The sequence below is a fragment of the Myiozetetes cayanensis genome, unplaced genomic scaffold (genome assembly GCF_022539395.1).
Source record: "Myiozetetes cayanensis isolate MyiCay16 unplaced genomic scaffold, myiCay2020 scf20-37, whole genome shotgun sequence".
NCBI lineage: Eukaryota > Metazoa > Chordata > Aves > Passeriformes > Tyrannidae > Myiozetetes > Myiozetetes cayanensis.
This window is the reverse complement of record NW_026087412.1, coordinates 7,470,012-7,740,798: the sequence shown is the minus strand read 5'-3', so window position 1 is coordinate 7,740,798 and position 270,787 is coordinate 7,470,012. Positions and strand designations below refer to the sequence as shown.

Sequence of the window (270,787 nt, the reverse complement as noted above, 5' to 3'; positions counted from 1 at the left end):
CATATGGGTGATGTTTCAGATAAAATTAATCCATTACTCACAATAGAAACCAAACTCTTTTTGCAAGATAAGAAAGTGAAAAGGATCTATCAGGAGCTTGTATGATGTACTTGAATGATGTTTGACTGCGGAATTAATCAGCTAATTCCTATGTTAAGCATCAGCATATACTTAGGTCCTTTGCAGGATTTAGGCATAACTAAGTTAGGATTAAAATGTAATTACCTGACAAATATTTCTGAAGGTGGAGGCTAATTTATCCTCACCCCAAGGTGAAAAGAAAGCACATGAGATTTATGTCACAGAGACTCCGTGTTTCCTCTACTGGGATTTTTAAAAGTTGAATAACAAAGTATGTGAATATTTGAATTTTCTTGGGCTGGAAATTCCAAGTGGTTTTCTGTAGAAAAGGTGTGGCATGCATAGACCTCACAGTGGAATGCTGACGAATGGAGGTGATACTTCCTTACTCCATTACTTACTGAGCAAAAATCAAGTTCAGCCTGTGAATACCAAGAAAAAGGGTGAAAACAGAGTAGATTATTTAAAAATCATTGTACCAATTATCCCTACTAATTATTGCAAAACCCCAAAGTATCATTACAACGTAACAATGCATTCATATTTGCTATCCTAAACCTCATTAGGCCTCATTTCAGGATCAAGTCGCATTTGTTCTGCAGCTTAGCGTTTCCATGCAAGTGCCACGTTTAGCTGGTTTGGTTCAGTCCTCCCTGCGTATCTCGAGACGAGCTAAATGGTTTAGATCTGGGTCTTTTCTTCACTTTAAGAAAATACAGAATTCTTCCCGCATTTGCTCGTCGGTGCCTTCGCACGACTGGAACGTAGCGAGCTCCAGCCAAATCAATGCGCCTCTTCACGAGGGCTGGGAACGGTTCCTGCACGGAGCAGCCGTCACTGGCCATGACGAGGCGCCCACAGAGAGTGTCTTGTGAGGGGTGGAGGCTCTGCCACTGCCGTGCTTGTCACGGGCACTCACGGTGACAACCCCGCAGCTGCGGGGCACGGGTGCCGAGCGCGGCTTTCCCACCGACCTGTGTGCGGCCGGTTCCTGACAGCCCGGGGGAAATGAAGGAAGGTCTTGCAGCATCACCTTCCTTTTCTGTGGGGAGGCATAAAAAAAGTGCCGCTCTGTGGACAAAAGGCTGATGCAGTCTCTGATTTTGTGGCCAATTAAATAAATTGCAAGGTCCCTTGTTAACTTCTGCCCGTCTACCAAATGAGCAGCCAGCCTGAGCAGAATAAGATTGCTTTCTCATTTTACATAAGGCTTTCACATGCTATCCCTCCTATTAATTAACTAGATTAAAGGTTCTGGCTCCCTTGAACTCCTCTTTTCTTGGCTGGTTCACTTTGAATTAGATGTAGCCATTATAAACTGATCAGAAGCAAAAGACCCATTTTTTCTCACTTTCTAGGTATTGTGGGTATTTTTAGGTACCACACTTAGCAGATACAGCAAAAATACCTCCCTGCAGGTGAATGTTTTAAGTGGCTATAAAAGCCACTATTAATTTGGCTTTATTTCCGTGATATAAAAAAAAATCTTATTTTGAATTTTCAGCAAGAGCAATTTGTCTGTCAGCGGACATGTATTCACCTGCTTCAGGCTTGACTTTTTAGTAGTTGTTATTGCTCTAGATAAAAAGAGTTAGTGCTTAATCAAAAAGTAGTGCCATTAAAAATGTTAATGAGCTTTCTACTCACTCTTACTCCCATGTAATTCCACTAACTGTGCCACAGTTTCTCTTAATTTACCTTGGCATAAGTGAGGCATAAGCAGGATCTGTCTCAGGTTAGCCACAGCTTTACTGCAATCCGTGGGGTCAATGAGAGCACAAAACGAAGGAAGCTCTACATAATCAGAAATCAAATAATACTGTCCCCCTACAGCTCTGCTGGCGATGTCAAACATATGCCCAAGCCTACACTAGAGGCACCACCAGCAGTTGCCTCAGGGGAAGAGCAACAAGACCAGTCGTGTGTCTGAGCCCTGAGACTAGAAACGGTTTTGATTAAATTCATGTCATTTTACAGGCAGGTGCAGCCCTCTGATACCCTTATGTTTATTCTGCAGTTCAGTTACCTCTGCCTGTGGCAGGAGGCAAAGATGTTGGAACACATCACTGAAGAAAGGAAGAAAAAAAAAAAAAAGGGAAGAAAACAAAATGAAAAAATGAACTTGTCAGTGTTAGCAGAGAGAGGGATGTAACTGCAAAGTAACCAATGCAGCTCCACTCAACTGAGACCATGAGCAATTCTCTGTGCAGCAGCAGGGCTGCAGTAAGCCTGTCTTCTAGGTGGGAACTGGTTTCATTAACTTCAGTAAGATTGCTTCACTGAGTAGGATGAGCAGGATCTGGGTTTTAGAGAACTGCAGAGAATATCATTGCAGGGTTCTCAGATTTTTTTCCCCCTGTTTGAATTGGCTCAGCAGGCCTTGCAAAAATCCCTGTGGGTTTGAACAAAAAATTATTTGCAGTTTCCTAGAGGCCAACAACTGTTTCTCCTCTAATCAGATATTGCCCTGAAGGGAGCTTTGGTCTCCCTGGGGATCAGACAGCAGTAATCTAAAGTTACTTAAATGGGGCCAAATCCTGCTTTCTGGCATGTTTTAAAGAGGGTTAGTAGTTTATTTTACACCTAAGTCCACAAAGGCTCTGGATGATATACGGTGTGTGGTAAGATTACATGGTAAAAGTTTCTGTCCTTGATGATATTAGTGCTTGGGCACACTTTTGACAAAGACATACAGCTGTGATTTTCCTACCTTGAACTTGAAAGAGAAGTCAGGATTTAATTTTATGTCAGCACCCGGAGGCTCTTTATTTCTTGCCTTTGCTCTTTATTGCTCCCACACTGCACAAACATACACCAAACTGAAGCCTCTAATAATACAGCCTATGGAAATCACAAATGCAGGGTCACACAGTGCTTGCTATTGGCCCCTGAAGTACAACTTGGGCACTGCTATAAAAGCAGAGACTCTTCTGCCATTGACTCTTCTCTTCCACTGCTGTTGGCCTGGGAACACTAGAGCACTTACTGACCACAGAGCTTTTCTTCCAGGCACGTCACAAGCAGCACAGTAGTTTCCAAAGGGGCCACTGATCTTTCCCTGTAGTCAGTGGAAGCTGTCAGTGGCCAGCACTTCCAGTATGAGGTCTCAAGTTCATAGTCATGAGCCTGCTCCTGATGGTTGATATGCAAGGGCTCTGTTGGATCAATAGCAAAATTAAATTCCAGAGTCAGACTTGGCTTAAATTTTTTCAATAGATTTGGGTTTATGAGAGAATGGAAAGGCAAACCATCAGAAGAACTTCAACCCTTTCCCATTTTTTGCCTTTGTAACAGCCAATGCTCCTGGGCCAGATGATGCAGGTTACACCCCTGTTAATTTTGTTAAGTTCCTGTGGATGCATGCAAGCTTTAGTGGAGTACTGTGCTAGCAAGGAGTGCCTGCAGCTGTGGGTTGGGTGCTCTCCTTTTAGTCTTTGAATGAACTCGCGTATTTCTGAACTTCTCTTGCATGATGCTGGTGGTACATACTAAAATACACCTTGGATCAGAAGGACAAGTGTTTCCTCATTTCCAGAGTTTCTGTTTTGTGGTGGTTGTACGATGACCGATGCGATAAGCATCTGTTTTTCGCTTTGAGGTAGCTAATGGATTTCAAAGCTATTTGCTATTGTAACTTTTTGCCTAATTGTTTTCTGTCTGTTTTCACTTCCAGAACTGACTCTTACATTCCCTTGTCGTTAGATTGATGCAGATTCTGTCCACAAAATGACACTGTTCAATAGCAATCAGGGATGCATAGAGAGGCGACAGAGACTGCCAAAAGATTATTTTCATCTGCCACTGGAAATGCAATTTCTAACCTGCTTTTGGTAAAAATGACACCCCAGTGTCAGAAAGTGGGTAACATATCATTTTATGTGGCAATTATTTAAAGCTGTTGGGCAGCTGACTAATGAAAGTGACAAACAAGCTGTACATGAGTCAGATTTCTGAGCCGGTTTTGCAAAGGTGGTTTTTGCGCAGGCACCGATTTACAACCAATGGGCTTTTTAAGATCCTTGATTTGGTGTGGCATGTGGGAAGGTACTTGTAGGTCAGCACCACGTCTAACATTAGGATGGTATCTAGTTTCTGTAAATATTGATTTCTCTTTAAACAGGTTGACTTTAACTTGTTTTTAATTAGTAATGGCAGATGTTCAGCTGGGAGAACATCTAGGGATCATTATTCTAATAATGTCCTATTAGCTTTTAAACCTTCCTCTTAATGTAAATCTGTAATTAGAGTGCTCTCTCTATCTGCTGCATCCTACTACCAATTTTCTCTGTAAGCCAATAGAGAGGGATGCCAAAAAGCTGCAGGGATTGTAAATTGTGTCTTATGACTCTGTGTTTCGGGTAATTGCACACCGAGGACAAAGCAGAATAAAGCTGCAGGACTGCAGCAGCAGCCCCCACCTTCTCACAGTCCATAGGAAGGATATTCCTTTGGGTGCAGGATACTTGAACAGCAAGGGAGGACTGGAGAGTTGGAGCAGTGATTGTGGTGTGTGTCCCACTGACACAAAAAGAACCCAGGGGCAGAACAGCCTTTGGGGTTGCTGGTGATGTGTCCCACAGCCCTGCCCACACGGGTGCCTGGCTGCATTCCTGAGATAAGGTGTTGGGGGGTGTCTGAGGAGGCTTTCCCTCTGCTGGAAGCTTTTGGCTTTGCGTGTATTTAGACAAAGGTTTGTCCCCGAGGTCATCGTATCCCTGCCTCACCCATGTGCAGTTCCCAACACAACAGCACTGAGTAGACACTTCCTCAGAGAGATTTTATATCAGTGCAGCTTCCCTGGTTCTCACCAAGCCATTCCAGCATCAAACTGATAGTGAATCACCAAACCATCAGTGAATCAGGCCATGAGCTGTGTCTGTAAGTACAGGTGCGCAGAATGAAGCTGCTTTGGTTGTTTTATCCATGTGCTTTGTCTCTTACAAACCTAATACAATAAAAACCCAACCCATTTCATTCACTGCCCTCTGGTGGCATATTCACTTTTCCTCACATTGATCCTTTCTCATGTACAAAAAAATCCATTGCATCTGTGGATCCCAATGGAGAAGTTAATGTCATCTTTTGCACATGGTGCAAACCAGATGTGCAGAGGCCTTGTTAACTGCCTACAGAAACATCAGCAATATCCAGCCTTCTGATGGCCTCCAGGGGTTCCAGAGCAGATCTGCAGTCCCCTGCTCCCACCCCACTGACTGTGAGAGGTGCTCTTCAGTGTATTCCTCAAAAAACAAAAATCTCATTCATATTTTCTATTGCAATAGAAAAAGCTAGTCCTTGCCATCAGATAGGAGGCATCTGTGACCAAGTCTATATATTTAATGTTTTCCTGAACAATGTGGTGTCATTAAACTTCTTCAGTGTTGTGTCTTTGCTGCGTACTCACATTGAAATAAAATGACATTCTGAAAAACTCGCTCCAACTTTCCAGCCTCCTGGAGTCAATCCTGAAGTGTCATAAATCTGCCACGCTGTCTGTGAGAGACTTATTTCTAGTCCTGCAATGACACAATATTTTTGACTGATCTGCAAAAGTTTCCTGCCTTGCTCTCTCCCCGTCCCGCTCACCTTATCTTTCTCTTCCCTTCCTGCGGGCATGGTGCTTAGCTACTGGCTCAGTTTAAAATAAATAAATAATGCTCTGAGCTACTCTCTTCTGGATCACTCTTGAAAGGTCACTCCATACTCACGGGGCACGTTGAAGTTACCAGAGCCTGCTGACCTGTTTCTCTTATTTATTCTGCAGCATTCACACCAGCAGCTTCTGCCTTTAGTAATTAGATAATCTGCACAAATGGAGTCAACCGGCAGCAGAGGTAGGACAAGAACCAGATTTCATATCTTTCTGTGCATTTCTTTTACAAGATGAAGACACCTGATACTCTTGAAAGCCAGAAGACCTGTTGGTAGTGACAGCTGATAAACTGCTGTCCTGATATACATGCTGATAAATCCAGTTTATTTCCTTGAAATCCATACCCTGCTGCCTCCCAGGGTGCTGTGCAGTCTTACTCAAAGACTACCTCTTGCTGTTTTAGGGAAGAAACTATTAGGGTTCTTTTTCTAATTGCCTTGTATTTCTCAGTGTTTAACTTCATTCTTTCATTCAGACTGTGCTTGAAGCATATCCTGCCTGATGTGACTAAGCTGTTGACTCACTTCTTTTATGGCTGTAATAAAACTAGATCTAATGGCTGGATATCAACCACGACAGCATTTGCAAAAAAAAAAAAAAAAAAACAAAACTCCAGATTGTTCCTTCTCAGTGTTGTGTGTCCTGGTATAACTTTCATGTAATTTATAATTTCAAGTGAGCGTGGCCCAGTTGTAATCACAGTTTTGTTTTCTTCTTTTCTAGAGATTATCTACTTGGCTTTAGCATTATCCCAAACTCTCCAGTTCTGAGTTTTAAATAGTGCTTGTTTGGAATCTGTCCCTGTAACCATTAGTGTTGGTAATTGCGCTCAAAGACTTGAGTAGACAATTAGCCTTGCACTGGGCCCCAGGGATTTTGTAATTTCGTGAATTTGGAGCTCTCCTCAGTTTTGCCATCCATCTGGTGTAATTTGGTGGTCTCTCAGCCCCTGCTGTCATCTCAGGTGGGCTGTTGCCTGTGGTTCCAATGTGTCTGTGCCACCCAGGGATGGGGAAGGGCAAGCACCTGATTTTGTTTGCAGGTTGACCCCAGCAAACTCCTGTGAGGTAAGGAAGGCTGGGGTGAGCATCTGCAGAAGGATGTGGCCATTGCACTTCTGCTCATGTCTTTGGTGAGTATAAGGTGAGTGCCATGCATGAGAATGTGACATGAGAGGATTTGTTTCCTTCCAGTCATTAGTATTTTCCTTGCCAGTGGCAAAATAGTGGACTATTTAATGTAGTATAGGGCATGGATGGGAATGAGAATCAGGGACCTGGAATTGATTCCCTTGAGCCTCCACCATCTGCTGTACCGAGGAAAGCCCACAGTAATTCTACATTCGATCCAGACTCAGGAAAATGATAGGTTTTAGCCCTAAGACATTTGCAATTGCAAGTCTCCCAAATTGAGGTTGTATCACAATATTTGATGCTGGAGTCATTCAATTACATAAGATTCTCAGTTTCATTTAAAAGAAAAAATAACTTTTTGTACTGTAGAGCAGCAAAGATCAGCTTGCACAGATGAACTGAGGGACCTAGGAAAGGCTTACAGTCCAGAGGACTAAAGAGTCTCATATTTGCTGTTTAATGTCTCATGATTCTAGAAGCCATCCCAAAATAGAGGCAATGTCATAATGGAAAGTTGATTTCAGTGAATGTTAAGTTTTATTTAAAAAAAAAAAAAAAAAGTCCCAAATCCAACAAGCATCAGTTTCAGCAGATTCACAGCTTTCTGTGAATTCAGATGATGTTCAGCAAATACTTTGTGTGGAAAACTGGAGATATTTGCTTTGAATAAGCTGAATTATTTTTCTCAAGCATTTTAGCTTTTACTTTGACACGGTGTTTACATTCCAAAATTGAGCTGTTATTAAAAAATAAATTAAACAAAGAAGATAAACAAAACAGTAGGGGATTATTTCAAAACTTTGGAAGGTGTAGGCATTTTGATATGACAAATTATATGGTCATTATATGTACAGCTCTTAATCTGGAGATCAGGGTTGCTGGGCGTGAATGCTGCAGGGAAAGCTGCCCTGGAAAAATAAATTGAGTCTGGATTTTAACTGTTCTGTACTGATCTGTGCCCTTAGTACCAATGGAGAAAAATCCATCACTCCTCAGAATCTGACCTCCTCTTTCCTAAAGACAGCAGAAATTTTTTTGGCACGCGGGAATTATGGACTTACTTCCTTTGCCTTTCTCATCTCGCCACAAACTGAGATCACCTGAATGTCTCACCTTCCTGGATTCAGTCTTCAGGACTTAAAATACACATCTAAACCTTGGTTCAGAAGCAGTTTTGAGGTTATATTGAGTCACTTTGTGAAGCCCAGGGATGCTGACCTGGAATCTGTCTCTTTTTCCAGCTGCTGTTTCTGGCTGTTTCTCAGGGGCTTTCCCGTGGGGTCTGAGCCCCTGCAGGTTTAGCCAGGGTTATATACAGTGTGGGGGGACTGCAGATGTCTGAGGATCTGATCCCACACACAGAATTCTGCCTAAGAAACTTCAGGCTCTGGGCTGACTGTTCTACTTGTGCAGCTCTCACAGGGTCCAGGATTCCCCCCAAAAATAAGAATCTTTCAGTGGAGCTGAGCAAGAAGTTTTTATGCTCAACTCTAAGAGCACAGCTGGCTTTTGATAAGTGGTTGAGTGGTTTTAAACAATGAAAAATTAAAACAATCATTCAATTAAATGTGAGCAGATGCCCTGAAGTGAACTGGTGTGGCTGGCTTTGCAGTTTTATTGATGATAAGACATGGAAGTATTTGATCATTCTTATTTCATGGCTCTCCCTTGCTTAATATTATCCTTTTTTATAGCTGACGTGGTTTAAAAACCTGAGTTAGATTTTTGCAGGAGCAATACCCTTTCTGAAAGAAAGAAAAATGCAAATCTCCAGGAAGAGCTTAGTTAGAGTATACTGAGTCAGAGGGGGTCTTACTCAATTTTATTTAGAGCAAAATTTTAAAAGATATTTAGGCATCTATGGAGGAGACCAACAACTGGGATTTTCAGAATCACTTATACAACAGCCCCCTGGAACACTTTTTGAAAACAGGTCCTTATTTCATCTGGAGAAAAAATCCCTATTAATAGAGCAGCCATGGTCTGTTTGCTCTCTTGAGGGCAGGAGCTGCTTAGCATCTGCAGGGACTAGCATTTTGTGAAAGCAGGGTCTAAACCACGTTCAAATTAAAATGACCCCTTTGAAAAGTAAATATTTTCCTATTCCTTTGTAAAACCAAATATTTCATCTTTAGTAGACATCATTCCTAACTGTCTTGAATGTGCCATATTGATACCCAAATATTGTTCGAAGGTCTCAGTTTCTTACTTTATTTTGTTTTTAAACTCTTGTAATCTTTCCAAGTTAAGGGAAAGTGATGAGGAGAAGCCTCAGCCAGGGGATCCTTCATGTTATTGCATTCAGAAAATGGAAAGTATTCCCATACTCTGGATCTTGGTATAAAAAGAGCTTGATACATGAGGTGACATGTCTTAAAAGCAGTTTGTCTTGTCACTGGGTTTGTCCCTTATCTCACCTCTGGTCCATTGTCCGTTGTCATTTAGAGGAGCATTTCCTCACCATTTCTGTGTATGCTATTTGTGCTGGTTTTGATGAATTTCTGACAAAATAGGCAGTATCTTCACCCCCACTGCAAATGAAGAAGGTGGTGCAAGTACTGAAAAGCAAGAAGAGTGCAAATAATTACTTCCTTGGAAAGGTGAAATGTGGTTTACCTCATTACAGTAAACTAATTAAAGCTGGGCTCAAATCTGGTCCTGTGGGCTACACATTAATACCTGGTGATAATACGGCTAAGTACACATGAGCCAGGGAAATAAAAGTCCCTATTTGTATTGATAGAGCAGAATGAGGTTTGTGCCTTCCTTTTGGGTTTCTGAGGTTGACTGTTAACAATTTGTGGGAAAATGGTGCTCTAATGCTTCCATCTGACCTTTCAGAGTGACACACGGCAGCATGGACTCAAGAAGGAAATACACATTTCTGGATGAGAATTTCATTTTCTGGAGGCAGAGACTGTGAAAATACTGCCAGCTAAGGGCCCTCTCAAGTGTGACCTCTTTCTGAAGCTACCTCACACCCCAAAATGCTTCTCCCTCAATTCAAGTTGTCCTTAAGATGTTCACCTTTTCCTTCACCATCAAGGCAAGATGATAGCTGTAGAGGTCCTGGTTGAGAGATGAATGGCTTTCCCAATCTCTTCTTGGTTTTTCTGCCTTTTTTCCCCCAAATCTAATACCACAAATACTTTAGAGATACTTCAACAAGTTTCCTGCAGAAGCTATACTTGTATTTTTAGGCAGCAATTACTCATTATATCTCGTCCTCTCTTATGTCTTGGTTTCAGTGGATTTTGTGTTGAACTAGCCTCTAATTATCTGTATGTCCATACTGCATCATTTATGGCTTTAGATCCCAAAGGGATTTTCTAATCAGGAATGCAATTGGTCATTATTTACCAGTAATAAGTAGAAATTATTAACCTGTCGGTGAGTGTAGGAAAACAAATTAGGTGAAGAATACCCACAAAGCCAGACATCAGTTTGCATTTTTGAGAATTACAGGAAGCATAAAACTCAGTTCTAGTCTGAGCAGAAGGAGGAGCGTGAGCAGCTCTTACGTGTCCAAAAGTGCCATTTTAAAGGTACCACTGATATTACTGTCTTCTTAGCCATGCCACTGCTTAGCAACTGCACATTAAAATACCAAAAAACTCTGTTTAAAGTAGAAAGAGGAGAAAGGGAGATGGTTACTTCAAAGTGGGAGGCATCAATGCCTCAGGCATCAGTTTGAAAATCCCGTGAGAAGGACAATATGTCAAACCCCTGTCATCTAGGGCCAGCTGATCAAACCAGCAGGTGCCTCTCACAATTAAGTTGGATTCTTAGCAGATGGAAGAGACAAAATCCACCTTCTCATCAGGCTCTAAAACGTTTGCAGGGCTAGTCCGTGGCAGCTGTGGTGGTGGTGTCCCTGGTGTGGTGTCAGGTGGGACTCTGAAAATCTGACTTTCGTGATGGCAGGCCCTGACCAGGTCGGATCCATGCCAAGCCAGGAGAAAATCAGCTTAGGAAAATGAGAAGCTCTAACAGGGGTGCGAGGGGGCTGGCTGCTGCAGGCTTGCAGGTGGGGTGGCTTAGGCTTTGTGCCTCTCCTCTGAGGGCTACTGACTTATAGGTGAACTGGAAATCTCTTGCTCTGCTCACTAGATGTTCTCCCAAGGTCCTTGTTCTGCACAGGCAATTGCTTGGTTACCATTTGTCTCAGAAACACACAGTAATATCTAGAGGACATGAAGAATGACATGCTGAGTGTCTGTATTTGGGGAATTATAGGGGAACAGTCTTAACATCACTTGGGATCTCTGGAACAGTCCTCTAAGGCAAAATGTCAGAAATTAACTATTTTGATTTGGTTGTGAGCTCTTAAACAGATCCCTTGAAAACATCCATCAGAATCTTTATTTTGACAGAGCCTTACTCAGTATAAAACTATCGAACAAATTCAAGCAGGAGTATTTTGTTTAAAGAATTCCTTTCAGAAATGCCTGAAGTGGAGGAATACCTATGATCTCTTCCAAACAGTACAGTATGATCTTGACAGAGCCAAAAGATTATGTGTTATATATTTCAACTTATTTTCTTGAAGTCTTTTGACATGAAGGACTACATATTGAAGAAGAAAAGTTCGTGGAACTTATTCACTACAAAAAGGAACATCTGTAAAGTAGAAAGTGTGCCTTCCTCACAGCAAGGGTTAATTGTCAAAAAGGATGGTAGTTATGAATTACGTCTTGGTAAATTGGAAATGTCTGAAAAACACTGTGTGGTAAAAAACCTGCCAAATGGTAGACAGGGAAATTTAGGGTGAGGAGAAAGTGAGTGTCACAAAGTGCACAAAGTGTAAACCAGTACTTTCCTTTGATTAGAAATATGCCAGCTAAATAAAATTAAGAAGCATCGTGTGTGTGAGTCAGAATCTGAAAAAGGTTATACAAAGAAATCTTTTCAAAATATTTATGAACTACAGGGCAATGTAAATCCCACTTGAGTTTTACAAGCCTGGAGACACTGGTTTGGACTAATTTTTGTGAATCTCTTTGTATGTACTTTCATATGTTCCATCATTTTTTCCCCTTTTTTGGACTGGTAACGCTGATTTCTGTGCTCAGCAGAATAGATTTTAAAGAATATTTCAGTGAATGAGAAGCTATAAAAATGTGCTTGTTGCCACAAAGTTTTTGGTTACTAAAAAGTGAATCCACATGAGAAAATGTTATCTGGCTTCAGCATATGGGAACTTTGCAGAAATCTGCATGAACAGAGTTTTTTTAGTTCAAATTTGGCTGTGCTGAAGATCGACTTGTGTCCATAAGTGATTGCAGCTATTCTGAAAAAAGTTATTAATAAAAGACATTATTTCTGTACAGAAGGAGGCTTGTGAGCAGTCAGAGGACAACTTAAGTCCCAAACTGTTCCCATCTCTGTGATGCATTGCATATAATTAACAGGAATGATGGAGAGACTGCAGGCAGAATCCTTCTGAGCAGAATGTAAGGTGAAATGGTCTCTGTGTACTTATTGAATCTAATAATTTACATCTCATTGAATCCAATCAAGTTAGCAGTTTATCACATTAAGATTGCATTAAGTTGGTTGTCTCCAGCAAGGCTGAATTATTGCTGGAGGGAATCCTACAGCTCTGTGCTCGGGGCTCTTATATTCCCCAAATGAAAGGCCCGACTGGCCTGGACATGCAGCAAGAATTAAAAAGGCTTTTACAGGGGCACCTTGCCCGACACAGCTCTGTGTTGTATGTGCTAGTGATGGAAGAAAGCTGTGGGCCAGCAAAAGGAGCTCTACACTCACTGAAATCAGCAGGTTTGTTTAGAATTTGCCTTCTTGCAGCTGAGGTCTGATCAAGTCCTTGAAATGTGGTTTTATGGTGGAAGGCAGTTAGTCAGGTGTGCTGGTGGATGGCAGCAGTAGTAAGTGTATAATCCTGCTTTATCTTCACTTATTGAGAATATGGAGTGATCTGTTTGTTACTGGAATTGAAATTCAGAAGCTTAAGTTGATAGGTTGCGATCAGAAATTAAAAAAACAAAAGTGTCCAGTTTCCAATTGATTTAGTGATGTCCCATGGGCTCAGAAACAGAGAGCAGGAGTGAGGGACAGAGTTAACCTTGATGCTGAGAAACAGAAGTTAGAAAATGAGATATTTAGTGTAGCCCCATTTCAATATCCCAGACTGTACTAAAAATACCAAGTATTTTTGTAACTAACTCTTGCTTATGAGGCAAAATCAAATAACTGTGCTCTTTTTTTTTTTTTTTTTTTAATCTGTAAGTATCCAGCCTGTAAATTGTAATGAACTTGAAGAGAGGAGAGGAGAGGAGAGGAGAGCTCTGTAGAGATTACTTGGATACCATATAGATTTTTACAGAGAATTTTGTCTCTGTGGTGGAACCCTGTTGGGCAGTTTTACAGTTCTGGGGAAAGATTGTTATTTCTTCAAGACATTCTTAGGAACCCCTTGGTCCTGCCAGTGCTGCCTGCAGGAGACAGCACCCCACAGGGCAGGTGGAGGCTGGCTGCACTGGGTGGTGGCAGCTGAGACTCAGAGCAGTGTCTTCTGAACTCTTGGGGTTCTTTGCAAGAACCGGTCCCAGTGCCTTCCAGGGGAGCTGAGCTGTGCCAGGCAGGGTGAGCTTCAGAGCCATTTTTCATAGAATCATAGAATCAACCGAGTTGGAAAAGACCTCTGAGATCATCAAGTCCAACCCTTGATCCAACACTGCCGTGGTTACCAGACCATGGCACTCAGTGCCACATCCAGTCTCATCTTAAAAAGCTCCAGGGACAGTGAATCCACCACCTCCCTGGGCAGCCCATTCCAATGTCTGATCACTCTCTCTGTAAAAAAGTGTCTTCCTGATATCCCACACCATGTCCTGTTTTACTGAGGAAGAAATGCATTGAAGGGGAGTATGTTCCTGCTGACCCAAAACACGAACATTTCAGCCAGAAGATAAAAAAACAAAGAAGAAAACAGTGGGAGAAAGCTAGTTAGTGGGTGTAGCTTACAGGTGTGAAGACAAATGTTTTCATTGGCAGCTGACTTTTAAACAGCCTCTTCTTCTGAATTGCAGCTGCTGGTTGCACAATGTCATAAAGCCTGTTGCTCTGATTCTTCATTCCCTTCCTGCTCTGCAGCTTTCCTACTGCTTTGCAGCCTGCTCACATTCTGCTGTGGAGTGTGCAGAGAAGGGTTTTTAATATTTTTTTAAACAGCTTGTGGGCAATTGATCTAAGATTACCAGTATCCTGCAAATTGGTTGTCATTATTTAAACATCAGATAGAGAATTTTTGCCCTAGAGCCTGGGCCAAATAAGTATGGCTTTTCTGGAGAATGGTTTCATAATAATAATTTGAACATGAACTGAGGAGAGGGGAAGGCCTTCGTCTCACTGCCCATATCTCATTACAGCTTACCCCAGTGCAGTAATGTGGGAATCATCAGGAAAGGCAGTTCAATTTGTATCAAACACTCCACAATACTTTTTTTGGGGCTTGCAGTAGCTGTAAACTGATTAGATTTGTTTTGGAATAGGCTGGATGAAGTAGGATTCTGCAGAGGCTAAATGAAAATCCATGTATTTCCAAATTCTGGGATTACTGGAAAGGCATTTAAATATGTACTGCATTTTCGAAAAGAAATGCAGAGTATTATTAATTTGCTATTTCATTTCTTTATCTGTTGAGAGTCAGTGGAGTTGCCTTTCAATAGTGACCCAATGTTCATGTCCACATTTAGCCCAGTGTGAGTAATTATGCAGCTTGCTGTACCTGACCTCATTTGCTGGAGCCCTCTGAACAACTGGCCTGCCTTTAGGTCCTGCAATCCTTAAATTAACTTGATTTTTTTTCTCAACTGCCATCTTACTGGTAATCAAGTAACACTTTCAGTCCTTGCAAAGACCTTCCAGCTTTTCAGAAGGGTTCACACCTCTTTTAATTCAGCCAGACGTTGGTGCAGAACAGGGGCTGCAGGGACATGCATATAGTGAAGCTTGGCTGGTTTAACAAAGGTGACCTTGAACTACCACTGTGCTCCAATAATTGTGAGATTGGTGAGCTCCAACGGAAAACTGCAAGGGAAACTAGATTATACCTGGTCATGATCTCTTTTCTTTGCCATCATTTAGGTGTTTCTGAGACAGGGGCACCATTAACACTTTCAGCTCATTTTACATAAAGTCTCATCAAGTCACTGCGTCAGTCTCGCTATTTTTAAGACTGACTTTTACCGTCACAAAAGAGATTTAATACACTAACAAATTGAATCCCTATATTTAGGGTTTGGTCAATGAGCAGCTGAGCAGAAAACACTTTAAGTAAATTCATCACATAGGTTAAGATGTTCTTTCTCTGCTGGGTTTTGCTCTTTCACTGGGTTTATACAACAATGAGCACAATTAATTTAGTGACTTTATTCCAAATCATCTATGTGTTACTCACAGTGAAATAATATAAAATACTCAAAAGTGTAGTTTCAGTGGTTTCTCTTGGTGAGCAGTTTAAAACAGCTGTTGTGTTTGGACTAGATGGAAAATCCAATTTCCAAGTCTGGGAAAATACTTTACTTTTTAAAATTGGGCATGTTTATTAAACTCATAAAAGTTAATAGAAACAACAAAAACCCAATGAGATCTGTGGAAGAAATAACAAGGTTTGTCTCCTTATAAAACTACCTTTGCCTGGGATGGCATTTTCTGTTCCTCTCTGGGGGAGGTGGCCAGGCCCTGGCACCGGAGGAGGAAGGCTGAGTCAGTGGCAGGACTCGCAGGTATCTGTCAGGACACAATAACCCTGAAAAACCTCTCAGAAGCCGTGAGCAGCTGCTCACTCTCAAAGTCAGGAATTTACAGAGGAGCTGGGAAAGCAGCCTCTTCCAGGAGAGCCTGTGAGCCCAGCCCGTAGCCAGGCAGGTCCTGAGCCTGGGCTTTCCAGTGGGGTTTTCAGCAGTGATGGAGCTGCCTTGGCTCTTCCCCAGGTGAATTTCTGCCTTTGAAGGGAGCAGAGTGGAGTTTTGTGTCCCACCTGGGGATCTGCTCTAAAGCAAGGGAAGGGCTCTCTTCTTTCTCTGCAGAGTAAACTAAGTAAGAAGAGGGAAGCCCATCTTCTCTTAGGCATATAAAGAAGACATCATAAACCATTTGGGTCATGAGAAGCAAGGGAAGAGATGCATTTAATGGACTCTGTGTTAGAGCTGTAGAAGATTAATAGATTCCTTGGACATAGCTGGCATTTGGGTTAGAGCATCCTTCAACAAAGAGCCCATCTGTGACCCCGTTTCTCTGTAGGGCTATTCTCATTGCCAGGTGCCTGCCCCCGATGAGAGCAGTGGCTGCTGGGCTGCCAGTCAGGCTGGACAGGGAGATGCTGAGAGAGCCCCAGTTGTTAGGAGAATGTGTGGCTTTATTCCTTTTCAATTAACGTCATCATGTATAAATCTGCTGTGGGACTCCAGTGATAAAGAAAACTGACGTGCACCACTCCAGAGCAATAAATCTTCAGGCTCTGGCTGTGGGGATGCCAAATACACTCGTCAGCTTGTTATTCTTGAGCCCATCAATTGTGTGGCAGTTGTTGCTGCCTCTGAACACCATTGTTTGTGCAGAGGCAGAGCTCTACTTGGACAACTGAAAAAATCCTCTAAGTGAGAAGCTCAGGTTTTGATTTTCTACACCTTTCTCAGTTTTCTATAAAGGCACATGTCCCCATAATCATTTTAAGGGCCTATAAAGCATTTCCATGCCCCATTTTCAGTATTGACATTTTAGATTTTGGGGTTTAGCTTGTGCTTGTGTATCTGTGTGCACCGTGCATGTATGTGTGGGGGACTCTATGGATGCAACCAGCCAACTTCCCAGCCTAAATGACTGAATTCTACCAGGATGATTTTGCACCACCATTCCTGGTTCTGGATTGAATCCAGGCAGAAGAGACTTTCATCTCTCTGCTCTGTGTGTATTTCTGTAGGACCTGGTGTGCAAAGGATTGGTTCATAGTTGGGGTTCCTGAGTATGTCCAGGCTACAGGTAAGAAGAATTTTAATTAATACACTCCCAGACAAGGTGTAGCTCTTGGTTGTGAAGGTTCAAGGAGGCCCTCTGCTCTGAAACTTTCTGACATTAGAGAAGGTGAACATTACTTCTCTTCAAATAAATCATATTACTTTGCACAAGATGTCAGTATTTTATCCAGGTATAATGGTGGCAGGTATAATCCAGCACATCAGGCTGGCTGACCGAAGTATTTGCAGAAGCCATACAGTTCCTACTGATGGACCATTTGGGGCTTGTTCCCATCACAACCTTTTTTATCATTATTCTCAAAGTAGAAGCCTGCCACAAATAATGTATGTAGTGTCTGGCATGAGGTAACTAATGGCCTGCTGGCAGGATGGCTATTTTGCTGCCTACGGTACTTTGTTCTTGAATATTCTAGTGGGATGGGAACCATGTAATGCTAACTGTGGTAATGATGGGCTACCTGCACAAGCCTATATATATGTTCCAGAAAACGGCTCCCTTTGGTACTCATTCATTCTTTAAGCACCTTTACATTATATAGGCTGCAGTAACACCACAGTTTAATATTGGAAAATATGGGTAAAAATGCAAAAAAAAATCAAATACATGAGATGGCACATAAATCATGTCAGTCCCTTTTTTTCAGGATCGCATTTATTTCTTGAAGAGAAGGTGAGGAGCTGTGAGAGTTGAAATTTCTTTTCTGAGCAGTCCTTATAATTATTTATGTCACATCATGACAGCAGTCCTACTAAGGGATGCTGCCTTTATGGTGGTTGTATAGTGGAATGAAAGATGATGTATCACTACAGGAGAGCCGTGACAATGTATCATAGCACCTGCAGAGCCAGGGAAGTGACTGGGCTTTGGGGAAGCTTGTGGAAATCATGTGGAGGGAGAAAGAATCAGTGGAAATTATTTTAAGAGTGGATTTTTTTTTTTTGCATTTCTTTACCAGCTGTTTAGATTTTTTAAAAATAATTTAATTGCTCAGAGTTTCAACCAGCTCCATGGCTGAGCAAGCGGCTCAAAATGGTCAGGATAATTTGTTATTATGTCAGTGTTGGATCTGCACCTTTTCCTCCCTTACTTCTCCATTAGCTGTAACAGTGAAAAACCCCTGTAGGTTCTCTCATAAAACCTGACAAAATTTGAGCAGCTGCAGGAAAGGGGTTCTGTTGAAATCGCCCATTGCTATCTCTATATGAGTATCATTAGGTTTCAGAAGATCTGTCTGCATGCAAAAGGGAGAAGTTACATGATTTTTGAGCAAGGGTATATGGCTGTAACATAATCATATGTTTATGTTCTGTACCTGCATTTTTACTCACATACTTTAAATTTTTTGTGTTGATGAGACAACAACCAAATAACTGAATAGCAAGTTGATGGTGCTGGTTATGTCTTCCTTCTCCCCTCTATCAGAGAATAACCTTTCTTTTCTATCTGTATAGTCCAAAGTAAATTTGTACAATAAAATTGCACATGGAATTGGATCTGCTCAAGCTCACCATGCACAAGCAATGCAGGATCAGGCTCATAAACTTTCTGAAATTTTCTGCTATTTCTGCATGCATTTAGCCCGCTTAACTTGAAATTCACATTAAAAGCTAAATGCTTCAGAAGCCACCATCACTATGTAATGTGTCAGAAGACTGGGGTTGTTAATGCTCTCACTGTATTAAGATAAAATTGAACCAATACAGAATTTTCCAATTTTTGTTTAATTACCCGAGTCACTTTTAAATAAATTAGGAAGTTGTTTCACTTCTTGTAAACAAGTCTATTTGTACGAAGTTCCTTTCAACTCAAACCATCTTTCTTGCTTGAATTTTGGGTGTCACTTTATATCACTGTCAGGATGATGGAATTTAAATTGATGACTGAAAACAACACCCTGAAGGATTTCATTTGCTTTTAAGAACCCTGAAAATGCAAGTGGTTAAATTCAGACCTGCCAGTTAAGACAAAGCCATTACAGTTTCTGGAAATGTGAGAGACACCACTAATGAGAATAACTCATCAACTCCCTGGTATCATGGGGGTGGGTTTAGCTCTTTGGAAATTCCCTGAAAATGCTCTCTTTTTAAGGTACTTGACAGGTAGGAGAAGGACAGAAAGAGCAGACACTATTCTCAGCTATTATAATAATTCAATACTTAATAAGCACCTAGATAACCAAATACAGACAGAAACAGAGATAAATAAAATATTGATGTTATCTGGACATGCTGTGCTCCTGTAGCAATAAAGTAAACTATTTATGCTGCTCTGAATAACAGCATAAATTATAGATCAGATAATTATACCATGTGATTGTGGGAAATAATAGGATGAAACTGAACCAAAACAAACCAGATGTGTAAGGAAGCAGCCTTATGCTCTGCACTGGCTTTGCATGACAGTGAGCTAGAGGAAAAGGTTCATGTTTTGTTGATGCCAACTATGCAAATAATATTTGCTGCCTGGGCTGCATCTAATGATAGCTGGTGATGAGAGCCTGTGGTTAGAATGCTACAGAGACTAAGAGATTTGAAGAGGGATTTTGGTCCAGGAATTTTTATTCAGCTTCCTCCAAATCTCTAGAAAATCTGGAAAGGGCATTTGAGACGTAGAGATTTCTCTAACAATTCTGCATCAATTTTCTTTTTAACATGGGTATGATATTTCAAAAGAATGAATTGTGTTTTGGCAACATTTTAATGAAAACTTTCTTGTATTTGGTTGAGCTGTTGGAAGGTGTTAAATGAAGGCAAGCTTCTGAGCCTTGCCAAATAGCACATTACTGATTTTTCCTCCTTGTCCTTAAATGACCAACTCTCCAAAATGCCTGAGAGAAAAGACAAGAGGTACAGCATGCCAAGAAAAATCTGGCAGAAAAAGGAGGAAAGCATTCTCCACAGGTGAAGTGTTTTCACTGGTAATTCCTTTTCACCGAATATTCCCATTTACACCAGAGCAGCTCCCGTATGGATCTCGACGGCAGCGCTGTCGGTGTGTGCTGGTGGCTACCAAGAGCTGAATCCTTCTCCTGGCTTTACTGGGTCACAGCTGAGCTCTCTGGGCCAGCCCTCTGCTCCCAAACCATCACAGTTCAAAGTGCTGGGGTGGTGGTTACCTGCAGATGGGAAGGATCCAGCGCCTCAGCTCCTCTGATCCACGGCTTGCACTCATTTGTACTTTGTGCTCACAACCAGCATTTGGCAACTGGTAACAGTGTCCATGTCTGCCAGATGCCAAGGGAGCTGAGAAGCCTGGAAGAATGAAGCTCTTTGAAGTGGTAACCCAGATGCTCATTAAACGCCCTGCTTGGGCTTTCATGCCTCCTCTGGACCTCTGTCTGCAACTGCTCAACTGTTTGCATTTCTTCCAGACGCGCTATTTCATTACGATGCCTCCTGGATTAGATAGAAGAGCAGTAATAAGTTTTATTGTTTAATCATTGATGAGGTTAGGCTAAATTAGACATGAATTCAGTTATGTAATTCTGAATATAGTATTTCAAAATGGAAGTGGGAACAGAACTTGTCCAAAGCTTGGGTGGAGGAGGCTGGAGCCAGGCCTGGCAGGCTGCAGGGGACACCTCTTGTCTTCCACAACTGTGGAGAATGGGTCATGGGAAGGAATGGGAAGAGTTCACTCCTCTGCCAGGTGAGGAGGGAGGAGGGGAGGAGTGGGTGATCCCCGTGCTGGCTTCATCCTTTTCCCCATTCTTCCTGGCAGCAGGAACAGAAATCTCTGGGGTTTTGCCCCCTCCTGCCTGTGTCCTTTCCCCAGACTCACTGCAGGGGATGCTGGTGCCAGGCTGGGCATAGGACTATGATGACATGAAATGTCCCATTCCTGGGAGAGCAAGGAAGGGAGGATTTGGAAACACTCATTTCCAAACCCTTCCATGGCCCCACTCTAAAATCTCACCCACCCTTCCCAGCCCTTCTTTCCCAACAGCTTCTCCTGGTGTCTCCCCTCACTCTCTTTTCACTTATACTTGCTTCCCTTGCTCATCCCCCCTGCCACATCCTTCTATCCAAAAGGCTTTGAAAACCATGGATCTCCCAAAGAGACATCTCACCCCACCCACCCCTTGCCATTCTCTTCCTGACACCAACACCAAGCTGAATTTTGCTTCTGTTGCTGCAGTGTTTGGGGGTGGCTCTGATCATGATATCCAACAGGTGAGTGCTGCGGTGTTGAGAGACTGTTGGGAAAGGAGTTCAAAACAAAATCTGTGCCCTGGACTAGCTACATGTGAGCATCACTGCAGCTGCCTGTGTTTGGATTGCAGCACCTACCCAAGCAAATCAGTAATGCCTGGTGGAGAACAATACCCCAGTGTGGGAACCAGTAAGTAACCTGGTGGCATCCTAAGTGAACCAAAAAATCTGCATACATCAGCATAACAAGGTAGGCATAGACTTAGATTAGTTTAATAATTTGATTCATAAAAGCCTCCTATATTCTGTTCCCCCTTTTTATTGCCTCATGTATATACTCATATGCTTGAGTTTGCTTTGCTATGAAGGAAAAATAATAAAAGATGATCCTGCAGGTATTATCATTGTTTATAGCCCTCGTATATCTTTGCAAAGGAAAACTGGTTATTAGACAGCCTAGCTACAGAGCAAGGTTATCTGCAGTATATAAGATGCTTTTCCAACCAGAGTAGTAAATACACAGAGCAGTCACAATCCAGTTGTTCCCTGTGTTAATGAACTAACACAAAGCTAAGGATCTGCTCAGCCTAAAATCCAGTGTAGATGGCCTTGCTGATTTACAGTGCTACTTCTGAAATAATTGAGGATTGTGCTGGGATATTTTTCTCTGGAGCCTTTTATTCAGCAGTTTCACAACCGTAAGTAACTGCAGTGAGTTGATGCATCGGCTGGTGCAGCTGAGGACAGACAGCTCCTCTGAAGTCACTGAAATAATTCCTGTATTAGAGTTGCCCGATTATTTGTAGGAATTAATTCTTGATTCATTCTATACAAATCTAAGCGTAAGCTAAGGGTCTTCATGCAATGTGAAAATATTCTGTAGCTGGTAGGTTTGGCCTAATAAAATAGCAATGACCTAATAACAGAGCTATGGTTATGTGTTTATTTGTTGATTTATTTACCTTTTCGGTCAGATGGGTTAGTTGGATGCTAAATATTATTTCAGGAGATCAGGAGGTAAATTGTGTTATCAAATCTTCTTGAGAATGAGTAAACCAGTCTGTAAATACAGACCTATTTTTCTGTAACTACCTAGGAATGGAGTCAAATTTTAATCAAAAAACCTATCTAGCTGGAGAACCCCAATGTGCAATGAAGTGAACTGTGACGGTTTGGTGGATTAAGGCAGCACCAGAGATCAAATTCAAGATCACTTTGTGCCATTCAACAAAGGTGGCTGTGTTTTTTGGAGTTCCCTATATCTGTAGTTCTCAGGTATAGTTTTATACACAGCATTAAGACACAGTGAGGAACATGTACAAAGAAGAACTGATAGATATATATTCTGCATTCTGGTGGGGTTTACAGGGATGTGACCTATACCCTGAGCACAGGGCACTTTGAAGCACATACTGCATGTGGTGTTACAGGGAAGGCTGCACTGTGAGCTGTCCTGATCAGGGTCACAGCTGTACTGGAGTTATTCCTATTCCCGTCAGTAACAGTTTTGAAGACCTTTGGAAATTGAAATTCACTTGTCCTTGCATCACCCCTGAAGTAATACAATATCCATTTTACAAATGGGAAGCTGAAGCACAGAGGAACTAGATGACTGTCTCTAGCCTCATCCTCAATCAATGTGTATCAAATTAGCTTAATGCTCATTCGAATGCTCAGATTTGTCCAGAAAAAAGTGTGATCACCACCAGATAATATCATTCACTTGTCAATATGGTCAGAGTGACTGGGCAGTATAAAGAGATGTTGCTGTTTGTCCCAAGAACCGCCACTCAAGTTGTGTTTTTCAATGATGAAGTTTCACATTACAAGTGTCAGGCTCATCCTAGCTAAAGGATGCTATCTCTATTCCCCTCCCCCCGCATTAGGTGCTATTAACATAGTTTAATAAGTATAAAAAGACTTTCTTTTGAATGATGAATTCTATTTTACGTAAAGCAGCAGGCAGGCTACCCAGTTCTTACTACCTGTACAACAGGTAGAGAAGTAAATGCAACCACTCCTGGAAGGTCACATCTTTGTCTGCTGAGACAAGGAATAATGAGTGTCTTGTTAAAAGGAATGATGGAATGAAAAGAAAAACTCATTTTCAATCAGAGATTTTGATCTAAGAAATTATTCTACATGTTATAGAAAAGCAACTCTCCACAGACTATGATTTTTTGCAGAACTTCAGGACCATAGAGGCACTGCATGCTTCCATGGACCTGTACTTGTAAAGAAAATATGTGTTTGCTAATCTCATTCTAATTAGCTAATTAGTTAATCTCATTCTGTGATTTACAGCACATTCACCCTAACACCACAGACACACCAAAAAGCACCTGAAAATACCTGCAGCTGCTTTCAACAACAACAAACTGCTTTTGGAAATGCTTGTATGGGTTGTGATGTCCTTACAGCTCTTATAATCCTCCATGGGCTTTCCCAGAGACAACGTTTTGAACCCTGGACATCCAGAACAATGGGTCAGGTATGTATTTGTGTTAGACTGTAAGCTTCTAAAGACTTTATAAAGGTTTTTGGAGCTGCCTGTAATACTGCATGTTCTGCCTGTAGGTTTGGTATCAGGCTCTTTTTATGATGACAGCTGTGCTTTGCTGAAGACAGAACAGTCAATTTCCCTGTTCTCGAGGGAGAGGGGTTTGTTCCGTGGAATGGTTTTCTCTGACTAAGCTGTATTTTGTTCTTGAGCTCATACCTGCAGATGGGAGAGCTTAGGTGAGGGGGGAAAAGGGAACAGAGAGTATCTAGAGACTGCAATAGCTGAGGATGCAACCAAAAATAATCCAGAACCCAGACTGAAGCCTGGTTGCCAGTGTATAGGAGGTTGGATGGTTGCTGGACAGATTGGCATTCACTTAGGCTGGGTGCAAAAGTCATGTTCCTGTGTTCTGTGTTGCTCCCACTGCTGCATTTAGACCAGGTTGTTATTCTTTATAATTCTGTTGCAAGTCCTCTAAAATGTCAAATGTCGTGGCTCCAAAGGGGAAAATGCCAGGGAGGACAAACCCAACCTGATGTACCTGAGTAGCTGAGACAAGAGTAGCAAGAGTGAAAGGTAAAGGCTATTGAAGAAACTGGAGAGGAAAAAGATATTGCTATCCTCAAAATGTAGTCTGTGAGTGTCTTTTTAAGAGAGTATTTTAAAACATGTTCTAGTTGAGGGCCCTGTTCTTTGATATCTGTGTATGCCACCACCTCCTCATAGGGCTGTGTGCTCGATGATCCCCTCATCAGCATCAAGGCACTCCCTACAGTGAATTTATCATCCCAGTGAAATAAATGAAAGAGAGGATGACCTACTCACCTCTCTCAATGGCTCATCTGAAGTTAAATTGTGATAAAGCCCCTTCCCAGTGTTACCTGGTAGCTCTGAAATCTGAAGTCCTCGGTCAGAATAAATGCAGGTGCAGAAGTTTACATCTTCTCACAGCTTGTGTTATGATTCTCTGCAATTAGATTCCCCCCAACATCTATCCAGGGCAGACAGGGGTCAGTTTACCTTGTTCAGGAGTATTTTGTGTTGTCAGTTAAGGTCTTGGTGTGGTGAAAGGTTTGTATCCTGTTTTGGAGTATAGTGTGCAGACTGTGCAGTATTCTACTGAAGGAAGGGGGATTTGTGTCTTTTACATTACCTTCATTAATTGATGCCTGAAGCCAGATCCAGTGGAGTTTTCTCTGTCCTGAACTCATCTACCTTCTCACCATCTTGTTGCTGTATAACTTGCTTTTACCTCAGCAAACAATGTAAACAGTACTTATTGAGCAACTGTGTGCACAGCCACGTGGGCGCCTGGCTGTGCTGTGCTGGGCTGGGTGACAGGGCTGTGTTTGTGCTGTTGCTCTCGATGGGTTTCAGGTGGCTGTGCAGCTCCAGCACATGGGGAGCATCACTTCAGCACTGAAAGCTGTTCCCTGGAGCCTGTGGGATTTCACAGCTATCTCCAGGCTTCATGGGAGGGGACTGGGCATGGCTCTGTATCTTTGACCCAAAGGATTGCTTTGGTATTGTTCTGGGAGTATACATGAGATTCAAGTACACAAAGTGAGTTTGAATATGTACTGAAAGAGTCCCTGTCCCCTGAGAAAAGCCCTAATGATGAGCAGAAGGGAGAAGCAACTTCACCATCAGCTTTCTCCTGGAGAGGAGCATTTAGTGCTTCTCAGGTGTCTGTCTAATACATATGGCAAGCACGAGGAGGCTGTGCTGCTGAGATTTGAGAATCTTTTGACTCTGGGGTTCCTGATCAAGGACAGACAAAATAAGGATTAACACTAAGATGTGAAATACAAAATCTGAATGAATACCACAAACACTTATTAATACAGAAATGAAATCCAATGAAGCAATATATACCTTCAAATAAATAAAAGACAGTGCATTCCAACAGTGTTGATCTTATCTCTGATTGTAATTATTTTGCCAAATCATGTTTAAAGATCATGAACAAACTCAAGACAGAATAGCTGAAGAATTTTCAAATGGAATAAAGAGTGCTGCAGATGTCTCTTATAATGGCTGTTACGTATTCAGCTTGAGTTTCTCTGCGTAGAGACATATGTATAAAGCTCTGAAAGGGCTGCAATAACATCTGGATGGTGTTTTGGTGGCATAATGAGCTGGTAAATAACATTACTGAAAGTGAGGAATGTTGCACTGCATATCCTTTTTTCTGTGTTTCCACTCCAGCAGTAGTTTTCAGTGTTAAAATGAAGATGCCGGATTAATGACCCATCCAGGCCCTGGCATCAGATTTGCAGAGGGGTTCTCAAGGGTAAAACTCCTTAATAACTAATATTTGTTCTATTAGGTTTCTTAAACTAAAGTCTGACTGACCTCGTGGAATCCTAAATCCTGAGCCAAGAGTGCTGCTGCTCTTCAAAGAGATTTGGTAGCCTTGATGATATATTGCTATCCCTAGGGGAGACTTCCAAAGCTAGAAAAACCTGAGGGGCAAAAAAAGGGAAAGCATCCACTTTACACAAAACTGTCTGGTGCAGATGAGATGAAAAGATCAGTCATCACTAACCCAGTGTTTGGAAATAAAAGGTGAGGATTCCAACAAGCATCTATCATGACTTCTATAGCCAGTGCTTCAGTGGTAAGAGCCAGTATTTTCCACTGTAGTCAGTGGAGTTGTACCAGTTCACAGTACGTGGGAGCTGGGTCCTGTAGTTCAGCAGACTGTAAATGTCAGCTCTTAACTGCAGAAACAGAAAAAATGAAGCCCTATTACGATGCACTGCATGATTGTCAGCCCTTAATCTATTTAATCAAGCAGAAATAATGGAAACTGGCTGATCTTGACACCTTTGCTGTCCCTTTCTTGGGAAGAGTATTGACTTTCTCAGCAATCCCCATGCTAATGAATTTTTAGCAGTATGACTACAGGGGAAAAAGAAAATGATGGTGAGTTTGTTATTTGCATGCATTTTCCTATCACATGACTCGAGGCTAATCCCAGCTATTCATACCAAGGTACATTCTTGTCTCCAGAGACTTCACTGCATCATTTTCTTAGCATTCTGCTTAGACATGTTTCTTATGCTTCCACAACTGACAGTGGAAGGCCTTTAAAAAAAAAAACCAAACCAAAACTAGATACAAGAAGAGTAGCATAGTGTATTTAGAAAACAGTGAGTTAAATCAAGTCTTGAACAAAATAAACTCCACAGGCTCAAGTTAATTTCTTCTGTATGTATTTTCTTCTATTCATTATACCACTGCAATACAAAGGCCAGTGTTCCTCTCTTAGAAATAAGATGGACCTTGGCTCTGGTATAATTTTTCCTGTACTAGCTCAGCCACTGAGAGCCAAACACCACAGATGAGATCCTCCAAGTGGAGCTTTGAGGAAAATTATTCTTGGTTTAATTTTTATTTAGTCTCCTTGAAGACACTGACAAGGAGGCAAAGGGAAGAGCAGCTCTTTCAGATACTGTAAAGTGTGGGTATAGCCAGTGCAGTGAACATGCCAAGCTTTTCAGGACATGTCTTTGATCTGTGGAGGAGACTGTGCCTGCAGTGTTCACAGGGACCTTTGGTTAAGATAAACCTCTAAAACCCATCCTAACTGATGGTGCTGTGACTGACAGAGTGGGGGTTGCAAACTTGCCAGGGTGAAGAAACAGGAACATCCCTAGGTTTCTTTTGATCCAGACTGTTTCCACAAGAGGCTCCTGTTTTTAAGAAGTTGTATATATCCTTTCCTAGAGGTCCTATCAGAATGCTCCTAAATATGAGTGTTGAGGTTGCAGATTCTGATTCGAATGCAGAAGCAGATACAATCAGAGGAAACTCGAGGTGTACGTCATCAGGGAGCCAATCAGGGAGGTTTTATGCAAACACATCAGGGCTTGCGTGACTCAGTGGCTGGTGCTCTTGCTGTCTCCTTCCTGCATTTATTCAGAACACACTTCCAGCACAGCTGAGCACATACCAGATACCGAGACATGCAAACATTGACTCTGTTTGTGTAAAGTCACTTTTTAGCAAATTGGCTTCATAAGCTGTGATTACGCATTGATAGTGTTGATGTGTGTAGTCAAGCTAATCCCGAAATATAGAGACAGACAATCCATTTTGAATTAAAAGACTGCTGAGAGACCTAACACTGTTACGGGTGAGCAGTGGGACATTTCATTAAGAAGGGTTAGATTCCTTTGAAGCTGTAAAATTCTGATGTGGCTGCTCGGAATCATAAGGAATGATTTCTAGTATCAATTTCAGGACTACAGCATGTTACAGAAACTTTTTTTGGCATGTACTCTGCCAGCATTTAAGAGCTGAGGCTTTCTGGAAAGGCAAGTGGCAGAAGAGAAAGTTCAAGAATGGCTCTAATCTGGTAACTAATTGCTGTGCTTAAGGATTTGTTATGGTTTATTGTTGATCATGGTACATTTCTACTCCGAAGGTACAGCTGCCACACCACAGCTCTGGAGAAACAGCAATGCAGTGTCTGTGAGACAGGGCAAGATCCCTTCCCATTAGATGAGGAAGGAGGGTTTGTGTATTCTTGTGAAGCATTTTGCAAGTGCAGGTGGGACTGCAAAAAGCCTGATGTAACCCCCCTCAGGCTGGGATCCTGGGTAACCAGGAGGCTTTTGCTGTTCTGAGCACAGCAGTCTTAAATCTTCATGTGGGAACTTTCAGCAAGGGATGATGTGAACAGACTGCACTAGATATGGATTAGGTTTTAAGAATGTAGCACATACTACCTTTATTTAACTAATGCTTTGAAATATGGCATTCCTTGTAAAGGAAGACTCTTAAATTGTATGTACCTAGAGGGCACACTCTGTAACTCTGTTAACTTTTGCAATTTTTTTTTCCAGAGTATCATTGGTATAGTATGATATCCTTTGTATAAAGTGTGCTTGGGCTTAGTGTTTTTCCATTTCCAAGCTCTTAGTTTTATTTTCAATAGCAGGGAAGCTGCATCAAATATATTTACAGCTCGTACAATATGAGTCTTAAAATTGTAATGCTTCAAGAAGCTGAGAGATAAGTGACATAATGTGTGATGAATGAATGAATGCAGCTAGAATGGTTAAACAGCTCCATAGCAATAGGTCTTTATAGAGGGACAAAGGAATCATGTCTGAGGTAATGCATTCATTTTTGCTGGCATTTAAATGGCAAGACTGAGAGGAGAAAATAAGATCATGAAATGGACTTTTTAACAGTCTGCTTCTCTGACCCTAGTTTAAGGTCAGAGAGACCTTCTGTGTCTTGGCACTTGCAGAGGTTGGTGATCCCAGCCGAAATACCTTTTCACACTGGCAGAGCTGGTGCTGGCAATGGCAACTGAGGGATGGAGTGAAATGAGGGATGAATGGTAACTGATGGGGTCCTTTCCAAAGGGGACAGGAGGATGTGTCCATGCTTTAGCATCCATCTTGCACAGAATGGACACAGTCTCAGAGGCTGCAGGGACTTTTGCTACAAACTGCAGACTCAGCAATTGATCATAAACTTGAGTATTTTGGTCACTTAAAAACCAAGGATGAGCTGCCTAAGTGTCCAGTCTAGAAAGAGCTGCCATGGTTTTGAAGTGCATCGATTAAAACATCCTTGATGATGGTGGGGAGTGTTTATATTATAGTATAAGACATTGGCAAGTATTCATTTAGAATAATCACAACTGCAGGAAAAACTATAAACTAGCTCAAATTCAAAAGCATCGGTGTAGTAAATGGACTAAGAAATGTCAAGTGTGTTAGGCTCTTCAAGGACAGGGTCCATTCACATTCAGTGGGATTCTATCCAAAAATCTACACTTCTCATTTATTGCAGAACATTTCTCAGCTCTAATTAGAGGTCAAGCTTTTCTAAACTAAATATACTTGGGAAAATAAAAATAAAAAAAGGTAACCTACAGTAAGTTATCTTGAAAGACAAACTTGGAAGAAAAAATAAATGTTGCCCTATGTGCAGAAAATATTACAACAATTTATCTTTTTGTGTTATGGCGAATCTCTAGGAAGATGTAAAGCAAAGAAAAATAATGGTGATGGCAGATATTAAGTTTAGAATTGTAGCACTTCATTTATTAGACAGCAAAAATCAAAATGCTCTAAAATGTCTACTTTGTCTGGAGGCAAATGACATAAAACAATCCCTGTAATGGTTTATTGCAACAGTAAACATTTTGAAAGCTCTGTATGGAGGATTTTTAAAAGAAATTAGTTAAATTAAATTTTGTATAAAGAGCACTTAATGACTCTTTAGGGAGCCTGCGTACTGTTGAATTTTAACAAATATGAGAAATAGATTTTTTGATTTCTGCTTAACACTCAGGACCTGATTATTTCCTTGCTACTGAGGAAAAGCCATGAGAATGGGAGACTTGCCTTCTCAAGCAAAGAGATTAGGCCCTGGAGCCCACTTTTCCAAGGTGTATATTGCCAGGGAGTGACAGGATGACTGAACCTGTACAGCTTGTCCCTGGATCTCTTCCTGAGTGTGTAATACCTCTGCATGTGCTATTCCTGCCTCTCAGGTTAGGATTCTTTGCAGCTGTTTGTGTACATCTTTAAAGCAGAAGTGAGCACAAAGCTGCAGAGTCAAATCCTTTGTTGGTCTGCATGCAAATGTGCACAAATGTGCCTGTGTGGAAATGCCCAGTCTTGCTCACAGGTATTTGAGTGCTCCTGAGTGTGGATGTCAAGTACACTAAATAAAATTTTTAGATTCTCCATCTGTCAGGTAGAAAAGAAGCAACAGTCACATGAGATCATATCCAGCACAACACAGGCTGTAAAACTTCATTTACTGTGGAGGGAAATATTTTTCTGTGCTACTTATGATAAGCACAGTTTCCATGCAACTGAGAAACTATTGTTTGCATTCATAACAGTACACCTGCACTTCTGGAAATCATGCTGATGGTCCCAGCTTTTGCATATGCCCAGTCCTTTGGACACCAGGATCATTACCAGCCCCAAGTCAAGAAAGTGTAGTAAACAAAGCTTCCTGTTCTCAGGTCTAATCATCAGTTGGAGAAGATGCAATGAAAATACCATTAAAAAGTCATTTTATATAAAGAACTGTAAAAGAAATCTGTTTACATGCAATTACAGGAATACTTCCAAAAATAAAATGAGCAGAAAGAAGAAGCCAACCAAAACTATTGTAATGGTATAATATCCCATTTCTACAGTTCATGGAAGTGGCATCAAACACAGTAAAGGCATGAGGGATTAAACTGTGTTCAGAGCTATAACTGAACCCTCCAAGTTTAAAATTTACTGGGTGTTACCTTCTGCAGTGTAAATCAGTCTTGCTGTCCCATTGTCAATGGAGTTGTACCCGCTTACAGCAGCCAAGGATCTGTCTCATTAGGTTCATCTGACACACTGTGCTGGAAACCATGTCTTTTGCAAGCTTTACAGTTATTGCTGCCAAAAACTTTTTCAACCTTGAGAGACTGAAAGAAATGTGTGACAAAACAATTGCACTTTGGGGATAAAGCATCTCCTAAAAAATAATCTGTTTTTCTCTGTCTGGTTGCCAAATGCTTCCTCCCACAAAAGCAATTGAAAAGTCTCCTTTGAGCAACTTCTCGTGAATAGCATAACTGTCTGAAGGCCCATCATAAGTATTTAAACAATCTATTCTCAGACCTAAGGGGGATAGCTGCTGACCTTCTCTCTCAAGGCAGTCCTGGCTGAATGTAAGGTTGTTGGTGAGACAGACAGCACTTGGAAGATGAACTTTTGTCCTACCTCTCCCTGCAAACACCCATCACACCTGAGCTCTCAGACCAACTATGGGGCTGACCACCCATTCCCTTTCTGTGGTCAGTCACAGGACAAGCATTGAAAGGACTCTTGAAAGTCTGAAAAAATAGTATATCTGGAAAATAATAGTTAAAAATGACGTACTTTACTGTTCAAACTTTAGAGTGGTAGATAATGGACATTTTACCTTGCCTTTTAAAATTTAAGTAAAAAGTAATTTTAAACTATTTTTGTCATCTGATGCACAGGATTTTTATGCATTAAAGGGTTCTTCTATTGTAACGTTTATAGAACTGGAAAAGTCCTAATTTATCCCTATTGATTTTAACTTTGACTTATACACTGTGGGCAAGCTTCTTCAGAAATCAATATTTTTACATTTTGACAAATCTGCTGCAAATGCATTGTTTTCCTATCAATCCTTGACTTTTGAGCAACAACAAAATAGAGAGGGAAAAAAAAGAAAAAAAAAGGAAAGCTTGTCAACATGAAACCTTCCCTAACTTCCTTAACATTGCTTTCAGTAAGCCTCATTGAGCATATACAGTGTATGTTCTCTGCTAAGTGATCAGGATTTGAATTTCAGGTCTCACTCAAATTATGGCATTGTGGCATATCTTATTTCTCAGACTGGGTAGTTTAACAACAACACCAGGGATAAACTCTAAAAGTGTATTAAAACTTAAAAGCATATAAGAAGTACAGATGAGCACAGACACCCCCATTTTGCAGGCAGAGGGAAAAAGGTCTGTCAAGGTGATAGGAAAGCAATAGAGCAGATAAGGAATTTTTTCCAGGTGCATGTGCAGCTTCTGCCTCAGGCACTATTTGGTGGAGTACATCTGACTGTACAGAAACAAACTTCCTCCCAGTGTAAGTCCCTAAAACTGCGATGTTGCACTGGGCACTTGTAAACAGTCTATAAAAGTTCTGCTTCATTGCTTCACTGAAAGCTGTGGGATTTTGCCATTGACTTCAATAGCCACAAAGGCAGCTCCAAAATATTTTTATACTATATATTTTTTTAATTTTTTTTTTTTTAAATGGGCTGCTTCCATTAAAATATCCCTTAGGCAACATTCACTTTGTGACCGGCATTTAGCAGGTCATCTCGGGTCCCACTGACATCAGCAGGATTACGCAGGGTCTTAATTTTAATAATGAGAAGCTGTCAGACAATTTCTACTGCTGTTTATTCACAAATGTAAATTCCTTTAACAGTCATTGAGGGCTCTGAAGGACACCTGTTGTTGTTTAATTTCTTCCAGCAAATACATTTATTATGATTATGTGGCTCTCAGAACCAGGAGCACCTCCCTGCCTTTTTCAGGGAGATTAGGAGGAAGGATGATGGGCACCTCAAGTCCAGTTAAAACTGTTTTGAAGGCAAATATCTGAAAGTACTAGAGACATTTCTCCTCAGTATAGGATCACTGGATGTTTTAGGGAGAGGTAGAGAACAGGAGCCACCATAGTTTTCACTGATTTCAGCTGGAGGATGGCCTTTAGTGTTCCTCAGACACAGGACCCCACTCTTGCATCCCACCAGGGTGAGGATAAGGCTGAGGAAAGCTCCTCTGTGGTCCCTGAATGTGCTTTTGACTCTTCCTCTCCTGTTCTCCTAATGAGTTTAGTAGGAAGCTGTTCTAACGAAGTGCTTATGTTGGGTCAAGCCTCCCGTGCCTTCCTGCCATGGCCCTCCTGGCAGGCTGCTTGCAGAAGTGCACACAAAGGCAGAAAGGGCCCTTCAAACAGAATGAATGCTGATGGCACATAATGCTTATTGCTAAATCCATGCTGCATCTGACAGCATCACACTGGGTACTTACAGTTAGTTGTCCATTATTCTTCACCCTTAGCCAGCAGGAAAAGGAATGTTCAAGAACGTCTGGCAGGATAGAACAAGGTAAGGTACAGGCTTGTTATAAGGAGAGAGTGAATCAAGAGCACAAAATGAGACGTCTGGAGCCTGACAAAATGAGGCTCTGAAATACATATCGCTATTATTTAATGATAGTATTAATCCAGTCATCCAGTTTATTGCTTCCTGCTTTTACCCCACCCTGTAACACATCATCTATCTACTGCATGGTCTCAGTTGCTTTGGAGAAGTTTCTCCATCCAACAGGGAAAACAGGAAGAACAACTAGAGGCTACTCTGCAGTTCAAATAACTGCCAGTCACTCCACTGATCTGTCCCTGAGAATTTAGGGTCTTACTCTGTCCTGGAGGGTCTTACTGCAGTCCTGGAGCCCTTCCTCCTGGTACTGCTGGAGACAGGGCTGGCTTCAAAGTCACTGGGCCACTAAAATACATGTATTGCCCTTTTAGCTTTTAGATGTTCCCAATGGTAGATAAAGTGCCTTTTTAATAAAGATCCATATTTCTTTTGAGATTACAGGGCAACTGCTCAATTTCAGCTTGAGAAAGGAGCCCAGGGTGCACCCCAGCCCAGATTTCAATACTATAGTAACAGAGGTCTTGCTTTCCCAATTTCTAGAGGCCAAGGACATCCCCAGGCATGAGTTGTGCATGAAAACTCTGCTTTATTGTTCCTTGTCATTTCTCCTAATCAATAGTAGCCTCCATGAGCTGGGTATCAACTGCCTCTCAGATTTAGGGGACAGAGAACTATTGTCCAATAGTATCCTAATACTGTCTAATAGTAATACTAATAGTATAGTATTACCCTTTGGATAGTTACTAATATTATCTCTATATAAATGATATCAAGATAATGATTGGACTGCCTTAGTGTGAGATATTTGTATCTTATTGCTTATATCTAATCTCATTGCTGTGCACAGACCTGCAGTTTCCCATCAAGCTGGGAGGTGTTATATCACTGAGACTACGTATACACCAGATGGAAAAGACAAAAAAGCAGGCAGAGGGTATGAGCACCTCAGTGCTGAGCCATGATTTCAGGATTTAAAATCTGGAGATAGTTAAAAAAGACATAACTGTGCTTTTGGGTTTATTTCCCACTCCAAGGACAGGATGCCATTCTCACTCTTGCCCTTTTTGTTTTTAGATGCAAGCCTGAATCAAACCAAAGAGATCTGGTTTTTGCTGAAATGTTAAGCAACTTTCTTTATTTTTAAATAAAAGGACTCAGCTAAGTAATTCTGACCATTTAATTGGAAAATACTCTGTACTGTTCTTGCTGACCCCTCTGAACAAGGCAACATTGTCACCAGTGTGCAGAAAAGTCCTGACAGAAAGCACACAGAGTATCTCTAATACAGTACAAATAAGGGGGTGGGACTGAACTTTGGGGTGCTCTTGCAGTCATGCCATCTATTCCTCTGAAAGTGCATGCCCTCTGCCTGCTTCCAGGGAAACACCAAATTGCATTATCAGCTCCTCTGAATGCACAGAACTGGTGCAGAGATCAGAGCATCTGACAGCATCAACTGTTTGCTTTGCATTCAGGAATATCCCTCTCTGCAGATGTTCCTTATCTGTGTTGGTGTATATTGGGTCAGTACATTCAAGTAATGTGCAGAAGTAGAATACTTGAGGTAGAATCCAGGTTGGGAAGAACTTGGCTCAGACTGAATCACAACAGAGATATAAAAAGCCCTTTTCAGCAGTGCTGGACAGTAAAGCCAGAAAGATACTATTAGTGTGATCTAAAATTCACCAGTTTCTGGTTTCTGCTCAGTGGTTGGAAACTTGCTGTATCCTTTCCTTGGGTTTGCTTGCTAACTCTTTCTCTGTGACTGAAAGCAGTTTTCCTCTCTGTTTGGGTCTGTACCTGCAGCCAGCTGGGGAGGGAGAGCAGTGGTGGCACTTTACTGGTGCCACCTGCACGTGTGGCACATGGACACCCATTTCCCCCAGCTCTCACTGCCCCTGCAGTGCTCCAGCTATGTCAAAACCACGTTAGCCAACATTCTCAATGAAAACGTGGCCATTGCTTTAAGGAATTGTGCAGTACTGAAACAAACACCCTCCCGTGCAAAACGGCCTGGCAATTTTTGTCAAAATACTGATTGTTGCTTTTAGGTTAGCATCTTTCATGAAAATGGTTTTAATGCCAGAATGTAGAAAATCCTTTAGAGGCTGGTAGCTTTGATTCTTGTTAAGAAGGTCATCCCTGGCTATTACTACTGTAGGCCCTTGATTTTCTGTGTCCTCGTACTGGGGTACGTGGCATCACTTTTATCATAAATAGGAACCACACAGTTGTTTTCTATGCATGGGGGAAGCACTTTGTTCTCAGAGAAAGATGAATTATGTAGTCAAAACAGGTGACACATAGTAGATGTTGTTGCTTTCCATAACCTGAGATGTAACCCAGCTGTGCCCTTTGCTTTTGCAGATGTCAGCTGTACCATCTGCTGCTGAAAAAAAAAACAACAAACACATGCATCTCTGTGGCAACACTGAGCAGTTCTGTGGTCTTTTCTGCACTCTGCTCAGGTTCTATATTTTTAAATAGCATGACCTTTATTGATTCTTACAAAAATGAACTGTGCAAGATGGAAAACCTGAAAAGTATACTGTCAGAGTTTCCTTTTAGGACCAAGAATACAATTATATTGCAGAAATGTTAAAACTAGGAGAGATGAAATCAGTTAATTTCCTCTGAAAATGTTTGAAAGCGCTTCAGAGAAATAGAATGGGTGACAAAGGGAACAGAGATCTGATCAGAGAGACCGTGGGAAGGGAAAAATACTTGCTCTGCTCAAATAAGAGGTAGTTTTGGCATTGCCTTCAATGGAACGAGGATTTCACCAGCTATAATGTTTAATACACCACAAATTTATAGTGCTTTTCCTGAGGAGGATGCTGTGTCCTGAACTCCTCTTTTGCTGTAGGCATTGCCTGGCTCCTGGCAGCTGCTGTCAGGTGATGGCTGGAAAGGGGTGCAAACAGCCCAGGGATGGGAAACCTGCCCAGCAGTGCCAGCCCTCCTGCTTTGCATTCCTCACATTGTCTGCAGCCAGGTCAGCCGTTTTCTTCCCCCTCTCACAGAAGCTATAGAGGTGTTTTCTTTCCATACATAAAAGTCCTCCACTCTGTTTTTTCCAAGGATTTCTAGGACAATTTTCCTTGGCTGATCCTCCAGACCAGCCGAGTCAGCTTTTCTGCTCCTCTTTACTGTCCCCATGCACTTTGAGCAGCAAGAAGAAAATACGAGCCATTTTGCAGCCTCCATCCTTGTTCACAACTACTCCTTGCCCCAGGTGGATAGGATAAGATCTCGAGTTGTAGACTTTATCACCAGGCTCCAGTGAGAAACAATGCTAAATAAAACAATCAAGCAATTGTTCTGTGCTCTAATGACTTATCAGTGGCTTTGTTTCTTTTTCTTCAATTGATCAAATTCCAGATGGCTCTAGAAGGAGTTGTGGTTCAGCAGATAAGCAAATAGTTACAGTGTGCTGGAGAGCATGGCAGATAGCTTTAACTCTGCAGTCTTGTGCTGTTCTTGGCTACTACCAGCACGAAGTACCAGAAAAAAGATTCTAAATACTCAAATCACTCAAACATAGCTGGAAAGTGTAACGATTCTTCCTGGGTTTCAGAGTTGTAATGCCTACATTATTTTAGGACTAATAGCAGGAAACTTTGTTTCTGCTCTTTCATAGCTTCTGGGTGCAAAGTCCATTTGTATTAAGAACCCACAAGCCTAGTCTTAGAAACCAGCTTTCCCAACAAAAAGAGAATGGAAGACAAATTTTAGCAGTACTGTGCTGCTTTGTGTCACTGTGAAACAGCATTAATTCTTCAAACAGACACAAATAATGTCAGATGGTCCAGATTCCTTGAAGAAATGCAAAAAAGGGAAGATTCTACTAAAAATAGGAGAAGAGGGACTTGTGCTAGTCAGGCTGGTCTGATGAGGGCTATCTAGTAGAGGGGCTGGCTGCTGTGTTATTCATCAGCACTGCCTGCAGCCTGCACATTCCTTATGGCTGACAAAGAATGGGGACAATTTCCTATGTCTGGTTAGGTAAAGGCTGTTCATGGAAATTAGGACACTTAAATTTGTGAGGGATATTTCTAAGACTGTTTCTGGGTGATAATTTACCATAACTGTAGGTGAAACTGCAGACTCCTCCAGAAAAGAATATTTGATGTTTAACAGACACCTGCCTATGTAAATGTTTATGAAGGGTTTGTTAAGTATGTGACATCACCCATATGGTAATGCAGAAATGATACTTCTAGTGAAAGATATGTTATGATGTAAAAAATCAGTGCATCAGGAATGGATGAGAAAGGTGCCAAAACAGCACCACTGCTATGACAAATGTAGTGCCGAGCAAGAACAGCAAGAAGAAAATCTATTAACTCCATATATTCACTGTTAGTGGCATATCTTGAATGTGTCATTTTAAGATGCTATTAAAATTAATGCTGTCCTGAGAGGTACTCCTGGAACTAGGTATAAAATTGCCTAATTAGTTTAAAAAAAAAAAAGAATTCCAGTGAGATGCTAGATTTTGGGAGAGAGACAGTGAGCAAATAAGTGTGCCACCAGACACTCATAAAATGGACTCTCTTTGGGGAAGAATGCTTTGTCTCTAATTTCCAAGAACTGCCTTGCAGCAGAAGTGAAGTGGGAACTGAAGATCACAACTGCAAATCTTTCAATTCTGAAAGGTATTCTTTCACTTATTAAAAGGGCATTTTACTGAATGGATTCATACCACAAATCAGTGGGTTTAATTAGGTGAAATAAATTATCCTCTTGTTGAAATTCTCTTTCATTTACAGATGCAGACCCTGAAATCTCTTGTCACCAGTTTTTATGTCCATGATTTAATCTGACAGTGAAACAGAGGGATGCCCTGATATTCACCTCTGGCAAAACAGATGCAAATGTTTTTCAGATCTTTCTCTTCTTCCCCTCCAGTCCACTGTAGGACCCAGAAAGAGATTAAATGACCTGGCTGTGGGATCTGTAAAATAATCAGATGGCCCTATTGGGCTAACAGCTGATGGGAGAGACCAGCACATTTCAAATGTGGAATGTTGTCAGAAATAAAGAAAAGCACAGACAGGTACAGCAGCTGGCACAGAGTGGTTCCATGCATCATGAGGGAAGAGCTCAAAATGCCAGCAGAGAAAGGCAAAGGGAAGTGTGGGAGTGAAGGGGGACCTCCCCAATTCCAGGCTGTGGTAACTTGGCCTTTTTCACGTGGAGTTGTTCTCTGAATCCCACTGGTCAGGAATGCTGAGTGTGGTTAGAGGTGGGGAGGGACCCAGCTGAGAATTTCTGCAGTGTGGACTGAGCCTCTGGTGTCCCTGCAGCTGAATTTATCCTCCCACCATTGGAGGCTGTAAGTATTCATGTTTTCTGGCAGTTCACCACAGGTGCCTGTAGGTGCACTCTTCTCTGCTGTGGCAGTACCCAAGTCAGTAAAAGAAATCACAGTCTGCTACTGATTTTCTGTTTTACTGATAATGAATTTGGGAATCCTCTGGGATTAGGTGTGGGATATGCACTGACACAGAGCTAAGGGGAGGGCTCCTGTGTCCCAGTTTCACAGCAGCTAGCCACTGTCAACACACCCATTTCTGTTACAATGATGTATTAATATTCAAGTGTCTCATCTTACTTAAAACAAGGGGGGAGAGACGTGGGGAGGAGGGATGGGATTGGCCTGCTAATCCTAATAAAAGTAAGCCCATTTAAATGAGTAATTTTACAAAATACCGAGTACTTGTGCTGAATAAGAAGTGAAGCCTGCTGCTATTAGCTTTGGCAATAACAGGCTGCTTTGATTATTAAAGCCACCATGAGGGAATACCTAGAAGCAGATGCTGCCAGTGAGCCACACAGATTTTGGGCAGAAGATCCTTTCAATATGTAAGTGCAGGGAAACATTTCCTTTAAAATAATAATAATAATAATAATAAAAAAAACCAAATTCCCACTACATTCAAAGCAAAACTATTCTGCAAAAAGACATTAATGGTACTGCATGCTGTACTATCAGATCCTGCCTCAAGCAGACACTGTTACAGCCTTCTCCCCATGAGTGCAGGGAAATACAAGGACACACAGAACATGAGCCCCACATGAACAGCTACAGTAAATGTTAGAAACCACTTGAGAACCAATTTTAGTAGTTAAAATTTCATTTTAGTGATTTATATATTAATATTTCCTGATTTTTGCTTATGGAAGGCAGCAGTTGTAGCATTTACAAAGCTCCCACAATCCTCAGAATTTGCTTAGATAGTGATTTTTGAAGGCATGTGCTGCTAATCAATGAGGTAATGATTTCTTCCATGATGCAATCCATCATTTTATCACAGCACACAATTTAGCAATTTGTTTATGCTAATTACTACAACAGCCAGAGCAGTTCCAAACACAGCTCTAGGCTATGGCTAGAGAAATATTTGCCGTGTTATTTACATTTCCTCCGTTTACCATGGGAAAGGCACAGAATCCAAAATACACCAGGAAAAATTTACTAAGATAGCAAAAATATTCATCTTGCAGTCACTGAGTTTCCCTTAGTAAGGAGGCTTAAGGAAATCTGCTCTCCTCTCCTCAAACCACTGAGTGCCCAGGTGCAGGTGTGAACAGGAGACAGTCAGGAACTGGAGGGAAAAGGGACTCCTTGCACTGCTGGTTGTAGCCCAGTGAATGTGTTTAAGGGTCAGGGCTGTGAATCACAAGAGCCAAGCAGTGTGAGGGACAGCAGCTTGGCAGACAGAGCACTAGGTAGGTGTCCCATTTCGGCTTTGTTTTCTGTCCTGTGTTGTGTTGCCTGCTTAGGCTGCTTTGACCTTGCTGAGGGCAGGAAGCATTGCCAGGGTATCCCACTCGTCTCCATGGGGCTGTTCACTGGGTAAGCAGAGTTCACCTCCTGCCCACCTGTGCTGCAGAAATTTACCCACCTCTTAAGCTCAAGAGGGGGACTCAGTGTATCCTGCACCTCTAGTGCAGTCAGCAGGGGCTGCTCCGAGAGAGAAGAGCCTTCAGGGTCTCCTGGTATAGGATTTAATTCACAGTGTATATAGTGTATCTAGGGGAGCTGCCAGGAGGGAGGGGCAATGAGACACCTGGAGAGTCCAGCAAATATCCCTGTGGTCTGAGGAAGTGTCAGATGTTCTCCTGGACAGAGTTCTGCTTCTTGGGGAGTCAGTCACCCAAGAGAGTGAGCTCTGGGTGGGTGTTCCAGAAGGCAGCTGTGCCTGAAGGGCATTTAACCCTACTGCCATGCCCTTGGCCTTGCTGGGAACCTGAAGGCTGTGTTGAAATTGCAGTCTGTCACAGGACAATACTTTTCAACCTCTGTCATAATTGCTCCTTAAAAGTAGCACAGAAGACTTTCCTGACAAGGCCATTTCTGTTGAAAGGACAAAGGGAAAGTAGTTAGTCGGCTGTGTTCAGAACTGGGTTATCAAATTAGCTTCAGCCACTTTCAATTACAGAATCTTATGGTTTTGAAATGAGCTCTAAATGAGGGGCTATAATTCTTTGTCGACAGTGAGCAAAAAGAACATAATCATCATTATTTAACAGAGGCCTACAGTCTAGCTGGCTCCTGGATAAGTTCATCCAAGAGAAAAAAGGATTCAATTGGTATAAGCAAGGCAAAAGATTATCAGCTGGCCAGGCTTCAGTGCATTTCTCCGTCCTGCAGCTATGGAAGTGACCTTGGGATTCATCCAGGAGGGATTTACTCCCAGAGCCATTCTGAATCACTAGCTAATTAAACATAAATACCAGAAAAATTAGAACAGTAGGGGTTGTCCCAGGCATGCATTATTCCACCTTTAGCTGGGGCTTTGTTCTGCCAGGATTTCCACTCTGCCTGAAGACTGCTGTTGTTATTCTAGTGGCATTGTTTAATCCTACCTGTCTGGTGGCTGCCGCTTTACAACAAGGAGAGAGAAGAGCTGGGCTGATGCCAATAGAAAGAAGGTTCATTTGTGAGATCAGGCAGCTTTCTGTAACAAGACAGTACCTGGCCTGCTGCACCTCATTTTCCTCCATGCCAAGGGGAGTCTTTTGTTATGCCATCCTGCCACAGCCACTGGGTGGGTCACAGAACCACCAGCAGTAAGTGCAAAACCTCTAGAGGTGCAGGGACACTATACAGGGTCTGTGGGGAGCTGATGACATACCATCACCATTCCCAGGTCAAAGAGAATGGCTGTCCCTGGGCAGCCTCGCAACCTCCCATCCGTGGGGTGTGACCTCTGAGGCCAATTCCGAACACAACCCTTTAACAGCATGCACAGGTAACATCAGCAAAATTGCCCAGGCCTTGTGGTGTCTGAGGGAGCTGCTGATGACATCCAGGTTGTTTTTCAGACATGTGTTGTCCAGAGCAGCTACAGACATAAATTGCAAGGACACCATTGTCATGCAGGCTGGTGTTGGAGGGACACCCAGGGAGAACAGCAGATTTCTTTGGCAGGCTCATTGCACACTGCATGGCATCTCTGTTCTCCATAACTTGGGCTCTGAAACCAGTTTATATACATGAAAGGTGTTGAGTTATGGTCTCTCTTTTTCTCAAGGCCTCCATCTGGAAATGAGGGGCTGTGGTTTGTCTCTGTTTCAGCACAGCAGTGCAAGGGTAAGTGTGAGAAAGTGAGAACCTTCAAGGATGGAGTCAGGGTAACCAGCACAGGCTTGTCTCCACGTGGAAGTGAGTCCATGGTGCCACAGATGTATATGCCACATGAGCTAGTCTGTACTGTTCTCCTCCACTGCCCATTCTTATCACAATGTAAGTGTGAGGTCATCTGGCACATCTTGAAAGTCAGTTCTGATCTATCCTGAAGCTGTGTAATTACTCCATCTAACCCTAGACCAGCACATCTACTTAATGAGTTTACAGCATCCCTAAGGTAGTGGAGAAAGAGGCATCACCAGATTATGACAAGATGGGGGTAGGGAAGCAAGTTTTGAGCATTGTTCATTACATTTTCAGGAAAATTTTACAAAACAGGTGGACAATCCAAAGGCCATTTTCCTTTTCCCCTTCACTGGTTTTCAAAGGTCAGATTTATTACCTTCTGGCTGTTGATAAATTTGGCCCAAATATCTGGGGCAGAATTCCATCTCTGCTGAAGTCAAGGGAGCTTTGCCATTTATTTCAACAGGTCATTGATTCTTTAATTTTTATTCTGTGTTTCTGAATCAACATTGCCTACAGGCTTGGGAATGTATTTAGATTTACACACAGTCATGAATACACACACAAATGAAAGTGACAGAGAAAGAAACCATTTCAAGTCCCACAGCTTTTATTAATTTTTTCAGTCCTTGTTCTGTACATTAATTTTATTTTCAACAAGATTTCTATTCTATACCTTTTACAGAATAGATATCTGTGGAAAACTCACGCCATTTAACACTAGTTTTGTTATTCCTGATACTGTCTGGTTATGTATACATGGACTTCCTTATTTTCTTTGACAGCTTTGTGGGGTTTATTTTTTCATCATAAATGGAGTTTCACTGACAATGCCTTAATAGCTGCTGAAATTGCTTTTAAGTTTTCCTTGGGAAAAATCATCATCTTATATCAGAAAATTGAATGATTGTAAACAAAGGGAATATGGAGGTCAGTCAGTTGTGTAGTCTACAACTGCATCATGAAAAGGTGCAAAATGTCTCCTTAATGGATGCATTACTTGACTAAGGATTATAACATTTACCCTCAAATTGCTGATCAGAATGGCAAAGGAGTCTCATTTTAAAAAATTAAAGTTGATAGAAAATTAATCTTCTGATCAGCTCTGAAGTGGAAGCATTTCTCATCAGGGAGATGGACACTGAGAGGAACAGCACGTAGTTTGGGCACACTGGGGTAGGACCCTGAGAGAACCATCAGAAAAGGAGTTAATTCAGGTGTTGAATGAACAAGGGGGCTCGGTCTCACTCCTGGGGTTGTTGCCAGGGTCACGTGCTGCTTCCATGCTTTGATTTCACTTCTATGGAATGGAGCTTGATCTTTCACCTTCCTTGTGGGTTTTTTTCTGTGTTGACACTTTGCAGGAAACAGAGTCTCGGGGCCTTGTTTTTGTCAGGTCCACTTAGTCCTGCTATGAATGAAAGTGTTATTAATTATGGACAGTTCTGTTTACATCTGTCATTTCCCAAAGTGATAGTTGGCTGTTGGAGAACCAGTCATCAACACTGTTAGTGCAAGGAATATGGTTCCGATTTTGAACTCTGAACACACTCGAGACCATTAGCAAGTCAAAGCCTTCTCTCAGGGAATCTGTGAAATTCCCTGCAGTTTCTCTTTAGCTTTCAGCAAAGAGAAACCCCACTGCCTGTCCTTGTTTCCACAGCCACAGAACAGGCATATCCTCATGCATGGAGTGCAGTACATGTGCACCCACACTCTGTAAGAGGAATTAGCACTTTGGTGTGCCAAACAAAGTGTTGTGTTTACACACCTCATTCACCCACGCCTTCGTTAAATGGTCTAATGAAACAAGGTGCTCTGAGGGGAAAGCCCATTTAAGAGAATAACAAATCTCATTAAGCTCAGTGGTGCTGGAAATCAACTGCGTAATAAATTAACTCCGAATTCGTGGCTTTGAACGTAAATTCCCAGGTCTAGACTGATACATGGTCCAGCAAGTCCACTGGATTAGATGTCTAATATTTACCAAAATGCATGTTATTACTTATCAACTCACTAGGAAAAAAATTAATTCCTTCAATAACTCTTCATGCAAATTTTAATCACTTTTTCAATGTCAAACCTTTAATTAGGCCGTTCCTAGGAAGCAGTGTGAACAGGCCATTAGCAATGCAGTCATAGAACAAAACTCTATTAGGAAAATGACATTTTGACTTTAGCAGACTCAGACATTCACCAGTGTAGTTAATCTGACTCTTACATTCTAAGTAAAAGCAAGAAAGTACTGCAACAGGGTTCTGAATGCCCTTGACTGTTCATCAGGACTGTAATTTCTGTATGTATGCTACAGTAAAACTGTACAGAAACACCAAAGAGAAAGTAGAAGTTTACTGAAGAGAAAATCTGACACTAATTTCATTTTTGCTACTGTTATGAAATTTCAGTCAGAAGCAGCACTTCCTTCATTTGCATCCACCACAGGGAAACAGACATTTCCTCATTTTATTTAGGGGAGCACTGGGGCAGCTTGAGGAACAACGAGCTTGCAGTATTGAAATACTGAACAAGCAGATGAACCATGGTAACAATTGCTTACATTAATTACAAAACTGGCAGACAATATATGTATATATATATGGACCCACTCAATACATGCATTAGTTTGTATTACCTAACAATAAATCTAACCAGTATTAGAAATGGTGCTGTCTTCTTTGGTATTTGGAACCACAATCCTCTTACACTGTTCAAAAACACTTGTGCAGTCTCCAGGGTTCAAGTAGTACTGCAGAGAATTCAAGAAAATACACCATCCTAAGGACATGGCAAAGCAAGAAAGCAAACAAGGAGAACAAAGAGGAAAAGAAATAGTACCATTATATTCAAGTTATAAAAGGGTGAACAGAAAATAGATTTTAAACAGTAAGTGGAAAAAGCAAGAAAACTACAGCTAGAGATTAAAAGAGTTCAGTGGCTAGACCCTGATGACTTGAAGAGAGTTTCTTTGAAAAGCCTGTATTGAAACAAAAGCTTCTCCATTTGTATTAGTAATGGAACAATAATCAAGCCTCTGGGCAAAATATGAGAGCAAGGCACATCAGAGCTGAAGTGCAAGATGTGAAAATTTTATTCTCAATCTTAGAAGTGAAATGTTTTTATCTGAGGAGGTTATTGTAAACAGTTTTATTTTAGGAGCTGCCCTTTGAGAAGCTTCTACACAAAAATGCACACAGAAGAAAGCAAGATGCTTTTCTCTGTTTGAACTTTGCCTTAACAGAAAAAATGCTGTTTGCTATTTATAAAAATGTCTGAGAGACAACAGCTCTTAGAGCAGGTACCTGCATTTAAATGCTTTTATACGTTCAGAAATCCAACATAATCAAGTGATGCTTGTATGAAACTTAGGAAGAGCTGCTGAGTCTCTTGCTGTAAAGCTCTAAGTACAGCCCATGAGAGCTCATCTTTGCTTTATACATTCAAATATATGGATGAGTTCAATTCCAGTTTTAATACCCATGGTCAAAGCAGTCTATGAATCTCTCACACACGAGAAGAAACAGTCTCCATGAATCTTCCTTCTCTTCAATAAGCAATAAAATGCATCTTAATTGTTAATACTTACTATCTAAAATGGTAGTGTGGAAATTGCCAAGTGGCAGAAGTGCAGAGATACTGGACAACAGGGTGCAGTGAACTTTATGGGAGATGGTGATTGTCAGTTTTAGGAATATTAAATTTCACAAGCATCAGTGCTCTGCTGTGACTTCGAGGCTAGCTGGAACAATGAACTAGCTCTTGCTAAAGATGGCAATACAGAAGGTTAACCCAAGTTCATCTTAGCTGTTTATGTGACTCCAGTACAGAAGTCACTCATACTCAGCTCTGATACTCAGCAATCAACCAAAACCTAAGTCACTAGTAGAAGATAAACTCTCCTCATTTAATGATAATTTTAAGCTCACAAAACAGATTTCAGGAGTCCTCTCCCCTCTGCTTCCCACATGTGATAGCAGCTCACCAGCGTGGTACTGGGCTCTGCAACATGAGCTGAGGCACAGGTTCAGGGACACATCCACAGGAAGCTTCTTTCCTTCTCCCAGCAGGCACAAGCCCAGCTCCCCTCAGGAAACACCCCTGGGGAGCATCAGTGATGGTTACCCCATCTCCACCCAGCCTTTTCTCCACATCCCTGCCCTCAGCCCGCAATGGCTCACTTGTCCTCCTCTTGGCACGTTTCCTTCAGCCTGTCAACACCATTCTGCTGCCAAGAAGCCCAGAAATTGTAACAGACTGAAGGGAGTTGAGCAAAAGAGCAAGCAGAGCCTGGTCAGGCTGTCCTGAGGTTAAACCTCAACCCACAAAAACACATGGATACAGAGTGACTTCCTCCCAACTCCAAGAGTTCTGGCTGCTTTTGTCCTCTCTGTGTTCCTGACTTTAGGCTGTCCCCCAAGCACCTCTGCTGATGGATAGTACCCAGCCATAGCAGCCAGCTCTGACCCCTACCTGTCACTGAATGAACAGTCCTCAGCCCCAAACCAGACCCAAAAGGGAGCAGAAGCAGGTATGTGTTGATCTGAGCTCCTGTCCCCGATGGACTTGTCATTTTCTCAGCAGGATAAGATCCAGCAACCACAGCTTTGCTCAGAGAGGTCTCCTCCACTGACGTATCTGCTTCTTAGGGACTGACACTCTGCAGAGGGTTTGCTGACACTGAATGCTACCAAAGATTTGATAACACCACCCAGGAAATCTCGCTGCTATACCTAAGGCAATGCTGGGGTTCTGCCCTTGACAGTTCTCCTCACAGAGATGTCTCAGTTGCTCTGCAGGAGACACCAATAAATTCAATGATGTACTCAGCATGCACAGATCCTGGACCAAGTGCAATTTTACTGACATGCATGAAGTTACATCAGAATTGATTCACCAAGTTAGATTTTATCTCACTGTCTGCATCATTGTTGCCCTTCAAAAGTGTGTGTGAGCAGTCACCCCACAAGGACAGATTCACTGCATGTTCTAACTCAAGCCCCAGAATGATCAGGAAGAGCAGGGTCACAGGCCCCAGGTGCTTTGAGAGGTTGCAAATATTTTGTTGAGGTGGTCAATACACAACCATACCATGCCTAGAGATGCAGGCAAGGCCTCCAGCCTGACATAGAAAGGCAGAGAGAGCATTTCAGCTATTCCTGAATGTGAGCTCTAAAAAAAAGCCTCTGGGTTAGATCTGTAGCTTTTATATCATGCACGGTATGAATCAGTGACCCACAGGATCTAAATTATTTTGGTGGGAATGCTCCTGGGAATCACCTTTTTTTTTTTTTTTTTTTTTTTTAGGAGGAGGAAGATTGACTTTCTGGAAGCTCTGTTCTTTATGGTGAGGGTTTGTGTGCCCTTGGGTCCTTGTGATCAGTGGGACATTCAGCAGCAAGCACTCTCTGAGTTTCATCAATATTTTCAAGGGTAGGAGAGAACTTCACTCCTTTCGAGTACCACTCAGACAAAGATGAAAAGCTTGTGAGGGTGACAATTATATAACCTGGCTGAGCTGCCTTGTCAGTGAAGAGCTTTGCAGGATGCATTCTGACTTCACAAGATGGAAATTCAGTTTTTATTCAAGCAGTTTGATTTGGTGAATTCATTGTTTAATCCATGTAGCCACTGTGATCAGTCAGAAGCAGTAACTGAAAGGGAGGTAGCTGAAATTAATTCTCTCAGGATTTTGCAGTGTTTACTATTCTGCATGTCTCGGGCAGCAGGCCAGCAAGACAAGAATTCAAGACAAGAGTTGATGTGTTCTGCACTGGAGACAACATATTCTTACTCTGTTTGACAGAGCCTTAAGTTGAGATGCTGGACAGGCCCCAGGTGTGTTCCCACAGTGCAGTGGGTACATCAGATCTGGCCTGGAAGTTGCATAGGCACATTTGTGCTGAATTAAATCCAGATCAGTAAAACCTATCTCCTGGCTTATTACTGTGGGCAAGGTACCAAGTCATACACAGCCACACTGTTTTCCAGTCTAAACGGGTGTGTATGCAGCTGACTGTGCCATTTGGAGACAGAATTTCTGCTCTCCCCACTCTGTGGGTAAGTGGATTAAATTAGAGTGGTTTGGACTGCCAGGTCTTTGGGACAGGGACAGTTTTTGGCTACTGTCTAGGTGATACATTCCATCTTGTAGTCTCACTCTTCAACGTGAATGCACATGTGTTCCTGCATTTGAGTAACTGCAGCTCTTCCTTTTGTAGCAGGAGGACAGAGCAATAAAACTGCTGCTCTGATAGAAAGAAAGTGAAAAAATATCAGCAAAATCTACTTGAAGGAAAAGCAATGTTGAGCTTATTAACATCTGAAAAAAACCTGAAGCATCTATTCAAAGGGTGGCATTTAGTTCTCACTGATTTCTTTGGGGCTTCAGCATATGTTTAAACTTAACTAAATATTACAAAGAATATACCCTGAATAGTGGGTGAAACCTTTATGCCAGTATTAGGTAGGATCATACCTATCACTCTGCATATGCATTTACTTTTGAATGTACCTCTGGCATTTTAAAGGATGCTGCTTCACAGAATTTCCTGGGTGAATCACTAATACAGGGTTAGGTTCTGGGTAATCTTACTTGTACCAAGCAGTGCACACTTCATACAATAGCCCCATCGAAGTAATAGACTGTCAAAAACATACCAGTGACACTATTAGAATCTGTCCTGTTATTGCTGGCTGGCTGAGTATTTCAGTATTCATCATGCCTAAGCTGAATTCACCTATATATTTAAAAGGCACTTATTTTTGCAATAAACAGGGAATAGTCCTTTGTATAGACACAATGGCATAATTCTTCCTCTCAGTGCGACTGTATGGGCCTAAGTGAAGTTATAGTAGTACAAATTAGTCATTGATGTATGGAATAGAAGCTGCAGAAGTACTGGAGGGAACTTTCTCCCTGCTGTTATATTGTCAGAGAACTGTTTCATCTACCTCCCCTACCATGATATACAATGTTTTCAAAAGGATTCGGACCTGCAGGCAACTTCAGCGCTCATCTCTAGTGCTTAAAATGCGACATGTAAATCAACTAAGGGCAATTACAAGCACTGCCAGGAGCACTGGCAGGCACATGACTGAATGTTGGTAGGCAACAACATACTGTGCATTAGATGTCCATGGAGTTCAGTAGTGTAAGTACCTCTTTCCTGCTTTTAAGCCCTGTGTGTGCATGTGCAAATTTTTGTATTGCTTATCTCTGCTCAGGGAGGAAGGAAGAGGGGGGGATGCACACCACCACTACTGGTCATCACAAGCTCTGTATCAGGGCCCCACATGAGCAGAATAAAACAGGGAGTATCTCAGTGGGTCATACAGTTATCTGTTAACTGTCTCCATGTCTGTTCTTTCGAAGCGTGCCTGCAATACGTGGTTGTAAGTTGGTGTAACAAGAATTTATGCTCTAGCATATTCAGCTCATTGCTGTCTCACAAATACATTCCTGGGGAGCTGGCATATTTTGCAGAAGACTAGAATACCAGATTTCTAGGAATACAAAATTCAACTCTTTGAGGAGCCAAATGAACCAAGCTGGCAAAAGAAGGGTAAGGATCCTATTATCATAAGAAGGGCAAGGGATCTTGTTGTTATAGAATCGGCAAGGGAAAATCTGAATGTACCATAAATCTGTTCATAATCCAAACTTCTGCTGAGTAACTCCCCATTGAAACAGAAAACCTTCTACATAAAGATCTGAGCCACTTCAAGCAGTGAAAGTTTGTATCAGTCAGGTAACAAGTTAACAAGAATCATCTGGGAATTAGGCTATTTAATTATTAACCCAAGAGGGAGAAAGCTCTCATGAGTGATCCAGGGGGTGGTCTCTAGCAACTCCTCTGGAGACAGTGTCTGTCCTGTTACTGGCCATCTCAGTCTGACCTCTCCATTGTCCAGTTTTACTCACAGTTAACCAAAACCTGCTGATCTGAACCAACGACAGAGCACTGCATCAAAGCAGGTACAAATCTGTACTAATTTATTCCTGTACCTTTGGCCCCAGAGATCTTTACTTCATTTGAAAATAACCAGAACCATGAGAATGTGGTGGGGGTCCCCGGGCATGGATATGTGGTGGGTGTGTGTCTGGCAGAAAAGCCACTAAGTGTACTTTTCACTGTAGCCATGTGTCGTGGGGTTGATTATCCTGAGTTGCTCTCTGCATTCAGGCTGCAAAGAAATGGCCCTTAGCAGTGTCCTTCCTCCTGCAGCAGCCAGTGTATCTGAGCAGAAAACTGAACCTATGCATTCCTGCTGGGAAGCTGTTGTACCATATGTTTATAAGCGACTCAAACAGCCTGCCTGTGTTCCTTCTACTCCCCCTTTCATGTGCTTTAAAGCAAAAAGCAATTATGGATTGTTTCTTTTTTTCTTCTTTTTTTTTTTTTTCCCCCCCGGTCTTTCTTTTCAATGGACTGGCATCAGGTTTTTTTGGATTTGTGCATGCAAACTATAGGGAGGAAGGTCATGACTGGACTTGCTCCTCCTGATCTGTTTGGATACAAAGGCATTGCTTGGTTAATGACAAGGCTTTTAGGACTACTACAATGTAAATGAATGAGGTCACAAACTTTTTTCCTCTGTGCCCAGAGAGAGGTGGCAGGATATTTACATAAACAGGGTGCTAGAGTGAATTAATTCAGTCCTAGGGGAAAAAAAAAAAACCAACTTCATTACAGCCAGATGCAACTGAACAGGAATGCTCATTTTATTTTCAGAGGCTTATTAAACTTTGAAAAAGCGTAGTATACAATAGAAGGAGGATGTGCTGTGTGGATGTAATTATTGGCCTTAAACACTCTCTCTGGGCACAGATGAGGAAAAGGAAGAAACCTGCACAGGTGAAAAGTAAAAACCAACAAACCCTGTCCCAAAGATTCACAAAACCAAATGTTGTGGAAAGTGTTTTGGGACAAGGAGTGGTTACAACAACTGAAGACTTGGAACACAGTCCTTTTAGCATGGTAAGTAAATTGGTTTTAGTGGTATGTAGGCTTACTTGTACTTGTCTGTATCCAGTAGCCATCTTTGCCTGAAAATAAGAACAGCTCAATATTCAAGAGGAGCTGCTTGACTTTGGTACCTCTCTCACATGTCACAGCACTTTCCCCCAGCTTGCTCCTCAGGGCTGCTGTACATCCAGCCCTTGGTGAGATGCAAGTCTGACACGTTGGGTTGATGTTTGCTGCCTTATCACAGTCTCCCTGATGGTCATAGTAAATGAGGAGACTTGGGATTTTGTGAGCAAAGGCAGCCCATCTGAAATGAATAATGGTAAATGTGTAAATAATTCACAGCCTTTGTGCAGCTCTCTGCACATCCCACACTAGGTACACATGTAACCTACCAGCTCCAGTAATTTCAAACATCAATGTGGGAGCCAGCCTGGTTCAGTGTTATTTTATCAAGCAAATGTTGAGCATATTTTACAAGCAAAGAATGATGGTTTTAATGATGCTGCTGAGAAACCATCACTGCTGGTCAGGGATAGGCACTGTACAAGAGAAAATAGCCTTCCCTGGAAGAGTTTCCAGTCAAAGTATGAATGTCAAATGGATATACACAGGAAAAAATGCCATTGTAATAGTTACACTGTCCAGCAGCCTGCCTGTTAGATGGATTTTGCAGATGTCCCAGGAAAAGAGGGATCTGAAGAAGGGCACAGCTGATGTTTGCACATGCCAGGTCTCTTTTTGCAATTCCTGTTAGGTAGAAATGCTTGTGCAGGAGTAAGAAGCTTCTAACTGGCATGTTGTTCTCTTCATATACCTACATATATATGTGTGTAGGGATTTCTTTATAATATCTATATGTTGCTGGCAGTAATTACACTGTGCAAAAGAAGAATCATAAATAATGAAGGAAGAATAAGCTTTAGGCGACCTAATTAAAAACCTGTTCTTTTTATTAGTTAGAAAGGTAATCTAAGTCAACCTCTGGCTCTAAAGATTTTCACTGTACTGTGAGGGAATTTAATCACCTGTTAAAAAGTATTTTCTTTAACTCTTCAACTTGGCAAAAGATGGTTGGCTAGAAGTGGATTTTGGAAGAAAATTAATAGATGCAGCTGGGATAGGGTTTTACTTTGGTTTTTTTTCTATTTGGTGGTACATTCTTTGTTAGAATGGAACACCCTTCCTATTGCTTTCTGTATGGGTACCTGCTAATCTGGAGTGTTTCACACTGAATAACCTCCACCCAGGGCAATCTCTTTATATGTACACTTCCCCTCTTGAGTCCAGTGCTTCAGATAAAACCTGCTCTCAATTTTATCCTCTCTTAACTGATGAATTTTTTTTCTGTCAGTCTAAGATACTATTAGAGGTTTTAAATAGTTAATTTAAACCTGTGTGTTGATAGCAGCCCTGACTGGGAAATGTGGGGAAAGAAGAGAGCAGTCTAGTGACACTTTTAAACACTCCACTGCTGAATGAAGTAGATCTTTATTAAAAGTTCCTGCATGCCAACACACCTGAACCAACTGGTACAGATGTTGCATGTTTGAGGTCTCTGCTGCAGTGTAGCTGATGAGCTGGATTTAGTAAGGTCTATCAAAGGCTGCTTTTTGGGTCCTGTTTCTGTGATGAGAGGATGCACAAGAAAATAAGTCTTCTTTATGACTAAGCTGGCTACTTGTGAAAACAGGCGTTAACTCTTAAAAAATCTGTAGGATTTTAGTAAAGTTTGCATCAGCTGTAGACCTGTTACAGGGTTATTTCTCTGCATTGAAAGGGTTTACCATTACTATTATTTTTCTTAATACTTTCACATTTTTGAAGTTTCCAGATTAATTTGGCGGAAGCGGGGGGCGATTTGGAAAAAAGGGAGAAAGATAATTAGCCTTTATGTAGCAATCAGGCATGCCAAGTTCTCTTGAATTATTAAACTTAATTAGTTTCATTTATTATTCCTGCAGGCTACAAATATCTGTATTAAATGCCAATCTGAAGTGTGGTACGTTTGATCTGGTGGGAACATGGATTTGGTAATACACTGCAATGGCACTAATCTTCTGAACAAACCCAGGGTTCTGCTGTGCTCTCACATTCTGAATAGTGCATGTTATTTTCATACAATGCTGGTAGAAAATAAGAGCATCTTAAAATGTGTTCAGCATTGTGTGATACATCAGTAGTTCAGTGGATGTTTCAGTCTGTATTTCTGAAGTTATTTGGGTCTTGATTTCACAAAAGCTTGTACGTGTACAGAACTTTATTCACAGTTTGCAACTACCAGTTGCACTTCTTGCAAGACCTGGCCTCTGAAAAGCCTTCAGCAAACAGTGACTTGATTTAACTTCTTTCTTCTGACAAAATCCAGATTAATATAATGTAAAAAATGTTCTTGGATCCATTTTACATTTAATTGGTAGTCGTGGTTGATTAGAAAGGGTAGAGTAATAAAAATGACTCTAAACTGTGGGCCTGTCCCTGGCCATGTCAACTGATCATCATATTTACTGTTAATTTCTCTTTTTGGCAAGCTGGCATGCACTGTATCTTTGTTGTATTCTAGTTGCAAATTATCTGTTACAAAATAATTAATTACTCTTGTACATTACTAAAGGCAGTGGAAAATCAAGAAGGCAATTTTCATTCCAATAACTTAGTGCTAGCTAGAAGAGAATAGTCATAAATGATGGAAAAGGTCATGAGTTTTGCCATAATTTTGTTAGAAATTCTGACTGGGAAGAGGGAGGGAGAGATGGGAGGGAAAAGAAGATAATGAAATGAATGATGGAGTTTTATCACTCTCCATTTTTTTCAGCACAATTCACACCTGCAGCCCTACTGGCTGAGTGATGATTTACAGCCATATCAGCTGGATTTTCAATTCTTCTCACATTCCAGGGATTTCAGTATTCCCACATGACTGCACTACATTAGTGCTCTAATAATGTTGCCATTTGCTATTAATTACCGTCCTGAACTGTTTCAGTCATGTGATAGATTTCGGTTTAGACTGTAACTGGTCATCCCTTTTAATTATAAATTAGTAATGGTGTCTATTTCCCTATTGGTTTTGCTTTTTGATCCCATATTGAAATACAGCCAAAGGTTATCAACGGGCTGCTTAGTATGAGATTTTGTCTTTTAAACAGAACAGAGAAGATGAGTGGGCAACAACACCATCCTAAAGCAGGAAAAGCTGTGTAATTTATTAATGTTTCTCTCTCCTGAGACATGGGTTCCATGTTACAAACAAAGCCTCTGTCCAGGACAGAATTTTGAGGGCCAGGGCTTTGGGGATATAACTATTTTCCAAGCTCTGCACCTGGTATCTGCCCTGCCAGCATATCACAGGTAGACTTGATTGTCATATTGAATCAGTCTGAAATAGTTACAGGCATTTTTAGATCAACAAGAACATAGATAGAACAGTGACATTTCAAATTATCAATAATTTGTACTACCATCTTTTATAAGGCATAAGATGCTGTAAGGGAGTTAGAGAGGGGAAGAGAAGAATATGTGCAGTTCAGAGTCCACTTAATGACTTCAGTAGTCCAGGTGGGAGGGTGTCCTTAATATACAGAATAAAGCACAAAGATGATTTTTCAAGAGATTTATTGATATGAACTCTGGAGAGATGACAGGAAAGTCTGCAGCAACAGCAAAAATATTACAGTTCACATAGAAGGCTTTAAGGAAAGTGACTTCTAATGAGCTAAATCACTGAGAACTGTTCTAAAAACTTATGCCAACAATTTTTGTCTTGACAAGGAACTGAATTCTGTTTAAAATAGCTGCATTTAGTAGTAATTATCATAGTTTTATCTATTATGGTATGTGATACTGTAAAATATCCTGAGTCCTTCATCAAAACTGGTCATGCTACCAGGCAGCTCCTGCTCTCTCTGAAGTAGTCCAAACTCCTTAGTGCTAATGCTGTACTGATGTTAAAACTTGTGTGAAAAAGCTGCTTACAGCAGCTAATTCTGAACATCTTTATGTTAAAGTTAGATCACAAGTGCCCCGTCCTGAATGGTTCCGAGTGCCTGTAATACAAATTGATTTAATTTAGGGTTTGATTTTTATTTATTTATTTCCCAGTGGAAACTGGATCTGTGTACTCAGCAGATGCTCAGCTTCTGTCAGGAACTGAACTCTAATTAATTTTCTGTATGTATTCTATGAGTGGTTTTCCAGTGTGGATGAAGCTCTTGAATTTGAAAACACTTGTAAGATTGAAATATCTGAAAATGCGCTTTTTAAAAATCAGTTATTATGTGAATCAGCACTAAGCTGACACCAAAATTAGATTTTTGAAGGAAAAAGGATCTGGGGTCATTCACCAGATTTATGTTCCTTCACAAATCTAGACATAAAGTCAGACATTGGCAGATTGGGTGTAACACTACCTAAATGCAGTAAGGAGTTAGGTATGCAGTAAACACACATAAACTGTTGACAGAAAAATCGTTAATCTTCTGTTTTAACCTCAGAATAAAAAATTGTCTGAATTGCTTTGAATCATCAGGCCAACTGATGGTGCAAAGAAGGGGCAGGTACTGAATGCTACCTGCGTACTGAATTCAGAAGTCAACAAACACCCCATCTTTTTGTTAAAGTACTAGACAGATCTTCACCATTTCTTATTTGACAAAGAACACTCATACACTGCTTCATTTCAGATGATGCAAATGGAATAATAAATGATGGTTTCAGTCAACTGACTGGCTGGTGTGGGAGAAGAGAGTGGCTGTATTATTCTCCAGTGCTGTGCAGTGATTTTCTGTGTCCTTATTATATAGGTCCCCTACATAATCCCCTATTAGCAATTAATGTATCTTCTTTCTTCATTTTAAAAGCAGTTTGAAAAAGCAAAAAAGAGGTGTATATTCTGAATATGTGATTTTTAAAATAAGTAAGGCAACAGCTTTTAAAAGTATTCAGAGTTGTATTTTGAAGAGATGCTGCTGTTAGCTGTGGAGCTGTTCTTTGTTATAGCACTTCACAGTCAACAAATGAAGTCAGCTTTCTGTGACTGGCAGTTGTGAGGCCTCCAGACACGTGTCTGACATCTACAGCTGGTACTGATTAAGATGGGAAGCAGGGAATGCCATGAGGAAAGTGGCAACAGAGAGGGAGCAAAATTCCCACCTCACTTCACTCTCTGTGTTCCAGTCTTCACTAAATATGTGATGCACCATTCCTGTGGAGGGGTTAGACTTTGCAAACAATGAGCAGATAAGTTCTTTTGACTTACAAATCCAAAGTCGAAATGACCTCTGAACAGCATTTGCAGCAGTGGTAAATATTAAATTAGATATGGGAACATTACAATATCTGAGCTTCATTTAGACCTTCAAACTGACCTGTTAGCTTACAAAAAGAAAAGCACACTTCCCATACTGGAATAACGAAAGCAGGAAATGTTTGGTATTTTGTTACAAGTATACCTGCTTACTTAGAGAGAAAATGATTTGTTCTAATGACTTTTAAGAGAAGAGCTTCTTACAACATTTCAGTAAATTTAGTTTTTTCACAACAGGCTAAGGACCTGGCATGTTTCTGAGACAAAATTAAAGCCTCAGCTCACCCAGCAAAGAGAGGTTTAATCAGTCAGTTTGGAAAGATTTTTTTAAGTATGTAATTCAATACAGTATAACTAGGGATAGTGACAAGGAAACCACTTACTATAATGACATTGACTGCCCTAAGGATTAAAATCAGAAGTGAGGGTTTAAAGCAGTGGCGATATTAATGGACCGTTGAAGAGAAGCTGTGATCAGGAGCACATCCCAATTTGTTGGTGTGCTGTGATCAGTACCAGATACTGCAGCTGTGCAGGCAGTGTCTTCCTCTTCCACTTAGTTTGATGGTGGCTGATGACCTGCAGGATGGCAGCTAGTATCCAGCTGTTATTGGCAAAGTTTGCATTAAATGCTGAAAAAGAAATGTAAGTGTTAATTTAAAGACAAAAACAAAACCTCAACAGTTTTTAAACTGTCCCCAATTTCCTGAAATCAGCAGAAGTGCACCCCTTTAACTAAAGGCTTAGACTGAATCTGTAAGGGTAGAAACAAGACAATAATGTCCTCTCCCCTTAACCCCACCATTTCAGTTTCTCCCAAGGGTGTCTGGAAAGATGCTCTGTGTAGCAAACACGTCTGGAAGAAGGGGGGTGCTGTCCGAGTCCAGCAAGCATGGAGCTGCTGGCACATGTGGAAGGTGATGCCACAGAGCTGGCAGTGCTGGAGGTGAGCTGAGGTGAGCTGAGCCTCACCTGTGCCCCTGGCAGCACCGTGTGATATTTTATCCATTGACAAAGTCTTCACGTCACCCCAGCGACGTGTGCCTTGTGTGTTGTTTTCCTGCAGCCTTTCTGGGAGTGATGCAAAGCTTGCTGTGAACTTGGCAGTATGGCAAAACAGCTGTCACCTGCAAGAATCTGTCAGTCCTAAATACTAGAAGTGTCTTTTGAAATTGCTTTTGTAATTGCCCTGTTGTAGGGTTGAGCAGATGTGCAGATTAAAACTGCTGAGGAGTCTCTTAAATAAGGTCAAAAAAATGCACAACCGAAGAAATAGGTTTCAGACCACTGAGACAGTCTTTAAAAATACGATAAAAATAGTTTTGAGCCTGATTCTTCACTGGTGTAGAGAGGCAGCATTCTGCTGATTCCAGTGGAGCTGACCCGGTTTCCACTTGTACAAAACCAGTGCTCAGTGCTTTTGTGTGCCTTGCTCTGACCCCACGTCCTGCTGTGTGCTTGCAGCAAGTGATGCAGCAGAGCCATGCTCTGGGACCACAGTTACAGTGGCAGCCCAGGCTTTGTGTGTTCCAGCAGGATGAGGTCTGTGTGCCTTCATTACTTACGTGAGGATTTGGGTGGGATTTCCATTTCTCTGGAAAGAGACATCTTATTTTTTAAGTAGGAAAGGAGATGGTTAGTGAAAATACAGTTTGGGGTAGTGGCAATGGGAATGAGTCAACTGTGTTACATCAGATCATCCAGCTGCTTGGAGAGAGAGAGAAAACACGTGGAAAGGTTTTATATATTGAGTTTCAGTATATGCTTGCAGCATTGCACATTTTATAGCGTTCTCCTTCCTCTGAACATACCCTCTAAAGATATTTATCTTCTGCATGGGAAGATTACCACACAATCTGTTATAAGACTATATATCTTTTAAGTGTCATAGTGCAGTACCTTGGGATATAATACCATCCTTTTCTTCTGAAACACCCTTTGCTAACCAAAATAGACAAGTTAGCAACTTGACAAAGACAAGCTTTGGGCTTTCAGTGTTAGGAACTTGTTGGCTGACACCTCACATGAAGCTGTTAATTTCTTCAGCCATAAAGCAAAGACTGAGGTGTAAAATGGCTTCTGGGCAGATGCTGTGTATAATGAAATCTTAGTTTATGGATTTATTCTTGGCTCATAATTCAAGGTCTGAGTCTGATTCCTGAGATGTGGAAAATGTTCAGTGTTTGTCTTAAAACCAGTGAAAAGAAACTTTTTCATGGCAGAGGATACATTTGCTGTTCACTTGCACCATTGAAGTTTTGTTATTTTGCAGACACATTCTTTTTTGCTAATTTCTGTTCCCCCTAAATCTATAGCACGAAAATACACGACCTACTGTTTTTGATGCCTACTGTGCTCTGTAAACAGTGGTGGGAGGCAGAGTAGATGTGACCTTTTCAGGCTGCTAAATAACTCTGTATGTTGCAGTATCCTGGAAACTTTAAAATGCTTCTTAATGTGAAGATCACAGCTCATTCACATCTCTAATGAGAGGGGGAGGCTTTCTGTCTTATTGTTATTGTTTTGGTTCTCAGCCTGCAAGCTGGGTTACAGCATGTAGCTGAAACACAAGGGAACAGCCTGTGGAAATAAGCAGTGGTCACGGACTCTCCATTACAGAACCATTGGACCCAAGCTCCTTCAAGTCTCACCACTCTGTATTTTTATGTTCTCAGGCTTCCCTTAGTTTGAGTGGGCTACAGGACTGCATTTCCTTGGAGTGTCCATCATGTTTCTGACCCCAGTGTCAGTCTGTTATCTCTTCCATATGGAAGAGGCTCCTAGGATGAATGCCTCGTAGCCTGACTTTGTAGATGCTCCTTCTCCCCATGCTGGTTTTGGAAAGGAAAAGGGGTAAAATGAAGGTGCTTTGATACCAGTTGCTTGCATATGCTGAGGGCCTGGCTCAGGCATCAAACACTGCTTTCACTTCTACTGACCAGGAGCTGTTTAGCACAGAAATGTGTTCTGCCCCAAGCTCAGAATCAGTTTCTCTTCTCTGCCTTGTCCTTCTTATCACTTGAAATCTTGCATAAGTGCTTTGTGCTGTCAGTGTCCCAGCCCAAGTAAAATGTCTGTGGAGAACTTTGGATCAGCAAGAGTAGTAGTAGTCACATGTCTATGGAGACATCTGAATTTCTGGTTACCTTCCAGTGCATTTCTGCAAATGGCTGATATTCAGCCTCAGAGCACATAAAAAATTTAAAGAATCACTAAATGCTAAGTAAAAAAAAAAATAAAAAAATACAATGGAGTTCTCTGCACTCAGGGAAATTATTGAAGCAATAAGGAATAATGCTTTTGCAGATGAGGCTCCAGACCAAGCAGTGCAGAGCAAATCAATAATGTCATACTTCTTGCCAGATTCAAAATACTTGTGGAAATAGCTGCAGAGTGAAAGGAGGAAAAGGTTTGTTTCAATCAATCATTCTGTGTAATGCAATATCACAGACCAAACTTGCTGGGGACTTTAAGAGCTCGAAAAGCATTTAATCAAAAATGTTCAGGCATTGTTTATCCTGAAAACTCATTATAAAGGGCATATGTGGTGGATACAGGGGAGCCAGGCTGAATTAGCAAGGTTGCATAGGGTCCTGGACCTTGCAAATCCTCCTGCAAAAACTGAGAGCCTGGCTTTTTGTTCAGAGCATCTCAGTGCATGTTCAGCCTGTGAATGCCAGTGAAACAGTGGGAGAAATGCCCAGTCAGGTCTCACTGGCAGGGAGCTTGCTTGGTACCTTAATGTTTGTAATTCAATATTGCACTCGAGTCCAGCTGTGACTCCTTCTCTGCTCTCTGCCAGCTGTTACAGCTACTCAGAGTTAGGTGGCCCTGCTCTTGGGTAGTTTAGAGTTTAAGCTGATAGTGCATCCTTGGAGTAGGTGAAAGCTGTAATGAAATTAAATGCCCTGCTAAGGAAACTTGTAGTGGAACTGAGAATTGAAAACAGATCTCATGAATCTTTGTCCCACACCTTTATAGCCAAGCTGTCCTCTATAGACAGCACCAGGCTAATGCAGACAAACAAATTTTGGATTAGCATTGCTCCCTGGACCTTGGTGTGATTGAAAGCAGCTCAGGTTCATCTGTTTAGGGCCAAAAGACAATAATTCATTATAATACAAATTCATAATACAAAGCAATAATTCATTATAACATAAACAGAGAGAAATACCATGGTCATCCCATGTATGGCCCAGGCTGTGGCTCAGGAGGGACCTTGCAGATGCACAGGAGCTCTTCAGATGTAGAGGAATGGATAATGCTCTGAACTTAGGGGTGCTTTGTTTAAATAATACCTATTTTGAATGTGTCCACAGAATCTCTATTCATGAGGTGTGAGCTAAAACTATCTTTTGTAGTTTTCCTGTTCTTTTAAAAAATTCTTCATTAAAAAAAAAAAAAAAAGAAAAAGAGGAACATGATAGCATGATCTATGTCTTCCGTTGTACGTAAATAATAATAATGCAACAGAAATGATTGTCACACCCTCTTGGTCAATACAGATTGCTTCAGGGAGCACGTGTACTTCAGAAATTATTTCTCTTTTTTTATTTTTTTTGATGCCAGTATTTTATTGATGAAAGGGCAGTAATTCCAATTTCAGCAACTTTGTATGCTTTGGAATGCATGTTAATTCTGCAGGGCAGCAATACAAACCCTTTTCTTACTGTGAATGTAGAATTGCCACAATTTATATTTTCAGAATGAAAGTCCATTTTTCTGTGTGATTCTCAAGACACATGTACTCTCTCACTTGCCCTCTAAAACTCCCACACAGAGGTTCATGTGCTTAGGTCATTTTTCATCCCAGATATCCCTGACTTGGTCAGAACAGGGAGTTGAACTGATGCCTCCCTTCATCCTGTGATGCAGTCATCTCACTCACTATTTATTTTTTAAAAAAGAAAACTTCAAACTAATTGATTGCCACAAAATATTTGATAAAAAAGCACATTTCTTCAAGATCCAATTGAACCAGAAATGTTTTCATGACCATGGTGAAACTATCTTGAAGTTCTGTTGGAGGTCATCTAAAGGCTTGAAGCACTCTGGGTTTTGGAATGAAAACTGTTGTCTTCAGTCATTTTGAGTAATAGTGGAAGGAACTAGAATTATAAATTGAGATTCAGTTCTTCCTCCTTCAGCTACTGAATCAGAAAAAGTTGTATAAAATGAGATCCATCTTCTGATTACTCAGAAGAGGATTTTCAGCCTCTCCTTATAAGGCAGGTCAAACAATTCCCAGAAAGTTTCCCCTCCTTTCCTTAGGCCATTAGAGAATTAAATTGATTGCATCATTTTCAGCATCATTTCACAACAGTCAATAGTCCATCTTCCAAATTGCATCAGTGCCTCGTACCATAATACCCATATGGAAAACGGAGCAGCTGCCCCTTCCTGATACACAAGGCATTTAAAATTCTCCCACAGAAAATTATTCAAACAAGACAGTAAAATGGCAGCAATTTACCATCTCTTTTCTCCTGCAAATAGATTGTTCTGTAAGATTAAAAATTATTTTGCCGTTGTTCTTTGTTCTTCCCCCTTGAAGTAGCCTAAACCCACCATTATGTAGAGAAGTTTAGATCAAAACAGAATACACATAGTAACTGGGCTGTGATAGTCAGAGGCACTAACTGAATAAAGCAAAATCAAGAAGTTATCTTGGAGGCTGGGTGGATTCAATTCTGGCACTGTGTGCTCTGTTGAACTGGGTGTCTTCTTACCTGGAGGTTTACTCAGTGGTGTAAGGAGGAAGGACTGCCAGCCCTGGTGAGTGCCTTGGGAATGAAGCAGCACAGGTAGCAGGAACTGGAAAATAGTTTCACGCTTCTGGAGGGTTTTTTTTCCTTCCAAGCTATTTGGTGCATTTTTCATAACTGCATCATGAAAAATACTCTGTCCCTATCTGACTCCTTTAGAGATGATCCTCCTTCTTAACTTAGTGGTATAAAAAAGAACTACTCGCAGCCTCAAGATTGCCCTGTAAGTGTATTCTGCAGCAGTAATAGGGTGCAGCTGTGATCCAGAGCAAATATTGGTTTGCTGCCCTTGATTCCTAGATATTAATTTACATGTATATTTTTGTTGTTGGATCAGCCTGAGAGGAGAAGACATGTCAGTAGGCTTGCACCAAATGTAGCAGACTTCCTTTCAGCTCCCACCTGAGTGCTTTCCAGCCTCCTGTTGTCAGTGCCCATTCAATGCCCATCTCTCTGCTGACATGGCCTTTCTGTTAAGTGAACAGGCTGGAATTTGGACCATTGGAGGCAAATGCAAAAATTCACAACTTGTGGTTCTGCTTTCAGTAAGGTATTTCTTCCATCTTAATCCTTTAAAAATACATGACAGAGTTTGTCTGTACCGGTTCTGTTTAGTTCCTTTCACTTTGTTGTATTTTCCCCTCAGACAGAAATGCTAATGTTTGGTTCTTTTTCTGTAGCAGAAGGTGATAGTTGTATGAAAGAGTTGGGCAACTATAGTTTATATCTTACTTTGATTTGCTGTCATGATATTCCATGAAGTAACTAGAAGGGTGTTACAGAAATGTATTCAACATCACTCGTTTTGCTTGGAAACATGACTCAGTGGTGGGCTGGGCAAGTGAGAAACAGTTCTTTCTTTTTCACCCCAGGTGAAGAGGTACTGAAGCACCTGGGGACCAATTTTTTGTTCAGGTCGTAGTTATTCAGACCTCCAACCCATCTTGGGCAATGACTTGCTCAAGGTGCTACCTGGAGGATGGAGTCTCCTGGTGTCTTGTGGCCCATGTTCACTGTTGCCATGTGGGTGGAAGTTAGGAATGGAGCTCAGGTTCAAAACTAGAGCTGATGAAGTTTTCCTACCCAAAATGCATACATTTGGACAGCACAGTAACATTCCTGCCTGTGATTGCAATGTGCAAGTGAAGTCTTCACAGAAACCACTGGCTATGCTGATTGAAATCCTCCTGCTCAACCATCTGGCTGCAGTCACCACATTATTCTGATCCAGACCACTGTTAAGAGGCTGGTAACAGAAAATCCCCTCTGAGACTGAGATTTGAATAAGGAAAACAAAATTCTTTATTTAGAAAAGTCTGACAGTGTATTAATCTGCCAGTTTGAGAGGTATCCACCCCACTGTGAATATAAATGTGTTCTTAATGAGCGGGCAGGAACTGTCAGGGACCATTTTATAAGTGAAAACTGTTAAATTGTAGGATTATCATTTGAGGTGATATAGGAAGGGGAGAGGATTCCTCTGCTTGTCGAAGAAGGTCATCATTTCAGGTATGAGGTTTCTTGTAACAACTGAAACCACATCATTTCAATCTTCCTGGGAGTTAATAGACACCTAGAAAACAGCTCTCTGGGAAGTACAAAGCTAGTGATCATATCCATTTGCCTACTCCACTTGTGACCTCTCATTTTCCCAGAGGCACATCTAGGCACACATAGAAGTGTCTCTGTACCTTATGACTGAGAAAAAATCTGTTATTCTGGATTTTTCCCCCTTAGATCAGTGGATAATGTTGAGTCCTCTCAGAAAACAGACTCCTCTTTTCTTGTATATTTGACTCAAGCTGACAGTGCCCATTCCTCTGGCTGTTATTACACATTTACCAGCAAGTGGAATATAGCAAGGACCAGATATGGGAAATGAGAGATATAAGGTGCCTGGGAATGTACTGTGTGTCTCTGATAACAGAGCTTCTCTCAGGACATGATGTTAATGGGATGGTTGTGTCTACAGAGTTTGTTCCAAAGGCCTGCAGAGACTTCAGCACAGGCTTTGCACAGCTGAGAGCAGCTGTCATGGTTTAACCCCAGCCAGAAATTCATCCCCACACAGCCACTTGCTCAGACCCTGCCACTGGGATGGAAGAGAGAATCAGAAGGATAAAAGTGAGAAAACTCATGGGTTGAGATAAAGACAGTTTAGCAGGTGAAGCAGAACTCACACACACAAGCAAAGCAACACGAGGAATTCATTCACCACTGCCCATGGGCAGGCAGTTCAGCCGCCCCAGGACATCAGGGCTCCATCTCAGTAACAGTGACTTGGGAAAGTAAACGCCTTTACTCTGAACATTCCACCTTCCTCCTTCTTCACCCAGGTTTATACACCGAGCATGACACCACATGGTCTGGAATTGGGTCAGTCAGGGTCAGCTGTCCCAGCTGTGTCCCCTCCCAACTCCTTGTGCACCCTCCTTGCTGGTGAGGTGGGTTGAGGAGCAGAAAAGGCCTTAGCTCTGTGTAAACACTGCTCAGCAATGACAAAAGCATCTCTGTATCTCTGGAAACTCTGTTTCCAGCACAGATCCAAGACATACAGCTACTGTGAAGAAAATTAACTCTATCCCAGCTAACAGCAGCACAACATCTGAGCATCTCCTAGAAAACCTGAGGATCACAACTCTGTTCACTGTCAGTGCATGAAGGAATCAATTCACTCCTTTAATGCTCACCATCCCAGAAATGCAAACTAGTGTGTGGCCACAGGTTTGGAGGGATTTGATTTTTCCTGCTCTGGTTGAGCTGTCAGGCTAGAGGCAGGCAATGTTTGGGTGGGAATAGCAGAGCTGTATCTGTAGGCTTTCTGTTTGATGCAGCCAGCAGCCTGAAAGCCTCACTGGTCACTACTGATGGTGGGTTAATACCATGAGCCTCCTGCTCCTCGGTTATTGTTTGATATTCTAGAAGTGGCCTGGACTGCATTCTGTGTGCTGCTGAGCTCTCATTGCAGACAGAGTTAGGAAGAAATTGGAAAGTGCAAATGACTGATGCTGTGACATGGCATCCTGCAAAAACTGCTGTGACCTCAGCAAGAGTCTTCCTGGCTCACCAGTGAATTTATCTACTCCTCCAAAAAAACAATGTGAGATTATCTGTCACACTCAGCTTCCCTAAGAAGCAGGAGGAGAGATTATATCATATATCACTGTCAGCTGTATCACGCCCCTGAGAAGGTGAAAGATTTGCATCTTTTTTCTGATATTAACAACCTTTGCTTTGACATTAGAACTACCATTATTTCCTCTAAAATGTATTTGTATTGACCAGCAGAGACATCTACCATCCACAGACCTACATATTCAGATATAATTTCTTGAATTTTGTTCCTTTACTCCAAATGGCACTTCCCCCTAATAGCACTCCCACAGTATCTTTCAGAAATTATAACTGGTGTAGACTGCTTGCCCCAGGAGGTGATCTCTGCAAATTGGCAGCTTTGCCTCTCTGTAAATCTTCTGCCTACTTGCAGAGTTCATGTGGTTCATCCTTTGGGCTAACAGCTTCTTTATATTTAAGAACACATATATACATACCCTTTTCATCTTAGGAAAGCATTGCTATTTCATTATACATTTAAATGAAAATTGGTGCTCCCTCTTATAGTATAGCCACGTTAGGTGGCCAGTCACTGTGTTTGATTTTTTGATAACTTTAGTGGGGAAAGGGGTTCTGGTTTTGGCCTTCTCTGGGCTCTTTAGGAACGACAGTTGATGTAAATGATAGCTGGTGTGAGCAATGTATCTTCACTGTTACGCCTGTTGAAGAGGCAGAGTATGTTGTACTCAAACATTGCTGTGCCACAGTCATGTGGAGCTTGTCCATGTATCCCACGTGCCATCCTGTTCATCTGGAAAACTTATACAAACAAAGAGGGACAAAGTTAGCCCTGTTAAAGGACTATCAATAGGTGGTCTTATTTAGTTGCAGACCTGTGGTATCCCTTTGCTTGCAATGTGATTCTTTCCCCGCTGTTGTCACATATTGCACTTTCTTCTTCAAGACAATTCTTTCAAGGAAATGCTGACCACACAGTGCCTAAATGAAACATATGGCAAATGTAGCCAGTGCTTGGGAATGTGATAATAAACATTTTGTTTCAGAAAAGGGCAGGTATTATATTTTTATAAGTTATTCTGAGAAATAATGGATTTATGCATCTACTGCAAAATTCAGTAGTGTAAGTTTATGCTGAAGGTGTTGACCTGAACACCAATTTGAATTTCTTTGTTGCTTTCTCAGCTGCTCTTTATCCTTTACCCTCTTCCATAACGTAACAGCTCCCTGGGGCCAAATGCTGTTTAAACTCTTGTCCCTCACCCTAAAAGTCACAAGGGCTGCTCAGAACTCAGAGTAGAAGCAGTGATGAAAAATGTGCCTGCTTTCCCAAAGCTGGAAAACTCTCTGTCCCCTTGTTGCCATGGTAACACCTCCAGCCACATTCCTTCATCACTGCTTGCTATTACCTTGCTCTACTGCTGTCTTGAAGCACTCACTGTCTTTTCCTGTCTCTGTGCTGAAGTAAGGAGAAAAAGTATGTAGAAACTGAAGGAACAACCATAAGCACACAAGGGCAGGTTCATTCTGGGTATAAAACCACCAAAAGGATTAGTCCTGAGGAGAAAAGTAAGAGAATGAAGAACAAATTGTTGATTTGAAAGTGCAGCTCTGATTCTCATCAAATAATTCACTGCCTAACTTGTATGTTGATGGTCTACAGATCATTCTGGGGCATAGCTGCTTCTACTCATGCCCCTGAAATTTGGAGTTGTTTAGGAAAGTGATTGCCTGTGATTTCTCTGCCTGGGTTATGGTTGGCCAGCTGGCCAAGCTAAAGGGTTTGTCACAGAAAGCAGGCTTGGCTCAAGACCGTAGAAACCACTGTGAAGGGAGTTAAGAGGAAATGTCTGCACTGGCAGTTCCCAGAGGCTCCATTCCTCAAAGTGATGCCCAATAAATTTGTTGAGATAGGCTTGACCCATATGGTTGAAGCCTCAACAGGTATCTGGTGATCTTTGTAGAGTCTGTAGATCTTTCTACTAGAAAATGCTTGATGGCAAGCAGCCCGGCAAACTCTCCTTGTAGGTGCTACTGATGTCACCCAAATTAACATATGTGTGCAAGCTCCCTGACTGAAATGAATTGTACAGGGGGTATGATCCTCTTCACACAGGTTTGTACCTCTGTTTTTGGTGTAGCTGCCTAGAGGTGAAATGGTTTTGGCACACTCCAAACCCACATGTCTGGGTAACACAAATGAAGTGTGAGTCTTGCGTTATTTTGATGCAAAGATTATCTCGCATAATTACAAAGTTCTGTACAGTCACCTGTCTTTAATTAGAAACACTGATCATTACCTCTTGCAAAGTGGATAATTACAGTACTTCTAACTAAAACTCACTTGTCAGTGTCTTTTAGAATGAGAATGAGGGCTGTTCTCCCACTCCTGAGATGTACATTTTACCTCTCATGACTTGAGATGAGGCGAGTGCCATCATGGGATGTCATAATCTCTCAGCTGTACTTGGTTGTTATCCTGACAACATGGTAATGATTTACTTGGAAAAATAACACAGTACAACCTGATGTAACCTCCACAGGGCATACTGCACAACTTTAATGGAAACTTCATGATCAGAAAAATTTCAGGGAAATGGTTTTATCACATATTGACAGTTCTCAGTTTTAGTTGAAATGTTCTCCACTGTCTGGCACTCTTCTGGGGTTCAATAAAACTGCACTAAAGCTGTTTCCCCAAAGTAGAGGCTTTCTAAATCAAACCCAAGTAATTCCATAGAAGAATCCAAAGGCTCTTCTCAGAAATGGTAAAGGGAGACTTGCACTGATAGTTGGTTTTCCAAGTGTGAGGTGTCTTAGGTACAATAGGGCTCTGTATTTGGGACTGGATGCAAAACTAGTCAGCAGCAGAGCTTTTCTCCTCTTATAAAACCAGTTCTTTCTTTTTTTCTTCAGTTCTTCATACTTGTATGTATCTCCTCTCATGATCTTTATTTGTCCTGTCCTACTTACCACTTTTAGGTTTTCTTCCTTTGGGAGTCCCATATGTAGTCAGTGGCTTGGTCTCTCACCAGTCCCATGGCATCTCTCCATTTCACAAATCTCCCTGGCCTTTCTTGCACTCTGCCCTTCCCTCTTTATTTATTGTGACATCAGAAGAACATAGGAGGGAAGAAGGGATACAACAACCTGAAGATAAGAGATTGTGTCATTTGTTATCTGCTTGAATATGGTGTAGTATACAGAAAAAAGCAGTATCCACGGAAGGAATAACATGCACAGAACACAAGTCTTTCATCTTGTCCTCTAAAAGATTCCTGCTGAGAAACTATAAGATGGAAAGGACAGCAGAAATTTTAATCAAATTCATTCTCTACTCTCTCTAAACGAATGGATTGATTGCATTAAGCTTTGAGAAAGGCTGAGTTCTTTTGAATGAGATGTTCAATGTATTTTTCTCCAATGCTTCATCCTACTCCTAATGTTATATTGAGTCTGCTAAATATAGATAATTTTTCTGATATTCAGACATGAAGAGAAAGTAATTAGTGGTGTTTGTGTACAGAAGAGGCTGATTTGTGCGGGGAAACACAAACTCTGCCTTCCTCATTTCCATTTCAGGGAGCAAGTGTAAAACTGTAACTTACCCTTTTTCCCTCTTGTCTCCTCAGAGAGAGGGGAAAGCAGAAAGCTGGCTTCTTTAATCAAAACTATACCCAGAGAAATTGGAAGAGTTGATCCAACACAGCAACTTGAACAACTTTTAAATGAGTATGTTTAGTGGTCAGTCATGTTCATGGGCAAAAAAATTAGAATTAGGACAATATCCGTCAAACTAACTTTAAATAATGATTTGACTCTCAACATGTATCAGTCAGCTTAGCTCCATGAGTTGAAGACCATGTGTCTGACCCTCTTGCTGTTGTCATCAGAGCAATTCTACAACAGGAAATTAAAATCAACAAGTCAATTAGAGGAAAAGAAGCAACAGCAAGAACCCTTGCTACTCCTGAAAGCTTCAAAAGTCTGAGGAAGTTTTCCACACACAGATCTTCAATTCTTGCACAAACTGAACCTCAAGTTTTTGTACTTACTTATTTAGTTAATCCTGCTCCAGCACCTTCTGATGCTCAGTGGTGCCAGATGAATATTCTGATTCTGATAAAGTAAGGAGAGGTGGGCATGGGGTTGCATATGCTGGTCTGGCACCATAAGTATCCTGCTGTCCTGTAGTATGTGTGTATTTTCAGAGTAAGCAGCAGCTGGAGATTCTTCTGCAGTAGCACATCTATTTTGTATAACAGAGACAGCTCTGAAATTAGCACAAAAATAATCCAGTGTGGTGCATAGACAACTCATATCCATGGGTGAAGGTACAGTACGTAAAGCTACAATGCACACATATAAAAATATCATTGTGAAGGGAATCCATGTCAGATCTATTGACTTGTAACAGGAAATAGCCCTCTGTTGCCTTGGATCTGATGTGGCATCGCAGGTGTGTGCTGAGGACTGGCACAGGCTCCCCAGGGAAGGTGTCACAGCAACAAACCTGCCAGAGTTCAGAAAGTGTTTGGACAACGCTGTCAGGCACATTGGGATTCCTGGGGCTGTCCTGTGCAGGGCCAGAAGGTGGACTCAATGACCCCTGTGCATCCCTTCCAACTCAGTCTATTCTAAGATTCTAAGGAAAATACAGTGACCAACAGGCTTTATTTATGTAAACTTGTAAAGGTTTTATTTTTAATCAGTTCAAGCAGGCGTTAATTCAAATACTCATTGAGCTCTAAGCGTGGCAGGATGGCTGTGCATGAGTGAATGCATCTGAGTGTGACGTTAGAACGACAGTGGTGGCGAGGGGAAGTTCCCATTGCACCGAATGCAGATGGTGTTTCCACACTGTCAGTCCCTCAGTTAATCGTTTGGAAACACATTCTTGCATTTTGACCTAGCTTTGAAAGGTGCAGCAGAGAGAGCAAAGTCAACTGGTACTTTGTTGCCTGTATTTGACTTTCCTCCACCTACAAAGAATTCATTTGTACAGAAGTGATCTTTGGTCACCTGTAACATATTCTACATTTGCGTCAGTTCGTGACTGTCTTTGAAGATCAACTTTTCTGTAAGGGCAAGTACAGAGTCCTTCAAGTACAACAGTTTTAGCCCCAGGAAGAAAGGAGAGACTACTACAGCCAGGATGCTAAAGAAATATCAGAGGAAATTATAACAATGGAGACACAGTGAAGAAGAACTGGGCAGATCTCGGAAGTCATCCAGAACAGGAATATCTTGGAGGAATTCATCAGTGGGACATTAAAAACTGCAAAAATCAAAACCTTGCATAATGGCTGGTTTAGCAGGATTAGGAAGCTCTCTTGAGATATCACCCTTGCTGTGAATTTTGTCAGAACTGTGGGTCAGTATAGATGGCTGAATTCTGTCTTTTCTGCAAACATCATTAATCCGCTTTGTCGTATTTCCAGGGAATCATTCTTTAAATTGCAGTCTGGTCTCATGATAGAGATAACATTGCTTGTTTGCAGCTTCTCAACGCATATTAACACAGCAGCTCTGTTACAGTGATGTGTTTTCATGTCAGGAGTTGAGCTTGACCAATGTTAGAATCAGTTGCCATGTCCCATATAACAAATTTAGGTGTTGATTCAGTCAGTCGTTTCAAACCTGTGGAACTGGGCAAAATATTTTTATGCTCTGGAAAAAGGCATTGCTGTGATTTTATGCATGGACATACAGTTATAACTCGGACATAGTATGGCTTTGGCCAGAGGTCAAGATATTTTCACTTTTATTTTCTAGGTTGAGCTTTTTTCTTGCTTTCAGAAATTTTGTACTTTTTCCCTCCTTGATGTCAGGTTTAGTTAACTGGAAGTCTCTGGTTAACTGAATTGTTTGAAGACCCCCTGGCACTGAGCTGGTCTTTCTGGCAGCCCCAGAGCTTGGTGAGTGTTATGTACAGGCATGAAGGATCTGGTAGATCTTCATTCAGCTGTTCTTTTCCACAAGGAGACATGGATGGGCCTGTGATCCTTAGGGTTCCCATAGGCATAGCCCATGAGGTGTTTTGTCTCCCAAATACGCTGTTCTTTGGCTCTGTTGGTGCTGCACATGCTGTTACCCAGGTCAGGTGTGTCCCAGGGAACCAGCACAGGGAATGGGATCTCCCGGTCCCCCAGCAGGTGGTGGTAGCAGCGCAGACAGGGATGTGCCGTGGGAACTGCTAAAGGAATTAGCAGAACTGGCTCCCAGGAAGCTGGGCTTGTTCTTGTCACCTCTTGACTTGCCAGCCCATCCCTTTAGGCTGCTCCCGGGCAGCTTTTCTGACACTTTCAAACCTTGTGCAGAATGACTGCCTTAAGCTTCTGTTGTTCACCACTCAGTGGGATTTTCCTAAGTCATATGGTCTTATTTCCTCATCTCTGACCGTATGATGAAATATGTTGTAGTACTTGACTTGAATGAAGTATTAGGAACAAGTCTGTAGAAGAACAAACATACTTGGAAAAGTATTTTGCATGCTCCCAGCATAAATGAGAATTTGTTCCCTTCTGAACAGCAGTGACTGTCAGCTGGAAGAGAAGATTTCAGGCTGCAGAATTTCCAAATTAAGGCATTCATTTATCCAAATGGATGTCCTTTGCATGTATCACAAATTGTGGTTCACTTTCCCCAATGACTGTTCCATAGAAGGCCATCTTCCTTGTTCCATATGAAATCCTCTGGTCGCTGAGGGAGCACATCCTTCACATTTCCACACCAATGTGCTCTCTGAGGAAATTGTCCTGAGAATTCTTATGCCAAGCAGCATCTTATGGCAAGGGTTTCAAGTGGGAAACTACACAGATGAACTTATCACAAAGATTGTCAATTAAGTGTCCAGTCTCTTCTTTCAGTGAGTCTTAATAAAGGATTAGATGAGAAAATATTGAAGGCTAGAACAGAAATAGTTCAGACTTGAGTGGGTATTTAACACCAGTTGGAAAGTTGTTAAATCCCACACTTGACTCTTACAAAGACTGTAATCGCCACCCTTAAACCAAATATTCCCAGAGGCACTTGATGCTGTGCAGCCAGTGTAAAACAGTGGTACAGATTTTTGCAATGTTCTCAGAGTCTTCCAAGCAAATGTGATTTCTGGGCAAATGCCTTGGTCCATTGAAGCTCCTAGACCTTGGTAAATAGTTATTTAAGAAAAGGATTGGGACATGGAGGAAGAGGGTGATTTTTTTTTTTTCCCCTGACTCAGCAAATATCAGTGCTTTGGAGGAAAGGACAGTGAGGCAAAGACCCACCTGTGTCAAACTCAGTAAAGGGAAATTATAGTTAACCAGATTTTATGAACCCTTTCCTCCATTACTGGTCTTAAAGATCTATCTTCCTGGCAGCCATAGGTGATGGGATGTAGAGGCTGGAGGGAATGATTTCCCAGGATGCTGGTTTAGCTCAGGATGCTGTTAGTATGTAGTGTGCGTGCTAAGAAATAACCAACATCTGCTCAAAAATGACAAGACCAGAGAAGGAAAATTTAGGCAGAATTCCCACATTATTTCAGTCTATTAAATACATGTTTTGAAAAGCTCAGGCTTCAGCAGTGATGTTCACACGTGTATGGTCCTTAGCCTCTGCTGACTAATTATGACTCTACCTATGTTGTACTTGGCAAGCAGGCTGCATTTGTTCAAGGGGGCTCTTGCCAGCTGTGCTGGTGAAAGTGCTTTTCAATAAGATTCCAATTAAATGCTTTATTAATATTTATTACTCGCTGGTAGCAGTTGTTGGTAACATGCATTTGCCCAGGAGAGCTGAAATTAAATACAACATGGTGTTTCTTGCTGGGGAGGGGGAGAAAACGATTCTTTAGCTGTGTAAGCGTAAGTGCTGATGCAGACCCAGCGTGTGAACAGTGAGAGTCCCTGTGCAGAAAATTCCCAACCCAGGACCTGGTGCAGGGTAACTGGCAGGCTCTGGTGAAAAGGCAGCCACTGAATGTTTGTTCAGCAGAGAGAGGGGTGGGCAGCAGGGCTGGCACGGCTTTAGTTCTGTCAATGTTTTACATAAAGCAAATATTTCCAAGGTGATTCTCAGAAACTGGAAACCGAGCACACACACTGGGCAATGTGTGATCCTGCTGGTCCAGGACTGCACCATGAGAAACAGCTGCCTCCTCTGAAACCAGCAAAAGAGCTGCATTTGGCTTGGCCTTTCAGTTGTATTTGTTCCTGAATGTAGTGAATTGAGTATGAAACACAAGCAGTGAAATCCACCTGGAGACCCTCTGAACTGGACTCGAGCTTGAGCTGACAGCCTATGTGTGACTCCTGATGCAGAGACACAATAGCATGGCCACAAGGCCAGGGGGCAAATGGGTTTAAAGCTTTTCCAAAATAAAAGTTTTTAAATTAACATACCCTCCTTCCCCCTGTCTCAGCTGATTACACCAAGCACGTTTTTCAAACATCTGAGCTGAGTAATTTCCACTGGTCAAACTCCACTTGAGTTAACACAAGAGCGTGTTTTTATTAGAGTGTAAGTTGTTTCTTTTTGTCAATGTATCTGCATCAAATCATTGTGGCCTTGGAACAAACTCTCTTCACTATCAGGAGTAGGAGAGAAAGGGAAGACAAGAAAGTCAGACTTCCTAATGTGAAATTTGACAACCCAATTCTCTGAATGAAATGCCTGAAATACTGGATTTAGACACTTCTCCCTGACCATCCCATCAGTCTTCAAGCATATGGTACATGTATGTATTTCTACCAACACCAAACTTCTGACCTCCAAGCCAGACCTTTTGGGTTATACCAATTATGCCACTGCTACACATCAGAGTTGTTTTCTTGGTTTTTTTTTGGGTTTTTTTTTTTGAACAGTCAATGCTTTTGTGTTTGTATCAATCTCTTTTGATATATTGTGGCTCTGTTTCTGTTATTATGCTAATGCCAGCTGAAAGTAATTCCCGGGAAATTAAGCTAGGATTAAACGGTTGTAAAGAGAAAAAGAATTATTGTAGTTCTCTTTAGGATTGATTATTTTTCCTGTTCATCTGAGCATTTATGAATGATTGTCAATTCTGAACATCATTTTTCTTCCCCAGCATTTAAGAAAAGAACTTAATGAGATGAATTGCTATCTCCAAGGTGCTAAAAGCTTGTATTTTAGGGCAGAATAGGCTAGCATTTATTTAAAAAAAAAAAAAAAAGTCAGCATTTTTGGGGATGGTTCATGTTTATCTCCTTTTTGTATTAAACTTTGCTATTCTTTGCTTTTTTTTTTTTTTCCTTTGATGGGCTTTTTATAAATATGATCCCTAGCTGGGAGTGTTGCTTTTGCTGTTCCATATTGATAACCAAATCATCTTGACACTGCAGATTAAAGCAGCTCCACTGTTGGTACACATTGATATCTCTTTACTTAGTCCTGTCAGTCTTAATTGATAGGGCTTATTTATGTGCATGAGGAGATTTTTCATGAGATTGTGGCATTCAAAATATGGGTATTCATTTACAGGAACAAGTTGGACTAATAAATATTGATTTTTAAAATATTTTTTATGGTTTTAAGTAATGCTTAGAATGTCTGAGCATGGTTATAATTATGTACTCTTTAAAACCAAACAGATTCACTTCATTTTTAGACTAAAATAAAAGTAGTGTTTGACTTATCAAAGCCTGAGAATGTGATTGCATTTCAGACATTTAGGGCTCAATTCTCCTTGTGACACTTTAAAGTTTTTGTTCCAGGAAAATATTCTGTAGCTGACTCGGGTCAGAGGGAAAAGAAGACAATGTGCCAGGTCACTTGCCTGGCACTGAGGGCACATCCTGCCACTGTTGAGGGCTGGAGGAACCCAACCAGCAACAAGGCAAACTTTCAACCAAGGAAGACTTGTTTTTCCATCAGGCTTTTACCAGATGATTTATAAAGTAGGTTTGCAACTCCTGCCATGTGCCATGGCATGGCATGTGAGTCTGCACTTGGCCCCTTGTCTTGACACAACATCTGAGAGTGGCTGGAATAGAAATGAGAACATCATTTGCTGAGATGGCACATGTTTTCATTAGAATGTAATCTTGCACCTTATAATGGGATAGATAGCAGTTTCAGGATTGAGCCTTGTGTACAGTGGGTAGATGCAGTGAAAATTAATTTTTTTTCATTATCTCGAATGGTAAACTCATCTGCCAGATACAGAGTGGTGCTGAACATTGCTTGCTCTGGTTTTTTGTAAGGAAACTAATTAAAAGATTATAGCTTCAGTGTTTAATAGTTGTTCAAAATATATTGGTAGCACTGCTTGCCATTCAGATTTCATCATGTTGTAAGCAGCAAAGGGAAAGAGCACTGACACTTCCTTCTCTTTGGGATTCAGTTCATCTCATTCACTTCCTAATCTGATCTCCCAAGATATCAAATGAGGGCTTCTGTTTGTTAATGAATGCCCAATGTTAAATGAAAGTCAAATGAAGCCCAATATACAGCAGTGATCAGGTTTACTTTGTCCAAGGTCCTGCTGGCAGTGTCCCAGAGAACTCATGTTTGATGTCCAATGGAGAATTGTCTTCTTCAGTGTGCATAAGAGGGGCAGTTTGGGTATAATTCAGTGATCAAATTGGCAAGTTATTTTTTCTGTGTGATATTCATAAATGAAGTCCTCTTAACAAGGGTGCTGAGAAACACTTATTGTTAACTGCATCCCACACTGTCCAGCTGCACTGGGAGTTTACACCCACAGCAAACAGCTTGAACTCTTCAAAACCATCCCATCTTTTCCTCCTGCCACTAAGTGCCACTTTGATTTGATTTGTACCATATTGCAGTTCTATCAAAAATTTATTCTGTCCCAGAACACATGAGAATTAAACTTTACTTGTCATCTTCAGAGAATTGCTTCAAACAATAATAACTTGGCTGTGGTTCACAATTAGAAGGGAAAGTGGGCTGCATCTCTCAGCTCTACCATGCAGACTTCCAAGCTACAGTTTCCCTATGTAGCTTTAAGTCCTTTCTCCCTTGTAGGTGATGTTTCTGGATGAGGAGGGAGCTACAGCTGGCAGAAACCTGAATGTGTGGAGCCCATCTGACCTGTGGTCTTTGGCAGTTTCAGATAGTCTTAAATAAACTGCTCAAGAAACCAGGTCCAAGACCTACAAAACCCAGGTGGACCATATCAGGAATGGTGATCTAGCACTGAATGCCCTTCCACAAGAATTCTCTTCCATTAAGTGGATTTAATTGTAGTCCCAATGAATGTCAGCCCCAGTAGAGATTAAACTGTGCCCATGAGGAATCAACATAAACTGTTTTATTTTCTGTGTCTTCTTGTTAAGTCCTCATCAGTGAAGATCCACTGACAGCCTTATGAGATGTGTTGCATGTTGAGTCCAATTTATTTGCAAGAACTGTGAAGTAGAGGAGTCATTTAAATTTCTGAGTGTGCTTATTTAATTACATGTCGCAACCTGGACAGCAAACAAGCCACCATTCATGAACTGCACTTTTTAGCAAAGAGTTGTAAAATGTAAGAGGTCCAGTACTTTAAAACTGTCCCTCTCTTGCTGACTTGTGTGTCAGGTGAGTTAGGAGCTCTCCGTGGTTTCTCTCACTTCAGTAGTTAAGCCTTCTTCCATTCAAATAGGCATTCCTTCTTTCTCCAAATTTTCATAATATTTTTCCTCTGCTTATGTAAGAAAGTAGCTTTGCATTAATAGGTTGAGGACAAAGACTTTGGGCACCTGTTTGTGAAATGAAATTTTAATAAGTGTTCTCCCTTCACTAATTGTGTAAGAAAAGGTTTTAAATCTTCAGAATTATTTCTGCTTTCTCTGGTCCTTGCAGGAAGAAATTAGTGTTTTCCAGCAGTTTCGCCTGTTTCACTTTTATAACATGTGAGTGGTGGTTAAGGGACCTCATGTAAGTAAAATGTGAGTCAGACTTGTGTCTTTGTGTCTTAGATATGGTATTTTCCTTACTGGAATTAAATTATATCTCCTATATTTCTGCATTTGTTACTGCCTGATAATAAAAAAATCATGAACTGTGCCTTGCTGCCCCTTTGGGCACAGCCCCCAGCTTCAATTACTTCTTTTGAAGATCACTGTAAAAATGCTCTTTGCAGTGTTAGACCCATCCTTGTGGGAGCAGTTAATTCCTCCTGAAAACAATAGGGCTGTCTTAGGGTAAATTGGAGAGAAATTGGTTGTCATCCTGTTGCAGATCTTGTTCAGAAAGAATAGCTTTATATCTTGATCTGTTTTCCATGGCACATACACCTTTCTAAATGAGGGCAGTTTTACTGATAATAAAGGTATTTAAGAACCTGTGACAACCGATCCCCGTAAATCTAGGAGTTAAATTGGACTCAGAAGTCACACATAATGAGCCATTGATATTGAATTCTTTATTTTTATTTTTTAATTCAGCTCCGTGTTCACTTCAGATGATTCATTCTTCCAGTGGGCTCCTTCCAGGAAGGATTCCCCACAATCCTCAGAATTTTTCTCTTTCTCTGTACTATTAAAGTTCTTTCTCTGTTATTGCAGTCTCTTTTTGGCTGAGATCTTCTTTGATTCCTCCCAAAGGATCCTTTTAAAAAACGAAATGCAAGAGAAAAGCTGCTTATTACTAATATTCACAAAGACAACTGTTCAAGTAATTCTCTCCAAAAAATTTTTAAGATTGGTTGAAGCACAGATTTTCATCTTTTCAATCAAGGAACTTGAGGTCTTATTAATGAGGTCAGAAGTAGAGCAGCTGCTGCTAAAATGTGCTCTTCAGGTTTTCAAACCTTTTCACTGGTTTATATTTGAGCTGTGATTGTATGAGCAAATCAAAGCCTCTGGTGGAGATAAGTCTGAAAACTCGAAATTATTTCTCCAGACACGGACAGCTTCCCTACTAGTTGAAAAGAACATTAGTAATATTGGTGTCCTGTGGTTCCACTTCATGTCTGGGTAGAATAAGCCCAAGATTCTTACAGTGGGTGGACAGTGTCTCCATCTACATGTCAGGTTTGTTCTGTTGCTAGTAGCTATCTGTGTGGAGATGGTTCACATCGCTCACTTACAGTGTGTCTTTTTGCAGTGGAGTGCCTGTGATTAAATAACAGGCTGATCTGGGACAGCAAACACTTATCTGGTCTGATTTACAGTGGAGAAGAAAGGGTCAGGGAATCAGACAATTATCAAAACCAGATTGCTGAGAGAAGGGACATCGTCTGTCCTTGCTTCATGAAGAAGAGAAGCTGCAGTGAATGTAGCAGAATGAGGTGGGCAATGGATATTTGAACCACTCCAGCTGCAGCTGAATCTTACTTAGCTGGGGCTTTTTTTTTCCCAGCTAAAATCGTGACCAAGTGTTTCTTACACCTCTCAGGGTACAGGTTCCTTTCTGCCATGCAGTTCTTACTGCCAGACTGTTGATGCAGTGACTCAGCGACAACAGGAGCAGTGGGAGAAGAGGTTTTTGTGTGATGGAAACAAGGATATGAGTGGGTTTGTGCCTGCCAGGCTGTGGTGTGTGACTGCAACTGGTGTGGTCATGCCAGGCTAGTCAGCTTGAAACCAGCTATGAGCTGGTAAGAACCACCCAAGCACTGACATGGCCCAGGAGTGTGGCTGTGCTGTGGCCACCTCAGGTGTGCCTTGGATCACACAGCAGATCAGTGTCTGGCTCAAACACCTACCTGCTCTCCTGGTTCTGCTTTTGTCTTGCTTTGCTCTTCTAAGAATTCAGCAAATGCCTCCAGTGTATAGTCCCCAGCATAGGCCACCTCCTGAAAAGAATTTTAAGGTTAAGTACTTAACTCTGTACCGAAAATTCTGCAAATAACAGCAAAATCAGATGGAAAAACTTGAGATTTCAAATACTCTTTCATTTCAGGGTATTTTTAAGTATGAAGCAGTCCCTTAATAGTTAATGGAAGTCTTTATTGATTCTTTTTGTTTGTTTGGCTGGGTTTTTTGTGTGTTTTTTTGCAAACTCACATTTATTATGAGCATTTAATGGGTTTCTGCTTTGCTGCATGAAGACTAAACAGGGTGTGAGTGTGCAGGACTGCAGTTCAATTCATTAGAAGCTGTGCGTGCACATCTGAGAGGAAAATCTCTCCCTCAAAGATTAAATGAGGACATGGGCAAATGTCTTAGAATTTAATTTAAGTTTAGTACTAAGAAGAAAAATGAATAGCTTAGTAATATCTTAATTATAACAGTATCTTGATTTTTTTTTTTTTGCTTCAGAGATATTTTCTTTTTAATTAGATAATCTATATAGATGGAAAATGTAGCTATTTAGTATTTTTCCTTGCCATCTATTTCAGCAACATTTTCTGATTATTGTGTAACATAGTTGATTCATTAGGTAGCATATTGCAAAAATCATTGGTCTTGACAACAAATATTTATTCCCAGCTGAGGTTGTGTAAAATTACTGACATGAGTGTATAGAAGAAAGTTTTGGGACTTGAGTTTTGTGAAAATGTAGAGGCTGTAGCAAGAGCAGTACCAGCATTTTAGAGACTATGGTCATACCTGCTCTGGAAAAAACTAGCATAGGTAATTCTGTGACAGTACATCTCTAGTCATGGTTTAAAGTAAAAAGGCACTGCAGCCATCAGGAGGTATCTGTAAATTCACTCAGACTGTTGCTAGAACCCAACAGGGAGAATGGAGGTTGTTAAACAGCAGAATGTGAGGTTCTAATGACTTGTAGTCCAAGTTAGCAAATTATGTGTGGGCCCTTGCCACAACCTCATACATAGAAGAAGACAATAGAAGGTTTTCTCCTCTAATTCAGGTTCTTGACAGTAAAGCCTTCTGCACAAAAACCAGTGCTGAGTAGATAAGGACCAAAGGTTTCTTACTTAAAGGACTCCTTTCTCACTGTGGCACATGTGCACATGCAAACACGCCCTCTCTCCCCTGGTGTGCAGCTGTGTCTCCACACTGTCCTGTGACAGCTTCTCACCTGGTAATCTGATCCAGCAGGGAAGAGTGTGAAGAAGGGATATCGAGCTAATCCAACAGACAGGATGTCATTTGCTGTGATGTCTATCTTTGCAATGATTATGTCCTCACGACTGTCGTATTGCTCTCCTAGCTTATCCCAGATTGGTAGGAGTTTTCTGCAGTCATGGGACCAAGGGGCATCTGCAAATTAAAAAATAAAAGTAGAAGGATACAGTCTGACAGGAGAGCATGTGCTGGTGCAGTCACAGGGACCTATTTAGCTCTTCAAGTTAACAGGGTTTGGGATTTCAGTTGTGGTCAGTCTCTGCTTGAAACTATTCACCCTTCATGACTTTCAGGTTTTCATGTAGTGATAACTAGTTATTAACTAATGCATTTCTGATAGCAGTGCTGTTTTGGCTCTCTTTAGCCTTTTATGACTATAACAAACACTCAACACTTGGACAACTTTGCTGGAGAGGTGTGCCAGATAACCAGTGCAACCCAGGTAAGTCTTGCATCATTCCTGTGATGAAATATTTGTCTGAAGCACAAAATACTTCCTGAATATTAAATTTAACTGTGTTCATAAAGCATGCCATATTTACACTAAAAGGAGGAGTTTGAGGTAAGGTGCTGTTTTGACTCTGAGCACTGCACTGATGCAGGTTAGCAGAAAGGCAAACTGCTGAAAACCCAGAATCCCCTTAAACAGCATAAAACACAGTTGCAGTCCTTCCTTTGGGAGAACAATGCTCATATTCAGTTTATACAGAATTAAAATTTCTGGGGCACTTTGCTGGCTAGAGTACATCCCATTTACCAGCCTTTCCTTTCCAGAGGACTTGGTTCAATTCCTGCTTAGATCATTCAGTTTGTTCATGACACTGAAATGTAAAAATTACTTGTGTGAGGCAGCCAACGAGGAGGGGGGCAGGAATGTACTGCCTTCAGGAGCTTCTGGAATTTGGGGCAGTACATCTAGTTGTCTCTATTTCTCTTAATGCTGCATGTGTGCTTTACTGATGTAACCAAGGCACAAACTAATCCCTGCTGGCTGGTACAAGGATAGGGCAGTGGTTTCTTGCTGGAAAGAGTCATGTAGGAAAACCACTTCCCTTGCAGACAGAGGAGGATAAAAGGAGCTATGATTTGCTAAACCACAATTCCTCTGGGATTTAATCCTAGAGCATTATAACCAGACCATTTCACTTAACTCTCCCTCTGCCCTTGGAAGACAGCCTGACTCATCCTGTACAACACACTGTAATGTTCCATCCTACAACATGACGCTCTAGTGTGTCATGTTGTCTTTCAACTCTGAGATTTGATATGGCCCTGACAAATATTTACTGAAGGGATCCAGTGCTGCTCAGTGCAACACTAAGTCAGCAAAGGTATCACAGCGTTACCATAGATATGACACACATTTTTCTTCAGTGCTTTCCACAGACATTTCCAAAGATTCATTGAGCTCAGCTTCTGTACAGTGCAAAAATTAGTTTGCTACATAAGCATGTTAGTTTGGTATATGAGCATGAGCTTTCATTTTTTCCTTCCAATTGCTCATGTTAAAGCAGATTAAAATCTGAATTCAACAACAACACTTACAAAACATAACAAACACAGTCCTGGTCTTATTGAAGACAATACTGTTGAAATTCTTCCCAACAAGCACTTTGACAGGCATCTTGTCCCAGTCTTCTGGAATTTCCTCACTAGAGAGATGTACCTAAGCAGAAACAGAAATACTGCTGTGAAAGTGCAGGGACAATTGAGAAACTGTACTCCAGCTTAAGTTCAAGTGAGAATGATGGAACATTACCTGATGTGCACTGTTACTACGTGATATTTTCTATATCTTATCCTAGCCAGCCTCCATGTGGTACCACCTCCTCTCCCATCAGCAGGAGCTAGAGTCTCACACCCCTGCATAGTTATTAGTCAGAATTAATCACCCCTCTGTTGAATACAGACTCCATAGTAGATTATCTGAAAACTACCCTTTGGAACATATTTATATTCCTTGTCCTGAATTCTTGTTAACCAACATTCAGAAGCTAGACTATTAAAAATCTTATGTACTGTGGGCTCTCAAAAGTGATGTAAAACACACTCAAGAAAGTGTGCACTGCTGCTAAAATCTCTGCCTCCACCACCAGTCACAGTCCCCATGTGACTCCTGCAATTTACAGCACATTAGCTGGCAATTTCTCTTCTTTAACACCACGTCACAGCAGCAGAAAGGCACACATGGCCTCTGTCCCTGGTGGGACTGTGCCACTCAAGCAGATCTTGATGGGGATAAGGCGACATTCCCACCTCTTCTGCCTTTCTGCCCCCTTCCAACACTGAAACCAGGATCTACTACTCAAGTTTCTTAAATTCTGCCTGCTGTCAGACTGACCACTTCATCTTTTTGCCCTGTAAATCAGCCTGAAGAGCACTGAATAAGCAAAGCATTTTAATTTATTTTTCACATGAGTGTGATGATGCCTCATTATAACAACAAATGCTGTATTTACTGTTGGGAATGACCCCCTGGGAAAGTTCACTCTGCTAAACTAGCTTAAAACAAATACCAAATCCAACTCCACTCTGAAACTGTCAATTCTGTATTTACTGGACTTTTCTGTAACCTCAGCATTTGTCACAGGTTATTGTTTGCATCTATCCCAACTAAAGGAGTGAAATATCTCCATTATAGTATTGGGAAGATTGAGACTTAAGGAAGTTTTTAAACCACTAAAATGCAACAGTTGACATCAGCTAAAATATTGAACCAGAAATTATTCTATCCAGTTTTTACACTGAAGGACTGGAAAACTTTGTAGTCCACCTCAGTTGTTAAATAAAAGAGGAATGCTCTGACAACAGTTGAATTCATTAGAGTGACAGTAGATTAATAGACTGATGATCAGAACAGGACATTGTTCTAATTTAAAAAGAAGTACCTTGCAAATTTTTTAGTGTTTTAGCTGGTTTAGTAGAGAGGTGTCTTATTGGTAGTGGACATACCTTTGCTTTTCCATTTAGGTAGCTCTGGCAAAACTCTCTAAGGTTCTCCACAGTCACCTCATCTGCAGGCATTTTGTACCTTGCATCACTTGTCAGATTTAGGATTCTCACGGCAGGAACATCGATGTCCCTGATGCGAAAATACTCAAAAATTCGTCCATTCCTTCCTTCATCAGTATCCACCAAAACAAAGAGTATCTGATAATAAAGAGAGAGTCATGCATCTGGTTGAGTCTTCCAGGTTTGGATTAGCCATTTTAGAGAAACGGAGCTTGGCAGTGCAGGAGGATCTAACCTTAAATGCAAGGAATTGTGTAGAACCATTTTTGGTCTCAGACCAGAAACCAGCAGCTCTGTGGACCTCATCATACCTTCATCCTAGTTAATAACTGTTAAAGCAGCCAAAAGTAATGGAGTTTTTCCCTCTGTCCTTTCACAGTGGTTTGATATCACATCTTTTAGTGACATTTCTAAATTACCCCTCCAAGTGCTTATTGCTCTTCTTCATAAATCTTAACAGGAGAGAAGAGCTGAAACACCTGAAATCCATATGTCTTTACCAATATGTGATATTTTATTACAAGATGAACCTACCATTCTTCAGTGTCTCATGTACTTGGAACAGGAAAAGCACCCCAGTGACTGACAATGGAAAACTGAAATACCTGTGAGTATGACTGCCAATAATTGTCCATGTACATGCAAAAACATGCTGCAAGCAAGGCTGTGCACATACCTTGCAATATTCCTCAGATTTTGTAGCTGGTTCCAGCCCCTGGTTCAGGCAATACTCTGAGATCCTCATGGCATTTCCTGGTAGTACCAGAAATTGCCGGAACCTTGCTAAAACTATCTTTGGTTGGAAGTTGCTCCTGGAAAGTCATATTTGTAAAATCAGAAACATATTAATTGTGAGCAGCTGGAATTAGTCTTCCTTTGTGTGAACTTTATGTTTTAAAGAATTGTGTCCTGGTCAGGTTTATTTTTCAAACTGTCCTTAACAAATTCAAATAATAGTTACAGAAACTGTTTCTAGTGGTTTGGTAGACTTAGAAGATGGACTGACAGCAGTGCTTTTACCAGTACTAATGTTGGTGAGTGTTTTTCCACTGATCTTTTGGCATCCATATTTGCAAAGCTGGATTCAGCATTACAAACCTTTCCTCTAAATTCCGCAGCAGCAGACTTGTAGTTTTCATAAATCGCACTGAACGTCTCCGAGTTCGTTGGGGTGAACAGCAGGATGTGATTTTCAACAGGGACATCAAAAATCTTCACAGATGTCTGGGAAACAAAAAGCTCAACATCTGTTCCAGTCTTTGTAAGCAGAACAGTGAATCAGAGGCTCGGTGTATCACTCAGTTCTGTTATTGCAAATTTTACTTTTTAAGACTCAATTCCCAATCATTTCCACAACCGTTGGATTTTTGTCATTGTTTTAAAGAAGATAAAGTGAGAAGAATTAGCAGCTGCTGAGTGTGTTTTTTTTTTCTGTTCCAAGAAAAACCTCATAATTATTCATAGATTTTTACAGTCAGAAGGGACTGTGATCCTCTAGTCTGACCTCCTACATAACTCACCCTGAAGAACTAACCCTGACAGTAAAAGGCAGTGTTACCCAGGGAGGCCCAGCTGCAGGAACTAGACCTGGCTGGGCACATCTCTCACTTCTGGGTGGCATCAGCAGCTTATGTCTCCTTCCCTGCACAGAGCTGCCCTTTTTCTCATGCCACCCCATGATCAGAGGAAATGGGGTGTCCCTCAGGAAAGCAGGTATTTCCATGTCTTTCCCTCCCTACCTGCACTAGCAACAATTATTGCTGATTTCTTTCGTCCTTGTCTTGGCCAGAGCCCCTGGTTGCTGCATTGGAGTGGAATGGTTGGACCCAGGACCTTCCAACTTCCCACCCCACTTGGTTACTGCAGAGGCAGCCCAGGTCTTTGTGTTTGCTCCACAGGAGGGAAGGTGTTTGCATGCTCAGAGTTCATTGTTCAACCAGCCACTCCTCCTCTCCTCTAAGAAACAACATCTTGCCAGAGAGAAGCATCGTTTTGTCTGCGTTAGACCAAAAGCTGAGTGTTGGGTTCTGCTGGTGTTTCCAGATGTGTTTAGGGCTGGCCTTGTCAAACAAACTAAATTCTCAGTCACTAAGGAGCAGAAGAGCTCCCTAGGTCTCTTTCTGCATGGGTTCCTGTCTTTCTCCTGTGGCTTTTGCTAATGCAGGGAAATACATACCTCAATATTATATTCAGTGACCAAATCCAAAGTGAAGGTTTTGATTAGCCTTGTTAGACCCAGTTTGTTCTGTCTGCCATCTTCAAGCACTTCCTTATGCACAGGTTTTCCCTGGACAAATTGTGAAGTTTGTGAGGTTGTTGGCCTTATTAACTAAAGTTGCAAAATGACAGTATTTAAAGGTAAGAGTTTTATGATCCTTAACAACTGAAATTCCATAACTTGTGAAATAAATGTCACAGCTGGATTACAGAATGAGATTATAGCTAAAATGCAAGGTGCATCTGACAGTTTTAATTTGTTCAGTAATCTTAATGTACTGAAAGATCTTTTCTACATCTATATGCACTATCTGTGACATACACTCTCTCAGGAATTTCTGGGTCTGACTACTTCCTAGACTAAATATTGGTGCTACTCTGTGTAGTTCTGTTTTTACTGTTGGCCACTTCTCCTATTGTGGAGTGGAAGAAAAGAAGATTCCTGGTCAAAAACAACACATAGGAAAAGAGATGAATGTCTGCAAATCTCACTGAACCTGGCAGCACATGTTGATTATAATGAAGGTTGGAAAGTAAAGCTATTACATCTAGATCCTTAGGCATAAATTAAGAGCCTGAATGTAGGCAGCCAGATTGAAAATATCAGTTGTCCAAAGGTTGCTCATTTTGCCTCCCACTTGTCTCTCTTGTCTGTAAATGCATTATTTTTTTGTGTTGAGCTCTTTGAATTTCAACTAGAAATTATTTAACCTGAAAAACTCCCAAACTGCCTTTTCATGGCCCAAAACTTCCACTGCCACAGCACAGCTTGGCTTTTGTACTCCTACCTTCTTAAACACCACAAGAGTGTTCTTCTGGATGCCGTAGTCAGCACAGACATCCTCACTGGCTGTCATCCCAAAAGGCATCTCTGGCACATCTCTTGCAGCCTCACAGAAAACTTCCACACTGTCGTTGTGAAGTTCCTAGTCCCAGAAAGAGTATTTATTACGACTGTGTCCTGCATCCTGCTAAGATGCACAGGAGTAAGAGCAACAGGAGAGGCAGCCCCCTAAAGGCTTGTGAGGTAGAGAGTGTAATTGTGAAGTGGGTATAGCTTGCCATGATTAGCTCCAAGGGGAGTTCTTCACCACAGGGGAGATCCTGGAAGTGCTGTGACATGGCCAGTGTGTTCATCTTTCCAGCTGGTGTCGCCTGACGTGGGTGAGTAGGGACAGTGGGTGGTCCCCTATGTCCTTCCTGCCCTAATCTCACCTTCCCTGCACTCCCCTTCTGCCAATGGGGAGGGATTGTGCCACCAGCTGCTCCCCTTCCACAGTGTCTGCACAGCCAGCAGGATGTGACAGATTAGAGAGGAGGGCTCTCTGCTTGCAAGAGGACCTGACTGGTGTGTTTGGGGCTTTGACTGAGTGCTCTTCAAGGCAGGGACCTTGACTTCTACATCTGTCAAATAGTCACTGTGCTGTCCACCCTCAAACTAATAGTAAATAAGCATGATGAAAGGCAGCAGCACTTCCAGATTTGATTTAATCAGACAATTATTTCATGCTAGATGAATAGTAATTTATATGCTGAGACCTTCCAACACATCCTGGCACTCACATTTGTGAGCAATCTGTGACTAATAGAAGGCCAAATACAGCTCTTTATTTCCTTGAACGCTGTTTTGTTGGCTTCCACCCACTAGAATTCTGACATGCCCTAGCTCATGCTCATCGATTGTCATTTCAGCCCCCGAGTGAAATCAGTGTCCTGACAAACGCATCTGCAGGCAATATCTGCCATCAGTGTGGTTCAGGGAACTCTGGCATCACTGTGATAGCAAGGGCCTCTCAATCTGGCCCAGCACAGAAAAGCTGCCTTCCTTCCTAAACGCCTGCGAGCAGATTGCTGCAAAGCAAAATTCTGGGCACTCTGAGCATTTTCACAGTTTGTCCTATTATGCTGTCTGTGTTCACCAGCTTTTTTACTATGGGGTGTTTTGCTAATGAATCCTGTTTTCCATAGCCATTAGACTTGGACTATCTACTGCAGCCAGCACATTTGGGACATTATCAGTTCAGGTATGAGCCCAGACACCGTGCTTTCAACTGGGCAGAGAGATACCAGAATAAAAGTCTCTTTAGACAGAGAAAATCCTTGATTGAATGTTTCAGATATTAAAAATTTCAAGGACACATTGAAAAAACAGGAAAAAACTCTTCCCGTTTTACTGACTTCTGACAGCATGCCTATTGACTATTGTTCACAAGCATTCAGCCCCAAACTCTAACAAATCTTATTCTGCTCTGGGAACTGGCAGAATTTGCTTGAGAAAGGGCCACATGTGTTGGATTATAGACAGTGGTGGTATTTTATGACTTCCTATCCATGCAGATTTGGCAGCTGACAGGAGCTAAAGACCACAGTTAGCATGATATTCATGGAACTGTGCTCTGACCCTGATTTTCACTGAAGTTGTTTAAATCATCAGCTGGAAATATGAAGAAAAAGCACTGCAGTATATTAGACAATATCTACTGCTTTTTTTTTTTTCCAATGGACATTGGCAGGAAGGGAACATTCCTTCACCAGAACAGCCTCCAAATAATCATGTCTATGATTTTACACTGTGTTTGAACAGAAATGCAGTGATAGGTAGCAACTCTGGGCAGCAATCACAACCTTTTTCATTTGCAGATTCCGGTAGCAGTGTAACTCACACTAGGAATGGGTTAAGTCTCTCTGTAGCAAAGAATGAAGTTCAATAGTTCTGCCCTCTTCCCACCAGCCACCAAATATGGGATGGTTTGGCAGAAGCCCTTTCTCTGAGGATACAGGAAAGTCTGCTGTGATCAGCCAGGGCTGTGCAAACACCGCTGTAGCATCATCATGCTCTCAGAATCTGTTCTCAGGGTCTCTGTGCCTGGGTACTGATTAAGGAAATGTGGTGTGGGGTGTGAGGTTTTCTTATCTCTGCCTGGGATGCTTATCTAGAAGTGAGAAAGAGTAGATAGAAACAATGAAATTTTTTTTAAAATGTATAGAAAACTGAGGGCCTGGGTTTTTCAGGTGAATTCTGGGTCTTTTGAATGGTGAGAGCAAGTAGTATACCCCAAAGTTGGAAGAGAAACCAGAATTTTAAGCTTTCCAGTGAATTACCCTAAAGAAGCTGATCACTGCCAAATCATCAGCTTTTATGAGGGCTTCAGCCTGATCAGTAGAGTTGATTAAAACAGTGCTGGGTCCTGTTCTTCTTTTCACCCATGTAACAAAGGCTGAGGCTTGTCTGACTCCTGTGGAAGGAAAAGAGAGTTAAAATGACCACCAAAAATGAACAACAGAAATTTCTGTGCAATCAGGATAGAGGCAGTGGAGGTACAGGGGGGTGCTAAACACAAACGGACTTGGACTCCTTAAGACTGAGGTCAAAGCTGATTCAGAGTGGGCTTGGGACACCCAAATTCAACCCCAGGGTCCAGCTGCCATTTAAACTATTGCTGACTCTGGAAGATCAGTGGTGGATCAGTACTGTGTTTTCTGGGACCTCTGCAAATAGTTGTAAATCCAGTTAAATTCTTAATCACATATGGAGAATAGAGATGAGGAAATTCAGACAAGTAGAAAAGCTCTCCTATAAGCTTTCATATGTCCCAAAATCACAGTAAGCTATAAAATGTTATCGACCTGCGGTTTAATCCAAAATTACTTCAAACCAATTGCAGATCTTATTGAACTGTTTGTTCAATTAAATTAGGTGTCAAAACTGTTCCTCTGGTGCTGCAGGAGGGATCTGATAGGCACAGAGATATGTTAAAATTCCTCTGTGGGGCTGCAGCATCACTTCAGTTTAGACACAAGAAAAAAAAGCTGAAGTGTTGAAGTTGTTCTTTTATTCTGGATTGTTCCATCTTTTGGGTTCCCAACTAGTACTGGCAGTTTTACTGAGATTACAATCAGTCTGTTTATTTAGCTAATTCTCTTCGATATTTCAGGAGTTTTAGAATCTTGAGTCTCTTTTAAAAATACGTTTTCAAGCTATCATGCTTACAGAGGAATTAAAGCAACAAATTGAGGCTGAGGTGATTAAAATCCCAGCTGTAAAGTAGCCCTTTCATGTCTGTCTGTTGTGACAGACAGCCTTGTTGGACCAGAGCAAGAGTTCAGCAAAGGGTTAATGAAAATCATACATGAGAAAGAAAAAGCTGTGAAGTGCTCTAGTCAAGATGTACAGAACAAGTAGATTATCAAAGATGCAAGTCCTGGTACTGGACTTAGCAGTATGACAAGATCAAAATCGAGTCAGACCATTTTACTGCCCTCAATTTTACAGCAGGCAGTACCAGAACCAGTTTAAAATACAGTTTTTCAAGGTGAAGCAGGCAGACATCTGCTCTGGAGTGCACAGGCTGCAGAGCAAACACAGAGCAGTACCTAGTGGTCACACAGTGCTTGACTTCTGCTGTCTAAATCCAGCACTGAGGTCTTGCAGCTTATATCAGTGCTATAGCCCCTCAGCATACTTTTCATGTGGTTAATTTTTCTATTGGGTTGCTTTAAACAGCCTATGTAGCTTGTTTCTACTGGCCAAATTCTGGCCTGGCAGTTGTAAGTGGCGATTTTACAAAGCCTGGAATTTGGCTTTCATGTTCTGTCCGTTGCCAGGGCAGCAATTCAAAAATTCCATCTTCCATTAAATGTTTGAAATCATTTATTGGTTTAAGCAAACCCTGCAGGTTTTTTTGGGGTATGAAGCATGCACAAAGTTCTACATGAGAAGTCACTGGGCAGGCACTGCACATTTCCAGTTGTCAATGCTCAGTGGTTTAAAAGTCACACATGGTAGGAGAGGTTTTACTCATTGTTGCACATAAGCCTTCACCAGTCAACAAAATGCAGTTTAAGTCATTATTTGGTGGCACACGTGCTCTGAACAGCTGGTGTACAAAACACAGAGCAGAAGACAATTTCCTAATTCTTGCATCTTGCTGGGAAGTGTGTCTGAAAGAGCAGCTCTCTGCTGAAGGGTGACTGTGTGTGTGCTGTTAAGATACTCTGTACTCACTGGTTCACAGGAGAAAATGTGTCAGGTTTACCAGTTTCAAAGAGGTTTTCTTGTCAATGCTATAGATTTAACCAGAGACTGAAGGCAGGGGCTTTTGCTTTCAGGTATCAGCACCTCTAATAAAAGTTCAGTATGGCAAATCACGCTTTCAGTGGCATTTGTGCAGAAGCTGCTGTTTGCACAAGTCTGGATGGTGGGAACTTGGTAAGAAATTCAATAGCAAGGAGGAGCAAGTTACTAAAAATACTGAAGATCAGCTTTCAGCAGCAGCCACAGGGGGCTCAGCAGTTAAAGATATCTTAGCACTTGGTTGTGTACAGACTCAGGAGGCAAACTTTAGGTTCTTTTTTTTTTGTTAGTTGTATTAAACTTGTGATTCACCTGTGTGCGCTCAGAGTACACTCAGAGATGCTTGCCCAAGTCATGCAATTTTTATCATCTCTGTGAAAGTTCATCATTTTGGGGAAAAAACCCAAACTTTCTTGTATATACTGTAAGTGAACAAAAATCTCTAATAAGGCCTGGATTTCTGGGATTGCTCAAGTTTGTCCTTGACTTTGCTTAATAACTTTCTGCAAAAGACTTCAAGTTATTCCATGTTATTTCTGAGCCACATATGAGCTCCCTCTGATGGCTAAATTGCAAAATTATTTCCCTTAGCTTAGGAAGCATACCTGTGTTTCAGGGAACCTAGTGAATTCACAATTCATCGAGAGATGCACAGTGTTGCTCCAGCCTACTCCTGTAGGCACACTACCCATGGAAATTGCAGTGGACCAGAGGGGTAAATGGAGCAGTCTGGGACCAAATTCTTGTTTGGCATAGCTCATTAATGTTGATTGTGCTATATGGGAGTAAGTTATCTTGTTGAGGTGATTCTCTGTTCAGTGGAATAACACCAGCAATTAATTTGGCTGAACACAGAAAAGCATATTCAGTTATGCACTTGGAGTATGAATTCAGATTCAAGTTCTTGTACTGGTACAAAGGTAATTGTAAAAACCAGTTTGCTACCTTGTGTATTCTTTATCTGAATATCTATATTTTTCTTCTCAGCAGCATAATAGATAGGTACATCCTGTCATTACATATCATTATCTTATCAGTGCATAAGACAGTTTACCTTTGCAGTCTATGGGATCTTCCCTGCTGCCATTCACAAAAAGCTTCACAGTAGGAAAGGCTTGAATATTAAATTCTTTTCTCAAATCAGGTTGGTGTGTCACATCAATTTTGCCAAACTGGATTCTTGGAGCTTCTTTTTTTAGCTGTCGTGCAGCCTCAGCAAATTCTTCAGAGAAATTCTGAGATGATTGAGCTAAAGAAACATCTGGAAAAGGCCAATCAAAAGCAAGTGGGTTACATAAGCCACAGGGTGAGGCTTTCTGGTGGAGGTTGTTGTGTCAAGTAGTAGCTGGGGGAGGTGAATAACGCAGAAATACGACTCAGAAATAAATGAGAGGTTATATTTACGTCTTTATATTAATGCTGGTTGTTCATCACTCTGCACGTCCTTGGACCAGCCATGGTGAACAACTACTAACATTTCAATAGTCTTCTGTTGGGAAGATATGACAAGGAATTAAGAAGAAATTTGACTGACTATGCTGGGTATGAGTTAAAGGGAGGTCAAGGATAGAGTTAGATACTACTCACATTAGCACTCTTTGATAAGATCCCATTTTGGTAAGCACTTCACGAGGCAAACCTTTGTAATGCAGAAACCACTTTCCAGATAAGATATGAGGAGAGAAACAGAGGAACAGAGTATGGTCTTTTAGAGACTGGCAATATATTTCTGCCTGCAGTGCTGTGTGTGAGCCCTTCTCTAGCTCACATGGCTTCCAGGAGGAAGGGTGTCCGGGTCTGGACAGAGTGAAGCTGGAATAAGAATCAAGAAACCACACAGAAAATCAGGATGCAGCACCTTCTATCTAATTCCAAGTCAATGTTTTACACCAGAGGCAATTTCAGTATAACGATTTTTTCCTAACAACCTAATGTTGCCCAGCTCCTTTTACCACAGATGGCAACTTGGAAGCTTAAGTGCTTTTTGCACAGTGAAATGAGAAGGGGCAGAAGAAACTGTTGCTGAAGTCCAGACACAGAAGCTGAAGCTTCACAAATGTACAGGGAATATTAAGCTTTATGCACATGAGATATTGATTGTCGGGGGCGGGGGGGGGAGTAACATCCATTTTTCTCTGAAATATTTTTATTCCAAACAGATATTTTAAGAATGATCTCCTATCACTGAATGACCTGAGTAGTCAGAGTTGCAGGTAACTAGTAATGCAAGTAGCATGTTTAGATAGTGAGAGATGGTAGAGTTAGCAGCTCCAGGCTGGAGCTGGGAAAAGTGCATGACTCCATCATGTAAAAAGTAATCACTGCAGTCAGAGACCAGGAGAAATTCAAGTACCATTAACCTGAAAACTGTGAGACACAAGTTCAGTGAGTGAACAGGCTTCTTCATCAGACAGATAAAAACTGTTTCCTTGGCTACCCAGAAACCATGTGGAAAATCCATCATGCACCTTTCCCCTGCTTTCCTGAGTGATTAAACTCCTCTTCAGCTTTCCATCAATTCCTTTTCATTCCACTCATTCTCTGTTTGCCTTACAGGTGCTTTATTTTTCAAGTTGCTAGAGAGATGCAGGAAATCATCACTCCTTTTCTTTGGAGCCTTTTCTTGAGTTTTGTTTGGCTTGCTCTGGTTTAGATTTTTATTGACACCGATCACTTCAGGCGCTGGGATGAAGCAGCAGCTGCTGAGGTTAACGTGGCATCACAGGCTTCAAACTTGAGGAGAGCTGAGCATCAGCAGAGTACAAGAGCAGATACAGATGAGAGGTAACACAGTTGGTGACAAGGTCACCAGGGAAGGCATCCATGGGTGGTGGGGCACCCGTGTAAACCAGGGTGCTGTGCCACAGCTGCCAGAAGAGAGAGGACCTTCAGAGGCCTCAAAGCTCAGCAACAGCATCGTATCACAGTGGGAAAGTGTCTTCATTATCTGCAGTTTTAGTTGTGTTGTAAATGAAAACAAGGATAAATTAAGGAATGGAAAATTGAAGGTGGTAAGAGAACCAGAAATGTTGTATTTTGAGAGACTCTTCCTCTTGAATACATCAGTAACCTGAGTAAGCTGCTGCTTACTTTTCATAGTGCAGTTTACTGAGCTAAAATGTATTGAAATGTGGACATAAAAAATTTTTGCTGATACATGGATGTGTTTAATGACCATAAAGCCTTCTTGAAGTGAATATACATGGAAGCATGATGACTTCCTTTTCCTTTAGCTAATTGCTGATGGCCTCCAATCTGCTGTCTGTTTTCATGGTTTAGGGATTGCTGCAGTCATTGTGACTGTGCCTGTTGTCATGCTGGATACTGATTTGCTACCTGCTAGTTTCTGACATGCTCACAAAATCATTTTAGCAGTCCCATTTCTCATCTTCTGTGTAGGCTTCTTTTTTCTGTTGTGCAACAGATCTATAAGTTTCTCTGTAGAAGACTCTTGAGGTGAAGGATAGTTTCATGTTGAACATGTCAGAGTGGAAGGGTGTTAATCCTTCTGCAGTTGCAAACTTTCTTGTGTGACCTTGAATTCTCCCATTCTCTTCTACAGTGAGATACAGCCATGGTCTCCTGTGCTGACCTCTCCTTTTTAACTGATATTTGCAGTTCATCTGGGATCTTTTGCTAAGCAAACATCAAGGATTATATTAAGTTTGGATCCTTATTCAAAGGAGGACACCTACACGAGGAATCCATGGTAGTCAGTAAGTTGGCAGCAGGCAACTAGAACATCATCTAGTGACTCTTCTACCTGTCCACACACGTGTTTCCACTGTCCTGGGCATTTTTATATGCATAGTTTGCAAACAGTTAAAGTGACTCTTTCAAGAAGATTTACTCCTTAAAGACTGGCACAGATTTCTGAGTAAGTCAGAATGAGGCATGAAGTGGAATGAGGCATCCACATTCCACTATCTATCACACTGCACTACCTTCCTGTGGGAAGCTTAGTTATAAGAAATAACTATTCTGTGCAGATTTGAACTGTTTGCATTCACCTCCTGTGGTGAGAAGACCACACCTGAATGCTGAAATCATTTCTTATCACAGGAGTGAGTATGCTTTGGATGCTGGCTTTATAAGTGAGCTGATCATCTGAGCTCTATAATTGATTTAAGATCAGTCATGACCCATCCTGCGTTCCAGAACTCTCCCTTTTTATGAACTAGTATATACATACATAGGCAGCATTTTCTTGTTTTGTTTTGGTTTCTTTTCTTTAAATAACATCACCTTCAGCCTTTTTGCCTTTAAAAGGAGATACTTAGCTTTAAGAGTAACCCTCATCTTGCCTATCAAAGATGTCATTATCTCAGTGTAATTGTCAGTCATAGGTTGCAGGAATCCTATGGGTGCCTCACTGGATGTGCAAATGTTCTACTAGAAGAGGTAAACATCACTTTTTCATAAATGAGAGTAGGCTCAGTACACAAAGCAGCAGGACAAGGTCTGCACCACTTGTGTGCTTGTCCTTAGGTTATCCACATGTTTATCCAGGAACTGACAATTTTTCACGGGAAAGGACAGGAGCAAGCATTCTCAGTGGAATCAAGAATTCCCTGGGAGCTGTGCCTTTTCCTGAATTCTTCTGGTAGGTGGGAAGAAGTGGTGTTAGCATGTGCTCTGAAAGCAGTGCTTCTAGTGTTTGTGTTTATAAGTGTATAAAGTTTATTCTCCCTCTGACGAGCATATTTGTTACAGTGCTTGGGATTTTTGTGTGTGTGTTTGTTTCTGCAGTAAAAGTCAACACAGGGACTTCTATTCAGCCAATTTATAATGTAAACAGTGACATTCTCCCATGCAGGCATCACCGATCTACCTTCTGCTGGTGACAAGTGCCCTCTATCTACTCCCTGTGCCAAAAAGCATTTGTGTGAAATTTAGGTCAGTTTAACGTGGATTAGGAGATGCCACAGACTGCAGCAGCAGAGCAGTGTTCAACTGAGCGCTGAGATTGTGCTCCTGGCACAAGCAGGGCACAGAACTCAGCTGGGCAGGTGGCAGGGCTCGCACGTTCCCGTGTGACACTTGTATGGTTTTCAGCCGTGCCTTGTTCCACAGCACAGCTGGGATGAGGGCAGTGGAGTGATGGATTTCTGAGTCAATACTTTGTGTTTACGCTCGGTACATACCCTGTGCACTTTGCCCAGCTCCAGAGGGTACTCGTCCACTGCTTGGCACAAAGTCAGAGTGTATTTATAGTAATAGAGGGAAGGCAGACCTGGGACGCTGTGACGGGGGAACTGACGGGCATTAGGAGGATTTGGGGGTCTCTGGGCAGAAGACATCAAAGCAGACCTCACCTGATAAATACTGTGGGACTGGTAAGTAAATAATATTATGCCACAGGGAAAGTATTGGGGTTTTCTCATAACTGACAGGTCTAAGACAGAGTGTTGAACCAAAGTTTGGAGCTCAGATGTTTCCCTGTGTTGGTACAGCACCAGAACAAATCCCACCTTCTGGGAAGCCTGGGATTCCTTCTCTGACTATGTCTCTGTGATTGAGAGTGAGTCAAGAACAGAAAGATCTCAGGTCTTGTATTCATGTATTCATTCTGGATTTCTGAAGCTAGCTCCTGGCAGCCCCAACAGATTTCCTGTGTGAAAAAAGCCAATATTGCTTTTTCTCACATTATCTAAGTTTCCTTAGTAGTTCACACAGATTGTTTATTCAGAAAGCCCGTTTTAGGGAGTAGGACATAAAATACTGGGGCTTTATGGCTTCTCTGTGCAGGTGCACATGCGTGTCTCACCTTTAGTCTCTTTGTGCTGTGGCAATGAAATGATTGCAGCCAATGAATCATCTTGTTCAGCACTGTGGAGTCAGGTTTCCAACATCCTGGGGCATTGCCTCACTGCAGGATAGTTTTTCACTCCCCAGAGGCTGTTTGCTGGCATGTCTCCAAAGGGAGCTAGAGAGGATGAGGCCAGTGATTTCCAGGTAATGCATCTGGGCTGTGGAGCTCAACCCTCTCATGACTGATTTCACAATTCTTTACAGGGATTGCAGATGCCTTTATGTTTTGTGGGGAAAATGCAATCCATGAGTTTTCAATAAGCCCTTCAGATATCTCGGCCTTTAATCCAAACCTGAAAGCCATGAGGATCACTGGAGCAAGGTGTGGCTGTGGAGCAGTGTTTCACCTCTGATGTTTTTTGGAAGATGTAGTGTGGAATGGAAGAGTTTGTTTGTCCTTCCCTTCTGAAGAAACCAGTTGTGAGAGTGATGGAGTATCAGAGAGGTGCAAGACTCTGCTCTTGGACAGGGAGAAGAAAGCCTGATTTAGATCTCCACATCCTTTGAGTGCCCAAGTGCTGGCTACTGTATTCAAAACAATTCTTTCTTCAACTTCTGTCCCTTTATGAGTCTTTTCACACCTGCTTTCCACTCGTATCAGGTTGCAATCCTGAAGTGTGTTGCAATATCTCCTTGTTGATAATCTGTGCCAGTACTAAGAAGGTTTGGCTACAAACTCTTCTCTGACCTGGACATTTAGATTCTGTTCTTAAAATCAGCTCTTACAAAGCTTAGAGAAATCTTACAAATCTTACAAAGATTAGAGAATTACTAAGGTTTTTCTGATCAATTATTTTTGCACCAAAATGATGCATCTTCAGGGAGATAAAACAGTTCACAACTGTAGCGTGAATTTGGCAAATATCTTTAGAACATCCATAATTAGTAAATAAAATCTTCCTAAATTTCAACACTTTCAAGACTGTTTAAAAGTTTATTATTATTATTAAGTAGACATTATGTTTTAAGTAATTTTCTAATGTGATTATTCTGAAAGTTTAAAAATATTTAAAGTTTCATAACATTGTTTTAGGATTAGTGAAATGTTTGGTATGATCCAAACATATTTGTAGTTTCATTAATCTGTTAGGGTATTTCAGGGTTTGTTGTTGGAAAAATACAAGTGTTTTCATTTCAGGCTGACCTACAGTACATCCAGAATATTTGGCTTTTGCTTTTGTGATGTACTTGATGACCAGACCCTATAACAAAGCTAGTTACTCAAAAGCCCCCACTAGTTTTCTCCCCATCAGAAATGAACACCAACCTAATAGAAGAACCACAAACCTGCTTCCACCTGATCAAGGGCTAATTTCAGGGAAATATTCCATATAATGTAATTACAAACACCAAAATGTTGTAAAAGGACGTTCCCTGAAGCCCAAGCACTCCCAGAGGAGAGATGCCATCCAACTAAAACCTCATTCAAAATGCTGATGAAAATGTAAGAGGCAGAAAAGCACTCCTGATTATTTTTTGTTTGGTTTTATTTTTTTCCCTAATGTTTCACCCATTACTGCTGTGAAACACATACTTGCAAAATTAGGCAGTGGAAGTGAAGAATGCAAACTCAGCACTGTCTTATGTAGCAGACTGGTATTTAGCCACCCCAGAAAGGAATAAATTCCTGCAGTTATGATCAGAAATAGATACATGGAGAAAAACAAAACAAGCAAGGACTTCTGGGGGACAAAGCAATGGTAGAACAAGCATACTTGAGTGTCCCAGCATCAGTCATGCTCTGCAGAGCCATCAGGGTAAGAGACAGTGGAAATTGATACTCACAGAACTTCACCAGGAGGTACTTGGTTTCCTTCAATGCTCTGTCAAAGTTGCTCTTTTTCAGCAAGAGGACATTGTTCTCCTTTTTTATTTTGGGCAGCTTGGCTTTCTTTAGCTTTGCTTCATTTGGGCTTATGGTGTCTGCTGCCAGGAAGTCTGTGAGAAACAGCAATAGAAGGAGGAAAAGCAGATGTGTCCTCATCTTGTCCTGCCTTTATCCAGATACTGAGAAAGAAACAAGCAAGGAGCACCAAGCAGCAGGTTTTGCTGCTCATATGGCTGTGGCTGTATCAGCCAAACCAAGAGGCTGATAAGGTTGATAGAGGAGTCTACCACCAGTGGAGCCAACTGCACCTTTCCACAGCAAGGTTAAGATAGTCAACTACTTCTCGATCTTTAGAAGCGTTTGGGGGAAAAAAAGTATCTGTGGGAAAGCTGGGTTTAGTGTTTCTGTAAGTAACAAAACCCTGGGGAGAGGGTGAAAGCACAGGAGGAAATGCTTGCAGTCAGTGCACTTCTGTAATCAGACACCCTGGTCTTGTCAGTGTTACCCAGTGCAGGGCTGCAGACAAAGCAACAAGGTGAGGTGCCTGGGGCAGGATTTGAGGGTTGTCTGTTGCACTTATGGAGCTACTGATTGTGGATCTGACTGAGTGTGCTGAAGCCAGGGAAGAATTCTTATTGTTTTGCATATGTAATTTTAATATCTGCATCTCTTCAGTGTCTTGTCTGTGAGGTTCCCCTCTCTACATAAGTGCCAAGTTGTAACTCAAGGAAGATACTACTTTGTGGGTTAAACCATTGGTTTTTCAATGGTAGCACAATCTCATGCAGCTACAATATCTATGCAATAAACCAAAGGGACTAAATGCAGTATTTCATCTTTGGATAACTATCAGCCATGCCTGTGAACTATGAGGCCTCCTCCAACAATCACTCTTCCTTCTCAAGGAGTAGCAAGTGCTGCTTCGCTCCTCATGCCCTTAGCAGCCTTTCTATCCAGGAGGGTACCACTAAAAGGAAGGAGTGTTCGTGGGAGCCTCCATTTACTGGAGGGTGAAGGATCTTTGGTGACATGTTGCTTTAGTTCAGGTTGTTTTCATGCCTGGTGCGAGTGGGGCTGTGTTTCAAGCAAACTCTTTCCTAAGTCTCAGAGGCTTTGGGTTGTAAATGCACCTTGAGATGTGCTCTGTTAGTACTTGTACAGGGTGCCTAATGAAATCAGAGGGAGCTGTGTATTCAGGCTGCTTGCAAGATAAGATCACACATAAATACAGATTCAGCAATCAGGTACTAAAGGAGGAAAAAAAAAGGCAGAAAGATAAGAGTCTCCCATTTGACTTTGTGGTCTCTTTCTCTTCATAACAGGCTCTTTTCCATAGATGCCTTTCAAGTAACATCCTAGTAAGGTTAAAAATCATCTTTCAGAATTACAGGTTAAAACCATCAAGGCCTGTTTGATCTGAACAGGCAGTGTTGCAAGCTCAGAACACAGCCCAAGGCTCCCAGAGCACAGGTAGGATGGCAGAACCATTTGCACAGAGAGCTGATTTTCCCCTCTCTGCCACTGAAATAAATAGCAGACAACCTAAATCCCTCCTGAAAGCCAGGAAATAGGCACTATTTTGGAAGGGGCTTCTAACCTCTGTGTCCTGGAAGGAAACTACTGTAAAAGGAGGATCATACAACAGTCCATCCTGCCAGGACAGTTTGCAGTGAGGAAAGGAGTGGGATTTTGTAGAACCGAACAGAAAATTGAAACTGGTGGAGTACAGTGTTTTCTTTTAGACACTACACCTGTATATTGTACAGGAAACATGAGGAGAAGTTGGAAGCATTGGCATTTTCTTTGCAAGTTTGTTTTATGACAAGTGTCCTTCCCCAAGTTGCACACTCCAGCTGAAGTGCAGAGCAAATGGAACTCTTTGGCATTTCACCCGTGCTCACCCACTGTTTGTTTTGTGTTTATTCCATGCCCCCAAAGAAAATAGAACTCACCAGGAAATATTTCAGGGATTCATCGGTTTTATTGGTGCATAAATGCAGTATGACTCGCCATCTAGTGCATATTTAAGGCATAGCATAATTAGAGACACCCTTTTAAGTCAAGGTGATACTGTCCTCAAAGCACTTAACAACTAATGGCATTTTATTTCTGTAAGCAGGCAGAGTAAAATATAAAATTTACAGGAATTAAGACAGATATCTAAAAAAAGGACTAGTAAGTGAAATTTAGAGATGAGATATGAGAAACATTCATCTGCTAACAAAGTGGAGAACAAAGATTCTAATGAAAAAGCAGTGAACAATGTCCTTGACAGATAAGGAGGAGCATAAAATACTAGGGGAAGATGAGGATGTGCACAAACAACCTATTTATTCAACCAGGTTTGCATTAATTTACCCAATATCATAAACAAGACAGTATCCAATACCTGGTTAGTTTTAAATGTGTTTTCTTTCATTTCAGGTGACTGATTCCTTAGCTGATTTTTTTTCCTGTCTGATAAAGCATCATTTATCATGAGAACGTTCATTAAATCATGGATTCCTCGGTGTCTGCAGATTCTCAGGTCACCTTGCAGACCCTTCCATGGATACAAGAGGCTTCTGACATCTCAGATTATTTCCCATTATGATTCTATAAATCAGTGTAAAAAGGAACTGCCAGAATATTTCAACTTTGCGAGTGATGTCTTAGATGAGTGGTCCCAACTGGAAAAGGTAGTATTTTTCTTTTCCTTTATAGACATTGTGTTGTAGTTTAAGCCCAGCCAGTAACCAAGTACCCCAGAGCTCCTGGATCACATGAACACACACGCACACCCCCCAGGGGGGTGGGGAGGAAACTCAGGAAAAAAAGAGGTAAACCCCATGGGTTGAGGTAAGAACATTTTAAGAATTGAAATAAAATGACATATAATAGTAATAATAGTCATCATCATCATATCAGTAGCAGTTGGAGACAATAGAAAGAGAGAGAGAGAAATAAAACCCAAGAAATACGTGTTATGCACAACACGACTGCTCACCACTCACTGACCAACGCCCAGACAGTGCCCAGGTAGTGACTGGTACCTCCTGAGCAACTTCCCCCCAGATTACACTGAGCAGGATGTTCTGTAGTGTGCAATACCCCTCTGGGCAGTTTGGATCAGCTGTCCTGCCTGTGCTCCCTCCCAGCTTCTTGTGCACCTCCTTGTCAGCAGAGCGTGGGAAATTGAAAAGTCCTTGACTTAGTTGTTGCTAAGCAGTGCTTACTCTATCCCAGCCAAAACCAGAACACACTGGAACAAAACTCAGATGACACAAATCAGTTTTCCTGATGGACACTGGGTAGATTAACTGCAGAGTGGAATGTACCATTTTGTTTGGCTTATCAGAAATATAGGTATCACTCTGAGACACTAGTTACCAGGGATAATGTGCCTAGTCTGGAGTTATTTTATTTTGAAATTAAATCTTTTAAGGCCTTTCTTCTTACTTTACTATCTTCTGTTGTGTTCTAGGATGGAAGAAAACCAGCAAATCCAGCTTTTTGGTGGGTAAATGAGGAGGGAGAGGAGGTGAAGTGGAGCTTTGAAGAGCTGGGATTTCTCTCCAGGAAGGCAGCCAATGTACTTTCTGAGGCATGTGGTTTGCAGAGAGGAGACAGAGTTATAGCAGTTCTGCCTCGTGTCCCAGAGTGGTGGCTCCTCAATGTAGCCTGTATGAGAACAGGTGAGTGACCTCACTGACCTCTTGGATGCAGACAGGACATAAAGAGAAGATACAGGCAATGTGCAAAATTAATGGGGAGCAAATGTAAGCAGGAATATTCTGCTGTGACCTGTAGAGTTCAGCTTTGCACAGAAGGAGAATTGGCAGCACCCACACAGGAACCAAAGGGACAGATGTGGTCCAGGTAAATTGGATCTGCAGTGGAAGTCAGTGAAGGTTGAATGGTTACAATCTAAGGGCAGCCTTGACCAGATAAATTATCTGGGTGGACAGTTTTAATGCACTAACTATATGATTAAAGGATTAATTATTCAATACAATCCTTTTTGCTCTGCTGTTGCAGTTTTTCAAATTCTTAGGAAGGATTTGACCCATTGCATTTTTAAACTGCTAATTGTCCTTGATGGAACAATTCAGCATCAAATAGACAAGATCAAGTATTCTTGGAGAAATGCTGAGTTTTCTCAACTGCTCGTTGCTTTTTCCAGGAATTGTCCTTATTCCAGGAACATCCCAACTAACAGCCAAAGACATCTTATACCGACTCCAAGCTTCAAAGGCCAAATGCATCATTACCAGTGACACACTGGCACCTGCAGTGGAATCTGTTGCGCCTGACAGCCAGTTTCTGAAAAGTAAACTAATTGTAGGCAAAGAAAGCAGGACTGGGTGGCTGAACCTCAGAGAACTCCTTGCGTGAGTATCCAGTTGTTCGACCTTCATCCCTGTGGGGGGAAGGAGGCTGCACCAGTCAGGTGACGTTGCTGAGTTTTGGAGTTCATTTCCTTAACACAAATAAGTTACATTTTTCATCCTTCTTTCAGCTCAGTGCAGTGTGATTACACTGCATTAGGTACAGATTCATCTAACAGTTCTTAGGACCTAAATTCAGGTCCTTCAGCATCCCTTCACTCCACACACTTCCAACTTTTAGACGCTCTCTGCTTCTACTTAGATCATGAGACAAGCACACACAGTACTAATCTGTTGTTTTGTGCTTGTCTTCTCTAGAGCCTCTTGATTCAATGCTAAAATATCCATTGCCACCTCTTGGTGCTCAGTTATTTCTTGGTAGTCCAGAGGATCTGAATTGTTCATCAGTCTCTTGAACATAAATGGTATACTGTTAGTAATAAGGCCAGCTTACTTGGCATGACAGCCTCCATATGGCCACTCTTGATTTCAGGTTGGGAGTCAGTATGTGTTGAGGCAGAAGCTGATTTTGCATCTGCCTGATGTTCCATAAGAACGACCTTGACTGCCCTTGGAAAACAGTTGCAGATAAAGTCACTGGAATATACTGTAGGTGCTCACATCTTAAATGTTATGGCATATAGAGCATACTTGTTACGAGCAAGATGTGTTCTCTAACTCTTGCCTGTGTTAACTACTGCAACTATTTATTTAGTGAGATCCTACAGTTTGGGGCTATTTTCCTGTTTTAACTCCTAAACCTTAGAAATGCAGATTCCTTGGTGGAAAAATGCATGTAGTGACTGTAATGTACTATTTCTTCTGAAGGGTGGCATCTGCTGACCATAAATGTGTCAAGACAAGAAGTCAAGACCCAATGCTGATCTATTTTACCAGTGGAACTACAGGCTTTCCAAAAATGGTGGTGCAGTCCCACAGCAGTTATGGCATTGGATTTGCAACCAGTGGCAGGTATTACCTTGGAGTTGCTCCCAGTGTCCTCATTAAGTGACGTGATCCCCATTACATTGAAAATGTGACCGTAAAACTCCAGTGAATGCAGGCAGTCAGTGACTGGAGGATCTTGCCTCTACCTCATCTTTCCCCTCTCATGGTAAAACCCTCATTTTTAAAAGCTTCTGGAAGGCTCAGTATGCTTCTTAAAGAGTGAAAATTTTCATGAAAATCAAAGGATGCCTTTCCCAAGGCATTCTGAGTTGGAAGTTACATCTTTGTTTTATCATCAGGCATTGGATGAACCTGACTTCTTCAGATATAATGTGGAATACCTCTGATACTGGCTGGGTAAAAGCAGCTTGGGGCAGTGTTTTTGCACCATGGATCTGTGGATCTTGTGTCTTTGTACACCACATGCCACAGTTTAAGCCAGCAGTTATGGCAGAGGTAAGCATAACGTTTTATCCTGGGAGGTTTATTTCCCTTTCACACAACTGAAGCAAACAAGCTGGGTGCCAGTACATGGGTGCCATTCCTCTGTAGCAGCAGGGATAGTACTCCCCACATTCCAAGCAATCTTCCCTTCCTTTGGTGCCCAGTAAGCTAGAGGAACAAGTATTTTCACTCCTGGTTAAGCCATGTGACACAGCTTCAATGTAGAGGAGAATTGGTGAAAGATGCAGGATATAAAAATGATGGAATCACTGCTATCTTGTCCCATACTGAGACTAAAGATCACTTCAGGTATGGGCTTCCAGCTGCTTTGGGCCCAGTGTGAGAATGGACCAGTAACCAGAATATGGCACAGACCAACATTAGGGCGCTGTTATCCTGAATTTTCAGTTACTGGCCAGAGTGCCTATTCCTCCTCTCAGGCACTTTGCAAAACCAGTCAGATGACCAATTCTCCTCAACACTGGCCTCTTGTGTTAATCACCTGCACCTTTACAAGGTCTGACCCACCATTACATTTTCTTTCTACAAAATAACTTTCTCTTTTTCTAGACTCTCTCAAGATACCCCATCACTACCTTCTGCACTGCTCCCACTGCCTACCGCATGCTGGTCCAGCATGATCTGAGCAGGTACTGCAGGGCTAGGAGGGAGGCTGGGATATAATGCTGTGACAGCTCTGGCTGTTTAGTTCTTCAGGTTCCTTATTTTTAATTTTTTTTCAGTTAATGGAAATCTAATTAGCAAAACATGCTTTAAGGAAACAGAGCTGAGTTATGAAATATGAGAGTAACTAGTCACACCATAGGCCACTAAGGCTTCACGGCTGGGTCTTTGAAAAGACAACACAGAGGAAATAAGTGAGATTATTCTAAGTTGTCCCTTCCTCTGAACTTTTTGTTCATAATTTAAATTTAAGTCAAGTTTCAGGCAGCATTGGATCAGGGAATTAGTGAAGTACAGTGAAGTTGTTCTCATATACTTGAGAATGAAATGAGCAGTAAGAGGAGTTTCATGTCCTGAGAGTTATTTGGCAGCTGTTTGCATCAGTTTGTTACTGTGTAAAATACTCAGCTTGTGAGAAGTGGTTTGTAAGGAGTTCTGCCATCTTCAGTAAGGTACTTACTCTTCTCACGTAGATCTTTCATCCTGACAAAAATCAACCCAGGTTTAGCAGAGAGCTCAGGCTTACTTTTGCTCTATAAAATTCTCAGTGTTTATTTTATCTTGGATGTTGGTATGTAATTCAGCATCCTGCAAACATCTGATGCGCTTGTTTAGATTTCTCCTTTCATGTCAGCCCTTCCAAGAAAACACATTTGCTCACTCATGTGCCGGCAGACAAACCTACTTCTAGTGACTCAGAGTAACCACTTTATCTCCAGTGGTAACACAAGCAATCTAGGAGTCCAGTCAAGGTCTGTATAACAGGATGATTATTGTCATTTCCAAGAAACTTGTGAAGTTCTATGTGTACTTACTTGGAAAGCCAAGGGAGGCTGTTCAGTTAAGGCCACGCACTGCTCTTCTCAGGAGTTAAAAAAATTATTTCATTTGCTATTCCTCTCAAGCTACAAGTTCACGAGTCTGAAGCACTGTCTATCTGGAGGGGAAGCACTCAATCCTGAAGTGATGGCGAAGTGGAAAATCCAGACAGGGCTGGATATCCATGAAGGTTATGGCCAGACCGAAACAGTACGTTTGCAATAAATGAAATTACTGTAGTAGATCCCTTCATCATCTTTACTTCATCCCAGCTCACATCCCAGATGATGATCTTTAGAATCACAGTACTTTGGTCCTGATTCAACCCTGGTCACAACAAAGTCATGTCCTGTCTAATGCAAACAATAATAAAATGTTCAAGATGATGCAAAAATTTAAAAAATGATAAAAATCTATTATGCAGGTGACAATCTGTGCCAACATGAAAGGAATGAAAATCAAACCTGGCTCTTTGGGAAAAGCCGTTCCCCCTTACGACGTGCAGGTACGTCGATGCGGTGCAGTTGGGGGTGGGTGAGGAAGGAATGCTGTCTGCGGCCCTTCCCTGTCCTGCACTGTGCTGTAACAGAGATTCATTCCTCAGAGCTAACCAAAGGAATGATGATGTGTCCTTTGTGCAGATCATAGATGACCATGGGGCTGTTTTGCCTGCAGGAGAAGAGGGCAGCATTGCTGTCCGAGTCCAGCCGACACGGCCCTTCTGCCTGTTCTCGGAGTACTTGGTGAGCCTGAGCTGCTGTGCCTGTGCCTGCTGAGACACTCAGGGCAGACCCAGGGCAAAGTTCTGTTCACTTATGCCAGGAGCAGGATTTCATCCAAGATCTCCAGTGGGTCTCACTGGAGGACTTTGAGCCTGATTGGTTGTGTGGTGGTGCTGAGGTGCAGTATTTTCTTAAGAAAAGAGTAGAATCAGGCAAACCTGTTGTCCACAGCATTTCAACTGTCATATTGAATAAGCTCTGGGAGACCTATCTTTGTGTCTAATCCTCTTCTGAATCCAAATAATACTTGGATATTTGTAGCATCCTCAAACAACAACTTGTATAATGTAATTGCACACTGTGTGATAAAAAACTTTTTTAGGCTCAGTATTGTTGCTTCAGGGTTTAACTATGTCTGTTGTCAACGTGTTTTTCCTGGGGAACCTACGGTCAGTGTAGAGAATGAAATTTTTTCCTGCAGATCACCTCATTTGAGTCTTGTTCTTGACAGTTAAAGGTAAAAAGTTTCCTTAGACAGGATGTTATTGTGGCACCTCCATGCAATGAAAAATCATTTCCTAGAAGACAGGGGGCTACAAATTTTAGTCATTTGCTGTGATGGATGGGAATTTAGATACAGCACAGCCTTTTCTCCCTAAAGCACTAATCTATACGTACACGAGTGCTTCTTTCTCCCCTCACATATTTCTACCACCAAACTGCTCTTTGACATTGCTCTGTTTCTTTTAGTTGAAGACACAAAATAGTATTGAACAAACTCATTTTGAGGTTGTTCAAATAATTTTCTTGTTCATTTTTAGCACCGCTGTGAAGTCAGTGTGTTATGTTTCACTGTCAGATACATTTTTTGACTGTTGTCAGGATAATCCAGAGAAAACAGCTGCCTCTGTGTGTGGAAATTTTTATGTCACTGGGGACAGAGGGATTATGGATGAAGAGGGATACGTCTGGTTTGTTGGGAGAGATGATGATATCATTAATTCTGCTGGGTAAGTCAGGTACTTTTAGATGTGATCGTTTGCTTGTTCAAATGCAACCTGGAAAGACCAATGGACTGGCCCATCTTGCTGCAGCTGACAGATCTTCACTCTCTCCCAGGTATCGGATTGGCCCCTTTGAAGTGGAAAGTGCTTTAATCCAACACCCAGCAGTGGTAGAGTCAGCTGTGGTCAGCAGCCCTGATCCAGTTCGAGGAGAGGTAAAAAGAAATAATAATAGAAAACAAAGATGTGGAAAGAAATGCCCTTTATTGTAAGCCTCAAGTTCCCTATACATCCTAGGCTTTCTTGGAATTCAACATCTTGAAGATTTTTCAAATTAAATGGGCTGACAACAATGTTTTTTAATCCATATCTTGACCAATCTTGGAATTTCAGAATTATTTCTTTGTTTGTGGCATTTATGTGGGAAAAGAGACATGACTTTTCAGACTTATTTTGGCATCTTTTTCTCTAAGTAGTGGAATTTGGATTATTCTTCTTTTTGCCACTAAGTGCATGGTGGCCATGACATCTGGAATATTCTATTTTTGCTTTATGTTTTTCACCTTTGCAACATTTGTTTGAGCAACTGGGATGAGATTTTCAGCTTTAATAGGATATAAAATTAAGGGGGGAAAAAGTGGAAAAAGGGAAAAAAATATTCTCTACTGCAGAATGGAGCCTTCATAACACACCATTCTGTAATAAACAGCCAAGGAAAGCCAACTTAAAGAAAAAGCTCAAATTTTTGCATTCTGAATTTAGACACTCCCTTTTCACAAGAAATGTATCTCTTTATTCCCACCTCGGAAAGCTAATGGAATCCCTTAATTTTTGTGACACAGGTGGTCAAAGCCTTCATAGTTTTAGCTCCTGCTTTTGCATCACATGATCCAGAAAAATTAACTCAGGAGCTTCAGCAGCATGTCAAGAAAGTGACTGCACCTTACAAGTATCCAAGGAAGGTAAGTACAGCCCCAAAAGACAGGGCTTCTCCTTGTACCAGAAACTGAGCATTTTTGGTCCTCCCTCAGCTCCTTTTCAGCTGCATTCTGGCAAACACTCCAACAACAGCTAAATAAAACCAGAGTAGATGACAGGGTGTGTTGCAGCTGTAGCTTTGGGTTCGCTGTGTGTGCTCAAAAGGACCCAAAGGGAGGCAATGGTCAGTGACTTGACTTCATCAGAGTCCAGTCTTCCTTTCATGGAACACTGGGGTTTTCCCAGCAGCTCAAGTGGGCAAGATGTTGAACTTAATCATTCCTCCTGAGCTCTGTTCAGACTCTCAGCCAAAGAAAAAGGGAAATTCCTTCTGGCATCAGTGGGGTTGGAATCCACCCCTTTACTCCAAGAAAGACACCAGTAGCTCCCTATCCTGACAGCTGAAGCACTCACCTCTTTGGGATTGTGGTAGTTGTCCCTACAAGTGGTGTCAACTGCAGTGTGTAATATGGAATTTCACTGTCCCAGACCATGCTGGGCAGCTTCCCATCTTTTTGCCCCCAGCCATAATAAATGTGTGTCTTTCTTTGCACATGGCAAATTAACCAGAAAGTGTTTGGCTGCAAGCGAGAATTTTTGCCTTTCAGGTGGAGTTTGTTCAAGATCTGCCAAAGACAGCTACTGGGAAAATCCAGAGAAAGGTTCTAAAGAACAAAGAGTGGGCAAGAGAATGACAAGGGTGAGAGTGATCTGGAAACGAGGGAGAGAAAATCTCCATCATCTGTACTGGTCATACCAGGTGACAATGGGCATATGGTCATGACCCAGAGGACTAGGAAAACAAGCTATGGAAGAAAAAGGAGAAAACACACACGTGGCTTGAGGATGTGTGGTATTGGAACCACTTCTTCCATTGACCTACAGATAGGCAGAAGGCAGACGGTGCAAGTAATTAAGAGTGTGGAATGGGAGAGGGAAAGGACACACCCAGGAGCATACAAAGGTCTAATTTTTGTACTGGAATTTATATAAACAGCTTCCTTAAAAAAATAGGTGTAACTACAAGATTTTGATAATAACAAGTAAATGAGAAATTGAAAATAAAAATAATGTTTGTCCTGAGGTATCAAAAATTAATTGACATTCAAAAATTATTACTGTAACATTCTCAAATGCTTTCAGAGTGGAAAGACACTTTCTTTTAATGCTTTTCTTCACCTTGATGAATTTCTGATCTACTTAAATGGTTAACACACAGAAAAAGAAGTCCCAAAGTGCTTTGGGTTAAGGTGCAAATTATGCACAATTAACAATGGTGTAAATGATTACAAGAAAAAGGTTACTTTATGGAGAGAGTTTTGCTGCTTGGTCTGTTTTGCTTTCCATTCTGTTCTCGTTACTTCAGACGAAGCGAACGATAAAGTAGGAAGGGTTTCACTCCAAATCCTTTTTCCCAGAGGGTCCGGCTTTCACGTCTCCAGGTAAAGGCTCATCTTTACAGTGTCTCTTTTGGGAAATATGTTGTGAGAGCCAAGCAAACTGAATGAAGAGGATCTGCCCCAGCCAGCTCTCAATCTCTCCTGTCCACAGCAGACAGGTCAGGAAAATGTTTGTCTGAATTATTCATGTTAATGATCATTGAGCAGAAGCAGGGGGTACTAAACCAAGAATAACAATTCCTGGTTCTTGGAGTCATTCAAAGGACTTGGCCATTCCTGGGTCTTTTTTTCACTTTGTTTTCACCTCCAGGTCTGCAGGTGAGGAAGTGCTAAAACCTTGAAGGGTCTCACAGCAAAATTTGGCAGAGGTTTTGGTAGACCACTGGGGAATCCTGAATTTAAAATGTCTTTCATCTTGTCAGTCTTGAATACCATTTCTGATCCTGAATACTGTTCCTGAATGTTCTGTCCCTCCCCTTTCCTTGACAGGCTATTGTGTAGATCTTGTCATTGTAATGCTCTGAGATCTGTAGATGATAGTTAAATCATAGAATTAGAGCAGACCAACACTTCCTGTGTTGTTAACAATAATAACCAAAATGATTAGGTTTGTTTTTCAAGGATTTAAAGTGGATCCATTGTTTTTTAGCATTAACAGTGGAGGTCAAAAACTAAAAGAAAGGTTCCATTTCAAGAAAATCTTGATATTTTTACTCAATAGATGTCTGCCTAATGAAAACAATAACAAAGTTTACAGGATGTTGCACCAATTAAAAAGTTGTTTCCTTAAGAAAGAAAGAAAAAAAATACAAATGAATGTATATCCCCAAATATGACATAAATCCTTTTATTAATGTCCATTTTCTGTGCACATATTTTGGGAATATTTGAAATATGATTTTTCACCAGTCAAGCTTTTTAAAATAATTTTTTACACCAAGTCCTGTTAATAACGTTCTGCTTAAAGTCTAATTACTTTCTAAAGAACTTTTTGTTCTACAATCCTGATTCTGAAGTGAGTGGCACTTAATTTTATATCCAGGTCCTAAGATTCTTTCTCAGGAGCAAATGATATCCTATAGGATTGTTTACAGCTGGTCAGTGTTAGCCTGCCACAATCTCCATGGAACATGGAGAACACCAGGAATTACTCTTTACTCTTGGTTTTGACTAAGTATCTGTTTGGGGGAAATCTGCATCCAGATTTTTTATGCTGTCAGATATGGCTGAAAAAATAAGGTGTTAAGTTCTATGTGTTTGAATTAATTTGCTTGATAGGTAGAATAAATATTACTGTAAAAGCTTCTGCTGAGGAATAAGGAAATACTTCCAGTGTTAAATAAGCTACTTTTTCTTGAGGAATAAAATCTGACCAAGATTGAGATTCACGCATCAGAGATGTGATGATAAATGGTTATGGTTGAAGACTCTGGGCAAGGGTCAAATGACTGCAAAATGTACTTAAAAACCTGGGACAAGGGGCAAAACTTTGCAGATTCACTCAGGCCACAGAAATTCTGCATGACAAAGAATTTGATGAAGAGTTTACCTGTCATTTTGTTGGTAGTTTGTGGATAGTTTCATCCTTTGTAAAAATAGGAAAGAAAAATTACCCTGTATTCCAGGAGTCACTCACCCTAAACCTTGTACTGAGTTTAGTAACTGAGTAATTGAGTTTAGTGGTTGAAAAAGGCAAATCAGAAGTTGGACTCAGGTTCTAAAATCACGAGAGGCCTCCAGGACTCCCCTGACTCCTGCTCTGACTGTGGGCTCTTGCCCCTGTTTGATAACTGTGTGCACTTAAGAGAAGCCTCTAAATAACATTGGAATTTTTGGTATTGACCACAGCTCTGAAGCAATCCCCTGGACTGCTAAAAATAAATAATAATAATAATCAAAATATTATAATGGAGAAAGAATGAAGAATAGTGATGGAAAGGAAGAAATTAATTGGAATTGAGAGCTTTTAGGATTATTATGGTAGGTACAGATGGAAGAGGGCATTTATGGGCAGATGTAGAATTTGATGACTGGGAAGGTCATGGAGCAGATCCTCCTAGCAGATATGTTAAGACATATAAAAGACAAGGAGGTGATCCAAGGCAGACAGTGTGGAAATCAAATCTGGGGCCTACGTAAGGGATTATTGAAGTGAAGGTTCGTGAGATGGATGTGGTGAATGGACGTATCAGTCAGCAACTGTTGAGGCTAAAGCAGTGAGCATCTTGATGGAAGTCATCTGGAAACATCCTTCAGAGCTCCATGGGAAGGAAAAGGAGTAGAGAATCCACTACTGAATGCTTTGGTGTGAGAAACAGGAACCTTATTAATGCAAACAATAACAACTGATGTGTTTGGGGAAGGAGACTTGTGGGCAATTAAAAGCCCCAGAGAATTCATCGAAATTCTGCAAGGATCAGCTGAGCTACAGACAAGGAGCCACATTAGGTCCTTAAAAATCTGGTGGTAAAAAAAAATCAGAAAGCAGGATGGGGAACTTCACATTTAGTTGGACTGTTCAAACCATCAGCGACCTACTGTAATGGACTATTAAAAGATGGAGTCTGCTTTGCCATTGCCCTGGAGCTCGGAGCTAAGAAGTCTCAGTGCCAACAGCTGGGCTGCTGCAGGAGCTGAGCTGCTTCAGGAGCTCCAGGAGATACCCAGCCAGCAGAACGTTGTTACAATCAAGAGCACGGCAAGTACTGACTCTCCCACATAGGGCGTGCCAGGCAGACCTCGCTTGGATACCGGGGAATCAGCCAATGGGCAGCCAGGGTCCAATTTGGATACTGGTGAAGTGCCAATGGGCACCCAGGCTCTACCCGGTGAGGTATTTAGGGCGGTGCCCAGGGTGGTGGCAGGATCCCCCCCTGCTGAGGGCACTGGTACCACTCTGTTACCCTGCCTGCCTCTTCCCTCCTCGGAGGCTCAGCACGATCAAGGGAGAAGCGCTTCGTGGTGGTGGTAACTCCTGTGCTGTGCTTTTAACAGTCACCCTCAGCTTTTCCCTGCTTTCCTGTCCTCCTCCTTTCTCTCCGCTCCTTTGTGTTACAAAATAAAGTCGAGTTATCGTTTTGGAATCCAGCATTTGGTGTACTTTGGGCCTTAATCTCACTTATGGGAATGTTTTAGAACCTGGTTTCCCGCTGCATCTAAGTGGATCAGAACAGCTTCCTAAGTGACTTCAGTGAACTACCCATCAATTCAGAACTGGTTTGTTTTCAAATACTCTCTAGATTTGGTTGGTTGGTTGGTGGCTGTTGCTGCAGGATTCATAGCAACAATTTGCTAATTTTTTTCCATAGTCCACATTTTGATTTAACCTCAAAATGACTGTGCTTATCCTTTTGCACACTGTAATATTAAATATTCACATAGTGAAAATACACATAAAATGAGGATGTGCTCAAACAACCTATTTATTCAGCCTGGTTTACATTAATTTACCCAATATCACAAACAAGACAGTATCCAATACCTGGCTAGTTTTAAATGTGTTTTCTTTCATTTCAGGTGACTGATTCCTTAGCTGAATCCTGATTTTTTTTTTCCCACTGTCTGATAAAACATCATTTATCATGAGAACGTTCATTAAATCATGGATTCCTCGGTGTCTGCAGATACTCAGGTCACCTTGCAGATCCTTCCATGGATACAAGAGGCTTCTGACATCTCAGATTATTTCCCATTATGATTCTATAAATCAGTATAAAAAGGAACTGCCAAAATATTTCAACTTTGCGAGTGATGTCTTAGATGAGTGGTCCCAACTGGAAAAGGTAGTATTTTTCTTTTGCTTTATAGACATTGTGTTGTAGTTTAAGCCCAGCCAGCAACCAAGTACCCCAGAGCTCCTGGATCACATGAACACACACACACACCCCACCAGGGGGTGGGGAGGAGAATCAGGAAAGAAGAGGTAAACCCCATGGGTTGAGGTAAGAACATTTTAAGAATTGAAATAAAATGACATATAATAGTAATAATAGTCATCATTATAGCAGTAACAGTAGTGATGAAAAGGGAGGCAACAGACAAAGAGAAGAAAAACCGAAGTCGACTGATACACAACGTGATTGCTCACCACGCCCAGACAGTGCCCACGCAGTGATTGGCACCTCCTGACTAGGTTATATCCCCAGGTTACACTGAGCAGGATGTTCTGTGGTGTTCAGAACCCCTCTGGGCAGTTTGGGTCAGCTGTCCTGCCTGTGCTCCCTCCCAGTGCCTTGTGCACCTCCTCACTAGCAGAGTGTGGGAAACTGAAAAGTCCTTGACTTCTTAGAGTAAGCACTGCTTAGCAACCACTAAAACATCAGTGTGTTACCAGCATTATTCTCATCCCAAAGCCAAAAAGCACAGCACTTTACCAGCAGTTAGGAGGAAAATTGACTCTATCCCAGCCAAAACCAGAGCACATTGGAACAAAGCTCAGATGATACAAATCAATTTTCCTGATGGATACTGGTAGATTAACTGCAGAGTGGAATGCAACATTTTGTTTGGCTTATCAGAAATATAGGTATCACTCTGAGAGACTAGTTACCAGGGATAATGTGCCTAGTCTGGAATTATTTTGTTTTGAAATGAAACCTTTTAAGGCCTTTCTTCTTACTTTACTATCTTCTGTTGTGTTCTAGGATGGAAGAAAACCAGCAAATCCAGCTTTTTGGTGGGTAAATGAGGAGGGAGAGGAGGTGAAGTGGAGCTTTGAAGAGCTGGGATTTCTCTCCAGGAAGGCAGCCAATGTACTTTCTGAGGCATGTGGTTTGCAGAGAGGAGACAGAGTTATAGCAGTTCTGCCTCGTGTCCCAGAGTGGTGGCTCCTCAATGTAGCCTGTATGAGAACAGGTGAGTGACCTCACTGACCTCTTGGATGCAGACAGGAATAAAGAGACGATACAGGCAATGTGCAAAATTAATGGGGAGCAAATGTAAGCAGGAATATTCTGCTGTGACCTGTAGAGTTCAGCTTTGCACAGCAGGAGAATTGGCAGCACCCACACAGGAACCAAAGGGACAGATGTGGTTCAGGTAAATTGGATCTGCAGTGGAAGTCAGTGAAGGTTGAATGGTTACAATCTAAGGGCAGCCTTGACCAGATAAATTATCTGGGTGGACAGTTTTAATGCACTAACTATATGATTAAAGGGGTTAATAACTCAATCTTTTGCTTTGCAGTGTTGCAAATGCTTAAGAAGGATTTGACCCATTGCATTTTTAAACTGCTGATCGTCCTTGATGGAACAATTCAGCATCAAAGAGACAAGATCAAGTATTTTGTGAAATGCTGAATTGTCTAAATTGCTCATTGCTTTTTTCCAGGAATTGTCTTTGTTCCAGGAACATCCCAACTAACAGCCAAAGACATCTTATACCGACTCCAAGCTTCAAAGGCCAAGTGCATCATTACCAGTGACACACTGGCACCTGCAGTGGAATCTGTTGTGCCTGACAGCCAGTTTCTGAAAAGTAAACTAATTGTAGGCAAAGGGAGCAGGGCTGGGTGGCTGAACCTCAAAAAGCACCTTGAGTGAGTATCCAGTTGTTTGACCTTCATCCATGTGGGGGGAAGGAGGCTGTACCAGTCAGGTGACACTGCTGTGATTTGGGGTTCACTTCCAAAATAAAAATTAGTTACATTTTTGCATCCTTCTGTCAATGCACTGCATTGTTATTGCACTGTATTAAGTACAAATTTGTCCGAAAAAGGTTTGGGGAGCTAAATTAGGTCCTTCAGCATCTCCTCACTCACTCAGGAGCCTTGTGATTCAGAGTGCACTTGTGACAGGCAAAATGTGTTCTCTAATGCTTGCCTGTGGTATCTGATGTGTCTTTTTATTTAGTGAGATCCTACAGTTTGGGGCTATTTTCCTGTTTTAACTCCTAAACCTTAGAAATGCAGATTCCTTGGTGGAAAAACGCATGTAGTGACTATAATGTACTATTTCTTCTGAAGGGTGGCATCTGCTGACCATAAATGTGTCAAGACAAGAAGTCAAGACCCAATGCTGATCTATTTTACCAGTGGAACTACAGGCTTTCCAAAAATGGTGGTGCAGTCCCACAGCAGTTACGGCATCGGACTTGTAACTGGTGCCAGGTATTACCTTGGAGTTGCTCCCAGTGTCCTCATTAAGTGACATGGTCCCCATTACATTGAAAATGTGACCGTAAAACTCCAGTGAATGTAGGCAATCAGTGACTGTGGGATCTTGCCCCTTCCTCATCTCTTCCCTTTCACAGTGAAACCTTCCATATTAAACCCTCTTGAAGACTCAGTTGAGATCATGATGTGCAGTGTTCTGTCTCTTAGACTGCAGAAATAAGGAGTGTCCCTCTTTGACCCTTACAGACTTTCTGCAGAGCCCTGCCTCCTGATGTCACATCTTCCAGTGGAAGCCTCCTGCTCTGTTCTTGAATTCTGGAGTGTCCTGTGCCCAAGTCTCTCACACTCTATCTAGCATTTTTTTTCACCTCTGCTTTATCACCAGGCATTGGATGAACTTGACTCCTTCAGATATAATGTGGAATACCTCTGATACTGGCTGGGCAAAAGCAGCTTGGGGCAGTGTTTTTGCACCATGGATCTGTGGATCTTGTGTCTTTGTACACCACATGCCACAGTTTAAGCCAGCAGTTATTGCAGAGGTAAGTAATCCATTTCCCAATCAATCCATAGTTGACAAAATGCCTGTTCATTCTCTCAGCCATTTCTCACAATCAGTAAGCTGACCAAATCTCCTCAACACTGGCCTGTTGTGCTGGGAGGGGACTCTGACTTTCCCAAGAATAATACTGGAAAAGCTTTGGTCTAGTTCCCTCCCTCTCACCACTTAGGCTTGAGCCTGGGATGTGAACGCCTTGGAAAACACAAAACAATCTTAATTGGAACTACTACTCTTAGTGGTCTTTCATTTACAGATGTGACTTCTGTTGGACAGAAAGTTCTGTGTGTTCTAAGCAGTGGGACCCACCATTACATTTTCTTTCTACAAAATAACTTTCTCTTTTTTTAGACTCTCTCAAGATACCCCATCACTACCTTCTGCACTGCTCCCACTGCCTACCGCATGCTGGTCCAGCATGATCTGAGCAGGTACTGCAGGGCTAGGAGGGAGGTTGGGATATAATGCTGTGACAGCTCTGGCTGTTTAGTTCTTCAGGTTCCTTATTTTTAATTTTTTTTTCAGTTAATGGAAATCTAATTAGCAAAACGTCCTTTAAGGAAACAGAGCTGTGTTCAGAAATGTGAGAATAACTAATGACACCATAGGCCATTCAGGCTTCAGGGCTGGGTCTTTGAAAAGACAACACAGAGGGAACAAGTGAAATCTTTTTAAGTTGTCCCTTCCTCTGAACTTTTTGTTCATAATTTAAATTTAAGTCAAGTTTCAGGCAGCATTGGATCAGGGAATTAGTGAAGTACAGTGAAGTTGTTCTCATATGATTGAGAATGAAATGAGCAGTAAGAGGAGTTTCACATGCTGTTCTCACCAGTTTGTTTCTGTGTAAAATACTCAGCTTGTGAGAAGTGGTTTGTAAGGAGTTTTCCCATCTTCAGCAAGTTACTTACTCTTCTCAGGGTCTTTCATCCTGACAGAAGCCAACACAGGTTAAACAGAAAGCTCAGGATCTGTGTTCCTATTCAGCCTTACCCTCAGTTTTAGGTGTACTTGGAAAGTCAAGGGAGGCTGTTCAGGTAAGGCCTCACACTGCTCTCTTCAAGAGTTAAAAAAATATTTCATTTGCTATTCCTCTGAAGGTACAAGATGATGAGTCTGAAACACTGCATATCTGCAGGAGAACCACTCAATCCTGAAATGATGGCAAAGTGGAAAACCCAGACAGGGGTGGATATCCATGAAGGTTACGGCCAGACCGAATCAGTACGTTTCCATTAATTCTTGCAGTACGCCTTTCAAAGGTAACTACACCAGAGTCACAATGTCCTTGATAGATCAATGGCAAAGGTGAGAATCCTTCATATTGTTTTTTTAAAAAGGGCTTTGTATAATTATGATTATATAGTGTCAGAATCAGCTAGCTGCATATTTTAATGGTTCAGATCCCTGCAAACACCATGCCAGAGACACCTCAGATCAAATAAGTTGTAGGAGATCCCGTCATCATCTTTACATCAAAGGCAAAACTAAAAAAAAAATAATTTGCTCTGGCTATCAATTTGACCTGTCCCAGGTTTTAATGAAAAATATTAAACCAGCTCACATCCCAGATTTCTCTGGAAGTGAACACTAACAAAGCTATTAAGAGTCAGATGTCAGGCATTCTCTCATCCTACCCTTGAAATGGTCCTAAATTATTGAAATAAGATCTGTAATAATTCCACATCTGCTGTCTTGCAAAGTCCAGTGTTTTCAGAAGAACCCACTCGCTCAGACTGAGCAAAACCAACCTCATTCCACAGCTCTGGCCTGAAATGCCTCTCAACCCCTCGCTGATGTTCTTAAGAACCACAGTACTTTGGTCCTGATTCAACCCTGGTCACAACAAAGTCATGTCCTGCCTAATGCAAACAATAATAAAACGTTCAAGATGATGCAAATATTTAAAAAACGATAAAAATCTATTATGCAGGTGACAATCTGTGCCAACATGAAAGGAATGAAAATCAAACCTGGCTCTTTGGGAAAAGCCGTTCCCCCTTACGACGTGCAGGTACGTCGATGCGTTGCAGTTGGGGGTGGGTGAGGAAGGAATGCTGTCTGCGGCACTTCCCTGTCCTGCACTGTGCTGTGACAGAGATTCATTCCTCGGAGCTAACCAAAGGAATGATGATGTGTCCTTTGTGCAGATCATAGATGACCATGGGGCTGTTTTGCCTGCAGGAGAAGAGGGCAGCATTGCTGTCCGAATCCAGCCAACACGGCCCTTCTGTCTGTTCTCGGAGTACTTGGTGAGCCTGAGCTGCTGTGTCTGTGCCTGCTGAGACACTCAGGGGAGACCCAGGGCAAAGTTCTGTTCACTTATGCCAGGAGCAGGATTTCATCCAGGATCTCCAGTGGGTCCCACTGGAGGACTTTGAGCCTGATTGGTTGTGTGGTGGTGCTGAGGTGCAGTATTTTCTTAAGAAAAGAGTAGAATCAGGCAAACCTGTTGTCCACAGCATTTCAACTGTCATATTGAATAAGCTTTGGGAGACTTATCTTTGTGTCTAATGTGCTTCTGAACCCCCATAATATTTGGCTCTTGTCAGGATAATCCAGAGAAAACAGCTGCCACTGTGCGTGGAAATTTTTATGTCACTGGGGACAGAGGGATTATGGATGAAGAGGGATACGTCTGGTTTGTTGGGAGAGATGATGATATCATTAATTCTGCTGGGTAAGTCAGGTGCTTTTAGATGTGATCGTTTGCCTGTTCAAATGCAACCTGGAAAGACCAATGGACTGGCCCATCTTGCTGCAGCTGACAGATCTTCACTCTCTCCCAGGTATCGGATTGGCCCCTTTGAAGTGGAAAGTGCTTTAATTGAACACCCAGCAGTGGCAGAGTCAGCTGTGGTCAGCAGCCCTGATCCAGTTCGAGGAGAGGTAAAGAGGAAAAGAAAAAATATGTGGAAAGAAATGCTCTTTATTGTAAGCCTCAAGTTCCCTATACATCCGAGGCTTCCTTGGAATTCAATATGTTGCAGATTTTTCAAATGAAATGGGCTAACACCAATTTTTTAAATCCATAACTTGGCCAATTTTGGAATTTCAGAATTACTTCTTTGTTTGCAGGGTTTATGTGGGGAAAAAAGAGTTTGGCTTTTCAGACTTACTGTGGCATCCTTTTAGTTAAGTAATGGAATTTGGATTATTCCTCTTTTGTCACTAAGCACATGGTAGCCATGATATTCAGAGTGTTTATTTTTATTTTATGTTTTTCAACATTGCAACATTTGTTTGAGCAACTGGGATGAGATTTTCAGCTTGAATTATATATAAAATTAAGGAAAAACAAAAAGTGGAAAAATTTAAAATCCTCTGCTGCAGAATGGAGCCTTCATAGCACACCATTCTGTCACAAAGAGACAATGAAAGGGAAATTAAAGGAAAAACTCAAATTTTTGCATTCTGAATTTAGACACTCCCTTTTCACAAGAAATGTATCTATTCCCACTTCGGAAAGTTAATGGAATCCCTTCATTTTTGTGACACAGGTGGTCAAAGCCTTCATAGTTTTAGCTCCTGCTTTTGCATCACATGATCCAGAAAAATTAACTCAGGAGCTTCAGCAGCATGTCAAGAAAGTGACTGCACCTTACAAGTATCCAAGGAAGGTAAGTACAGCCCCAAAAGACAAGGCTTCTCCTTGTACTAGAAACTGAGCATTTTTGGTCCTCCCTCAGCTCCTTTTCAGCAGCATTCTGACAAACACTCCAACAACAGCTAAATAAAACCAGAGCAGATGACAGGGTGTGTTGCAGCTGTAGCTTTGGGTTCGCTGTGTGTGCTCAAAAGGACCCAAAGGGAGGCAATGGTCAGTGACTTGACTTCATCAGAGTCCAGTCTTCCTTTCATGGAACACTGGGGTTTTCCCAGCAATGGGAAAATGGGCAAGACATTCAGTCAGAATCCCATCATCCCAGTCCTCACTGTGCAGCTTCCCATCTCTTTTTCCCCCACCCTTAATAAAATGTATCTTTCCTTCAACTGGTAAATTAGCCTGAATGTATTTTTCCCTTTCAGGTGGAGTTTGTTCAGGATCTGCCAAAGACAGTTAGTGGAAAAATCCAGAGGAAGGTCCTAAGGAACAGAGAGTGGGGGAGAGAATGACAAGGATGAGAGTGCTCTGGAAAACGAGGAGAGAAAAGTTCCATCACTGATACCAGCCATAACACATCAAATTTGGCATGTTGTCATGACCAAGAGCACTAGGAGAACATATAGAAAAACAAGCTATGGAAGAAAAAGGAGAAAACACTCATATGGCTTGAGGATGTGTGGTATTGGAACCTCTTTTGCCATCAACCAACAAATTCAGAAGTTGCAAATAATTAGGAGCATGGAATGGGAGAAAGGACACACCCAGAAGCCTACAAAGGAATTTTTTTATTTAAAAAGTGTAACCACAATACTTTGATACATATAAATAAAAGAGAAAAGAATAAAAATAATCTTTGTCCTGCTTTGTCCAGTAGTGGGTATCAGTAGAGCATTGATACATTATGTTCAAAAAATACCACTGTAATATTTCCAAATTCTTTCTGAGTGGAAAAAGAAAGACATTGATGAATTTCTGCTCTACCTAAATGGTTAAAGAGGAGGTAAAAGAAGATCCAAAGTGCTTTGGGTTAAGGTGCAAATTATGCACAATTAACAATGGTGTAAATGATTACAAGAAAAAGGTTACTTTATGGAGAGAGTTTTGCTGCTTGGTCTGTTTTGCTTTCCATTCTGTTCTCGTTACTTCAGACGAAGCGAACGATAAAGTAGGAAGAGTTTCACTCCAAATCCTTTTTCCCAGAGGGTCCGGGTTTCACGTCTCCAGGTAAAGGCTCATCTTTACAGTGTCTCTTTTGGGAAATATGTTGTGAAAGCCAAGCAAACTGAACGAAGAGGATCTGCCCCAGCCAGCTCTCAATCTCTCCTGTCCACAGCAGACAGGTCAGGAAAATGTTTGTCTGAATTATTCATGTTAATGATCATTGAGCAGAAGCAGAGGGTACTAAACCAAGAATAACAATTCCTGGTTCTTGTAGTTCTTCAAAGGACTTTGCTATTACTGAGTCTTTTACTCAATTTTCTTGTTTGATTTTCACCTCCAGGTTTGCAGGTGAGGAAGTGCTAAAACCTTGAAGGGTCTCACAGCAAAATTTGGCAGACGTTTTGGTAGACCACTGGGGAATCCTGGAATTTAAAACGTCTTTCATCTTGTCAGTCTTGAATACCATTTCTGATCCTGAATACTGTCCTGAATGTTCTGTCCCTCCCCTTTCTTTGACAGGCTATTGTGTAGATCTTGTCATTGTAATGCTCTGAGATCTGTAGGTTATATTTAAATCATAGAATTAGAGCAGTCTAAGAAATTATAAATATCCTCTTAAGTTTTTAAAAATAACCAAAATGATTAGACTTTTCTGTTCAAGATTCAAAGTGGATCCCTTGTTTTTTAGCATTAACGCTGGAGGTCACAACCTCAAAGAAAGGTTCCATTTCACAAAAATCATGATATTTTTACTAGCATTTGTTTCCTTAAGTAAGGGAAAAACAATACTAATTGCATATGGGGTAAAGGACTACAAAATGTACTTAAAAACCTGGGACAAAAGGCAAAACTTTGCAGATTCACTCATTCCACAGAAATTCTGCATGACAAAGAATTTGATGAAGAGTTTACCTGTCATTTTGTTGGTAGTTTGTGGATAGTTTCATCCTTTGTAAGAACAGAAATGAAAACTACCCTGTATTTCAGGAGTCCCTCACCCTAAATCTTGTATTGAGTTTAGTGGTTGAAAAAGGCAAATCAGATGGTTGAACTCAGGTTCTAAAATCATGAGAAGCCTCCAGGACTCCCCTGGCTCCTGCTCTGTGGGAGCTTTTCCACACTGGAGCCAGTTTCTTTTCCCCCTGTTTGATAACCTTTATGTGCACTTATGAGAAGCCTCTAAATAGCATTAGAATTTTTAGAGTTGAGCACAGATCTGGAATAATCCTCTGGTCTGTGGAAAATAAATAATCAGCAGCAGCATTATAAGATTATAAAAAGAGAAAGAAAAGAGTGGCAGTGGAAAGGAAGAAAGCAATTAGACTTGAGAACTTTTAGGATCATTATGGTGAGTACAGATGGAAGAGAGCATTTACAGGAAGCAAATGCAGAAATGTCTATATCAAATTTGGTGCCTTCATAAGGGATTACTGAAATGAAGGCTCTTTGGATGGATGTGGTTGATGGATATATCAGTCAGCAACTGTTGAAGCTAAAGCTGTGAGAATCTTGATGGAAGTAGTCTTGTAGAAAAGGAATAGAGAATTAGCTCATGAATGCTTTGGAGTAAGAGGCAGGAACCTTGTTCTAATGCAAACAATAACATCTGATGTTGGTTTTGAGTATGGAGAGCTGTAGGCAGTTAATTAAAAAATCAAAAATTTGAGAAAACAGGATAGAGAACTTCACATTTAATTGGAGTGTTAAAATCATTAGTCTGGCTGTTAACTAGCCTGAGGAAATTTAATGAGTAACTCAACTAATTCATAACTGGATTGTCTTCGGATAATCTCAGTATTATTTTTCTCTATTTGTTGTTTTTTTCTTGTTGCAGGATTCATATCAACAGCTCTGCTCATTTCCTTACATAGTCTACAGCACCTACATACCTCATTTTCTGCCATGAAGGTGTTTAAATTACAGAGTCTAAAATTCTTGTGGACTCTGAAGCCTCCTAACAGGACTTTCCATGGACACCCCAGGCTGCTTGTTTCTGATGTACATTCCCAGTATGAGCCCATCAGGCGGGGCAAACAGGAACTACCAAAGTACTTTAACTATGCAAGTGATGTACTGGACAAATGGGCTGAGATTGAAAAGGTAGATGGTCTTTTGTTGTGCCGATGAGATGCTCTAATTTGAAATTTGTTTGAAATTATTTGTCTCTGGAGGCAATTAAGTTGGTAAACATTTCAGGTTCGGAAAAGCAGAATCTATTGGGAATACCTGAGCGTGATGCATAGCACGTCTCAATCCATTAAGGACAAGGGAAAAATAACAGCTTATGTGCCACTTTTGGAATACTCAGATCTTCCATAATTTGCAGGTGTTTTTGCATTATAATTTCATGGTCTGTCAGAAGAAAATGTTTTGTGTTTGAATCCCTGTGCTTTGTAGGCTGGAAAGAGACCACCAAACCCTGCGTTTTGGTGGATAAACGGAAAAGGAGAAGAAGTGAAGTGGAGCTTTGAGGAGCTGGGGTTCCTGTCTCGGAAAGTGGCCAATGTGCTGACTAAAGAATGTGGGCTGCAGAAGGGGGACAGACTTATCGTGATCCTCCCACGAATCCCAGAGTGGTGGCTGGTGAATGTGGCTTGTATGCGAGCAGGTTGGTGAGCACGTCCGAGACTGGCAAGATGGTTATTGCAAGTAGGTTGAAAGGATCGAGAATGTATGTGGTTTATAAAGGGAAGTAATGTAATAACCCAGTGAGTGGCCCAGCTACCAATTATGCAGGCAGTCCTGAAGGGTTTGCATGAGATGCAATAGGACAGGTAGCCTGAGCAGCAGGCATGAAGATGCCAGAATACAGGGAAGAGCCATGGAAGTCACCAGACAGGTGCACATGTTGTTGCATACAGGAGAGCACAAGCATCTGCATTATTCAGTATAACTGTTGGCCTGGGGAACACCAGGACAAATCCATATCAGAGGTCAGTTTGGGAATAGTTTATACTTTAGGTTCTCAGAAGAGAGTCAGACGTAAAAAAAAAAAAACCCAAACTAACTTTATCTCTCTTCCAGGAATTGTCTTAATTCCAGGAGTATCCCAGTTATCGGCCAAAGACATCCTATATCGACTCCAGGCATCAAAGGCCACGTGCATAATTACCACTGACAAACTGGCTCCTGCAGTGGACTCGGTGGCACCTGAGTGTCACTTTCTGAAAACCAAGCTAATGGTGTCCCAGGGCAGGAGGGAAGGGTGGCTGAACTTCACGGAGCTGTACAAGTGAGTATGAGTGAGTAGATTGCTAATCCACATCGAGAGGTTTGCTAGCAGTGGTCTCATTCTGGGATGCTTCTATCCTCTTCTTTTTAAGGGGAGGTCTGTCTTGGAGGAAGTACAACATCACATTATCTTAGTATAATTTTGTGAAAATCTGTGAAGCTTATTTGGAATACTTCATTACATTCTGAAGCCTATGTAAAGTAACCATTGAAATCATTGTTATGTTCTCTTTTTCAAAGAAACCAAGCTGATGACCATTCCTGTGTCAAAACAAGGATTCAAGACCCAATGATTATCTTCTTTACCAGTGGAACCACAGGTTCTCCTAAGATGACTCAACATTCCCAGGGTAGTCTTGGTTTCAGACCCCTTTTAAGTGAAAGGTATGAAAGGCTTGAGCCTGATTTGAACATAAGGTAGTTGAAGCTGCCTAGTGGAACTGGTGAAAAATTAATGAATAATGTACAGCCCCAGTCCTGCTCCCTTTGAAATCAGAGTACAAACTCCAGCAAATTTCCAGGGGCGTAGGATCACCTCCAGTGCTTCTGTTTTTCAGTTAATATCTCTTACCCTCTTTCCAGAGTGGTTCAAAGGACAGCTGTCTGCTGGGAATATCATAGTGCAAAGAACCAAGGGATATCACACTGTGCTCGTCAGAAATCTTGGGTTTCTTTGGCTTTCTTTGTTTTCTTTGTTTGTGGTTTGGGTTTGGGCTTTTTAAGCAAATATTTTTCATTATCTTTTCATTCCTTTTTTTTTTTCTTTTTTTCTGCTCTATCAGGTACTGGTTGGATTTAACACCTTCTGGCATGATATGGAACACAGCAGACACAGGATGGATACTAACTTCAGTAGCATCTGTTTATGATCCCTGGGTTTTCGGGTCATGCGTCTTTATACATAACCTACCACAGACTGACTCAACAGTCATCTTAAATGTAAGGAAAAAACTCGTGGAAATGTGTTAACCTGCACAAGGGGCACAAAAAATAATTTGTAACAGCTTCCATAGATGTCATGGGGGTTGTGTCCATAGTTGTGTTTGAGATGCTCCATCTGTTGTGTAAAGCCCGTATTTACATTTTTCACGTATATCAGAAGGGGCCAAACCTATGATTCATTCACACGTTTTGCTCAAAGCTGGTGAGCACGTCAATGAAAATCATCCAAAAGCAGCACTTACTGCATGCCATTCATTCATTCTAATGACTGTGGAAGTGATATCAGCTGGTATTAATAGAGACTGAAACTAAAGCATTTCTCTGCCCACACTGGATGAGAAGAAAGTGAAAACCTCCCTATGATGTAGACAGAGATGGGTTTATTCTGACCATGCCCCAGGCTGTTGAGGTGGGGTGTCATGTATGAGCATGGGATTTTGTCCAGCCATATATACTGTGAATCTCTGCATATTGCACCAGCTGCAGGAGGGTTCCTTACCCAACAGAGAGGTGCTTTTACACAGTGGGCAAAAGTGGTGGTCCTTTCTATATCCCCTGTTTACTGTGCATTCAGTTTTTTGGCTGAGCTTCACATGTTCATCTTGTTTAACTCACCAGACCCTCTGCAGATTCCCAATTGATGCTCTGGTTGGTGCTCCAACATTGTTCCGCATGCTGGTGCAAAATGATCTCTCCAGGTGTGTCGAGATATTATTTACTGATGTTTAATTTACCCTGACTAAGCTTTAGTGATCTCCCATATCTCGATGCTTGACTCAAAATAGGGCAATAATTTAGTTCAAAATATCCTTCATGAAAAGGCCATCATACAAAATTTGAGTTTTGATGAGTTTTAATGATAAAACATAGAGAAACTCGATGTTTTCCCTTAGAAATTTGAGGCTTCCAGTGCTGAACTTGTGAGCAAACCCCTGAGGGTATGAAACTGAGTCTGTTAAATTCTTAATCATAATTTTCAATTACCACATTAATTGTCCATGCTTTGGGAAGGAATTTGTCCCAGAAAGTGTGTGTCAGCATAACTGTGAGGGAGTCAGTGGTTGTGGCAGTTGTCCATCATCCCCTGCTGCAATTCTCACTCCTGTTCATTCCTCCCCTCTTGTACTTTCTCCCTTGACCTGTTGCAGAGGGTCAGCAATCCGGGCCCTGGCTCAGCAAATCAGTCTGTGGTTAGTTATAATCCTGGCTGACTTCAGCAAAAGCTTTACTTTATTTTCCCTGTGTGCTTAACTCCGATGCTGCTACTCATATGTATGGTGTTGAGCACGGACTGATGTCCTCATTGTACCAGGAGCTGAAGGATCAGGGATCCTCTGATTTCCCCACTTCATGGGACTAACTGTCCCAGTAAACAGCTCTCCAATGTTGTTTACAGTTGTGTGCTCCTTGTCTTGCCCCCTAGATTAAGTACTGCCTCTCTTGTTTTTAACTCCCCATGAAGCTACAAATTCATGAACCTGAAGTACTGCGTGAGTGGAGGGGAACCACTCAACCCAGAAGTCATGGAGCAGTGGAAGAGCCAGACTGGGCTGGACATCCATGAAGTTTATGGTCAAACTGAAATGGTACATCTGTAGGGTCCATATTCTATTAAATCTTTGCAATTCCTGATTGCTTTACGATGTTTTACGGTTTGTTATGAATTAATACCGTCTGTTTCTTCCTTCATGTTCCTGTGAATGTTTCAGCTCCCTGAAACCTCCTCCCCTGACAACCTCTGAAAGAAGGTCCTGTCATGGCTTTCCCCACAGAACCTGCCAGAAACATGGGTTGTTGGGAGCAGATGTGCCTTAATATCTCCACAAATGTCCTTAAGCAAATTCCAAGTAACAGTGACAGTCAAGAGGGCAGAGTCTGAACCTAAGAGAAGACTGGTTAGCTCAGGGCATGAATTCTTCACAAACCATGGAACAGGATTCTGCCAGGGAGCTTTGTGATTTTTCTTATCCCTGCCATACACCACTGGCATATAGGATCCTATGAATCTGAATTCCTTGCTTTGTAATTAATCTAGAAAATATATTTAATGAATTGAGTGTGAGTGTAGCAGTTTTCTATTGCAAAACTTTGGTTTGATTTTTACAGGGAATAATCTGCTCTGTTTTTAAAGGAATGAAGATTAAACCTGGATCAATGGGGAAGGCAGCTCCCCTTTATGATGTTCAGGTTTGTTGAGTGCTCTTTAGATTCTGTCATAGGGGCTTTTTGTTTGTTTGGGGTTGGGTTTAGGGTTTGTTTTCCCATTGAACTAATATACATGTTGTTTTTCATTCTAGATCATAGATAAAAATGCTAATATCCTGCCTCCAGGACAACAGGGGGAAATTGCTGTCAGAAGCAAACCTATAAGACCACTTGGGTTTTTCTCTGAATATGTAGTAAGGACTTTACTTTATTCCTCATCACCACCAATCTCCTCCAAAATCTCTCCAGTTGCGTAATGGTTCAAAAGGCTGAGTATTTTTTACCGGTTTATTATTTATTACCATAGTAATTTGTTTATTTGGTTTGATGGATGTTAAAACAGTGAAGAGAAGAATTTGCTCAAGATTAATTTTTTTAAAAGAATAACAATTATTTTAAGCATATTTATTGTATTTTATAGCAATATCAGTACAATTCTTAAACATCCTTGACTGAAAAATTAAGTTCCAGTGCATTTGACAGTATGTGCATTATAGCATAATGGATAACTAATGCATGCTCAAAATCTAAACTGTTTGTAAACCACTTTAAGGATAACCCCAAGAAAACTGCAGAAAGTGAACATGGGGATTTTTATGTCACTGGAGACAGAGGGACTATGGACGAAGATGGATATTTTCATTTTATTGGAAGAGATGATGACATCATAATTTCTTCAGGGTCAGTCTGCCTACTTATCTCTAAATCTGCCATTGTGTTGTCTGACATGTTGTGTTTGCAGTGAGCTTCTGACACAATAATCCTGTGATGAATGTACTGACCTCTTGATTTAGGAATACTTGCTTTTATTATTAGCTGTTCATAGACCTGCAATATCATCCTGGTGATACCAGTGGCATCTCTGTATCCATTTCCCCTGCAAATCTCATCTGTTTCAACAAAGAATGAAGACTTCAGTTGGCTGAGGAGGAATTCTTATCTAATTCATTTTTGACTAAAAGTGAAGGACATCTCTGTTGGATTCAAAGAGCATCTGAAATACTTTAACATAATGAAATGAAACAATTTGATATTATATGATGGGATACCGTAATGTGGCACCAGTTGCTATCAATGGAATGGAGTTCCAGATTAGGAGCCCCAAGGAAAGGGGAGAGATGGAGAGGAATCCACACCCCCAGAATTCCTCTACCACATGACCACTATGAAACGCTCCTACTTTCTAACACAACCAGCTTCCCCATTTTGGCTAAAGTTTCTATCGTTGATCGTTAATTTGTTCTGGTTTGGAGGGTTTTTTCTTCAATAGGACAATTAGAAAACGTTTGGTACTTGTTTTCCACCTAAAAAAAGCCAAATCCTATTTTATTTTTCCTTCCTAGGTATCGCATTGGGCCGTTTGAAGTCGAGAATGCCCTGATAGAGCACCCAGCTGTGGTAGAAACAGCTGTTGTCAGCAGCCCAGATCCCCTCAGAGGAGAGGTAATGATGCTGAGTGGTGGAGCAGGAGAGCAATGTGTTTGCCTAAACATAGGATGATATAAAGAAATTTCTACTGAATAATATACAGCAGTATATTTTTGTTAATATTTTGGTATATATTTTGTTAATCTTATCTTACAGGTTGTGAAAGCATTTGTGGTTCTGTCCCCAGCCTTTTCATCCAGTGACCTGAAGAGCTTAGCTCGGGACTTGCAGGACCATGTCAAGAAAACCACTGCTCCATATAAATACCCCAGAAAGGTAAATGCTTCTGAGGAGAAACTTCAAGCCAGAACACCCTTTCGTAAGTCTCAGGAGAATTACTATTTAGATTTTCATGATTCACCTGAAAGAGACAGAGGTAAAGGTTCTTCTGGACCACTGGCTGCAGAAGATCTTTCCTAAATAATATTAGTTCACATTGGTTTTCGTGCATTTGAGTAAAGTGTTTGTTTAAATATCTCGAAAATTTCTAGGCTTTGTACATGCTTAGTTAGAGCTGCATGTTTTAGGTCAGACCCACAACCATAATTCTCTATTTTGTATTTAACCTTCAACTAAGCACTCACTGGTGCCTTTAGGGGAGCACATGACTGAATCTGAATAAGCTTTTATCTACTGCTCCTCACAGGTAATAAATGAGAGGCAAAGGAGTGGTTTCACAAGTGGCACAATGTGCTGCCTTGATTTGGCTTGGACATGCCCCTTTAGGCAGGCAGCTCTTACTGACAGGAGTCCTCACAGTTTTCCACATTTGCTGAGAGCTGGTCTTGGAAAACCAACTCCATAGAACACGCTACATTGTTTTCTCTCTTTATTTTATTTAGGTGGAATTTGTCCAAGAGCTGCCCAAGACAGTCACTGGGAAGATCAAGAGGAATGAATTACGAGACAAAGAGTGGGGACGGGTGTAGCATTGTTAGGAATTTAACAAAACTTCTCTCATTCCATTTGCACTATATAGATTTCACTAATATAACTGCCCTCATTCTGATTGCTTTTTGTTAGATGCCTGAGCATCAAAAAACTACAGACAACACCGAGGTGTGATATTTACGCTTGCTTGCAAAGTTCCTAATGTCAGTACTTGACTGGATTGTATTATTCTGACTGAAAAATAAATTTTTCAATAGACTGTTTCAATAGCCTTTCCCTTTGAGACTCCTCCATCTCTCTTACAGCCCAGATTCTATTTGGTGTTACTCTCAAGAGACAGTAGAAAAGGTGATACCTGCATCAGAAAAGGTGTTCTTTATCAAATAGATTTTGATGCATTATTGACAATCTGGCCCCATGCTAACTCCATAAGTAAACACAGCTGATCACATGCCTATTGTGGTAAGATCTGATGTTGTCTTCCTCCCTTGAAACTACAGATGAACCTGTATTAGATACCACTGGGATTATGTACAGGGAAATGAAATGTTCCTTCACCTAATCAAGTTGTGTCTGCGAACATAAATTTATCCTAATTATTTTAATCAAAAGAACCAGATTTTACCAATTCAATACAGTTATAAAGCACTGAATTTTGAGTGACATTCTGAATGACTGCTTGAACAGCGAAAGATAATGCTTGGACGTAATAACAGAGGGTTTGAATACAACAGCATGTTTGAAAGACTCAGCTGGCAACAATCAATATTCTGTCAGGTTCCTCAGCAGAGTTGTCACAGCGTGCACTGGTCAAAGATTACCAGGCTGAAAGGGTACAGCAGGTTTGGGGGAATTTCGAGCATGAGTTTCACATCTCATTGCTGCTGGCAGTGGGCTGTGCAGAGGTGCAAACAGAACTACAGCCTTTCCAAGTGAGGCAGGAATCAGACTCCACTTGCAGAGTATCAAGAGGGCATTCACATTTGGAATTAAAATGAATAGTTCATCAGGAATAGCAGGATAAGATCCCCTTGGCTAAGCAACAATGCACCAGCTCCCACCAAAGGTCTTCAGAAAACACTTCACTGTCTTTGGCTTCCCTCATTTTCTGCCCAGGGTTCCAATAACCGTGAGGTATGGTTTTAAATTTCCCTTCCCTTTTCCTGTATTGCATGTTTGTTGTGAGGAATTAATTTTTTTCTTCTTGATTCAGTCAAGACAGAGGAAAACCATGTTGGATATTTTAAATGTAATCCCATTTTTGGAGCAGGATAAGAAGAAATAGGATTAGATTTTTAAGTGCAATCATAAAAACATGTTGAAAAATGTAATCTGTTCACAATACCAGAATCTGTTTCTTTTTAAGCACATTCAGATTTCAAATGTGGGTACATTTTGGAAAAGTAATCCACTTTGAAGTGAAGTAATCAGATTTTTCATGTAATCCATTTATTCTTTGTAAGCAATACATTTTAAACATAATCTAATTATGATCTTGGGAAGTAATTGATTTTAAAGCAATTTTAAAAATATAATCCTGGGACAGATTCTTGAGGTTTGGTGTTGGTCTGTGTTGGGCTTTAAGCAGATCTGGCTGGATTGCCCCCTGGTCTAGTGGTGCAAGTGGCTCATTTCAGCAGGGAAAGGCTTGCTCAGGTTTGCCCTCTGCTGCAGTCACAGACTGCTCAGGCTGCACGTTGGTCCATCAGACCTGCCAGCACTTTACTGCACTTTGCTAATGACACAAAACCTGAACCTGACCAGGAAGAGAAGGAAGAAACAAACAGATGAATCAAAACATTTCTGTTTGCTGTGTGGGCAGGAGTCCTGGCTCTGCCTCACTGCCCAGGGTTTAAGCAACCAAATAAAGCCTCTTAGTTGGTCCCTTTGAAGTCCAGGCTGGGCTCAAATTCAGTGGTGTGTGCTTGTCCTGCACTACTGATTTGAGGAATTACTGAGTTTCTTTAAAACAGAACTCATTCTTTTTGCTGGGCACTGGGACTGATGCGCTGCCTGCTCACTTAATCCTCAAAAGAGCCCATAGCTTTTAAATTTGCAGGCTTGCCACAGAAATGGAACCCAGCTTGGAATGAAACGGTGTCAAACTGCTAAGTATTGTTATTTCTCTTCACAGATGAGCTGGGGCTTGTTCAACAACTACCAAAGATGATCTCTGGGAACATTCAAAGGAAGAAACAAAGAGTGGGGAAGAGCTTAAGCTTTGCTGCTGAGCTCCTGACCAGAACATGCTCATCCTGGACTTTTGTGTCTTTTAGCTTAGTGTTCCCTGTCAGTCTTAAGAGGTGCTGGACAACCTTCTGAATAAAGGTAGAAGATACCAGTTTTTGTTCTGATGCTTTGGGATATTTCTAAAGCAATATACTCTCTGTAATTTTAAATGTACATGGGAGAAATGGTTTTGAAAATAATGATAGAAGAGGGGAAATCAGACTGGCCTTTATTTTTGCAACTGCAGTGCTATTACTGAAAGCCACCCTTAAACTCTGAAATAGATATTCCTTTGCTTTCCAGCTACAAAGCACGTTACTTTCTGAGGTCAAAAACAGATAGAAAACAAATGCACAAAATTCTGTGTCTGTGTAGATTACATTAATCTAAATGGATTGCACTACTGAAACCAGAGAATAGTTGAGAATTTATTTCTTTAGGAGAAGAATTAGACCTCAAATGAAAAATAAACCCCACTCTTGGGAGCACTTGCATGCTGAGAGTGTTACATTTTTTTGCAGGAAATTAAAAAATTATGTATATTATTTTGTGAGAATGTTTTTTAACCATTGTTGATGATCCGACTTCTGGCTCTGTGTTGTGTGGTTTCAAGATTAAATACAATCAAGGATTTCCTGGACTGAGTAGTCAGTTCAGACTGTGAGATATTTCCATAACAGTCAAGCAGTTACGTGGCTGTGGGTGCAGCAGGGGTTTAGATCATCCCTGTTAGGGCACATCTCACATTTCTTGGTACCTCTCTGTAGCACTTGCATTTCACACAGTGCTGCTACAGCACTTGATTCAGAAGATATAAGTAGTAGTTGAACTCTCTGACCGAGGCTGTGTTTACCAGGAGCACAAAACCACCAGTAAACAACAAAAAAAAAAGGCACAGGGTTATTTATCTTCCATTTTCCTGGTTCTGCTGTAATCCCACTGTGTACTACCCATAAACACATCTGCTGTTGTACCAGAGGCTGGGAAAACAGCAAATATGCTGTGTAGTAAAGCTGTTGATGACCTTTCAGGACAACAATTAACTGGTTAACAAACACAAGTCCCAGGAGAAGCTGTGCCAGGAGGGTTCTGCAGGTGGATCTCGCCTCTTTCACACCCTTAAGCTCTGAAATGGATATTCCTTTGCTTTCCAGCTAGGAAGCACAGAGGTCAAAAACAGAGAGAAAACAAACGCACAAAATTCTGTGTCTGTGTAGATTACATTAATCTAAATGGAACTTGCACTACTGAAACCAGAGAATAGTTGAGAATTTATTTCTTCAGGAGCAGAAATAGACCTCAAACAAAAAATAAACCCCACTGTAGGGAGTACTTGCATGCTGAGAGTATTATATTTTTTTCAAAAAAATTATACAATTTGAAACTGCCTGAAAGAAGGTGACATGCCAAAGAGACACAGAAGACAGGGAAAGTTATCAAGATGGTAATGAGGCTAATGTGAATAGCTTTTCACAATGAAAGGCCTAAAAGGGCACTGCAAAATGAACCTTATGTCTGTAGGAATCCATCTGCCTCACTGCTTAGCAGTTGGACTCAGTGATCCTTGTGGGTCCCTTCCAACTCAGAATATTCTGTGATTCTGTGACTGCTGAAAAGCAGCTACTGAAATGGCACTCAACAGATTATGAGGCTCCCATAATCTTGTATGTGTCTTTCTTTTGGTCTCCTCAGCTGAATTGTGTCCAGAAGACAAAGATCTTGTTCAATACAGTATATGACTCCATTTTAGAAACTACTTGCCTATTTATTCAGATTAAATAACAAGTTGGGATACCATCTGATTATCTTTGCCATCAGTATAAAGGTTAGGCAAAAGGCATTTATTTGAGCTCCTGAGCTTCAGATCAAATTTACCATGCCTTTCTAAAGAAAAAATAAAACCAACAAACAACAACAAACCCTCACATTTTTAATTTCTGCTTGCAGACTTCCTTACATTGGCCAGCTTTGTCTTCAACAGGTACTGCATGAATCTCACTCCCTCAGACATCATGTGGAACATGCTGGACTCTGCTGGGGTAAAGGCAGCTATTGGGAGCATTTTTGGTCCGTGGTTCCAGGGCTCACGTGTTTTTTGTACATGCCATGCCACAGTTTGATCCAAGAGGAATCTCAAATGTAAGAACACCACGCTCACAATGAACAGTTACTCATATTTCACGTTGTTTTTCAGGCAGGCCACAAAACTAAGCCTCTTAGGTTGATGGGATTAGCTGTTTTAAGATGGTATAACCACAGGGTGATTGTTCTTGGAATAGGAATATAATACAGGAAGGATTTTTGCAGCATGATTCTTTTGGGCACAGGATATTATCAGCAGCTTATAATCAGTAGGAGTTATTGGTGTTACTTAGACCTCTCCCCTACTGTATTTCACTACTGAAATGAAAAATGAGCTGACTTACATGTAAATTAATATTTTAATTACACAGCTGTGACCCTTAAGACAGACAAGTCAGTACTGGAAAACACTGAAGCTGTGAGAATGGCTTGTTCTTAACGGAAATTATTTTCAAGCTTCTCAAGCCAATCTGAGTTTTAATCTAGCACAAGGGTAAGAGTACACCTTCAGGGTCAAGGTTTCATACCAAGTGATAGTGCTTGTGCTGCAAGTCAGCATTAGGACAAATCAGGTACACCAGTGATTGCACAGTCAGTGTATCACCTCTTCAGCTGGTGTCTGGGCACTGTAACATCCTTCCTCAACACTGACAGTGACAGCAATTATTTTGCTTTTCATGTAAGTGAGATTATAATCACGTTTCACAGTTTGTGCCCTAGTACGGAGTAGAACAGCTAGCAGTAACTTTTTTCTCCAAAACAATATTGTTTAACTCTCTTTTTCTTTTTTCTTTAATTTGGTAGACCTTGTGCAGATAGCCAGTGACCACTCTGTGCAGCGCCCCAACTGTCTACTGCATGCTGGTACAGCCTGCTTGTATGAATCTTGAAAGGCTCGAGATTTAGGAATTAATGTGTTAACACTGGATGTCCACTAAGTGCAAACTATGAAAAATCAGAAGTAAATTGTAAGTTGTGTAGGCACAGAGGTCAGTGAGAGAAAGAAGGAAAGAAAACAAAAAATACCCCACTAAACTACCCCTGAGTCTTTTTCTGTAGAAGATAAATAGGCTGTCATGAATTGGTCACCAACATCAGCCACCAATAAACACTCACAGTTGGCCTTCCTATCTGGTCTCAGATGGTTCTTTCCTTTGTGTGACCTACACATTGCTGGTTTAATCCACACACAAAAAGCTTTAAAATTTAAAGAAAACACCAATGGAGGTAAGAAAGCAGAGTTTTAATAAATGGGTGCTAAGGGAGACAGGACTAGGGAAAAAACCTCATCTTCATTTTCCAAATTCTAAAACAATTTTGAGAGAAGAGGAAAATATAAATTATGAGAGACTTGAACACATCCTTTTCATTAAACCAAAACAAGTAACGAGTGGTGTTCTTCAAGATGAGTCTTTTCCCATTAGCAACATACAGGATTTTATGCTAGAAATGAAATACTAAAGCTAGACAGTTGTACAGGAAGCATATTCAAAACCCTACTGGAAAGCAAGTTATAGCTGCACTGGTTTTCCTTGATTTTTACAAGTTACTGGGATATTCAAACAGCTGCTGTAACAGACATCAGAAAGACTCACTAACATTACTTTCAATCTGAAACAAAACTATTACTGTAAAGCCAAAACCGTACCAAAAATGAAAATTTAATTGCCCTTATGTAGTATAGTAAAATGGAGAACTTCTTTTGTAAGAAGTTTCCAAGCAGTATTTAAATTCAAATTTTTAGACCTAAGAAAATAATAAAAACAAAACTTTATAAAATCCCCCAAGGATTAATTCTTTGGAAAGAGCAGCAAAAGGTTATTTGCAGCAAATTACTCAAAAGGATTCTGTTCAGTGACTACAGCATTTTCTATAAACCAGTAACTGCTGCATACACAGCTAATGTAAACACACGTCGTTTTTGATAAAACCATCTGCAATGCCTGCACTGTACATTCTACTGTTCTAGAACAGTCCATTACTCTAAATCGTCCCATAATATTCAAGTATTTTGATCATAGCAGTTCTTTCCATTCATTTCAAGACAGCATATCCTTGTAGAGCTGTGAATATATATATATATGTATGTATAAAAACCTCCATCATACAAGAAATTATCAGGTTTACCTAATTCTGTTGTTCACACAGAAAAATGTTACTGAGTTCTGCAGTTACACACCCTCTGCAATCAACTGTCTTTTCCAGATCTCTCACTTCTGTCAGTAATTCCTCAGAGAGCTGGTTCTGTGCTGCCTTTTGGTCACTGTAGCCATCAGATATAACAATGGAGAGTCCATCCACGTCAGGATGGCCACATCTACATATACATGCACACACTCCTGCTTTTTGTGCCAGGTAAAGGAAATGCAGAACAAAGGACAGCCAGCTTCACCAGAAAGGTGATGCCCTCTTGAGCACTCTTACATCTGCTGTAGTATCAGTTCCACCTGCAATCAGCTTAAAGATTCTTACACATGTGGATTTTAAAATGAGGACTTCAAAACAAAACCCACTTTCCTCATTAAAACACCCTTTCAGAACTTTTTTTTATATGTTTGGATTATGTTTACTTTTCCCTTCTATCCCATTTTTTACACTGTAAGTGCATCATTCCCCTTGGGCTCAGCTTCTATTTCACCTTGATTCTTGTTCTCTTGTTTTACTTCTTTTGAGCTCTTCTCCTCCTCAGTTTCTGGTTTTACTACCTTTGAGTTCTGTTCTTCTGTCAGACTTGATGGGTTTTGTTGGGTGTCTTCTTTGTTGCTCTTCACCACCTCCTGTAGATTATATTTTCTGAACAGAACATAGTCTCTCACCACACTCAAGCAGCAGACGGTTTTTATTATTTCTACCACAACTGTGTATTCTGGATTATTAAGATCGACTTTGTTTTCTGGATTGAGGCTGCCCACAATTCCTGTAAAAGAAGATGCAGTTTAAAAGATGCTGGGAAAAGTGTTTCAGAGCATAAGCTCACCTTACTGAAAGGACAAAAGTTAAGAGAGAGAAGGCAAGATCCTCCTCAGTTTTAGCTATTTACTCACTTTTGTATTTGCTTAAAATAGCAGTACAGATCAGGACTCTCAGAATACACCACCTGAAGGACTGAAGTAACTGAAAAACTATCCCACCACAATTACCAAGAAACAAAATACTCAAGTAAGGTGAAGATATTTTATGAGTCAAAAATCCAGTGGAAATACTAACACATTATTTCAATATAGCAGCCAGAGAAAACGCCCGAGAACAGTTACTTCAAAGCACATGTCACTGGCACTGCAAATTATATTCAGTGTTCTTTTGCTTGTTGTCTCTTAAGAACATCAACACCAACACGGAATACTGATGTCAAGCTTTTTTTTAAGTCTTAGAGAAGCTTTTATAATTCAACACACAGGCTTTAAGGAACAAACATCTATGCCCATTAAGATCACTTTTAACAGTCCGACCTATGCCGTGCATGCAGCTGTGGGTTGTGTATATACTTGCTCTGTTTTGTGTGAAATCCATACATACCTGCCAATTCCTTAATTACTTCTTCCCTACTCATATGACTGTTATTACGAGCTTTGTAAACAATCTGAAAAGTGCCCTTATTGGGGGCTTTAAACCAAGGCTCAAAAAACGTTTCTGTGTACTTTTTCATATCCTCCATGAAAGCCTTGCAAGTTCCAGAAATGGGCAGCATGCGCAGAATGACTCTTGTTTTCTTCTTTTTGGTGGTATGCATATCCTTCAATATATGGTGCACCAGGTTCTCGGGTTCTACAAGAAAAAGAGTTAGGTATTAGAAACAAATTTAAGGCATTATCTCCCTCCTTCTCCCTGTAAATAATAAGCTGGGGAAACGCACACTTGGCTTCATTGCTGTCAGCCTCAAATCCTTTTTACGTAAAGACTTGATTTACTATACCAAAACTGGATAATCAGAGCTTATTTTGTGAAAGCACATTACACCTTTAGCTTCTCCATTAATGACAAAACTCAGTGGCACAGTCAAAGGGAAAGGGAAACACTGTATTTTTTTTATATACACGTGTTTCTTGGAAGCCAGGCTCTGTGGCCTATCACTAAACGGTGTTCAGAGCAGTCTGCATTACTCAGCATCGGTTTATGTCCCACCTATGCCCTGGGTTCTGATGAAGACCACGTTGTTGGCACCGCTCTCCACCGACTGGAACCGCCGCAGCTTCTGCTCCGTCGAGGCACGGATCTGGCCAACCTCCTTCTTCAGGGCCGCCTCAACGTCGTCCTCATCCTCCTCCCTGTCGCTTCCAGAGAGCCTCTCCTCGTGATCTGAAAACTTCACACAGAGTGTCGGTGAGTGCCGACCCACAGCGCCCACACATCCCCGGGGCCGGGGGGTGCCGGGCACGGGCCGTTCCCGCAGCCAGCACAGGGGGTGGCTGACAGCAACCGGCCCTTGGCGGGTGTGGTGAGCACAGCCGGGCCGCTTCACACACAGAAAAGGCGAGGACAAGAGGCCAGCCCCGGGCGCCCGGCCGGCCCCGCCGCACGCACCTGCTCGGGCCCGTAGAGCAGGTCCCCGTACTCGCCGAGCAGGCTGTAGGCCTCCCCCACGCACTTGCGCTCGTTCATGTTGCAGGTGATGAGGATGCCGCGCATGCCGGCCTCCAGCTGCCGCCCGCCGCCGCCGCCGCCGCGGGGCCGCTTGGCCCGGCCCGCCGCCGCGAAGTGCCCCTTGGGCCGCCGCTTGCGCGCCCCCGGCTCGGCCGCGGCCATCGGGCAGCTCCGCCGGCACCGCCGCGATGGCGCCAGCACCGCGTTCCCCGCACGGCCCGCACAGCGCCCCGCCTGGAGCGGCGGCCGCGGCACCGCCCGCACCGCCCGCGCCTGAGGGGCGGGGCCGCGGTGAGAGCGCTGCTGAGAGCTCCGTCCCTCACGGCCCCCCACGCTTTCTCTTCCCCCGAACTCCAGCGTTAAACTCTGCGCTCATGATTCAGGAACTGAGGGGAGGGGAGGTGTTGCCTAAAATCGGCACTTAAGAGAAACCTCTAAGACTCAATCTTTGAGTTTTAGAAGCCGGGCATTCCGTATGGCGACAGGCAGCGTGGCCACTGCACGCCCTCTGCCATGGGAGCAGAGCAGAGGAGGCAGCGGTGCCGGAGCACCACAGATGTGATTTTGGCTGCAAGCAAGGTCTTATGGCTGCCATCCATAAAACATACCTTTGCTTCACTCAGTGACCAAAATCACGTGATTTTACAGCGGGATAGTTTGTGAGTTTTCCTGTCTTATAAAGTGATGCTTTTTGTTGACCATACGTCAAAATAATATTTTAAACATCAGTATTCTGGAATCTTCTCGGGACTTCGCTATATTTGTTTCATTCCTGGCAACAAATATATTCACAATGGTGATACACTAGAAAAACTGTAAAAACCCTAACTTTGTACCAAGTGACACTGTGGTCAGCCAGTAATTAATTGCTGGATTATCTGTGTAACCTGCATAGGTTGTCCACATTTTCCTTTCCCCAGGCACTGCACAGGGGCAGAGCACAGCACAGTTATGACTTTCACCTGGGGATAACCAATCCATTAGTTAAGGAGTAAGTGCTGCAATTATGCACTCCAAAACAAGAGCATCTTGACATCCCAAGAGTTTCATCATATACTCTGCTCTGGAGCTGACTGCACAAACCTGCAAATGTCCAGTATTAGGCCTAAAAGTGAAGTACACAAGAAATTGTTCTGAGATTTTGGAGCACTTTTGTGTTATTCTTAAAAGAAGTGACAGGAACAGATGAATGAGGATTTCAGTTGTCTCCACTGTGTAATTCAGACTTAAGGAGTGAAGAAGCAGCAAGGCTAAATTTCTTTAACAAAAAGCACCAGCATTATATTTACTTACATCCTCCACACAGAACTCTTCAGCATTTGAAAAAGACTACCATGTTTCATTTTGCATGGAATGCATTTGTCATCATATCCACATTAATTAGATGGCTGCAAATTGCCAGTTAATATTAGGGTACGTTGAAGAACGCTGTCAGTTTTAATACGTACAGAGAACCTACACAAGTAGCCCTATAGTTTCACTTGCTTGCCACTTAACTGCAATTGTGAAGAAATTCTTCAAGAAAAACTGTACAGGTCTCAAGAGCAAAAAACTTTGATGTGCTGAACAAATTGTAAAATTATGTAAATTTTGTTTTGAAGAGGAAATAAATGTAATTGATGTGCTTTGGTGTTGTCAAGTACAGAAACTGCTTTTTAGGACACTTACTGTTCTGTGTGTTTCATAAGCTGGATGCTAAGATTGTTATGTTGTCTCTTACAGTAAAGATGAGACCTCAAAGGTTTCAGTATATTGGTAAAATTTTACTTATTTTCTTCTAAATTCCCTAGAGTTTCCCACAACCATCTTCTGTTCTCCTCCAACTGCCTGTCCAAAGTTTGTGCAACGTATACTGTCCAGGTAAGCAAAAGCAGAATATCTTTGTTGGTGTACCTGATCAAAACAGTAAATCAAATGCTCATCTCACCTCGATTTCATTCCAAATTTAGGATGGCGTAACTCAGATAAGATTAAAAATGTTGGGAAATAAATTAAGTATTAGGAACAAAGTCAGAATAAAGCTTTAGGGATAGCTTACACATTTATTCTGATTTGTGTTGGTTGAACAACGTACAGTTCAACTGCAATGAATAGGACTCAAGAACAAAATCTGTTCTATGTAGAGAGAGCCTCACAGCGCAGGAGCACAGCAGTGAATGAGGCACAGCAGGGAGTTGGCTGCCGGTTATTTGTGTTCTCTTTCCCACTAAGCTCTACCTTCAAAAGCTGCAGCACTGAGTGCTGGGAAACAAATCAACCCAAGGTGATTAGTGGAAGAATGGAAAGTGCAGACTGGGCTGGATATTCATAAAGGCTGTGGACAGACAGAAACAGTCTGTTCTGCTTGACCACTGTAGAAATGTACAGCAGTGAAGTCTATTCAGGGTGCCAACAAAAAGTGATTAAAATGATTATCAGATACAACTTCCAAGGGAAAAGTCAACTGCAGTAAGTCACAGACTTTCTGTAAGTCATAAACCAATTATAACAGCTGAACCTAAACCCTAAGACTGTTAGCAGGAAGATCAGAAGAAATGAACTGTGCCACGAAGAGTAGAGAAAAAAAAATAAAAATACTTCCTGCTTTTTTGTAGGATTTTTTATAAAGCAAGATATTGCAGATTTACACAGTAACATCAAGTAAAAGCCATTGCACTATATCCTTCTTCGTTTAGGTTTGAATACAACCTTACCTGATTCCCACCATTTTGCTGTCCCTGGTGCTACAGTAACAGCACACACTGGTACAAATGAAATGGGAAACTCAGGAAGGCAGGGGCACAGTAGGTGATGGGAGTTAAATAAAGTTATTTATTGAAGTGTCACCAACATCTTTATTGTTACTTAAAGGATAAAAACCCCCAGTAATAGTTTAAGAGAACACTATTGCTTCAAGAATCACTTTCAAGAAGTGCGACAACTTCTAAATAGATTTTTAAAGTTAGTTATAGTCATCCCAGGTATATTTACAAAAAAGTGCAAATAAAATCTGTGTCATTAAAATTGTCTTTAAGGAGTGGGCTAGTAAAGAATTTAAAATATATGATAATGCAGAAATTTAAGATCTGTAGAAACAGCTGCTCATTTTAGCACTTGAGAGTTTTATCTGTTCTCTCACACTTCATTAATGAGTTACTTTATGATCTACTGATATTTTTGTGTGCTTCAGCAATTTCCATTTCTATCTATGTTAACCAGGAACTGTTGTTTTTGTCCCATTCTGAGAACATACATCTGACACCAACTGACTGGTCTGATTACATCAAGCGTGAAACTCAGTGAGTTTAAGATTCAGACAAAAACTTTTATCCATTTTCATGTTCTCATAGAGGGTCTAAGACATAAATAGCTTTTGTTGGAAGAATTCCCTAAATTACTAGAAACAGTTCTAAGAGAAGTCAAAGCATCTGCATTCAGGGTGAGACCATTAGATTTCTCTTTGAGAAGTGCATATTCCCACTTGAAGTATCCACAACCTTTCCTATTACTGTCTTGCTTGCCAACAGGACAACAGAAAAATGCTTTGCCGTGATTTGGGCCAGCATTTGACACACAGAGTTTTTTGGCTCTTCGACCGCAGTTGCACAGGGGGGGAGTTGGTTTCCCACTTCTCACAGCTCTTACACGCGGGTTCAAATTGACTGTGGAGTTCAGAATGGCAGGAGACACTTTGGGCAAATTTGAACTTCTCAAAGGTAAGGAATGATCAAAAGATGAAGTTTTCTCTTCGTATATAGCAAAAGACTGTTTTTTTGCTGGTGGGAATGTTTTTGGACTGGTTGGCTTTCTTTTAGGAACCTCCGAAGGAGCAGAGTCATTTCCAGTTGGTGCTGAAATAGTATTTCCCTTTGCAGATGGTAACTTAAAAGCTGAAAAATTTGAAGTCTGCCTTTGTACTGTTCCTACATTATAGATTGTAGTATCAGGACTTTTGTAAATGACAGGTTTCAGAGTTTCCATGGGTACTACACTTTTCTCCGAACTCTGATTATCTGAACTTGTCACAGCCAATTCTTTTGAAATCGTTTTTTCTTCAAACATGGTTAAACCGTCTGTACTCGCGTCATCCTTGAGCTGAACAGAGTCTGAATTTTGTTCATACTGAGACTCTGGTATTAAAGCAACATCTTCCCAGTCTGTCAGCAGAGACAAGCAGTCAGCACTGGTACTGATCTCCTCACTGGAGACAGTAACTGAGGGGATGGTTGTGGAGACGAGCACCAGTCCTGGTCCCTGCACTGGGGGGCTGTGTCTGGCTGTACCCAGACGCTGCCCATTGCTCAATCCCTGCTGGATGCCTGTTGGTGCAGGACTGGGAGATGGCTGTGCCAGCTCAAGAGGAACAGGAAATCTGGCAGTAGAGGCTGCTGAAGAGCTTTGGGATTGAGCGTGGAATTCAGTCCTTGAGCTGCTGCTGGGTACAGCATGGACATCTGCTGAGGTCCAAGTGGTCTGTTGTTCCCTGGTCTGTACATTAGAATTTATGTTGTTTCCAGCAAAAGAGTGTTTGTTCTCAGCCAGAGAGTTTGTTTCACATGTTCCATCTCTAGATGATGGTTCAGGCCTGCTCTTACTTCCCAGTGGAGTCTTGTCAGTGATGTTTACAGCCAGTGTTCTGGCAATTACATTACTCTGCAGACGTGCCTAGGGAGTCCGTAAACAAAAGCAGATTTTGGAAAGTGAATACCCAGAAGTTTTGGGAATCAATGCACGAAATCAATAAGCATATCGGCCTACGGATGTTCTGTTCAAATTAAAGTCAAGATGCTGGGTTTATTATTTGAATAGCTCTTCTTCCATCTGTATTCCAGGTAACAAAGCAAATAGATGCCATAGTTACTAACCTTATCCAAAGATTTAGTAACCTTCAGCACACATCCATCACAAATCAGCCTCCAAGCCAGACGAGCAGTATTCCGAGAGTCATCCAACCCTTCAAAAGTATGATTATATTAATGCCTTCTTTTTAAACTGCTACTGGGGACAGTTCTTATTAGAGGAAAAATGTGATCCGGGTAAGCCTTACGTAAATGACAAGGAGTCACAGAGCTCTGACACATAGTTATCTAGTTCAAAAAAGGAAAGTGGAAGTAGAAACTTCCAAAGAATTCCCTGTGCTGAAACATCTGAAGGACCAATCCATGGAGTTGAATATTTATTCACAATTTTAAAAATCCTTTCTCTGTTTTATTAATCAAGTCCAAAAAACTAAATTCATATTGTGCTGGAATTTTCTCACATTAACATGCTGTTCAGAGCTATCATGTAAACCAAGTTTTCTTATCCTCCCTCCACCTCTTTTCTTTTGCATCCTAGCAATTCAGAAATTGAGCTCGTGAACATGCACTCAATAGCACTAGGAGAGACTTCAGAAATAAGGTATGAGTCTAGAAATAACAAACTGATCTTTGGAGCATTTTGCCTTTCTTGTTTTGCTGTTCCTTTGGACAGAACATTACATAACCTGGAAACAATCGTTACTATTCAGAGTAATGACTAGCTACTAACTAGCTGCTTTAGCTTACCTACCTAAACTAAATGGTAAATATTTAGCTTTATAAAATAGATATTAATATGCATTATGTACATATATTAAAATGAGGATCATCGTATCTTTCTTACCAGAATGTTCCCGTCCTACAAAAGCTATCCCCAAATCCTGCAAAGCTCCATTTAGCCCTTTAGGCTTCCTGTTATAGAAGGCCTAAGGAAAGAAATGCAGGTGCTGAACATAAAGCATTTCAAAACCTCTTCCTAGTCAAATGAAAACCATTTCAGAAATATCACCTTATGAATAATAAATCTCACTAGTCAATTGTGCAAGCTGGGTGTCTGCACTGAGGATAAGACCGTGACTTACCCTGTAACAAATTAGAATGGAAAGAACCATGAAATCCCTCTCTCAGACTTAAGCAAATCCATTCTGTCTGAGCTCTGGAGTAATTTGTCTGTATTCTATGGCTTACACTGATGAAGGCTTTAACAGACCAACACTGAAGAACACAACTATAAAAAACACCTTGACATAATTAAACTGTTGCATAATATCCAATCAAAGGCACGGGCATTAATATATTTGACAGGGGTATGGGATTTTTTAAATGAGAAGGTGAGTATTGCTACTTACTCCCAGTATCTGATTTGATGACTAGGAAGGGGCAATATTCACACTGTTTATATTTAGAGACCTAGTTCTGCTGCCTTGATGAAGAGCTTAGACTCCAAGGGTCAGGACAGGTAGACTTGTGGGTCACCCTCTGAAAGTTTCCCTGACTACACAGGGAAAGGTACACCTAGGTGCTGTTAGCCCCCAGGTTAGAACTCTGTCCTGGTATAGGCTATGTAATAAAATATACATTCATTTTTCCAGTGGTATCCATACTATTCCCAATGTATTTTCTGCTCTTGACCTGTAAGTACCTCTGTGATGATAACTTTCTACACAGCAATGTAAGGCAGCAATGAGAGCACTCAAAACAAGGGATGTTAGGAAACAAGCAGAGCAAGAGGTGTAAAGAAAGGAAGAGCAGTTCAAAAATTCTCCTGGGATTATCCATCATTTATCAAGCAACAATCTTTTCCTACCATTAAGATTTCTATTAAAATTCACACAGTTCTAGGCCATGCTGTTGGTTACTGAGTGAAAATATAAAAAGAAAACAGGTTACTCTGGTCACTGGAACATAGAGCACTGGCTTGTAAGCTCAGGTATAGTTACCCTTTGAGGTGATAATGTGGATATAAATGTCTCAGTCTATTGATCTTCTCACCCTGTATGTTGCTTTGAGATCAATCCAGGAATTCAAAATGTCAGGTTTTCGCAGCTGCTTCCTTTTACACTCGTACTGCAGACACACACCCAGGTCCCAGTCTGTGCAGGAAAACAACAGTCAATGCACCACTACAGAACTGGCCTAAAATCCACATACTGTGGCCTATGTGTCCCTTTATGTGGCCTAAAATCTACATAAAGGGACATAACATCAACAGGAGAGGAAGCATGGGCTGTGAAGTCTTTGTCCACGGAAAACACTGGGGTTGCTGCAGTGGGACATCAGGAGAAGCGAATCCCTGTTGTTAGTAAATGACTTCAGACAGGTAAAGATCTCAATCACTACATTGTTTAGACAGATTAAGAATGGTGACACAGTTCACTTTGTCAAGCAGAAAAATGTAACAATGTCAGACCCTGGAGACAGAGGTGAAGTGAACACATCAGGATTCCATATTTTCAGCCTTATCCCAATATTGCACATTTTTAATACCTAATACCAGGATTTTGGCAGCCCACGGTCTCACTAGTGCCACCAAATGTTGATACTCAGCAGAAAAAACAAATGAAAATATTATTTACCTGTCCAAGTGACAAAGGTACATGCTTTTGCTTCCAAAGGGAAATTACTCTGAGTATCTGTACTGAATATAATTTTCTTCTCCTTTTGTATCTCTTGAATCCATTTCATAAACTTTGATAAGCAAATGTTGAGAGGGACCCCTTCGTCAACTTGATTCTTCATGAAACAGAACAACATGTATGTCTTAGAATGCAATGAAATTCATCCGAGGTTTATTTCTTTTTAGCCCTTTAAAGGCCTCTTTAAATAAAACTGTAAACAGCAATAATACAAGTCTAAACCAGTGCTAAATCACAATTATACCTGTGTTATGCCAGTTAGTTTTGTACAGAATTCAGAGAGAATAGGATGCTCCTGGGGCTGGACATACGCGTGGAACTCAGATTCAATCTCTCCCGTTGAGGTGTTCAAGAGGACTGCTGGAAATTCAACTGCAACAAACACAGAACGGGAAGAAAAAACAAACAAACAAAGAGAAAGAACCCAAAAGGCAGAGAAGCCAGAAGGGTTAAAGCTGTCCAGAAATATTATTCCATTTATATATAGGTGCCTTCCAACTCACCTGATTCTATTATATAATATGTAAATATTATTTATATATGTATTTTATATAGACAGATAGTTTAGATATTATATTAGTCCATTAAATTGGGGCTGAAACGCCAGGATTTAGAAGGGGCACGATGTACTGAAGACACAACGTTCAAAGCCAGACCGAGGCCCCCGGGCCTCCCGCCCGTTCCCCGGAGCACTCACTGATCTCGGGCCCGCGCCGCTGCCCGTCCCCCCAGCCCGTTCCCCGGAGCACTCACTGATCTCGGGCCCGCGCCGCTGCCCGTCCCCCCAGCACGTGGCCTCGAAGTCCAGCACGACGAGGAAGGCGAAGCGCTGCCCCGCGCCCGCCCGCGCCCCGCTCCGCGCCCGGCCGCTGCTCCGCGCCAGCCCCAGCCGCCTGCGGACACCGACCGCGGTCAAGGGCAGCACACAGCCCCTCCGGCCCCCGCCGCGGCTCCTTCCCTTTCCCGTTCCCCTTCCCGTTCCCCTTCCCCTTCCCCGCGCTGCCCCCGGAGCCCCGGCCGCACCTGGCCAGGCGCTTGGTGGCCATGGCGGCCCTCACTGCCCCGCCGCCAATTCAAACGTGCCGCGGGCCCGCCCCCATCGCGCGCTCGGCGCTCGGCTGCTCCGGCCGGAGCGCGGCGCTGGCTCAGGCGCGGCCCGGCGGGGTCCCGGTGCCCCCTCGGGCCGGAGCTGGGCAGCGCGGCGGTGAGGGCAGCGGGACGCCGGGCTCCGGCACAGGCCATGGCCCAGGGGCTCTGCCTCAACGGGCGCAAGCGGCCCGCGGGGGCCGAGGGGGAGCGGGCGGCGCGGAAGAGGCAGAAGGCGGATGGCGGCGGCCCCGGCCCGGGCCCCGAGGTGAGAGCGGCGGGAGGAGCGCGGTGCGGGCCGCGTGTCCCTTACAGCCCCTTCCCGGCGTTTTTCTGGGGCACACGGTGGGGCGCCGGGAGCAGCGAGTTCGTGTTTCACCAGCAGTGCACCAGGAGGGTCGGCCACAGGCGGTGCCTGCGGGTAACTCCATGGAATGTCCTGAGTTGGAAGGGATGCACAGGGATCATCGAGTCCAACTCCTGGCCCTGCACAGGACACCCCAGCGATCACACCACGTGCCTGAGAGCATTGTCCAAATGCTTCCTGACCTATGTCGGGTTTGATGCTGTGACTAGTGCCATGGGGAGGCTGTTAATGGCTTGGATTCTGCTCCAAGGAATGTGGAAACGAACTCATTTGGAGCGTTCAGCGTTACATTTAAGGAATTTTGTCTAAAAAGTAGATACCTCCTCCAATATAATCTCCTAAACAAAGCAGATGTTGGGAGGAGCATTGTGTCTGCTCAGCACAAGCCCCTCTGAAGGGTGCAGAGCAGCCTCAGGGAACACCTCGCCCAGGGTGCACTGACTTTGTGCAGGACGGGAGTCGCTGTGGTTGGCAATACCCTCTACCTGGTGAATCAAAACTTTTGGTCTTTGTCTGGTTTTGGTTTCTTTTTGCAAAGCTCTGATTAGGCCATGTTGAAAACAACAGCGTCATTACTTACTGGTCTAACTTAGCATGAGAGATGAGGCACCAGCCCGTGCTGTTATTGCCAGATGATTCTCTTGACCACTGGAACCTCAAAGGCTGTCACCTCTCTTTAACTTCCTTACCCAGTGACAAATGTCTTTAAGAGCACACCTGCTCAGTCCCACATGGACAGGCTCTGGCCAAATTACTGAGCACAAGGCTTGTTAGTGTGCAGGGGGAAACACAACTTCTGGTTGTGTTCATCTGTTTGTTTATCCTTTAGGCTTCGATATTCTGTAGTGTTCTGAGGCCTTTTCCACTCTGTACGCAGTGATGTCTTTTTGTCACATATGAAAGGAGTATTTTTAAAATTTTTACAGGAGGAATTCTTTGGAACAGGCCATCTGGTCAGTGGAGGTCTCCAAAACCCTGCATTTCCATAGCCTTTAGAAGACTTTGTGCATTCAGGCTTAAAGAACTGTGTTGGAACTGTGTGGCACAGTCCCCATCTCATCAGCTCGGTGTTTTCTTTCTTCAGTTTCCTTAGCTTTTACTGAAACGTTTTTTCCTGCAGGGGTCAGCAAACCCCTCTGCCAGAGCAGATCACACACTGCAAATGGAGTAAATGAGTTTCAGAAAATCTCAGATGAAGTGGCTACTTGTACCAATGTTCAAAGCTCTACAGCAGCAAGTGGGTGAAAGGGTTGAGAGAGTAGAACATTGTGTTTGCAGATGAATTAAGTCTCCTTACTGCATACATCTGCTTACGTTAATCTTTATTAAAGAAATCTTTGAAGTTACAGTACCTGGATTACTGAAATGCTGACAGTGAATTTAATATTAAAGTGTGATCTGAAAGGAAATTTTTGCCCATAACGAGTGGAAGAGTTATTTTAAATGTAGTTGATTGTATAAATAGTTTCCATTTACTTTATTTTCCGTGAACTGGTGTGATTCCATAAAGCCTCTCTTTCCTGGCATTTCCCTTTCCACAGGAAAAGTCGTGTCGCCTGTCAGCAGCTTTGCTTGGGGAGGACTGTGAAATCAGCCGTGAGCAGCTGTATGAGTTGTTGAAGTATGCAGCTTTGGGGAAATGCCACAATGCAGCACAGCCCAGGTACAAAACATCCACAGTCAGGAGTCAGCCCTGTCCTGTGCTCTCCTGTGTTGTGCAAACATTCCTCAGTATTGGCCACGCTGGGTTTGAAACGCTCACAGCACGGTTGTCATTATGGCAGCCTGGGTTGTGCAGATACAGTTGTCGTTAGACTTGGCCAGAGACCACAATTCCTCTTCTGACAAAAATCCCACCATTTGGGATTTTTTTGATGCATTAATTCACTAGACTGCATCACTACAGTTGAAGTTAGTTATGTGTATTCACATTCTGATGCATATAAATGAGGTATAAATGTCTTGAAATGGTATGCAGCAGAAGTTTGCTGTAACTCGTTCTTTCTCTGTCTCCCATATTCTCTTGCTTCCAGGGATATGTGTCTTCTGGAGATAAGCTACAAAGCCTCTTCTCATTGAAGTCATTTGGCACTTTGCCATTCACTGACTTAAAAGCTGGGCTGGTTCCAAGTTTGTTTTTAAGAGGACTTGATAAATGTTTTGCTTTGATTTTTATGTGTTTTTTTTAATTACTGCTATTTTCTAACTGCAGCTGGTGCCGTATTTATCACCAAAGCCACCTGGCTGGGGTTGTGGTTGTTGTTCTACACGAAATGAGCCAAGTCCATTTCTACAGATTCTATTTACAGTTCAAACACCTCAGGAAAGTGTTCCGGCATGTAAGTCCCCAAACTGCACTGCTGTCTTCTAAACTTCCAGTTCTGACACCACATCCCAGGGATTACTGGCTGCAGTGGAATTACTGCCTTTCCCCAGGATGTGGCCATCTTTGACTCTCACAGCAAGCAAATGAGAGGATCTGTTTGCTGCAGTTGTCAGCTCGGAACAAAGAGCCAGGGCTTTGATATTAGAAACAGGATTTCAAGACTTAGGTCTTTGAAGCCTTACCAGGTGAAAAGCATATTGATGTTTCAGTCCTCTGACTGTTACATATCCTCACCTTCAGGGTGCCAATGAGATTAAAAATATCTTGGAATAATTCCAATAACCTGGAACTTATTCTGAGTGAGGAGACTCCCAGTAGAGTTATGCACTGTTGGAAAATTTCGCTTTTATTTGCACCTTTATGTTAAGTTTCTCCCATTTCCCCAAAAAAGATTATTCTGACTTACAAGCAACATTTCTGAAGGAAGAAAGAAGCACTTTGATTCAGGCTTCTAGAGAGTTCTTGCTGAACTGCAGCAAATGAGAATCACAACTTAACTGGAATGACTGGAACTGGCTTTAGTTTCTATCAAAGAAAGTCTTGAGATTTGCCTTCTTGATCATATCAGGCAAGGCAAATCTGTCCCTTAGCACAAAGAATCCTGTACCATATGTCATTAAAACAGGTTTGGTTTGTGTTGTTCTTTTCACTTGAGAAAACATCAAATGTATTTCCACTATTTCTTTATCCATCCTCCCCTAAATTTGGCTGGTTTGGGGATCAAGAAAAAAAACTTTATTTGCTTGTTATTTCTACCTCTGTTTCAAAATCTCTAATGTTTCTTTTTTCAGAGATTCACATTAGCACCATCTGCTGACTTCCTCGCCAGCCTGTACGGGGAAGGAACAGACCTGAAACCTCAAAACACAGCACAAGGTACCTTGTTTGGGTTTGCGTCGTCTCTCTCAAGACAGTGACTCACTTTGAGCAGTAATCTATGACTTTGCATCCTCTGCAATCCCAGCAGGCTGCCGTGGTAAACTTGTTTACAAAGGAACACATGCAATGGCTTAAACCTTGAGACTGCTTACCCTGACTAGTTCAGTGACACTTGTTGGGCTGATTGTTACAAGTAAACACAAAAAGAGAGGAAGTCTTTAACATACTTAAATCCAAATTCTGATGCTTCATTGTCCATTTTGTGATTATTTTATTCTAAGATGTACCTAATAAAAGATACAGAGATATAAATTAGATTTGAACTAAGAAGCCTGAATGTCAAGTATATGTATTATATACAGTATACATAAGGTATACTCATATATATATAATGTATATAGCATGTGTATATTTACACACAATAACTGAGATATAAATTTGAGATATGTATATATATATAAGCTGGAGAGATGGGGAAAAATAAATTGGAGACAGATAGAGAAACTATGTGTCAATCTTTCTATCTACCCATCTCTCTCCAGTCCATTGTTCCAGGTGGTGTTTTCATTTGAAATGGTGCAGCCTGTAAGTGTTTATATAATGCAGAAGCTGACTGCAGGTCGGGAGTGCTCTCTGAGTTTGACAAGTGCTTCTGTATTTTACAGGCTTGACTTCCACCAGCAGTGAATGTGTTACTAAGAGCTCAGACTGGCAATGTGATCCCATCATTCGGAGATACGGAGACACAAGACAAGGCCTTACCAGCTATACTCTGACTTTAGAAGAGCAGAAAAAAAATTGTTATCCCATAAAAGGTCAGTTTTTGGTTTTGGGTTTTATAATTTTAACAGTTATATGTTCTATCATGTAAGATATATGATGAGTTTTAGAAGAAAGCGGATTTTTTCTTTTATCATGGGTGTGTTTTCCCTCTAGGCTCCCCTGGATGCAAGGACTATATCTCTACAGAGTGTGATCAGCAGAGGACAGACAGCAGCCCTCTCTTTGGTCTGGATTGTGAAATGGTAAAAATCAATGTGTGTGGCCTTACAAAATAGAGTCAGGCACCAAACTCTTACCAGCTATTCCCAAGTGAGCCAAGCCCCCTGTGTATTTGCTAAACCAATTTGGATATATTAATATTTACTGCCAGTCCCTTCATTGATGGTACCAGCACTAATGCAGCCGTGGGAAGGGCACAGGAAGTGGTTCTGGCAACAAGACAGAGATATTATGCTGAGCAGAGAGCTCAGGTCTGCCTTGGCTCTCAGAGCAGCAGATGGATCTGCCAGGCCTATCAGCAATGCTGCAGTAACCCCAGAGACTGCTGTGGAATTCCTTCTCAGCTCTCCCCAGGGTTTGGGAAAGCAAAGATACTTCCCTGTCACACATCTTCCATTTAGCCATCACAGTGCCTCTGGCAGCATGCTGTGGTGAAGATTCCTCCTTTAGTGCAGTTTGGCCCTTGTGGAGATGTCTATTTGGCATCAGCACTGAGTAACTAATGTTACAGCCTGGGCTCTTCTTTTACATTGTACAACTTCTCTGGTGCTGATGCTGTCAGTGACAGCTGTGCAGTGCAGAGCACAGACTGATTCTGTGAAATCAGCACTTCTTTAGAATGGTTTTCTCTGTGCTGTGCTTGCCTGTGTGTTTGCTGTGCTTATGGTGCACATTTACCAGCTAAAATGAAGCGTGTTACAGTGTAAAACAACCAGCTATGAGTGGTAGATCTCCAAGTCAGGTAACTCCTTAGCAGCGATGCCGCTGCAGCCAAAGCAGGTGTGAGCTAAGATTTTTGAGTGGCAGCATCGTGCTGATCCAACAACTGCCTCTGCTTCTTCCTGACAGTGCCAGACGGCGAAAGGGAACGAAGTGACCCGCGTGTCTTTGGTGGACGCGCGGGGTCGGTGCCTCCTGGACGAGCTGGTCAAGCCTGAGCGCGCAGTGATGAACTACCGCACCAGGTCACTGCACACACGGTGCTTACCTCTGCCTCTCAGAGCTGCAGCCCTTTCACATTCAGCCTGTTGGTTACACAGGCCCTGTCAGGAGGCTTTGGTTTGCCTGCTGTGTTTCCCTCAGTGTTAATTCAGGTCTTGCTCTGGGACTGAAATAAGCAGCACTGTGTGCACACTCCGCTGCACAGTGCCCATGTGGCTGCTAGGCAGAAACACTGCCATTCTGAAGCACTCTGGGGAAAGTTCTGTTACAAATTAGTCATACACAGTGCAAGTTACTCTTTACTGCTGGCTATAAAATAAGATGGGAGGGTGAGAGTACAGGATTGCAGTCTGCATCTCTCTGCTCCATAGCTAAATTTGCTCATATGTAAAAAAAATAATAGAGCAGCTCATCAGCTTGTACACATTTCTAGGGCTAGGCTCAGGATTATAACAAAAGCAGGCAAAACTCAAGCCTTGTCTTCTCCAAAACTTTACCTGGCTTTATCCAGGAGGTGACATGCCAAACCCCTCAGATTACTTGGAAGCATCTCCTTCCACCATCAGTCTTGCAGTATTTCCTTTCCCGTGCTATCTGATGCTATCATCTGCATCACTTCGAAGACATAAACTTTGGAAAGAGATGTGGTGGTGCCCACAGCAGTTTAATACACCTGCTCTGTATCCTCTGACATTGGAACAGAAAACAGTAAATGGCGTTCTGTGATTAGTTACACCAAGTTGATATTTTACATTACCTGCTTGTAATATTCTCCAGCAGACACTGTTGCTAATGTGTTGCTTTTACCTCATCCAACTTTTCTTTTAAAGATTCTCAGGAGTCACAAAAAAAATGCTTCTTCCGGTGAAAACAAGACTGTCAGACATCCAAACCAAGCTAAAAAAAATGCTTCCCCATGATGCAGTATTGGTGGGTCATTCTCTCAATGCTGATCTTCAGGCTTTGGAAGTGAGTATGTTTTTAAAAGTATTTTTTCCAATCCTGTGTTACTCCTTTCAGACATGAAAATTCTTAGTAATTCCTCTTTTTATTATTGTTAATTGCTTTTAATTATGAATAGCCCTATGCCTAAGGATTTAAAGGACCATCTTTACAGCTATAAAATTTGCAGGGTCTCTTCAGAACCCAAAAGGAAGGGAGGAATCTGTCCAGACACAGTTTTGGTTGCAGCTGAAGCTTTACCTGTTTCACCCAGATGCTTCTGAGAGCTCTGTCATGAGAACAACTGGAGAACTGTGTGTAATTTAACCAACCTAAAATACTTGAATCATAAGTAATCTTTTTAACCCAATTTAGATCTTCCCATTAGAGTTTTAGAGAGCAGGGTTGGACTTGTTTCATTATTCCTGTTGTTCTTTTTTTGTGGATCAGGTGTCTGTCAGTGAGACACTGGCAACTGAAATGAAAAGGCAGGGCACAGGAAGCTATGAAGTTACTGCCCAATTCTGTCTGACTGCTGTTCTTAAATTAAAGTGATGTTTTTTCTCCTCCAGATGATCCACCCCAGTGTTATTGATACTTCACTGCTTTTTGCCAGAACTGAAGGTCGAAGATTTAAGCTAAAATTTCTAGCCAAAGCTGTTTTAGGGTAAGATTATTACTGTATTGTCGTGGGAAATGTTAGAAACTGTCATGGTGGGTCATAGGGTCTTGTTCTGCCACTAGTCACATGAGAATTATTTTTTTTTTACTAAAATTAAAAAAAAAAGAAGCAAGCTGTGCAAGTAAGACATGGTAAAGAAGAATTTACTGGGTGATTGAAACATCAGTCAGCATAATAAATGGGCTTGGCTTCGAGCAAGCAGGAATGCTGTGACCCAACCAGATTGGAGTCCCAGCAAAACTGGCCCTTCTGCACATCTGTGGCAGTACAGGTGTATTGAGCAGCAGAGACATTCTGGCTCACACAAGTGAGATCTGCTGCAGCTGGCAAGAAATAAAGGCCAGTACATGAAAGCACAATTTAGTGACTTAAATCATATTCCTCAGTGTGCCACCTACCACTGCACAGCATGTCTTAGTGACACAGCCCTCACCATGCTCATAGTGAGTGTTAATACCCTGCAGCACCAACTTCACTGAGCTGGAGGTTGCCTCCTCTCTGTGTGCAAATTGTGAGTTGGGTCATTGGTCAAGAAAGAAGTAAAATTAAAAATAGTTATGTATAACAGTACCAAGTATTAGCACTGCTTCTGTCGAACTGTTTTGCTCAACATTGCAAAAACGTTTCTTGCAGTAACTTTTGGGAATATTTCACAAGAATGCTGATGAACAGAACTGAAATCCTTTTTGGAGAAGGGAAAGCTCTTTTGCCTGAAAAGGACCCAGTTTAGAAAAGACAGGATGTTGGTCAGTGTGGAAAAACAGATAACCTGCCTGTACACCTAATTTTGATGCCCTAGGAAGGAGATTCAGTCTGAACAGAGGCTTGGGCATGATCCTACAGAAGATGCTAGAGCTGCATTGGAATTAGCTCAATTCTTCATTGAGCAAGGACCAGCAAAGGTAATTGTAATATGTAATTAAGATTTCTGTCCTTAAACACAGAACATACATGTTGTGCTTATGAAGGAAAAAAGAACCAATGCTGGCCATCCTCTCACTGATTTAAAAGAGAAAATGAAGCTGTGATAGAGGCCTCAATTTTGACAACTTGCTACTTTCAGCATATATCCAGGTATCTGAAGAACCTGAGCACTACCAGTGTGTCAGTACTCACTGACATCAGTCAGCATTGCTGCTGATCTTGGATGAAGGAGGACTGAGACACTGCCAGCCTACAGGAATGCCTGTAATTTTTCCAGATGAAAGAAGAGAGACACCTTGTGTGTTGTGGTAGTGATTCAGCTGGTCTTATGAGTCCCTGGCTTGTGTTGTTGATTTCTGAGAGAAATTTTTTGGAGATGATTGCTGGTTGATGCTGTGAGTGCTGCATGCTCGAAAATGACAACAGAAAATAATAAGGCAAGGAATTAATGCCCATGTTTCTTCACTGCCAGAATGTGCCTGTGTGACTCACAGGGAGAGCACAGGCTTTTTTGGTTAGCTGCAATTAGCTGATGAGATGAAAGCCAACTACTAATCTTCTTCCTTCCCCAAGGTAGCAGAACTAAACTTGGAGATGCTTCTGACAGCTGAAAAACTGGCTGAGGTCTCACAGAACAAAGCTGCGCTGCAGTCACAAGGATGTGGGGTCCAGAAACAGCTGAATGAGCCTCCACATTTATCTAAACCATGGTAAAAAGATTCTCAAGTACACGTTTTTTCTTCAGTTGAATCCTCAGTAAGACCAAAAAAATGCCTTATGTTTATTAGAAGACACAAATAATTGTAGCATCGCTCTGAAAATCTTTGAGCAGTTGCATCTTAAATTTCACAGCACATTTGCCAGGCTCCTTTTGATGTTGCGGACAAGAATATTCTCTCAGATTTCTGTAATGAACTGTATCGTTTTTCTCTGACAAGCGTTTCTTGAAAGCTTTTCATTCCCCATGTTGATAAGCAGTGTGACTCACAGCTTGCTCCTCTCTGCCAGCTTTTTAGACTGCCTGCAGGTGACTGGCCAAAAACCCCTCCTTTTGGGCAGACAGGGACTAGACTCTTCCGGCCTGTGTCAGAGTAACCTGAGCACTTCAAACAAACAGGTGAATGGACTTGGAGTGGGTTGGTCTAAGCAAGCATCAGAGTAGTTCAAAGTTGTTCTTGTTCTGGGGGTGGGTAGATGAGTCCTATTTTAAAAAGCTGACTGACAGTGCTGTTGACAATAGTGTTAATACCAGGTTAGCTAAATGCATTTGAACATTTCGGAAATGAGCTTTGATCCTCTGCATCCTCTCATGACTCACTAAAGAAGAATTTCTGCCTGAGGGCTTTCTTGGACAATAATGAAAATTAAAGTTGGGAATTAAGTTCAATAGCTTTGTTTCTGATTCTCTGCAGTACCATTGTCTTGCACCTCTTGAAGCCTTGTATACTCTTTCTGCCTCCAGATTCTTCAGAGAGCCTTGGAAGATGTTCCCCTGTCCACGTTCAGTATCATTCAGTTCAGTTTGGGTCCAGAGTACATTGCCTCTCACCTTCATGCTGCACTTCATGAAAAGGTACTATTTTTTTTTGAGAACAGTCTTTAGCTGAGCTTGTAAAGAGATGTGATTTATCTGGAGCCACTGAGTAGTTAGTTCCTTTGCTTTGTGAAGTTCCTTCTCTAATCTGTGTTCCAACAGGTGAGAAGCAAGCTGACTGACATGCTGACAATTTACGCAGGTCCTTTTGAAGAAAGCTTTTGCCTGAAGTCTGTGAAGAAAGAATTTGGGAGGTGTGGACCAATCCAGTCTCTTAGAGTGGTAACTGAAACATTCCAGGTGAGGAGCACTTAAAGGTTGCTGACAGGTCAGGAAGACCTGAATAATCTCTTGGAAAGATATAGATTAGAACCACAGAAATATCAGTTATTCTGTTTGGAGGTTTTTTCTGGTTGTTTAGTCATCAGCTACAACAACTCAGGGTACCTAAAACTGCTCCACACAAAGACAAGATCAAACACAGCTCATGTGCTGCTCAGAGGACTGAGCACTGAGGAAGCCAAGATGCTTTTTGTCTCTCTCAAGAGAACTGATAGGTTAAGGCCTTTAATGCCCAGAGGAGGAAAGTTTATTACTAATTGATGAGCTAATTGAAGGGTTTTTTTAATGGCTGGAGTATATGGAATGTTGTGTATATTACTCCCAAACCCTTTTATATTCTATTTTTAAAAGAAAACACAACTTCATTGAGGCCTGACTTTTAAAAAGGGAAGGCTAATGTGTCTCATCGCTAAGCCTGAAGTATCTTATTGTTCTGTTTCAAGCCCTATGTCTGTGTCCAGTACGAAGTGCTGGAAGCTGCCCAACTTGCTGTGGAAAGCCTGAATGGAGCTGAGGTAGCAGGATCCTGCATTAAGGTAAACAAGGCAAATAGCAAAAGCACAAGTTATGTTCAGCCTCCAGTCTGTCTCTTTAACATCTGCTCACAGCAGTGTCTGGGCAAATGCTGGCTGCTTCTGCTCTTACAGTTCTGCTGTCCCTGGACAATTTAGGCCCATCAGCAGAAACCCAAGTGGTTTTATCCCCTTTTTTTCCTTTCTGCCTGTCAGCAGAAGGGGGTTAGAAAACATTCTGACTTCCACCTGGAGCTTTAAAAGGAAGAGCCAAGTAACAGGGCTATACAGAGCCTGGCATTTTAGTTCTGTAGTGTTTCTGCATTACAGATATGATCTCTCTTCCTTTTTCATGACTAATTAAGTTAGCCTTCATTAGTCATGTTTTTTTCAAGGGAGGGAAAATAGCCTGGCAACTTCTGGTAATGGGAGAAAAAATACTTTAAAATAGAAACTCAGAACAGAGCTGTGTGGGCTGACGTGCTGTTTGTTCCTGCTGCATCCACCCCAGGTGCAGAGACCTGTCACTGCAGCAATGCTGGACTGCGACGTTCTGATTAAGGAGTTAGAACTGGATGTAGAAAATGAAGGTGTGATTTATGTGGCGGGTCTAAAGAAGTCTTTAACAGAGACAGACTTGCAAGAAGAATTCAGCCACTTGAAAGACTTGGAAACACTGTTCCTGCCAAAGGATCTCCAGAGTGGAAAGCACAGGAACTGCTGTTTCCTCAGTAAGTAGCTTCACACAGACCCTTCTTATTTCCTTCAAATAAGCTTATTCAGCAGCCCTTGGGACTTAGCACAGACACAGCAAGAGCTACTGAAACTCAGGTATGCTCAGAGGGACGGTACTTAAAATACTCCAGTGAAAGCACATATTGTTTGGAAGAGCACTTTACAGCTAAATATTTAAGAGGAAAAAAACACTTGCTTAAAAAAAAATAACCCTTAGAAAAATTCCAAAGTTAGGTAATGGGCTCCAGTACTTCAGAGTGAGGGCTGGCCACTGTGCAGCTTCACACAGCCCAGTAATCACCTCTGAAAGGTGAGGACAGCTGGATGAGGGCTGCTGCAGCCAACTGGCATTTCCATTGTCTGATGTTGATCTGTAGCAAAATGAGGATCTGCTTGCTGCAGTGATTTCAGTTTCTCATCTCCCTCCTGCTCCAGACCTTTAGCCCTGCCTTGCAGGAGCCAAGGAGGAGGGACAGCAACAGCAGTGTCAAACCATGTTCCCTTCTCACTGCATTTCAGAATTCCAGAAATCACAGAGTGCCCTGGATGCCCTCGAAGCCATAAATGGATGGACCATGAAGGGTAGCGAGCTAAGAAGTAGGAATGCTCTTGCCTCGGGTCACCTCTGGAGATGGATGTGGCAGATGAATCACAGCAATGGGAAACAAGGAAAACACATCTTCTATGAGACAATGGAGCTGCTGTCTGACTCTGTGAGTGTGAGGCCACGCTGATGGTTGTTGCAGCTGTTGAGGAGGGACTGCCCTGGGAACCTGGAGTGGTAACTTTGAGCTGACTTAGGTGCAGAGCTGCTGGTGACAGAAGGGTCTCCCTGTGCTGGAGCAAAGGGGCTGCCAAGGATCAGTTCTCAGAGGGCAGTGTGGAGAGGCAATATCACACGAGAGAACATGATGTTTTCAGGGTCCAGCCTCCCCAAGTGCACTTTTAAGTACAATTGCTGATGAATCGGGGTTTTAATGCTTATATTCTCTTATGCAGGAGCAGGACCTAAGGAAAAAGGTGAAGAAGTTAGACCACCATATCAAAAAGCTTTATAGAAGTCTGCAGAATAACACCCTGTGTGTTGTTCTCTTTCCTGGACTGAACAGGTAACTTGCCACTTATTTTGCACATAACTAAGGAAAATACAGAGCTGAATATTTCTATCCCTTAATCTGTTAAAAACTAAAACTCTGCACAAGGGAGTGAAAGCCTGAGAAAAGGTCTGAAGAAGCTGTTGTACTTACTCAGTCTGACTTTCCTGTCCAGCCAATAAAACCTCAGCCCCAAGTTCTGCCCATAAGCCAGGCCTGAGCCACAACAAGCACAAAACTTGTGCACACCACTCATGTAGCTGATTGTACAAGTCCTATCAGTTCACCCTCCTTCTCCTGATAGATGATTCATCCCCACTGACAATGAGGTAAGCTTTTTGTGGCCATGAATCAAGCAGAGTTTCCACAGGAGGCAGGTTTTTTGGGTGGTTTGGTTTTTAAAACCACCAAACTACTGCCACAAAGTGCTGACTGCGGGTGTGAGGCTCAGATTCAAATGCTGCCTCAGATTGAATTGGCCCAGGGGGGCCTGACCTGACCCCAGAAGGTTTAAAACACCTTAAACACCCAATGGTGTTTAAGGGCCTTGGATCAGCTGCTGCTTCCTTCAGCTACAATTTCAGCAGTTCTTACATGTCTGAGCAAGCATTTGCCTCTTCTCCACAGCCTGTATCACCTCAGGTACTTTGCACACTCACCTGTCACCCCAGGGGAAGGTTTGAGGCTGTGATTTACAGCCCACCCTGTGTCTTTTGCAGCAGTCATTGGGCTCAGCAGGTCCAAATTGACTCCTCAAGGGCCATCTCCAACTACTCTCACTCAGCACAAGCTTGCACCACCAAGGGGTATAATCCCACCAGCAGAACAGGTGGATTCAATAATCTGCACCCACAGGGAGCCTGTGAAAGCCCACAGAGTCAGTGCTCTCAGGCTGCTCAGTGGGCTGGACGGGAGCTCCAGCTCAGGCTCCGAAGAGGTTTCTTGCCAAGCGAGGTTCCTGTATTGCCATTTCCCTGAGGACCAACAGTCCAGAGGAGGTTTCTTGATTAAAATGAATGCCAAATAATTGCTGGGTGGAAAAAAAGTTACGTTTTTTTCAATGTGCTGACCCTGAGGGTTGCAGGCCTTGCTCCCAGACCAGCAGACATTCTGTGCACCAAGGCTGCCCTGAGCAGAACTAACACACCTCTTGTTTGTGTTGCAGCACGCATGGATCACAACCCGGCCTTGGTCTGATGGGAATAAAAAATGACAGAGGGAGGAGTGCTTGTTAAACTGCCAAGTTTTTAAGCAAAGTCTTTTGTTAGGATATTTAATTACTTTAAATATTGATGTCTTTGTAAAGATCTCTTAGCACAAGAACAATAGGCTTTCATTCTGTATCTTCTACGAAGTCTAAAAATAAAAGCCATTCAAAACATCTTAAAACACAAAAACTTTTCCATTAGACCATCTTGCTGTGGGTTGAGCCAGGCAAGTGCTTGGGCAGAGCTGGGGCAAACCAGGGGCTGCGCTGCTTAGGATCTAATCGGGATTGACCTGTAGGATGTCGTTCCTTGCTGGAGACCAAGGGACCAGCTGGGGCATCTTCACTGGAACCCAGGCCATAAACCAGCCAGCCAGGTTAGTGTAGAACCTGCAGCAGCTGCTCAGCAGTTAACAGCTGCCCTCAGGAATTGTGTGGATTTCTGGAAATGTGCAGTGCCAGCCCCTGAAATGGAGTCGCTGCCTCCTTTCCAGGAAAGGACTGTGCTTGGTCCATGGAAAGGAGGAATGGGTGATTCATACTTCTTGGACAATCTCCACTTTCTCCTCCCTCCCCGACCACCCCCACCCACCCCTTGCACACACACAAAAAAAGAGGAAAAATAAAAGTTTCATGGTTTCAGTGTGGCTTTGGGAGGGGCAAGGGCTGCTTTAAGGAAAGTTCTTGATTATGTGGACATAGCACAGCAACACTTTCCACAGGGAGCTGGAAGCAGGATGAGATGCTCCAGCACCTGCCACCTAAAGTAGAGGCTGCTCAAGAATCTCTTGTTAACACAGGGAATTTCCAAGCATAGGGATGCTTAGGAGAGCTTCTGGCACTCAGAAAAATTAAAAGGAAACGTTTGTTTAAAGGTTCGACCATGAGATGAGATTTCTTTCAGTTAAAATAGGCTGAGATAAAGCTGAAATAGTTATTCCAGAAATTATTAAAATACAGCTGATAGAGTATTTACACCCTCCTACTTTCCAGCTCCACGTTCACTGTGCTGGGCTCTCTGTTTAAGGAGTGGAAGCTGTGTGGAGGAGGCAGGTGCAAATACAGGCAAGGAGGAGACAGGCAAGTGCAGCACGAGCCCAGAGGCAGCAGCAGGCAGGGGATGCTCGTGTCAGTGTTGGGCATGACTAAATTTAAAGCCTCCAAAACCCCTGAAATTAAATCTATTAAGCAAGATGAATGCAGCCAATTTTTTTTTTACTTATGAAAAGGTACTTTAGCCACTCCAAGTGAGCCTGGCATCCTTTGGCTGCAGCTGTTGCAAAGTGGGATAAGCAACAGCATCAACGTGAAAGGGAACCAGTGCCTTCCCCAGCACAGCTCTCCCTGCTGCTGACCCAGCCCAGCCCACGGGGCCAGGCAGCTCAGGGGAGGGGGTGAATGGCACTGACCCCAGCACCCATCTCTGGAAGGATTCACTCCTGTTCAGACTGGTCACATTCAGCATCCCCTTTTTGCAGACACTTGCACTGCAAAGTTGAAAAAACCCAGCTAGTTTTCGTTCCACACACTTAAAAATGATGTGGTCACCTCCCTGCAAGGAGCAGGCAGGGTAAGCATCCAGGATTCCTGCTTGAGAAACTCAGGTGACAAATAAAAGTAGCAAGAGTCCTATTTATAGGCATGAAAAAATAAAAGTAATTTGTCCCTTTTTAATTGAAAAATGTAAAAAGGACTTCAGCTTTAAATAAGACATTTTGTACAAAGCTTGAGCACAAAAAAGTGAACACCGACGTGTCATTCTGTAAACACCACAAATGTTACTCGTTTGTTCAGTAACGCCCAGAACAGCGTGCGAGTTCCCTTTCCAGAGGGGTGGATTTCTGCAGCTGTTCCCCTCCCCTCAGACCTTACTGGAATACAGGAAACCCAGAAGCTTTGGAACATTGACACGCTACAGTAGTCAGGGTACATTGTGACTAAAGGATTTTTTGTTTTGTGTTCTTCTTAAAGGGACTGGTCATTTAAATATACAGAAGTACAATAATCTCACAGGTAAATGAACGGCAGCTTGGATTAGAAAAAGCACCAAAATATTTAATATACATCTGGCACAAATTTCACAAGAAGTCAGTAATGAACAAACCAATGCTTTGCTTATAAGAAAAGAAAAACCTCAGACTGCACTTAATGCTCTTCTTCCAAAAGGGACACAACAAAAACATTGCACTCAGGATTGCTATCAAGTAAAGACAACCTTCTTATCATACCCTATTTGCATTGTGCCTTAGATTGCACATTCCATAAGATGCTGTTTCCATTCTGTTCCAGACAACAATGGTGAGAAAAATTTGATACAAGAAGAGTAACTGTAAAACTGAAAACCAAATGGGATTCAGTAGATGAATCGTCCTGAAATTCTCCCACTTTTCCTCTAGATCATGGTTTCAAATTTGGCTGCATCCCCTTGAAAAAAAGGTCCTCCATGAAACAGAATTTACTCCAGCCATTTTCAAGCATTACATTTACATTTCTGATACTGTTGGCCCAGAGAGGAACCAGGGGCTGCTCTGTGACACACAACACATTCATCATTTCCCAGAGTGAGAAAATTGGGTTCTCTCTTGGTAAGTCTGAAAAGGCAGAACACACTCCTGGCATGAAGATTTGACCCTGCCCACCCTTGCTGGTTACTGAGGAGCAGAGAGACCGCTCAGGGAGCTCTGTTCACATGAGATCAGTGACAGCCACACAAAGCTGTGCTCCCAGGACCTCCTTGGTTACACTGAGCGACTTCTCTGGGAGCAAACACAATCAAAATGCCTTCCTTCCACAGAGGGGGAGTGAGGCTAAACTGGGGCCTCAAGAAAGAAACGCAGCTGCACCAACCAAGTCTCCCTTCTCCAGGGGGCCCATCAAGGCCTTGCATTTGCTTCATGCCCTCAAGACCAGCCAGTGCAAACCCCAACAGTGTTGGATCAGGACCTCATTCAGCCAGTCCCAGCCACAGCTCCTGCAACTCGAGTTACTCAACAACTAACAGCATGAGGCCCTCCCACCACTCCTGCCAGTCCAGCTCCTTTTTAGAGACTATTTCAAACTTACAGATAAGAAAGCAAGCATATTTTTAAGATAACTATGTTTAACGTGACTTAAAAAAATCACAACTTCAAAATATGGAGCACTGTTCAGTCCTCTGAGGTGGAATACACATGGGAGTAGCACAGCCTTCAGCTCCACTGATCCTCTGTGCAAGGTTTGCCACCCCTGGTCACACGATCTCCACTCTCATGGGCCCAGAGAAGAGCAAGAGTCAGCAGCTGTAACTGCATAAAATGGCAACATTCAAGTAAACACACTGGTTCAGGAGTAGGCAACCTATAGTCCAAATATAATTTACAGGAGGGAAAAAAAACCCACTTTACAACACAAACACTGGAGACGGAATATTTTTTTTCCTGTGTGAGAAATGACATGTTATCCAAAAAGGGCTTATTTGAAGAGTGCAATTATGCGAAGATAGAAACTTATTAAAAAAAATTAAAACCAAAAATAGTACAACCTACAGAACCTGCTGGATTTCCAAAGACTGAGGATTGCAATAGTAGCGAGGAACCACTGCAATGTCAGTGATTTAAGGCAAGCTGTCAGGACAAGAACGTCCGTGCTCCTTTTACCTATTGTCTCTCCTGAAACACACGCCCGTCCTAATAGTGCACGAGGTCACACCCCAAAAGCAGCCCTCACACGCACTGGAAGAACAATCTTGCAGCAACAGCTGCTGCAGCATCCCATCTCCTGGGGCCGTGCCGTGACTGTAGTTGTGTTGTAGTTTGCTTTGGGGAAGGAGAGCAGGGCACACAGACACGCGTGGAAAAGACACCCCCTCGATGCATTAATGAGCACAGCCGAGCACTGAAGCCACTCTGGCACCTCCAGTCCCCTTGAGAACGCTCCAGCTTTACTCAAGCATAGGGGTTTTATCCTGAGCAGGATTCTGACCTCTGAGAGGAAAAGGATGAGTGCAGCCTTTATGCTTCTGCAGCTCCCATCTTTGCTGGGTGTTACAGGTCTGGTCCAACGCGAACAAAACACAGTATTTTTGATTCAAATAAAAATACACTCATGGCACTGCATCAGGTGGGTTCCTAAAGCTTTTCAAGGGCAAAGGAAAAGGCTGGTGGCTCCCTCCTGGGGAGCAGCTGCTCCATCTTCAATTCACTGCCAGTACAGGCAGCCCGAGCAGGGAGGAGGATGTGCTGCCAGAGGCCCCCCAGCCCCGGCCGGGGAGCTCCGCTCGGCCGCTCTATTGCACTCCAAAAGTAGCACCCGGGAGGACCAACACACTGGTTTGCAGCTTGACCCGGCTCCCTTCCCAAGGGTCCATTGCATACACATGAAACACAGTATACCAAAAACTATGGCAAATAGATAATACTTAACTTGGGTCAATTAAAAAAAAAAAAAAAAAAAAAGATAGATTACTCACCCAGGCATAAAATCCTGGGACGAAAGGATGGTAACCTTCAACTATTCAAGTCTAAGAACAAGAGGTAGAGATACCTATGTACTTCATGGTGAAGGAGTTACAGCCTTCTTTCTGTCTTACAATCTCATGTATTTCACTTCAGTTGACACTATAAAACCAAAGGTTCAATTTCCAATAGTCCAGAGAGAAAATGTTAACACTGGTGGGTTTGTTTGCACACAACAAAGTTTAAGCAGAAAGGAAACTTTGTTTTTAATACTTATGTGAAAAAATACGTTTTGCTCTATATTGAAGCACTACCCTAAAGAATTTTGAGTTTCAGGTTAAACATCTTCCTTTTTTAATATGAAGAGCTAAATTCACATGCACACACTTTGAGCAGAGTGAGCCCAAGGGAAGAACTGAGTGCCTAATTTACTGAGGACCTTCTAAAAAAGGATCACACTGCAGAAGACAAGGCTGCAAGACCCAGAAACTCACAATGACTGTTATTTTCCAAAGCATGGGAATGATGTAACCTCAGCCAAGAAATTATATCACAACTGAGGTGGCTGTTAACTACATGGTGTTTCTTTTAACTTTGCTGGGCTTTTTTTAGAACCAAGGCTTAGAACTATAAGGGAGATGCTGATGTTGACAGTGTCATGAAAAGACTAAGGTCACTGGGCAGTGCATAGCCACACCTGGGAACCATGGATAACAGGCTAGTCCTGGATCCATGGGTTCCTCAGGCTCTGGTGGACGTGGGAGGAGTGAATGATCCAAGTTACACAGGCAAAGCTGCTGCTGCCTCAGCACTGACCGACCCACCAGGCACCCACCCTGCCCGTGGGAGCAGGGGCTGCATCTGGGCACCAACCCGAGCCCCTCACAGCAGCAGAGCAGGGGCAGCTCCTCTCATGCTCTACCTGTGCACCAACCTGAGCCACTCAGTCAGCAGAGCAGGGGCAGCTCCTCTCATGCTCTACCTGTGCTCAGCTGAGAAGCTGCCGTGGTCCAGAGGGTGATCCATGAGCAGATCTGCCAGGCCAGCCTGGGGGAGCCGCTCCCAGCACTCCCAACTGCTGCAGGCTCCAGCTGTCTGCTCTTACACCACCTGCCACACCTGCAGTTATTTTTCCTGTGGTTCTTTCATTACAATTGCACAGGACTGAAAAGCTGTAATTCTCCATGGAGAGTAGCACCAGCAGTAAGTAAACTCTCAATTCAGTGTTCAATTCCATTTCCTCAGTCATGTTCCATGGGCAGGACCTTTCAAATCCTTACTTGAATCAGTCAGTCATCAGTCTTTGACCTCAGAAGTGCACCCATGCGAGTAAAATTTAGCACAACTGAGCCTCCAGTTGATCTGGAAGCCAAATTTTAAAGGTGTTGCAAACTATAATATGGTGCAGGTGGTCAGCCTTTTATTACCAGGGACTAAAGTGTACAGGAGTTGTATTTCTTTGCATATAAGAGAAGGCAGTAAAATGCCACAGACTGTGGATGTCAGACCAGTTTTCCAGTATATTACTATAACTATAAAGTTACCTATAGTTATTTATCCCAAGTTGCAGCAGATTCACTACATGCATAAAGTTCCTTAATGCATACTCTAATTTAAAAAAAAAAAAATTAAACAGTTGCAATGATTTCAGGGATTTCATCAGCATCACTGCTCACTTACAGTCCTGTGCCCTAAAAAATAAAGATTTAAATTATATAAAAATGAAGAGTGAATGTATTTGGCCTGTTCCACAGATATTCACAGTTTAACCATTAAACAAACATATTTTCAGAGGCTCCAATATTATAAAAGACTTCTCAGAAACACGTGCAAAGCCCAGTCCCCCACCCCAGCATGACAGAGCACGGGTGAGTCTCACTGAGGATCCCAAAATCACCAGGCAATCCAAGGAAGGTCTGACAGCCTCGCTCACTGTCAGCACTGCCAAAGCACCTCCAGCTCCTGGTTCAGAGCTTGAAACTGATACAGGTCTGGTTTGCATTCTGTAAATGGTAATTAAAAGACTGAAATTAGGCTAAAAATAAATGGTACTTTGCTGGATAGATCATTTGGCTATTTTTGCAAGTATTCTGTCCAGGGGGTGGAGCTGCTCCTGCTCCTGGAAGCAGAGGAGCAGGAGCAGGGCTGTGCCCCCACACTGAACACATGGGAACTCAGCCACTGCCAACAGTGTGTCCTTTCCCCAACAGGAAACCAGATTTTCCCTTCCTGTGAGTTCACCTCTGCCTTAAAAAGAAGCTGTATTAAGTCTGATACATTAAAAGGGCTGAGCTGGATGTGCTACAGATTGATTTCTTCCCTGCTGTCCACATTCCAACCACAAGATAAACATCCCTCTAAAAAAGCTCTGTCCCTCATCCTTTGGAGCTGCTGCCTGTTAGCACATAAATGAGAAGCAGCCCCTGCCCTGATCTGGTGTGCAGGCATGCACTGGCTATCAGCTGAAGAGTCTTCACACTCTGGACATTTTAATTTTCCTTTAGGAAAAAAAAAAAAAACTTAAGTGATGAACAAAGCTTTTAATAGCTGAATGAATGAAGAGCCTCAAACTTAGAAATACAGTCTGCATTTGGAACTTTTCCTAACAAAGCAGCCTCTGTTGGGGAATTTATTTTAGTTTTTAAAAAGTAACAGCACCAACAAAAGTCTCACCATAAATTCAACACCACCAGCACAAGTGCTTTGGCCTGCTTTGCCCACCAAACCAGAATCAGGTTTTGCTGCCAAACAGTGCTCGTGCCACAGTAGCTTGGAAGGTTAGAGTAGCAAGGACAAAGCTTTGGGCATATTTACCCACAAAACAGCAACTTCAGGGCACTCCTCCTGCCAGAGACAGACTCAGCTGCATCTAAAACAACCACATTTGTTTGCCACAGCTTGGCTCCCAGCGAGAGCAGCACGGACCAAACTCTCCTCTTATTAGATGAAAGAGATGCTATCTGTGACTCGTGGGCTTGTTTTTAAACAGTTTCCATTACCCACATTTTGTTAGTGATTTATGACCTCAGAGCCAAGCTATTGCAGAGGCTGCACACCAGCAAAGCCAGTCCCAGAACTGGGGCAGATCCTGCTCCTCTGTCTGTTAACCCCTCTGGGGCACAGCAGACATGCAAAGCACGACACCCTGGATCTGGTGACAAGCCCACCAGTTAAAACCTGGTTCCCTTTAGCTTGAAAACCCTTACAGCACAAAAGCCAGTAGATGCTATGGATGACTGACCAGGCTTCTTTTTTTTCTTTTTGGTTTGGTTTTTTTTAGTTGAAGTCGTTTTATGATCCTAAAATGCAGCTCTGAAAATAAAAAGGTGTAACGGAAGTTTATCAAATTAACTAAGCCAGCACTTGGCTATAGAGAAAGCCTTGGCAATCATTCCTTTTACCAAAAGGTGTAAAAAAGTTGACATACTAAAAATTAAAAAAGGTAGCATCAATAACCAAAAAAGTTTCAACCAGTGTTAATAAAACTCCCTTTAAGTCACAACAATTTCAACAGGCAAATATCCCAATACAGGCATTGTAAAATAATAAATTGACTCCTATCCAAATATTATCAAATCAGTCTAAAAATGACTCATCTACACTGTTGTCATTAAGAACACATTAAGAATTCACTTTGTCATCAGATGCCGATATTGTTTCTCCAGAAAGTGTGGAGTATTAACTGCAATTTAGCAATTAAACATAGGCCTTAAAAAACTGGTTCATCAGTATTAATGCAAAAGATAGTTCCTTACATAGAAGTACTGTGCTTGCCAGACAAGTAAGGTAATACTTTAGGTATAAATCAAACAAATTAAAGCAGAATTATACCACAGTTTTCCTTGAAGACTTAGGATTTGTGTGTTGCTTCTGTCAATGTTTAGCAAACTTAAGAAGCAGAACCTTTGGTTCTTTTAGTCAAGTAAAAATATTCTCATGTAACCACAAAAATACAACTTCCAGAGAAAATGGAAGTCCATCAACAAGTCCACTTTCAATAAAACTGAGGTAGTACTGCTCTTTTATTACATGAATGTGTAAAGAGATTTAGATACAAATCGTCATCTACCACTCAGTTGACTGACAGGTACAGTAATTTTATAAAACAATCCCAACATTTAGTTTGAAAGTCCAAAAAAAAGGAATGATCTGGACTCATTCACTAAGAGTTAGCTCAAAATGAGAATTAGCCATATTACAAAAAGCTGTTGCTTATGTTGGTTTTTAGAGCCTTATTACCCGGGATTAATGCATTTATAGTTAACACTGCTGTTCATCTTGGTATAAAACCTTAAAATTATTATAGCCTAAAATTTCAACAATGTAAACAGCACTACACACAGTACAGACCTGCCCTGACAGATGTAGTATGAAAAACTTAATCTGGCACTGTATAACTTAGCAATGTTAATTTAACCTAACTAAAAAGATCTACATTGTGCAAGAAATATCAGACTTACTTATACTAATCTGAAGTCTTAAAAAAAAAAACAACCCCCAAAAACGCTTAACTTGTAGCCAGGGTCAAATATTTCAGGGCAAGAGTAAAAGGAATAACCAAAATTAAGAAAGTGCCTAAAACATGATACAGCATTTTAGAGCCCTTTCAAAGACAAGGCAGAAAAAGGTGTAAAGTAGAAAAATCTGGAGCCTCGGTAATTTCCAGAAACATCCAGAGTTTACATTTTGTGAAGGGCAACAAGTTGCTTTCGTCACTGCTGCTTGGACACCGCTAAGTCTGTTCCTCACACAGGCCCTCTGTGTCCGAAGACGTAACACATTTGGTTTCCTCTTCCTTTTTCCTTCGCTCCATTTCCCACTCCACAAAGGTATCGAAGAGACTCGGCCAGGCCTCGTCCTCGCTGTAATTGCTAAGGTCCGGTCCAATCACCTGAGTAAAATTTAGAAACATGTTCCACGTGTCCCGGGAGATTCCCTTGATTCCTGAGGGGTTCTTGATTAGGAAGTGTAACCACTGGTCCAAAATAGGGGGCTTGTTTTGGGTGAAGACTAATTTCCAAAGGGCAATGGCTATTTCCCGATGTAGCGACCTCTGTCCTTCTTCAGAGTCCAGGCCAAACTGGAAGGTGAAACGGTAGAGATCCTTGAATTTATCTTCCTGCTTGGCTTCGTTTAGGAGGCTGGGGAACCTTGCACAAATGCCATCAATGCTGTCTGCATTTATTGCTTTGCAGCCTTCAAAAAACTCCTTCCTATGAAGCAAGAGAAGAGAAATCAGTGTGAGCACTTCCCACAGACCTCACGTGTCAAACACTTCCCACCTCTGTTCAGCTACGGCAAATCCAACAGGATTACCTGGACAAGACAAGGTGTACACTCTGCCCAGGTGGCACAAAGTCTTTGGTTGTGGAACCTACTGAAAAGAGACACAGTTCCAAGGCATTCCTTACGGCCTGGGGAACCACACACAGCCCTCAGAGCCACTGGGGCACTGTTAGCATTTGGAAGATGTTGCTGTCACATTCTGACTACAGGACACTGCCACATCCAGTGCCTTTCACATTAAAAAGTGAATCCAATTTACCACAGAGGAAATTCCAAGTGTTTGAAACGAACACATGCCCCAAATTGATTCAGTACTGCCCATGTCTAAATGCCCATGCTCTGGGCCAGCTGTTCTCAAGGGACAGAGAACTTCACTGCTGGCTTTCCTGTGGTTTCTGGTTGCTCTTCCAGCCTGCAAAATCAAAAGGCTGCCAACAGCAACAGTCAATAAGGCACCTGCTGAGAGTGTGGAAGGGAGCAGGGCATCACACAACACGGGCTACAGCACAACACCACTGCTCAAAGCTCCAGTGCTGGACTAACTGGCCAACTAACACTCTGACCAGGGGGTGGATGGTTATCTCTGATCCCTGATGCTCATGAGCAAGTGTTATAACCAGCCAACATTGACCAGAGCCAGCAGGTGTTGCAGAATGGGTTGGAGGGAGGACAGGAGATGCAGCAGAGTGCAGGAGCAGCTTTCCTTGATGGAAGAAGTCAGCCAGCACTTGTATCATGGAGTGTGCCCTGAAACAAAGGTAACTGCTCACCACTAGATCTGGCCCCTCCAAGAACACCAAAACCATGTTAATAGCACTCGTGGTGGTTGTGCAGAATCACAGACATTGCTTACAACTCCTTTACCATCTTAGCAAATACTTGTGCCTTCAGCCTCCAGTAAATCCACACTTGCATTGCAGAGTAACTCACCCACGTGACACACACACTCACACACACGGACTCTGAAGATGCTGGGACAGTTACCTGTGTTCAGTGCACAGCAAAGGCTCGGGTCAAGGCTCTGAACACCAAAGTAATTTTGAAAGTTATAACCTCAGTAAAAATAGGCAGCATTATTCAAACCAATCTAGATAGACCAAAAAATAAAAAAATTCCTCCTTTCCTGGTAAGTCCCTGTAGATAGTCTTTACTTGCTCTTACCTGGACATTGTTCATGAAGCTGGGGCAGGCTGCTGCAGCTGGGGTTTGGCTGTGGGCTTTATGGGGGAGGTTTTAGCCTTTCTGTTGTTCCCTGAAGCATCACAGTGCTGTGAGCCTGCTGACTGAGCCCCTTGTCCAGAAGGGCAGACAGCACTTTGAATAGCAATCGCTCGTCAGCAGGTATGGAACTGCTACTGGAGTCAAACCCCTCACATTTCCTTCCCTCACTACGCTTTAACAGGATTACTCTTGGAAAAAGACATTAAGTGTAACACTAATTGGGCAGGGACAAATCTGTCATTCTTTCACAAACTGGTAACAGAGTTGGTAGCAATTACTAAAGAATCTCACATTACTTTAAAGGAAAAATTCATTTCAGTGTCCAAGATAATGCTGAATACAGTAAACTGCTTTTGGTAAATCAAGAATAAATGAATGTCTACAGAATCTCACTACAGTGTTTACCACTAGCAGCATAATGGCCAAAACCACATCTTCTGAAACCCACCGTGAGGGGAAGGGGAGAAGAAGACAACACAAAGCTTACCTTCTGCAGTGGTAGGAATTAATTTGATCAAAATGCAAGTGTTAGAAGAAACAAGTGAAGCTAATGAGGCTGTGTCTCCAACATACAGCTGACAGGATACACTTTAACATATGAAAATAATTACAAGTTCTACAAGAACTAACCTTGTAAATTTGCACATGGTAGCAGCCTGGAATTTCCAAGCCAAAACTAGTACTTTAAATTCAGTGGGATCAACACAGAGGTCATTGCAAAATCGTTCCATCCCTTCCTCCAGAATGGCATCTTCCCGTTCATCCTTGTACCTCCTAAACAACTCCCCGATCCTTTGAAGTGAAGATTCTTCTGCGCTGCAAACGGAGTCTTTCTTTGTATCTCCAGAGAGCGTGGGGGGCTGGTTGGACTCTAGAGCAGCGTCCGTTTTCTTGGTGCCGTTCACGAGGATGTCTCCCGAAGCCTTCCCGCAGGCTGAGCCGTGGTCGTCTTTGTGGACTGCACTTCTCTTACTGTGGGACTTGCTGCCGGATTCCCTTTCCCCATTTTTGCTGCCCAGGGTGGAGGAAGGATTCTTGCACTTGGTGACGCACTGGCCCATGATGTTGCGCACCAGCTCCTACCGCGGTCCCCCTGCCCTCGGACACCCTCGCGGCCGCTCCTCAACACATCTCACCATGCCATCAGCAGCACTCAGCCAACCTGCAAAACAGTTCCACAGTCAAACTGCTGTCTGCCTGCAAAGGGTGTTTTCAGTATTAAATGCGGGATAACATTTGCCAGTAAGCGACCGACTTCAGGATATTTAAGTTCTAAATACTGAAAAGGAGCAGTGTACAGAAGGCTGGCAATGCCATAAATTTCAGGCAATTTCAGACTGTTTTACCTAGAAATCAATGCAGCTCACTCAGTGGCTGCAGTATCCTAACGGGTCCTAATAAAGGAAATTCCTAAAATTCTTACGGCAACATAGGTTACAAAGAGGTTGATTCATGTACAGGCTTCATCAAGACAGACTACTCTAACCCAGAAATATTTTAAAGGAAATGGTTTTTAAAAGTATACCCACATTTTATATATAGAATATAAAACACTGAAACAAAGCAGGGGAGAGGGGACAGGGACACTGATGGGACAAACTGGCAGAGACCTAAGCATTGGATCCAAACTGTACCTTCAGCAAATCAGCAAAAGGGGGTTGGGGGGGGTTGGCTGTTGGCTTTTTTGTGTGTGTGTGTGGAAGAAGGAGAGTGGAAGTTGTCTGTTTGTTTTTAAACAGTTTGGAATTAAGATTTTTTTAATACTTAAAACATACACAGAGAGTGTTTGCAGAAAGGAGGCAACACTCGCTTCTCATGCAAGAGGGTGTTCAGGAATTGTTAATTGTCCCAAGTGGGCTCCTCCCTTCAGGTAATGAGACAGACAGGGGAGGGGCCTTCTTAATGAATCTTCTTCAGACAGACACATGTAGATAAGAAGCAGTAATTCCAGTTCAGGCTTTTTTTTTTTTTTTTTTTTTTAAATAAAAATTAAAATGCCAAAATGATTTCATCATACTCTGTTTTTATAAATCACAAAGCCTTGCATATTTGGGAAAGATATTTTACCCACAGAAAAGGGTTCTCAAATTTTCCCTATTAAAGCCAAACTAACATTCTGACGCTGCCCTATCAGCAGGCAGCCAGGCCGTGGACAGTCCATTTCTCAGAAAGATCAGCTCCAAGAAAGCAATTGCTTATCGTATTCCTCCTTCACCCACTCATTTGCATTTCATCTCTGCTGTCAGCCAGGCAAAAGCCTCAAACACAAAAATTGGGTTTGCCTTGTCTTTGTGTACTGCTTCCAGGTTAGAATTAGTACAAGAAAGAAGAGAGATAACAGATGTCATATCAGTTCTTCTGCAGTCATTCTTTCTTGAGTAGAGCTCTTATGAGGCTGAACCCGTTTTAAGCTGTAAGCCAGCAGCAAGTACAGATGAATTCTCAGCTTCCAAACATAAATCTTCTCTCAGCCACTTGTACCTGTTCTGAGAAAACAGCACATATGCAGCTTCATGAACAAAAACTTTTGCCAGTGCAACTACAACAGGCCTGTGTGTTGGTTACAACAGCCAACGTGCTGCTTTCAACTACCTGTCTTCCCTTTCCCTCCCCAATCCGTTTTCTTAAGCACATAACCCACACACATAACTAACAAAGAGTTATTTTTAAGCAGCCAAAGGAACAAACATCTAATACATCCTGTCATCACACTGCTTTAAAGATGAACTTTGTAGCAATCATTTTTATAGGCGAGTTCAATTTTATGCATTAAAAAATTCTTAGTAATTTGTATCTTAAAGGATTCTTGAGAATATGCATGTCCACATAAACAACCCAAAAGACAATTTCACTGGCCCTTGGTACTTCATAGCTCTGTGAACTGCAGAGCACAGCCTGGCACTGATTCCTGTGCTGCCATGTGCCTGAGCAACATCATCTTCTCCAGCCTCCACCAGTCATTACTTCATTACACCAAAATAAACAGGATATCAGTAGGCAGAGTAAGAACTGCTTAGTGATTAACTCCCAGATACCAGCTTTTTCCAGACCCTCTCCAATCTTTAAATTCAGCAGAACTCAAATGCTCGATCTACACTAAGTCTTGTTCTTCAATCAGTTTCTAAGGGACAGGTAGCACTGCACATGACAAGTTTTTCTTTAGAGAGAAGCATGTAGGTAAAAGAGTAGAATAAAAAAATCCTGAGTAAAGACCAGTGTTAAGAGTTTAAAGCAGAGTTTAAGCAGTATAAAGAACTTTCTGCTCAAACACATAACAGCAGTTATTAGCTATTGGTGACTTGGAACAGCTTTTCCCTATGGGCAGGTTAAAGAATAGCTGCCTATTAGTGAGCAGTACTTTCCTTTAAAGTAGCTGGTAGTAGTCAAATCACACACAGCATAATTGACAGAAATTAATCCAATTCACTTCAGGAAACCCAATTTAAAGTTTAAAAAAAAAAAAAAAAAAAAAGAAGGCAGTTTGTGAGAGTGACATACTGTGTCCATAACTTTTCCTAATACAAGTGATTCATGCTGTCATTCCTAAGCAACAGCTTGTATTAATGATGATAACAATCTCATATTCAGGTTTACAAAGTGACATCACCAGCCTGATGAAACAGATGAGGTTTAAAGTCATTTGCAGTCACAAAAAGAGCACTAAAATACAGAGAGGGAAGGTCAGCCAGCATTATTAGACACATGTATTTGAGAAAGCATCCCAACAGCTGTTCCCAAAAACCACTGGCAACCACAGCAGCATTTACCCACAGAGTGCAAGGTAACCATGTCCCTGCATCATACCCCTCTAACAAACACAATTTCTGTACTCTTACTTGCCTTACTAGGAGCCCAGTGCTGCTCCTGAACAGTTCCTGCCTCGGCACTGCCAGCACTGCAGTTCCTCCTCCCTGCCCAGGAGATTTTCAGAGCACAATCCTACTCCTTATGAACAAACACTAGAAGATACTGGTGTACACTTGCTGCAATTCCTCACTTTTGTACTACACGAAATTTGATGCCATGTGCCAGATACTTAGAAGCATTCTACCCCAAAAATAGCAAAACCAGCTTGGGAAAGGAAAAAAAAAAAAAAAAAAGCCAGACTGCATCCGCTGGCAGCTTGTGCATGGATCTGGTTTTGTAAGAGCAAAGTCTTTTGGCACTCCCTCAGCTACCCTTCTGTAAATCGCCTGCGCTGAGCTGGATCCACTTCACTTAGGAGTCACCTCCGCTTCCTACATGACTCAGGTTTCAAGGCATGAAAGGAACAAGAGCGTCGGAAGGAGATAGAAACAAGTGGGAGAAGTCGGCCCTTTTGTTATGGAAGGCCAGAGAGAGGATCTCGTTGCAGCATCAAGGGCTGCACAGAACCCACTGTCCAAGGAGCGTGGGAGGGCTCCCTCTGGAAGGTGAGCAGAGCTGTCATTTACCTGCAGAGCAGCGCCAGAGTCACGTCTCAGTCACGCCAAGCACAGCCACGGCAGTGTAAGGACCTGCTGAATATTTCTCCCAGCTGGATCAGGAACTACAAGTATAAACTCCTCCCGTGCCCAAAGGTTACACTGGATTGGTGGCAAAGCACCAATTCCAAAAGGATCAATTCCCAGGAGCAACATTACTGTAAGAGGCTTGTACAGCATAAAAGCAAGACATAAAAGGCAGCACTGACCACGACTTTGGCCATTCTGCGAAGAAAGGTCAAAATTCAGGGCTAAGGTTGAAATGTGCTCAGTGCTCCAGGATGCAGAACTCCCAAAGAAGTTTATTACTCAGACAAGGATTGAGCAATGACCTCCAGCACACATGAATCACCAAGAAGCCATGAGGCCATCTTCCACATAACAGGAACTGCAAAGCAGGGATCAACAGAGACGTTCTCTGCACCTTTTAGAAAGGAGGCAGCAGTGGGAACACAGGAAGACCAGTGCTGGTGAATACAGCCAGTGACAGGCAAGTCACCCCCTCACAACAAAGGAGAGCAGAACTATATGGCCCCATGTATAATATGAAAAATCCAGGAGATTGCAAAGGCCTTGGCTAATGCTTGGTGGGGCTTTTTGTTTTGGTGGGGGGTTTGTGTGGGATTTTTTTCTAAATGCTGTAAGGAATTCAGTTTTTCTCCACTTTCAAGTGACCAGGTCCCACATAACCCAAGATTTGAAGGGAGCAAAACAAAGTGACTCAGTAATAACTCTCTGTCATACAGGCACAGCATGGCACAATTGAAAATGGCAGCACTGAAGTGGGGGGGAGCTGGCAGGAGGGGAGAAGATGCAAAGGAGATATTTAAGCAACCCTGTATTTTTCTTTGATGACTGGTGTTATTATAGTAGCAGAAATTATTGGATATGTCCAGAGAATAACAAGCAAAACAAGCATTATGTTGTTTAATAAAGTGTTGCATCAGAAAGTATTTACAGTGAGTTTCCAAACAGAGAAAGTATCAAGAAAGTAGAAGAAAAAAACCTTCCATACATTCAAGAACACCTCCAAGACAAATTTTAGGAAATCTCATAACAAAAGGGGACACAGCTCAGCCAACCATTAAATCCCTTTCCAAGTAGCAGTTCACTAGCTAAGGCAAAGACAACACTGCTAGAGCTTAACTAAGCCTCAAGCCACCTCAGCTTTTCACAAACACTTGAGCATAGCCTGTAAGAATTTCACAGAATTCCACTATGCATTATCTACCTTTCAGTGGACAGGGATACATGACTTCTAAAACAGCTGAGAGTAGGGAACAGTATCATGGGTGCCCTGTGTTTTTCCATCTCTGAACAGACAAACACAGCTTTCCACTGGGAAAGCAGGAGGGCATCATTGCCACTGCTGAACCCAAAGCAGTCCTTGCTCCAACAATTGATGCTGGGCAGATGATCTTGCAAGCAAACATTTAATACTTACATAGTTTCAGCTACACAGGGAATCATTCCATTAGCTTCACAGCTTCCTTCAGGCTCCCTGGGTTCCACATAGAATGCTGAAAGACAAAAGACCACACAAATCTTTACATTTAGAAGAGGCCACGAAAACCATGAAATGCACCAAATCACTGAGAATCAATTATGCATTTAATAAAACCCCTCAGAGCCAAACTCCATGTGTTCAGAGAGTCATTTTATCGAAAAACTACTTCACTTTTTGACTTATAAAGCAGCATTAACACCATTCACTCTGTATTGTCATGTAAAGAATAAAACAGGTACTGAAAACTACAGCCAAGTTCCAGTGTTTGTCAGGAGTAAACACACACTTCCGGATACTTTTATGGCTTTCAGCACGGGAGAGTTAATTCCTCATTTCATGCACTCAAAGCAAAACAGAGGACATGCTATCGTTGTCACTGCATGTTAGCTGAGTGGCTGTTTAATCTGTGAATGCCAGACAGCTGCTACCTAGCAAACCATGATTTGGGTCTGGAGGGTAATTCTCTTTTTTCATTCTCTAGCACATTCTTTTCCATGTTTGTTTTCCCATGTTCAGTTGAGCTGGCTCAACTTCTCTTCAATTCCCAGCTCTGCTATATAACTACAAAACTCTGAAGAGATGACAGACAAAGGTATGTCTGGTTTGTGTAGCAAGAGCTACAACTGCAGCCCCCAGTCAACACCTCTGTATCTGATCCAGAAGAAAAACAGCAAACAAGAAATCTCTGGCAACGCTCCCCTGCTCTACCACACGAACAGAAACACTAAAACATCTTGTTTTTACAGCTCTTAGTACATCTAGGGAGCAGACAGGTGATCAAAAGCTGCCTTGCTGCATGCTTACCTTTTGCCTAAGATCTGCTCCTTAGGAAACAAGTAGAAACATTAGCTTGTTCAGTGCTTTCTTCAGTAGAAAGCAGGGAATGAAAGTAGAAAGAAAACCATGAAACAAGGTCTTATCGTGTATGTCAATCTCCACAGAAGTTGAGTTTTCCCCAAACTTGAGTCCTGTATTTGGACTAGGACAAATTTGACTGACAAATAAAACCTAGTTCGGATCAAAGCTTTTAAAAAGCTTTAAAAGCCCAGAGAAACAGGCACTCAAAACGTTTCAAAACACCTACAAATATGGAGTGGTACTTTTGCCCATATACACACACAGAGCAAAAACATATCTCCACTGAACCAATTCTCTGGTTTACTGTTGAGGTGGATAGACCAAAAAGCTCCTTCATGCAGGGTTTATATCCTTTCCCTCAAACCTCATCTTCCACACAAACAGCCACCTTTTTTCCCTCTTGCATGGCCTCACAGCTCTTTTAGCAGACAGTCCTGTGGGTGCACAGCCATCAGCCAGCTTTAATGTGCAGAGGAGGAGTGCCTGCCTCTCTCGAGGTGGAAGCACTGATGGAAGCTTTGATTTCTTCCTATTTGACTATAGCATCCCATGAATTTCAAGAATGTAAGAAAATCTAACATCTGGCACTTCTATGTTAATTTCTTTTGGCCCCCTGCATCTAAATTAATTCCTTTTATAAATCATCGGGGAGGAAAGAAGAGAGGGGACACACAGGGCACTGTGAAGCCTCATTCCCTAAGGAACCTGTTTAAACAGAGGAGAAGAACATCTTACAGTTCACATTTTGAAGATCATTGTCATGGCAACTTTATGCAACAAACTACTTTTCAAATATACTTGTATTTCTTTGGAAGAAATCCGCGATCCACCAAATCTACATCTACAGTTGACTACTACACACACTGGAAGCAAACAATTATTTCAAGTTCAAAAGAAGCTGAATCTGATGGAGTTCAGCCCTACCCAGTAAAAGCCAAACTTTTTCAGGTTGTTTGAAGTAGTTTCCACATTGGCTGACCTATACACGCACACACACACACTGTCTGTAGCCAGACGTTTTAACATCTGTTAGAACCGCCAGCTACAATTCTTCCCCTTTCTTTATATTTCTATTCTTCCAAGTTGCCCATTTACCCTTTTTTAAAATTTTTAATGTAGCAGCACGTGTAAACTTTCATGACAACACAATTATGGGATGTGGAACAAAAACTTAGTATGAGTTAGCAGTTAAAAAATCAAGCCCTTCAAGTCTGTATTTAAAGGCTATCATAGCACAGCAATGCGTTGTGGCTGACTGACTTCATCCTAAATCACACTGGGACTGCAGTGGGGAGGAAAGAAGCATCAACACTTTGGTGGCACAGGTTTTCATTCAGTCCTTGGGTCAGGGCTGCAAGGTGGAGCCAATTGCTGTGATCACCATCATCCCCCCGTGCCAGGAGCGGGGTGGAGCCACAACAACTCAGACAACAACCTGCTCGTTAGCAACCCCTCAGCAATCCACCGGGAAATAGGTAGGTAGGTACTGTGCACTCTCAGGATTATGGAGGCCTTTGTTTTGCTCACCTGCCTCTTTCTGCACCTGTGTCTGACTCCCTGGTGACTCTGGCTGTCCCCAGTGCTGGGGCACAGAGATCACTGCACAGAGATCACTGCAGGCCCTGCAGCGCCACAGCTGCCATCGCCCTCCTCGCTTGGCCTCGGCAGCCCTGCCAGGGCTAAGAGTGTTCTCACCAAAGGCAGCTCCGTGGGGAACCAGGGATAGCCTTTCCCTCTTCAACAGGCAGAAATGGAGAGGATCAGCTCTGCTGGAAGCTCTCCCTGTGCAGCTCAGAGTTCTGCACCCCAGCACCGAAGCACCTGGTGCACAAACCAAGCTTTGGCCAGCAGAGCCAGCACGGTGCTTATTTCTAGTCTTAACCTGCAATGGAACTTTCCCAGCAGAAGCACTCTGAGGGCAGCACAATGGCACGTGAGGGGCTTTCGGGAGCCCAGAAGGCACCTCAGCACATCCCCAGCACCAGGTGTCACATTAACCCGCCTGACACCTCTGCTGCACAAATACACTTATGCAAAGTTACTGAAGAGGAAGTCTAAAAGCAAGAATGTCCTGCTGCAATTAGTTAAAATTAATTATTAGTTTGTGAGGCTTCCTGCAGTTGAAGCACCTTTCAGTGACCTGAAGAGAGGTTATGATTTTGGGGACAGATAGATGGGAACTCTGTTATCTGTTCCAAAGCAGGGTAACTATTTCTGAGTAACCTCGGTTTGAGCTTTGGAAACAAACCAGCTTTGGAAATGTGATCAAACTGGGTAAAATTCAGGACCATGCAGAGCTGGCAGAAGGCTACATGGCAGTCTAGGGGAAAGCCAAGCCAGGAATGGAAGCCTGAAAACCTCCTCAAATGACAAGTAGACTTCTCTGAGAAAGGCCATACTGGAAAGGCTTAACTAATTTGGAAGGGAAGAGAGGGCCAGGTACAAAAATCCCCAAAATTTTCAGAAACAACGTTTACAGTCCATAATGCTGGGCCAGGTCTCAGTGCCAAGAACCAGAGCTATCCCAGATCTCTTCCTAGAGACTGGGCAGAAGAAACCTGCTTTCTGCACTCCTGAAGAGCACCTGAGTAACACACAGAGCATGGCACCACATCTCATGTTCAAAGTCCAACAAGTAGTCTTCAGAAAAAAATGGAACAGATGTTTTGGATCTGTAGTTCACTGTGTGCAGCTAATTATACAAGGAAAAATGAATAATAATATGAAAAATTATAGGGAGAGCCTAAAGGCACCCTACTACATTTTCTTTTGCAAGACACATTCCTTACATAGCTTTTTCAGCGGAGACACATGCATCATCCTTGAATCTCTCCCTTTCTTTTACATTCCCTAACCACACAATACCTTACTTACTGATTAATTCTCATTGTTTTTCCACTTGTTCCCATTAAAAGTTTTAAATCCTTTCCTATTACGTGCTTCATTTTACTTTATTAGGTGGGTGGGATGATTTGTTAGGATTATTGTATTTTCAAAGAACAAACCCGAGTCCAGTTAGCAAACCAAAATATAATTTTAGAAGGGTGCTTTCAGGTGCTTCTGTAATGTAAATAAATTAATGAAGTAATTCATGCAGCAGCAGTACTTGTTTTGAGAAGTCTGTTTAGACTATGAGCAAGACAAGGGGCTGAGGGGAAATCAAGACAGCCAAACGACACAGCTGCTTAAGATCATGCCATCAGTTTTCAGTAAAGCTGAAACCAGAACCCAAATCAGATTCCATCCAATTCCCTACCTCATACACACTTAGGCATGAACTAACTCGTTTATTTCACTGCACAGAACTCAACTACCTTCAAAAAACAAAGGTTTGGTCACTGAGCAATTCACCTCCACTCGTTCAAAAACTACCAATCTTCCCCCTCTCCCCCAAGATCCTTCTCAAAGGCCACACAACTCTCAAGGTCCAGCATGTACAAAAAACCAAATCATCTTCTAATGAGAGTTTGTGTGGTTTTTCCCTTTCATGTACAGAGGGTTGTAAAAGAATAATCCTTCAGTATTTTTCCAGGGTACGCTGTAACTTTTGCACAGTGTGACAGACCTTTAGCACTTGGGTTTGTATTGTGAATAATTAAAGCAGCACATGCCAGGGGCAGAGCTACTCTGTGCTCTGACACAACCAGTTCACATCTCTACAGCAAAACTGCAGATTATGGGACCAAAGGAAACCACAGCCCTCAGATATTTGACAGAGATGCATCTCACTGCAAGCATCTGAAAGTAGCTGTGCTACAAATATTTACCTTATTCTGGTTCCGTCCATTCCACAAAATAATCTAGGGAAAATTGCAACTATCTGCAGCCAAGCCAGAATAACTCTGAAAAACCACCTTGGTCTGCAAACTACTCTGCAATGGAAAAAAAAAACATTTACTTTTAAACTGAGCTAAGTGTGCACAGATTTTCTTTTACACTGGATTCAGATATCAGACTTCACCTTGAAGTGTCTGAGGCACCTTCATCCACTATGTTCAGCTGAATATAATTCAGGTAGATATCAAGTGACTTCTGCAATATTAGGATATGCTTTGAACTAACTGTAGTAAGAGAATAACCTTATACTTCTTACTGCTCTCAGCAATAAAGACAACAGTCACAGAAAAAAAGGGAAGCCCTTCCAGCAGCTCTGGGTAACAGTGTCCCTTCTCCAGCACAAAGCAGATGTGAGGACCGTGACCCCAACAGCCTCCAGGCAGTGAAGGGACAAGTCTAAAGACAATAGCCAGACCACCTCATCAGATCCCTGCTGGCAGCAGATGTTCCTAAGGAGTTTACAGCAGGCCCGCTGGCCATCTCAGTAAGTGTAACAGAGTTTACAGGCTGCCAGCCAAAAGAATCACTCACTGCCTGCAGTTGTGTAGGAACTTCAGTACCAGCTGACCACGTAAATACTGCAATCATATCTAAGTTATGTACAACAAATTGTTCTGAGTGAAAGCACTGACATATGAAAGTGCTTTAAGAGCATACACTTGGGTTTTTAAACTGACCACAGTTTTTAAAGCAGAAAGTACACACAGCCACCTGCAGAAGCCCTAGTTCTCTCTCCTGATTTGTGTCCCAACTTCCCTATTGCAGTGAACAACAACCCTTCCCACTGTACAAAGGATGCTGCACTACTTCCATGCCTCAAAGGAGCTCCTTTGAGAACCTGACCTTGGTCACCAGTTGAAGCAAAGACTCTCATCTCAAGAAATCTGGTGGCAGCTCCCACCAACGTGCACCTTTTCTTTGTAGGTTTTCACACATCTTTGGTTTCACTTGATGTCCTGTGCCTCACAAGAGACAAGGTGTGCAGGTCTCTATCCTGTGCTTCATGAGACATAATCACTAACTCCAAGCACAGGTAACTGCAGGAAGCTGGTACACATCAGGCCTTTGGCACTTCCAGGCCGCCCATTTATGTGCTGATGCAGAATTCTCGAGGCTTTCTGCACAGACTCGTTGGCAATGAAATATTGAACAGTCAGCACCAAAACCAAGAGCCAGGACATTTGTGTTTGTGAGCCTCTTACTAAGCTACATGTGCCTCCCATAATCCTAGGCATTAAGATGGTTTTTCTCCCTCCCTTTCAGTTTTAAAACAAAAAGATAAGACTGACTGCATTAGAAGTTTCAAAGCTGCAGGAGGAAAAGTATTACCTTAAAAAAAAAATCAGAGTAAGAACTAAAAACTGTCACTTTCTGCTACTACGTGAATGCAAAAATAAGACTGGTGTATTTCAGGAGCACTGAATCCTTTTGGTTCAAAACACCCCACTTCTGTTCAGTAAATAGAAAAGTGAGACAACAAACAACTATGACTGCCATACTGTCTCTGGCAGTCTGACTTTCTGGGAATAACAAACTGTGACAGGAGGTCAGTAACAGCATTCTCACATTTTGCAAAGTAAGTTTTGTCTTTCACAAAACAGATGCTGTAGACAGAACAGCATTTATAACTATTCTTTCTGAGACACCAGAAGATTACACTAGCTCATTCCCTTTACTGGAATTCTGTCTCTCCACCCATGCTTTTGCTTGTTTCTCTACAGTATTCCTACTCCTGTGAAAGAGTTCTTTAATACTTGCAGCTAAGTAGTCCCCCAGCCATCATTCTTCTAATAGCAAAACACTGCATTTAAATAACCTTTACCTAAAATCCAGATTTTCTGCCTCCTTTAAGATGGAGATCACTGGACTGGAGAGTGCCCCACAAGACACATGGATAAAACAGAGACCTAAATGGGTTAGTTCTCACATTATCTTTTTTAGGCAAGAGGCTCTGGTTCCCTTTCTCTTCCCCTGCTTGCTCTGTTATGGTCAGCACTGAGGTCAGAATGTAAAGACATCACCACGCTGTCACACCACAGCCACACGTGACACAAGAGAACCTCCTTATGGCACCACAAAGAACACTCGTGTGGAAATCAGAGCTCCCCCCGGGTTTGCCAACCCCCCTTCCCCCGGGGCTCTCCCACTTGCTCACCAACAGCCAGGAGGTTCCACAAACCCCTCCCATGGAGGGGGAAGCCACGGGGTGAGTGAGCGATGCGGCAAGTCCTGGCCTTTCTGATCACTCCCCAGGAAGGTTCCAACCCAGATCTGTAATTACCTGACTCAAGCTGGAGTCAAAAGAAAGGGGGGGAGGAGAAAAGATAGATCACTGACTGTTTCAAAAGACACACTAGAGACAACTTACTGTAGAGAGGACACCGAGAAAACCAGCACAGACAGTTTACTCGTGTCATATGTTTACAGGGGGTAAATTGCAGGTGGCTCTTTACCAGAAGGCAACATTTGCCTTGAACATTTGCCACGAAAGGACAATTGTTTCAAGTCGACTTACTATGTCATTACTGCTGAATAACTTGGAGTCAAGTATACAATTAATCCATGTCACCAATGCAGATAGTCTGCAAAACATTACAGCCATTAATCTAGTATTTTTAAAAAGGAGGAAGGGGGAAGAGACAAAAGAAATTATTAGACTTCCAGTAACCAGAATACAAAGCCTATTAGTCAGAGGCAAATAGAGGAAAGGAAGCCAGCGAGATAAGATGCAGACCCCTAGGGAGAAGCAGCCAGAGAGAAGGAGCCCAGCCAGGGAATTCTGATGAAGTTGTTAAGGGGGTTCCCTCTTATCTTCCTGCGACTACCAAGTCCCTCAAGTGTTTACAGATTGTTCTTTCAGTCTTCCAAGAATTCAGGTTACAATTTTCAGCTCCTTCTGTATTATTAATTACAAGGATGAAAGAAAGGACTGTCTTTCTAACATCCCATGCCTTTATTTTTGTAGTCTCTTCTTACTCAGAGTTTTCCTGTTACATTCACTAGCACAGACCCATGTGCCTAATGAAACAATAACGTTGTTTCTGCAGTTTGCAAGTTCTTCCAAACTGCTGAAATCCCACCACGATGGACTTTACAGTCCTCCAAAGCTCTAAATTAAATTTAGCAACACTTCCCCAGCACCAATAAAGAGAACCAAGTGGTTCAGCTCTCAGCAGTGCTGGGGCTCTCCTGCCAACCCACAACTGTGCGTCTCTTTCCATCCAAACCACCTGTACATCCCTTTCTGCCACCAGGAAGTGCGAGTGCAGCAGAGTCCTGTCTGCCCTTCTGTCCATCCCCTTTCCATCTGCCCCTGTACACAGACACACAACACACAGGATTTCTTTCTCTCCCTTAAGCTGAACCCCAGCGAGCAGCAGAACCAAGCCTCTTCCTCATCCACTCACGAATTTGTCAGAACAAGTCTCTTTGTCTCAGAAGTCTGTCAAACTGTCTGGCAGCCTTTCTTGCTCAATATATACTTCTTTAATTAGTTTCAATGACAGTCTTCCAAAAGAGCTGTTCTTGGTTTCCTCTCGAAGCCACTCCTTCCTCTGATCACCTTTTTTCCATACAATTCATGCTAAAGGGAAGCAAGATGCAATTATGAATGAATTTCCAAGATCAGCAAGTTATGAGAGCTACTGACACAAATCGGCTGGAATTTGCTATGAACAAAACAACATCCACCTTCAAAATAAAGCAAGAAACTGTGCAGAGAAGGCACCTAACCCATCCTTAAAGATCCAGAAGCTGATTACAGCTCACATTGCAGGCTGTCAGTGTCAAGATGAAAGCAATTTCAAAAGCATCACTTTGAGCAGCCGAGTATTACCAAAGCTGTAAGTTCCCCCATTGATAGCTTTGTGACATTTTTTAAGGATTACAGTCACTCGTGCCTGCACACAACTTGCTATTAGGAAATAATCAGAATTTTAGAAAATCACTACAGAGCTGGTATTTGCAGCAAGTTCATAAAGCCAATTGCACTTTGCAAATCTGAACTAATTCAACACAGATCACAAGCTCTAGTTTTTCTGCTGATGTCAGAAAACCTTTGCTTTAGACTGTGAGTTGCCTTTCACGTGAAGGGCTGTGAATGTTTTCCACAGACCACCACGACACATCTGTGTGGGGAGGACTTCAGGGACAGGCTACAGAACTGACAAGAACACGAGGTCAGACCTCTTTCTTTCACATGCAACCTTCACTGAGGGACTGTGTTTCCTTTTCTGAGGATTATCTTTCACCAAGGAAACAAGCAGCAGTGTTCAGAGGTGCTCCAAAGACACCAGTACTCAGACACTCTCTCTTTCCATTGCTACAGCCCAAACAAAACACTCATGCTGGAGTTACACATTAACTGTTTAACAAAGAGGTTCTTAAACAGATAATAAGAATTTGCCTAGATGGTCAGTCTTTTGATCAACCAATCTCCCAAAAGGAGACAGACCATGCCAGTGAGGTCAGTAATTTTCAGAAAGGTAGGGCAGTTCTGTGCCTTCTGTTTGTACACTCATAGCCCCTTTTTTACAGAGTGCTTATTACCCCTTTAAATTATGTGGCAGGCATTACCATTCGAAAAAAGTTACCAGCTGTGGATCAATGCTGTATCCTGACACTTGGCATCAGCCTGTTCAGTTATCAATGTAACATTTTGAAGGGCAGCATATCAGCAGTGTTAACTATTTAAAAGATAATCAATGATTCTTTCCAGCAACCACAGCACTGATAGGAAAGGCACATTCTTTCAACCAATATTTGCTTGAAACACTGATTATGCAGGTTATAATTTATGTTGTTACCAGCAGCTTATTAGTCCCACCACAGCCCCGGCGAGAGAGCGATGAGCGCAGACTGCGGGGTAAACACGCTCGGGGGAGGGGGAGAGCTCAGGCAGGAGGAAAAGTGGCTGTGCAAAGGGAGGGGGGATGCTCAGATTGCCAGAACCACCTCGGAAATAAATCGCTTCGCAGTTTATTCCCCTGCCTTTCCCCTGAAAACACCACGAACGTTCCCGTTCCGGCGGGACACGTGTGCGGGCCGGCCACGGAGCGCACCCGAACAAAGCGGCCGCTGCCCGGCCCGGGGGCTGCGGGGCCCCCGCACCGCCGGCGTGCGAGCGGCGCCCACGGGGACACAGCAACCCAGGGGACCCACCCGGCGGGGCGAGGCGGCACCGCCGCCGGGGCAGGGGATGGGCGCGGGGCGGGCCCGGCGGCACCGAGCGCTCCCGGACCCGCCGGCACCTCCGGGGCAGCGCCCGCCGGGACCGCCCCGCCCGCGGCACCGGGCGGCCCCGCCGCGGCGGACACGGCGCTCCCGCGGGGCTGCGGCTCGGGGGGGGCCCCGCCGTGAGGGGGCGGCGGCGCCGCGGGGCCCCCCCCGAGCCCAACCGGCCGCCCGCGAGGCTGAGGGGCAGCGCGGCGGCCCTGGCCGAGCGCCGCCGCCCGCGCCGCGCCGAGCCCCGCCCTGCCGCCCTCGCCCCGCGCTGCCGGCGGGTGCGGGCAGAGCCGCGGCCGGCCCCGCTCGCTCCCGCACGCTCCCCGCTCACCTCGGCGGTCCGGCCGGCTCTGCCTCCGCCGCATCACTTCCGGGACAGCGCTCAGCTGGCGGACGCGCCGTGACGTCACGGCACGTGACGCCGGGGGGCGTGCGCGGCGACGCCGCACGCACGGTGAGGGCAGGGCAGGGCAGGCGCCCACCGGAGCGCGGCGGGACCCGGCGGGGGCGGGGCCGAGGCGCGGCTGCCCCAAGGTACAGCGGGGACGGGGGAGGATATGCCGAGAGCGCGGAGGGAGGGGAGGGGTTGGGGGTGCCTGGGGTGGGCTGACACACGGTCCCCCCGCGCTTCGCGCGTTGGTTCCGCCCGGCTGCGGGGGCTGGGCCGCCCCGGCCGCCGGGGGGCGCAAGGGAGCCCGCGCCTGCAGCGCCCCCCAGCGGCCGCGCGGCTCCGGGCCGCGGTGCGGGCGGAGCGCCATCTTGGCGGGGGCGGCGGCTGAGGGGGCGCCCGGGGCGGGCAGCGCTCCGTGCCCAGAGCGCTCAGTGCCCACAGCGGTCAGTGCCCACAGACCTCGGTGCCCTAAGCATTCAGAGCCCTCAGCCTTCAATGCCCACAGACCTCGGTGCCATAAGCATTCAGAGCCCACAGCCTTCAGTGCCCACAGACCTCGGTGCCCGCAGACCTCGGTGCCCACAGCGTTCAGTGCCAACAGGACAAGAGGACGTAGTCTTAAGTTGTGCCAGGAGAGGTTTAGGTTGGACATTAGGAAGAATTTCTGCACATAAAGAGGGATTAGACACTGGAAGGGGCTGCCCATGGAGGTGGTGCAGTCACGGTTCCTGGAGGTGTCCAAGGAAAGACTGGATGTAGCGCTCGGTGCCATGGTCCGGCTGACGTGGTCATGTTCGGTCACAGACTGGAATCGATGATCTCAGAGCTCTTTGATTCAGTGATTCTGTTCCCCACAGCCCTCAGCGCCCACAGCCCTGCTATGGTTCTCAAATAGTGACTGAAAGTCATGTCTATCAATGGGTATTAATGAGTTTTACTGAGTAACCCGTCAGAACGAAGTAAGAAAAGGGGCAGGGAGGCTTGTGTCTCTGCTGGCCTTAATACTTATACCTGTTCTCAAGCTTGGGAGTGTTTCCAAGCTGGGAAATAATTTCTATTCATGCATTCAGTTGCAGTTGGCTGGAAGCCAAGGTATGAATAAGGTGCATAAATCTATACTGGGGTTTGTGTCCACGTTGTTATATTTCTGTAGGCTTCTATATTATATAAGCAAGGCCATCCAAGGATAGCTGAGACTTCATTTTCTCTGCTGTATTTCTCACACTGCATTAAAACCTCTTTCACTGCTTGTAAGTAATTGAGAACTAACAAAGGAGGAGAAAACCATTCTAACTGTGTGAAAACATGAGTGACAGCTGGACAAGAGACAAGTTCATGTTGCTTGAGAGTTTACCTGGATGCTGTGTGCTTTTTGTGAGAACGCTAAGAAATAAGTAAAGCAATTTGTTTCCCTTCCCCCTCTCCAAAGTGTAAGTCAGCATTTCTTGTCTTCCTCAGGCTCCTATGGCATGGGAGGCACTCCCAGGGAAAGAGTCTCTATGTCCTACTAAAACCAGATAATGCCTCGACCACCTCAGACTAAAAGAATGAAAACTCTGATCAAAAGGGACTAGACTTTCATTTCTTCAGATTAAAAGAATGTTGTAGAATCCTAATTTTCTGCAAATTGGCTTATTTAAAATGATACGGGAAACCAGTGATAAAATCCATGTCCCTGCTTTTACTATTTAATTATATTCTCTTTACATGCAGTTGCTTTTTCTGATCAAAAGACTGCTCCATATGTAAGAGAAAGCTTAAAAGAGATCCAAGTTCAGTCAGAAATCTGAGGCACAGATAGAATGGCAGAGTTCTTATCCCAGCTGATGAACAGTGTGACTTCAATGACTTAGAGAGGCTGGTTCAGAGGTGTTGGTTGGGGTTTCAGATCAGAGTTTCAGATCAGTTTGCCAGCAGAAACCCTGTGAAAGTCACCCTGCTTTCAGATACCCTTACTGAATAAATTGATTCAGTAACTTCATTCTTCTTCACTGAAGATGCATAGATTTCTGATTGCAGCTTGTGGATGGAAACAGCGAGAACTGAGTCAAATTAATCCTTGATGGGAATATCTTGAAATTTACAGGCTTCTGTCACTGGTAGAAATGTGACACCATTATGGAAGAATATGATCTTTCATTCTAGTCTGTTTTTCACCATGTGGAGATGGAATACTTAAGCTGTGATTGAAGTTTCACTATGATTTGGTTTTGGCTGAATCCTAAAAAAAAAAAGGTATGAATGTTCAATCAAGAATGACAATCAGATGGAGTGTTCACTTTGCCAGGCACATCCTGCAGCCCTGTGTGGTCGGCGTTTGCAGGGTGCCAGCTGTCACAGGCCACCAAGTCCTTGATTTGAGCAAAAAAGAACTCAACATTACTTTTGTGGAAACGGATTTCTGAAACTTAGTACTGCTGGAAGGCACATGAGCTGCCCAGCTCTCACAGGAATCTGTGACCCCTCCTCTTGGCTCTGTGCCACAGGAACTCATTGTCTCACTTGCTGCCCCTCGAGGAACCGACAGACCAAAGCCACGGCTGCCTTAGGAACCAAAGACTCATTTTGGCAGACTTGCAGGAAAGATGAATATGGATTACTGACCTCTCGTTGCTGTGGAGAGCTGGGGAAGGAATGATTGATTATCTGCTGCATTAGCAGCGGGAGAGAGACTGCAGGTCACCCTTTAGCTAAGTGGTATTGTTTAGCTCTTAGAAAAAAAGGCCAGATATGTGCATTTTTGTGCATCTCTTTAAATAAACATTAGCAAAGAGGGGCTGTAGATGTTCATACAGGCTGGTCTGTCATAGGGACACACTGTATGGAACATGATGGTGTTCTGTCATTTATTCCCATCACAAGGATGTGACCACAGCTTGATTTGGAAGGCAGTCAGCCCAGCAGTTTGTCACTGTGCCTTCAGGACTCCTTGCCGGTAGCAAGCCAGCTGTCAAGGAAAAGGTGTGTTGCTCCTAAATAAAACATTTTACATCTGAGAAGTTCAAAGCAGCCTTCTCAAATTATTTCATGCAGAGTTCTTTTCCCCACCATCTCCTCCCCTGAGCAAACAGTTTCTCAGTACCAGCACAACGTGTGCATTACTAACACGTGCCCCAGTTAGCTGGCATGTAAAGTAAGAGATCTGTTGTTTTAAAAGATCCTTTTTTTTTTCCCCACGGGCCATTACTTTCACCTGTTGTTTTCAAAAATCCTCTATGTACTCACTGCTGGCAGATTTTATGTTTAAAGTGAGTAGCTAATGCTTGACTTGAGAAGAAAGGGATAAATAAAATAGGCTTCAAACTTCAGCAAAGGCACTGTGCAGAGAGCAGGAGGGTGCTGGACAGGCGTTGGGAGCCAGGCATCCCTCACTGGGAAGCAGGTGGGATTGAGCTGCCTGCACATCTGTGGTCAGGCTCGGTGCAGCCTGACTTCAGTCCTGGCTCTGCTTTGATACTGCACTACTGGGGTCATTTCACAGTGCAGCTGACAGATTCCTTTTGTTACTTTTATCTAAACTTTTAAATTCTAAACAAGCCTGCGAATAGCAAAAGAAGACTGATGTTTCACTGATTATTCAGGTTACTGAACTTTTGGGTCAACCATCTAAAAATCCAAAGGAACGTTTATCTGTTTCCTGAATGAAAAACTCAGGGCATTTTATAGTCTAAGTGTCATTTGTTTTAATTAACAGTGAGAAAAGTTTGCATCTTCACCAGGCAGTAACTCATTAACTGCTCAGATCTCCGTTGCGAGTTGGGATACAATGGGATGTCTCAGGTGCTTGATGTGCTGTTGATAAGGGGGTTTGTATGCAGATCCCAGGGCGATACAGCCCTGCTGTAGGGCTCTGCCCAGCATCCAGCCCGGCCTGTTTGGAAGGCAATGCCTGGCTTCCTTCCAAAGCCCGGATTCTGACAGGGGGCTCCAAACCAGCTGCAGATTCCCGCTTTTCCCAGTGACACATCTGTGCCCACACACCTTACCTTTGACCTCTCCTGGTTTGTTTTGTGGCAGCAAACACCCGAAATTTGCTCAGCTAGTACAATAGCCCTGTACTTTCTGACAGAAACGCCTGTGGTTAACCTCTGTGGGCTGCCTTCTGCAATAAAATGAAGGGTGGTAGAAGTTAAACAATGGGTGTGACTACCACAAGATGGGTGTTAGTGGGAAAGTGGTGTAACATCCATTTAGCATTCCAGAGATGTGAAATATAATTATGATTTAAATGCCAGAGATGTAAGTTGCAGGATGAGTAACTACAAGGACATGAAAGCCTTCCTTATCTTCCTTTCTGTCCCACTCAGAATCATTTTGCACACCCACAAAACTAATAAAAGTAGTGTCACTTGATGAAATTACACCTGATACATGACTTGTACCGTCACTTACGTTTCTGTCAGTGTGGGCTCTGTTTATACCAAAGAAAAAATTCCAATCTCATTTACAACATTTCAAGTTGGAAGTAATTCTGTTCTCAGTGGAATTATTCTCTATTTATACTCCCACTCAGATCAGAATCTGACCCAGGCTTTGAATTTTGTCTTATTTGCTCTCATCCTTTCCTATGACAGACAAGGGTCCTCAATCTGTAAAGGGCTCCTCACACCTACATTTATGTACCTTTGCAGAAATGGCTTTTGAGCAGGTCTGTGTTGTTAGAAATTGACAACTAAATCAGCCCTGGGAGCAGCTGGTTTCTGAGTGTACATGAATAGCTGCTTAATGTCTTTTATATCATCCAGCATATGTGGGAAGGAGAGCAAGAATGCAGAAGTGCAGCCCATGCCTAGACTAGGGGCTACACAGTCCTGTAGCAATTCCAACACAAAGAAGTTAAAGAATGAAAGAATAAGTTCTAGATGGGGGAGTGGAACAACTAGCAGGGGAAAAAAAATGTTGGTTCTAAACTTTATAAAGAGATTCTTGGTACGTTTAAAATCCAAGAGCAGAAGGTGTGATCAGCTCTGAACAGAGGGCTTGTGCTGTCCCAAGCTGTGGCCTTGGAAATGCTCTGTGTAGATCAGAACTGAAACCTGCATTTTGAACATTTTTTCCCCTAACATTGTTCCTCTTGTTTTCTTTAGGGATTACATGAGAACCTAAGGTGAAAGTTTCTAGCACAGTACTGCCTTTTATGAGCTGTCAGCAGGGAACAAAGAGTATTATCAGCTCCACAAAGGTGACACCTTCAGATAAAAGCAGAGGGGTGAGGCCAGGAGGGGCTCTAGGCCAGGCCAGGATTTGGGGCTCAGCTTGTGCTTGGTCAGCCCTTGTAACTGAACTGTTTGTTTTCTGTACAAAATATGCATGGGGCAGGGGTAAGCAGTGATTTTTCAGATATATGTTCATCCGTGGCTTTGTGCCTGACCAATTTCATTGCCTGAAGTGGAGCTGTAGAGTGGATAAATTGAAGCACTTACTCCAGAGTGTCTGATGAGCTGGGACTACCTGGTTATATTATTGTGGATATTTGTTTCCTAGAAATATCATAAACATTTACTAGAAATACTTTCTGCTGGGTAGGAAGAACAATTTTCCATCTGGGGGAAAAAAATATGATTAGCTAAACATGTTAAAATGCAAATAGCAAAATAAAATTGTTGTCTCTTACGCACCAGAGAAAAACAGAGTTCATGAAACCATGGAAGTCTTCAGATCATAACAACAGTTAAGACAAGGCTAGGATCTAACAGTTTGGGATTTTTTACAATAAAGAACTATGGGCCAAATCCTGTCTTCAGGTTAGTATCAGTAATTCCAACTCTGCCTGTTCTGCTCAGTCACTGTGGCAGAGGCAGCCACTTGAGAATGGAATAGCCTGGGAAGACTTTGGCTCAAGCCCCTCTTCCACAACCCAGAAAAACAGGAATTACCACAGACTGCAAAGAGGTGGATGACAGCACATTGCCACACTTCCCACAGTAGTTTGGGTGAGTGCATTAGAAAGCAACTTTTCCTCATGTGGGAGGAAAAGAGGGAAGGAGCACTCCTTCCAGAGGGCAGCTCAGGCTGTCTGAATTACCCTGCTCCAAACTGGCCTCTGGAGGAGCCATTCCCAGCACACAGGTCTGATTTCAGGGTAGATTCAGCCACAGTAATTAGAGCTCCAGGTTGGCAAATGGATCCTGAGACAGTCAGATGGTGTCCTGTCCCTGACACTTGTTCCTCGTTGCATCCATACCCTTACTTGGGAGTGCTGCTGCATCTTCCTTTGGGACAGTAAAGTGCCTTTGATGGTTGGGTTGCCCCAAAAGCAGAAGTCATTTTTTCTGTTAACTTAATCCATGTCAGAAATGTTGTTATCAGAAGTGGATTTATCTCAGGGATATCTGTGGTCCAGCATGAAATAGCATAACCATTTATATGATAAAATACTCAATTACATCAAACAAGAATAGGATTTCATTCTCTTCTGACAAATATTCTTATCACACCTGGAGGCTGATTCAGTGGGCTCAGCAGGTACAGAGCTCGCTGAAAATCAAGGCATTCAGGACTTTCCTAAATCCACAGTTAGTCTGCCTGTCCTGCAGTGCTTAGATAAAATAGCTTTCATCACCTTTTCATCACATCAAACTCCAGCTGAATCATTACTGCCTACTGTCACAGTGCCACAAACAAAGCTGCTCAGCCCATGAAGCCTGCCCAGGTTTTCAGCAACATCGTGGTGGGTTTATCACGTATCTCATTCACAGATTTCAAGATGCTTTGCAAAGATAGGGTCAGCATTGGTACAACAACGTCTCAGGAAGGGGAACATTCAGAGTTTTGGTGACTTACCCAATGTCTGTTGCATAACAGCAGTGAAACAGAACCCAGGCATTCTTGTACCAGGCTTGTGATTCAGCAGAGCACTAAACCAGGTGCTTAACTTTGAGCAGGAGCTCAAGCTGTTTGAATGGAGACAGATTTAAGTATCAGTTTAAAGACTTTGCTGGACTGGGTCTTCAGCTGTCAACAGCTAATTATTGTTTACAGCTATTTCAGGTTTTTTTTCATACGGCTCAGCGTATTTTTAGACGATGGAAATATTTTTAAACTAATTCAGTGGTGTGAAAACACGCACTGCTTGCTGGCCTGTTAGCAACTCAAATGTTCATGCATATGTTTGGGGGGTTGTGTTGTCTTTTCCAGATGACCCCAGCGACTCGACAAAAAGTTCTCGGCCTTTACCGCAAGATATTCCAAATAGCCAAAAAATGGCAATCGGCATCAGGACAGACAGAGGAGACTATGAAAGAGAAAGAGTACATTAAAAATGAGGCCAGAACATTATTCCGAAAAAACAAACATGTGAGTGTCCTTGCAGTTTGGAATTTCTTGCTCTTTGCTTCTTTCCTCTTGCTCTTTGCGCTGTCTGAGGGATTGGATGCTAAGATACGAATATGAGTTCCCAACATTTTATTCACCTTAAATGCTTTGGGTGTATTTGGGTTATAATTTAAATTTCATCCTTGAGAAAAGTCAAACCATTTCAGCTCTTCGTTAACTGCTGTAGAATTTAAAAGGTCTTTTTTCACTAAAAAAGTGCCAAGAAAAAATTAATTCCAAAGATACTGCCTGTGTAATTGAAACAGCTTTTGATCTTTACAAAGTTAGCTAAGTGTATCATTACCCATGCAATGGCAAACAGAGCTCAGCAGCTTCTTTTTTCCTTTTCAAAGCAGCAATTATTGGCACTTCTTTTAAAAGAAGCACTTTAATTTTTTTCTTAAGAAAGAAATTTCAAACCCCTTTTCAAAGAGTCGATGCAGACTCCATGGTAATCAAAGGTCCTTCTTGTAATTCAAGATCACAATATTTATTTATAGCCCATATTGGTCTGGGACTAAATTGAAGTAATGCAAAGTCAAAAAATTAATTTAAGTCATAATTTACACCACATTTCTGACTTCAAAGGGAATTTCTGGGTAGGATGATAAGAGAATGTGCACCAAGGAGTGTCTTTCCTTTCTCCTCAAGCTACCTCACAGAGTGACGGATGGGTGAGCGTGGCTCTTTCATAGATGTATTAGTAGTTTAAATGTGTATTGTCTTTTTACAGAGAAAATGCCATGTTTGGATAAAAAACTCCTCCTTTAGCCTCAGTCCTGACAGCCTCTGGGCCTTAACATCCAGTGCCATCTTGCCCAGAGCTGTTGAGTCAAGGAGAATTCTGATGTTACCTTTTATGGATGTGAAAAATACAGTCCTTGTATCCTTGGGATTGCCAGAACAAGCTACAGAAAGTCACGTGGCTGTGCATCATTTACACTTGAGCTTCCAAGTGTTAATTGCTGAACTTGTACAAAACCTTTGTTTGTGTGATCTTAGGTAACAGATCCAAAGCTGATTGAGCAGTGCATAGAAGAATGTGAGGCAAGAATAGAAATTGGACTTCACTATAACATCCCCTACCCGAGACCTGTGAGTACAAATCCAGTCACAAACTCTTCAGCGTTACCCACTGAGCTCTCCCTGCACGATGAAACCATGAGTTTACATCACTGTCACTGCACTGCATCTTCAGATGAGCTGGCATTTAAATGTGTGCTAAATCAGAGCCAAGTGTACATTGAAACCTTCTCCATCTATCTGCTTTCACTGTAAACTGGCAGGTTTCTTCTCAAAATAAGGAGTCAAAGCCTAAATGGAACTGTGTGAGCCAAACTCTTGAGGCCTGTGAATATTTAGCCAGTCTTGTCTGACCAAAGGATGTAGAAAAAGATGGTAATGGAATCAAATAATAAACAAGAATGAGAGAATAATAATACTTAATTACATCTGCCCTAGATACAATAATTTTCATAGCCTACATTACTGGTCATAAATCAAGTCCTATGGAAACACTTGTCTATGTTGCTGCTTCTTTTCCCTTCTTCCTAGAGAAAAACATATCCAAGATCACTGAAATGCTGGAAGTTGCAGCAGTGTCTCCTATTGCACCACTCAATACAGTTTCCTCCCTGCCCAGTCACTCTTGTCTGTAGTACTTTATGCTGCCTCCCCTAGAGACTTCCTCTCTGCTCCTGTTAATTAGTTTATATTTTCACATCTACAGTTCCCTTATCAAGGCAGTCACAGTCAAAGCAAATTGTATCTTCATCAGATTCTTGCCTAAAATATGATCACTGTCAGCATCTCTTTCAGTGTACAGAATTACAGTGCACACCTGGCAAACAGTGTTCCTAGAAATGGGCCTAAAACGTGTTCTCTACAGTGGTTTCAAAACCCCAAAGGATCGGCTCTCTCAGACAAACGGGATGATTATTATTTTTCAGATTCCAGAAATCTCTACTCCTGCTCTAGTCAGTGCTTTTACTACTATTTGCACCTAAACAGCCACCTTACAGCCTGACAGGCTCAGCAACAATAACATCTGACTGCTACCACCTCCGTTTTCCAGTCACTTCGGGGGGTTACAGCTGCACGACTCCCACGGAGAGTCTTATGAAATACAAAGACTTTGTCAATCAAAGGAAGAGCCTGTCACCTATTGCTCCTTCAGCTTTGGAGTCAATGACACTGATTGTGCATTTTAACGTGGCACACATAATCACGACAAGAAGAAGGCAGGCTTTCAATACGTACAGTTTTGGGGTTATTTTGTGACTTCTTAAGTAGGTATGAATAAATCACGCAGTGCTTCAAGACATCTACTCAGGAATTTTTAGGATTATCTAGGTCTTACTGTCCTGGAACATTGTCAGCAGTCCTATTTCAACAAGTATTTTATCGTTACAGTCTGATATCAAACTGCAAAACAAGGTTACTAAGGTCTAAAACATAGGATTTTAATAAACATCACATTTAGGGCCTGAAACTTATATCACTAATTCCTCCTTAGACAGTGCTCCTCCTAGAAATCTAATAACATGGCTTTAGACAATGCCCTCTCCAAAGTGTGAAGAAATTATTTAAATCTCAGTGACATCTAGTCTGTATATAAGCTGCCTTTTTCTTCCCAGTTTGCTCCTAACTGGTGGGATTTTCTTTTCCAGATCCATCTGCCTCCTATGGGTCTCGCCCACAAACAAGGTCGTACGTTGCGACACCAGGAAAAGTTGAGGAAGATTTCTAAGCCAATCTACCTGAAATCCCATGATGAAGTTTCATAACCCACCACTTGAGCTGTGATGTGTAATCACATCCTTGAAGCTGTGACCTGCAGTCCCGGTGATCTGTGTGCACAACTGTGAATTGAGGTGTTCTGGCCACTTGCTCACACATTTCCCTGAGGCCAAAAAGCCAATTGAGACATTGCATATGATGGATAAGGTTGTTCTATTATTTATTTATATAACTTTTTAACCACTGACTCGTCAATAGAAGTAACACTCTTCAAGGAGTGAGGTGTGATACAAAGATTACTTTGACAGGACAAATTACAGCAGCTTCTCAAACTATTAATCTATAGCAGAGTTCTCTGGTGGTTTGAGGATTCCTTGTGCTCAGCTGTGACTCAAAGCTGTGCCTTGTGCAAGGGTCAGACAAAATTAAGGAAGTCCAGGAGAATCAAGCAGATGCAGTGCCTCCAGACCTTCTGAATGCAAGTGGGAATACAGTGACTGCATCAGGCAGCTGCTTTCCTCCCTCTCTTGTCCCTGCTCTGCCTGTTGTCCCTGGGGAAATATTCCAGTTCCGTAGTACCCCTGTGAACTTCTGTTTCTGAACGGGCAGTAGCAAAGACACAACTGAAGTGCCACTTCTCCTTCTTTTTCCTTTTTGCAAACTGCAGAGGGATGGCCTGGAGCCTCCAAGTCAGCTATTTCCCCCCTTCCTTTGGAGAGGGTGTGGATGTGAAATGCAAAGTTTGGAATGCCATGACACAACTCTTGAGTAAAACATTCCAGTGTTGAGTTCCTCAGGTTGCCATGTATGGACTGACTGAAAACTCTCCCTTCAGAGTATCACTATGGGAACAAGCTTAGGATGCTCTGGTGTCCTCCCTGTGTGTTTTCACATGGTCAGTCTTGCAGCATAATCACCATGGGGACTTTCTCAACAATTATTTTAACTTTAGGGTGAGGATTTAAGTCTTAGATTATGGATAGAACCCCCACTTTAGTAAAAGAAAGTATCTACAATTCTCCAAAGATTGAAGGTAATTCTGTCTCACAGGTGCCTCATGAATGGAATTAAAATGAAATTAATTTTCCTCTCACTGGCCATCAATTATTTTGCATCATTTTCAGTCCTCTGACTTTACCAGGCTGTTCTTCAGGGAAGTTGAGGGAGCTTCTCATCCCTCAGGCTGGACGTGCCAGTGAGACCAAGCTGTGGACAAGAGCCACACTGTACTGGACACTACCTAAGCACAGTCCACAGAGCTTTAAGAAAAACCTATTCCAGCACAAAGTTAATAGTGGCAAAAAAAAAAAGCAAATTTAAAAAATGCAATGTGTATGATTTCCTATTAAAGTGGGAAATCAGTGAAATCTCCTCTTCTGAGGCCTCCAACTCATCCTAAACTCTCCAAGTTCTAATAGACAATGACAAAGAAATATTCTTTTCGATCTGAAAAGTAAGTTAGAACTGGTCATGTGCAGAACAGGCTGACAGTCCCTCCCCCAGGAATGCATTCCTAAGAGTGAAAAAAGTACAAGTGGATGAGAAAGTACAAGGAAACAATAAGAGGAGTGAATCAGCGTGACAGGTACTGGCTGGCCCAATTTCTCACTGCCCTTCATGGCTCCAGTCCACAAAGGTATCTATTTCCATATAATTATTTCCTGGGAATGCCACATGTGGGAAGTAATAGGTAAAATGCCATTGTTCTGCCTGTCAGTGGGATCTTTGCAAATGTAGTGCTGTCAGGAAGACACAAAAGTCCTTTAGCTGAGGAAAAGGGGGATGGAATAAAGAGAGTAAAGAAATAACACGATTATACACACTGCTTAATCCTTCACTGAAAGAAGTCCAAATACAGTCTTTTCCTACCCTCACTCTGATACACCAGTGTAGGCATGTGTCAACTGAGCCAAATCAAAATGTGCAGAGGTTTGAATGGAAGCCTAAACTCCCTTTTTGCCATTAAACTATCATCTGAATCTTTTGAATTTTGTTAAAATTCATGTGGCTAATGAAGGTGCTGATGCTGTGACACATCCAGTGAATAAAGAGGTTTGTAAATGAGCAGTCTGAATTTGCTGTCTGTGTTATAGTCAGAGCTCTTTCCTAAGCACATACCATAAGATTTAGATTATTTCAAAAGAACACCCCTAAAATTACAGAAGATTTACACCAAATTGAAATAACAATATGAGTTTGAGTTCACTACCGAAGGAGAACACAAATAAGCAATTTTAAAGAGGATCAAGTAGCCTTGATAACTCAGATGAGTTACTGCTTAACTGAGAAACCAGCAAGTTGAATTGCAGTGACAGCATCACATTATTTGAGATCCCTTAAAATGCTAGAAAGCCTAATGATTTTTCAAAATAAGTGTTTGAGAAGTTATTAACTAGTGCCTCATCCTCGTTACTCACCAGCACCAAAAGGCAAAGACTAAGATTTGTTAAAACCTCAGGCTGTTCAGCTAAAGGAAGGACTACATCAGCAATTTTGTCAAGTCTGGAGAGCAAAACCTTTATTTTGCAGCTTAGGTTAAACTCTGTATGGAAAGGAAAATCTGCCTTAACTGGAGTCCTTTGCTTTTGGAGGTCAAACCATTTTGAGGGAGTTTCATGAAAAAAAAAAATTCATCTGCAGCTCAGTCCAGCAGGTCAGGAAACATCTGAACTGGTACTCTTGTATTAAATGCCAAGGACTGTGTAACTTCTGTCAGGAAGTATCCCAATGATTGCACAATATGTCATTCCTACACATTAATTTCACTTGCAAAAAGACGTTGTCCTAAAATGCCTCTGATTTCTGCAGAATTTGTAATGCACTGGATTCAATCAGTCAGTGCACACTCTGTCCTGTACTGCCTGAACTTTCTCTTATTCCCTTTCCAGTAAATACCATCTATTTCCAATTTATCACACTAGTCAGGAGATGCTTTAGAATGATTTAGAAGAAAAGATGACATTAGCTTTATATTTTTAGAAATAAAACCCCTGAGTTAGTTGCATGAACTCTCCTGCAGGTGAACTGGTAGGCAATAAGTTGCAGTAATAATTTGTTGACATGATGCCTGGTCTGGAATATCTAAATAACACCTCCTTTCTGGACATTCTGTCCCTAAATCCATCATTAGTAAGGTTGCAATTTATGAAGCCATGCAATTATGACTAACATTAGCAAGCACACAATCATTTAGGAAGGTGGACTTGCCACCTGCTTGCTGGATGTGTCCCTCAACACTGTCTGGGGCTGAGGAAAAGCTCATTATGCTGCAGCAGCGACCCAAGGGAAGCATTACAGCACTGAAACATGATAAGATGGATCAGGTTATCTGATCTGTCTCCCTACTAATACAAGTTTGTTCTTGTAACACCTTTTAGATCTGGAGAAAATAAGGCAACCTGGACCTCACTGGCTTGGGGCTCCCTGTCAGAAATTATCCATCAGAAATTATATCAGTAACATCCATCTTTTATCCACAGACAGGTCACTTACTTGATCATACCTATAAATTCATTTTCAAGAATGCTAATTAGAGCAGAGACCTGCAGCTTTCACTGATTTTTCTAATCCTACTAGGCAAAACATTCTAGCTATAAGTAGAAGAATTTGGGGCCTTTCTATGGTCTTTTGCTTTTTCATTGTATAATTTTCCCTTTAATAGCCCAACAACGTTAAAACCAACAGAGACAGTACTTTCTGAAATGGATATCTGTACACATAAGAGAAAGGTTTCAATCTCCTAAGAAAATGTACAAACCTATCTGTCTTACAGCACCCCTAGCTGAAAATCTTTCTCTGCTAAGGCAGAAATATCTCTTGCTCTATAATGTCTTTATACTACATTTTTTTCCATCTGCTTTGAGTTATTAGCAAGGCTGTGAATCTAAGATTTGCAGTAATTACAGGTGGTTTTTGTGGTTTATTTAATGAGTGTTTCTAATTAAGAAATGGAAATACTAAACCTGTAAAGCCAGAATTCTAATACTGCTGTTACAAGGCACTTTGTTTGTCCAAAAATTTTTCACATTTTTATCATGTCCAACTGGCAGCTGAGTTGTCTTGTTTTGGTTTTTTTTAATGCATCTCAGCCAAGAAAGTCAGTGAATTCTAACATTTAGCCAGCTTATCGTTCTCCAGGAAGGTCTAGACAATGCTCAGGAAATAAGGTTGGGAAGCTCATTTCAAAGAGTCATAGAAAAATATCTCTGAGACAAGGTATCCCTTGCCAGTAAATTCCATTACTTTTTCTCAACCAGGGAGGGCAGCCCAGGAAATCACATCCTGCAGTCGTCATCAGCTAAAGCCACTCAGCCATGCCTGATCCCTGGCAAAGGGGCAAGCCACAGATGCACAAACCCTCCTCTATAGACTCTTATCTATATATTTTTATCTACAAAAGCTTGAAATACGTCTTTTAATTACATTCCAAGGGATGCCTTCATATCCAATCTAAATGTCAGCACAGAGGAAGCATTTGGAAAACCAACAGGGTAACAAGGACATTGCACACTTGTAGCAGCAAAGTCACTGTAAGTTCACAAGAACCACAAGTGTGTCATCTAATAAAACTATCAATTACTGTTCACAAAGAGGTGTTAACAAGAAACCCACTTGGCAAGCTATGACACAAGATTTCCAACAGTTTAAAAGTAATTGATGTCCATAAAATATAATTCAGGTAGCAAATCTGACTTTTTTTTTTAATGGCTTAATTTAAAGGACTGTGCTTGCAATACCAGCAAGAAGAAGCCTAAAACAAGCCAGTGGTTAATAAAACAATAATGAACACTGTTGTCACCTGTCACAGCTAAGCACAACACAGCAGATGAATTCCTGTGACAAGAACTGTATGTCCTAAGGAGTTGTAGCAGCATCCCTCAACACTTGTAGCAGGATACTGGGAATTACTGAATGAGGGCTGCATCTCTGACTTTGTGAGGCCTTCAGCAAGTCATTAAAATGCTACAATTTGGGCAATGAAAAAACAGTACATGACCCCAAATTAGTGGATGTTTATGCAGTGTGTGTTTTTCTAAATGTTTGCCTTGATCTTTGTGTTTCTCTTGTACCGTGTACACAACAAGTCTAATGATGCATCTTTAGAACCTTCTTGGCATGCTGTGAGGTTTAGTTAATGGCTGTACAGCTCTTTGAAGATGTTCAGGCTATTTCATTTTTAATTAATGCTTGCTAGCTACTTTGAGCTTCTCTGATGAAAGGGCTTAAACAAGTACAAAATTTCAGGCAGTCATTAGCCCAGTATGCAAGGGAGCAAGATGAGGAAGTGTGCTGGGTTTGCCTGGGATAGAGTTAATTTTCTTCTCAGTGGCTGATATGGAGCTGTGTTTTGGAGTGGTTGGCAAATCCACAGAGTCTTATTTGCAGGAGCTGTGAAGTAGATTCCCCTTAAAATCAGCATCAAAACTCTTTAGGCTCAATTTCATTAAAAAAAAAAAAAAAAAACAAACCATGCAGCCATTGAGGTGTAAAGTATATCTTTACAATAACAAAATGTGTTTTGACTTGCATCCTCTCAGTCATCCAGCTGGCACAGAGCTGCCACACCTCGATTTATCCAGTGTTTCTGGGGCTTGTCTGAAGGGAGTTCAATGGAGAGAACGTAGTTGGTTGAGTGGCCAGTGGTGGATAAGACACCTCTTCTTGCACTTGTCTTGTATACAGGGCATGAATAGATGTTCATATGAAGAAATTTGGAACTTTCTCCAGGTTTCAGCCAGATTATGGGCAAAGGATCATACAGGACTTTTGGTAGTGATTCTGCAATTACTGAGGATTCTCTATCCCATCGTGCACCTTCCAAAAAAAGGCCTCTCACATAAGCCCCATCTTGTGGCATTTTCTCCATTGTGTGCTCCTCCTTCATCACCTAGAATGATTAAACCATTGCTTGATTTTGTTTTTATCTGGAGTATATTAAATCTTATAAGTGATAGTCTGAAACTTCTCCTTTAAATAAAATCTCTCTTCATCTGAAAACTCTATTTCTTGCTGCCCCATAACATGTTTCAAGCTGTTCAAGAAAAACAAAATTCTTCTGCATTTTTCTTACCTCAAATTCAAATCCAATGTGGTCGATTGGGATGGTGTATTTTCTGGCATAGTTTTGTAAAACACCGGTCAAAAAAGACTGAGTGAAGAAGAATCCTGAGAGCCAAAAAACTGTGGGTGGCCCATTGTTGACCCAATCCTGAATATGGAGAGAAAAGAACAAATGTAAGAAAAAAAGTACTTTTGTGTCCTCACTGTGCCAATTCACCAGAAGAGGGAAGTGCTGTGAGAGCAAGAGAAATAATGGAAGGGCGAGTTAAGAATAAAATAGCTGTTCAAAAAGTGTCTGGAAGCAGAGATTTACAGTCACATGTATGTGACTGTGATGTGTGTACGTGACATAAATGTGACTAAATGCCAATTGTTGATGCCAATGCTAAGACATCAATACCAGTTAAAATGAATCTTCTAGAAACAGAAAAATGGAAACTATCAAAGGCAGCGCTGAATTAGCACCCAGGGATTATACTCCCAACTCACCCTGCTGAGCAATTGCCCAGCTAATTCCAATGCTTTCAATGCAGTGTATGTGTGAGCAGTTCACAGCCTGGAGCTCTCAGGGTGCTGCTCAGTGAGGACAGCACTGGCACACACTGTACCCACTCAGCTGTCAACGACAGCGCCCTGGCAGTCCCGTTCAGCGTACCTGGAAGAAGACCAAACGACACAGGAGATCGGACACGTAACTTCCCAGTGGCTTCAGTGATGGGTAGGATTTGGCAGCCCACATTGATGGCACTTTTCCCACTAGCATGCTGTTGTAAACATCTTCAAGCTCAGAAGACATCAACACTTGGCCTTTAATGGCTTTGCCAATATTAATGAGGCTGCTCCGAACAACTTCTGTAAGCCTTCAGGTTGAAACAAAGAAATTGTCCTCTTTATTATTTACTGCTTACTACCTGGCTAGAGACCTGAGTCCAGCTTGAATGAAGGGTCAGTCAAAGCTGGTAAATGTCCTGTCAGAAATTCCTTATCTCACCTGAAGTTATCAGAACACTTACTTAACTTTAGAAAAGCAAACAAAGGAAAAGCAAACACTGAGAAATAAAAGACAATGAAAAATTCCACTCTAAACAAGGGAATTAAGTGACACGAGTTTTAAAGCTTGTACCACTGACACAGTGTGCTGTGAATATTGTGGCCTGGCTATCACTGACAAAGAATAAAATAGGCTGTCTTACCTTGACACAACAGGCTCAAATCTGATTTAAGTTCATACTCCAAGAATATAGGTACAGTTTCTGTATTCAAGTACTCAGCTGCAGCTTTCAAGTCTTTTTAAAAGATATACCCAAACCAATGTAACACGTTAACAAAACTGTTCTGTAAAAGGCTCACAGCTGTTTAAGGCTTGTACTGACAAACACAAGCATATTTCAGTAGCAGCACTACTACACAAAACACTGAGCCTTACCTGTTAAATCGAATTAGCTCTTGCCTAAGAACTGTATTCATGGACTCTTCATAAAGTACAGGGTATGCCTTCATAACCTCTTCCATGTCATAGCTGCTTGGTAATTTGGATAGGATGTCCTGTGCCAAATCTTCAACAATTTCCTGGAATCACAAGTTTACAGTGAATGAGGAATATTCCTTTTTCCACCCTCCATATTTTTATTGAATAAATTCCACAAAACACTATAGATTTTGTATTTTTTCTGCACAACCACACAGGTATTTTAGTCCATTTTTCTACAGATGTAGTGCTTACATGCTCTTACTCGCTTTGGGCATTATCCTGTCTGTCAGTCTCCACATGTGCCTGCCTGCTCCTTTTTCCTTCTCAATACCTTTGAATTTGTTAGCAATTTTGGTTTAATTTGCAAAAAGGTTTTATGTGACTTCTAAGGAAATAGGCAGAAGGGCAGACAAGTATAATCCTATTACTGCCACAGTGAAGGAGAAGACAAAGCATGCAGCACAGAGGAAATGATGGGAAGACCACATGAACACCCCAGTCAGGCAGTGCATGAATTTCCATCATTGGAATTTGCAGACTGGAATTAAATGTCATAGTTTAAAATTGCCTAGAGATGGATGTGACTTGAGGTGCATTAGCAACTGTGATTTTTAACTGTGTTCTAACTCCAATTCATGACTGAAGGGAAGCACTTTGCTGTTATTTTAAAGCACAAAATATGAAAAAACATTCAAACTGCATGTCTGTGCAGGTGGGGTTGTGTGGTATTAATCTGTTTGAATGCAAAGTCATGAAGGTATCTTCCATCCTTAAAGGTGTAATGCCAAATCCATCTGCTTCTCTACAGGGACATTCACATCTAATCCCAGTGCTACAGTCACGTGATGAGAGGTCTTTGATTACTCTGAGACTTAGGACAAGACAGGAAAGGACACCTTTCCAGGCTGCAAGTTGATCTTTCTTCCCCAGTTACCTGAGGGGACTTGCCACCTCCCCCTGCTTCCCTAGGCAAAGTCAGGAGCACTCCATGGAAAAGCTGGTTAGTCTCCTGGTTATCCTTGGTGATGTCTGCATTTTCATGAAGTCCAAACACTTCAGGGTGTGTTGTAATTGGCAAACTTCGTATGTATTCAATGTAAGACTGTAAAGCAAACATTCAGATACCAGACATCATTCACAAACACTTGGCAAATCCAACGTGGACAGAATCTTCCCATTTACCATCAAACACAGTAGTTCCTGTTAAACACATCCAGAGACTGACTTATAAAGTCCACAGAGATAAATATAAAAGTTTTGAGTGATTCAAAGACTCACAGAGGAGTTCTTATTACCAACCTCCTGTAAGTGGCAGGAGAAAGGAAAGTATGTTAGAAATATCCAAGGAGCGCTGGCAGGAGTCACAGAGGGGGTAGGATGCTGTATGTTCACCCCTACAACTGTGGGCTACACAAATAGGTGGGATTGGAGCACGTTTGTTATCTTTATGCAGTTGTTAGAAGGGAAAAAGGGGATGAAAACTGAGTATATACCTGTCATTCCACCTCTTTGTCCTGACCATTGTTTTCAAGGCAAAAGTGGTGCAAGAGGGTGCTCAAGTACCCTGTAAATTCCTGGAGCTTCCTATTGGCTTTCTAGAGCTGGAAACCTGCACAGGGGTGGCTCTTTGCATCAACAAATGCCAGAATATTAGATGGTCACTACATCCCCATTGGGATGGGGTAGATATTAAATACCAGATTCATATTTCATACATAAGATACATTCTTTGTGGCTTGCTGATCTTATGGGGTTTATTTTCTATTTGTTGTATTCAGCATATCAAAGTATAATGGAGGTAAGTTCCTTCCCAAATGCAGAGAGAATTTACACCTCTTTTCTTCTCACCTCATATGGGCCATGGGGTGGTATGTAGTAGTCACCTCCAGCTGAGAGCATGTATTTGTCCTGCTCTATATCCTTGTTATAGACTATGGAAAGAAGGGACAGGAGAAGACGCCTGTCTTTATCATCTGTCACTCTGCCTCCATAGTTACACTCCCCTGGGAGATGACAAAGAAAATCAGGACAAAAAAACTAAAAGTTAATGCACAAATAAATATTGTTTTGCAATAATGTGAAACTCTGCTAAGCTGAAGCTCCAAAGCTTCAGATCTGTTAACAAAAATCAAGAACGACAAGGCTGACAAAGGAGGTGCCAAAAAGCAGCTTATCTTTCTGAATAGCCACAGCAACCAAGTTATTTACACAGCTCAACACCTCCTGCTTTAAACCCATGACTATTATCACATCCTCTGGTAAACTGCCAAAGTTCACTCTGTCAGGCTCACATTGATCAGCAAAGGTGAATCAGAGGTCATCGACGTGTTTATGTGATGCACGTGAAACAAAGACCAGGAGGTTTCCTGGGCCATCAGTAATTCTTCCAGCTATATACAAGTCAAAACAGCAATGACATCTGAGGGTTTGGGATCCAGCTCCAAAGACAGTTGAACTCCAGCACCCACCAGTGACAACCAATTGCATGTCGAGGGCCAAGAAAGTAAACCTGAGTGGAATCCACTCAATTTGTCAGGAACCCGCTAGTTTGTCCCTGCACCAGCTGAAAGTGCCCAGCAAAGTCAACACGTGAGAGGAGGCAGTGCATGTACCTGTTAGATAGGTCAGAGCTTCGAATGGGATTTCTTCGTATTCGTTCAGAAACATCTGGATCTGTTGCATACTTATTCTGAGGTCGGATTCGTTGAACTCATATGGAATATTCCAACCTGTTCAATTCAGAAAAGATACACAGGGAGTGGTGCACTGTACTGACAGCTGGGCTCAGGAAATGATGGTATTGCTACTACACTGCTACTACAGAGCTGATGGTACCACCTGCCAGACAGCACCTAGAAAAGCCCTGGAATACCAGGCTGTTTACTGCACGAGGGACAATAGGGCTCCATAACAATACTGTATCCTAAGGCACTATTACCATCATTCTATGTAATTTAAACATAAACAAACACAGGCATTTAGACATCACACTCTCATGAAAATGGTATTTTACTGGCTTGGTACTTTCAGTTAATCTGTTGCTATCTGGACACAATGAGAACAGGAGTTTTAATTCATTTCTTGATTCCAATTTTTCATCAACCTGCCCATCTATTAATACTGTTTGTGTATGACATTCAGAGTAACAGTGCAATAAAACAAACAAGCAAACAGGAACATACTCCAGATAAGAGAATCCTTCAGAAAACCTACAGGCCTAGTGCAAACCAAAAATAGGGCTATTGCTGCAACTGTCCTTCTTCCTCCAGATAGTTGGTCACATTAAGCAGTAGATGTTGCTTTTGAAAATGGCCTCTTTGTCACCTTCAAAAGTTCTATTTTTATAGCAATATACGAGTGTCTTCATACCGGCAGTTTAGTGTTTATTTAAACAGCTGCCTTTTAAAATAATGACAGTGGCTTTCAGTCAAAATAATAACAGCAACCTGTTATGACAGACTCAGCTGAAAGACTGAGAACTTCATGTGCACCAGTGCAGAGCATAAACTTTATAGTGTTATAAAAATGGAAACTATAATCCCATAAGTTCTATATGTCACGCAGAAATTCTATAGAGTTTTCCACACGTGTCAAGATTATAGAAAAAGCTGAAGCACAAATCTTATGATACATCTCTTTTCATTGCCGTGTCACGAACAACACGCTGTGGCTACATAAATTTGTTTCACATGAAGTAAATATATGCACTGGCTTTGATAAAACAGAGTATGCATAACATAGTAACAAAAGCAGAATTGAAGAAGGCACACCTTTCCTTACAGAAATTTAAAACTGGAACTGGATTTGATTGTTAATAAAAGCTACAGTAATAAACTGATAATTCAGTAAGCTATAATTTAATGTAAATGCTGTCTAATATATTTATTTCGAAAAACAGTACTTTCTGGTTCTCCCCCAGGGTAATACTTTTAGTAGCTTCAAGAGTAGCTTTGCCTGAAAAAGAACTCCTGCAAATCACAGCTTTTAAGCTTTATTACATCCTGTGCAATGCAGGTTGCACTCTTGTAACACTGCCAACAATCCTGCCTTTTTACAGAGACCCCAACGATGCATTTCAACACCACTGATCTTTCTTGAAACAAACTGCAAAATAACCTAAACCTTACCCAATGGGCCAAAGTTTCTCCTTTCCTGCACAACAGCGTGAAAAAAGCAAAGGCCAAACAGCAGTTTTTGCCACATCACTGGCTTTTGGCAGCTGCCAAAGAACACGGGGTCGGAGATGGGGTCGTTCAGGTACGATCGGAGCAGGTTCACTCGAACGCCTTTCGGAGGCTCATTTGTCATTTTGATGCCATTCTGGAGGATACTTACAGGAAACTTCTCTGATGGGTAACTGGTTAACCACAACCTGAAAAGAAGTTTGAAAAGCACATTCTCAAAAAATCACTGATGCTGACAAATCCTGCTGTTGATCTAAAGAAGACAAAGTTTTACTACTTGCTTAATTATAATGATAACATCTAACTTTGTTCTGAAGTGCAGGCATAAAGTAGATTATATTGGACAGGTAGAAAAGATGACATCTTAATTATGGATCTTTATTTTATCACTACACAGAAACAATATCAGTTATATACTTAGTCATTCACACAGAAATAGTTTAATTTCTTTTTCGTAGTGTCTTCAGTAAACAAGAAATAATCCCATTAAAATGTGCAAAACACTGAAATTCCTACCTGAACTTTTCATTAGTATTCTCAGGCACTATAACTTCCTCACAGATTTTTTCCAAGGCAGGCATCCAGCTAGTTGCAAGGTGGCAGTTTTGCAGCACTACCCAGGTTCCATCAGTAATAGCCTGATAAATCATTTTTGCTGCTATTGGGCCCTGGCCCTGTCCAAGCGAAACGGTTTGAATGCTGGTACTTCCCATGCTGACATCATCAGCAAATTTTAGTAAACCTATGATGGCAAGTGTTTTATACATGCAAATAAAGACAAAGTCTATTAGAAAGTAGAATGTGTTATATTAATCATTTTTATAATGAAAATAAAGGCACAAAAGTCAACACATATCTTAATTAAAGAAATCCAAACAAAACCATCTCAACAACCCAGTAGTAGTATCAAATGCTATATCAGTCTGTTTCTGAGGCATATACTAAAATTTAGGGGTATAAGGTCTTAAAAAAAAAAAAAAAAAACCACACTCAAAGCAAAACCTAGGCAGGTTAAATGGCTGTCCTCTCCCTCTGCCCCAGGGGTTCAGTTCCAGCCTGCACTACAGCTCTTGACTCTCCCTGTTGCCTGGGTACAATTGTTTATGGGGGCCGCTCTGCAAACTGGATCTTTAGATCTGGTTAAAAATAGCCCTCCAGCTTTGCTAGTGAAACCAGTACCTTCTGGAAATACAGCCTTATGGTATGGCTCCAGATTACAATCCTTTTGGCAGAAAACCAGATTTAAAAATAATCTGGGTGGTTATACTTTAAAGGACATTTAACAAATGTGTTTTTAAGTGTGGCCATATACACCATTTAATTAGTAACTGAGAGGGAGGAAACTTTCTGGAGGAGGGGTTGCAACAAAGAGTGGGGCAAGCCTCCAACACCCACTGAAAGAATTGTAATGCAAGTATAAATTATAAACTGGTCTGGATGCTACAATCTGTTAGATCTCTAAATTGCAGCTCAGACACCGAGATATTTCATCACCACTACATTCATCCCATCCTCTAACAAATTTACTATCATTGTTTATATATGGGCAGATGCAAATGTTTGATATTCCATCATTGCTGTATTGTACTTTACAGACACTCTAAAGATCAAATGAAAGGGTCTATTATCAGTTTAGTCATACTCAGTGACATTTAACCAGATAAAAAAAGACATTTTTAATACCAATCTCACCTGCCATAGGATCAGCACCTGGTGATAATATAAAAATCAAAGGGGCACAACAATTTGAATCACTGTAGCTTCTTCCAAGATCAAATGTGGGTGGTTCAATAAATGTTCTTCCCATATTTTCCACAATGAACATCTGCACTGCCGGGATAATTTTGTCGGGCCGCAAACACCTGAGAATAACCATGCGATCCAACCCCGTCAGTCTGCTCCACTCATCTGGGAAGTCTTCTTCGTGGGGCTTGACAGAGTCATAGATCGGCTTCCACTTGGAAAAATTGTCTCTTATGTGTTCCATAAGTCCCTGGAGGTTTGTCAGGCACGATGCACGTACGAGCTCAGCCCACGATTTGTTCGACAGCCAGTCCGGAGCTGGGTTGGGGTGGGGGTTGTCGAGAGCGACGCCTCCTGTCAGCAGGAAACGCCAAACCTCATCATCTATCTGGCCTTTTCCCTTCATGATGCCCACTGTCAGAAGGAAGGAGAATAACACCTTATCCTTTTCAAACAGTGAACGGCAGACGTTATTATAGATGCTCACCGTGAAATGATCGGTTATATTTTTAATTCTCTGTTCCAGATTTCCACTCTTTTTGCTTTTAGCAATAGACTGAACATACAAGTTAATGAACCAAACCAATGAATACTGGTACATAGGCTCAATGTTTGCCAGATCAGAGATGCAGAAGAAGACAACAGCTGAATGAACAGCAACTGGCTTATACCCCATCCGAGTAGAATCTATTTCCTTCTCAGTTAAAGAGGAAATTTTTTGCTTTTCAGAGATTTCTTCAGATAACTCTTTGGATGAAGACAAAATTTTAATTGCTGTTTCATCCTCTAAGATGTTTCCTTCTGAATGGGAAAGGACCTCCAGGATTTTATCTTCTATTTCTTTTAGTTGTTTCTTGTTGGCTGCGCTTTCTATAATGAGTTGATTTTTCTTTTCTTCTAGCTCAGGCTTTTCCTTTGCAGCTACAATTCCGAGAAGCTGGTCCTGAAGACCCAAAGGTGTAATCATGAAATTGAGTAGACAAACTTTCACAGCCACCTCAGGATAATAATGAGGATTTCTTAAGTGGGTTGTCATGTAAAACCTGAAGTCTCTTGAATATTCAATTATATTTTCCCCTAATTTCATGTATTCTACTCCTTGTTGTTTAAATGTTTGTTTTAATAAAATGGGTTCTATGAAAGCATCTAATTCTTCACCAATGTTTTCTAGCAAGACCGGTGTTCCAAGCTGAATAGAAGTTTCTAATGTCCTCACATAATGTGTGTCAGATAATTTGATAACTGACAGCTTGTTAGTTTTCTCCATATTTTTAATCCACTTGTTAGCTTGCCTTTGAGGATCTATCATCAAAGCCCATCTTCTTGAGTTGGAAACAATTATACCATTGTCAATGGAAAAAGAATCAACTGGCAATCCAGCAATCTGCCATGCCCGGATTTTGACGGGATCCCCTAAGGTGTTACTTAAGCTAAAATCACTGGAGCATGGAATGTTCTTCTCGCTGCACAGAACCTGCCACTGCTTTTGACACTTCAGGCGGTAATCCACGGTAAAGGCTCCCAAATAGGCCACAGTTCCTGATGATAACAGCACATCTCCCACGAGGTCCGTGTACCGAATTCCCAGCAGTCGCGCAGCTTCTGTCCACCGCTCCTTCTCTCCACCCAGGCCACTGATCAGCTGTTCGGCTCTCACGAGCTTTTGTGAGCAACGTTCAATGTTATCCTCCAGCTCTTTCTTCTTGTTGTTCATTCGGTCAAACTCATCTTGCAAAGCCTGCAGGCGATCGACCACCTCCTTCAGCGCTGCTTGTTTTACCCTCAGCTTCTGCATCTGAACCTCCAGGACTTCTTCTGCCCCCCTCAAACGCTCACGCTTCGGGGCGACCACCTTCTGCACGCGGTCGTACACCTCCATGGCTCGCACCCACTTGCAAAGCCCTTCACAGGCAGAGGAGACGTTTTTTACGACATCTGGCTGAAAATCTGCATGGTTGATGAACTTCTCTCTAATCCTCTTCATTATGGCGGGGGGAATGTTATCCTTGTCATATTTCTGCAACTTCTCGAGGAACTTGATATCTGAAAGAATTTTTTTAGCTGGCCCCCAGTAGTCTTCAATCATTTTACCTGGATTGCAAATGAGGCTAAAATCAGGCTTAATACGTGTATGTTCAAACTGAAAAGAGTACTTTGAAACATAACAGGAAGAATTAACATCAATGATTTTGCAATGGAATTTTACTGTGCAAAGATTGTTAAATAGTTTAGGAAAATCACTACCTAAAGGAGTTCAGACAGTAACTCAAGATTGGGTCAAAGCAAGTCGAAGAGATAACTTTGTCCTGGTAACTGGGATTGTATTTCCAAAGCTTGAACAATGTCAAGCAAGGGCAGTATGTGACCATGGCAAAAGCAGCCTTAGCTATTTACAAGTGTACTTGTAAATTGACTTGACTAAATGCACTTTGAGTGCATGTGCACATGGCTGCATTCACACCAGAAGCACTTCACCAGCACACCACAGCAGTACCCCACTCATTCCTACTGCAGGGAAAACAAAAGCCACATCATTACCACTGCCACTTGGGTCAGGTTTTCTCTCTGGTTTAGTTGCCCTCATGATACAGATACTCTCCATGACGAGCTTAACAGGACCAGGTGGATTCTGCATGGATTTCACAAGAGAGATGTCCGAAGGATTCAGGGTGTCAAGAGCTGCCTGTGCTGCAGCCAGAGCTGGCAGGGCCTCAGCAAGGTCTGCTTCACATTCATCCTGTTAAGACATTGGGCAGAAACCTGTAAAGCTCCATCCAATACCAGGTGTGCAGCCTGATCACCCCACACAGCCCCAGAGAACCTTCTCTCTTCTTTAGTACCCAATAAAGAGACTCTTCACAACACCGTGTTTCTTGGAGAGAAAACTACTTTCACAATTTGACTGCATGGTTTAAAGGGAGAAGGTTGGTAGAGAAATGAGTAACTTCCATAAACTGAACTGATAGCTGAAAAAGGCAGACAAGCTCTCAAGATCAAAGTCTCTCTGGTCTGGCAATAAGAATTAAAAGAAAGGTTAGATACAGTTGTTCTTAGTTAAATCTTACAATGCTGATCAGGTGAAATATGGATACTGTGTAGCTTAAATTCTTTATCTTATACTCAGATCTCAGTAGTTATCTATCTTATCTATCACTGACATTTCCAATTAGTTATAAAAAAATATTGAGGAATCCTTAAGTTTCCCACAGAAAATTCTGTTTCAGACATCTGGCTGTGGCATTATCTCTAAAGTTATGCTTAACAGGGCTCCCTGCAGCACTGTGCCAAATTACCTCAGCTAACTCTAAATGAACTGTCTTTGGGCTGGAGACAGTATAAACTCATTATTCAATCTGTTCAAAATGAGAATATATCAGTACAGAAGCAAGAGCTCTACAGCTTTTGGAATGTGGACTAGAAAGGGAAGCTATGCAGTACTGTGAGACAAGGTCATTCTCCAAACAGCCAAAATTTACCGTGTTTGTATCAGGAACATGTCAGTCATCATCTCCTGCAACTTTGTTACTTTAAGAGCTCGGCTCACCCCATTAACACATCATCACAGCTCCCAGTTCCTTGGAACCCATCCTGCTCTAGGCTCAGGTCCCTGTGCACTACCTTAATGCCTTGGGCAACAGCAGCTGCATCGTTGGCCTCTTTTTCATCTGCTGACACTACTTCCTTTATTGCATCTACTTCAACTGTCTCCTTTTCAATCTTGACCATCATTTTTTCTGTTTCAGCAGAAGTCTCAATCAGTTCAGGCTGAAGGGCAGTCAGTTCTTTCTGCATCTCTGCAACCTGATGAATGCAAGAGGAAGTCAAGAAAAGATCTGTGTAAACGTTGCATGCATTTCACATCATGATGTCTTAGGAAGAAAGACTGGAACACATTATATTAATACAGCCTAAAAAGGGACAATTGAGCTAAAGAATTATTAATAGTTCTCTAGTTTATTTTTACTAAGAGCTGTTTTATTTAACTGAATAGATTTTTAAACATATTTTTATCATCATCTATGCAATACACTTGCTTTTTTAAGATCCACTTCATTTCAACAATGAGAAATAAATGGATTAATTCTATTTTTTCCTCACAGTCAGTTTCAGTTTGTGAAACCCCAAATGATCCTTTATTGGACACATGGAAAACAAAAATCCAAAAGAAATCAGGAAGGAAACACAGAGTTGGTGACAGCAACAGCTGCAAACTTAATGTTCTTCCTTCAGCAAGTATCTGGAAGCCCCTTTACTTTGCATCTTGGAAAGATCAATCCCTGGATCACGTGGGCTGGAAAAGGGGGTTATTTATCTGGAACCCGATCACCTTCTTCCTAGGAATCTACTCAGGAATTAATGTTTATTACTGTCTTACAACATTCTTCAATTTCTCCCCTATTTTGAAAAGGGTAATAGGTACTAGAATGCTAAGGAATGGATTTTCCATATAAGGTTTTGAGAAAATGATGACATTTATAAGGGTTATTCTATTAAGAGCTGTAATTCAAACTCAGAGATCACAATTTCTTAAAGTGACTAAGCAGTAATCTAATACTTTTCCTGCTGGCTTTCTACAGAAAACCATTAATACCATCATGAACACAGTGAAGAGCAAATTTACCAAGTATTATTTTTATAAGTTTTAACCACACAGACCCCATACCTGAGCATGCACTTGGCACATATTCAGCATTTTCATCTGAGACTTACCTGTGAAGATGCAAACTCAAGTTTCTGAAGCCCCACAAGATAACGACTCCTCATCATGTCAACTTCTTCCCTTTTCTGATTCAGCAGACTCTTGAAGGTAAGAATCAATTCAACGTAGGAGGTCGGGGTCACATAGTTGTGTCTCCGCAGTGTCGCGTAGTAGCTGACAGAGAGTTCTCTCACACTTTCTTGGAAGTATTTGCACAGTGACACAACCCTAGAGAAAATTTTTCCACATTACTTTGAAAGTACAGTCTGTCTTTATGTTAACTGTCAGAAAATTAAGTTTATGAAATCAGATTAGTGTTAGGGAAGGCAGAGGTGTATTTTCCCCATGATTAGAAATATTTTGGACTCCTTCCAAAGAAACATCAGATACATACAGCTGAGTATCTTTGACTTGCACTGAAATCCCAGGTTTGGCTTAGCTTTGCCCATTTATAAAGACAGTCTCCTGATCAAATATATTTGGGGCACGGGGGCAGGGGAACAAACATTTGCATCGTATGTTTCTTGACAGATAAACTCATACTCTTTTCTAATGTCATCTTTGAGCTCAATGTCCTCTAAAAACTTGTTAGCAACCATTTCCAAAGCATCTGTAGGCCAGGTTTGGAACCAGTCAATGGTACAGCAGTTTATCAGTGAAGGGAACATCCGTAATCGATTCCGAAACGCATCTCCAATAGGACTCATGGCTGCAAAAATAAAATCAAGGTTGTTACCTAAGTCTGTTTGCAGTCAAGAAGCAGAAAAAAAAAAAACCCCAAACCTAAATGAAAACATTTTAAGAAAGAACACATTGAATACAGACCTAAAACAATATGCAAATTTTTCTTCACCCTTTCAATAAAGAAACTGTACATAGCAAGGGGAGTGGCTTCGATCTTCCTGTTCTCCATCCTTGCTGCACCTTGCATTTTCTCAACAATTTCAGCCTTCTCATCTGCTGCGAAGATATTAGGCACGTCCCCAGTGTTTAAAAGCATGTTGATGTCTTCAACAAACGATTCATCCTTTATTTGATTATCACAGAACAAAAAGGACACATTGGCGTTACCAACACCTGCTTTCAGCATGACCTGCTTAATGTCATCTTTCCATTCGTTGACTCCGTAGGATTTGGTGATCTCAATCTGGAAGAGCTCAAAGGAGTTCATGAAAGTGGCCAGCTTGGTCGCGCTCTGCCGGCCGCTCCCGCCCACCCCCACCAGCAGCAGGTGCCCGTTGTCCTGCTTCAACACCCTGCATATCCTCGAGATGTGCTCGATGGCAAACTTGAACATGACCAAGGACATTGGGGCTTTGCTGACGTTGTTGTATTCCTCCAGGTAGTATTCCATCACGCTGGTCAGCTGCTTCAAGTCTGTGATTTCATCATAGACTTTTACGCTGCTGCTGGGCTTTAAGTAGTCTCCGAAGAACAGGCTGCGAATGTTGTCATCAGTGACTTTTCCAGTAGGTGAGAGGTGGCTCAGTACCTAGGGAAAAGACAAGAATCAACAGGTAATTCTATTTATTAGAGAATTATCTTCCTTGAAGTCATAATAACCTTTATCTACACAGTATTGCTACTGTGGAAAGCACTGTTTTCCACTATTCTAGTTACTACCTTAATCTGGGAAAGAATACTGTAGGTTGACAGGCAAGTTTCCACATATGCACACCTCACAGAGAGCTACTGCTGTCAAATATAGGAAAAGTTCCCAAAAGGCTTCTCAGAAATGTACCCACTACACCCATTGGCTTATTCAAATAATTCACTTCAGTGATTCACAGATAAAAGCTGTGAAAGACATTTATTTCATTCCAGTTGGTCCTCTGTACCAACACAGAATCTTTGAAGTCATGAATCATTCTGATGAGAAGTCATTTGTATTAACCTGACTATGTGTAATACTCAATGCTGAACAGGAGATCTTCCACACTTTTTAAATGCATTGCTCAAAATAATTCAAAATGTCTCCAATACTAATTTAGTCTCAATGTGTAAGTATTTCTGAAAATGCATCATTCTCGGTCCCAGCAGATTACCCAAAAATACCTTATTAAAGTTCTGCTTGAAGCTATTTAATGTTGTATCTTGTACCATCTGAAAGAACACCTTCCTGTCATCCTCATCAACTAAGCGATCGTAGAAAACTCTGTAAACCTCATGAATCCAAAGTCTGATCAGTTTATCTCCATCCTGAAAACATAAATATGAGACAATGGGTAAATATAGCTCAGGCAGGATTTGTTCAAAAAGAAAAGGTTAGAAATGTCCATCTGGCCCCTGCTATACCTTGCACTAAACTCAGTGGGAATCTTTCAATTCCAAGCCATTCAGCACATGGCTCAGCATCTGCTGACTTAACTGCATTCCTCACCCAGTTACCATCTCGTCCTTCCTGCCAATACAAACTGGGCTCTTATGTCAAGGCATTTTTCTCTACTGTATCAAATCTCCCCATCCTTCCAAGATATGGCTCATGGGCTGCAACTCAATCCCTTCTCAAAACCCTTCCTGGCTAAGATTTCTCCTCAATAGCTTGTGGCTGTTTTGTTCTGTTTCTGCACCAAAAACATTCCCCCAGCAGAAATAAAAATTTTAATACTCTTTTAACCTGACATTTTACTGGAAATGGATGAAAAAGCTAGAAGGGTGAAAATCATACAACTATCAGTATTCATCTGTAGTTTTGTGACAACAGGCAAACTCACAGATAAGTTATTCGGTCTTGTTCATGATAAGTTTGCCATTTGTGAAAAGGAGACACTGAGTCTTTTCCCACTTTGTTTATTAAGTTTGCAAGTTCAGGAGAGGGAACTGTCTTGTGTAGGTTTTAACAGGAGCACCTTGGACCTCTGGGTCCAACTGTAATACATTGAAGGATATTAACAAAACAACGGCTCTCTCCCTCGGAGATGGACAGAAAATATATAACAAAGTATTGAGGGACTATTCTGATTTTAAAACCTGTAAATCTACTGAAATCATAGTTCATGTATTTTGAGATATTTACTTATTGATATTATAAAAATAATTTACTTTTTCCATTGCTCTTTTATTTTAACATAATTAAACTACAACTTACTTGCAGATGGGTGTGTGGACAGAGCAAAACTCCTTTAATAACCCTGGAAAAATCCCGTAGATTAAAGACATAGTGGGATTTTGCAGGAGTTGGGAGAAAATTATCAACTGCCATTTTATAAATCACTGATGTCGCCTGGACCATCATCTTACCCAGCCTTAAGAAGGAAAAGAGGCACAATGTTAATGTCTGCAGATAAATCACAGGACAAAAGATGACAGAGGTGATACAGGAAATAGATCACATTACTTCAGAAATGAAGAGTCAAAGCCTTTGCTGAAGTGCCAGTCAGTAACTGCAGTGAAGATCTTGGTTAAAATGTCATCGTTGAAAGAGCAGATAGATACAATGTTCAAGTGCCGTGTGAAGCGCCCTGTGGTACAACAGAAAGATGCAGAGAGATTTTAAATGTCCAAATATTTTTCCACCTCACTCAACCAACAACATTTGAATCAGGCTCCAGCCACATGATTTTGTTTCCAAGCAAATTTCTGCCCCAGCAGTGATGCAGAAGAAATATGAACTTGTTTCTGTTTTGTATCAGTATTTCACCTGGAATAACTGTTTTGAATATGTAAAACATGCATCTCCATTGCAAGGCCCCTATTACCCAAATTTAAATTTCAGCTCCCTTCAGCCCTCTTGATTGTGATTGTAACAGAATAAAACTTTACAAAATCAAGTACCTTGTCATTGGCTTTCACCTAAAAAGAATCAGTTTATACATTAGAATATTTGACAAATTTAGCTATATCAGAATAGTTATTTTCATAAAGCCCTCTCGGAGCACATACAGTTGTATCTATATCAGTGTTTATATAAAGCAAAGTAGCCTGAAGTGCCTTTTAACAGTGTAGGGGCAGCTACATTAGGGCTTTTATTTACGTAATTTTTTCATTAGAAAATATAAGTTCCCTTAAAGTGCTGGCACAGGAATCATGGACTTGCAGGCAGCATGCTTGTTAATTAAATGCAGGCAGCCTATCTTAGCAGCAGGAGATACAACTTCAGAAGAGAACTGCCAGAGGCATGGCAAGAATATGTGTTGCCTCCCTTTGCCAAAAAATAGAAAATGGAGAAAGTGTCCATTCTCTGATTTTAGAATCATTTTCATCATTCACAGCTTAATCAACATTAAAAACATTGCTTCTAATGTTGATTAAGGTACTGCTGGAAAAGGTACAGATTTGAACTTGAACATGCAGACCCCAATTTGGAACAACTCTGCCAGTGAACGTATCTGTAGGTCCAGCATCAGCAAAACTGAACCCACCTCTTAACCTCAGTGAACCAGATAACCACCTCCCAAAGTAATGTATTCCTACCTGTAATATCATTCCTGCCTCCCCCAGGTGGGCCCATCGCTGTAACAAGCAGCACATCGATGATGTTAATCTGGGATGCATCTTTCTTGTCGTACCAGTGACCGTGATCAATCAGCTGCCTGAGGAGCTCAATGGCTGGCTGGGCTCCATACACTTCCTTTTCAGGCATGTTTAGGTCATCTACGGAGCACATGGACATGGAGTAAAAAACCTCAGTGTTTAGGAATTTACTTTTCTTCGAAGAAGGAAAAATAACTGAACTAGAGGTAGAAAAAGCTTTGTGTTGTTATTCTTGCTTCCCATTAAACTAACCAGAATCAAATGCCATTATACCTCAAAGGTATAATTAGGGGTGATGGCTCAACTTAGTGTGGTGGGTGATTTTATTTCATGTCATGTCTCACTGAAACTCTAAGAACTACTCTGAAGAAAACACCACTTAAACCTCTTGGCAGGGGACAGTGCTAATCCTTCGATGATCCCTGGGGGTCCCTTCCAACTCAGGAAATTCTAGGATTATGATCCTTTGGGTGCCTGAAAAAAGTCAAAGAGCACTGAAGCAATCCAGATTAACTTGTCTCCATGAACCACTTCCTTTGCCAAAAGCCAGAATTAAAATGATTTTAAAAAAAAACTGAAAAAAATGTCTTACCCACAAATATTACAGCTTCTTTCCCTGCAGGAGGTCCAAATACTCCTTTTCTTCTTCTGTCCAGCTTGGACATAATAATATCCTGGGTTTGGTTAGCAGAGGTTCTTGCAGAGAAGTTGATGAAACTCGGGATGTATTTTTCCTTTGGAAGTTTTAGTAGAAAATTGTTTGTTATAGCTGTTTTTCCAGTGCCAGTGGGACCCACAAAAAGCAAAGGGACACTATGTTCCACATAGGTTTTAAGAAAAAACATTTGTCTGGCAGTTTCTATTGTTGGAATGGTCAGCTCAGATACCTGTTACACAGGAAAGTAAAACAGCACATGAAAACCAAACATCTCATACTTTAATCAACAGGAATATTTGCAAGCAAATCCAGGAATCCTGTAGCACAAATGCATTTTTTAAAAATTCTGTTCTCTGAAAACCTAGGCAGTAACAAGGTTCTAGTGGATAGTATGGCCCTACTTCTTGTTCAGTGTTTATTCAGTAAGTAGCAAAACTACCTATATCATGGTTCACAGATATTATATAATGTCTGGAAGGAGAACTGCAGAGTTAAGTATGGCTTAGTTCTGCTCCCCTACTCTCACTACTGCTCTCCCTATCCCAAAGAAAGTCTCTTTGCTTGCTCTCTCTAAAGTAACTCATGTTATAATATCATGAGATTAACCACAGGAAAAAAAAAAAAAAAAAAAAAAAGGAGGAATGGAAATTCAGGCTTTGGCTTTTTCCTCACCGTGTTTTCCCCAATGTCAGATGCTATTAGAAAACAAAGCAGAACCAAAATTTTAACCATCAGGCAACCTCAGGGCTTCACATGCACCTGCAGTGCTGAACTTTCAGTATCAGTGTTACCAGAATTGAGACAGGAGTGTGAAAAGGAGCCTACAGAGATTAATGAACTGTTGCAGAACAATCATTAAACAGCCTAATATAAGTAGAATCAGAGCTAGCTAAGCTAGTTGATTACACCTCTAAATCACTTAGTCAAATAATTAATTTTCTATTATAAAGATACCAATGTGAACCTTAGCCCCAGGGGAGATAACTTGCTCTTCTTTTGTGATGTACTCTGTCCACATGCTCCACTGCCCACTGCCATGCTTGTGAAAATAGAAGTCATAAACACTCCCTGTTAATTGAAAAACACAGCATAGGAAAACCCACTGATTAAATAATAGACTTCAGTTATTTTAGTGTGAGATGTCCAACATTGTGAGATAACAGAAGCTTTCTACTACACAAGATACAGCCCCCCCACAGCCCCCACCTCACCCCCCTCCACCATTATCATCCCCAAATTATTTTAGGTCAGCTGCAGCTACACTGTTTGAGTACAACAGGAGGCATATGCTGCTCCTGGTTAACAGAGCCAGGAAAGAGCACCCAACTGTGCAGCCCAAGGTTGGGCAGATGGTGGCTCTGCTGCAGACATAACATCTGCCAGCCACTCCATTCTCCCTTAAAGTGACAAGTTTTCTTACTGCTTTATAAAAGGCCAGGCAAGTGCAGTTATGGAGAAGCACCTTTTTCTGGGAAGATGTTGTTTTTGGTAAGCTTTACACTTTTAGGGCGCGGGTTTTCCTCGTTCATTCCCATCAGCAAGTTGCGGTAAAAGGAATCAAATTTTTTTCTGCTGTCTGCATCGATGATCCCACCAACTGTCCACACCAAAGCAAAAAGGAAAAGACTCTGCAGCCACAAGGTGATTTGCTGACTAGACATGATTTCCTGCTCCTCTTCCTCAGATCCCATTATTTCATCTAAAACACATATTTTGAATTTTAGTTAAATGCCAGTAATAACCATAAATCCCAATTCAAAATACATTTTTGCAAAAGTATTCTGAGACAAAGTTAGAGAATTGTCTTCAGTGGTACGAAGCCAATCCACAAAGTGAGGATCTTGTCTGTGTAAAATACTGTTTACAAATAAAAATAAAGTTAGAAGAAAAAATATTTACAAGAGGACTTAACCTTTTTCTTCCAATCCCAGCAAACAGCAGGCAAAACATATGGAATATCACTTTTGTAATGACACCAGTTTCCAAATGTGAAAGCTCTGTATGCTGGTCAAAGAACTATTATTAATACTGATCATTGAGATCACTGAGTGTGTTCTATGAACTCAACAGTAAGGAATTCCTTTGGTATTTCCCTGCATCTGATAACCTGCATTTTATCACAGGACATGGCAGGGAAAACAAAAGAAAAACTCAAATGAAAAGAAAAAGGCTCAGGGTACTTACCAAGCAGACAAGTATAGAGTTTCATCAGGCTGTAACTCAGATGAATAGGGGATGTTTGTACAATGGTTTTGCAACGGTAGTGAATAAAATCTAAACAGGGCTGGACTAGCCACATAAACAAGTCATCGACCTACCAGGAGAAAAGGAGATGGATGTACAACAGTGCAGGACTTGCCACATTTCCCATTGTCCCTCAATTCACTCTCAGTAAAAGATAAGGCATCAGAAATTCTCCAGGCAGAGAGAAGATCAGGAAAGGACTTGTGTGAAGCAGTACTGAAATGTTTGCAAAGTCACACCATCATTATCTGATGGTGACAACAAGTTGCTTCTACCCAGTTACTAATCCAGACAGCAGAGCAGAAGCTCAGCCCAGGGAGATCCCTGGTTTGCTTAGAAACCTGTCCATAAAGAGCTCCTCAAGTCTTGGTACTTCTTTTGATTGTAATTTCCTGCAAAACCTCAACAGGTGTCTTGTCAAATCACATGAATAAGTTTTCTACAGCTGCAATCCTAGTATTATTCCAATTCTTTTACTAGACTTTGATGCCAAGTAATAGGAATTTTAAATTTTGATTGAAAGTTGATTCTCACTAACACCTACTTTTATTTGCATTTACACTGAAGACATACAATACACAACACAAAGAGCTCTCATTTCTGCAAGCAGTGAGGTGATAAAAGCTTTGAAGATTAAGCTGTTAAGGACAATAATAAAAAAGTTCTGACTCTGCATGCCTGCCTTCAAATAGGCAAACTGTGAATGTCACCTATAGCCAATCTTCTAAACTAGACCCATGTAAGAAATGAAGTCTCGCACCAGCGCTCGGTGTTCTTCCTGCAGGTTTGGAGGCAGAATTTTCAAGTAGGAATCCTTCAGTGGCTTCCAACCTAACTGTTGTGGGTCCATATAGATCATACCACACCTGGAAAGAACAAACACCTTGGATATAGGAATATCTGTGCAAGGTGGGACAGTTCAAGCTTGGATGCTTTGACATTACCTGCTGACAGTTGCTGGAGATGCCTCCTCCAAGTCCGCTGGCTCAAAGATTAAACTCATTTGTGAATTCATCTGAATTATTTCACCACTCATTAAGCATAGCTAGAAGAAGAGCATCACACAAACATGGTCTCGTCATGTCAGTGCTGATCAACCCAGTCAAAGCAATGTCTGTCATAAAATCACTGAACATTCTACTTAGTGTCACTCCTCATTCAATCGTTTGTATTCTCACAATACAGGATATTTTCTGACCTTGTCTCAACTTTTCCATGTGTTAATGTAAGGCTTGCAGAGATACAGAGAACAATGCTCTGTCTTTAAATAACTGCCAAAAAAAGCCATTATGACCTGTACCTTTTTTTAAATTCATTTATTCACTAGGTAATTTAAGCAAGTTCAGTTTTCAGTCACAGAACTGAGTTCATGCATTTCAGTTTCCTAAAAGGGTCAATAAAAGAGCCTCACTGAGCAATCTCATTTCAATAAAGAAGGATAAAGACAAGGTTTCTAGGGAGAAATAACAGGTTAATATCAGCTAATACCATCCAAACTCACTCTTATAATTAGGAAAATAAAGAGATGCTTTGAACCACATCCATCTTTCCCAAGTGTCACATGTCCTTTGACTGATGTAGTGACAATATAACTACTACCCAAATAAAGTATGTTTATTCCAGGATGAGGTTATGGGCGAAAAATTAGGCTACCTTTTTATTATCATCCAGCACAGTGTTCATGTTCTCTATCCAAACTGCATCCACTGGGCCATCAAAAATAATCCACTTGCGATCGTCCGTGGTAGAAGATGCTTGTTCCCTGAAGGCCTTGGCAAGAACTCCATCTGACCACTCATGACTGACAGGATCAAAACTGCCATACAGCTGGCCCATGGTAATGGCTTTGGGATTAATAACTTTGTACTCAACAGCAAATTCATCCATGCATTTTGCTGGGGAAAAGGACAAATAGATGAGCTGGAGAATCGGATGGGTTCGTTTCATTCAGCAACTGGAGTACAGAGCAAGATGATTCCTGAGGATCCTACTTTAGCTGCTCAAGGCAAAAACCCCCAGACACCTGGCAGGTAGGCAGCAGTAAATAAGAAATTCCATTACTTGTACATGGGAAGTAAGAAGTTCTCTGTACAAAACTCATGAAAAAATGAAAAAGCAGAGTGGCATAGATTTCATATATTTATGGGAGCTTCTTAAAATCTCCCTATCAGAAGTAGTTTTTTCAAGAGTATTATGCACAAATACAACACTTAACAAAATTCAGAAAAGCATAAACATATTACTATGGCTTAGTGTTCCAGTAGATGCAGACAAAAATACTTTTGGACAAATAAACCAGTCAAAACCAGTTAAATAAATAGAAATTTTGCAGTCGAGAAAGCAGAATATAGGGCAATTAACAACAAAGGAAACAACAGCAAAGGACAAACATCAGTCATAGAATGAACTTAATTTAATGAGGAGTTTGTGGCTGAACAATGTTACCTGCACACAAATCTCCCAGGGCTCCAGCCAGCACTTTGTATGAAGAAGTTTTCCCACTCATAGGATCTCCAACAATCATGAAGCCGTGGCGCACCAGCATCATTTCATACACCTGGGCCAGGGACGAGAGATGGGCTCTTTAACACATCACATGTGTATGAAACCAGAGGTCTCTTCTGCATTCAGATGTAACAGGACAAAATATCACTCAAATATCTGCACTCTGCTGGCTGATCAAATCCTTAATTCAAATCAGAGGGCAGTCATATTTTCATGGCAATTCTCACAGATAGAATTTAAGAAGTCATTGCCCCCCAACATCCTGCCTTTCTCCTTACTGAATGTGATCCCTCAGCTGTAACAGCATCTCTGTACAGGGTTCAGTGCACTAACCACACGCTGCAGATCACAGCCCAGCAAAAGCCAGAACTGGAGATCAATGGCTACCAATGAATCTGACACACACAGATTGAAACTCCAACTCTGAGGATTTGTCCCGTGATTGGTCCCACAGAGGCTGACTCTGCACTGCAGGAGGAGTGACTTCTTCACTCACCCCTCAAGATCTTGTCAAAGCTCAAGTCAAAGCCTTGACAAAACACCTTCAACCAGACCGGTAATAAGAACCCCCAAGAAGATCCTTTTTTAATTTCAGGTTAAGGCTGATATTTTCTGGTTTAGCTTGAATTCCTAACCAATCAGTACTACCCCTATTTAAAAGAGAGATATAGCACAGTTTGCAAAGCAGCAGAAGGCAAATCTGAACAAAAGCCATAAAGTCTGAACTGCTGTTGGAGAGCCCACTCATGACCCTGCCCCAGACCATGCATTTTCACCCTCCCATCACCCTGTCACTAGGCTGCCCTACTGACAAGGAAAAAAAAAGTTAAAGGTCACCAATATTATATAGGAGGGAGTGGGAACACAGAGCTGGAGGTGAAGCATAAGCAAAGTGAGAAAGGTCACCTCTTTCAGGACTTCTCAAGGACACTGTGAACAGAACTGGGAGCAGGGCCTGACTCCCAGTCCAGTTCTGTTCACCAGGCTACACTGCCTCAGCCAGCAACAGATTCAGTTCAATTTTCTCTCCTGAACCACAGGACCTACAGTGTGGCTGCACACATGAGCTCTTTCACAGGCTGGCTAAATTACAGAATCACTATGAGCAAATCAGGCTTTTATTCCATGATTTTCACCCAGTAAAAATACCCCACTTGTAATATTCCATTAACTGATATGGGAAACTGTTAGCTACTCATTCATGACACAGACAGTGACTGAAGAGTGTTTCTGCTCTCATGCTTTTCTTCCCCAGAAGTATGAGAAAATAAACCTGAATAATTTTTCCAATAAACCATGGAACTGGCTGAAGATTCATTTTCTCAATATTTGCAGTTAGTGCCTTGATAAATAGGTCATAGTCTGGTGTAGGAAGAACCACTCCAGGAAACAGGTCAGATATGATACCCTGTTAAGGAAAGACAGAATAGAACACCACTGCAACACAGGTTACAAAAAGGGAAAATTCCCAAAGCATAAAACTCTACAAGTAAAACAACAGTCATAGAGAAAACAGGAGTTTAAAAGCAAATGTCCTCAGCTGGACAAAACTAACTTCCAGGCAAACTGTAGCCATGGAAGTTTTCTGTATGCATGAAACAGAAACCAGTGCCTGCATTTTTCATAAATACATTGATATTGGAAAAAGAAGTTTGTCTCCAAAAGTATTACAGGGTAAGGATGTGAAAGTTGTTGAAAGCATTTCAGTGATTAAGTAGAAGGGTATGTGTTGCAAAATATCAGAGCAGTGACAGTGTGTGCTTGTACCCTAGCTATTAGTCTTTAATATTGATTGGTTTGTAGCTTAACATGCTTTATTTTCTACTAAAGCATCATGCAAACAGAAACCTCATCATTTTTATTCTGACTTCAAATTTCTAAAAATTGACATTAATATAATTGTCCACGTCTCTTTTGCAGCACAAAGGCAGAATAAAAACTTCAATGAATGATTTCCACAAATGTAACAGCACAGGGTGACTTTTATCAAGATATCTTCTAAAACGTTCTATAAAATAATTTAAAAGGCACTCCTGAAAGTGTGCTTCTCAAAATAATCTTAACAGAACCAAAGAGTTCATCCAGATAAGTGGACTGAAAACTCTACACTAATATGGCATCAAATGAAGATAATGATCTGTTTCTGTATGTTCTTGTAATGGTTCTCATCAAAAAACCTCAAACACACTGGCCTGACAGGTTACCTGAAACAATGGCACGTCCTGTGACAAGAACTTGGCCAAATTAACATCCAGCAAAGCCCGAAGTAACAGCACACTTTCATTTTCAGTTGGGTACTTCAGCTTTAGGTTTCCCGCTGCTGTCAGCACGGATTTGACCGCACGCATCCCGTAGTCGTAGTGGTGCTGGGATGACAGCTGCTCTGAGCACAGGCGGTACGTGGCTACAATTTTCTGGGCAAGACTGTGGATGTTAAAATACAACGTGCAGAATGAAAATATCTCACCATGCAAGGAAAATCCTTAACATCCACAAAGGAACTGCAGTGGTTACCAGGCATATCAGCTGACAAGATGGCCCAAAACACCTGGGAAGCAAGATTATGCCATGGTAGAAAATGTGTGTGCTGTTTAGGAATTCTGCTTGATATTATGTTTTGTTTTCCAAAAGATCCCTTGTAGAAGTGCATATCTGTCAATATGAGGTGGTGAATGGGAATTGACGATAAAGCAGGAGATTAAAAAGAACTTTCTGGAGAAACAGAACATGGACAGCCTTCCAGAATGATACGCCTCAAACACACATATATGCCTTATAGAGGAATGAGGTGTATCAGACTCAGCTGAGATGGAAAATTCAGCATGTCTTACCTCTTAGAGTCCAGAAATCCCATTGAATAAAGGGAAATTTCCCCAATCAAAGCATAATCTGGAACCATCATGGCAACTGTTCGGAACAGAGCCTGTAAGGGAAAAAGTAAGATACCACCTTTTGACTCTGAAATATGGCAATAAATTGTGCCAGTTTTGTGTCATGCTCAGCAGAAGAAGTAAAGGAGGGGACATTCAGAGTGATGGTGTTTTTCTTCCCAAGTAACCATTACACACATCAGTCTATTATTCTACTGCTGACTTTTCTTATTACAACAGACTAGAAGCTGCAAATTCTGTTTAATTTCTACAAGAAAACAGGATTTCAGATTTACCTTCAGATTATCAGGCAACTCTGCCCGTCCAGCATACCCAGGATTCATGGTGATAAACACAGCACATGTAGGATTAAGAGAGAGCTCTGTCCCTTCAAAGATGAATTTTTTGAGTTTGCGAATAATGGCTTGCTGGATGCTAAGGATTTGTTGGGCAACTACAGATAATACTTCAACCTAACACAGAGAGAACAGATTGGAAAACATAAGACACTTGGAGATAATACAGAATGGCTTTGTTTATACATTTTGATGGCTATCTTTGCATTCTTCCAGGTGAAAATCATCCCGTGGCTGATAACTGAGCCTAAGTATTGGCTGCCTATTGAAGGCATCCTCTGAAAGTTAGTGCCACCTTTCTCTATTCAACCAGAAACTTCTCTATTCAAAACAGAAACTTCTAAAAGCATTTCCACAGGGAAATGCCATGTGCCTGAGTGCAGACATCTAAGTTAGTTGGACAGGAACTCCCTCTGGAGGCCTCTAAAAGCACTTTCCCTTCAACTCAAATGACACAGTTTAGGCTCTTCAGAAAGACTGATTCATTCAATGCCTCAAATTCAGGGTACAGAATGGGTAAGGCTGCCCAGTCCAATTGCTCAGTGTTTTAAAGCATCAGGGCAACAGAATATCAAGTATCAGGTTAACAGAAAAGGAATGCTAACACCTGAATTCAGTAGAAAACAAGCTACAGCAGAAAAATGGAAAAAAAAGGAGTTAAGAATACTAATACATACAAAAGAGAATTTCATGGCATTTCTGCATTTACTAACATGTACTTAAATCAAACTCCATCAAAATAACAACAAAACTTGTCCAAAGTCATTGGACAAGTCATGTCTAAATCTAAGATTTCTTGTGTCTTAAATTAAAACTTTCTCACTTTATTTGTCTGATTTCGAGCATTACCTCAATTCTATTGAACTCATCAAAGCAGGCCCATGCACCAGACTGTGCCAGCCCCTTAAAGAACTTGCCCATTGCCTTGTAATCGAGGCCATCGGAGCAGTTAAAGACAACACACTGCAACAAAAACACACAGAGAACATTTCTCAGCATAAAGGCCACCACAAAATTCTTAGCATCTAAAATAGGAAGGGATTATTGTTGCTAATTTTTGATTACAAGACCAGGATGCCATATAGACACAGCTCTAAATGTTTGCTTCTGACCAACTATTTCTGTGAATGTAGAATCACAGAATCAGTAGGTTGGAAAAGACCTTTAAGACCTTCAAGTCCAACCATAAATGCATAGCTACAAAACAAGCAGTACTTATTACAGAATGGCATTTCAGGAAATATCTATATATCCAAACATAAACAATGGCAAGAAAAAAGGGGGTTTAAGTACCTGCTTAGCTAGTGCTTTTGCCAGATCTTTTGTTGTTTCTGTTTTGCCAGTTCCAGCAGGCCCTTCTGGAGCACCACCAAGATTTAATTTCAAGGCACCCATTAATGTCCTACATTATCAAGAACACAGGCAGTAGAAAGAGTAAGCTTTAGATTGCTTCTGAACGGATTGATAAGTATTTTCCTACACAGGTTCCCTTGAAAACAATTTACTTGTTTCTCTACTGACTTTGCAGCTTGCCCTAAAAAACCAGTATTGTTCTCATAAGTGATTCCCAATTGTAGATGCTTACATTTACCCACTTGGCCTAAAAGGAATGTCAAGGCTTTTATTACCTTCATGTTGTATATCCTCAATTCCACAAGAAAATGCACAGTGCCATGAGCAAAATGCCAGGGTCCACAAAAACACACATTTTCCTCAAGTGGCACTTGAACTGGCAAGAACTTCAGGCTGGCTTTATAAATTAAGCCAATCTTTAGAAATGGGTGAGGAAGCATAAAGGTTATTTCAAAACCTGGAAATGGTATTGCTCTCCAGGTGAACTTCTAAAATGAGATCCTGTTAGTGCTGCAGTGATCTGATTATTTTACAATACACTCATTCAAAGGCTTTGACCTGTGTCTCTGGGGCTCCCAGAAGTGAAATACCAAATGCCCTTGAATATTTCAACCTTGAGGAATGACGTATTTCCATTTCAACCTCTGGCAAGCCAGTGGAGGAACAGGAAGCTAACTGCATTCAAACATCTGTGAAGGGCTCTGTAATTGCCTCATTTATCTTACAGGCAGGCACACCCAGCCTGGGTGTCCTAATTCAGGCAAATTAATTGACCGGGGCTACTGTGGAATTGCTTATGATTCCAGTACCATGAGCTGCCACCTCTTTTCAGAAGCACCTTCCTGGATACAACAGAAACTATTGCACTACTGGTGTAGAAAGCTATACATTGTAAATATTTTACCCTATTTGGGCAAAGAAGATATATAAGATTTGCCTCCGAAATCTACAGGAAAATCTTAGCTGCTGAGGTTCCTGCTGGTGTTAACTATAACAAATGAAAGTACCCACAGATCAATCCAAAAAATGAAACCATTATTCACAGACAGCATGGCTTTACCTGTAACATCGGTCTGTTAGGGGGGTTATAACCAGACGTTGGGAATTGCCCAGATACTCGTAGCCATATTTCATTTCTGTCGTAATCATTCGCACCACTACATCATTCTCCTCCCAGTAGTATCTCAGCTGAGAAATCCACTGGAAGTCATTCAGATCTTTGACTTTGTCTTCAGCCAATTTTGCAACCACATCACGAGCTGCGGAGTAAGAAACAGATTATCTGAAAAATCTAAATACCTGTACTGTGTTAGTTTACTTAAACAACATACAAGTAAAGTAATATTTATTCATACTTAGCAACATCTAGAATAGTAGGCATGCTTTCATGTTAGAAAGGAATTTGCACCTGTTTTGCATAGAGAATTGGCTTAATTTGATCTAGATTCCAGTGCCTGTTTTAAGTAGATGGGAGATCTTTGTGCAGCATTGGGCAACCCCCATTTGCTCAGAGACACTGAGCAATGATTCTGTTGTTTCAAGTTAGAGAAAGCATTTTAGCTGCCTCTTTCAAACAGTTCACCCAACCACCATTAGCAGCACTGCCCCAGATGGAACAGGAGCACCAGCAGCTGCAGGTTACCGTGCACATCGATGACAATAAGAGCTCCAAGTGTCAGCCGGGCTCCACTGGACAGCTTTCCTCTCACTAACTCCACAATCTCCCTGATTTGTAGATTGCTCTTCTCCAGGAAATCCTGCCACAGAACCAGAACACAGGCATTAATGTCATGCTGGAGCTAGCAGTTCCTGTGCTTCCATGGTTGCAGTCATTGCAGACAGCCCGTTCCAACAAAACATAATAATGGAAGTCTGGGCACTACAGAAACATCTAAAATTCTCTTTCATATTTTACCATGATCACTTGAAAAATCTTTATGGTCTAAAAGTGGTATAAGCAGAAGTCTTATCTTTCTTTCTAATGGAAATAACAAAATTCTATGATGGGAGAAGAACAGATTTTCTCTGTTTTGGCTCCCTCATACAAGACAGAAATGGGCAAATTGGACCAAGTCCATTAGCAACGTGGTTTGGTTGGCCCTACTTCAAGCAGGGGTTGGACTACATGTCCAGAGGTCACCAAACTTTTTGTTTGGTACTTTCATTTACACCTGTACCACTTGTAAATAAAGTAATACAATTTGCTGCACACCAAAGTAAATGGGAACAAGCCCTTGCCAAGACACAATGAAAAAGGAAATAGAAAGTGAAGCACACTGCATGAATAAACTGCAATATGTTGACTGAGGATCTGCTTTGCTAGAAGGAGTTTTCTACTAATTAATCAGAGTTCAGTACTTAGAAACAGAAAGTTAGAAGAAAATCTTACTTGTAAAGTTCCTTTGCTTATGGCATCAGACACTTCTTCTGTCCAGTAAATGGATGAAACACAAATAACCGCCTGCCCAGGCCACTGAAGTACCCACGTTTTACGAGGAACCTTAAACAAAAAGATCATTCCAGAAGTCATATAAACACTTTAGATTATGGCAGTGATAACATTTACTTTTCCCAAATGTCTTTTGTCTCAGGCTGTAAATAAATGAGTCAGCACAGAAGGCCTTAATACTTTTTCTTCATGAAACTCTGAGTTAGAACTGCAGACTGGTACTACTGAACAAGAAGAGCTGGATTCCACTTAGCTTCAAACATGTGTCCCTGGTTAAGAATTTCAGCAACCTATTAATGTACATTTGCTTGTGAAATCTAATTTACACTATAGTTTAGGAATAATTACCTCACTATATCCTTTTATGCCATCATGAAGAACTTGTCTTACACTGGCCAACATCATTTCCTCTACTTGAAAAAGCCATTTTTCTACCATGCCCTTCAAGAAAGAAAAATATTTAAGAGTCAGTACACATTTCCTCTTAAAGGTTATATTCCTCTTAAAGGACAAATTATTTGAAATGCATTAGGCTTAAATATGCTTCCTTCTGATCTAGGTGCCATTTATAAAAGGAATAAAGGTTGAAATTACCACATTCTTGACAGGCAATACTACAGTTCACAATGTCTGAAGGCAGGTATATTAACCTAACTCTAAAGACCATCCAGCTGAAGAAGTAGCTGGATGTGCTTCATATAAGCATAAATGAAAACCACACATCACAGATTGCATGGTCAGCTAAGCTTGGGCATTTTAACCCAGGGCATGTTTTGTCCCACCTTTCAGCTCTGTTTACCATTCAGCAGTTCACCTTCATCTTGAGAAAAGCAGAAGATACAAAGAGCTGAGGTACTTTTCAAAATGTATAATGCTACTTTTTCTACTCAGATCCCTTTGGAACCTAATTCCCTCCAAAACTTGCACTTTATGGAAAGTATTAATTTAATTTCATATAGTAAAATTTAAAAAAAAATTACATTTGCTTTCACTGGATAGATTTTATCTATGAAAGGAACAACTTCTTTCTCTGAACTGATCATGCCTACGATCTCCAGATCTTCTGTGAACTCCAGCTTAGCAATTCCTTCAAAACACTTCTTTAAATGTGGCTGCACTCGAAGGGGATCCTTTGTTTCAGACAGTATTTCAAGCAGCTCATCATTAGACAGGAAAAAGAATCTGCCAGAAAAATACAATTTCCAATCATGAAAGTTGTCATTAATAATCTATACATGCAAGACAGATGGAATTGGGTTTATTGTTGCTTAAGACACTGTGTCAGAGAGGAAATGTTTATATCAAATTGCTTTCCATACGCAATTTTTAACATTATAAAACTCCTCACATCTGTTTTTACAAAATTTCAACGTGACCGCTCTTTCATGCAAAGGAAGAAATGAGGGTTCTCAAACTCGCACAGGGAAGACCAGACAGCTCCATGCACCTGCAAAAACACTGAATCCTGCTCCTCATGGTCACACACCCTCCTACACATCACACACCTCTCACTACACAGAGTAGGGCAGAGCCATAATTGCACATTATATTATGGAAGGCAGCAAGTTCCTTCAAAAACACCCTGTATGAAATAGTGCCTTTCTAATCACAAGTTTACACTGTGCTAGACAGATTTTGCCTCCCCATCCCAGCCCATCCCTGGCATTTCATAACTGGAGCTGAGGAAAATGGGTTATGTCTGGAGATAAGGGCAGTTTTCATTTTTTGCTGCATGTGACTGTGTCCCTCAGGTGTTTAGAAAATGAGACTTTTCAGTTCAGTAGAAATGGCTTGAAAGAGCTCATGGTTTCTTGTTTCTAACTTAGGTCTGTTTAATTAATTTACCTTGGGAAAAATAATCTTTTCGACTCCAAGTAAGTATTCAGCCCCTTCTGAATGTCTTCTAAGAGAGCATTTGCTTCCTGAAGTCTGTCTAACATCTTGGGTTGTTCAGTTGCTACAAGTACCTTTGTGTCTTTCACCTTTGTAAAAACAAACACACAGCAGAAACTGCTAAAAATTGCACTAAGTTTGTACATTAAAACTGTTACTGTCAATCACATACACGGCAGGAGGTTAAAAAGCTAAATATTCTCTGTAGTGTGCTTTGATGTTCCTAAATATGTATTCATTACTTGATAGTTTCCTTTTTCAGACTGTCAGTTTTACCACTTTGAACTTTAAAGACAATAATGAAGGAAATATCAGGAATTAAAACCTTTGGCACTTGTTGCTGTGTCTTGAGCTTGCTACATTGTTTTCCATTCACAAATAAGTTCTGTCAAACAGAGCCACAGTACACTACAATTATTCCCTGCCCTTGCTATTTAGGTTGTTTGTTTTTTTTTTTCTGATAACACTCCTCTTGAGAGGGTCCCATTTCAGAACAGGCTTCATCATTCTCAGTCTGAGCTGTTGGACAGGTCTCAACTTCTATTTAATTATGCTGGTTATTTCAACACCTTTATCACACAACCCCGCTCTCCCAGCAATTTTGACAAACATTTCAGCTCACACCAACACGAAGTGTCTGCCTCTTACCCAACTTCTTATTTACAGGGAATTGAACAGGATGTCAAATTGCACTTACTTAATAAAAATACACAGTTTATGAAATGGAAGCACTTACCACTTCTGCCATAATGTTTTTCCAGTATGAATCCACAATCCCAAACTTTCTGCCCTCTTCAGGCATTTGAGCTATAATGTCTTCTGAGCTAAAAATTGGTTCCAAATACAACCATGTTGCCTGACATTTTAGCCAGCTATCTAGAATATCCTGCATTAAACACAGCTTATCTTTCCAAGCCTGCGATGAAAACATTTAATAGATAAGCAAAATTACCTCAACAATAAATCAAGAAATATGAATGTGTGTTCTTAGGAACACTTAAAAACTCTATAATGTCTTACCAGGTCAAAATAGCTTAAAGCACTTAGGGAAAGCATATTCTGAGACATGTAAGCTCAACCAAACTGGCTTTTCCTTACCAAGCATTGAGCTTCTATTGGTTTGATGAAGGGAGAACCACATACTGTCTGAGTCTTGACAATGTGATCATCCAGCAAAAGCTGGATGTCATCCACTGACGACAGGATGTTGATGTCCTGTAAATACATCACATGTTGTTAAGGCAAGAGGCAGTCACTTTATTTCCCCACTCTACAACCTCACACTCATTCAGCTTCCTGTTTGAGTTTCCCTTCTCTATGCTGGTTGAAGCAGCAAGGAATTGAGAAAGCCTGCAAATGGGGGAAGGTGTAAATGGTATCTCCTCTGGACATCTCTTGTTTCAAAGGTCCAGAGATAGATTGTTTTGTGAGTAGGAAGCCAGTGCCTTCTGACTCCATCTTTTGCACTGGGATTCTTCTTCGTTCTGGGCAAGTTAAAACTTCACTACTGTCCAGCTTTCCATACAACACTGGAGAGGTTCTCGAGCTTACAGATTTGTTAGGATGAGTATGTGAGATCACAAGCTGTCCAGATACTAAGGCCCAAATAAAAGGATATATAATAATGGAGATGTTTGCCCAGCTCTGGGGTATGATACAACTTTCCATCATGTCACAATGAATCAGCAGTAACTTCCCTCAAATATTTTTCAGTTGGTATTCAGAATCAAAGCAACTCTTTTCAGTTATATATTTTGATTTGGTGTTTACTTACAGTATCCCTGTACTGCACCAAAACTAAATGCACATTGACCCACTCCGACTGCATTTTCTCTATTGATTTCTCTAAGGAATACTCCTTACTTGCAGCTGCTCCAACAGGTTCCAGTCTAAATTAAAATGAAACATATCTTTGAAATGTTTTTATAACAGAGCTGAAGAGCCAAAAAATAAAAAGCAGTTGTAGGCAGAGTTGCATATCAGAATACCTTTAATAATAATTTGTTCATAATGTAGAATTTTACTTCAAGGAATATTTTTTGCACTTTCAAGTTCACCAAGTTAGAGATATTGATAATAATTGCAAGACCATTACAGACAGAAAATCCTGAATGTGCAAATTAAGTGGTTTAGGAATACAACTCTGGGTTTTAATGCCTCTGGGGTACAAGAACAACTGACAGTTCATAGCTTGATAAAATACACTGATCTTACAGCACATTCTAACAGTACACAAAACTCCAAAAGAACTAATATTTGGCATCTGACCTATGAAACACAATCTCTTAAAAATGAGACTAGAGTAAGCTTCTTACTGTTCAATATATTTTGAGAGTCCAAAGTCCAGTATGTTTCTAAGAGTAGTATTTTCATCAGGTTTGATCTCACAACCTACAATTTCACTAATCTGAAAATAAAGTAAGAAATAAAACCTATTAACAAAATGCATTTTTGTAAAAGACTCCTCAAACAGCAATCAATAAATGCCAAAGAAGTATTAGTGCAGCCCCCTAATTTGCTTTTCACCAGAAATTATTAATACAAAGAAGCTCCTGCCTGTAGCAATTACAAATTTCAAAACTGGATCTGTCCTGTGGCAGGATGAAAGATCTTCTGGCACAGATCATACTGAACTGCCAGTTCCTGTGGCAGAATTCTCCCATGGTTAAAGCAGAGGTTGAAGTACCTGCTCCCAGTGTCTCTGCTTCATTCCACGATTGCAGGCAATTACCAGGACAGGAAGATGCTGTTTAAATTTATCAAGTTTATATTTCATAGACTCTGCACAACGTCTGGGCCCGGGCAGGTCTGGGAAGCTCTTACAGAGCTTGTACATGATCCTCCACATATTTCCAACTTCTTCAGTAATTTCATCAGCACTGAACTGCTGCAGAGTTCCTGAACACAACAGTATATAAAAAAGCACATCAGGCACATTAACACAAGGGGATTTCTAGGGTGGTTTAATTACAGCTATTTATAATCAGTCTCCTTTAACTGGAAATCAACTGTGTTACAAAAAATGATCTTCATACAAAATCCAAGACAGCAACTCTGTTTCACACTGCTTAAGAGCATTTATTTCTTCAAAATTATCTTCTAACAACTAACCAACCCTTTCAGCTTCTACTTAACTCACTGAAAATAACATGTTTCATCAAATGAACACCAAAGCCTCACCATTCATCCATTCCTCAGATTTGGTATGGAAATTATATGCTGTTACCCAAAGTTGCTCAAAGGGTTCTTTCCTTGCAATTATAGTTTGCAATAGAGGAAACTGGCTCTTCTCTCGCCCCAGTAAATCTTCTTCTCTAGTAATATCCTTTTGGGGGGAAAAAAAGTGTATTATTTCCATCAAAAATCCCTACTGTGGTATAAACTTTTAAACAGGTACTATTGTACTATTATATATGCAATTATTTTACATGTCTTAAAGCCAGACATATCTGCAGATATTGGCCTGTGGATTTTAGGTACATAAGGTAACTGTTCTTGAAAATTGCCCTAGTTATTTCATGGAATTATAGAGGTCTTTTCCAACCTAAACAATTCTAAGATCATCGGAGTTCAACTGTTAACCTGGCACTTGTTGGTATCCTTCACTACTGAAATAATTTTTAAAATCTATATCATTATAGTATAAGAAAATGTACCATGGCATTCAGTGAAATCAAGGCTCACAAGTTTTCAATCCACTTTGAAATCTGGACATAAACTCTTCAGTCAGAGAGGCTTAGAGGATTTTCTTTTTAGCTTGTGATTAGTTGGGGTTTTTTTTCTTTTACAGAAACATCTGGGAGCTTCAATGAAAACACGTATTAATTGCTATGCTTATCCATGGTAAGGTATTGTGTTTGTCCAAAAGATTTTACAGTATAAATCAATGTGCAAAGAATTAGATTAAAAAAAAAAAAAAGTATTGCCTTCTTCATTTTACAGGTGGGAGGTGAAGCACAGAGAAATGTTGTCTGAAATGCAGACACTGAGTTCAGATTGAGTCCCAAGTCTGTGCTTTTATAATGCCAATGGATCTTCCATAAAACTTGTAATCATTTAACGTGAGATGTAGGCAGAAAAATATAAAGATCCACATTCCAAGATAATATTTAAATTCATGTATTCACTAAGCTAATTGTTATTTAAATTGTGTGGATACACCTCTTACTGTGATCATGTATTAAGAAACTTAATTACTTGTTCTGATCTACCTATAACAGCATATCAGTGCTGTTAACTCCCACTAATTAAACATACTACATGCCTTTAAATCAGATTAATAGTATTGATATGTGGGACTAGCAATTTACCTAAATTCCAAGCTCATTTAATTGGTTCAATTTTCTCTTTTGAGTGGGACTTAATTAAAATCTTGACCCTTAAGTCTCCATATATGCAGAAATCCCACTGTCTCACTGTGATTTAGAAGACTAATTAAAGCCTCACAATGCCTGGGAGATCTCTCAAAGACAACCCTTCTCATTTCCCAGTGGAGTCACAGCTAAGACAAACTGTTTAACCTAGAAATTTTAAAAGACATCCTGACAATAAATGGCCAGAACCCTGGAAAAAAAAAAAATCAGAGGCAGGAACCAAACTTTTGCTCATCCAGCACATTGCAACCCACTCCACACTTGACTAATAAATACTAACCTCAAATTCTATGAGTGCATTTTCCAGATTCTTATTTAACTCCTCAAAATGCCGAGCGCTGTTCTTCATGTCTTCTACAGTCATGACATCCTTCTTCTTGTAGCTTTCTAGTTCCTTATTATAACCTTGAAGAGTTTTCTCAAACTGAGAACACCTGGGGTAAGGATAGTTAAGGTAATGTGATGGTTTCATTCCCTTTCAGGTTTCAATTATTTCATTAGTTTAACAGGCATTGACAAATGAAATCTGTGTAAACACAGATGTCAGTGAAAACCCACTGATCACTTGCATCAATACTATGCAGTTCACAGGATTAGAGTTCTAGGCTCATTTTCAAACCTCACAGTTGATTTGCTTTACTTACCTTTGCTGCCTCTGCTACCTGGAGGAAATAAGGGAAGAGTGAAAAGAACAAAACTATGTGTAATGTACTAATCAACATGACAACATAAAATGATGAATATTGTGGACCAATCCTCCATTCCTCCTTTCAGATCTATTTAAGCATATGAACATTCTAATCCACCCTCATCAATATTTTCCTGACATCTCCATAATACTGTAAACTAGGTTTCTTCCTCACTTTCTCAGGTCCCTTCTAAATTTTCCCTCTTTAATGTTATCTCCTTTCTACTGATAATGAGATTTTTGTTTTCTTTAAAAATGCCCAGTGGAAAAAAAAATTACTCAACACCATACCTTTCAATCAACATCATCTCTACATGATCCCTCCTTTTATTCGACAGCTCTTTACTGTTGTCAAATATTTTCTGAATCTGCTCAGGCCAGTGGAAAACTGAGCTATTCAGTTTTATGTCATCACCTAAAATAAAAAACGCATAAACAGCATCTGTGAATGGCACATTTTTGCTTTGAATAAAAGTGCAAACTAAAAGCAACTTCTACAGATGTTTCTTCCATCCTAAACTATATTTATTACCCAAGAGTCGCAAACCATCACAGCAGACCAACAAAAGGCCTGCTCTGAGCTAATCTTCCACTGCAGAGATGCAAGTTCTCACACTTCCCACGTGCTGTCAATAGAGCCTTCAGGCACAAGGCTTCTTAGATGACTTTTCTCTGAAGAATTTTTACTTAATAACATAGAAGTGTGACATCATTTGGCCAGATTACAGGACATTAATCTGCTAATACCTAAAACACTCTCTGAAACACATTAAAAAGCCCTGTCTGTGCTGGGTGCCATTTCTCTACCATTCCTTCCTTGCAGTACTGGTACATTTTGGCCTCTATTGAATTATTTTTATTTCCTTTCTGTCTCTTTTGGAACTTTCCATTAGCATTCTACAAGATGCACAGTTGGGCATGCAGAGTCCATTATCTCTATATAAAATTTTCATATGGAAATTTTATATTCTGTAACTGAGACATACGAGAAAGATCAGCATAGTCCATGAGGACTTGCAGTCTCCGTGCTGCTTTGACAAGGTCCTTTTTCAGTTTAACAACAGTAACTTCACTGGATTTCTTTAAGAATGCATCATATTCCACCAGCTGTTCAGTGTTCTGAGGCACCTCATTCATTTTTTTTGCAATGAAGTTAAAATCATCACAAATTCTACAACAAAAAAAACAGACAGGTCACTGGGATTGTAAGTGAAAAGAGAAGTGAGATCTTGTAAATTCATTTTGTCTATGAAACAAAAATATTAAATTTCTTCATAAATTAAACTCTCTTTTCCCATGAGTCCTAGCCAAAGGTCCCTGTTCAGCCAGGCTGGCCTTCCCCATCGGTTCATCTTCTGGCACACGAGGATGGGCTGCTCCTGTATCTTTAAGATTTTCTTTCTAAAGCACATCCCCCCTTCCTGGAGTCCTCTGCCCTTCAGGACTGACTCCCATGGGACTCCATCAACCAGTGTCCTAAACAGGCCAAAGTCTGCCCTCCAGAAGTCCCAGGTAGCAGTTCTGCTGACCCCATTCCTTGATTCTCCAAGGGCCAAAACCTGTATCACCCTGTGATCGCTGTGCCCAAGACGGCCTCCCACCACCCCATCACCCACAATGTCCTTCTCTGTTTGCAAACAGCAGGTCAAGCATCACCCCTGGCTGGCTCCCTCACCAGCTGTGCCAGGAAGTTACCTTCCACACATGATAAGTTAGACATTTATTTTCAATTCTATCTGTTCCTGTTAATTTTAAATACCCCCTTTGGTACCTTTGCACGTGCCTGGTGGGCACTAGGAAACCCAGCAAATTAATAAAGTCATCTCACCCACAGACAGAGAGCACCAGTCCAGGCAGACAGCAAGAACAATCCTTGCAAACAACAGGTACCTTTGATTTAACTCTCTGTTTTCTATCACTTGAAATTCAATCAATCTGTCTTTCAAATTCTGGGTCCTATTGCAGAGTTCCTCATTCAGGTGTAGAGCATCCAGACAGAACATGGCCAGAGGAACAGTGACATGCATGGAAGCAATCTCTCCTTTCAGCTTTGTTAAGCTGTCAATCTTCTACAAACGGAAAATAATACATCTGTTACTTTTCCTAAAAGTCTATAGATGAAAAATGCTAAGCAACTGAGAGTTTCCCTCCAACAAATGGATAATACATTCCAAACAGAAGAAGGAAAACTCATTTTTATCCCTCTAGAGCTTTGCTCCTACCCCCAGACTGCAGGGCTGAAAGCTTTGCAGCGTAATATGCCAGAGGAGGGAAGACCACGAGATACCTAAAGGAGGATTTAGCCATATCCTAACTCAGGAATGCAAAGAGAAGAGCAGACAGGGCTGACTGAGGACAAAACAGTCAAAAGACAAGTAAGCTGCAGATTGACCAAATACTCTGGGCAGCCTTCCACTGGACTTCTGCTAAGGAAAACCAACAAAACTCCTGGAAGATGGTCATTAAGAAACCTCCTCCTCCATTTGCACAGCAGCCCTACAGTGAGGGGCTATGTAAATTGAGTAATCCCTAGCATTCCCAAGGGTAAAACAAGTGATTTGTTCTTTAGGCAATATATTAGGAAGTCAAGTGTGATGTGGGAGCTGCTGTATAACATGTTGCAGTTGTCAGCAACACCATTACCTCAGTTAAAGCTTCTAAAGAAGGACCTTTTTTCCAGAAATCCGTGACATCCTGCTGTGCCTCATTGTTCAAGAGATTGCTGTATTTCCTGTACACATTTAAATACCTTAAACACAGAAGATCACAAAAATGAACATAAGATTCCAATATGAAGCTTCTCTATAAAAAGAAACAAATATACTCAAACTGTCTATTTTTGTCAAATGGATAGTGTTATGAAACTGAGGGTTTGGAAGGGCAATGGAGTTATCAGCCAAAACTTACTTCTGTGGACCAACTATGTTGCTCTCAAAGATCTTTTCAAGTTTGTTGATATACTCTGAAAACAAAGATTCCTCTGGTTTGACCGTACTGAGAGTGAGATTATCTCTTTGTAACTTTGGAAACAGAAGTCTTTCTACCTAAAGGGAATCATTGTAAATATGTAATAACACACAGAATAGTGGAAATAAGGTATTCTATTACCCATTCGCCCACCACTTTAAAAAAAATGTATTATTTGGTAAAAACACTGCAATGTGAAAAGGCTCTGAGCCATAATTAACACCTGGTTATATACATAGTTTGCTTGTGAAAACTACATGAAAATCAAACCAGTGCTTTAATAAAACTTGAATCTGAAAAATATCTGCTATAATCACAGAAGTTCACACAGTTTGTGATATACCATCCTCATCTTTATCTTCTATTTGTCAGTTTTTGGCTTCATCCTTATATTATAGATACTTTTTATTAATATTGTATTTTGTGTGGAGTTATAACTCATGCAGTACCTTTGGAAGTTCCTCAGCACTGCGTAGGATCTCCCTGAAGGAATGACTGATTAGATCCCAACATCCCCTCAGGGATGGTTCAAAGGCAATCTCAGGTTCCTTCACACACAGCTTGACTCTCAGTATCTGAGGTATAAAGAACTGCATTTCTCTATATGGTTCTGTAAAATCATTTCCATCCTTAGGGAAAAGAATGAAAATTTTACTTAACAATGAAATGGGCTCTAAGAATAATAATTGTAAAAATATTCGAACTCCCCCAAGTATCTTAACTACACAGCACCAATGGGATCATCTTCCCTGATTCTCATTCAAAACCTGATGCTCTAAATAAGCTCTTAAGGTGCTGACTCCTAAAGGAATCTATAAAAGCTGGAATTAAGAAACTGGATTTAAGCCTAAATGCCTTGATTTTCTATTAAATAAGAGAAGTAAAGCACTAATCACTGTATAAAACTAAAATTCTAAAAAAAAAATCAGACATAAAATCTAGAATCCAGTGGATTTTTAAACTGCCTTAGGTTGGTAAGAACTGCCCTATCCCCAAACTGTCTTTACAATAGTGGAGTCCTAGTCCATGACTAGACTGGTAATGTAGATGTTATGATGATTCAAACAAACAAACAAACAAACAGATTAAAACAAAACAAAACAAAAAAGCCCAAAACAGGCCACAAGACAAAACTAAAATATACTTTAAAAACCCAACCATCATCACCCAGATGCAAGGCTTAGTGGCAAGGCTTAGTGCAAGGTTTGATAGTATTATATTAGGTGTGCTCTTCTGGCTGCAATGCAGTATTTAATCTGCCACATTCACTCATTTTGTCTTATCATGGTAGCTCCTGGGTGATCCTATATTTAAGAAATTTATTTCCACTAAGAGGCAACTTTATGGTAACCAAAACAGTGATAAAAACTCTCAGGGTGTAATGTTTATTATTATAACTGTGCATTACTTGAAATAATAGAGGGCACTAAAAATAAAATAAAATAAATGCACCCTCACTCAAGACAGAGTTGAAAACTCCTATAAACTGCTGGTTGTAACCCTAGGCCTGCAAAGTGATTGTTCAAGTGAGCAGCTCTTGACCATGCTAACAACCCCCTGAGTATGCACAACTGTTTGAAGGACACAGCCATTGTTTATGGAGGCAAGAGCCATGTGGGACATTTTAGCCTTCAAAGAGCATTTAGATTTCTATGTGAATCACCTCCATGTAAGACAAAAAACTGCAGATATACTTCACAGCACATACCTTGTGGATCATAAAAAATTCAAGAAGATCTTCTAAGGAGTTAACAACCATCTCACGTAACTGCAATGACATCAGAGCTGCCACTGAGCCAAAGTAGCTTTCAACTCGCTGGGAGGAATCCGAGTCCCTTTCAGGAGCAAAATGAAGCCATTTATTTTTCTGCTCAATGAAAACAGATGCACAGGTTGGGATCCACCTGCAACAAAATAATACAAAGTTTTTAGAAGCTTGTTAGTCTTACTTTGCTCCTTGCAATGAAATGTGAGCTCAGAAATCACCCAAAAAATGAGTAAGATTCAAAGGGCTAGAAGAGAATTGTTAACTAGATGTGAAATAAAACTGTACCTACCAGGACTTAGAGGAAACCTGAGTTTTAAAGGTAAGGATTGTTGTTAAAATGGGCCATACTATTAGTTTAAAGTATTTGCAAGAAGCAAAATACTACTGACAATATTCAGTTATTAGCATTAAATGGGAAATGAGTTTGGAAGAGATCTCAGGTGGCAGAATACAGGTACTTTCTCTCATGTTTCTCATATAATCTCTTTAATGGATCGATTTCCATTGTTAAAAAATAAAGGTTTTCTGTCACCATTTTTACAGATCTAGACTCCACTCCTCTCAAGGTTAGAAACCTTCTGATTTCCAGTCTACATTTACTCATACTTTATTGCCATTTGCTCTTGTACAAGCACTCTTGCACTTCCAATGGCTCTGTCAGCATCCCGATGTTTATTCCTCTCTGCTATTTACCCCTTTGTTTTGGCAGCCTTGTGGTTGAGAATAGTGTCATCTCAGTCTAAGATCTGTTTTTAAAGGGGTCCTTCACATAAATCAGACCCTAAAACACTCTATTTACTGCTACTACAGTTGGCACTGACTTGTTCTGAAGGATGTCTCGAGCTTCCTCACAGTGTCTTCGAACGATCCCCTCAAATTCATCAGGCAGCAGTGGCAGGTGCCCACAGAGCATCTCTGCAGTGCGAACAAACCTTAGATGGCCGTACCTGTGGAATAAAACAAAGAGTAGATTTTAAAAAAAACCACCCATGAATAGTCAGGAAGGTCTCACATGTACTTATAAATACTAAAAATAGGATTTCATTGCTTAGCTGTCCAACAAGTGCATTTCTCATGGGGTTTTTGTTATCAACAAACATGAAACGCTTAATAAATTTAATTTGGACTTGCTGTTTTAACACTAAATCCTCTTGTCCTTCTCCTAGTTTTATGAGTGTATCCAGTCATTAAAGAACATACAGAATGACACCTACTGCTTCTATTCCACATCAATGAGTGCCTATCCTGACTCCTCTGTAGGGCACATATCCCAGTCTGTAACACACAAGACCTTCAATTCCTGAAAGTGTTTCTTAAATGCTAATCCAGCTCTCAGAATTACACTACCCTTTAACTTCATAAGATAACAGATCTCAATTTTCTAATGTTCCCAGAGCAAATTCCAAGTACAGACATTTGAAAGATACTCAGTTTTATGAGTTAATTTTGTTAAGTTCAGCAATAAGGATGAGAATTCCAAATCACCATTTACTTGACTGTTGATTCCTAATTTAGGGATTACAGTTTATAACAAAGGGATGATCTTTTCACAGCACAAATACACCCATTCTTCACTGTGGACATGTAAAATGTGTTCATGCTTGCATTCAGAGATTGCAGGAAACTGGAATTCTTACAGGCTCAGAAAAAAGAATTATTTAGAAAACAGACATATTTTGCCACTTTCTTTGTAGTGGCTCCCCCAGGATCTCTAAGCATACGTAGAGAAGTCAGCAGATGCACTCTCTAATCAAGATATTAAATAAACACATCCTCAATTTCATTAAGATTCCGTGAACGAGCATCTTACTCAGAAAGCCAGAGCTCTTGCAAAGTGAGCATCAATGAATTCACCACGAACAGATTCCTTTCATTCCACGTTTTCGTTTCTCCATAGGAGCTGTGCCACGGGACTGGTGCACACACAACTCTCCGGGGAAAAGGGCGTGGGGTACTTCGAATAGACAGTCTCTCTCTCTCAGCTGGATCCATCAGGACATAATCAACTACAACAAATCATTTATACCATGGTGAGATTGCATGGATGGGTCAAAACCTGCATTCGACAGCACTACCCCTTATCAGTGCAGGCAGCTGTAGAATTCTGCACCTTTAAAACTAACACGGTCATATCCTTACTTGTATGTTTTTAGGATAAAATACAGCATCAAAATCAAATTAAAAATTTGACTATAAAATTGTTTCAGGAAAAGAAAACGAGAGAAGCTGGAATGTTATATAGAATGATCACAGATTATTTTTTTGCAAATATCTGTTGTAGCTCTACTGACCCCAAAGGAATTCTCCATGCAGGCTAAAATCAGAATGAAGGTTTGCTTTGAAAGTGCAATAAATGTCTACACACTTGGAACAGCTCAGAGATTTTGAGTCTTACCAATGGCTTTCATGAGGCCGATGTAATAGTCAGTCTTAATCTCTTCTTTTAATCTTGCAAGTAATTTCTCCAGGCTTGGGTTAGTAAGAAAGTGAGCTGGAACGTGGCTTAAAATTTCATTCATCACTTCCTCCTCCTGAGGTGCCACCATGTCCTCCTGCACTCCATTGTATATGTAGTAACAGTACCGCTAAGAAATGGTTAAAACATTACGCTTATTGTAGGAATTTTCTGACAGATAATGAATTACTACAATTTATTTTTAGCTTTTCTATCACTTGAACCTTTTCTGTAATTGAAAGGTGGTTGAATGTCATGGATTTTGGCTATCTAACTCTTGGTTCTTTTTAAAGCACTGCCAATGCCTGACACCTTTACAATACATTCACTTGTTTTGATGTAAGTATATACACCACTAGAACTGAGTGCAACATATTAAATTACTAAAGGCAAACTACTAGCAAACAACATGAGGGGTTAAGAATTTGGGAAGTACTTCAACTTGTGAATTAAACAATTTATAACAAAAATCAGAGTAGCTAGAAACAAATGAGAAAGGAGTTGACAATATTTAACAGCAGTTTGTGCTATTGAATACTTACATCTTCTAAACCTCATGTACTGCCTTCTTTTCTCAACTAATTTTAGTAAACAGTTTACAGATATACTGAGGATGATTATTGCTGCTACTTTTATCCTAAAAAGAAATTATATATATACCTCTATATCACTGCTTGAAGGTGGCTTTTCTCGCTTACTTATCTCCTTCTCATGTAAATCCATGACAGCAAATTGTTCTTCTGGGGTCAGTGGCTGGTTGTCTGTGTAATTTAGGACATGCAGGTCTGGCACATGAGGAGGTGCACTCAGTGAAATGGGATTCAAAGTGCTTAACAAAGTGCTTTTGAAAAAAAAAAAAAGAATACAAGCTCAGTGAATAAAGAAGCAGTAACGGATGGACAAACAACAAATAAACCACCTGCCCTACACTGAGGACAAGGATGACCTATGGAATTATTTCAATTACTCAGTTAAAAAACCCTCATTAAAATTGTCTAATAGAGTATACTACTTTAACATAAAGAACACAATCATGTAAACCTTACAACTGCCCAGCATCCCTCAGGCAACATTTTATAAGCAATTCTATCAGAGCCAAACCTCCTAACCCAGTTATTTAGGTTGCCCAAGACCTTCATGAGATTACCTTATCAAAATCTTACGACACAGAAGTCAGCCTTGATGCACACACATTTTTTGTGGAGACTTAACACTTCCTGCTTGGATGTTTAACACAGTATCCAGGTAAAAAGGAACATTAAATCACAACTCAGACTAGACTGGTTGTAATAATCTGTCTCTTTATAATGTTACAGTACGGTACCTATCAGAACTCCATCGTCTTTGTGCACGTTTGAGCTTTTTCCTCGGAGCTTTAAATACCAGTTAAGGAAAATCACATGCATATATATCTTTCAAATAAGGTATTATTCCAGACTGGTGAAAAACGGAGCTAAGGTAATTAATCAGATAATGAAATAAAAGAGAACTACGATGTCACAAAGAAGTATTTAAGTTTGACTTAGCCTTTAGTAAGACATTAAAATCATGTGTTGAATAATCTTGCTGATTCTGGGACTATAAAGTAGCTTCAGGAAAGCATTCAGCTCATGCTTAAGACTTCAGAGCTTACTTATCTCCCTGCACAAATGTTATTTTCTGCACTGGGACTTTCTGTTTTGAGTATAAAAGCACTTCTATAAAATGCATAGTTCCACCAAATGTACTGCACATGAAAAAAATTTCAAACTAAGTAATGGAGTTAATTTGACATCTTCAGCTGGTAATATATTTAAAGCCTAAACACCTTACTCTTGTAAGTTGTTGGTAAACTTAAGTAGCAAAAGTATTACAACTTAACCTTATTTGCTTTATAGCACATGTTGTGTTGAATCAACAGCATAAAATATTTCATAATGTAGAATTAACATGTGTATGCACAGTTTGCTAACAAATACATAAATTACATGGTTCAGATGAAAACAGTGTATTAAGTAATATTTCTTGGATCTGATTCTCAGGTGTAATTTTAATGCCTGTCCCCCATCTTATTTGGTAGCAAGACTCATGAATAGGAGCGTATGAGGGATGCACACTGAATTTGTTTCTATTTTCCTGTTGGTACTAACATCTACTTCTAGCAATAATAAAAGCTAACCTGTTTGTTCATTTACTGCTTTGCAAACGATTCCCTCCAAGTAATTACATATGAACATCTGGAGGGATGAACCTAACTAGTTATTCAGAAACTGGCCTTTCATTTATTAAAGTTATGCATACACTGGGAAGTTTGTCTACGCTGCCCCTGAAGTGATATAAGCCTTTATTAGGGACAAGTGATTTTTCCAGGGATGATGCTTTAGCAGATAAAGAATGAGAGATAAAAACGTATAACAAGCAAGGATAAACCTATGAACACACTGAAATATGGATACGTGGTGAGGGTGTCCTCTGCCCTCCTGAAGCCTGTGATAACTCTGTCATTGAAGAGGACTTCACTTTGGACACAGTTGTCATTTTTAAATCCCGGGCAGTGAGGGTGTAGTTGTTGGCTATGGAGTCACTCAGGCTCCGGTAGTAATTCTGTTCCTTGAACGGAGCTGCCAAAGTCAGCGAGGACTGCTGCATCAGAGGGGGATAGGCGTTCTTCTGAAGGAGAAGCTGAAATTGGGGGACAGGGGGAAGCAAAAGTTTTACACAGTACAGTAATTTTAAAAGCCTTCTTAGAGCTAGAACAGGACTAAACACCAAGCAGTACAAAAAGCAAATACATAGGTCTGACAAAGATGTCTGACCATTGATCTATTTTTTGATCACCGTGTTCCTCACATGTATAAGGATAATTTTACACAGCAGTAGGAGTACTCTTGCAATTTTTTTGCATAATCAAGGTATTTTTTATAAATAAGAGAAGACATTAGTATATTATCTGGTACTTTCTACTCCCCCACATCTTAATCTTGCTGCTTTCCAATCTTCTCCTTACACTTGCTTAAAATGAGAAAATTCCTGTTCCTCAAGCTTTGTTAGTGACCTGCCTACTTTTAACACAACCCTTGTAATAGTTGAACAATAGTGCAAGTTAACAAATTCAGCTTTCATTTTTCTCTCACATCAGTACAGGATTTCTTCTGTCTGTTCATTCCATGTTTTCTCACGTGATTAGGTTGGATATTAGGAAGAAATTTTTTACAGAGGGAGTGATCACACATTGAAATGGGCTGCCCAGGGAGGTGGTGGATTCACTGACCCTGGAGGTTTTTAAGATGATACTGAATGTGTCACTTAGTGCCATGGTCTGGTAACCACAGCAGTGTTGGATCAAGGGTTGGACTTGATCTCAGAGGTCTTTTCCAACCCAGTTGATTCTATGATTCTATGATCTATTGACTGGCTTGTCCTACTGTCTAAATTCTAATGAGGCAGCTCAGAGGCACAAGGGACAAGAGGTGTATTTCAGGATATCCTCAGAGAGAAAAATTACATAAGATAGAATTTTGAATGTTCTTGGAACCATAGAGTCATTAAGGCTGGAAAAGATCTCCAAGGTCATCAAGTCCAATGTTGCCCGAGTACCACCAGCCCACTAAACCACATGGCAAAGAATGGGAATCTGCTACACATGGAATGGAATGTAAACCCTGACACAAGGGGAGAGAGCACATACCTCCTGCAAGTCTGCAGGTGCAGCTGAAGCAGAGGCAGAGGCAGAGGTAGAGGCAGGTAAGTCCAGGAACTCCTTTGCGTGACTCATGTTGTACTCAGAATTGTTTTGTGACTAGACAGAAATGAAAAACAGCCTCAAAGATATTTCTGAAATGTTTCAAAAAAGATTAATGATGGAAAACCAGCTGCTTTCAGTTTCTATTGTAAATTACATATTGCAAATTTTTAAAATTTAAAGCAACAGACACTCTGTGGAGTGGGTTCCTCAGCAAAACATGTTCTTTGCAGCCATTTGATAAAACTTCTAACCACCAACAAATAGGCCAAAACCTCACCCATACTCTGCTCTGAATTTCCTAAGTCATATTTGTTTAGGAGATTCATGAGGAACAAATTCCTGACAACTACCAAAACAAGGAGGTGAGAAGTATGTGGTATCTGAACATATGTGGTATCACCCTGAAAGAGAAAATCATTACCCAATACAATTATGCTTGAATAACATCATCATTTTTACATAACTGTAACATATTTCTATTGCTTTCTGATATATCACTGAAAAACTAGGCTGCTGGAACCTAATTTTCCAGCAGACAAAATTGTGACCTCCTCAATATCAAATTAGAGCCCATTTAGAAACAAAATTCGAGAAAGGACTGATTTGATTTACCTCCTTGGTTTTCCCCAGCATGCCTGCACACACACGCACACACAGAGAAATGAAGACATTACCACTGCCAGACATATTTCATTAAAGAGAGCATGAATTGCTCTTGATTAATGACCAAAGGATTGGGCCTTAGGGTGCCTTAAAAATGAATAAACTATGAAGTTTATTAGGAGAGTCATTCATTCTTAAAGGTACAAGAGTTATTAAAAAAGCCATTGTTCATTCTAAAGCAATTCTTGACTTAGATGCCAATTAACCTTTCAAACAGCTAAATATCTGAGCAAAGGAATCCTTAATAAGTAAATTATAAAGGATTAGATCTAAAGAATATTCAACAAGTGTCTTCTAATTAGAGTACTTCCAATGTCAAACCACTAACCACCGGTAACGGCCAATTTCATCTGAAGTTCTGAAAAAGTTACTGATCTTTCACAATCACTGCAGAAAGAACTTACCCTCAGGAGCCTCAGGTTCTGTGTTGGCTTTATTTTGCTTTGGTCTTTTGTTTGCTTAGAGTTTTTCCGTCCTCCCCCTCACTATAAACACCCTTGTTGTCACATGCTCTGGAAAAGAATGACAGACTCATTTCAGGCAGAGCATAAGGTGTCAATCAGCTTCTATCCCAACTGCCAGGAAGAAGAATCTGAGCTCTTCCCTGTCTTGTTTGCAACAGTAAACCTTCCCTCCCTCCAAACCTCCATGCTCTCTTTTTCTCTCCATTCTTCTCAAGCTCACTTTTCACCTTAATTTTTTCAACTCTTCCCAGATGTCTTTCAAGCTGGATTTTTTCCCCACCCTGCTCTTTCCACTTTCTCCAAAACCAGCTTCCTTCCTGCTCTTTTAATATCCCAGGGGCTCTGGGCCCCCAGCTGTGGTTTACAGCAGACAGAGCCACGCATTAATTGCCATGAGAAATAAGCACACATCAAAAGGAATGGGAAAAGAGAAGGAGAGAGATGCCCAGCATGCCTTACACATCCACAGGATGCATGAGGGAGCAGGGTAGGAGCAGGTACTACCTGCAAGGTGTCCTTGTTCCCAGTCCCTCTGCCTGTCCCAGCTGACACTCTGCCTCTCACTCCTCGGCTTTGTTGCCTCAGTTACAGCATTGCTGGTGCTTGGAGACAGGAATTCCCTCCTCCCTCTCCTTCCCCAGCAGAGAGAAAACAGCCCCTTTCAGCACAGTGTTGTGCCAAGCTGTGGTCAGGGAGATTCAGTTGTGGAACCAATGAGGAACTGTACAGGCTCCTTTTACCTCTGAAAGCTACTAAAAATGTAGTCCTAAAACACCTGAGATATTCTGACTTTTGCATGAAAATATTGCACAGAGCAAGGAAGCTCCTGAAGCAGTAAAGGCCACATAAATCCAAATTTTCTTAGACAGAATTAGAAAAAAAAAATTAAATATTCAAAATCTTGAACTCAAACATCTCCACCACTTTTCCACCATTCAGAATCAAATTCCCTGAAGATGTGAAGGCAGCAGGTGGGATACTCCCAATTCCTCTAGGTCCCTTTGTATGCATTTGCCTCCCACTCACAGTCATCACCATGTCTTGAAAGAGTCCTCCATCAGATTTCTCCCCAAATGGGAATTATTACCACCCAACACGAAATCTAGCACAGTCTCTTTACACTGACCCTCAAGAGAGGCTTTGTCCATATTCTGACAACAAAAGCAACACTTCCATGTTAAACTCCTTCCCACCATCTTTGGACGCTACTTTTTTCCCCCCAATTTCCTGCAAGCTGTGAGAATGGCTGATATCCCCGAGTTAACAATTAACAGTTTTCCTTATATTTTGATGTAATACTGACTACAAATAGCATACTGTTCCTGCCTGGCCAGACGTGAAAGCTCCTACCAAAAACGAGGCTCCTCTTTAAACACAGGCCAGCAGTGTGGGGGTACAGGACCAGCACTGCTGATGCTCGTAATTGCTTGCCTACTGCATGCCTAACTCTCCAAATATTTCAGTGCTGGTTTGCAACATGAGTATTTTCCTGCTAATTGGAGCTGACACTGGCATGAAGACAAGCTCAATTAAGCAGCAGTTAGAGTAACTACTGTTCCTCTGTGCACATCAACTCAGCTGCTCTATCACCCTTTTAAGTTAAATAAATTACTTGTGCTGCTCGAGAAACGTTAAAACCAGTTATTTTGTATAGAAAGAGATTATATATGAATTTTTAGCAGAAGACATAATTATGAATAGCAGGAAAATAATTTACTAAGATGTACAAGACTATCTTCCAAACCGCAGCTATGGCATGTTTGAAAACAGCCAGAAATTTAAAATCTTCAATATGCTTTCAACTCATGGAACCATTAAACTTCATGGTTCCACATAATCCACTGGATTATGTCACACTATAATTCTGCCAATTACTTTGACCCTATGCTCACTTTTAAAAAAAGGACACAAAATCAACAAATTCAAATATACTACTATATACACTAGTGTACTAGGAACATCAATACATGATGTATTGGTATAATAATATGTGAGATAAACACTTTAATAGTGCAAGCAAAACAAACTTGCCCTCACCATCCTCTTCTTGCAGGTATCTTGTGCTGGGCTTTTAGACCCCGTGGTTCAAATTTGTGTTAATATACAAATCTTACTTCCACTGTCTACACAAATCCTTGTACCTGCAGAAATCATTGAAATCAACATCTCAGAAAAACACAAGAGCTCTGACAGTCTGATAGGTTAAAACCCCCAGACTTCATAAAATGCTCCAAATTAAACAAGCTATTTATTTTGTTGCCTTTAAAAAAATAATTACGAAACCATTAACATTCATTTCTCAATACTCTCAGGTGGCAGCAATCAAAAAGAATTATTAAAGCAGTCATGAGAAACATGAATGTTTTACTTGTTGTAATTTACAGCATGAAAAATTCCACATAGCAAAAGCTGGGAATTCATTGAAGCCTCGTGCTTGCATGTTAACACCATCCTGATGGTTCTGGAAAGCAGCCAGGCCGAACCATCACACAACACACCTCACCGAGCATCACTGCTGAGGTGAACAGTCCCATCCAAAATGCTGAGGCACTGGAGGATGCCCTGTTTTTGCTGAAAACCCGGGTGAGTTTTTAAAGCAATTACTCCTTACGTGGTGCACCTCCCCAAACAGGTTTGCCACGTGGCCACCAAAACACGCGTGGAGGCCTCGGGACAGGGTGGAAACCTGTGGGAACAAGTAACCAGGACGGGGGAAGGTGGTTGTGCCAGGTGATGTGTTTCACAGCTGCCTGTCCAGGGCGTGACCGAACAGCCACAATGCGCTCCAGGATGCCTCGGCTGCCTCCCGCTGGGACATCAGCAGCCCCCCAGCCTGGGGACGGTGGGATTACAGACACACACTGAGCGATCCTTGGATTACAGTCACAGAGCCATTCCCGGCACTGGGAGCCGCACACCCTGCCCCCCGGGGCCGAACGTGCCTCTGCACGCCCACACAGCGGCACGGATACCGCACACATCCTCGCTTCCCACCCTCAATTCCAAAAAAAACCCGGGGCTGCACGTCCTAAAACAACACAGTCCCCCTGGACACGGCTGAGGGTGCCCGGACCTGAGCGGCTGAGGTAGGGCCGGGGTGAAGGGCAGGAAGAGCCACGCGCAAGGGCACCCCAGGGGCGCCGCTCGCAGCCCCCGCTGCCCAGCGGGGCTCAGCCCCGTCCGCCCCTCGCTCAGCCCTGCCCGGCCCCCGCGGGGAGGAGACAGCGGCAGGAGGGCGGTGGCGCTTCGCTGGGCCCCGGCAGGCCCGGCAGCGAGCGGGGCCGCGGCCCGGCGGGCAGAGCCGCAGGTGAGAGGCACGGGCCGGCCCCGGGCAGCGGGGCAGCCCCGCTCCGCCCGCCGGCGCTGCCCCTATGGCCCGGCCGCCGCGGGAGGCACAGCGGTCACGGGGCTGCGGGAGCCCCCTCACCTCCGCGGGGGACCCGCTGGGCGCTGGCGGCGCGGCTGCAGCGGTGATTAACAGGGGTGATTAATTAACGCGTGCTGAGCTGGGCTCCCGGTGCAGGCCGCGGGCCGTGCGGGGGTAACGCCCGGGGCTCGGGCGCGCCCCGCGGGCGGCTCCTGCCCGGCGCTGCCGGCGGCCGGGGCTCAGCCGCGGGGCGTGGAAACACCCGTAAAAACACGGCAGGGCACGGCCCTGACACCGGCCCGGTGGCTGCGAGGGTTTGCAAACAGGAAAACGCGTCTCTTAACCTCCCCCTGCAACAACGGATGGAATGGTCGCGGGGGAAGGGGGTCGCTCAGCTGAGGTTTCCTTTAAACTGTGGCGTTTTGCCTTAATACGCAGAGCTTTGAAGCTGTACAGGGCGCGTTTTCAATTCTGAGCACAAGAAAATCAGTCTCATTAGCGTGTTACCGGCTTCCAGCAGCAGTAGCAACAAATTGTCCGTGCAGATTGTTACTACAGTTGCTGCTACACCTCACAGTTAAACGCAGGGTTAATGGTATAAAGGAAGAAGGTGAGAGGAACCTGTATCTTAATATTTGGCTTCTGGAGTTCCAGAAGAGCTTGCAGGGACAAGCCCTCTACGTTAGATGTGCTTGTGTAAAAGCAGTGTGTCACACTGTTATGTATCACATCAAGATCTGCAATCTACATTCTCTCTTTGTTCAGAAGAAACATTTGGTTTGCAAAAAACCTGTGTATGAACTTGTTACTAACTGTACCTTAATTTTAAGGAAAATTGGATGGCTGGGTGAGAACTGGTAGTCCAGAAGAAGAGGTCGTGGCTGAGGATTGTAACATACCTAGAGAAATGCAGGAACTGCAGAAGCAATGGCACTCCGTGGTGCAGATCATCCACAGCAACGCAAATGTGGGTCTGGAATATAATTTTATAGATTTATGAAGTTACTCCTTTAATAACTATTGGGATGTCATACCCCTATTTATTTAAATGCACTCCCTATTTTAAAGTAAGAACTGTGGGGCCTGTGAAAAGGCCTGTCCTCCCACGCCTTCAGCAATCAAGAAAAAGGAAAGCCTGCTCTGGTTTTTGGTATTTTACTGGCATAACTGTTGGAAAGGGTAGAGTGGCATTTGAGTGAAGTGGTTGTGCTGCTATAAAAAGAACTGAAACTACAGTATGTGTTTCCTTAAGGTATGGAAACCTACTTCAGTTATATTGCAGTAGATAGATATTACTGCTTCCGTGAAAAGGATTTTTTTTTTAACTGGTAACATTACAATTAAGTTTTTTAAAACTCTGTGATACAGACATGTCTGCACTGTATGAGCAGGTTGCAGATATTACTAAGCCACGGATAAAAGAAAAATCATTATTTTTAGATGTTACAGGGGTTTTTTTCCTAACAGATACAGTTTTCTAGATCAAAATAATTGTTGCAGAGACCTCACTGAAATCTGCAGCTAAACTGTGATTTGGTTTTTTACTTGTTTTCAGATTGCTTGGGGTTTTTTGTTGTTGGTTTTTGTTTGTTTTGTTTGGGTTTGTTGTTGTTGTTGTTTTGGTTTGGTTTTTTTGTTGTTTTTGTTTGTTTTGTTTGGTTTTTTTGTTGTTGTTGTTGGTTTTGTTCGGTTTTTTAATGTATGTAAGAATAGAACTGGGAAGTCCAAGAGAAACAATGTCTGTTCTTACTAGGGTTATTATTATGTATATATTATTTATATGCTATGAAGTTATCTAAATTTGCAGCAAGTTCCCGTGCTTTTAAAAGAGACAACAGCTGCCCTCTGTTCAAGCTGCAGACTTACAAAAGGATGCTCTCCGTAGTTCACTACAAAAGCAGTGATCTGTGAAAGTTACCTATGGCAAGAGAGAAAATCTGAAATGTTTTTCTTTCCTCCACAGGTTGTTGCCTTTATGAATTCTCGTGTTGGCCAATATTTAGATGACCATCCTTTTGTTGCCTTGTCACTGATGATGTTTATTGCAGTGTCTGCAATCCCCGTTGCATTTTTCCTGATTTTTGTTGTTACAACAGCTGTGATGGCCTGCATTGGTGTGATAGTCATGGAAGGTACTGTCTGCGTGTACTTACCTATTTCCTTTTAAGGCATGTTATCTTTTCCTTCTTTTCTTCTCCCTTCTGGAATTCTGAGTCTGAGCAACTGAGGATTTCTATGTGTAGTCCTCAGGTCTCAGCAGTTGTAAAACTATTAATATAAGAGTAGTAATCTGATTAACTATAGTCTATACAGGGGAAATCCTATTTTCCTTTCTAATCTCAGCCACCACGATACATCTAAACCAATTATCTTAACCCTGGATAGCTTTTATAGAGGCCAGCCAGATGATTGAGGAAGATTGTTTTCCCAAATGGTTTGAAATTGGGGTTGTGGTAGAACATCAGCTCTCTTCTAATTCACTTGTACATAAACTTGTTTAAGTAACAAACTGCTTTTGTTTTATTAGGTGTTGTGATAGCCATAGGTGGCATAGCCCTCCTATGTGTGCTGTGTGGCCTGGGGGCACTTTCCTTGGGAGTTTCTGGAGTACTGAGCGTTTCTTACATCGCACTTTCAACTCTGGTCAACTACTGGTGTTCTTCCAGGTGAGTATGGATGTCTTGATCCGTGCTTGGATTTCAGACTCTGCAGCTCTACTAGTGCATGCTTTTATTTTAAGGGAGTTGCTTAGTTTAACAATAGCTCTTGAATGCTTTGAATCTTGGGCTACCCTTATGGCTTAACATGCAGTATACAGATATGTAATCATCAAGATGTATTTCAGTAAGAATTAATATGTGCTCTTCTTCCTTCTTGGGAAGGAGGAAATGTAAATGGTCTTTAACACAACCCATTCAATAAAATATAGCTTTGTCTCACTAGAGTTTGTTTCTTTAAATGAGATTAAAACATGGCCAAATTGAATTTTGTATAGAGGATGAACTTTTTGCAGTTCTTCCTGCATGATAACCCAGCTTTCTCTGCTTACCTGCATTTGTAGAGTAATGGACCAAAATTATAGGCAGGGTGGCACTTAAAAGGGACAGCATGATCAAAGCAGAAATAACAGGATACTGCACACAGGCAGTCATGTTTCCCAGGACTTTGGGCTCAGAATTCCATTGCAGTCAGCATGGCCTCAGCCACACTGCTGTGAGCACCTGGCTGGGAGCAGGGGTCACCAGCAGGTTGTGCTGGAGTGCCACCTCTGGCACCTGGAGATACCTGCCAGGGAAGGAATCATGATAATCACTTAAGCAAAGGGAAGAGCAAGAAATACAGTTACAAGTGCTCTCTCTTAGACCTTCTCAGTTTGCTCCTTCAGCACAAAGCTCCCTGTGGAGCAGGGTGACAAAACCGTGGTGAAAGGCCCAGGGGGCTCATATGTGTTCCAGGGCTCTGTAGCACCTGCTGCCAGGTCCATAACATTGCCCACCAGTTCCAGAAGATTTCTATTTCTCATAGTATAACCAGTGCACAACCCAGCCTGTCATATTGACTTACAGCTCTGATGTTAAAACAGATAATACCTGCTATTATTACATTCCTGTGCCTTTTGAGAGAAGCTCTAGCAGCAGATGTTCCAGGAGTCTCAGACAGATTTCCATGTTGCTTTTCTCAACCTTCTTGAGCAAAAAGTTAAAATACAACAATTCCAAGGAAGAACAGACTGTAAACCCATTCTTTTCTTACCTATACAGGGGTCAGCTAAGGAAGCAAGATGTTAATGGAAGTTTGCCACAGAAGAAGCCTGGCTTGGATGTCTCTGCCAATAATGGAAAGAGTGAGTAAGTGGGTTTCTCCCCACTTCCTCCATAAGCACTTAACTATCCAGTTCTGACCTTCATTATGTAACTGTTTACTTGTTGAGCATTCAGCCTTTGTGTGCCCCTTCTGGGAACTGACAAGAATCAATGTACATCTTCCATAGTCATGGTAAAATGGATGCTAAGAATAACCCTTTAGCAGCAGTGTATTGCAACAGTAAGTGTATGTGCATGATGGAACGCTCCACAGAGTTTGGTGAAGGGATGTGATAGTCACTGGTCCTGTTAAGTCAGTGGTAATTAGGTGAAAGAAGGAGTAGGGTTTGATTTCTTATTAGTTACTGGAGTTCTGGACATACTCTCTTGAAATTTGTATGCAGCAGTTGGTCATTTTGAAACAGAAGTACCAAAGCTCAGAACACCAGAGATGCATTTTGAACGTGGGAAAAAAAAAATACTTGTAAGCCTTAACAGCCTTTGTTAAAGTAGTATGAGCATACCATGCTTTATATTTATTATACAGGGAAAATTGGGGTTTGCCATCTATTAAGTCATGCTCTAAGCTTTTATATACCTTTAGATGTTGCATTATTCCAAAGGGATATTTTCCTTGTTCTCATTGCCTCATTAAAGCAATGGCCTGCTTAAATGGTGCATTTTTTTCTCTTTGTTTAAGTATTTAAACTGCCTTGTTTGCTTCTCAGTTGTAACTCCTTGTTTGTTATTTAAACTTTTTCTGTTGTTTTTGCAAAAGCTATTATATTTTTAAGCATTATGAAACTAACTATATTAGTTTAATAAAGTGCTGTTTGTTTAACCAGGTTGTCTTATTATTCTATATATTCTACAACAAACTTTTCCCCATCTGCTTCTCAGGTAGGCTACATTTCACCTTGATTAGAGTATTGTAGCTGACCAGCCTTGCTGAGTCACCAACTGCAGATTACTCCCTCTCTCATTCCTGTAAAAAAATGCAGAAGTCTAAGATCTAAATTAGTGTTTTACTTAGTTTTTCATGAACCAACATGCTATTTGGCTCCAACTTGGAGCAAATATTTTCAGCCATTAAGGTAAGCTGGCTGCACACTTCAGCAGTAAAATAATCTTTAGATTTCCAGGAGCCCTTTGTTTTAATGGCACATTAATTCAGCAAACAAATATTACAAAGCCATCTAGCCAGCCATCCTTTTATACCCTCATCTTCTGCTGAAGGGAACAGGCATTACTTAAGTTCAGCAGGCACTAAAGCAAGTTAATTTATTCCTACTCAGAGTCTGACCCCCCATGAACCATTTCCTTCTGCATTTTAGATTTATTTTTCATCATGTAATTCCCTGTGTCGTCAGCACTTATCAGGAGCTAAACCTGTGAATTCTCAGTTACCAGCAGGTAAAACACGGAGCAGTTTCACTCCTGCTGCCCTGACCTTTGCTTATTTATCAGTCTGTCATTTCAAGGCTTCTCATTGTGCCCTTTTAAGAAGAGCTGCTTTCTGTGCTGTGCCTTCTCTGCATTAGTATGGTTTTCCATGGGGATATGCTAAGGAAAAAACTAGGTCAGCACAGAGTAGGTGTTTTTACTGCAGACAGTAAGGCCATCCCTTAAATGAGGGCATAGGTTGTTTTTTTCTTTAAATTATTAAGCACTGCAGTAGAGCTAAGAAGCCCTCAGCAGGAGAGGCAGGGGAGATGCTGCCAAGTCCCCTTTTTCTCAGTTGCTCTCTTAGCTTCCTGCAGAAACAGCACCAGCCCAGCAAGGAACTGGCAGGAAACTTTTACATCCCAGTGGCACCATTTCCAACCAGGTCTCTAAGGATCCAGCTCACTGCCCCTTACTTTATGCATAAACATGCCTTAATGGACAACTACTCATGTAGCCCTAATCCTACATCGGGGACCCCAAACACCTGAAGTCTAAGGGAATTTGGAGCTGCCAACTGTGCTACAGTTCCTGAAGCAGCTGTTTGAGCTCAGGCTGCAAAGAGCCAATGCTGCCTACACCTGCAACAGGTGACTAATTGCTCTGCCTCCTCTTGCTGCACACTATCATTCCACTTTGCCCTCACCTGTGTCAGGAGAGAGGGACAGACCTGAGTACAGGAAAAGAATCCTTTGGACTTGTGAGGGGAGCTTAAACTTTCCAGATAACACACTTCAGCAAGGGACTGAGAGGCAGCAGCACACACAAAAGAGGGAAGGACTGGGTGGCTGGGCTTTACTGTAAGTTATTTACAGAGTAAGGAGTAAAAGCCTGGGTGTTTCTTGATTTAAAAAAGTTAAATGAGTCTTCATTCAAACTGCCCCTGCAATGTCCACAAATAGAGCACAGCTAAGCCACCCTGGGAGAATTATATTTAAACCTCCCCAAGACAGATCTCCTCTCATGTGCCACATCTGACAATCTTCCCCCAGGCAGACAGTATGAGTCAGGGACAGAAGCCAGGCGAGAACAACCCTCCCTTTGACCTGGATGGCTGTCACTGTGTGCAACCTTTGTCTCACTTGCCCGGGCAATAAAAATAGTACAAAATATAGAAGTCAAAGAACGAAAGTAAAGCTCTCACCTCCTCCCTTAGTGAGGAGACATGAGGTCTTTTAAATACTCTCATAGTGCAAGTCTCCAGATTCGCATAAGCAAGCTATGTGAGAAATATTTTAACACAGTGGAATGTTAAAGTAGCATTTCTTTCCTGGAGTGTTTACACAACAGTCACTGTAACATTGTTTAGTAAACTCCAGCAATGAGAAACAAGAAAACCTCTGCCTGAAGACACACTGATCTTCTCCCACACTTCAGAACAAGAAGGATGGAGAGAGGGGATATTAAGAATATTAGGTCTACTTAGGTCAGAAGAGCTAAAAGCCCATACAGGTAAGTAGAACATGCTGTCAAGTACATAATCCCTCTTCATCAAGCACCACTTTTCTGGCATTTGCAGAAATACTTCATATTCCAGCCAAGTGCTAAGTCAACAGGACTTAAGTATAATAGGAGGTTTGCTGGACAGTAGCCTAAGTAACCACTTCAACCCTAACCTCTATCTAACAGACGGTAAATTACTTGAAAATAAGTAGCTCCCATATGAGATCCATGATTTCACTGTATTTATCTGACAGTATAATTTTAATTAAACACCAGCATAAAGTCTTCCACTGATGATGTTCTCAGTACTCCATGCTCTTTTTGCATGAGATACACATTAATATTTAGAAAGTATCCCCTGAAATCTGTTGCCTGAGGAACAGCTCATCAATAGTGCCTCAGTGAGGTGAGGGCTATGACAGGCAAGCCCCCAGCCCTGTGCTATTTATGCATAGCATGTTTGACAATTGGCAAGGTTTGTGTAACGACTTGCCCTGAACATGCAAAGAACATGGAATTGAACTTGTGATGATCACTGCCCCTGCTCACAGAGTTGCTAGACAGTATTTAACCCAAGGCTGTTACACTCCTAGTGCAAAGCCCTTTCATCCCTTTTCATTCTGTCACATGCAACTGTATTTTATGCCTTATTTCCTTGACCATGCAAAGCAACGTGTACAGAATACAAACTAAAAAACAGCATGCTGAGACTGCCTCACCTCAGGTGAGCAGTGTTACATCTACAGATAGTGCTGTCCTTGTCTATACTGAAAGATACAACAAACATTTACAGTGACATTTTAAAAACATACACTAAACTTTTAACAAAACACTCAATGTATTCCTTACCCTGCTGAAGGGGAGTAACTGCTAAGACAAGTCATATTCTTTGCCTATGGCCACAGAAACAAAATTTCCCCTGAAAATTTTGGCATTAAACCAAAGCAAATTAAACTACACCTTACAAATGAATACACTAAAGAAATCGCAATACTGGTGGCAATGGGAAGAGTAGGTGATAAACAATGTTAACTTAGTGCTCTAACAGACCTGTCCCAATGATCAAGTCCTAGAGGAGCAGAAAGCAGTTGCTGTAACCAAGTAGAACATAAGAAAGCCACAGGTCAAATGTAAGCTAATGAAGTTGGTGTGGCACAACCAGTCTTCAGAGAATGTGTATTAATGCAGAGGCAGCATCAGAACTCTCCATTTTCCCTGCCTGCAGGCTAAAATTATTTAAGTCCTGTTCTGCACACAGCCGGGTGTTAGTTAGTTCACATGGTAATTCCCTTCAGATTTGGAAGACATTCTTTTAGAAAGGAACATATCAAAAAGTCAAACTCTTAGGTTTGATAGAGTATTTCCACTGTAGATCTCCTTTAAAGACCTTTCATAGTTCTCCAGTTCCCATAGTAAGGAGAAAGGCTTTTGTTGGGGATTATTGTTTTGGTTTTTTTTGTTACAATAATATTTTAATACAATTGTTGGGTGTGTTGCTAACCAAATTTCAATAAAGCCAAGTTCTAGTTTCCAGTTGCAGCACATAGCTCAACACCTGGAAGAGCTACACAGACTGCAGATATTGGAACAACATGGATTTTTAAAAACCCATTTGAATGAAATCACAGTTGTGAATAAAAGCATTTGATAAGCACTTCAAAAAGCAAACTGACTGCAGAGTCCAACAGGAATTTAACACAGCAGTGGGCAATCCAAGAACAAAGACACTCAGGAAATTAAGTGTTATAGTCATTGCTAAAGCTAAATCTACAATAAGGAGATACTCAGGGGACCAGAAGTATTGAATTTCATAAATAGATGTAGGAGAGGGAATACATGACAGACATAATTGACAGAGTGACTACTCCAAGTTTATTTGGAAATAAACATTAATGTACCACATTTACCATGTGTGCTCTTCTCTTTAGACATTTAAGAAGAGCCAAAAACAGCAGCATTGTGGCCACCAGAGAGAGAGTACCAACAGCAGCCATTGCAAAGCCAGCCCAGGCCTCCTTGCTCAAGAGAGTGCTTCCTACAAAGCAAGGGGAGAGGTAGTTTTTGGAGACAGCTCTCCATTAGACCCACACAACACCCAGCAGCACCACACTGGCTCAGTACCTCGGGTTGTGGACCATCCTTCTGGCACGAGGAGGACAGGACCCCCCAGGCTCGCCACTGTAGAGTTCACCTCTGGCCTCCCGCTCTCTGCAACCAACACAGCAGAGTTGAAGCCCACAGTGCAGTGGGCTGTCTTGGATCACTGCAACCTAAAATGCTACTCAGGCATTACCTCGCTTGCTTCTAGATGGCCTTGGGCACCTTGCCATGCACAGTGGGGAGTCTGGGTGGAAACGGTCACAGAGCAGAGCACTGCAGTGGAAGTACACCTAGGACAGAGGGAGAGGTCCATTATTACTGTATTTTGAGACAATAACTGCTCCTATTACTGCTCCCAAGTAGGAGGATAATGTCACCTACCAGGCCAGGGAGGGCTTTGTCACCAGAGACAAAGGCAAAAGTCTTCACTTCCAGCCTTTGGCGATAGTTGGCATAGCTGACCCCGTGCCCCACAGGATGGAACACGGTCCTGTAGTTGTCCAGGTCATACTCACACCTGCCAACAAGTAAGAATCAGGTCAGAACAGGAGGGTAAAGAAAGTTTGGGTTGTTGGGTTTGATTTTTTTTAAGCAGCAAGACAGAGGTGCTACCATCATCTTCCCACAAATTCCAGCATACCAGGGCACTACTTGGAAGGCCCCCTCAAGGCCACCTCTGTTCCTCTGGCAGGGCACTCACCCATCAACAACAATATTCCACTGGGGAAGTGAGCTTGGATCTTGTGAAGCTGTTGCCCAACAGTCATCCAGCACCAGGTGGACATTGGGATCATTGCGGTTCAGGACCTGAACTTCCAGGAAGATGGGCTGCCGTAGGTACCTCACTATGGGATACTGATCCTCACGGTACGGCTGCCTGTACGAGTCCTCTGCAAGAACCAAAGCCCTGTTAGATAAGCTGGTGTGCAAAGTGGGTCCTGTAAACAGCTCTGGTCTCAAGCTCTTCAATAGCAGCTGATTGAGCAGCCCCAGTCTGTCCCAGAGCCAAATTTGAGGCAGCTGCTTCAAGTAGCATGGCTGGGAGGAAAGGAAACATCAGAACACTGGAAGGTCACGTACCAGAACAATTCACTCATACATCCTCCCCTCCACAAGCTCCACTTACTTCCCAGCCACTGAGCCCAGAGTCAGCTTTACCTGGGTAGCTCAGGAGAACTAAAGAGAGGGGACCTCGGTTCACTGCAGAAGGCAGAGGAGGACGGTTGTCTACTTTTATAGTGAGGGAGGCATCACCACTGCTGAAGGAGCACAGGACTGTTAGCCTGTAACAGGGAAGGAGCAGGTAAGTCTTACATGAATATATGGGTAATACTTAGTCCTGGATATCCTAAAGAGGTTCCAGACACACCTGAGTTCACTGTCCCTTGAGATCCTGCCCAGTGGAACATCTGCTTGTAATGCCCTCACCTCATTCTCATAAACAATCTTCTCCCCATCAAACTGTGGATAAGGAGCAGCATTAGTGAGGGTATTCCAAAGGCATGCAGCCCACCCCCACCAATCCCAGCTACAGACTTACCCAATACCTGGTCCCACACCCATTCAGCGGGACATGAAACCAAACCCTGTCATTCAGAGGCGACTTGAAGGCTGGCCGGCACGCAGGATCTCTGAGCCTAAGGGTCTCCAAATCCAGCAGTGGTGTGGTACTGTCAGCAAGGATTTCAAAATCCATGTGCCCATCCTGGGTGCATACAGCAGCTGTAACAGAGGTTCAGGTAAGTTGTTATGCCAGCCAGTGACAGCTCAGTCTGCCAAGAGCTGTTGGTGAGACAAACTGGTCCATCACAGGCCAGTGTAAGAACAAGGCTGTGCTGAAGAATCACCACCAGGCAGCACAGGGGCTGAGGTCACCGCAGAAGTCACTCACCCATCCGCGTGCGCTGGTCACAGGGGCACTCAGGGTGCATCACCATTGCCACGGTCTCCCCATGGAAGTGAAAAGCCAGTTTCAAAGAGGACATGTAGGACTGAAGTCCTGAGCAGCTCTCCCCGTGTAGCTGAAGGACAAGAGTTACTCTCCTGGAGCAGCACTACACATACATGTGTTAGAGCTGTTTAGCCCCCCTGAGGCCACTGTGTTCTTCACCCTCAGTTTGTTTGCATGTCCCAGGCATGCAGAGTACCTACCCCCTCCAAGAGGAATATTTTCACCTCCTATTTTTGCCAAACCCACTTTATCTTTGGTGATGCCCATCTATTACAGAGTCAGTTAAATCACACCTTCCCTCAGGCAGTGTCGAGGGCACATGACTGCCTTGACAGATGCTTAGCCAAAGTCAAAGCTGCTGTGCTCTGGTTCTCAAAACACCAAGCTGGGATCACACCAATACCTGTGACCCAAGGATCAGAACTCACCCTGGACTTGAGAACTGCCCTGCTAATATGCAGCCTGACCCCTCTTTGCATGTCCAGAGTGATTCCATTTTCCTGAAGCTGATCCATGGGGATGGTCTTATCTTCTACATCCACAGCCATAAGGGTCCCTGGGAAGGCTGGGATGACAACAGTCATGTGTGTGGCATTGCAGATTGCTGGACCTGCAACAACATCTTTGGTTAAATTTAACACCAGTTTCCTTGGGGCAAAAGCAGGTCAGGTTCTGACTCTTCCTGTGGGTTACCTGGTGCACAAAGCATTCTTGCCTCCACAGTCAGCCTGCGTTCAGGAGAGCCATCCACGAGCTTGAGTGCCACAGCGTAGAGCACCTTATCATTGTGCTGACAAAGAAGATGGAGCTCTGTTAGTGCTCAGCTTGCAGTCCATCACAAGACCAACCCCATAGGGTTATGTACTACATCAGACTGCTGCTGCTGGTCATGTTTGCAACAGCAGTTTCCTCCTATCTCAACCTTTCTAAAAAAAGCTGCTCATGAGACTGCCAGTCAGATGATGCCAGGACAGGCTATAGCTGTGCTGCTGTCTGAGGTGCAACACTGTGCTCCCCCATTTCATCATGCTGGGCAGTTCAGTGACAGCTGTGCAGAGTCAAACAGCTTTACATCAGCTCTGCCTGAAAATGCTCTCCACAGGTTTACAGGAGGGAGGTGCCCAGCAGCACTAACTCTGCAGTGCCAATTCTCCCTTCACCTACCCTGTAGGACACCACTCCAGTGGCAGTAAAGGCCACCTGAAAGATCAGGTTGTGGCCATCAACTAGAAAGTTGTAGCCTTGCTGCACTGCTTGCCCAAGGCTTAGCTGATGTATTGTGGTTCCATCATCAACTGACAGGGTCCAAGACAATGGAGTTGCTGGAACCTGCAAAGCAAGAGGTCCTTGCTTAGGAGGGAAGGCACAGAAGCAGCAAGGCATTAGACTTTCCCCCCTTGCAGTGCTGCCACCTCACAGGTTTTACATTCAAGCACCCTTTACTGACAGCATGGAATGAGACTTCCCAACAAGGTGCAATTACACCAGAGATAACTACTCCAGCTTGGAGACATCAGGCTCAGTTTAGGTCAAAAATCCCAGATACTCCCCCCTGCTCCCTTTGCCAGCAGAAGGCACATACCATACGCTCCTCACCAAAGCTTGAAATGAGTCCTGGGAAAGTAACCTGAAACACAGCACCAGGGTTAGACCACAGAAACAAACAGAAGGCTGCAGGACTGTAATCATGAAGGAAAATCTCGAGCTTCCCAAAGCAAACAGCCAACATCAGCATCCCAGTTCCCCCTGCAACGGGGCAGGAGCCAGACTGTGTGCATCATTAGTGACCTCTTGCAAACTGGCTCTCCAAAGAGCCAGCAGCCATGCCAACAGGAACATGCAGCCAAGAGACCTCCCCAGAGCCGACTGGAGCTTTCCCCAGCTTTCTGCAGATCCCAGACACACCATTCCAGGAGGCAGCCAGGCCGCCTTGCGAGCCTCAAAGCGGGATCTGCAGCACTCCCCGTTCCTCTACTTACGGCCATGAAGTCTTTTGTACAGTTTGTTGCACCAGCAAAGACAGGAGTAATGACTTCATCTGCACCAACACTGTCACAGTGAGTGCTGTAGGTTACATTCATCTCTTCTCCCGTTGTGTCATTCACCATCAGCTTCAACATTAACTTGTGCTGACCATGCTACAGGCAAAATACAGTAGGAAAAAATATATGTTGAACACAAGATATCTGAGAAAACTGCAGGAGTCAGAAGAAAGCTTCAAGAACTAGCAGGTTGCAGAGTCAGAGTCAGCTGTTCAAAAAACTAAGCTAATGAGTGCCAAAACCAAGAGTCTTCTGGTATTTCAAATGCCTAAAGCAATAGATGCCAGTAAAGCTTCTGGGTTTGACCTCCCACTTACTACTCTACCTCAAATGTTTTGATTAGCATGTGTTCCTAGTTGCTCTGTCAATATGCATATATTTAAATAGAGCGGTGCTCTAAAACACTTGAACCTGGTCCATAACCCTACAAGAAAATCTGTGAAGTAGCTCAAGGCCTTTACAGGAGAACAAAGCATTTATGGCAGGCTCTGAGGGGTTTAATCTACCATTGAGAAAACAAGAATTCAGATAGTTTTTGTCCAACTTCTGACATGAAGTGTTCTTCTGTGTTTTAGTTATCAGAAGTATATGTATTTTCACTCTTGAAGAAAGCTAGAATTAGAAACCCTTTTAAACCCAGTCCTGTCCAGAAAAGAAAAAAAAAAAAAGAAATCCCTATGCTCCATTACAGCAGCTTCCCAGAAGGAAGACCCCTTTACCTCCAGGCTGGTGCAGTTCTCAAACAGGACACTGAGCATCAGCCTCTCATAATCCACAGTGTGGTCACAGGCCATGATCTCCTCACCACTCACATCTAGGGAGGACATGAAAGATTAGCCCTGCAGGCAGGCACCTATTTCCAGGCTACAGCAGGCAGGGCCAGGGCAGTAGCAATACATACCAACAACAAACACATGCCAGGAGTAGTTGCCAAGCTCTCTGGAAAACTCAACTTCCATCCCATCCCTATGACAGGTCACATTCTCTGCAGAGAAGAGACCACCATGAACTCCATTACCAACCTGCAAGTCCCCAGCCAGCCCTGCTTCAGAGCTCCCTTCCATGCCAAGGCAGAGGGGAAGCAGCTCCAAGCAAGCCCCAAGCCCACCTCCACACCACTGCCAGCCCAGAGGGGGCACATTACCCAAGAGATCCTGATCTCCCAGGCCATCAGCACAGGGGGCTAAGGGCAGCAAAAAGCCAAACAGGAGCAGCAACCTGCAGGGAAGAGAACCAAATGAGAGAGCAGCAGGGAAAGGACCCACTTCCCATCCCTCTCCACACCCCACTCACCACATCCTTGGGGTGCTCCAGCACTGCTGCTCCACAAACAATTCCATCTCCTCACTAGAACCACAAGCTTACCCCTTCTCTGCCCAGGGAGGGTTATATAGGACCCAGACCTGGCTCCACACAGGTGCCACCTTTCTGCTGCCCCGGGAACAGAACACTTGCACCTGCTGCTCGTTGAGATGGGAAGGCTCACGGGAGACCTTAAGGTGATATTAAGTCTTTAGCATGGATTGTTGTTTCCCTCTATTTTGAAGGCATCTTTTTCTTGCTCTGATTGTGTACTCCCTTCACTCCCTTGTCAGATAGTGCATAGAAAAATACCTGTCTTTTTGGCAGTTATTTTTGAGAAAGGAGATTTCTGTGCCACTTTGCTGTCCCTGTCCCTCACACACTGGCAGCAGGACAGCCTTTGAGACACCAATGAGCTGAACATGGCTTTCCTTGGGACTGTTTGTAGCACTGGTGATCATATCATGGGGGAAAAACTTCCACAAAACCAAAATGCCAGGCCAGGGCTTCTCCTTTTGAGCGCTCACAGCAAAACCACTTATTTCATATGTCACTATGATACAATAGATAACGTCACTTCTTCCAGCCCTACAGAAGCCCCTCAGTTTGCTCTTATGTGCCCAGTATGGCAGAGCATCGAGGTGTGGGGGTGAGACAGAGCTTTGGCAGAGTTGGCTTTGTTGCCTTTCAGTTTTGAGTATTTTTATCTATTGATTAAGGCCTTGCTCCTGAAATGACACATGAAGGCACTGCGAGGGATGCCCTTGGACCCACACCTGAGCAGTGAGCACGTTAGGATGGATCTCAGGCATCCCCAGTGGGGTCACACTGAGCCTGGCTGTGGGAACTGGCTGCTCAAGAGGACATCCAGCAGCAGTGTCCTGGGGCACAGCAGTTTTACCACCCTAAGAAATGAAGAAATAAGCTTTTATTGTTGTTCAGATGCTGTCGTCATCTCTGAATTGTGTAGCCACGATTACCCAGTGTGACTAATTTCATTCTTCCCTAGACCCATTAGTTCCAAAGATCTCATTAGGCAAGCAGAGACTTCCTTGCCTCCCCTTGCATGGCCTTTACCATAGCACATTTGGTGCTTATAAAAGTTGGGATGAGGAAATGCTGTGCTGGATAATACCTCATGCAAAACAGATGGCACGACAACAGCGCTGTGCGTGCCGGGCTCCAAGTTATCTGGAACAACATAACCAGTGATGCTGCAGCCTTTCAGTCCAAATAGTTTGTTTAACAGGTAATATTTTATTTAGGATAGTTCTCAAAATAATAGAGCAATAATCATATAGCTAATAAAATCCAATAACAAATCAAAGCTGCCAGTTAAATAATTCATTAGCTTACAACACCATGTGCCATCACAACAGAGCTTCTCTTGAGCCTGGTAAGACGTTTCAATTGGAAGTGGTTTTGAAGTTCTTTTCAAACCCAAAAAGAAAAGCTTCATTCTAACCACACAGGGAGTTTAAAAAGTTTACAACTTTGAGCTTTAGTCTCAAAAGAATAATCTCCATTCAGGCTGAGAATTTAGCTCATTTGATGTTGAATCATTTATTGCATTTCAAGTTGAGGTTTTTGGATTGGACAAAGATGAACAAGTACCAGGAGTTA

At 41.8% G+C, this 270,787-nt stretch overlaps 12 protein-coding genes across 28 annotated transcripts; 6 read left to right on the top strand and 6 right to left on the bottom strand.

Annotated features, from left to right (window-relative positions):
- The first annotated feature begins 49,743 nt into the window (after positions 1 to 49,743).
- Positions 49,744 to 109,006, top strand: LOC126641277 (acyl-coenzyme A synthetase ACSM4, mitochondrial-like). Of its 5 annotated transcripts, XM_050317796.1 has the most exons (15): positions 95,552 to 95,639; positions 96,319 to 96,436; positions 100,367 to 100,620; positions 101,406 to 101,616; positions 102,105 to 102,312; positions 103,138 to 103,281; positions 103,557 to 103,713; positions 104,272 to 104,351; positions 105,291 to 105,414; positions 105,629 to 105,709; positions 105,846 to 105,947; positions 106,809 to 106,936; positions 107,046 to 107,145; positions 107,773 to 107,892; positions 108,517 to 109,006. In XM_050317796.1, the coding sequence occupies exons 3-15, from the start codon at positions 100,420 to 100,422 to the stop codon at positions 108,601 to 108,603; spliced, it is 1,743 nt and encodes a 580-aa protein (XP_050173753.1). In that variant the 5' UTR covers positions 95,552 to 95,639; positions 96,319 to 96,436; positions 100,367 to 100,419; the 3' UTR covers positions 108,604 to 109,006. The 5 variants fall into 5 exon arrangements, with proteins under 5 accessions (XP_050173752.1, XP_050173754.1, XP_050173750.1 ...); XM_050317795.1 differs by lacking the exons at positions 95,552 to 95,639; positions 96,319 to 96,436 and adding an exon at positions 49,744 to 49,880; XM_050317797.1 differs by lacking the exons at positions 95,552 to 95,639; positions 96,319 to 96,436 and adding an exon at positions 50,861 to 50,883.
- LOC126641279 (acyl-coenzyme A synthetase ACSM3, mitochondrial-like) lies at positions 49,817 to 120,750 on the top strand. 5 transcript variants are annotated; one of them, XM_050317802.1, is made up of 15 exons: positions 49,817 to 49,880; positions 80,365 to 80,442; positions 112,825 to 113,090; positions 113,952 to 114,162; positions 114,637 to 114,844; positions 115,271 to 115,414; positions 115,806 to 115,962; positions 116,331 to 116,410; positions 117,077 to 117,200; positions 117,910 to 117,990; positions 118,127 to 118,228; positions 118,529 to 118,656; positions 118,766 to 118,865; positions 119,477 to 119,596; positions 120,006 to 120,750. In XM_050317802.1, the coding sequence occupies exons 3-15, from the start codon at positions 112,890 to 112,892 to the stop codon at positions 120,090 to 120,092; spliced, it is 1,743 nt and encodes a 580-aa protein (XP_050173759.1). In that variant the 5' UTR covers positions 49,817 to 49,880; positions 80,365 to 80,442; positions 112,825 to 112,889; the 3' UTR covers positions 120,093 to 120,750. The 5 variants fall into 5 exon arrangements, with proteins under 5 accessions (XP_050173759.1, XP_050173756.1, XP_050173757.1 ...); XM_050317799.1 differs by lacking the exons at positions 49,817 to 49,880; positions 80,365 to 80,442 and adding an exon at positions 83,486 to 83,619; XM_050317800.1 differs by lacking the exons at positions 49,817 to 49,880; positions 80,365 to 80,442 and adding an exon at positions 100,281 to 100,331 and having other exon boundaries at positions 112,790 to 113,090.
- On the bottom strand, positions 77,415 to 98,205 carry PDILT (protein disulfide isomerase like, testis expressed). The gene is made up of 11 exons (XM_050317804.1): positions 97,900 to 98,205; positions 91,358 to 91,564; positions 88,332 to 88,465; positions 86,018 to 86,155; positions 85,189 to 85,299; positions 84,111 to 84,236; positions 82,953 to 83,150; positions 81,546 to 81,666; positions 79,954 to 80,135; positions 78,671 to 78,760; positions 77,415 to 77,571 (listed from the first exon to the last, which is right to left on the bottom strand). Exons 1-11 carry the CDS (start codon positions 98,096 to 98,098, stop codon positions 77,503 to 77,505), a joined length of 1,575 nt encoding a protein of 524 aa, XP_050173761.1. The 5' UTR covers positions 98,099 to 98,205; the 3' UTR covers positions 77,415 to 77,502.
- On the top strand, positions 109,240 to 132,140 carry LOC126641276 (acyl-coenzyme A synthetase ACSM4, mitochondrial-like). Of its 3 annotated transcripts, XM_050317791.1 has the most exons (15): positions 109,240 to 109,350; positions 120,808 to 120,923; positions 122,579 to 122,844; positions 123,142 to 123,352; positions 123,769 to 123,976; positions 124,216 to 124,359; positions 124,758 to 124,914; positions 125,536 to 125,615; positions 126,380 to 126,503; positions 127,024 to 127,104; positions 127,215 to 127,370; positions 127,676 to 127,803; positions 128,466 to 128,565; positions 128,707 to 128,826; positions 129,393 to 132,140. In XM_050317791.1, exons 3-15 carry the CDS (start codon positions 122,647 to 122,649, stop codon positions 129,477 to 129,479), a joined length of 1,794 nt encoding a protein of 597 aa, XP_050173748.1. In that variant the 5' UTR covers positions 109,240 to 109,350; positions 120,808 to 120,923; positions 122,579 to 122,646; the 3' UTR covers positions 129,480 to 132,140. The 3 variants fall into 3 exon arrangements, with proteins under 3 accessions (XP_050173748.1, XP_050173749.1, XP_050173747.1); XM_050317792.1 differs by lacking the exon at positions 120,808 to 120,923 and having other exon boundaries at positions 109,337 to 109,466; positions 127,215 to 127,316; XM_050317790.1 differs by lacking the exon at positions 120,808 to 120,923 and having other exon boundaries at positions 109,337 to 109,466.
- A 2,836-nt stretch (positions 132,141 to 134,976) lies between these two features.
- THUMPD1 (THUMP domain containing 1) lies at positions 134,977 to 138,538 on the bottom strand. The gene is made up of 4 exons (XM_050317805.1): positions 138,274 to 138,538; positions 137,875 to 138,055; positions 137,269 to 137,517; positions 134,977 to 136,669 (listed from the first exon to the last, which is right to left on the bottom strand). The coding sequence occupies exons 1-4, from the start codon at positions 138,493 to 138,495 to the stop codon at positions 136,344 to 136,346; spliced, it is 978 nt and encodes a 325-aa protein (XP_050173762.1). The 5' UTR covers positions 138,496 to 138,538; the 3' UTR covers positions 134,977 to 136,343.
- A 2,429-nt stretch (positions 138,539 to 140,967) lies between these two features.
- Positions 140,968 to 146,793, bottom strand: ERI2 (ERI1 exoribonuclease family member 2). Its single transcript, XM_050317788.1, has 7 exons — positions 146,501 to 146,793; positions 145,992 to 146,238; positions 145,688 to 145,844; positions 145,104 to 145,204; positions 143,956 to 144,037; positions 143,178 to 143,266; positions 140,968 to 142,977 (listed from the first exon to the last, which is right to left on the bottom strand). Exons 1-7 carry the CDS (start codon positions 146,791 to 146,793, stop codon positions 141,649 to 141,651), a joined length of 2,298 nt encoding a protein of 765 aa, XP_050173745.1. The 3' UTR covers positions 140,968 to 141,648.
- Positions 146,794 to 146,962: 169 nt separating this feature from the next.
- REXO5 (RNA exonuclease 5) lies at positions 146,963 to 160,806 on the top strand. Its single transcript, XM_050317789.1, has 19 exons — positions 146,963 to 147,101; positions 148,742 to 148,863; positions 149,413 to 149,539; positions 150,378 to 150,462; positions 151,131 to 151,280; positions 151,402 to 151,490; positions 152,317 to 152,432; positions 153,240 to 153,378; positions 153,924 to 154,018; positions 154,833 to 154,935; positions 155,531 to 155,667; positions 155,966 to 156,074; positions 156,420 to 156,530; positions 156,654 to 156,791; positions 157,277 to 157,369; positions 157,857 to 158,076; positions 158,600 to 158,793; positions 159,080 to 159,189; positions 160,340 to 160,806. Exons 1-19 carry the CDS (start codon positions 146,988 to 146,990, stop codon positions 160,407 to 160,409), a joined length of 2,322 nt encoding a protein of 773 aa, XP_050173746.1. The 5' UTR covers positions 146,963 to 146,987; the 3' UTR covers positions 160,410 to 160,806.
- Positions 160,807 to 162,415: 1,609 nt separating this feature from the next.
- DCUN1D3 (defective in cullin neddylation 1 domain containing 3) lies at positions 162,416 to 187,611 on the bottom strand. Of its 6 annotated transcripts, none has more exons than XR_007629226.1 (5): positions 184,142 to 187,085; positions 177,229 to 177,304; positions 171,952 to 172,483; positions 165,797 to 170,027; positions 162,416 to 165,736 (listed from the first exon to the last, which is right to left on the bottom strand). XR_007629226.1 is itself a non-coding variant. In XM_050317809.1 (5 exons), the coding sequence occupies exons 4-5, from the start codon at positions 172,380 to 172,382 to the stop codon at positions 169,547 to 169,549; spliced, it is 912 nt and encodes a 303-aa protein (XP_050173766.1). In that variant the 5' UTR covers positions 172,383 to 172,483; positions 177,229 to 177,304; positions 184,142 to 184,277; positions 187,541 to 187,558; the 3' UTR covers positions 162,416 to 169,546. The 6 variants fall into 6 exon arrangements, 5 of the variants coding, with proteins under 5 accessions (XP_050173766.1, XP_050173764.1, XP_050173763.1 ...); XM_050317809.1 differs by adding an exon at positions 187,541 to 187,558 and having other exon boundaries at positions 162,416 to 170,027; positions 184,142 to 184,277; XM_050317807.1 differs by having other exon boundaries at positions 162,416 to 170,027; positions 184,142 to 184,277; positions 184,502 to 184,564.
- Positions 187,612 to 187,640: 29 nt separating this feature from the next.
- Positions 187,641 to 199,727, top strand: LYRM1 (LYR motif containing 1). Of its 2 annotated transcripts, none has more exons than XM_050317813.1 (4): positions 187,641 to 187,743; positions 194,738 to 194,896; positions 195,917 to 196,009; positions 197,584 to 199,727. In XM_050317813.1, the coding sequence occupies exons 2-4, from the start codon at positions 194,738 to 194,740 to the stop codon at positions 197,698 to 197,700; spliced, it is 369 nt and encodes a 122-aa protein (XP_050173770.1). In that variant the 5' UTR covers positions 187,641 to 187,743; the 3' UTR covers positions 197,701 to 199,727. The 2 variants fall into 2 exon arrangements, with proteins under 2 accessions (XP_050173770.1, XP_050173769.1); XM_050317812.1 differs by lacking the exon at positions 187,641 to 187,743 and adding an exon at positions 189,707 to 190,561.
- An 88-nt stretch (positions 199,728 to 199,815) lies between these two features.
- DNAH3 (dynein axonemal heavy chain 3) lies at positions 199,816 to 251,744 on the bottom strand. Its single transcript, XM_050317814.1, has 61 exons — positions 251,654 to 251,744; positions 250,530 to 250,675; positions 249,298 to 249,523; positions 248,187 to 248,235; positions 247,523 to 247,703; positions 246,803 to 246,992; positions 246,218 to 246,413; positions 245,229 to 245,354; positions 244,348 to 244,543; positions 243,089 to 243,268; positions 242,580 to 242,716; positions 242,316 to 242,421; positions 241,563 to 241,741; positions 240,659 to 240,843; positions 239,964 to 240,087; positions 239,265 to 239,418; positions 237,792 to 237,936; positions 237,298 to 237,509; positions 236,927 to 237,018; positions 236,386 to 236,500; positions 235,710 to 235,826; positions 235,348 to 235,527; positions 234,564 to 234,700; positions 233,699 to 233,900; positions 233,067 to 233,159; positions 232,659 to 232,769; positions 231,912 to 232,026; positions 231,330 to 231,528; positions 230,210 to 230,318; positions 229,766 to 229,879; positions 228,857 to 229,033; positions 228,522 to 228,613; positions 227,895 to 228,114; positions 226,964 to 227,098; positions 225,631 to 225,742; positions 224,839 to 225,080; positions 224,130 to 224,230; positions 223,946 to 224,051; positions 223,126 to 223,255; positions 222,404 to 222,640; positions 221,906 to 222,009; positions 220,876 to 221,170; positions 220,224 to 220,403; positions 219,148 to 219,271; positions 218,899 to 219,055; positions 217,866 to 218,009; positions 216,636 to 217,302; positions 216,354 to 216,519; positions 215,822 to 216,038; positions 214,730 to 214,912; positions 213,650 to 213,848; positions 211,061 to 213,202; positions 209,885 to 210,110; positions 209,312 to 209,556; positions 207,797 to 207,913; positions 207,033 to 207,187; positions 206,119 to 206,286; positions 205,140 to 205,282; positions 204,369 to 204,573; positions 203,724 to 203,861; positions 199,816 to 203,540 (listed from the first exon to the last, which is right to left on the bottom strand). The coding sequence occupies exons 2-61, from the start codon at positions 250,614 to 250,616 to the stop codon at positions 203,187 to 203,189; spliced, it is 12,138 nt and encodes a 4,045-aa protein (XP_050173771.1). The 5' UTR covers positions 250,617 to 250,675; positions 251,654 to 251,744; the 3' UTR covers positions 199,816 to 203,186.
- A 2,747-nt stretch (positions 251,745 to 254,491) lies between these two features.
- On the top strand, positions 254,492 to 259,724 carry LDAF1 (lipid droplet assembly factor 1). Its single transcript, XM_050317786.1, has 6 exons — positions 254,492 to 254,555; positions 254,817 to 255,020; positions 255,911 to 256,047; positions 257,044 to 257,212; positions 257,608 to 257,746; positions 258,842 to 259,724. Exons 1-6 carry the CDS (start codon positions 254,492 to 254,494, stop codon positions 258,930 to 258,932), a joined length of 804 nt encoding a protein of 267 aa, XP_050173743.1. The 3' UTR covers positions 258,933 to 259,724.
- A 3,934-nt stretch (positions 259,725 to 263,658) lies between these two features.
- Positions 263,659 to 269,202, bottom strand: ZP2 (zona pellucida glycoprotein 2). The gene is made up of 18 exons (XM_050317321.1): positions 269,156 to 269,202; positions 269,007 to 269,080; positions 268,764 to 268,847; positions 268,582 to 268,676; positions 267,800 to 267,958; positions 267,403 to 267,447; positions 266,985 to 267,149; positions 266,514 to 266,610; positions 266,249 to 266,430; positions 265,761 to 265,890; positions 265,410 to 265,591; positions 265,239 to 265,330; positions 265,028 to 265,152; positions 264,570 to 264,759; positions 264,251 to 264,386; positions 264,063 to 264,159; positions 263,891 to 263,977; positions 263,659 to 263,804 (listed from the first exon to the last, which is right to left on the bottom strand). The coding sequence occupies exons 1-18, from the start codon at positions 269,200 to 269,202 to the stop codon at positions 263,659 to 263,661; spliced, it is 2,133 nt and encodes a 710-aa protein (XP_050173278.1).
- Between the last annotated feature and the right edge of the window lie 1,585 nt (positions 269,203 to 270,787).

What these genes read in the sequence shown, in the direction of transcription:
- ERI2 (XM_050317788.1), bottom strand. Translation starts at nt 146,793, where the DNA reads ATGGCCACCAAGCGCCTGGCCAGGTGCGGCCGGGGCTCCGGGGGCAGC. An exon ending in GCGGCGCGGGCCCGAGATCA is followed by an intron (nt 146,239 to 146,500) that starts GTGAGTGCTCCG and finishes GTGAGTTGGAAG; the next exon opens with GCACCTATATATAAATGGAA. An exon ending in TACCTTTGTCACTTGGACAG is followed by an intron (nt 145,205 to 145,687) that starts GTAAATAATATT and finishes TTTCCTGCACAG; the next exon opens with ACTGGGACCTGGGTGTGTGT.
- LOC126641276 (XM_050317791.1), top strand. Translation starts at nt 122,647, where the DNA reads ATGAAGGTGTTTAAATTACAGAGTCTAAAATTCTTGTGGACTCTGAAG. An exon ending in ACTCAACAGTCATCTTAAAT is followed by an intron (nt 124,915 to 125,535) that starts GTAAGGAAAAAA and finishes TTAACTCACCAG; the next exon opens with ACCCTCTGCAGATTCCCAAT. An exon ending in TCTCCTCCAAAATCTCTCCA is followed by an intron (nt 127,371 to 127,675) that starts GTTGCGTAATGG and finishes AACCACTTTAAG; the next exon opens with GATAACCCCAAGAAAACTGC.
- PDILT (XM_050317804.1), bottom strand. Translation starts at nt 98,098, where the DNA reads ATGAGGACACATCTGCTTTTCCTCCTTCTATTGCTGTTTCTCACAGAC. An exon ending in AGATCCCATAGACTGCAAAG is followed by an intron (nt 88,466 to 91,357) that starts GTAAACTGTCTT and finishes TTCCTTCCACAG; the next exon opens with GAGTCAGACAAGCCTCAGCC. An exon ending in TCACTGAATATAATATTGAG is followed by an intron (nt 84,237 to 85,188) that starts GTATGTATTTCC and finishes TTTGTTTCCCAG; the next exon opens with ACATCTGTGAAGATTTTTGA.
- ZP2 (XM_050317321.1), bottom strand. Translation starts at nt 269,202, where the DNA reads ATGGAATTGTTTGTGGAGCAGCAGTGCTGGAGCACCCCAAGGATGTG. An exon ending in CTGGCATGTGTTTGTTGTTG is followed by an intron (nt 268,677 to 268,763) that starts GTATGTATTGCT and finishes TGTCCTCCCTAG; the next exon opens with ATGTGAGTGGTGAGGAGATC. An exon ending in GTACAAAAGACTTCATGGCC is followed by an intron (nt 267,448 to 267,799) that starts GTAAGTAGAGGA and finishes GCTGTGTTTCAG; the next exon opens with GTTACTTTCCCAGGACTCAT.
- LOC126641279 (XM_050317802.1), top strand. Translation starts at nt 112,890, where the DNA reads ATGAGAACGTTCATTAAATCATGGATTCCTCGGTGTCTGCAGATACTC. An exon ending in AGCCAGCAGTTATTGCAGAG is followed by an intron (nt 115,963 to 116,330) that starts GTAAGTAATCCA and finishes CTCTTTTTTTAG; the next exon opens with ACTCTCTCAAGATACCCCAT. An exon ending in TTCCCCCTTACGACGTGCAG is followed by an intron (nt 117,991 to 118,126) that starts GTACGTCGATGC and finishes TCCTTTGTGCAG; the next exon opens with ATCATAGATGACCATGGGGC.
- DCUN1D3 (XM_050317806.1), bottom strand. Translation starts at nt 172,382, where the DNA reads ATGGGCCAGTGCGTCACCAAGTGCAAGAATCCTTCCTCCACCCTGGGC. An exon ending in ACCATGTGCAAATTTACAAG is followed by an intron (nt 170,028 to 171,951) that starts GTTAGTTCTTGT and finishes CTTGCTTCATAG; the next exon opens with GAAGGAGTTTTTTGAAGGCT.
- LYRM1 (XM_050317813.1), top strand. Translation starts at nt 194,738, where the DNA reads ATGACCCCAGCGACTCGACAAAAAGTTCTCGGCCTTTACCGCAAGATA. An exon ending in TATTCCGAAAAAACAAACAT is followed by an intron (nt 194,897 to 195,916) that starts GTGAGTGTCCTT and finishes GTGTGATCTTAG; the next exon opens with GTAACAGATCCAAAGCTGAT. An exon ending in ACATCCCCTACCCGAGACCT is followed by an intron (nt 196,010 to 197,583) that starts GTGAGTACAAAT and finishes TTTCTTTTCCAG; the next exon opens with ATCCATCTGCCTCCTATGGG.
- DNAH3 (XM_050317814.1), bottom strand. Translation starts at nt 250,616, where the DNA reads ATGAGTCACGCAAAGGAGTTCCTGGACTTACCTGCCTCTACCTCTGCC. An exon ending in CGGCCTCATGAAAGCCATTG is followed by an intron (nt 246,414 to 246,802) that starts GTAAGACTCAAA and finishes GATTTGTTGTAG; the next exon opens with TTGATTATGTCCTGATGGAT. An exon ending in ATGAGTTCAATAGAATTGAG is followed by an intron (nt 229,034 to 229,765) that starts GTAATGCTCGAA and finishes TCTCTGTGTTAG; the next exon opens with GTTGAAGTATTATCTGTAGT.
- REXO5 (XM_050317789.1), top strand. Translation starts at nt 146,988, where the DNA reads ATGGCCCAGGGGCTCTGCCTCAACGGGCGCAAGCGGCCCGCGGGGGCC. An exon ending in TCAGGAAAGTGTTCCGGCAT is followed by an intron (nt 149,540 to 150,377) that starts GTAAGTCCCCAA and finishes TTCTTTTTTCAG; the next exon opens with AGATTCACATTAGCACCATC. An exon ending in TTGGTCTGGATTGTGAAATG is followed by an intron (nt 151,491 to 152,316) that starts GTAAAAATCAAT and finishes TCTTCCTGACAG; the next exon opens with TGCCAGACGGCGAAAGGGAA.
- LOC126641277 (XM_050317795.1), top strand. Translation starts at nt 100,420, where the DNA reads ATGAGAACGTTCATTAAATCATGGATTCCTCGGTGTCTGCAGATTCTC. An exon ending in AACCTCAGAGAACTCCTTGC is followed by an intron (nt 102,313 to 103,137) that starts GTGAGTATCCAG and finishes TTTCTTCTGAAG; the next exon opens with GGTGGCATCTGCTGACCATA. An exon ending in GTCCAGCATGATCTGAGCAG is followed by an intron (nt 104,352 to 105,290) that starts GTACTGCAGGGC and finishes ATTCCTCTCAAG; the next exon opens with CTACAAGTTCACGAGTCTGA.
- THUMPD1 (XM_050317805.1), bottom strand. Translation starts at nt 138,495, where the DNA reads ATGGCCGCGGCCGAGCCGGGGGCGCGCAAGCGGCGGCCCAAGGGGCAC. An exon ending in TGCTCTACGGGCCCGAGCAG is followed by an intron (nt 138,056 to 138,273) that starts GTGCGTGCGGCG and finishes CTCTGTGTGAAG; the next exon opens with TTTTCAGATCACGAGGAGAG. An exon ending in CATCAGAACCCAGGGCATAG is followed by an intron (nt 137,518 to 137,874) that starts GTGGGACATAAA and finishes TTTTTCTTGTAG; the next exon opens with AACCCGAGAACCTGGTGCAC.
- LDAF1 (XM_050317786.1), top strand. Translation starts at nt 254,492, where the DNA reads ATGCGCTCCAGGATGCCTCGGCTGCCTCCCGCTGGGACATCAGCAGCC. An exon ending in AGCCCCCCAGCCTGGGGACG is followed by an intron (nt 254,556 to 254,816) that starts GTGGGATTACAG and finishes GCCGGGGTGAAG; the next exon opens with GGCAGGAAGAGCCACGCGCA. An exon ending in CCCGGCGGGCAGAGCCGCAG is followed by an intron (nt 255,021 to 255,910) that starts GTGAGAGGCACG and finishes CTTAATTTTAAG; the next exon opens with GAAAATTGGATGGCTGGGTG.